Here is a 286,897-nt window from a genome sequence, read left to right on the forward strand (position 1 = left end):
TCTTGATTTTGGTGCTCTTATTGTCATGTGTCGAAGGGGATATGGGTTTTGTGGTAGTTCTGGTGTTGCAAAAAAATTAGTTTCATGATGAAATCTGTTATACGTTACAAGTGCTAGCCGAAGAGTTTTTTAATTGAAAAATTGTCAGTAACCCCAAGCTGTTCCACCACAAGTTAGTGCTAGCCAAGTAGCCTAGATTAGCAATTGCTCGTATGGCCTTTTTCTGTAGTAAAAACAAAGCATTTAAATTAGTCTGTGTTGAGTCTCCCCATATCAGTAAATAATACTGAAGATGTGAATGAATTAAACTGAAATAAAGTTGCTTTTTGAGCCATACTGGCAATAGAAGTCTAAATTTATTTAGAAGGCCCACTGATCGCGAAATTTTTTTTCTTACTTGATTAATATGGTCAGTCCACAGCAGGTGTTCACTAAATATAACTCCAAGGAATTTTATTGACTGTACACGTTGTAAAACATTTGAAATGTATAATATGATTGGCTCATCATCTATGACTTTATTTTTAGCTCTGAATATTACATACTTCGTCTTCGTGATGTTTAGTTCTAACCTCTTGGCCCTCAACCATAATGTACGGTTTTCTAACCAGAGATTTGCTCTACATTCTATTGCTTGTAAACTCGCGTCAGGAAAGAAAATATTTGTGTCGTCAGCGTATAAAACTGTTTCGGAGGAAGGAAGAATATTAACAATGTCATTTATGTGAACTAGGAATAGAATAGGACCCAGTATTGAGCCCTATGGCACACCAGTGCGTATAAGGCCGTGGCTTGAAGGTATGGCATTAATCATTGTGAATTGTACTCTGGATAAGTAGCTCTGAATAAGATTAAGTGCGGAACCTCGTATCCCATAGAATTGTAATTTGCGCAGTAAAATTTTGTGACAGACCGAGTCGAAGGCTTTTCTAAAGTCTAAGAATAGCCCAAGTGTAAAAATTCTGTTTTCTATATTGGTAATTATTTTATCCTTTATGTGAAGTAAAGCTTTTTCCGTAGATTTCTCTTTCTGAAAGCCATATTGTTCTTTCGCAATAGCTCCGGTCTTAATGAAGTACGAAGTAAGGCGGGTATTCATGACTTGTTCAGCAATTTTTGAGAAGACCGGCAAAACGGATATTGGACGATAATTGTTAGGATCATTATAGCTTCCTGTCTTATGTATCATACAAACTCTTGCTATCTTTAATTTCTCTGGAAACCTGCCTTCTTTGAGCATTTGGTTGCATATATGAGACAACAAAGGTGCGATAATATCAGATACGGCTTTCACTACCTCACCCTTGATGTTATCAGCTCCAACGGAAAAGTTATTTTTTAGACGCATTATATACGAAGAGATTTCGGCTGCAGTTGTTGGGGAAAGAAATATCGAAGGCTTTGGTATGCCTTTAAGATATGACATTGGATCTGTGCATGTTGTTTGCGCAGACTGATTTTCACCAACCGTCAGGAAGTGTTCGTTAAACATGTCTGATAAGGGACGACCTCTAAGTGGAACGCCATCTACCACAATCTCTACTGGAGTTGGTTCGGTTCGTTTTGATACTAAATTGTTGTATGACCTCCATATCTGATTAGGGGCAAGTTTATTAGCGAACGCTTTTGCGTAATATTCCTGTTTTGCGGTTTTTAGATCAGTGTTGAGCTTATTCCTTACAGCTTTATGCAAGTTTAGTATATTGATGTCCTTGTGCTTCAAAAAATCAGCAAAGAGATTGTGTTTTTGCCTTATTCTTTTGTACAGCTCTTTCGTAACCCACGGTTTCTTAGACTTTTTGTACCTAGACCGGCGGACTAGAGGAAATGCTTCATAATAGGCATCTTGAAATTTTTTTTCACAAACATCGTAACAGCGACTAGGATCTTCTTCATTAAAAACGAGTGACCAGTCCACCTCTGAAATCATGCGTCGAAAGCAATTTATAGTTTCGTCATTAATTTTTCGATAGAAAGTGTTAGCTGCGCTATTAGAAAAAGTTTTGCTCGAATGGGGCAAAAAGACAAAAAATGGAAGATGGTCGCTAACATCGCAGGCCATCACACCCGAGTGGACATCATTTGGTAAGAAATCAGTGAAACATAAATCGAGAGCAGTTCTAGTACTTGTGGTAATTCTTGTTGGCAGGTTTATAACATTTGCACAGCTGTAGGAAGACATCATACCAATAAAACTCTTAGACACTGTATTCTCAGTCAATATATCTATGTTAAAATCACCCAACACGACAACAGATTGGCTATGTCCTGTAAACGAGTGAAGTACACTGTCAAGGTAGGAAAAAAAGCGTTCAACTTTACCAGACGGGGGTCTATAAACAAGAATTATAATAACACCACAAGATTCGGCAACAAGTATCTCAAAATCACAATCAACAACGGAAAACGACTTTAGGGAGGCGTGTGATACGCCATCACGAAAATACAGAGAGACACCGCCCCCCTTTTTGTTGTCTCTGAACAAAGACACATGAGAATAGTCTTCAAATTGAGCAGCGTCAGAAGAATCAGTGAACCAGGTTTCTGTAAATGCTAGAACATCAAATTTATGGTGAAGTAAGTTCAGATAAGCGCCAACGGCATCTCCTTTGTTTCGAAGACTTTGTGAGCTTAAACAAAACAAAGAAAGAGGCTTATTTGAATGGGAAGGTAATCCCATTACTGTATCGTTAAATTCATGTATCGCGTAGTAACTGCGGTTTTGTGAAGATGCTTCGCAATCCATACTGCTAGAAAAGATGAAGAAAAATAGAAAAAAACTGAGTTGATGGACGCTCACGCCTCCGAATCATCACTTTCAGCCTGCTTAGTTTCCTTGATATTACACAGATCTGCCTCACATGAAATCCGAAGAATTGGTTCTCCTGGGCCCTTGCGGACCAACACCTTTCCATTCTTCTGCCACGTGAAGCAGTAACCCATCTGCTGTGCCCTTGTGCGTGCCAGCCATAAAAGATGCTTGTTTCGACTGGTAAGGTTATCGTAGAAGCGGACTTCTGATTCACAGTCAACCAGTTGCTTACTCTTGCTCTTCCAGTTCTCTTTTGTTTTTCGAGAAACGAACCGCACTAGAATGGGAGCCTTTCGACCTTTTCTTGTGGGAAGATGGTGAATGCCATCAATGTCGTCTTCAACAAGCGAACGAGGGCCAAGGGAAGCAGCCAACTCATTGATTTTAGGCAAAAGGTTTTCATTGTCCTCCCATTTGACCCCATGAATCTTGAGATTCTGCCGTCTACCATATTGTTCAAGTTCGTTAACTTGATCGTTTAAATCAGAAATCTCCTTCGCACTGACGGAGTCTTCCACTGCTGTAATACGCTCCTTGATGACTGTTAGTTCACGGTCCTGCTTGGTTAGGCGCTGTAGCACTTCATCATACTTATCCGACATGTGTTGGACAGACACTTGTACATCAGTCACTATTTGCTTTAACTCGGGAAGTGCATTCATCGCCTCAACTAAAGGCATCAGAAGGCATAGCTTTTTTTGCATATCTGTCACGATGCCCATTAGTGCCTGTTGGGAGAGCTGCTGCTGTTCGTTATTTGAACAGCTATGCGTAGGGGAGGAGCCACGTGAGCGACATTGATCGCTGGACGGTCGAGAAGTGCGCTCTGACGCCACTACACATGTCCGACATTTCCACTGCGCAATGCTCCTATCGGCCTTTTTGCTTTTGTAGCTTCTGGCTGTTAGACCTGAACATGCTTTTCCAACATGGTAGTTGAATTCGCACGCTACACAGGTTACAAATGGGTCATCGGGTGGGATAGCAGCATGGCAGGAAAGACAAGACACATCCGACTCGTAACTTCTGCCACCAATAGGCGAACTTCCCCCGCACAGTGAAAGAAACGGCCGGAGAAGTTTAATAACAAGTTGGGAACCTTTTTAAGTTATTGTTAAAGCTCTATAAATACATCAGCTATAATCGTGCTATGATTTAAATTCATTAACGTGGTTCTAGGAGAGCTTGTACAACCACCCATTATAGGCCTGGGGTCACAGGCATGGGGGCGCAGAAGTCATGGTCAAATTGCAATTTCCGAGCCATGTAGTGGGGCATTAATGCCAAACTTGAAGGTCGCAGTCTCGTGTATATGGAAGTCTTTCCTTCGCACACCTCTGGACTTTTGCAGCTTCTTCAGCGTCCTATGTACCCAAAAGTAAGGCCCTAAAAGAAACCCTTTAGGCTGGAGATTATCCATCAAGGCAAGCCTTAATAGACTGGTCCAAAAGACCTTTGTTGAAACAGCCCCCCCCCCCCCCCCCCCCCCCCCCGCGAGATCCTTACATTACTGAACGTCATAGGTGACACCTTTTCGTTATAACGGGATAGGCGGGCAAGCTTAACAGTATCCCCACGGAATAAGCGCATAGCACCCGTCAGAGTACCTTAAGTCCCTGAGGCTGTTCTAGATGTGGTAAATTTGTGACACCGTAATCCCGCATAGCCTTCTAATGTTTATTTGTTCGTACTCAAAACCGCGGGAACCTGTCTTTATCACTGTTTCTGGCTGGGTGCGTCACCACATTTATCGGGAATGTTTATTACCGCGTGCAGTTCATTCTCCGTTGTTCTCCCGCGACTTTTCAACAGCTAATGGAGACTGTGTTAGCAGGCCTCAGGTGACAAACCTGTCTTGTTTACTTAGACGTTTTCGTGGTCTTTACATCAAGTCGTGACGCCCAGCTTAAAAGGCTACAGAGAGTACTCGCCGCAGTTCAGTCTTCTGGGCTCATTCTTAAGCCGCTTCGCCAATGAGAAACTGTTGTTCCTGGTCTATGATGTTGGCAAGGAGCGAATGCGACCACACCTCCGAAAACAGCAGCTGTCGGACTATTCCTGTAGTCTGCAGACAATAAAGATGTTCAAAGAATTTTCGTAGTTTGCGCCTATTCTGGACAGCTTGTAAGGACGTTTTCGCATTTTGATCTCCTGACACACCCGACAAAATAGCGTTCCTATTGTGATGGGAAGCGCCACCAATCGTTGCTTTCAAGCAACTGCAACCCAGTTTGCACTAACGAGCAGTGCTTGCCGTTCGACGAAAAACTCGAAACCGGGATCCACACGGACGCAGTCAGCTTAGGCCGCGGCGCCGTACTCGCCGAAAGAAGAACGGAACAGAGTGAGCCATCGGCTACGCGAGTGGCTCCCTGTCAAAAGCAAAGGCAGGCTGTTCAACGGCGGAAAAAGAGTGTCTCACAAGACAATAAGTCATAACGAAAAACTCAACCTGTACCTGTACAGAAGACCGTTCAAGGTTGTCATTGATCATTTTTCGCATTGTTGGCTTGCAAACATGAAAGACCCTTTGGTCCGCCTCGCTCACTAGAGCTTGGGACCTCAAGATTTTAAAGTCACCGTCGTTTACCAGCCGGGACGCAAGCACTCTCACGCCAATTTATTTGATATTTATTTTCATATTTATTTTTTTACCACCACAATATACATGGTGACAGGGTGCCCATAGTAAAAGCGGCCTCTTGGACCGCTTGACTTGGCCATGGACACCCAGCTACGAACTTTGGCAACAAAACCGTGGCACACTTTCAAACTAAATACAATATTGCAAAAAAAAAATCGCGACAGGTACTTCCCGCAAGAAAAACAAAATGACAAACAAAGCAATGAAGAGTGCAATACAGTCAATTCGGTTCACAGATTCGATGCAGTATCTGTAAATAAAAAATATTCTAAAAGCTTTCTGTGTGAGGTGGTTTTTAGGTCAATGTCATTGACACAAAGAGCATTTAGTAGACGCGGTAATATGTTTTCAAGTGTTTGACAGACATATGTTGTTCTGTATGTTTTAATGTGCCACTGATCGACGTTTCTTGTGTTGTGTATTTCATAGCTTACTTCAATGTTGGAGAGTTCATGAAGGAAGGACGTGTGATTAATAATTTCGCGCTTCAGTGCGTGGCTGAGGCGAAAGGTGTACAATTTAGTTACCGGGAGTATTTTGTATTTATAAAAAAGTTCTTGTGTATGGAATGTTCTAGGAACATTTTCAATTATTCTGATAAAATTTTTCTGTATACGAGTAGCTTATTGATGTTTTCTTGCGCACTTTTTCCCCACAATAAATTACAGTAATTTAGGCGAGAACTAAAGAGTGAATGATATATGGCCAGCAATGCTCTTGTTGGCAGTAGTTGGCGATATCTGCAAATTAAACCAATAATTTGCGACAGTTTGCTGGCAATAAAATAGGCATGGTCATTCCAAGTCATTTTTTCATTAAATACAACGCCCAGTGTTTTAAATGTAGGTACTATATCTACATGAGCATTATTGAAGCAAATGTCTTTTACAAGTTTAACTTTCTTATTTTTTGCTCTAAAAATAACTGCTTTTGTTTTCGCGACATTTACCTGTAAACCATTTTTTTTTGTCCATTCATCTAAATTTGAGAGGGTAGAATTCACTGTATCTATTAAAGTATCTACTTGAGTTCCTGAAAAGAATATACTGGTATCGTCAGCATATATTATGTATTTTGCAGCAGCGATTTGCACAATATCATTAATAAAAATATTAAAAAGAAAAGGACCCAGTATGCTTCCCTGGGGAATACCGCGGTGAAGTGATTCTATTTCCGATATATACCCATTATTACTGACAGCTTCTCTGCGATTACTCAAGTAAGACTGTACAAGAGATCCTGCGTGACCTCGGAATCCGTAGCGGTCAAGTTTGCGGGTTAGCAATGCACGATTCAACAAATCAAACGCTTTTGTAAAGTCTATGAAAATGCCGACGACTATTTTATTTTGATCAAGGTGTTTTATTATGTACTCTTGCCTATCACAAACCTCTGTAGATGCTTCCCCGCAAAAGACGGCGATAACGATGCATTTCTTGTACCTATCAAACCAGCACGTTGGCACAGCAGCAACGCTCGGACCCCTACCTCCAAAGCTTCATCGACTCCTTGGAAGGCAACCCGTCTTCACTGGCAGCGGCTTTCAAGAGTAAAGGGTGAAAGCTTTTTGAAAAACCTCGCAGAATAAAAGCGCTTACATTCTGGTTCGACCTGCAAACCTTCGGGAAGAAATTCTACAGGCTTCACACGACGAGCCGACAGCTCGTCACCTCTAGATTTTTGGCACCATCCGCCGGAATTGAGATAAATATTATTGGCCCCCTTATCTACGGATGCCGCACATATAAGAATGCCTGTAGAGATTGCCAAGGACGGCAGACGGCAACCACCCGGCCAGCAGAATTATTGAATCCTATTGAAACACGGTTAATACCCTTCCAGCAGATCAGCATGGACCTCCTTGGCGCTTTTCCGAAGTCTTTATAAGGTAACAAGTGGATCATCGTGGCGACTGACTACCTGACCCACTACGCTGACCCTGTCGAATGGCACAGCGTTAGTAGTCGCAAAATTTTCCCTGGAGTTCAATCTCCTTTTACACAGCGCCCCCAAATCACTCCTCAGGGACAGGGAAACAACGCTTATGGAAGACCTTACCCCAACCGTACTGCACTACAGCTACAGTGCTACATGAGCTACCGGAGGGAAACCGTGTACCATCCGCGGACAAACGGCCGTTTGGAGCGCTTGAACAAGGCCATCGCAGACATCGCACACATCGCAGTTTAGTTGGCACGGAAGCAGCATTTGGAACACCATGGCTCATGCAGCGCATCTTTACCCTTCGCAGACGATCTTCGCGTTCTTGGTACTGCTGTGTCCGCCCCCGGCATACTCGGCGGATGACATTTCCACACCGCTGCTACAATCAAGCGATGACGCATTCTACCAGCAGCCCTTCAACTATCTTCACCTGGATCCACAACAGTTAATGCGCCCGGCTTTCTACGTACCTTCATCGTCGACTCTGACGTCACATCGCAGTGGCAATTTAAGCGGCTGTCTGAGCGACAGTCCGTTTAGTTGGCACGGAAGCAGCATTTGGAACACCATGGCTCATGCAGCGCATCTTTACCCTTCGCAGACGATCTTCGCGTTCTTGGTACTGCTGTGTCCGCCCCCGGCATACTCGGCGGATGACATTTCCACACCGCTGCTACAATCAAGCGATGACGCATTCTACCAGCAGCCCTTCAACTATCTTCACCTGGATCCACTACAGTTAATGCGCCCGGCTTTCTACGTACCTTCATCGTCGACTCTGACGTCACATCGCAGTGGCAATTTAAGCGGCTGTCTGAGCGACAGTCCGTTTAGTTGGCACGGAAGCAGCATTTGGAACACCATGGCTCATGCAGCGCATCTTTACCCTTCGCAGGTGTGTAAAAACGTTTCGCTTTATGCTAAGAAAAGTAACGACCCGTTCTTGCTATTGCTTCCGTGCCAACAAGTGCTTTGTGAAATTGTCTGCGATTGTTTCTCAATGGCGATGCTCATACTGCGCTCCGGTGATGTAGAGACTAATCCGGGGCCCGCCACGCGTAATACTGAAGCATTACTTGAACTGCAACATTTGCCCGCCAATCCTTCGGAGCAGATGGAAGTTCTTTTTCGGCTATTAAAGGACCTCCAGGCACGATCTGTAGAATCCGCTAAGGGCCAGGCCGAGTTGGTTAGCGACGTTAAGGCAATTAAGGTTGGTCAAAAGAACATCGAGACCAAAATTGAGGCAATCCAGACAAGGTTAGACAATCTTGAAGAAAAAACAAAGGTATTAGACCGTCTCGATGATGACATTGCTGGAATTCAAGTGTCAGCACAAGTCCAGACAAATCGGCTCGACTCTTTAAAACTGCGTGTTGACGAACTTGAGGATAGATCTCGACGCAATAATTTAATTTTTCATGGAATCCCTGATTCTCGCGAATCATGGGAACAGTCAGAGTCGAACGTAAGGGCAGCACTAGCCGAAGCAATCGACAGCCTACCCGACACAGCAATAGAACGCGCCCATCGCATAGGTCGCTACACGCCCGACAAGTGTCGCCCAATTGTTGTCAAGTTCGCCAGCACGAAAACAAAAGACAAAGTACTTTCCGCGCGAGCAAAGCTAAAAGAAAATGATGTCTCTATTTCCGAAGATTTTTCGCCCGCCACACGCCATGCCCGAAAAAAACTCATTGAGTACGCTAAAAGCCAGCCCCAACCATGTACTTTCCAGTTAAGATACACTAAACTAATCATGAATAAAAAACAGTTCGTCTATGACCCGGCAACAGACACCATCAGCGAAAATGCCGCGTACGAACCACGAGATAGCGGCGAGCATGTTGTTTGTGAACACGTCCCAAGTTAGGAAAGCGCGAGGGGAAGTGGACAAGACGCGTCCCACGTATCAGTTTTTTTTACTAATATTCGTAGCATCATGAATAAACGCGCTTCCTGAACTTCTGTCTTAGATACTTGCAATACCGATATTTTAGTGCTTACAGAAACGTGGCTGCATTCACAGGTTCAAGATCACGAACTTTTTCAGACCGCTCATCGTTTTTCACTCTATCGTTGTGACCGAACAATGCGACAGGGAGGCGGCGTGCTCTTAGCCATTTCGAAAGATCTTGCATCCCAGTGTATTCATGTATCTACTGACTTAGAAATGGTTTGGGCCATCGTTGAACTAACCACCAGAAGATAATCATTGGTGTTTGTTACCGCCCCCCAAACCATTCATCTAACTTCGTGAATGAGGTACATGATATCATTAACATCGTTACATGCCGTTATCCCACGTTACCTTTATTTCTGCTTGGCGATTTTAACCTACCAAATATAGTATGGAACACTGGATCTCCAACCTTACAGCCTTTTTCTTCATTAGCCAATGAGTTCTTAGAAATGTGCTCTGTTTTTTCGTTTTCACAACTTGTTACGCAGCCTACAAGAATTATGGAATCTGTCGCAAACACACTGGACCTTGTATTAACAGCGCAACCTGATCTTGTTTCCGACATCACGTACTTACCCGGCTTGAGCGACCATTCGGCCCTTTCATTCAACTTGAATATCTTGCGACCAAAAACCGTTAAAAAATTCAAACCGTTCGAAATTATGCAAAAGCTAATTTTGAAGCCATTAATACTGAATTATCAGTCTTCCTTGACGCCTTTCTACAAGACTTTGACTGCCGTAGTGTTCAGTCTAACTGGAATGTTTTCTTCCAAAATTGTTGAATTAACAAACAAATACATCCCACTTCGCACCCTTGTCTGTAACCATAACGCTCCATGGTACAGCACCTGTCTCAAGCGCTTGTCTAATAAAAAAAGCGTCTCTACAAATCTGCGAAAGGTTCTGTTAGCATAACACGGTGGACTAAATACAAACTGGCAGCCCATGAGTATTTAACCGCGCTTAAACAAGCAAAGAATAACTTTCTTCATAATACCCTGCCATCAATGCTTAAAACCGACATAAAGAAATTCTGGCGTGTGATTAACCCCAAAGCGGATGACATGATAACCTTGACAGCTCTTCCAATGTTATTCCAGCTAACGAATGTGCGTCTGTACTTAACGAAGTTTTCCTGCGCAACTTTTCTTCAACTACCAATGTTACGCCCCAATCTACGCACAACAATGTTTATCCAGCAATGTTTCCCATAACCATTGAAGCAGAAGGCATCGAATCAATAATTTCATCTCTAAAACCATCTTCCGCTCCTGGGCACGATTTAATCAACGCGAAATTTTTGAAAAACACGAGCTGTTATTCTTCCATTTTTCTAACAAAGATATTCCAGCAGTCGCTCGAAAAAAGTTCTTTGCCGGCTGAATGGAAGGTAGGGAAAGTGATCCCACTCCATAAATCAGGTGACAAGCATTGTCCTTTTAACTACCGGCCTATCTCGCTGACTTGCATCCCATGTAAAATTCTAGAACATGTCCTTGCCTCAAATCTAGCTAGCTTTCTCGAATCTAATTCATTTTTCTCACCATCGCAACATGGCTTCCGCAAGACTTATTCATGTGAAACACAACTAGTATCATTCACGCATCAGCTAAACGTCATCCTTGACCGCTGTTCACTTGCCGACTGTATATTTTTAGATTTCTCGAAAGCATTTGATAAAGTATGCCATAACCTTCTAATGTTTAAGTTACATCAACTTAACATTGATCCCAAACTGCTTGCTTGGATCGAATGCTTTCTTTTTAACCGTTCGCAATTTGTTTCTGCTAATGACTCAACCTCGCAGCCAAGTAAAGTACAGTCCGGCGTACCTCAAGGGTCGGTACTTGGTCCTCTACTTTTTTTAATTTACATTAATGATCTACCCTCTTGTGTTTCCTCTAACATTCATTTATTCGCAGATGATTGCGTCATCTACAGGGAAATAATTTGCGACGATGACATATCTTCTCTTCAATCAGACCTTAACGCTATCTGTATTTGGTGCCAATCATGGTCAATGGAATTAAACATCAAAAAATGTAAATTTCTGCGTGTATCAAGAACATCCGGCCAGCTACCTTCCTATCACCTTAATAATGTCCCTCTAGATCCTGTTTCTTCTTACAAATATCTTGGTATCCATATTACTAGCAACCTCACTTGGTCCATTCACACTTCTTACGTAATTAATAATGCTAATCGCATGCTGGGATATCTAAAACGTAATTTCTCTAAGGCACCTTCTTCCCTAAAACTACTTCTATATAAGACACTGGTCCGCTCAAAGCTAGAGTATGCTGCAGCAGTGTGGGATCCCTTTCAACAAAACCTAATGCACTCATTAGAAATGGTCCAGAATAATTCTGCTCGTTTTATTGTGTGTAATTATAACCGAACTGCCAGCATCTCTGCAATGAAATTAAATCTCAGCCTGCCATCTTTAGCATCTCGCCGTAAAGCCCTTAGACTCTCACTTTTTCACAAGATATTTTATCATCCTTCACTTTGCCACGAACTGATCTCCCCTCCCCAATACATTTCATCAAGGCTAGATCACAATAACAAAGTCGGAATTCCATTTTGCAAAACCAATGCCATGTTTCAGTCATTTCTTCCGCGCACAGCTGCTGAGTGGAATCACCTTCCTGCATCTACCGCTACCATTACTGACAACCAACGCTTCAAAACAGCATTAGAAAACTTTGTATAAGTAGGAGCATCATCTTTTTTTTTTAATTCTATATTCTTGTTGTTTTTTGTACGAGCGTTTTGTTTGTTTGTTTTTCACTGTATTGCTGCGCTGTATTTTGTGTATTATATACTATTAACCAGCACACCAAGAACCCAACAGCTAATAATGTATAACTAGGAGCAATCATTTTTGTATTACTAATTAGTTTGCTGCACTGTACATTTTTTTTCTTAAATTTTTGTAACCACTCCCCTCTATAATGCCTCTGGCCCTGAGGGTACACGAAATAAATAAATAAATAAATACCTGCCATGAGCGTCGATTCGGAATATAATAACTGGGCTCTTGTCTTCCAATACATACTGATATGAGAAGTGGTTCATGAATTCCATGAGATGCTTCAGTTTAGCTTTCGATGAAGACACGCTGTGCCTACAAACAACACTACCTCAAACTAGGTAGAACTGCTGTGGAACACTTAAGAAACGTAACCTTTCATAAACCACTTTTCATTGCATCCCTCATTAAAGTGTCTTGACTAGATTCTTAGCAAAAAAAGTGAAACGTATTCAGTTAGTGGCAATGCCTTTAGAAATAAAAATGGAAACATTCAGCACATGGGCAAGTAAATTAACCCTGTCGAGCGAACACAGGTAAGGTAACCACACCAGCGAAGCGTTTTTATCGCTGCCGATCCTTAAAACTCTAAAAATGGCAAAAAAGAAACGTTTGTCCCTACTGTACTTCTTTAATAAGATGCAAATTTTCTAACTTCTTTGAGCGCATTAAGGGAGATGTATTTCGATCTGTTCAGATTCTTGTAGTCTTTTAGGTCGCCTTTTCGGCGCCGACTACTATGCTCAAGATTCTTGTAACTGCTTCTGTATTAATCTATCACGTTCCCCTGCAACGCAGAAGTGCTAACATAGCTGATCTCGTGATTTAATTAACTTGGGTCACTAAATGTCCCGATTTTCGTAGTGCTCTGCCTACAACTTCCTAAATTGTCCTGGCATGTCCGCCCAGAATTTTCTTGTTTTCGCTTTAGAAACCTGACGTGGACCAAGAACGCTGTCATGCCATGCACGAAAAGCGCCATACCTAAGCTGTCCTCCTTCTTTCCTTCCAAATTTGCCTGCGAGTCATCCTTGCTAGCCAGGCCATCCATAAGGATTTGTGCCAGGTCGCGCATCCTCATCTGAAAAAACAGTAAATAAAGTTAAGCCAGTTTAAGATTAATAACTGCCGCCGTGGTGGCTCAGTGGTTATGGTGCTTGGCTGCTGACCCAAAAGACGCGGGTTCGATCCCGGCCGCGGCGGCTGGAATTTCTTTGGAGGAGAAATTCTAGAGGCCCGTGTACTGTGCGATGTCAGTGTATGTTAAAGAACCCCGGGTGGTCGAAATTTCCGGAGCCCTTCACTACGGCGTCTCTCATAGCCTTAGTCGCTTTGGGACGTTAAACCCCAATAAACCAAACCAAGATTACTAACTGCATGGCTAAAAGCCCGTTTTGAGAGTTTGTACAGCGTGATTTCGTAGGTGAGGTCATCCTCCTGACTAGTCATTGGCCTTTTAGCGGGAGAATCTTTCTTAAAGAGGTAGAGTGAACTCGAGAGACATACATGGGAGAGGTCTTTGCCCTGCAGTGGGCGTAGTAAGGCTGATGATGATGATGATGAACTGGTACACGCTACCACTTTGTCTTCCTCAGCATGAAGGAAAATTAATAAAAACTATTTTGAACCAATAGCTTCACTACGCTAGCCATGTCGCCTTGTCGAGCGTGGTCGCACCTCGTCCGTATGCCCGTGGCTGCAGTGGACACCCGTCATCCGTTTGTAGAGGAACGGAGGAAGTGGGAGTGAAAGTGGAAAATACATTTATTATAGAGCTTGTTCGCCATTAAACGCGCACCGTAGAATACTTTTCTCAGCTGAAGGGGAAAATAGTTCGATCTCAAATTTCGCACAGGAATCGTAGTTGGTCGGCAGAATCGTTTTATGCTACGTTTGCTTGGGGTATTAGCCTGAATCAATCAAGAAAAATATATTCGCTACGTCGGCGGCGACGGCAAAACAAAAGAAGCCGTTACCTCTGCGATTACTCCTGTGGCGCCATCTAGTTTAGTTTCTCGGTAGAGATTTGCCAAAGGAAGGGGCTGCTTTGCAGATGTTTGAAGAAGGTTCTTCACGGAAAACTTGCAATTTGTGGACTTTTGGCCAAACTAAGTTTTAGTAATCATTAATTAAGCAGTTGAAAAAGCGCCTTAAAACCTTCCGCAAAACAACCCCCCCCCCTTTCCCCCCCCTCCTTTGCCGAATCTCCACGGCCGACAATAGAATTGCCACCTCCAGTGCAATCGCTGAGATAACGGCTTGTTTAGTTACATTGTCGCCTGAGACGACATGAATATTCGACTTTTTTTTATCGATTTAGGCAAGTACTCCAAAAAAACGTAGCGTAAAACAATTCTGGTGGCCGAATACCACTTATGTTCGAAATTTGAGATCGAAAAATTCACCAGATTAACTCGAAGCAGCATTCTACGACGCGTGTTTAATTACAGAACAGTCTGTAGATTTCCGTTTATTCGGTTAAAAGCATAATTTTGTCGCAGAGGCAAGGTAGATACGGCGTTGTCCTAACGTTCACTTATATTTGAGCGCTACTGCATTAACTACCCAATCTATCTACTTCAAATTCATCTTAATGCACACGCAAGTATCTACTATTCACTCTAACCCATTTATTTGCCTGGACATGACGGACTCGGCGCGCCGTTCAAAGCTGCGTGATGCTGTGTCGCAATGCATACCCCACAAGAAACACACCTAGAAACATTAGGATAAGTACTCCAGTGTTCTTCGCGCAGTAATAGATGTTTGGAAGCAGCAGCTGTAGGCACTTCACATTTTATCACAATAAGTGTGGTTCCAAACCTGCGGATTCCTTCGTCGGTATTGAATCACATCTTTTACTTTCTGGGTCAGGTCGCTGAATGGGTTCTTGAATATTCACTTCATGAGATTCACAGGTACCTTGAGCCGCCACGACCAGTTGTGCAGGCATTCTGAAAACGCAAACAATATGTTTGGTTCGGTGGCCGTAGCACTTCTGAAAGAGTATTGTAAACAGAATAAGTACTCAATAAATACTAGTCATCATCAGCCTGGCTATGTCCCCCCAAAAAAAGGCCTCTATTATTGATTCTTTTTTCACCCTATCCGGTGCCAGATGGGCAACTTCACTAATGCAAACGTCATCTCATCCGCACACCTAGCTTCACAGCGTCTTGCAACTTTTGCCTTCACATTGATTACACTCCGTTACCCACAAAATATTCGGTTTTCTCTCCTTCGAATTATATTCTCTGGCTTCCCCATATTTTCCTTCTTTCAGCTAATATATCAATAAATAGCATTTTTTACCTTGCCCACTATTCTTGATGTAGTTTTCGTTACACCAACCATTTGCATTTCGACAGCTAGCTGCGCCGCCCTTAAATTTTGTTGGAGCTCTATCTTTAAGCTACAAGTTCCTGGTCCATAGGTGAGTGTGGCCAGGATGCTGATATTATATAATTTTCGTCTCTAAGGCGACAAGTATAGCGTTGAATATAAACAAATGCAGAACTCAGACAACTAGTTACCAGTCGTTAAAGCTTTAACACAGTGATTTGAACTGATGCTATGCGTTATTAGGTGTGCGGTAAAATTGCATTAATCACATCCCAAAATTTCAAAGCAGTTACCTGAGCAAGACTTTCTCACTATTCGTATTCCTTAACAATCACTTATGTAGCATTCTCACTAGAGCATTCAGCTTCAAGAATGGGGGAGCAAGCGAAATCCTCTTTCATTCATCGCATTGCTGCAGAATATCAGGCTAGGAAGCGCGGCCGTGGCGAACCGATCATGTCAGCGTAAACAGTTTGCAGCCTATCTGTCGAAACCAAACATTAAGAGCAGAAACCTTCCTATTGAAGACGCCTTTCAAAGTGGCCGCTGGGATGGTGAAGGTTCGATGCATTGAGCGGAAGTCATGCTCCCCATGGGGCATTGGTAGCCTTCGTTCGAACACACACACAACGATGCATTTGTCACGAACTTCTTAGCGGCGCTAAGCACTAATCTTTTATTGACTCGCCGCGTCCCTTCGTTGCTTGGCCCCAGGTTTGGTGCACACAAACTTTGACGTTTGAGTTACTTAAGTACGCCGGCCGGTGTCGCGGGTTCCCAGCGGCATGGAGAACGAACCACATTAACATAATCCCACTGGCTGCCGAGTACATATCGGTATTCTGAAATGGGCGAAAGCCGTCCCCCGGTCCAATGCTTGGCTTTCCAAGGGGGATGGCATGGCATAGCAGCCTGCTCCTTCAAATCTGAGTATTATAGCATTGTACTGTCAGTAACAGGAAGATTGACGCGTAGTCGACGCAAATCAGCAGGCAGAATAGACGCGGTGTCTCATGTGGCTACAAAATTGCGCGCATCGCGCCTAGCGGCCACACCGCGACAACAAAATGGCAGCTTGTTCGAGATTCGTGATATGATATGTTCAAGATACGTGATATTGGGGCTTGCTGCAACTTCTAATGAAAGCGAAAGCTGCAAGCAGGAACTAGTCACTGAGTATGCGCAGATGACACTTCGCAAAACTGAATCGTATCTGTTGGGGAGAACCCACACTCGCGGGAGTTTTTTTTTTCAGCTAGTTTTTTATACCTATATATACAAGGCAAACCTTTTCCTGCTCTGCAGAGGGCGCCATATTTCATAAAGAATGATTTTGTTAGCTCTCTAAGCCATCGTTGAAACGTGAATGTACTATTAGCTAAAAAAAACGTTCTCACGGCCAAGTTCATAGAAAAAACAGCTGTTGAGGTTCGGGAAGACCTCGAGAGCATTCGTGAACAGCGGGTTCTCCGGATTCCGTTGGACGTCCGTGTCGATGCCATACGCCACCTTGCTAATGACGTCGAAGGTAAACCGCTCGCACAAAGTGTTGATTTCCGTGTCGGCGTCGTGGTCAGCATGTTCGCCTAAGACTTTGATGAACTCTTGCTCCGTGTTCAATAAAGTGGGCAGCACCTGTTGGATAACGCACATGTGAAAAAATGTCTGTAATACAACAAAAGTTTCTGCCTAACATCTACAATTCAGCGGAAAAACGCTCGACGAGCTGCCGTTGTTCGACTTTAAGGCCACGCGGTTTATAGGTTAACACACCTATAGCAGGCAGCCATTTTGATCGTAGTTCTGAGCCGGCTGGTCCTAATGCTTGCGCCACCCTAACGTTCGCTGCGTTCCTCCGGCGATGATGTATGGTTTGACAACGAGGTCATCAGTTCCCGTAAGGCTGCATTTTGCAGTTGCCATCACTATTTCTCGCGGTCATGAACGCGCCGCATCTCGGCTGTCGACTGCGGCACATCCGACGATGCGGCCTCTTCCTAGGCATAAAAACTGCACATCACACGTCATCCAACTCTTCTTATCCACGCAAAACATAGCGGTCACGGGTGCGTGAGGTGCTCTGGGCCTAGTCGTGTGAGCTCGCATCAAAGGCGCCGAAGGCACCGGTGGCACTCAACAGATAAATGAAACAATAAGTCTAGCCGCGTGTGACAACCGAGCGAGCCGAAAATCAATTCAATTCAATTCACTTTTATTCTCCAGTTATACACTGGTACGTTCTCCGGGCTAAAAGGACCGACTGGGCCTTGACTGAGTCCCGGAGACGTTTACAGAGCCGTGGCAGGCAGTATATACGGAGAAATGCTAAACCGTACAAAATTAAACAGAGTGTACACATATAAAAAGTACATGCATATATTCAAAGCACACAAGAGAGGACACATATACAGAGTTATATAACCACAAAATGCGAGGCAGAAGTCAATTACAATTTACTAAAGTATTCGTGTAGGTTTTGTGCGAAAAGTTATTCATATCTTTATGACGATTTAATATAACAGGTAGATTGTGTTTTATGGACTGCCATTTATAATTGGTGCGAAACTGAGGAACGAGCCAAGGGTCGGTGTTACTGGTAGCAACATTGTGTTCGTGGCGTGTCAATGAAGATACACGTGTAGGGGTGCGTTTATTAGGCGTCTTCAAGAGACCGAACCGCTGTGCAGGGTCTGGCAGCGTAGACGAGCGTAGCCAGCACCAAGAGAGCGGGGGGCAACTTCGTCGTCGTCAGGCGCAGCGTAGTGTCGGCGCATAACTTCGTCGTCGTCAGGTGCAGCGTAGTGTCGGCGCATGGCGGTAGCGGAACCTGTCACAGTTGGCACACTACACACGCTTAAAAAATGATTGGAACTCCTTTGTGGAAAAGAGAAATGACTTTAAGATGCGATACTCATAAGAGTGATGAATTCGGATAATATTGTAGTTAGCAAAACCATCGGCAGTGGTCAAGCCAGGTTCAATATTTGCTATGTGGCACATAATTTTCTTTTGAAGGAAACTGATTTTGTTTATTTTGGTCTGTGTTGTGGTAGCCCAAACTAGGTTGCAATAGTTTATTTGAGAGAAAAATAAGCCATAATATACTTGAAGCCTTGTCTTCTTGAAAGAAGACAAAGCAACCACTCTGCGGAGCGCGGTGCGATTGCTCACGATTTCTCCCTGTGGGCATATGCCACTCCACCCAAAGGCCAACATCAACAATAGCCAGTCAACAAAGCCCATAGCAGTGCGGTGCAACCCATCAACATGCTACAAGTTGGGGCGCTATGCCGGAAGGCCCGAGTTTGGCGCTCGCCCGAGTTTCATCCGAGTTTGCGATGACGGCAGTCAGTGAACGAAAATAGCGCGGAACGTGCGCAGGCAGCGGACAATAAAATGTAGAGATAAAGCCACGTAAAGGCGATACAAGCGCACCCTGCGAGCCTGTTTCACATTTCAAACACAATGCACGGCGCAATACCAGGCCGTAGCGCTACCTGAAGTTATCAGCGCCATATCAGCAATTGCGAAATCGTGACTTCTCTGCTATCTATCTGCACGCTCGCCGCTAGCTGTCTGACACGCCTTTTCGGGCGCGCCAAAGGCGTGTCTTCTCTTTCAGGCTCTATCTGTCTCTCCATTTCCGATGACGAACAGTGCGCACTAGGTGCACTCTTGTATCAACCCTTTCTCTTCTCTCGAATACGTTAAAAGGCAACAGATTTCTTAAAAGGCAACATTTTGTTCATTTCCAAATGTATTTGAAAATCTGAATCCAATGAAGCGTTGTTAAAAAGAATAGCTTTAGGAAATTAACAAAGTTTTGACACTTTCTGCCGCTAGTGGCGATAGTGAGGCCATAGCTTGCAGCGTGGCTTGCATACGAACTAGAGCGGCAGCCCACCGTGCCGAAAACGAGAGAACTCCTGCGCTGACACGCCGCCGGTAGCGCTGCCTTCGACTGGAAAGACTGGGCAACTACTACACGCTGAATCTGTCTTATTTTTCGGCCATTGCGATAAAATAATTTATTGTGTCGTATATCAAAATGTAACAGTCATGCATCTTCTCGTTTGCATAATACACAAAAGCAAGAAAACTGAACTGCACTGCACCCCCGCGTCACTGCTGCTCTCTGCAGTGACCTCAGGTGGAGTTCTTCGCTGCTACGGCCGCTGCCGCACCCCGCTATGGCCAACAATTGCTTTTAGTACGCTCTTGGCGAATCTCAGCGGTAGAAATTGGCCGTGCGAGCGGCGGTGATGCAGTGTGAGAAAAAAAATTCCTGTTTGGCTTTATTCAATGATTCATCACCTATGTGTTGTGTGTGACGCCTCTTTAGTGCACTGCGGATGCGAACAGCGTGCTACCCAGCGGCACAACTCATCCTATATCATCAGACGCTGACTAAAAGCTGTGAAGGTGGCGGCGCGCGTATCTGCGTAGTATTTGTTAACTTCGCGCACTTCAAGGTTTTGCGGACTGGTTTTGTCACTAACGTCGATCGCCGTTGTATACAGCAGTGACATCGCAATAATATCGTTCGGGAAGATGAGGGATCCTGTTTGTAGTAATGGAATCGGACTTATAAGAGAAAGGTGTTACGGTTGTGAAGTACGCAGTGCTTGCGTGCTGGAAATTACAAGTTCTTTATTGCACTGGCTCTGGAGCAGCGACCGTTTGTCGATCCCGGATGTGTTTGACACATTGATGCTGAGCTTTATCACCGATGAAGGGACGTCCAAGCCAAACACCTGTGATGCGATGTTGTTGGAGTAGGACGTGCTCCAAGCACCGTTTCGTCGTCGTGCTCCGTGTTTGACGTCTTGCAAGCAGGTGTGACGCGCCGTCATCGTTGTGCTGTGTCTTACATGGTTGCAACAGGCTATAGTGTTGTGCAATCTTGGTATGCGAGCGAAGAAATCGGCGGCTGTCGCCACGTTGCGTATCCTTCGCAGAGGTGCTTAGATTAATCAGCGATGACGTCCGTTTTGCCTGTTATATTTCGATGGTCAACATCGTCGATGTCTGTCAGCAGTCAGCACAGCCGCGCAGCATACCTGTAGCCGGTAGGGATGTTGGGAGTGGCCCACCCATAGCGCATACGCCTATAATTTATGTACGGCACGCCGGGGGTGTGACCAATGGTTTTGACTGACAGGTGAACTCGGAGCTAAACTCTTGAACGGTGAAGTGCCCCGAATTCATCTCGGGACTGTCATGGCGGCAGCAAGAGCAGCCTGGGTCATCCCTTCCTCTGACGGCAAATGTCAGTACGGCCGGCTGGACCCGTTTACTGCCATGGCCGACGACGAATTCCAGCGACATTTTCGCCTCTCCAAAAAATCGGCACGATGGTTGTGTAAAGAGTCAGGCGGCGACCCACGCCTGCGGAGAGTGCGTACTGGGCCTCATTCGCTTTCGGTCGAAGAGCCAGTCCTCTGCGCCCTCCGGTTCTTCGCGACCGGGAGCTTCCTGGGGAGCGTCGGCGCAGACCGCTTTATTGGACGCCACCAAAGCACTATGAGCCGCTGTGTGAGGGACGTCTCCGACGCGCTTATCGACGCGGCTGTGCAGAAGCGGTGGCTCGCTTTGCCGACGACTGCGGCCGAGCGTGCGTATGTTAAGGAGCGTTTCCTTCTGCGCGGCGGCATCACAGACGTCGTGGGATGCGTGCACGGGACCTACATTGGCGTAAAGGCCCCTTCGAAGTCCAGCCCTGACATGGTGAAGGCCAACTATTTCACGAGGAAGGCATATTATGCATTGAACACAATGGTTGTAAGAATGCTCTGTTTTTGCTTTCATGCATGTCATGGTTAATGGAATGTTCTCCCATTTATTAGTGATAGTGGTCCGTCTACTGTGCAGTGTCAGTGGATGTTAAGGAACCCCTATGGTCGAAGTTATGGCAGCCCTTCACCGTGGCCTGCCTCATCGCATGAGTTACTTTGGGGCATTTTTTTTTACCTCTTCCACGCTGCTCTCCTTCTGTCTTTTTCTCCCAAATTCCCCTTCCTACGCAGAGTAGCATGCCAGCGATTTTTAAACGCCGGCTAAATTCTCTGCATTTCATTAAAGAGTCTCTCTCTCTCTCTCTCTTTAAACCTGAAAAACCGCTTCCGTTTATGTGCATGGATTTTTTCAGCTATTTCATGCATGCAGTTTAATGGGTTCTTAAACGATAGCATTTGTGTCACTTGGCAGATTGCATTCTTATGCAATATTCATAGTCGCAATAAACATTTCACTTTGGCTGAAGGGGAGAAGCTCCTGCCGGAAGCACTGGCGTCTGTAATCAAGGAAAACTGGCAAAACTGTTGTGTTCATGTGGAACAAGTTGAGGCTGAAGCACGGCAACGCGATATTGCCACGTAGCATTGTAGTGCCCGTTCGTTCGCGCAAGGCAGCAGGAAAGGGGTGTTATCATTTGTGTTCGTGACGCGAGAAGCGACCGGACTAATCTCGATTGATCACAGCCATGCCGAGCTGCATCTACGTGTTTCCAGATTACTCTAGACGATCTCGACCTGTTATCTCGAAATTTCTTTGCCGGCTTTAAATTGAACAATGCCTCGAGCAGCCGGCATTCGTAGTTCGACGACCGACGAGCACGCTTGTTGCTTACGCCGCCGCCGAGTGCTTCAGTTCTTTTGCGGGCGCAAGTCAGCCCAAATAAAGAGCTTCGTTTGCAAGCCTTGTTGCTGTCTTCCTGACCGCTGGACTGCCGTCACTACAACGTGACATCTGGTGGAGGTGCTGGGTATCCTTCCAGGTACCGGACAACCCCTGCAAGTCGTGATGCCAGCCCTTTGAGTTATTCACCGGAGGAACTGACTCCAGTCTACCACGCAGCCTCTGGAGCCTCCAGCCATGACTTACGCCGCAGCAGTGCGCCGTCCTGCACCTCGACGACGGGACCCAAGCCCCTATCGCCCTTAGCCAGCTGCGCTGGAGCGCCGCCTTCTCGCCCCAACTCGCCCGTCCTACGAGCGTCGCACACGGCCGAAGAAATGCGACGAGTGGAGAACACCCGACCACCGCTGCCCGCTATGCTTCCACGGCGGCGAAGCCGGTCACATTCTCCGGTACTGCCCATACAGGAGAATGGGCATCCGAGGGTTCTCTTAAGGCGCCCCACGACCCCGACCCGGCCAGCGACGAGCCGAAACCGAAGAGTTTTTTGAGTCGGGAAGAATGCTCATCGCCGAGCCACCTGAGCGCAAGAACTAACGTCCTCCATCGACGAAAACACAAGACTATGCCTCAACTACGACGAGAACTACGACGAGAACTACGACGAGAACTACGACGAGAACTACGACGACGACCCTACGACGACGACCCTACGACGACAACCCTACGATGACGACCCTACGATGACGACCCTACGATGACGACCCTACGATGACGACCCTACGATGACGACCCTACGATGACGACAACTACGACGACGAAAACTACGATGACACCAACGACGACGACACGGCCAGACTCGAAGCTTTACCGCTGCCCTTAAACCTTATTATGAACACTAAAGGACTCGAAGTTCGCATTCTTTGTGTTTATTTTCATTTTAAAGCATCGAGACGATGCTTCTTTGGGAGGGGGGTAATGCCACGTAGCATTGTAGTGCCCGTTCGTTCGCGCAAGGCAGCAGGAAATGGGTGTTATCATTTGTGTTCGTGACGCGAGAAGCGACCGGACTAATCTCGATTGATCACAGCCATGCCGAGCTGCATCTACGTGTTTCCAGATTACTCTAGACGATCTCGACCTGTTATCTCGAAATTTCCTTGCCGGCTTTAAATTGAACAATGCCTCGAGCAGCCGGCATTCGTAGTTCGACGACCGACGAGCACGCTTGTTGCTTACGCCGCCGCCGAGTGCTTCAGTTCTTTTGCGGGCGCAAGTCAGCCCAAATAAAGAGCTTCGTTTGCAAGCCTTGTTGCTGTCTTCCTGACCGCTGGACTGCCGTCACTACAACGTGACAATATGATTGTTGACGCTTGAACCGGTTGTCTTCAGCATTTATGACTCATGGAACTCCTCCTCTGATGAGACGAGCACTGATTCCAGTGATGAAGATTTGAGTGGCACCGAAGAACTTGTCTGACTTCGAATTGATGTGTAATACACATGCTACCGAGGAAAGAGAGAGGACTCGTCGGCTTGCAGTGACCACCTTTGTGCGTGTGTGGGTGTAAATGTGAAATATGTGTGCATGTGGGTGTGTGTGTTGATCAGTCTACCGAGGAAATTGTAACATTTCCATCAAATCATTGCATCATTGCAATTCATTGCATCAAATTGTATCGGGCAGTAACTTGTAGTGTAGGTGGACCAATACGTATAGTGGTGCACGTCGTCAGTGTGTGCAGTTTATGGAAGATTAATTGCAGAAAAATACAGGGAGCTTAATCAAGCGTTGTGTGAATTATTCGAAAAGTATCTGAAAAATTAGAGATCAAATTGGATTCATTTAAAATAATTTTGAACATATACTGTTTGATTCGTTCGACTAACTGAACAGAAATTTATTCAATTATGCTGTCGAAAAAGTTGGAACATTCACAAACCCCTAGGCATTGGCCTCATTTTGTGTGTGAAGGTTGGGAATGGTATGTATGGGTGCCTGATCTTCATGTCCTGAAAAGGGATTCCTCGTTTGGTGTTCTCTTGCATTACTGTCAATCTCTGGTCGTTTTGACATGTTATGGAGTGCCAGTGTTGAGGTAGCCAGTAGTGTATGTTTTGTCCTTAATTTTTCGGAGGTGATTTCAAGCTGGCTCTTGATCAGTTGAGTGTGAATTTGTTTCGAGTCATGTCTTCGTTAGTACATTGGTCAGGTTCTCGTTTTATGAAGTTCGATGGCTCCATATTTTTTTTTTTCAATTTTGGAGCACTTGACTGATTGTGTGTTGGTGTACATCCACTGCCTGTGTCCTTTAATTTGTATGCACTGTGATCCATGCCACTGGCTGTTTCCAGAATAAACCATTTCTCGCAAACACTGCGGGGTCAGCATTCTTTATTGTCCTGTCTCATTTATTGTTTCCTCTTTCGAAATATTTTTTCCTAGCGTTGTACACCTTTTTCTGAATTCTTACTTGACGCTCCCACAGCTTGGAACTCTTGTTACCTGGCTGCATGAAAATCCTGCCTGAGCAGATTCTGCTCTTCTAGGATAGCAGGGAAATTGAGCCAAGCTGACTCTTGAGGCAGTACTATTTTCTGTCACTGCGTGAATCAGCACTATGTTCAAAATTTAACACTTAACAACGGGAAAACAGGCCATATCAAGGTGGTGTGTGTAAAAATAATTTGACCAATCAGTTGAAATATACTCCTCTTTTGCCGCATATAATAGCCAAGTTATAGAGCTCTCTTCAATGACAAAGAAAAACGCGCTCTGCTTAAGAAAGATATCTTAACAAAAACAAAATAATTGCAGATATGCACAAGAATGTGACACATATACAGTCAGAAAATAGGCGATTAGGAAGTCTAGAACATGCTTTCTGTGCTCCTGCATGATAAACCAGCATTCTAAATTAACAGACATCTTGCTTCTGAACTTTGCGATCTGTAAAAAATAATTGTTCTCGCCAAGTCCTTTAAGCTACTCTACAGCACAGTGCCAAAGTCGGTCCCAGACTCTTTTGGCGAATACTGGATCAGCCGCTAACTGGTAGCACAGAACAATTCATAACATGCCAGGCACCTTAAGAGAGGCCCACAAAAAAGTGGGCTCCTCGGCAACGGCGAAATCGAAAGTTGCAGACGGCCACTTGTTAATCGAGCCACTGCATAGCACTCACCACTGTGCTAATTAATTGAACCCGACGAATGAATGTCATCTTTCGCACAAACCTCTCGCTTGCATCTAAAAAGTATAGTCACAATGCTGTAGAATCGGGAAGAAAACCGCCACTGCTGACCAAAAGCCGGTGCGAGCTCATTGACAACGAATTTCGGACAGCTCACATTAACGCGGCATGCATGAAATGTACAGATGCATACAGTTCATTTCAGAACACGGCATAATATTCAAGCGATTCTGAACAAAACAAGTTTTCTCATTCATGTCACGTGAAATTCAACTTGCAATGAAAAAAAAATGTGCGAAAAAAAAACGTTTCACCATTCGGGATTTGAACCCACGCACTCCCATTGCCTGCCGACTCTCCGGATCGACGCGTTAGACCACACGGCCACAGAACAGCGCGGAGTGATACACCTCTCTTTCTTCTTTTTTTTTGCGGACTACTTCCGTAGCCTTCACAGCGTTGCACATGTTCCTCGTCGCCATTGGCAGTCAGCTGATGACGGGACCGTAGCGTTGCTGGCGTTCCCTCGCGGTACAAAGCAAAATTTATTATAATAAAGCATGAATCGCTCTAAATCGCTTTAAATCCAAATCTTGCACACTGCACTGTAAACACAAATAAGCCCAAATAGGAATATAAATGGCTAGTGTCCGCTTTTAAACTCCTTATTGAAAATTGCGCAATCGACTTTAAGTAGTAAAAAAGAGGAAATCCTCCTTTTTTACTGCCGTCGCGAAATCGAGGAGTAAAATAACGCATTTACATGATTTTACTACTTTTCCAAGAAGGAGTATGTCGGCTTCAATACTCCTTCAGGCCCTTTATGCACTCCTTAGTGTCTGCCCGCCGCCTAGTGGCAGCTGCCGGTTCGCTGCACTTGCAGGTGACGACGCCGGCTCTGTCGTCGCTGCCTGCTCGCCTGTGCTTTTGCTGCTTCACGCACGTTTGTCATGTTACAAGACACCGGATCGCCGCAACCTCGCGCTCCAATGTGCGCCACAGACAGTGCCTGTGAAGCCCCCAGTGTATTCGGAGAACGCTTGGTGTTGCATCGCCTGCGACGGCAGTCTGCGAGAGGCTTAGCCAGCCGAGCTCAGCCGAGCCAACATGGCGGTGTGTGACGCGTCGACCTCCCCGAAGCCGCCAGTTTGCCACCCGCTCCTTTGCGCGCTCTTGTCGTGACGTAAGACTGGACATCATCGACCTTAGCAGCAACGTGCTGCAATGAACGTCTCACTCAAGCCAGCAAAATGTGCAGAAGCAGCGGCTAGTCATTCATTGTCTACGCAGCATACAAGTGTTGGCTGCTGCCGTTTCGCCGCGCCGACATGGCGATGTGTGTGTGACGCACCGGTTTTCTCGACATCGTCGGCCCCTCGTTCTTTCGCTGTATTGCAAGAATACTAAAGACCGGATTATCATCGTCGTGTGTTCTGGTAAGCAGTATTAAACTCTCCTTTGATGCCATAGACGCGCATGCACTTAACGCCACTCCCTTTTCAGTGTGCGTAGACTTGCTGTGAACCACGGGTGCGCCGAGATGAAAGGCTTAACGAGAACAGCAAAACAGCAAAGGCTTCATTGTGGTCCGGTGGAGCCAACTCACACAGCAGGCATGAAGTAAGTATCTGAGAAATTTGTTGTTGCATGCGGCTGAAAAAAAGTGTGGCACTGCAGTCGTGGCTGTTACGCTAACATGTACAGCTGGAAGTACGGTCAGTTCTTCTAGGGACCAAATTTTCTTCATGCGTTCACGCCCCATGAATATGGAAAAGCTGTACAGGCAATGACAGGTGAAAATGCACAGCCTTGGGGTCTGTGAATTTTTGTCACGTTATTACGAACAGTGCTGAGAACCGTGCCCTAATCGGTTGCTTCCTTTCCTGTGTTTTAAGAGGGCCTTGTTATGCAAACAATGCAAGCGATTTTATTCTTTTCAGTCATAGCACAGGACATGGCGACGCCTTAGCGCTCACGGAGATTAGCTAAACTGTTACATTTTCCGAGTTGGTGGCATCTTAACGTTGCAGCGATTTTCGGCAGCGGACATGAGGTTTCAACCATACTGAACGCTGCCTTTTCTGGATGGTTAGGCGTCTAGTTCCAAAATGTGGTATCTTGTAAGCTCTTCGCATTTGAAAAATGTTAAAAGAAGTTTCCACTTCGCGTGCAGTTTCCGAACACATTCCATTATGTGAAACTCGTGGAGGCAAGCGTTCCGGTTCAGACTGCTGATCCCAGGAAGGCAGCGAAAGAAAAAGAATAAAGCATACGCCAGTGTACGAGATCCCCTGCTCGTGCTGGACGTAGTACATTGGCGAAAGCAAGCATTTCCCAGAAAAACTGAAGCAGCACAAAGCGGATGCCAAACAAATGAACAAGGAAGGAAGCGCGGGTTGACAAGACTGACTTGGAGGGAACTATCCTTGCATCAACTGTCTACGATCAGTGACCCGGCGGATGACTAACCGAAGGCTTAAAAAAGGCAAGCTGTGACTCACTCGCAGTCACACCTGCTGAAAGAACCAAGAAGATTCCCAAACATGTTTTTTTTTTTTCTGGTTGGCGTTCTTTCCCGAAAGTATATTCCTTTCCCAGCCATAGACCTGTGTAGAATGTTTTCTTTTGAACCCTGGCCACGAATGTGAGGGCAAAGCTTAACAGAAGACAGGTGGCGGCGGGAGGGTGGGTCTGGTGGTAGCTTTCTATTCCTAACAATGCCTGCTATGTCAGTCACCCTTGTCCTGCCTTTGGCCTATACACAGAATGAGGACGTCCTGAAAATGCGTAGCTGCGGGCTCTTCCATCAAGGAAATTGCATGTAAGCTTCCGCTGCGTGTATGCAAAGCGCTGTCTTTTGTTTGCATGTTTTGATTTCAGTAATTGGTTCTGATATGGTGCCTGAAAAGCATGAGGAACCTCTGACAAGTAAAAAAAAATTATATCTCGAGGCCTCTTTCGGTGCAGGAACGCAGCCAAAGGCAGCGCGAATGCGCAAGTGCCTCAGTAAGACCATTTTATTTTTTTCAGTTTTATGCTTTGCGGAAAAAATGTTCCCTATCGATGCTGCTTCCCATTCGCCGTATTGCCTTAACGTTTACGAAAGCGGCTCTCTGGAATTTGTGATTCCCTGAAAACCGCGTTTAGCCGCTGTCATCCGACAGGGTACAGGTATGTATTAGCTAGTTGATTACCTACTATGTTCTGCTAGCTAATCTTTTGTCATGAAAAACGTTTAAACTTCAATAATACCTACTTTATTGAAAAGTGCACTCTGAACGGCTTTGGGACGTTGACTTCTACACTTGAAGCACGTCATACTTCAAGCTTAGAGGTGCAATTCCACTGATGCATTTGTTTTTCTAATCTTTCTTTCAGAAGGAGCCTGTATGTTGACAGCGAAGCATTTCAAGGTTCCCTCCTTGCTTTCAAGTGTGGCATCTCTATTTTCATTCCTTTGGGTATTTAAATTATGTACCCAAAGACAGCGTGGGTTAAGGCACTCTTCTTTTCTACAGGGGCCAAGACGTTGGTTCTCTGTAACCGTCGAAAGCAAGCTGCCGAACATATGTCTCAAATGTTTTGTACCCAATAAAATATTGTTTGAAATAAATCACTGTAAGTTCATCGACGCATTTATCCTGGAATATCAAGGTCTAAAATGAGCCTTCCATACGAATACTTTATTTCAAATCGGCTTCGGCATCAAGTGAAGTAATATACTCATCTGGGAATCATAAATGTAACCCTATAGTAAGAAAAATTTCTCCAAAAATTTCCTGTCAAAACTACTTAAAAGGAACAGGCACGTACTCCTGAAATGTACTATAAAAGTAGCTGCAAAGGAGTATATTGCCACGTATCATTGTAGTGTTTGTTCGTTCACGCTCAAGGCTGCAGGAAAGGGTTGTTATCACTTTTGTTCGTGGCGCGAGAAGCGACCAGACTAATCTCGATTGATCGCAGCCATGAAGGGCTGCATCTAGGTTTTTCTAGATTACTGTAGATGATCTTGTCCTGTTATCTGGAAGTTTCCTTGCCGCCTTTAAATTGAGCGATGCCGCGAGCGGCGGACATTCGTAGTTCGACGACCGACGAGCACGTTTGTTGCTTACGCCGCCGCCGAGTGATTTAGTTATTATGCGGGCGCAAGTCAGCCCCAAATAAAGAGCTTCGTTTCCAAGACTGGCTGGTGTCTTCCTGACCGCTGGACTGCCGTCACTACAACGTGACATCTGGTGGAGGTGCTGGGTAGCACCGGTCGTCCTAGTGAAAAAGAAAGACGGCACCCTTCGCTTTTGCGTCGATTACCGCCGCCTGAACAACATTACGAAGAAGGATGTCTACCCCCTCCCCCGCATCGACGATACACTGGACCGGCTGTGCAACGCTAAGTACTTCTCATCGATGGACCTGAAGAGCGGCTACTGGCAAATTGAAGTCGACGAAAGAGATCGCGAGAAGACTGCGTTCATCACGCCAGACGGACTCTTCAGAATCAGAATCAGAATCAGTCTTTATTTCTTGATACATTTTTAGAGTACAGCTTATTATGCAGAAGGAGGTCCCGAAGTCAGAGACTGTAATGGGACCTCCTGATTAAATACATCTAGTAAAACATTTAACAGCATACGACAGATCAGATAAATAAACAAAACAGAATATACACGTATGAGATACAATTAAAGCAGACACATGGGAGAGAAATAAAAGCTATTAAAAAGGACCACCGAAACATATAAAGTTGTACATAACTAAGCAAGCTGATGTCGTACTGAATTATAATGAAGATCATGAAGCAGTGCAAAATGCATGTAGGAAGAAATGAAAACAAATTAATCAGAATTAGGGCTCATTGCTAAGTATTGATCTTTTAAAGTGTGCTTTAAAGTTGAAAATTGAAGGAGCATTTTTTAGTTCTATCGGTATAGTGTTCCAAACAGCAACTGATGAGAAATGAATTGCCTGTTTCCCGTAATTGGTGCGTACTTTAGGTAGAACAATATTGTTATTGAGTGCGAACCGAGTTATGTTGGCGTTTACAAGATAACACTGTGGTATGAGAGGAAGAGCGATTAGATTGTTGACAAGTTTGTACATGAGAATGCCAAGAGAATATCTAACAAGCTGTGATACGGAGAGGATGTTATGATCCTGAAGAATGAAGGCTGCATCAGTGTAATAAGAACTGTAGGTAAGTATACGAATGGCTTGATTTTGAATTATCTGCAATGATCTTAGATGAGTAGCATACGTGGTTCCCCAACATACTATACAGTAACTGATGTGTGGATGTATAAATGCATAATATAATGATATTAATGTACTGTTAGAAAAATACGAACGAGCTTTAATAAGGATTCTCAAACCGTATGCCATTTTTTTCTTTATACTGATTATGTGTTTGTGAAACTTTAGATTGCTGTCCAAATGCACACCCAGAAATAAGGCGAAATCGCTAGCTTCTATTAGATACTGACCGATTGAGACAGGAGGAATGGAAAGTGACTGCCGTTGATGCGAGCTGAAAACAACGAACTTCGTTTTGCTAGAATTGATGGTCAAACTGTGTTGATTGCACCAAGATAGAAGATTGTTCAGGTCATGATTAAGTTTTGATATGAGATTTGTAACGCTTGAATCTGAGGTATAAATTGTGGTGTCGTCAGCGTATAATAGGCAATTGGAGGAAGCGAGGCACTTTGGTAATGTGTTAATATAAATCAAAAACAAGAGGGGACCCAGAATAGAACCTTGTGGCACACCTGAGTTTGTAAACACAACATCAGAGTAGACACCTGAAATAGTGACGGTTTGTGATCTATTTTGCAAGTAATTTTGTAGCAGTAATAACGGGGGGCCGGCGATACCAATTTCTTCTAGCCTAGTGAACAAAATTGGATGATTGATGGTGTCAAAAGCTTTTGACAAGTCTACAAAGACGGCTCCTGCAAATTTCCCTTCATCTATGGCAATTCTTAATTTGTCTGTAATAGTTATAAGAGCAAGTTCAGTAGAATACCCAGAACGAAAACCAAACTGATATGGCGATAATATATTAAATTTATCCAAATATTTAACGAGACGATTCGCGATTAGCTTTTCAATTACTTTGTTCAGACACGGAAGTATGCAAATTGGACGATAATTTGTCATTAAAGAATTATCACCCTTCTTAAAGACCGGAATAATCTTTCCGCGCTTCAGTTCATGTGGAAAAATGCCAGATTTAAACATCAGGTTCACAATATGTGATAGGACGCCACTAATTATATGCGCAATCATTTTTATATGAACAGGATGTATGTTATCAAGGCCAGGACTAGTTATTTTCAAATTACGGATTATGTCATTTATTTCCTGTGGTGTGGTAGGAAAGAGAAAAAAAGAGTGTGGGAGGCGACTACACACAGGGGGTTGGAGAGCTTCCTTAAGAGACTTGCTGCTCTCGTTAAAGAAGCAGTTAAAAGCAGTTGCAATTTTTTTGGGGTTACTGTATTCGATACCGTTATGCTGGATCAAAGGTATTTCTTTGCGCTTATCGTTTCTTCCTAAAAATGAGTTGACTATGTCCCATTTTTTCTGCATATTGTTGCCACACTCGAGAAATCTTTGTTCATAATAATTTCTTTTAGCTGTTTTTAATAAAGCAGACAAGGTATTCTTATATTTCTTATACCGAGCAAAAAGTTTAAGGTTGAAGGGCTGCCTTTTTGTTTTTTTATACAGATTTTCTTTTTTGCGCATTGCTTTAAGAAGGCTCTCTGTGAGCCAAGGGTTCTGTGGCGAAGCTAGTTTTTTTTTACACTTTCTTATTTCCGAGTGGGAATCAAGTAATGAGGTCAGAAGAGATAAAAACTGTGAATAGGCTTGTTGAGGATCCTGCAATGACATAATCGACTGCCAGTCAGCTTCAGCCGCTGCAGTCAAGTAATTTTCTTTATCCAAGACAATCTTACTGTATATCGTTCTGCTATCGTTTGTAGTTGTACTGGGAAAGCGCATGAATATAGGGAAATGATCTGTGATGTCTATTTCAAGCACGCCAGCTTCTGGAAGGGATAATAAATTTGTCAAAGCATGATCAATGAGTGTATTACTACCAGAAGTGGAGCATCGAGTTGGAACCGTGATGATGCACTCAAAACCAAAGCTATGGAATGAGCTGCTGTAGTTTATGCTATCAGGAGCAGAATCATCAAGGAGATTGATGCTTATGTCTCCTACTATTACGGCATTTGCATTTTCAGATGAGAGAATACGTAATTTCTCTTGGAGAGCGGTACAGAAATCGGAAACTGGTGACGACGGTGACCGGTAGATGCAGGCAAAGATTAATTTTCTATTATCGATGTCTAGGAATAGTGAATCAAATTCGACCCAAACAGATTCACAGTGAGGTATGTTCAATTCTAAGTCATTTCTTCGCTTATAAGTGAATTGATGGGATATATATAAAGCAGCACCACCATGCTTAGAGAATTGTCTGTGGGAGAATTCTGAGACGTATGAAGGAAACGAGAACAAATTTTTATCATGCTCGCTTAACCAAGTCTCTGAAATTCCAATAATTGAAAATGGGTTAGGGAGCATAGAAAGTGCGTCGTAAATAGCATCATAGTTTTTCCTAATACTTCTTGCATTTAGATGTATTGCAGAACGAGTGGCATCCGATAAGAATTTCTTCAGTTCAGTGGATGAAAAATAGGACGACATGGGGGGACAATGGTAGCCAAGGCTTACTGGCCCAATGTTTTAGACAATTTTTGACAGATCGGACTCGTTGGTGATGCGGTACACCGTACTGTCTGTCGTTTCCCTTGCCTTAATCATGCAGTTGTCCGTCCAGAGGAACTTCCACTTTTTCTCTTTCTTCAGCGACAAAGCCTTAGAGAACAATGCCTTGTTTTCCGCAGTCAGGTGATCATTTACAAAAAAGGGACTGTCCTCGGAGGCCCTGACATCAATGTTGAACAACGTGAGACGAGCTTTCCGCGCTTTGCTCACAAAATCTGCTTTTTTGGTTCTCGAGAAAAAGCGGGCCACAATGTTCTTCTGATCTCTGATTTTTGTTGGAACACGATGAGCCACATCGAGGTCAGCGGGAGTCACAGGGCATCCAATTTTTTCGCCAATGGTTTGTATGATAGTTGCACAATCTTCACCTTGTGTGCAAGGAACGCCTTTAACTTCAACGTTGTTCATTCTTGAATACTGCCCAAGACCTGCAATCTTGCTAGTTAGCGAACTGTTTTTAGACTTCAACTCTTCGTTGTCAGCTGCAAGGAGGGCATTCTCGTTGCGCAGCTCCTCTACTTGCTGTGTTAGGGTTGCCACACTGGACTCGAGGCTGTCGATCTGGCTTTTGACTTTTAAAATATCTATTCCTGAGGATTGAAACTTCAATACTACTTTGTCAAAAATCTTATCCGCAAGACCATCAATGTCAACTTCAAGTTTTGATTGTAACTCATCTATCCTTTTGGACAGTTCGGCGCAGTTTGGCATGTTCAATGATCAAACAAAATAATAAATCAGTAATAAAAAACAAATACACAGTGATTCCAGCAGCAGCGACAGAGACTACATCAGATGAAACAAAGATCGTCTGTCCCAAGAACTAACCTGCAAACGCAGAAAGGTGCTTATAGCTGCTGAACTGTTCGCTGCCGCTGCTGCTGTGATGACCGGCTTTCGGATCCAGGTCCTTTTAAGCAGTCCGGAGTGATGTCAGCGCCGACCAGCGGAAACACTGTCGCACTATCTCCAGGAAATGACGGAAGGTCACCGCCCCTCTTGTTAACGGCAGATATGCTGATATCAGTGGCAAGTGGTCGTGACTACGCAATCCAGGGGAGGAGACCTGCAAACGCAGAAAGGTGCTTATAGCTGCTGAACTGTTCGCTGCCGCTGCTGCAGTGATGACCGGCTTTCGGATCCAGGTCCTTTTAAGCAGTCCGGAGTGATGTCAGCGCCGACCAGCGGAAACACTGTCGCACTATCTCCAGGAAATGACGGAAGGTCACCGCCCCTCTTGTTAACGGCAGATATGCTGATATCAGTGGCAAGTGGTCGTGACTACGCAATCCAGGGGAGGAGACCTGCAAACGCAGAAAGGTGCTTATAGCTGCTGAACTGTTCGCTGCCGCTGCTGCTCTTCGAGTTCAAGGTGATGCCATTCGGCCTCTGCTCTGCCCCAGCGACGTTCCAGCGAGTAATGGATACAGTGCTCGCAGGCTTGAAATGGCAGATTTGCCTAGTCTACTTAGATGACGTTGTTGTCTTCTCCTCAAGCTTTGAAGACCACCTCAGAAGGCTTCGGATAGTGCTGGAAACGATCAAGTCTTCAGGCCTGACACTGAAACGAGAGAAGTGCCACTTCGCTTACGAGGAGCTGCTGTTCCTTGGTCACGTCGTAAGCAAGGATGGAGTTCGCCCAGACCCGAAGAAGACGGCTGCGATCGCAGAGTTTCCACAGCCTAATGACATGAAGGCTATACGCAGATTCCTTGGATTATGCGCTTATTACCGGCGATTCGTCAAGAACTTTTCGCGCATCGCTGAACCTTTGACCCAACTTACCAAGGCTGACGTGCCTTTTAAATGGGAAGGGCCGCAAGAGGAAGCTTTCAACGAACTGAAGTGCCGCTTACAGTCCCCTCCTGTGCTCGGGCACTTTGATGAAAACGCCGAAACCGAAGTTCATACCGATGCAAGCAGTGTGGGCTTAGGAGCGGTCCTCGATCAGAAAAATGGCAGACAGGAGAAGGTTATCGCGTACGCTAGCCGTTCACTGTCGAAAGCCGAGGCCAACTACTCGACCACCGAGAAAGAATGTCTCGCCATTATTTGGGCCACGTCGAAATTTCGCCCCTACCTGTACGGACGACCATTCAAGGTTGTGAGCGATCACCATGCTCTGTGCTGGCTAGCCAATTTGAAAGATCCCTCCGGCCGCCTTGCTCGTTGGGGCCTGCGCCTTCAAGAATTCGACATAACTGTAGTCTACAAATCTGGCCGCAAGCATTCCGACGCAGACTGCTTGTCGCGAGCCCCCGTCGACGCAGCACCGGAAGAGGAAGACGACGACGCTTTCTTAGGTCCGGTAAGCGCGAGCAGTTTCGCGCAGCAGCAGCGCTCGGATCCTGAGTTGCAAAGCCTGGTTGATTATCTGCAAGGCAAGACCGCATCGCCTCCCCGAGGGTTCAAGCGCCAACTGTCGTCCTTCGTCCTTCACAATAATGTCCTTCTGAAGAAGAACTTCGCGCCCAACAGGACAGTGCATCTTCTTGTCGTGCCCAAAAATCTAAGGCAAGAAATTATGCAGGCATGTCATGATGAGCCGACTGCAGGGCATCTCGGGATTGCTCGCACGTTGCACCGCATCCAGGAGAAGTACTATTGGCCGCGGCTAGCTACCGACGTTTCGCATTACGTGAAAACGTGCCGTGAGTGTCAACGACGCAAAACGCCTCCGACTAGACCAGCCGGACTCCTGAACCCCATACCACCGCCAACTAAGCCCTTTCAGCATATCGGGATGGACCTACTCGGCCCCTTTCCTACTTCATCATCAGGTAACAAGTGGATCATCGTGGCCACCGACTACATGACCCGATACGCCGAAGCAAAAGCGTTGCCTAGTGGTACCGCAACAGAAGTTGCAAAATTTTTTGTCGAACAAATTCTCCTCCGACACGGCGCACCCGAAGTACTCATCACAGACAGAGGAACAGCATTTACAGCGGAACTGACGCAAGCCATTTTAAAGTACAGCCAGACAAGTCATCGGAGGACAACTGCCTATCATCCGCAAACCAACGGACTCACAGAGCGTCTGAACAAGACCATCGCAGACATGCTCTCCATGTTCATCGACGCCGAACACAAGACGTGGGACTCTATTCTGCCCTACGTGATCTTCGCCTATAATACTGCCACCCAGGAGACAACCAGGTTTACTCCATTCCAGCTTGTATACGGCAGGAAGCCCACAACAACACTCGACGCAATGCTCCCGCACGTTTCCGACGAAGACAACCTCGACGTCGCCGCCTACCTTCATCGCGCCGAGGAAGCCCGAAGACTTGCACGGCTTCGCATTCAAGACCAGCAGCACACCGACGCCCGACGCTACAATCTGCGCCGACGAGACACGCATTACAAGCCAGGTGATCGGGTTTGGATATGGACGCCAGTTCGCCGCCGCGGATTGAGCGAAAAGTTGCTGCGACGCTACTTTGGCCCGTACAGGGTTCTCCGTCGCATCGGTGACCTCGACTATGAAGTCATCCCCGACGGCACGACAGCATCTCAGCGACGCCGCCCACGCCCGGAAGTCGTACATGTCGTACGCCTGAAGCCATATTATGAACGCTGAAGGACTCGAAGTTTCATTCTCCGTGTTTATTTTCATTTTAAAGCATCGAGACGATGCTTCTTTGGAAGGGGGGTAATGCCACGTATCATTGTAGTGTTTGTTCGTTCACGCTCAAGGCTGCAGGAAAGGGTTGTTATCACTTTTGTTCGTGGCGCGAGAAGCGACCAGACTAATCTCGATTGATCGCAGCCATGAAGGGCTGCATCTAGGTTTTTCTAGATTACTGTAGATGATCTTGTCCTGTTATCTGGAAGTTTCCTTGCCGCCTTTAAATTGAGCGATGCCGCGAGCGGCGGACATTCGTAGTTCGACGACCGACGAGCACGTTTGTTGCTTACGCCGCCGCCGAGTGATTTAGTTATTATGCGGGCGCAAGTCAGCCCCAAATAAAGAGCTTCGTTTCCAAGACTGCCTGGTGTCTTCCTGACCGCTGGACTGCCGTCACTACAACGTGACAATATAATACTTCTATTAATTGCCATGCTAACTCCTTTGTGATCACAACTTTACTCCTAAATAAACTCCCGTCTGCAGAGCGGTAACACTTTACTCCTTCTAGCACTCCGAAAGTATCCCTTCAAGCAGAGGAGTAGACGATATACTCCTATTCTGAGGAGTATAAAAACCCCTTTCCGGGAGTGCGCTACGCGATGAGCCATTTACTCCTATCCGGGTGTTTTTCGGTTTGCAGTGTATGAAATGCTTACAAAGGTGTACTAGTGCATTATAAAATTCAACAAACCTCGTTTGTCTAACTGCACAGGCAATGCACTTGGTGGAGCGACACACAAATGAAAAGTGCACCGGCGGTTGGCTCACGTGACCCGTTCTTTGTAGACCGCCCATGAAGCCCATGAGGTGGCGCCGATGTGATGATAAAGCACGGAATATCTCCAGATAACCCAATGAAGTTGGAGGCGTGACGAGGGTGGGATTTTGTCTTCCTACCATTAGTTCACTCATCTGAGGGCGTCGCCAGAGCTCGGGGAGATTCCGAGTTTCAGCAAACTCGGGCCTTTTAGCATAGCGCCCTTGATGCTGTAAAGCCATCGGGTCATATACAAACAATGGCGTAGCTGGTTTGTGCTCTCCGCCCTCTTGCTCGTTATGAACGAGTTAATGTTAAGGAGCTCGTGTCGTAGAAAAGCCGATGTCGGTGGCGTAGGAACGCGAACATCCAAATTTGGTTCATGATGGCACAACCGCATGATCTCATGCGGGAATTTGAAATAACCCACAACACTAACCTGAAACATGACGTCACGCGTGGAATGAAAGTGATTAAAACATGGCAGGTAATGTCGCAGATTATTTAGAATTACGAAGTAATTCATTTGGCTTGAAGAACATTTTTCAAGAATTTGAGGTGGCATTATAACCAACGACCCTTCGTTTGCGAGCCAGAAACGCGACCGGCTAGGCCACGTAAGGCACTTTTCTTCACTGCCTTCATTTTACGGAAGACAGTACAAACTTGATTAATTGAAAGGGTGAGCCAGGCTACAAACAATTGGTGTCATTGCGAACGATTTAAGTTGGTCGCTTTCTCCTCTGCGCTTGTCCACTCTACACAAGCCTGGGTTTTTGAAACCTCGACGATTTGACGAACAGAACCACCAAAATATTGAAGAATATCTCTTACATGAACATCGGCATTCCGAACGGCCATTCAGCGTTTCCACATGCTATGTAAACTGAATAGCAGTAGCATGTCATATGACACACCATCATCATTTTCGACAGCCAAAACCGCTAGGCATGGTTGCAGCGCTCGAGAAATAACGAGATTTTATGTGCATGTCGTGGGGGCTTTCAAGTAAATCGGCATATTACGAGTGCATTCTAATTAGTATGTCTGTAATTAGATCACTATCGCGCGATTCCCTTAAGACGGAGCGTAAGTGTCCCGCTAATTTTTTTCAGATCGCACCAGAAAGCACCCCCGGATAAGATGCACAAAAATGCACTGAAAAAACTTACCTATACGTTTACCCCTTAGATAATGCGTTTACCCCTTTCAGTGCAGCTCTTCTCGCTTTGTGTTAGCAGCTGCGTCAGCCTCACTCATTTGGTTTTAAGAACTAACCGGATGTATTGTGCTGCTCCTTTGAGACACGCTTATATAGCTGCTTGTCGGCTTCGTTGGATCCGCACTGGGTGCTTCATCACATGCGACTGATTTAATTCGGTCACTGCTCCGCCAGTAGCGGCGAACGCGTCATCACCGCAAACAACTTTGGCGCAACACTTATGAAGCCGCTGGAATGCGCAGATTTTCCTAATGAGTCTAGTTAAGTTAAGGTGACTTGTGATGGTGACACCTAGGCATTTATGTTTATCGACGTGGACTATTTTTTTTATGGGGTTTAATGTCACAAAGCAACTAAGGCTATTAGGGATGCCGTAGAGGAGGGCTCCGGAAATTTCGACCACCTGGGGTTCTTTAACGTGCATTGATATTAAAGAACCCCAGGTGGTCAAATTTCCGGAGCCCTTCACTACGGCGTCCCTTACAACCTGGGTCGCTTTGGGACGTTAAACCCGATAAAAAACAAACAACAAATAGTCCACGTCGATAAACATAAATGCCTAGGTGTCACCATCACCAGTCACCTTAACTTAACCAGACTCATTAGGAAAATCTGCGCATTCCAGCGGCTTCATAAGTGTTGCTCCAAAGGTGTCTGCGGTGATGACGCGTTCGCCGCTACTGACAGGGCAGCGACCGAATTAAATGAGTGGACTATAAGTCATGCATTCTTTTTGTACTAAAGCTGAAACAGAGTTTCATTGGTAGTTACCCGAAGAAGGACGAATTTTCCTTAGTTTAATTTCATTCATCTAAGGTGATACCACTGGTTCACAGCATTAGTAACAGTTAAAAGAAATTTTGTCCGCTGTACAACGAATAGTTGTGAATAGAACACAGTCATGGATGAAGCACCTTATACTGACGGATGCAACGTCATCTGAGGCAACGATGTCATTCATGTATGTTAAAAATAAACAGGACCAAGAGCTCTGCCCTGAAGGGTCCCAGGGCCAACAGGTATCATTCCAGATGAGCACCCTTTAACGTGGACAAGCTGCTTTCTGTTAGAAAGCTGGGCTCAAATTCATTTCAGTCTGCAGGGGCATATCAGTGTACTCGAGAATTAAGAGTAGTTTGCTATGGGACAAGGAACCAAATGTCTTAGAAGAAAGATTGTGTCTATTTGCTCGGCCTTATCAAGCGACGATGCCAGTTTGTAAATGGTGGTTACTAGTTGTGTGGCAGTGGAAGGAGCCTTCTGCAATTTATTCTAGAAATACGAAAAAAAGTTTTTTTTTCGTACAAATGCAATTATGAAGTTGGATAACTTATGTTTTCTTAGTTCTCACGTACGGGAGCTTAGCGAAATCGTGTTAAAGTTACTACCGTTAAGAAAGTCCCTTTTCTTGAAACCGGGAATACTTGTACTATTCGCCAATCATCGGGAAGAACACAGTGTCTGAATGATAACCGGAAAAAAATTAGTATAGAGGTAAAAACTTAGAGGCCATCGATATGACTTCCCATTATTTTGCGGCCGATCGCAACGCAAGTAACAATGAAAAGGTAATGGGGGTTCTAAATAAGCGTCGGTAACAGACTATAACGAGTCAGGGAACGAACGCGAGCTAATGATATCCTAGTTTTAATCAAATGAATGAAACAGTCATCAGAAGGGCACGAAATGCGAAGTGAAGATAACGGGAAGACTGTTTGGGTAATAGAGTGGATTCTAGTAAAAGACACGCATAGCAGGGAGCGGTAGAAATGCGAGTGGGCACATACGATAGGGAGTTTTTAAAAAAAAGCACATGGTTTATTCAAAGGGTATGGTAGAGGCTTTTTTATTGCAGCAAACATGGCTAGGCTGATGATTGTGATGGCTTATCTTTTAAATAATTCTGACAATTGAGGATGAAATGAAGTTCACGAACGAGGACATAAATGGGTCGAAGGCAATTGAACATACTTTATTGTAAATAGTAAGAGCTTTAGAATCGTACTCAAGAGTCTTATTAGAGAACAAGGTTACAATATGTAGAGGTGTTTTCGATTTTATAAGGAAAGTACTAGCGCGGATACGGGCTTTGGGAAATAAATTACCAGGGCAAGGGGCAGAGTTCCGAAAGTGTCCAGCAGGTGGTCTCAAATGATCAGGCACGGCTGCGGATATCCTTCTAAAAAAAGTATAGGCGACTCTGGCACCTTGTTAGTACTGGCCTATGCGGCTGAAACTCTGACGCTAACGAAAACAATTGTTGGGACACTCAAGCTCCACCTTTAATGGCATGACGTGACAACACTAAAGGGCTCCGTCAGCGTTCCTCTTTCCGCCCGGGTACACGAAAAGTGTTTCCTTTTTCAAAGTCACCACCATTATGTCAAAGAGCACACGGCATTCAAATAAAGACCCGCTTTAACCAAGCCTTACGAACTTGACTGCGTCACCTAGCGGTAGTGTGTGACTCGCACCCCGAAGGAAGGGGTTCCATGATTACCCCACTTATTACCCCAGTTTCCTTTTGAGCACAAACCAATTACTTTAGACACTCACGTGTTCGGAAGACGTTTGAGGCAAGTTTCTGCCTTCCAATAACCTGTTTTCTAAGGTTTCAATCATTTTTCAAATCCGCCGCTCCACGTGCGAAATAGCCCTTTTCGGCCAATCCGGAGTTTTCGCTCCCAGCGCCACCGGTGACTACACCGGATTTTCCGCACAACGCGTGTGTTATGTTGTCATTTAAAAAACAAAATAAATCACAGGCATTGGAGCCAGAGGACCATGGCATAGATGTCTATTATGAGTAGCGTAACAATTCAAACAGAATAGCGTTCATTAGGGAGTCAACTAACAGTTTTGACATACTAGCAAAACGAAAAGGAGGCATAGGAAACTAACGAGATGATATGAAGACCGCAGGTCACCTAGGGTACGACGGGGAAAAAGCAGAATCTAAGGAAAGACAACGCAGCCACTGGGGGCAGGAAGGCTGACAGGATGTTACAATAAGAAAATTTGTCGCGAAAGTGAAGAGGTGGCCAGTAAAGTAAAAGCCAACTGGAATTGTACAAAGCGAGCTGCTGCCTTCCGACAAACTTTACCTTGCTGCTAATGATATCGGCAGTTAATAAGCCGCAATCATCTTTTAGGTGCCTTATGGTAACGAACTGGTTTGCTAAGATAAGGAATGCTTCATGAAAAAAATTCTGGAAAAAAAACACATTGGCTCACCGCTTTTAGCTTCGACGTGGTGAAGAACTGTGCCATGCAGTTCCGACAATCCTTCCAAAGTGTACCCTTGGAAAAGACGATGTACCTCGCGAACAGGTCGTCTATCTCGTAGATGTTCAGCGTATGCTCTGCAAGAAAATAACGAAAGTTTCCTGAAGCTTGTATTGTGAGGAGAAAAAACTTGGTCCGAGGTAAGAATGTCATTTCAAACGCGTGACATTCGCAAAGCAAATAAACATCGCACGCGCAAGCCTTTGTTCAATACTCGTGGGCTCGTTCCAACAAGTAGAGTTCAGGGAGTCATTAACCAAATCGATACTTTGGAGCGGGGAAGCGAGAAAATTAAAACATGTTCAGACTGTGCAGTATGAGGGAGGTAAACACATGCAGTGCCATAAGGAACAGGCGTGGAAAAGAGTAAACGTCATACTCACTCCGCGGTCATGAAAATTGATGCCCTTGACGAAAATCTCGTTGATCATGCCCAGATCTTTAGTGACCACAAAAGGCGTGTCTCCCAGGTAGAAACTAAGTCAGATTTAAGTAAAATAAAACAAAAATAAAAATGCTGCATTGTATGTCATGTACAGCGACGGAAGCAGGTGTCGACATTGACGGACGCAGTACCAAGATAGCAGCGGAAAAGCATTGTAAGTTGCAAGGTGCAAAAAGCGGTAAAAAGAAAACAGGAGACGGCACTGAAGCCCCGCCTTAAGGGTATGACGCCCTAGCGTCAATTGTTTAATGCCCATATATGCGGAATTGGTCATTCTCTACAGTCATATATCGCAGGAAGTCCTCATGCACACTCGTGGTGCAATGATGCGCCGGTTAAGCCTAGCGCCATTGCCCTTGCAATGGTAGGTGCTGCCACCTGTGGACCTCCCGAGAGGACGTGTGGCCCCTTAGGCTTCCTTGCCACTGTCGGCAGGAGAAACAAAAACCCGCGGCACCGCAGCACGTCGAGTACGTTTAGCGGAATGCTCTCGATTTTACATTGTTGTAAATTCTAAGTTTATCCTGAAAGGCCAGGTGGTGCGCAAATTGGTGAATGAGTTCTGTATGCTTAACAAACCAAAGTGAACCTCGGAACGGCTTTTCACAAAGGCTCACGTTGCCAACGGTAAAGCCTTGTTCATTACTCGCTTTTGCGAGGACCGTATGAAATCGCAATTCTCTGATTTAAGCTCAGGAGCTTTTTGACAGCTTTTTGGCAGTTTGACAGTGTATTCAGCCAGCAAAGTCGAGAATTATGATCTTCTTCTGAGTGAAGAACCTGAATATACTGAAATTACGTTTTGTTTTTCTTTTTATTACAGCGCCGAATGTATTAGCCTAGATCTTTCTATTTCACGTCGTCGTCCGTCCTTCGTCTCCATCATATGCCCTATTCTCCCCAGCGTAGGAATTCAACAGCATAAGAAGACTCGGTGTGCACGATTACTCAATATTTAAGCTATGCTGCGTAAGCCGCAAGTCGCAGCGAGGGATGCGTAGCAGCGACAAGATGTTGAAATGAGAGGCATATATCCCCATCGGGAAAAACATGTGTCGTAGGCAATAAAATCAATCCATTCGGTGGGGTAAATGATGTTACCAAAGCAGGCAATTGTATTTGGCGCGAAGTAAATGACGTCATCAGAGCGGATAGCATTGGCTGAACGGAAGTGATGCCATGAAAACGAAAGTGCCTAATGCTATCGCGTTCAAGCTAATTAGATGTCCGTATGAATTTTTAGAGCGCAGTTCTTAGGCGCCCGTTCGTAGTCGCAGTCGCCGCTGTTGTCGTCGACATAGACAGCGTAGCATTCCACCTGACAACTGCGGCAGCCAGTGGCAGAGCGAAACGCACCTGCCACAGCGAAAGCGGAGGAATGAATTGCAGATGGTACTAGTCGAAATCTTGAAATGGGCCTAGTGTTCAACACACCACACCACGCTTACTGTGCACTGGTCCATGTGGACACAGTCGTTTCCTGTGAGTGTCTGGGGAATCTCTTCCGCCCTGCCTCGTCAGCTGTATCCGGTTTCTGTCGGGCTCCATTGCACGGCTTACGCAGCTGTGACGGTGGCGGCATTGAAATGCAGGACGATGCAGAAGCGTACGCGGACACGACTAGACGCAAGCCTGACAAGAATGTATATGCAGCGCGTTCGAATACTCCGCGAGCGTGTATACATCTGCCTGCCAAAGGGGGAAACGTCATGAGCAGAAGGCCCAGCGGCCGGTCTTTTAATGGGTGAGTGTAGGACCGCAGCGCCATCCTTGGGGACGGCGCGGAAGCAGTTTTTCCGCCCAAAGCCCTTCTCGCCCTGGAGCTCCCCTCTTTCTCTAAGCGGTCCTCTCTCTTAGAGAGTCTCATTAAATCTCGTACGGTGCCCGGATGCTCTCGTTTCAGTGCCCGGATGAGTGGAATTCAGTGCCCGGATGTTGGCTCTCGGTCTCGGTGTGACGTCACCACACTGCCGACAACGGGAGCTAAAAGCATTTCATGCTTAACAACGGGAAGGTGGCAGGCACGCTTAAGATCCTGGAGGGTGGCTAGAGCAGTTTAACACACCGCCTCCCAGCTGTGGCAGGTGGCGTGCGAAGAGCTGCGCAAAAATTTCCCGTTACCCACTATTGTAACCATCTGTCATTTTTTGCAAGCTTCGGATGCACATTCTGTTTCCTCTGCAGCTGTCATATACGCATCTTTTGTCCTCAATTTATAGCTCCAAGGGTATGCTTGCGAGTCGTGTTCTGCGGCTCGTTTTGCATTGCGAGCGTTTAAAATCTCTTGAAGATGTCAGATACTCTAGTCCTGACTCCTCTTAAAGCTAGATCTTCTACGGATACTACAACAGCCCCACACATGGCTTAGAAGCAAAGCCCTTCAGGTAAAGGCGGTGCATTAGGGTAATGATGACCGTTGAGAATAATTTAGCTCTCTATAGCTAGCAGCGCTGGATCAGTATGAGCCCAAGCCATGGCCTCCTGAATCTTAGCGTGCAAGCCGCCGCAACCTGTGGTCCATCTTCTGCCGTTCGTAGAGGGCAAGAACTAACGGTGCACGCCACCCTTCGCCATTAGTTTCCCCAATGCCGTGACCCATATGGCGTGGAAGATGACATCGGCATCTCCTTCTAGACTCCAAGGAGTCCATAATGGAACTTGTTACCAAACCCATTAGCCGCTGTTGCCAACGGCTCCACCCCGAGTGGTTCGGGTGATCCGCGAATGGTTAAGCGCACATGTTATGAGCCGCATGCCCTCCCTGAAGTAGCTCTGGCTGGAAAAGACCAACTCCACAGTTAAGTACAAAGCTGCCTGCTCGTAGCCGTGGCTATTCTACCACGGCGGATTGGTCCTGGTAATAATTCACACGCTACTACGGTACAGTGGGCATCATCAGTGGCTGTTCAGTGGAAGTTGCATTCATACGTCGCGTCTCCAGTTTGTTAAACATTTGAGAAACCAGCTAGCGCTATTTACTCGTCGTACCTTGACGGTAATCATCACTAGCCTGACTACCACCACTGTGGGACAAAGATCTCTTCCATATCTCCCCAACTGAAGCTGTCCTGTGTCATTTGCAGCCACGTTATGCCTTCAAAATTCTTGATATCATCCGCCCACCAAACTTCGTGCCGTGTCCTGCTACGCTTGCCTTCCCATGAAATCCAGTCTGTTACCTTTAACAACCATCGGTTATCTTGGTGCATTCACAATGGGAGATTGCGGTTACCCACGCGGTAATCAGCTCCATTTCTTAAAGTAAATAATATCGTACACTTACCCAAAGACATCACCATGCTCTTTAAGCCATTTTCCGAGGCTTTCGATGCAGTTCTGCAATTAAAGAACTCCTTTAGATTACACGCCACTGTTACACTCAGAGAAAATCTAAAACTGTAGGAAAGAGAAATTTACTGCATCAGGTTTGCGCTTCGCCACACGTAGAATGAAAATGCCGCGAACTTCCACCGCAGTGAGAGGACCGAGAGGAACGAAATGTGAACTTTACTTACGGCCCTAAAAATCCGCATCACTGATAAACACTAAATTAACACTCAACAATACATCGCCATGCACATAAAATGCAATCACGTGTGCTTCCAACATTGAATATTCAGGTAACAAGCGAAAATACAAATTAAGAATCCCTTGTGAACAACTATGCGAAAAAATATTTCGGGGCATACATCCGCTCCACCCAAGGATGCGACGTGATAGCGTTTAAAGGTGCCTTCAGAGGTCTTGGGGCCTCTTTTCATATCACTTCAACGACACGTACACTGTTCTTTAGTTTATTATATATTTACTACGAGGCGTACAAGGCCTCCCTCTCACAAAGTTCAAAGAACGTTCCTGAGTAGTCGAGGTATAGCGCGCTCGGCTCACGACCTAATGGGCATCGGTTAGAATCCCGGCTCGACCAATTTTCCTTTAGCGCCATCGTTTTTCTTTCTTAAATCACTACGCACGGATTGTGAAAGGATAAGTAAGGATAAGCTTGGACACCTCGTTGATAAAGACGGCGTCAGGCCTGATCCAGCCAAGACTGCAGCTGTCGAGTCGCTCAAGCCACCACAGTCTGTTAAAAAGCTGCAAAGTTTCTTGGGCGTATGCTCTTACTTTCGCCGCTTTATTCATCAGCGGACGTAGCTTACCCTCTGACAGGTCTACTTCAGAAAGATGTGGCTTTTGAGTTGACACCTGAGTACGAATCCGCCTTCCTCCAACTAAAATTCCTTTTTACGTCTCACCCTGTACTTCGCCACTTCGATCCCTCCGCTCCCACAGAGATTCACACCAAAGCCAGCGGTGCTGGCCTCGGCGCTGTTCTCGTCCAGCGATGCGACAACAAAGAGCACGTTGTTGCGTATGCGAGTCGCTCGCTCAGCAAGCCGGAGCGCAATTATACAGTCACCGAGCAAGATTGCTTGGCCGTCGTCTTCGCCACGCAGCGTTTCCGTTCCTATCTGTACGGACGCCCGTTCACCATCGTCACCGACCATCATGCCCTCTGCAGGCTCGTTAACCTTCGTGACCCGTGCGGACGCCTTGCACGGTGGGCTCTCCGGCTACAAGAGTTCGACTACACAGTCGTCTACAAGAGTGGTCGCCGTCACGCTGACGCGGACTGTCTTTCGAGGCTGCCCCTTCCTGAGTCGGAGTCTAACATCGATACTTTGGACCACTGCGTCGCGTCAGTGTCACCTGTTTTTCCTGATGTCGCAACGTTCAAAGCGGAACAGCAGAAAGACTTGACCCTACAGTCTCTCCTTCTGGAGGCTGAAGACCCTTCCAACGTCAGCCACTTTTGTGTGCGAGATGGTCTTTTGTGGAAGAAAAACTATTCTTCTACGGGCCAGCGCTTTCTGCTGGTAGTTCCGAAGAGCCTGTACTCCTCTGTCTTGCAGGCCATGCACGATGACCCTACATCTGGACATCTTGGTTCGGCACGGACGCTGCACCGTACACAGCCACGCTTCTATTGGCCGAAAATGCGGGCCACGACTGAGCGGTACGTCGCCAGCTGCACTCAGTGTCAACGATACAAGCGACCTACTAGCCTTGCATCTGGTCAGCTTCACCCTGTGACACCGTCTGCAGCACCGTTTGAGCAAGTGGGCATAGATCTGCTGGGCCTGTTTCCAAAGTCCTATCATGGGAACCGCTGGATAGTGGTTTGCGTCCATTACCTTACCCGGTATTGTGAAACGGCAGCTCTACCCTCGGCTATGGCGTATCATGTGTCCTCTTTTCTGCTACGATTCATAGTTCTCCGTCATGGAACTCCAAAAGTTATCATCAGTGACCGTGGTCGGCAGTTCACCGCCGACGTCGTGGAGCAGCTTCTCCGTTCCTGCGCATCGCATTTTCGCCATTCCTCGCCTTACCATCCCCAGACGAATGGACTCACTGAGCGCACGAACCGCACGATCACTAACATGCTGTCAATGTATGTTAATTCAAGACACAAGAATTGGGATAGCGTCCTGCCGTTCATCACGTATGCGTTCAATACCGCGCGCCATGAGACTACTGGCTACAGCCCCCTCTTTTTACTCTATGCTCGCCCCCCACGCTACACCCTGGACACCATACTACTATTTTCTGACGAGCTTCATAAAGATCCCTCTATCGCTGAGACACTCTGTCTCGCCTAAGGAGCCCGGCGCCTTGCTCGCCTTCGTGTTCTCGCCTCCCAAGATCGGTCAAAAGCGCGCTACGATGCCCACCGCCGTCACGTTACTTACAGCCCCGGTGATTTGGTCTTGTTGTGGAGGCCTATCAGAAAGCGAGGGTTGTCTCAGAAGCTGCTGTGCCACTACGATAGACCCTACGTCATTATTGACCAAATTATCGAGCTCAATTACTGCATATAGCTCGTCTGACGGCAAGCGGCCGTCGTTCAGCGCGAACCGAAGTCACTCCCGTTGCCCGGCTGAAGCCCTACCATTCGCGCGGCGCTTTCTAACTCGCCCAGCGGGCTTCGGCTGCGTACGGGGAAATGTGACGCCCATGATGAGGCGATACCCATTCTGCGTGGTCGGCGTTGCTGGATAAGCCGAAGATGAGGAGACCGAGGTTGGTGGCGTCTCGTGCTCGGCAAGCGGACCCAGGTGTTTTTCTATCTTCCGCCCCGGTCTTAATAAACCACTGGGCGCAACAATATGACTGAACAGTTCTGCGAGGTAGCAGGTGCGGCTGTTAATTTAGATAAATTCAAGTGGTTTTATTTTGGCCATTGAGGTGCAACGCTAAGTCATATGGTGGCATAAACTGGGACTGCGGGACCCATCGCTACCTAGGGGTTCTTCTTCACCAAGTTCGCAACAGTGGAGCCTGCTGGGATTTACAAATAATCTCCATGAGGCGACAAACCCAAGCTTAGAAGGGTAGGAAACTGTCAATGTTTGCTCGGGCTCAAGTCTGCAACATTTTTATTATTTGCAAAATTTGCCTATGGGCTGCAGGTGCCAGGAACAAAGGGCAGGTGATGCACCGAATATTTGCTGCTTTCGTATGGCATTCCCATGGGAACCCATGCATCACGATAACCTATTTCTTTCTCTAGAGTCCGGTGGAATAGTCCTTCTTCACTTATTCGTGCATCAGCTTGTTTCGCGTTTTTTTTTCTTTTCAAATCGGCAAACAACCTTTTTGGGTGGCTGTGGTCGTTAGGCGTCTCAGTACTCACTTGCCTTTCCTGTTCGCACCGACAGGACACACTCGTGAGGGGCCTTTATGGGGAATTCTTAAGGAAGTTGCTGACACCTTCAATTTCCTCACTGTGCGATTTTCTTTGAATACCTGCATAGCCTCTTCAGAAGGCAGACGACTCAGGCACTTAGAGAGTATTTGTTTCCTGTACCGTTGTATCGGCAACTTTTCAGGAGTTCGTTGACGCCAGTGTTTTAAAACGTGTTAGGCGTATGTGCATTTCTTGTGCTGCAAAAACATCTTCTTTAAACTGCAGACATCTACGCTGCCTATGAAGGCATGACTTCAAGCTAAGCAGAAGCTCGCGCCATTGACGGGGAATTGTCACCTGTGCAGTACACCAGACACAATTGATCATTGCTTTATTCTGCGCATTGATGCTGTGTTCTTCTAGGAAATATTACAACTAGCAATTAAGGACATTGATATCACACCCTACAGTATCCGTTTTTTGCCTGTGGAGAAAAACTGTCTTGTGATGTATGATCTATTTATGTTGCTGGGAGTTTTTAGTCTCTGGAAGAGCCGCATGGTGGACCGCCACGCCCAATCACCACGGTCGTCGAAATCTGTGTTTCGTGAACAATGCACTTTGGTGCGGGGAGTATATGCTTCCCTGCAAGAGCCACCCACCTAGCTGGTTCCCCTATCTGGATGCATGTGTGTGCCTCCCAGACTTTTGATGTTTTGGAAGGTGGGGTTATGCAAGGGTACGGTGGCACGGTGTTTTGTGTAGTAAGCATGCTTAGATCTTTCTTTTCTTTTCGGACGTAGGCTGTAGCCGCAGCCAGCGCGCCTCGTGTTAAACTGCACCAAACTCTCGCGCTGTGCATTGGAGAGCGTCGTCTTCATCAACTTCCTTCTGCTCCGTCCAGCGACACTGCCTGCTCACCGCCGTCTCTGCGGAGCAATGGGAGAGCTGTCTCTCCAGCAGCGAGCTCGAGGTCCAGAGGGCCTTGGTACAGCACGCTGTTGAAGCGGCACGACTCAGTGGAGCCCTGGACTGAGGGCCCACCCTTGCTCGAAGACTCAAGTCGCCAGCGCCCAAGCAGGACGACCAAGAAGTCTTCATCTCCGCGAATCTCTTGAAAGAGCAATAAAAGTTTTCTCTCTCTCTCTCTCTCTCTCTCTCTGCGTAGCACAAATCCGCGCTTTCGCTCCGATTCCAATGTTGTAAACATTCTTGGTTGTTGTATTTTAGTATTGTGGGACTTGTTGAAAATCGTCCAGGCCCATGAATTTCGCATGGCAGGAAATAATAATGAAAAAAAGTGGTAGGGGTTTCACGTAGTTAAACCGAGAAGACGTGCGAAAGCGCGCGCTCACTCTCCAATTGGAGGGGGCACTTGAGCTACGCCTTAGGGGTATGACGTGATAGCTTTAGTGGGTTAATTCCTATAAATAGAGAATAGGTAATTTCCTACTTCACATTCATAGATCGCGGCGAGTCCTCAGCGCAGGGGTGCAGCGGTTAATTGACGCCCCACTGCACTCGCAGGCGGCTTTTTCTCTCACAGCCACCGGCGGGGATTGTGGGACCCGTGTTGCTCTTCCCGAGCAACCTCTCGCGACCATTCATTAATTTAACTTCTACCCGCCCCCTATTGGCTGCAGCTGTCGCGACGCTCCTCCGAACTTACCCGAGCTTCCTCCCATTGGCTGCAGCTCGCGCGACGCTCCTCCGAGCTAGCCCGAGTAACTCGGGTAAGCGGGGGTTGTTCGAAGCACAAGACAAGAGAAGTTGACAAGGTTCTTGCTGGGGGCTGGTACGTCTGGATTAGCACTTTCGCTCTAATAAAATGATAAAGGAAAGAAGAGTGACGAAAGAGTGAAGAAAGGAGGAGAATGAGAATGAGAGAGGGCCATGTCAGCGGGAGGTCGTGCATGTTGTCTCGCTAGTATGCATGTAGTATGTATGCAGTTTTCGCAGGAAGTGTCAATCAGTGGACGTTTATAGTTTAAGAAGACACTCAGATCGGCAGTCGCTGTATATTTCTTCGAAACTGAGGAACTTAGCACGAGCATACGACAAGGACAGGTGACGAAATTTGAGCACACCGTGTGCCTTCAGCGCATTTTTGAGCAGACCTTGTCATTTCCTCGTGTTTCTTCGCTCTACTACAAATATGATGTCAAATCAACTACTCCGATGATAAGTCGTAGAACTGAAACGCATTATCTTTGATACACTTTGGGCATTCGTTTTCAAGCCTTAGCAAACTGGGACATTTTCTTTGCTCTTTTGGCACGATACGTTGTGAGGCCAGTCTCAGTGGCCCAATGCCTAAACTTTTGGACTTAGCGGCCGCCTCTCGCTAAGTGTGAAGGAGCAACCACCCCTCTCCTACGCGACATCAGAACATGTCAAAGAACTCCAGGACGTCATACCTGATTGGAAGCAATCAGCCAGTACTTCTGGACCACGTGCCGCCTTGGGATGAACTCGCCTTCTATAGCCCCGGTAAAAGCACCAAAATTCTTCTTTCAAAAGCATAGAAGGATGATGTACTTGGCTCGATGGTTATTTGCAACTTCGTGTTTTTTTATATATTTTTTGCAATATTTATCAGTGAGCACACGTTTTCTTTAGATCATTTCGCGCTTAAAATATAAAAAGATGTGCTGTCACAAACCGGTAGGGCTTCATCTACAAACGACTTTCTCTTAAGGAAACCTGAGGGGGAGGGGAATGATCAAGTCGAAGGGTTAATTTTTCAACCCTTTTGTCGCCATTTAAGATCGGCAACTTACGTCGCACACCGCACATGGCCAAGCGTAAAACAGGAACATTTTAGACTCAGCATTAGCATCCTTACCGCGCACAATACATCTAGATGATTTGATCACAAACTTTACGCTACCAGGAGAGTATAGCGTGTGGAAGCAATCCCCGGGCAGCATGCCAGAATGGAAGCGCTTCTGAACTGTGGTACATCTGCGCGTCTTTGCTACGGTCTCGACGATGCATTTTATATTAGCGGTGCAGATGTTAAGAATTAAATGTTTTAAGGTTTGACATGCGCGACCTCAATCGAGCACCACACGGAAAGCACGGCTAAACGCTAACCGAAACTAGCCCTAACTTACCCCTAAAAGGTGGCCGTTTACGAGAACATATTTTGGTACCGTCCTGAGCTTGATTTGTGCCCTCGCGGACATGGGCCGAGTATTTTGTTCGACTCACGCCTCAGACCACTCGCTCGTCGCCGGGAAAAATGAAACAGCATTCCATGAAACATGGAATTAAGAAAGTAGATAAGGAGGTCCTGGCAGCTGAATTGAAGTCACTTGCAAACAGGTTGCACATCCCGGAAAAAACTTTTGATTGTGTAGGCGCCGTGCACAGATTGCTGGCCAGAGATGGCGACGATCCTGTAATTCTTCTCAAATTCTAGTCAATGGGTGACCGTGAGCTCTGCCTTTGAAAGCGCTACACAATGAGTGATGACAACATTTACATAAATGAGAACTTAACGGCCTATACAAATAAACTACTGTGGCTTGCTAAAAACGCTGCCAAGATAAAATCATACAAATATACTTGGGCAAAGAATGGACACGTGCTCACGAGGAAAGTGGATGGTTCTACACAATGAAGACGATATAAGCAAACAATCGTAAACATGAGCGAGCAGTTTGATTCGTTCACTGAATGAATGAACACAAATCGCGTCTCCACGACCTCGTATTCACAACCTGCACTTGACCTCGTACAGGTAAATATCAGGAGTACTAGAAGGCATTGAAACGCGCTAAATGTCTACTTGTGTCAGTCATTAAAGCCTTTAAACGTTGTGGTGTTAACTGAAACAAATGTAGATAAGTCGAGGCTCTCGGGTTTATATTGCAGGGCTTTCAGTCATTCTCGCTCTGCCACTCCTCAGGTAGAGGTGGAGGCGTCTTAGCATTTGTGAGAAATGCATGGTTTGTTGAGGAATTAATTGGCACTTTTAGCGCTGTAGAGGTTCTTGCGCTTTCTGTTAGTAATCATGATGAGACTTTTGTGGTAATTACGGTCTACCGTCCACCTAACTATGAGCTGCAATTATTTCTTTCTGAATTTCCTGATTCCTGTGGAAGCATTCTCAGAGTAATGTTATATTGGCGGGAGCCCTTAACATTAACATTTTACTGCCCGAAAAAGTGGTGTTGATGATTATATCGGTTTATTAGCTGGTTATGGCATTGACAATACTATTCCTGGTTATACTCGTGAGGAATTTGCTGGTGCCCGGCTTGCTGAGTCATGTATTGATTACATTGCTGCAAGATGCCAAACATTAGATTCAAAGGCTGCATTGGTACAAGAAAAAGTCGCAGATCATTATTTTCAGCCTCTTTGTATGGTAAGCAACGAACCTGTAGCTCCAATGTCAACTCTGCGAACAATAATCATTCTAGACGACCGACGTGTAAATGGCCTGATCCAAAACTTTGACTGAGAAAGCTTAACAATACATCATCACACCGACGCATACCATTTACTTTTTAAGAAATTCAACGATATTTACTCATGTTCCTTGAGAGAGGTGAAGCAGAAACTAAGAAACCCAGAAAAGAAATGGACAAAAATCATATTTTGGCGTTATCGTTGGAAAAAAGCAAGCTTTGCCAACGGTGTAAGACTAGTCCCTCAGACATTGAGTTACGGAAGCTGTATCGTGCAGTTCGGAACAAACTTACATCAAAGTTAAGATTACGAAAGTGGCGACTCTGCTGAATTTGTAAAATGCCGCTGTAATATGACAAAAAACGTAGTATTTCTTGATGACACAATGGGTAAAACAAGGAACATAAATCTCGATACTGAACTAACCGTACCTTTGGCATGGAAAGCAATCAATCTACGGCGGACTCGTTCAGCGAACAGTTTGCTACATCTGTGAAGGAATTAAAAGCGCAACCGCAGGTTCCTCCAGCTCTGTACAACGGTCAAAACGTACCAAACTCTGCCTACTTACCGACGCTTGATAACACTGAGTTATGAAATATTTTTCAGGTCCTCCCACTAAGCAAACCTCCCGGATACGATAAGATCAGACTACGAGATCTAAGAAATAATTACAGCAAGCTAAAAACTGTGCTGCTGAATATTGTTAGCGGTTGCTTCTCGACAGGGCAAATATCACAAGATATGAAAATATCTGTTATATGGCCAATCTATAAAATCCCGCAAAAACTCTGATAAGAGAAACTACCTACCAATCGCTATATTGCCTATTTTAAAGGAGAAAATCGTATATCAGAGCATGTTGTGGTTCTGTGACCGATTGATTTCTTTAATGGCGCACAGTACGGTTTCCGGCGGGAGACTAGCACTGTAGATCTTCTAGAAGATTGTTATGACAAGATTAACGTCCATACAGATAGAAATTAGATTGTCCTTGCATTGTTTTTAGACTTAACCAAGGCCTTTTACATGGTTGACCACAGCATTCTGACGCAGAAATTAGAGAAAATTGGTTTTCGCGGACCTTCTCTAATGCTTTTCTCAAACTACTTTTTAAATCGTGTTCAGGCTGTGAGAGTCAAAGAAAATTTCAGCGACTCCAAGCCTCTTCTATATGGCGAGCCACAAGGCTCCATTTTAGGGCCTTTTCTTTTCAACATTTATTTCAATGATTGAGCGGATCTCAGACTGAATTCGATACTTTACCAATACGCTGATGACACGGCGCTACTTGTTCCGAATGAGCTGATCAATAGGGCTGCAGAGGTGTTACGAATTGACGTTAGAAAGTGTGTGATTGGTTTTCAGGTAACCAGGTTTACATTAATAAGCAGAAAACAGCTCTGGTTTGTTTTATAAATCCTCACAAAATGGTCATAAGAAATGCATCTGTTATTGTGCACATTACTTTCTGCCCTAGATGTTAATGTGTTCTTGTGCCCTTGTCTGAAAGAGTCAAATATCTAAACATTCATCTCGACGCCAACATGTCCTGGTCTGCTCATGTTGAGCACCTCATCAAACTACTCCGTGTAACCTCTATGAATGTTTACAGAATGAAATTCAATACTTCTGTTAGGTTGAGTCAGCTTGTGTTTAAGTGTATAGGAGAGTATTTTAAGGTACGGTGTCACTGTTTATGGCTCATGTGCATTGTCTTGAAGGATCCAAATGGATAGATTGCTTACTGAATTGCCGTAAATATTTTGTATGGCACGTCTAATTGGCCTTAGACAGTGCTGAAATAGTGCTCGCAGCTTATGTGTACTCTATTGAAGATTTATTTACACATGCAGTAATTAGTAGAAACTACTTATCAAATAACTTTGAGCTTCCTGTAAAAAAACCTAAAATGCTAAGAAACGTAGAGCCGTTTAAACTCTAAACTCCCAAAGATATATGCACACTACGAAAAAGGTGCCGAATGTACATCCTCTTCCTTTTTACCAGCTTCCAACTAAAATACTATCATTACAGACTCTCACAGAGTGTTATGAAGCACGGTTGTTTTTAGTTGTATCCTCTGAATCTGTGTAATTGACTTACTTTTGCAGTATGTGCAAGTGTGATTGTTTTTCCTATTAAAATATTTTTTCTTTTATATTGCAAACCATGTTATTTTGTCAGTACTGAGTATGAACTTCGTATGATTGCCGTGGCCCGTTCACAAGCGCCGTGTCTTGCGCTTCCGCGGGCACACATATTTCCATGTGTAAATGTTACAAAATAAATATGTATGTATGTAATGAATATATGTATGTAAACAGGTTTTTTCTTTTTCTATTTAAACATAAAATGTATATACAATAGGTTAGGTGTTAGGATTAAATGGAGTGACAAAGCTTAACCTCCGTCATTAATTACACACGACTGTGTGTTCCTTAGGGCTGTAATAATGATTTGTGAAACCACTAGCCGACACGTACCGCACTGACACAAAGGAAAAAAGAATTATTACTGGAATCACCATAGGTCACCCTTTATGAGTGATGCGTTGTTCCTGAGTGTCCGGTTGCTTGGAGGCAGTAGTGCAGAACCACTTGATATGCTTAATGATTCGAAAGCCTTCATAAGTCTCCAAAATGAAGAATCACATAAAAATTTTACGCATAAGCACAAAAGAGCTCAAATTACCAGCGACGGTTTCGCGAAAGATGACAAGCTCAGCGCGTCAATAGCTACTAGGAAGAACCGCGGACGATCTCCACGCCAGACACGCATAAGCCTGGCCAATACCTTTCCAAGTACAGCAGCTAGCAGCACCTACGACCCGCCCGAGAATGGGTTACGCCTCCACTGTAAAGCATTTTCTGCCGTCACTTACTTTTCGGCAGCAACAGTAACCAGATTTATTTTGCGACTTACCTGATGAGCCAGTGACCCAGGCTGTACAACACGCCGACAAGCAGTGCCGTAAGCGACGGCCAAACAATATCCACCATCGCCACGTCCGCCTCTGCCAAATGGAGCGTTCGAAAGCAAAGCCCACTGAGAAATTCTTGAAGAGAAAATAAAACGAGAGGCGAATGGACCATGTGAAAAAAGTGAGTCAGCAAAAAACAATCATCGATAAGATTCTGCCATTACCTAAAAATGCAATGTCAACATGTCTCTGGCTAAGTTGTAGGGACGATCTCTCACGGGAGCATGGGCCCCACCACCACCGTGTAACTTGAGCGAGTAGTTGATATCTGACGGCAGAAACGTTAGTTTGCGCTAAGTGTGCATAGATTCGTTATCTTGCTCGGCGCTGGGTCTTTATCTCTTCCACTTTATCAGGTCCTTGGTCCAAAGAACCCGTACATCAACCTACCGTAGCGGTGTTGGTTCTCAACAGGTCCTTTAGTTCAAAGCTCCTCACGCCGGCGGGCAATGATTGACAACAGAAAAAATAAAACAAATTAGTTATCTCCTTGCAGAACATGAGCTGTGGAGCGCAAGCTGCATTAGTTTTTTACTATACCACAACAGCTAATAGGTTCCTTGAGAAGCAACGCTCACTTAGAGATTCTCCTGGGATTGTCGGCAGAGACATCGGCGAAAAATATACTGACTACGTGTTTAAGCCAACGCTATCCAAAAATTTTCATACTAAGCTGTGAGGGATTATTCAATACTCTAACAGATTTTTAGTTCTTTCGGTAGCGACGACGATTTTTAGTCGCCGGAAATGAAGCTTGGTCAGCGAGAACACTAACGGAAGGGCGAAGGATCTCTGTGCACATTTCAGTGGCTAAATGTTAATCCAAGGATACTATCGGAGGGACGAACAAAATTTTCAGTGCCTGGTGGCGATTGTGCTATGCACCACCGTAAGTCAGCTTTCATATTTGCTGCTTATTATAATGTGACATTTTGCAATCGAAGTCCGCGAGAGTAGGCAACAAATATAAAATAATGAGGTAACGTTGTTCATGTACAAGAGAACCACCCCGCCGCGGTGGCTCAGTGGTTACGGCGCTCGGTTGCTGGCCCGAAAGACGCGGGTTCGATCCCGGCCGTGGCGGCTGAATTTCGATGGAGGCGAAATTCTAGAGGCCCGTGTACTGTGCGATGTCAGTTCACTTTAAAGAACCCCAGGTGGTCGAAATTATCCGGAGCCCTTCACTAGGGCGTCCCTCATAGCCTGAGTCGCTTTGGGACGTTAAACCCCAATAACTAAACCAAACAAGAAAACCTCGCAATCCGAGCTCCAAAACTGCTGCTTCAAAAAAAGCATTTTGGCATCGGAGTGTTCGAGAGAGGAGAATACGCAGGTGTGTGCACGACGCTTTTCGAAACGAGTTGAGCGTGAGTTGTGTGGCGCGTGTAAAAGAAATAGGCCACTTCGTTTCGTTGCTGTAAGTATACAGCTTCATACTGTTTCGCAACGAAGCGGTGCTCTAAAGTGACAAGCGGCCGGTCGTTGTCACAGCGCTGTGTACTCGATTGTGCCGGGCGCAGGGAGTGCACTAATTTTATCGCTACGCTCTTCGGAAAGACGACACCACAGCCCGAGGCGAGAGCGGCGAGAAAAGAAGGTCGTCGAGTGAGCTCTGGCACGATCACCGCACCCGCGGCTGTGAATCACCGCGCTCTTTATACACACGTCTCGACCGGATTTCTTGCACAAAGAACGCCGTTATAAGCGCTTCTCGTATGTTTTTAAAGGGGCTGCGAAACACTGCTTGGGTGGATACCGGCTATACTTCAGGTGTCTTCTTTATGTCACACAGATGCTGACTTAAAAAGAATTACAGGAATCGATGCACAGGAACGGGAGTTATTCAGTGGAGAAATTCCAAAATACAAGCAAACAAAACGCTGCCCTCAACTCGATTTTGGCGGGGCTTCCCACTCCTATTTCGCTCTCCCAATGACCGCACTTGGCGCAACCATTCAAAACAGCCTGCCAGAGCACGTCGCGGAAGTTTGCACTCCATGGTTGCCTGCTCTCTGTAACTCGTTCTTGCTGAGACTGGCAGCGTAGTTTCCATGCAAGAGCGCCCCTGGTGGTGTATTTTTATTTTACTAGCTTTGCAGGGCTTTTATCTAAGACAAACAAGTTGTTTTTGTTGATCTAATATAAAACGCAGACAGGTGGCAAAATGTGTCTCTATTTATTCACACAGCTTGCAGTATATTTACTGTTCGTCCGATCATCAAGCTCGCGCCAGGTGATGTCATACCCGCTGCTAAAACCCGCCACTGTGTGGCGACACCATCACAGCCATGAGTTTGTTTTTGGGAGGACATTAAAATATTAAAGAACGGAATATACGCGGTATTACCGACGCAATAGCACCATTGTACTTCACTGTATGCGATCAAGAGGCAAAACAGTCAACTAAGATTGTGTTTCGGGGCCGCTTTAAGGCTTATGAAAACCTGCTACAAAATCATGAGACAAAAAACCTCAGAGAGTAAAATGCGATACCTTTTAGGTGGCCTGCTGCGTCGTCTAGAATGAGTGTCTATTGTTTTCTTCGCTATTTTCCCGCTCAAACCCAGATTGGAACCGGTTCTATCGACTTTATATAGTATGCATAAGTCACCAACTTCTGAATGTTCTAGTACCTTCCAATAGATCATCACATGCGGTTGTGCTAATCCCACCCACTAATCTACCTGAATTCATTTTCTGGGGTGGTCCTACTTCCAAAATATTTGATGTCCTTGGGTATTTCGAGGATTAGGACAACTTCCAAATGTCTGTGGTCCTCACATTTTCAACTTAGGTGGCGCTCTATGATTGATGCACTGGTGGTCACGCGGTGTTGATGACGTCACGACTCTCTCAATCCCATTCTTATATCGCGGGGAGTCAGTACCCCTAAAGGCGCAGTGGCGCAGCGGTTGAGCGGCTAAGCTATGCGCAACAGCCCCAGCAGGTGGATGTTGCAAACGCAGCCACCGGCGGGGTTTGCGAGACCGAGGTTGCTCTTCCCGAGCTCCTTTAAGGCTCAAGCGCAGCGCCTCGGTGGACAGGGCACAACCGCATTGAATTTGGCAACAGTAGACGGTTTGGTCATAGTCCGCTAAGCAGTTTTCCACTATCCAAGGTTTGCAGGTTGTGATGATGTCACAATGTCAAGTGACCTCTCTCGAACGATCGAGGAATTTCATCGGCAGTTTCAAATTTCAGGATGGTATCTGAATGGTCAATTGGGGTCACGCGACCCTGATGACGTTATCAGCAAATTAACCAATTAGAGAATTTCGTTACTGAGAAGCCGGAAGTTTTTTTCTGGGATATTAATCAAACAGCCGCACAATGGTCTAATAATAGCAATACGGTCAAAGGACGCTAAAGAAAGGCATGGTTTTAAATACCTACAATGTACGGTACCGTGTGGCACTCAGCCTTATTTCTAACATTTGGACATGTTATTCGTCATTTTGTAAAAAATCCGCGTGTTCGACCGCTACGCTAAATCTCTTGTATCACCCAGAAGCCATTTTAGGTGCAACTGAGGAACATTTATGAAGGAAGAGACTTTCTACGGACCGGTTTCCGCTGTTGATGGGGTGCGTATTGCTGCCGCCCTTACAGTTGTGTTGTCTTCTCTCATGGCGGTGCAGTGAAGCCACTAGCTGAGGGAATATTAAGTAATCTTTTTACAGGCCCCTTTTAGTACATACCGTATTGTGCGTTTTTATCGTAAAGACTTTCAAAATTTTTCTTATCTCAACCGCTGGCTCGTTTGAGGTGAAACTGCGCACGGAGCTTGCGTATTATGGTAACTTTTGTATCGTAGCAAGTTTTACAACGGTACTTGCTTAGTTGAGCCGTGGATGATGCGAAAACGTAGTCGTCTGCGTCGAGATCGGCGAACCGAAGCCCAAAACACCGAGTTTTCGCTGACGGGCGGCAGTAGCGCCATCTATCTTCCACAACGAAATTAAACAAGAAAAACACAGCTCAAGACTTCGCGACGTCGTCCTCCGGCGCTTTAGGAGAGCCACGAAAGCAGACGATATAAGCTGAATTGGATAAAGTCATTGGACGAAAAAAATAAGACGTCAAACAATATTCCTTTAATGGCACAGCCTCGCTAAAATAGTTGTTTCGGGCATTTTTTCCGCTCACTTGGCCGAACATGTTCGAAGCCCTTCAGTTCAAGCAGACGAAAAGGCTCCCGCGCTCCTTGCAACGCTCGCCTTGGCGACATGTGACGCTTTCTACTGCAGAAAACAGATGGCGGCACTGCCGCCCTTCAGAAAAAACTCCGTGTTTTGGGCTTCGGTTCGCCGATCTCGACGCAGGCGACTACGTTTTCGCATCATGCATGGCTCAACTAAGTAAGTACCGTTGTAAAACTTGCTACGATACAAAAGTTACCATAATACGCAAGCACTGTGTGCAGTTTCACCGCAAACGAGCCAGCGGTTGACGTAAGAAAAATTTTTAAAGTCTTTACGATAAAAACGCACAATACGGTACATAACCTCGTGAAGTAAATACTATGTTAAGAAAAGTAGCAGCTGTCCCACAAGGCTCGCAAGGCTCTAAATCTACGAGACGCGGTTTGAATTCTTACTGAGTGCTCTAATTTTTTTTTTCTTCTCCGAGCAGTCACTCTCTTAGAATGAACGGTTCCACCGCTGCGTTGATCCCTCCGAATGAACACTTGAGACATATGGAAGGTTTTGTGACCGACCAAGATTTAGTCTCTCTGCATTTAATCTCGAGTGGAACTAAAGGTTGTGGCAACGCGGTTAGTCTTCGAAAGTACCAACTTATGATCAGAAAGGGCGAAAAAAACCTCTTCTAGTGTAGAATGGGAGCTACGTGTCTTTCTGTAAGCTCCGCGTCCGGGGAGAGCGGCCACAAAGTAGGCGCGGAGCCAGCGTGCACAGGTGTTAATATTAAAGGTGTACTGAAGAGTAATCTGAACTCGTATTATTACCGCTGGAACTCGATCTACATGTTCCGAGCGTTCTTGGAAACTTGGAATTATTGCCGTGGGCGGCCGATTTCCTCAATTTAAATCGGATTAATGGCGGGCTCCCGCCTTTTTTTTTCATTCCCCGCAGATGTTGGGAGGAGTGGACCAACCTTTCACCCAGTCCCGTGGCGGCTTGCCGCTCCGCCATCGGCGGAGTGATACGTAGTGATAGGCGAAAGCAAAGAGTCCATACGTATTTTAATTTCTGTGGGCCTAATTTGCAGCTATGTATTCTCTGTCTAGACTTATTTATTCTCACAAACCTAAAAGAAACAAAATAAAAGCAAAAGCAAAGTCGCCACGCAACTGCCTGAAAGGCACTCCATGCGTTGGTCGACTCCTCCCGTTATATGCGGGGAATTAAAAAAAAAAGCAGGAGCCGGACGTTAATCCGATTTAATTGGGGAAATCCGCCGCACAGGTCCATGAATCGAAGTTTCTAAGAAAGTTGAGAACGTGTAGATCGAGTCCCCGCAGCAAAACACCAGTTAAGACTCCTTTTCAGTGCACCTCTAAGGCGAAAGCCTTTAATGGCTCTTTCTCCAGTCCGTCCGTCCAGCGTTACATCCAGCGCCTGGGGTGACTCGTCGACGAGCGCACTTGCCAAAAGGTGACGTCATCTTCGTCGACAGGTGGAGCTGTCGGCGCGGCGGCGTCAGGCCTAAATCTCTTACAAAGTCGCGTACAAACCTATATTCAGTCATGTAGCATTTTATTATGTATACTGTACCTACCTTGATACCTTTTTTATCCCCTATATATTCTCTGTTCGCTCATGTCTTCTATGTTTACATAACGGCGTTTTTTTATTTTGATTTTTAGGAAGCCTGTTTCTGATACTGCAATGTCACTGACACCTAGAATCACTTTTTGAACGTCGATGGTCACTGCTGATGTTCTTTTAATAAATTGTTCTTTGTAGAAAACCATTTCCGCTTTTCGTTCTCGAGCGAGCGCAGCTGCTAAGCAGTCGCGCCGCTCGCCACCATACACCATGCTACATCGACAGACACATCGAAATACAAAAGCGAGTGAGCAGATTTCATAAGTACTTAGGAAATCAAGCGTGAATGCAGCGCGGGATCAGTTAATCACCAGTATTTACAAAGCTTGGATCGAGCTAGCGGCAGCCAGCACCAGGCACGCGCGAGCAACCGGCCACAACCAGCAGCCTAAAAGCGCGCCGCCATATTGGATTTTTGACTGCGTTTACCGCCTCTCCCAGGTGCCGCCACCATCGTCTTCGAAAAAAAACGTCCCCATTGGCTCTATGAGAGTGTCACTCCCTTGGCGGCGTCGAGCGCTGCTCCGTCGTCAGTCGGTGTGCGGCAGCTAGTGAAGGAGGATGGCTCCCAAGCGGTGCAGCCCTAACAAACATAGTCACTGGCAGTCGAAGTAGCGTGACAAAGGCTTTCGCCTACAGCACTTTTGGCTGCTAAAGGGCCCCCATAGTTTTTTTTTTTTTTAACACGACAGCCGCAGCTTCGGCCAACCTAAGGACACATATAGCGGAAAGCAGACACGACTCCTAAGCAGCCAGCTCAGCCACCCTTACTGACAACCGGTCGTCCATTCAGCGGAATAGAACCAGTGGGTATGCGGGGTTATTAGTATTAGTATTAGTTATTATTAGAATTTGCACAAATAAATAATTTACGGATCATGAATACCTTCCCCCGAAAACGAAAGAACAGGAAGTGGACGTGGAAGAGCCACAATAGTGAGACTAAAAATGAAATGTGCTTCATAGTATGCGCTCCCCCATGCTATTGGGCAGGATGCGGAGGTCCTCGGAAGGCTGCGTTTAAGCGACCAAGGTCTCTAATTGGCTTAGACCTCAACAGGGAACGGAAGAAATAAGTGAAACGGAAGCCCATTAAGGAGTTAGCGGTAAGAGGGAAAGTACAGGAATTCATGATATCGCTGCAGAACAGATATTTGGCTCTAACTGAGGAGGACGATCTTAATGTTCAAACAATGAACTATAATCTCACAGCGGTCATAAGGAGCGCGCAGTAGAAGTGAGCAGTAGGATGTTTCGACAGGATACCGGCAAGCTATCTCAGGACACAAAAAATCTAATTAAGAAACATCAAAGTATGAAAGCGTCTAACCCTACGGACACAATAGAACTGGCAGAGCTATCAAAGTTAATAATTAAGCGCAAGACAGCTGACATAGAGCGGTTAATGCGGAGAAAATCAAACAAGCTCTGAAAAACGGAGGCAGCCTATAAGCACTGAAGAGGAAACTAGGCGTAGGTAAAAACCAGATCTATGCGCAAAGAGACAAAGAGGACAATGCCACTAGCAACATGGATAAGACCGTTAAACTAGCCGAAAACTTCTACACAAATCTGTACAGTAGCCAGTGTAATGAAAACGTCAATGGGAGAGGCTGCAGAGCACAGCGATGGGACCTCCCGCCAGAAAAGAAACAGGAAGAAAATAAAGCCTTAGGTGCAAAGCAAAGGGCGGAAAACAGCTGGTGAGGCTCAGGTAGCATCAGACCTGTTGAAAGAGAACGGGGAGATTGTGCTCGAAAAACTAGCCACCTTGTATACGCAATGCCTTATGACCTCGAGCGTAGCAGAACTTTGGAAGAACGGTAATGTTATCTTAATTCGTACGAAAGGAGACGTCAATTGAAAAATTACAGACCATCAGCTGTCTGTCTATTGCCTACAAGGTATTTACTAAGGTAATCTCAAATAGAATCAAGCCAACATTAGTCTTCATTCAGCCAAATGATCAGGTAAGCTATCGTAAAGGATACTCGACAATAGACCACATTCACACTATCAATCAGGTGACAGAAAAATGCACAGAATATAACCAACGTCTATACGTAGCTTCCATTGATTACGACAAAGCATTTGACTCAATGGAACCCTCAGCAGTCATGCAGGCATTGCGTAATCAGGGTGCAGAATGCTCTTATGTGAAAATACTGGAAGATATCGATAGCGGCTGCAATGCCACCGTAGTCCTTCATAAAATCAGCAATAAAATCCCAATAAAGGAGGGTGTCAGGCAGGGAGAAGCGATCTCGCCACTGCTATTCTCCGCGTGTTTACAGGAGGGGTGCCAAGACCTGGACTGGGAACAGTTGGAGATAAAATTTGATGGAGAGTACAGAGGGCAAAACGCATGCCTAGAACAACCAAACTGTGTGTTCCGGAGCTCCCAAAGCCGCTGCGACAAAGAAAGCCAAAAATGACGATGAAATTCTATGAGTTTAATAGCACATGTTTACATCCAGACCATTTTTAACCAAATCTTATGGCTAGTTATCGCGTGTTACGCCCGAAACACGCTCAGAGCGTGTTCTAGACATGCGTTTTGCCCTCTGTACTTATGTAATCTGCGAATCGCTCATGACATCGCCTTGAAAAGTAACTCAGGAAATCAACTGCAAAACGTCCTCAATAAGTTAGAAAGGAAGAGCAGAATGGTAGGCCTTAACATCAACATGCAGAATACCAAAGCAATGCTCAACTGTCTCGCAAGGTAACACCAGTTGAAAATTGAGAGTGAGGTACTGGAAGTGGTAATGGAATACGTCTACTTAGGGCAGGGAGTGACCGCTGATCCGGATCGTGAGAGGAATAAGAATGGGGTGGAGCGCATATGGCAGGTTCTCTCAGATCATGAATGGCAGTTTGCCAATATCCCTCAAGAGAAAAGTATACAACAGCTGTATCTTACCGGTACTCACCTATGGGGCAGAAATATGAAGGCTAACGAAAAGGTTTCAGTTTAAGTTAAGGACATACGAAAAATGATAGGTGTAAAATTACGAGAGTGGAAGCGGACGGGGTGGGTGAGATGAAAAACGCTGGATAATGACATCCTAGTAGAAATCAAGAGGAAGAAATGGGCTTGGGCAGGGCATGTAATGCGAAGGCAAGGTAACCACTGTTTAAAGGTAACGGTGTGGGTTCCAAGAGAAGGCAAGCCTAGCAGGGTGGCGGCAGAAAGTTAGGCTGGCGGATGAGATTAAGAAGTTTGCGGGGATAGGGTGGCCGCAGCTGACAAAGGGCATGGTTGACTGGAGAGACCTGGGAGAGGCCTTTGCCCTGCAGCGGGCGTCATCAGGCAGATGATGATATCCATTGATACACATAATTTACCGTGCCTAGTAAAATAACCATTGACGTCTACAGCTCTCAGATGCCGGGTTTCGAGATATCAGCACGGTGATGCTTCAGTGCTAAAAATTGGAGGGCACACTTGAGCTCCGCCTGAAAGGTATTGTTAGGTGGCAGCGTTAATGGCTTAGTGCCCTTATATGCAAAATTGATCGTTGTCCCCTTAACATTCGTATACATCCCTGGTAGTCTTCATACCCCTCCTGGCGCAGTGGCGCAGCGGTTAAGCGATTCGCCACCGCCCTACGATGCCAGGTGCTGCCACCTGTGAGTCTTGTGCGAACGACGAGGTTGCTTTTCCCGAGCAACCTGTCACGGCCAATCATTCACTGCCACCTGCCACTGTGCGTAGTTTCCTCACAATCTTCTGGGCTGGATAGGATGACGCCACAAGGTCACGTGACATAGATGGCCCACCTGCCTCCTAGGTTGCTCTCTGGAGATTTTTAGTGAATTTTTCGTTCACGATCAACGACGTCAACGACGAGGCCGGATTTTCTGCGACACGACCGCCTTAACGCTGCAGCGTTAAAACGTCGTTCACATAGTTTTTTAAGGCGAAAGCCATTAATGGCTCACACTGCCGTCCGTCCGTTAGCAAGCGTGTCACACGCGTTTAACTGAAGAACTAAAAAAGATAGAAGAAAACCAAAGGTTTCTTCAGATAGAAGAGGAAGAAATGAACGTAGAAGCCAAGTTTGCTGACTGTAGAGTAATTAGTTAATTAATTATAGGCAAAAATGTCGAAATTCTGTCGAAATAGCATGGGCGTCAATACCCACAGGAATGGTGTGAGTCGTCCCGGCATACTGAAAATTATCTCAGAATGGTCGAAAAAATGACAGATTTGTCAAATTAGAAGGGAAAATATGCAGTTAAGAGTAATTAACACCTAAGGTTCCCGAAATAAGAATATTTGTGGTATCGATATAGCCACAGGAAAGGTGTGACATCACATCCACCGGAAGTCGTCATGGCATAGTGTCCTCGGCTTTCGCCTCTCAACACTTTAGTTGCTAAAGTGTCCCCGCAATTCTTTGCATCAAGTCAAGTATTAAGCTAACAACATCACACGGGTAGTTTTATTGCACCGCTTCCGAGACATGAACTGAAGATTTCTTCACTAGGCCTTCTCCTTCTGTCAGTAGCGCAATTCCTTGATGGCGCGCAATAACGAAATAACCGTTCACTGGTCGCTCTTCAGCCTGTGGAGCTGGATTCGCACTTCCTCTTTTGGAACCGCAATGAATGAATACGTGTCCAGCTCGAGGTCAGGCTGCAGAGAATGAAAGAAAAATTATTGGTTAGCGGTAATATTTCGGAAACACAAAATAAATTTATCATTTAAGCGACACGCTCCCTCAAGTGCTTTTCAGTCAGTTTCTCGCCGGAAAAAAAATGTGCGCCTGCTTCAACTGTAAAATCTAGCGGAGCTTTTGGGTGTCTCGCGGTCATATATCCACCCACTGTGAAACGTCTCCCATCTACTACTCACTGAATATATTTCAAGGCGCCAAAAAAGCTCGCACATACAAGAGAACACAACGGGGCAGAACGCCACTCATAACCGCTATTTTTTTTTTTTTTTGCAGAAAACACGAACATGTACGTATACCCTTAGCGGGCGCATGCGAATGGAACACATTCACGCTTCAAGAGCGACATGATGAGCAGCGGTCATAATTTTCAGAAGCGTCTCAAGAAACGCTCGTTCGTGGGTTGAGCCGAGTCGCCGTCGCCGCCCTGGATGTAACCAAGCGAACGAGAGTACCGCCGCTCGATCATAGATGGAGCCAGTGGTACGCGCCGTGCGCGCCATCTTCCATGCCCACTGCTTGAGCGGAGGTAGGGTGGCTAAGGAAGGGGAGATCGGTCTGCGGCATTATAGTGCCCAGTATATTCTAGGCACTATAGCGGCAGGGTCTGCGGCGCTGTTTCCTCGCAGTAGCGCCAAGCGCTGCGCCGGTGGAAGGTGTATAGAGTCACATATCTAGAGATTCTATTCGAAGGCGGTCTTGTGAAATGTACTGCACGCGATGGATTGTCCGCGCCGGTCACGGCACACGGAGCGTTGTCCTCCTACTATAAACCCCGTGCTTACATAATAGAATGCAAAATAGTATCAGCCAGTCCACTATGAAGAATGAGCGACGCAACCGGTGGAAATGCTTCGTCTGCCGCTTTCTGCTAAACGCGCTGCCCAAGCAGAGGCTCAGCGCCGCCCATGCCAGAATGCAGAGGTGCGCACCGCCGCTGAAAGGATTCAGTAGTTCGCAGTGCTCAAAGTAATCGCTAGGCGGCGCCTTCGAGAGGACCCTGCCGTTCCGCCTCCGAAGGAGACAGAGGTTTGCTCGAATTTCGCATTATGGAGCCTGGTAATCGTCCTTAAGACTTTTTTTTCTCGGCCATATATAATAATAATAATAATAATAATTCTTTATTGCGCCAAATATTAAAAAAATGAACAGAAATCCGGCCTGCCAAAGCCTCATAGGGCTTGAGCGGCAGAGCCCGACAGGCAGCGGAACCGCGCAGACATACACACAGGCAAAAAAAAAACACATTCAAAATAACGGACATCAAATTAGTATGACGGTGAGAACAAAATAGACACAAGACTCATGTTACATGAAGGAAAAAAATCCTCATCAGATTAAATCGCAAGGAAGAAAAACCAAAGTGGCATAACAATACCTCAGATCAGTGCAATAAATACAGCAGTAACCAATGACGTCACAAGATTTACTTGACAGGTGGTAAAGCACATGCATGATGTCGTAAACCCTCTAATTAATGTATCGCAGCATCTTTTATATTTTGTATTTAGTTTTTGCCCGGCGAACACTTGGAGGTAACCTGTTAAAGTGAAAGGGAACGTAATAATCTCTTAAACGCCTTCCATATCTTGTAGACCGTCGGGGAATACAAAAAGGTTCCTTCGGTCGAAGAGACCGTGTGGGAACATACGGAATCTTATAGTCACTAAGCCAAAAATGTTTTAGGACGATCGTTTCCATCAAAAGGCGATCAAAATCAGGTAGAGAAAATACCTTAAAGAGATCAGAATTGGAGGGAAGGCCTAAATCATAGCCGATATTTTTTAATAAAGATCGTAGGAGAGAATTAATCCTGCACTTCCAGCGAACTGCACAGTGACCATAAATCGTTATGCCATAGCGCAGTATGCTATAACCAAGGGCGTTTACGAAAACTTTGCGTATTGAAAGCGGCATGTAGTACCTGATGTTGTAAAGCACACAGGAGACGGTTCGGAGCTTTTTACAAACGTGGGACAAGTGATCATTCCATGAAAGAGCACTGTCAAAGTATAATCCTAGGTATTTCACTGTATTTGTATAGCTCAAGGGTATACATTGACATTGGGAACAATCAGATCCGTGCAATAAAAGGTGATGGTTTAAATCTACCTTCTTAATCGGGCTGTGAAAGCATATAAGCTGAGTCTTAGAGCTGTTAACTTTAATTAGGTTGTTTGCGAACCAGTCCATAGAAATTATTGCTGCAGCTTGAAGAGAAGAAATTGAGTCAGAGTAGTTCGGTGACTGGGTTACAAGTACAGTATCGTCAGCATACTGGTACAGGCCTACAGGAACAAAGTTTGAAAGGTCATTCACGTAGACGTTAAATAACAGGGGACTAATTATAGAACCTTGCGGGACGCCAGCTTTAATTAACAAAGAAGCGATCTTTGCTAGGCCAATGGAGATATATTGCGTTCTCTGCAGTAAAAAATTTTCCAAAAGCGAAAGAAACGCTCCACGGAAGCCTAACTTGGACAGTTTACACAATAACACACTGTGACACACGCTGTCAAAAGCCTTGCTGACATCCAGAAACAGTGCACACACCACTTGGTTACGTTCAAAAGATCGATTTAACATGTCAGAAAAATCCTCCAAAAGCATTTCCGTCCCTTTACCCTGTACAAAACCATATTGACACGGTGACAGGATTTTGTGCTTATCTAAAAAACTTGTCATTGTAAACAGCAGATGTTTTTCTAATATTTGAGTCAAACAGGGCAAGACTGAAATAGGACGATAATTCTCATACCTATTACGTGCACCACCTTTGTGAATTGGGGTAACTATAGCCGCTTTCATATTCACCGGGATCATGCCGCTTGAGATAATGCTGTTGAACAGCGACAGCAACACGCCTTTAAGTATGTCGAACAAGGTTCGCAAATCATCAACTGAAATGCCGTCTATTCCCACAGATCTATTGCGTTTAAGACCAAAAATAATTGAACAGAGGTCATCCTCACTAAGCAAAGGTAGGTGTGCAGATTCAACTGTGCTGTTCTTCAGAGTACAAAATAAGGGATTCTGTTGCGCACTGCCCGAAACTTGCGAGAAGAACCTGTTGAATTCATTAGCTATTTTTTCTTCATCAGTGCCGAAATACGACACAAAATCTTTGCCATCATTGCCACGCCTTTTGACACCTCGTAGATTGTTAATCAAAGACCACGTTTTTCTAGTATCAGAGCCTGCATTCTTGAACTTGTTACGGAAATGTACTCTTTTAGCCTGACGAATCATTGCGTTTACTTTATTTCTTGCAACCTTAAACTTGGACCGTAGCAGGATAGATGCAGGTGCCCTTTTCGACTGGGCCCAGAGCAAATCTTTTTCTTTTATAGCTGATAGTATATTTAAGGTCATCCATGAGTTTTCTTTATTGCGCTGCCTGATTTCAACCACGCGAGTAGCCGCTTTCTTAAACTCTTGTAATAGCTCAACAAGCTTATCATAAATGTCTTTCGGGGGCACGTTTTCCAAGAACACTTCCCAATCGTATTCCGATGCCAGTCGGTAAAAGATTTTGGGATCGCAGATGGAAATTTCTTTTTTACCGCTATCTGCTCTTGGAGGGTTCGATTTCCGGGCTAAAGAACAACAGACAAAGTAGTGGTCTGACAGCTTTGCTTCGACGATAGCAGATTGTAGGGCACAATTTGGAGCTCTTATATTTATGTGGTCGATGCAAGAGACGACAAGTTGCCCTGACAGAAATTCTTCTCGCGTAGCTTTCTGGATAGTTGGTTGCAGTCCCCATTTTGATAACAGATCAAGATAATCTGAGACCAGAGCCCTAGAAGGGCGAAAGGTATCTATGTTAACATCGCCTATAACACAGATATAATCTTCATGCGAGTGGGCTGAGAGGGCGTTGTCAAGTTCGGCCAAAAAGAGCCTGCCATTGAAGCAGGGGGGTCGGTATACTGAAAAGAGTATCAGAGAGAGAGCTGGCGTGCTCAAACGCAATGCTACTACTTCTGCTTGCTGGAAGTCAGAATTTAGCTCTGTGACAGTCCAACTGTCTCTCACAAAAACTGCGACGCCACCCCCTTTTCTAGCAGGTCGGGTACAGGAAATTGCTTGGTAACCTGGTATTGCATACTGATTGAAAATATCGGCTGAAATATTGATTTCCGTCAGTACAAATACGTCAAATGTAGAACGAGAAGGTGAAGTTAGTGCCATGAATTCATCCCAGTGCTTTCGGATACTGCGGATATTAACGTGCGTCGCGCAAAAAGCAGGTTGTGCGTCACTTGTGAAAAATTTTGTTACTTCGGAAAATGTTGTACATGCAAGGAATTCGAGATCACCCATGCTCAGCAGATCTTATCCAGGTCAGACATCTTCTCAATGCGGATAACAGTCTTGACTTCTTCTGATTTCTTGGCCAGAACTTTGCCGTTACCTGTCCAAACAAATTTGTACTGCTTTTCTTTTCCCTTAGACCTGGCCAATCGGAAAAGCTCCTTGTTTGTCCGTGTCAAATTTTCGTTGAAATACAGCCGAGGGTGAGACTCATCCGTAGGTAAATCGCGAAGCTTTTTCCGTAGAGCAAGCCATACTTCTTTAGACGCCACGTCACGCATCTGAACAAGGATAGGGGGAGACGAACTGTCCTTTTTCGGCAGTGTGTATTGAAGCGACTGTATTCGCTTCAAATTCTGGAAACTCTAGTGTCTGAGCTAGATCGCCCATGAAAGAAACCAAATTCTCATTAGAGTTGGTTGGGAGGCCATGTATTTCAAAGTTGCATCGCCTGCTGTACTGTTCAAGATCATTAACTGCGCACCTTGATTGATCCAGCAGCTCAGCTTGAGCGACAACAGTCTCAGAAAGTGATTCCACTCGGGCATGTAGCTGGGTTAACTCAGCTTGGTTCGCTTCTAGGGTAGACATGACAGAGTCATATTTATTAGAAAGGAACTCAATTGACGTTTGGATTTCAGTGACGGTTTCAGCCATCTTTTCACCTGTTGCCTTAAATTGGAGCAGTTCCTCCACTTTAGTTATGAGAGCTTCAACCGTTACTCTCAGTTGGTCAAGTTTGCTGTTAACTGCAGAGAATTCATGACCAGAAGAAACGTCACTATCATCCGAGTCTGAGTGATTGCTTGCACTGGATTCGCATGATGGGCATGTCCAGGTTTCACGCTTAGCAGTCGACATTTTTGAAAAAGCATTTTTGGTGGTAGCAGAACAGCTCTTTCCAAAGTGGTAGCTACTTTTGCAACGAGAACAAGTCAAACACTTTCCGTCCACGGGTTTCGAACAAGCAGAGCATGTAACAGGCATTTTTGCAGTCAGCGGCGAAAAAAATATACAATATATCCAGTTTCAGCAATTGGCGAATTAAACTCACCTGCCAAGAGCGAGAAGCAGGGTTAGACAAAGAAGCGGATTGCCGCTGACTGCGATGATGCCTGGGTGTTGACGGTTTATATAGCTGTTGGCAGACACCACGTGATCCTCCACCCGGCTTCTTGCATCCGCCTATAGATATGCCATGAAAGTGCGCAAATTTCGCCTAAATCTCATGATTTGGTCACATGATGACTTTAGGCTAAAGCTGTCCGTTTTTTCAATATCTCCACAGCCCTTTCAAATAAGAAAATCTGTAAGCTGTAAGGCCTTGGTTTCAATTTAAAATTAATAGATCCCACTCTCTTGACCAACATTGAGTAGCCCGCAAAGTATTCTACTGCATCGCAAAAGGTCTGGTAAATGCCTTACATCTTGAACAAGGTAGCTTTTTATGGAAACAGGTATACAATAATTTCTCATCAAAGCACTTGTGTGTAGTCTCTGTTCCCATATCTGCATTAGTGGTTGTGCTGCCTACAAGGTCAGTCCAAATTACTTGATCAAATACGGATTGGTTCCTGATGGTTTGTTATAAAGGTACTTTTGCTTAATTAAATAAAGTTAGGCAAAACGCGTAAACAGTTTGGAGACCTGCTCTGAAGTAGTTCGTCGCCTTTCCAAATTATGGGGGAGACCGAATCGCGTGCGCGGGTTTCCTTCAGTGCACCCTGGTGCCCTGAATACGGGAAGAAAGTCGCTTGAAACGTGCAACGAAATTACCTGCGGAGCCAAAATATGCGTTGCTAATTAAAGTTTCTCTATAGAACGATGTGCTACCTAAATTTAGTTAATATGGGCACAACCGCTGGATGATAAACGGGTTGAAAACATACGTTGCCCAATTTCACATCTCTTTTCAGCGCAATCTCAGTCACTGCACCTTAGTAGTCATCCACGGTTTTGCAAAAATCTAAGGCATTTGTAATTCAGGGCTGTCTACATCAATCGAGGCACTCTATCCCGCATACACCACTGCAACTGCCTGAACCTTCGCTTGTCTCTAGGTGTTTTTAATTCTTCCTGAGGCTTTTGTTTTTAACCTGCGTTTGAAACGAATCAAAAACGAGTGCATATTTCTGAATAGTATAGTACAGCAGTTCGTTCAGCGTTATTAGAGCGCTTGCAGCTCTATGAGAGAGGAATAGACAGATAGAAAGGATTAAGTTATGCACGTGCTTGTCGCCTTTTTTCGTCTTTTTTGCCGTAACTTTATTTCTTCTAAATACGCGAACAATTTCGTTTTATCGGATGTCGAAACACAAAGCAATCAATATTCGTAAAGTTTCTCTAAGAGCTCTTGTCAGGCGTTCTTTCCACTTAAAACACTTACAGATCCGCTGCTAATCACGCATGTGTGAGGGCGCAGCAAGCTTATGCTGGTAAGTTTTGTATTCTCCACATTAACGTTTATGTTTGTGTTACTGTTTTTTTATATATCATTCTGTATTATCACAAGACAGTAACATGCAGCTATTTTACACTGCGCTTCTCTCTGGGAAGACTTTTAATGCTTTTGACAACGACGCGAGAGCAACGTATGAGCAGTAAATATTGCACAATGTTGAGTAGAAATTAATATAATCAGGATGTTTTAGATCTCAGCTGTGAGTACACATACCACACACCTCGTCCTATAGGCTGCTGGTATTACCGATATCCGATCTAGCATTTCCAGGGTATTTGAGGTAGGGACGTACACATGTGTTCCTTAAGGCTGGAAGACACGCGGAAACGCATTAGCAAAAAGGTCATTCCGTTCAAAGACACTGTAGCGCAGCAAAAGACGAGGACACAAGAAACGAGAGACGAACACCACGAGCGCTATCGTCTCTCGTTTCTTGTGTCCTCGTCTTTTGCTGCGCTACAGTGTCTTTGAAGTATGTACCAACAAGCCCAAAAAGCCACGCTACTGGTCATTCCGTTGTTTCGTAATTTTAAAAATTTTTGTTTGTGTTCCTTTTCAGTGTGCCTCATTTAGTGTCACCGGAACACGAAATGCCAGTTCATGTTCATACAGGATTATGCTATTCCCTCACTCGTGCTCCCGACCCTAGGTAGATAGCGAAGGCCTTTCTGTCATATTACACCGTTAAGTGCAAAGTCCTGGCAGATCAGAGCAATAGAGTCGGCCCAGCCACTGCAGTCATTTTAATTGATACGGCCTCCCTTTGCTCATGATGATATCGCCAAAGCCGTGCTTTCTTCTTTCACGTGCCCAACATCGCTCGTTGAACGCATTGGCCTGCATTCGCGCCTAGACGCCTCTCGCCATTATTTTGTGATAGTGCCGCGAATCTTTGTAGCGTTTGTTTGTTGTGTTTATTTGTTCATGCTTCAAGGCTGCCGGCACGTCGCTCTATCGCTTCGTTTGTGACGCAAGACGCGCCTAGATTTATCTCGATTGATCGCGTCCAGGCGGTGCCGATTCTACTTTGTGACAGAAGGTTCTACAAACTTCCGAAGCTTTATCTCGAATGTTCGAAAGAGCACGGCCGACAGCAGCGGTCATTCTGTTCGACGACCGCCGAGCACGCTTGTTGCTACGCCGCCGCCGAGTGATTCAGTTCTTTGCGGGCGCACAGTAACAAAACGTTCTCGTTCTAACGCTGCCAATGAACGCTTACACTAATACGTTACAAGCCGTGACCGACTTAGGGTAAGCATCGGCTTCGACTCAGCTTTTTTTCCTATTTACCGAGGAAAGAAGGCGGCACTTGTAACTGCGTGTTCACTCGGTTGTAGTATATATTCTAGATACCTAAACAGCGAAACGACGACGGGAACAAAGAAATCGATACACATACCCACATACCCATGGGACTGTGTATGTATATCGAATTTTTGTTGTGGTCTTCCCGCTTTTGAGGCCTGAAAATTGCCAAAATGCCACATCAGCTATCAGCTAGCTCTACTTGCCGTACTTTTAAGTAGTAGGGCACAGGAATGTATCAACGTGAATCATATTGCGCGTATTGTTTTTCCCGCCACCGCGCCAGGGTGGTTCCTTGATGGCACTAGCTGTCAGCGTAAATCCTGACCTCAAGATATAAAGCGGCAAGGTCCTCTGGGGCTGCAGCAAAACATTCCGAAAATAAAGGAACCGCTTACCTTTCGGGGTCAAACTTTTCGGGTTCGGTCCAATAGTGCGAATCATGGTGCAGTTGGTACACAGGAACCATTACCGAAGTTCCTTTCCTTATGAGGTACGTTCCGTAGCGGTAATCATCTTCCGCACATCGGGTCGTGAATCTATGCACAAGAGATTTTGTGGAAGATTAAATGGCATTCATGTTCAACTTTCTCAGACAAAAACTTTGAAAATTGTTAGATACTTTTACGGAAATATTGATGGTAATGGCCATTCCTCTGATATGTAGCAAAATCTTTCTTTTATAGTGTTGCCATCGATCGCATCGAACAGTTAAAACTGCCATAGGAAACCAAAGGGGAAAGCTGCAGACGATAGCAAAAATGTTAGTACAAAAAAAATGCGAAACTGCCGTCGGGTGACTTGCGGATATATTGATTATTGTAGTGAAATCTTCCTTTCTATGAGAAAATTTCGTTCATAGACGCTTCTTCGCTCAGGAACGCTTTTGCCCAGAATTGTCTGGCATGCCACCTTAACTATCGACTGAATACCTCTTCGCTATACATCCGTTATATGAACTTTTTCCATCAAGGAGAAATTTTATATTTTGGTATGCCATCTCCCACCAGCTTCGTCATGAACACTCCAGTGGTGCATTTTCTTTCCAAATTTGTAAATCAAACGCTGTAATCTTTCCGTCATGAGTCGTTACGAGACCGGGCTAAAGGTCAGCCGAGATAATGAGCTATCCTCTGCATTCCGAAAATGAAAACAATACTATTTGCAGAACTTTCAAATCGAGGATACATCAGTGCGCCTGTATTCTGTGCAGCAGTATCGGAAAGCATTACGCTAAATGTAGCAGCACAATCGTGATTTCAGTGACAGCCTAATTACAATGCACTCTGAAAGAAAGCCTCACTTTAGGTTGGTGCACGCTTGTGATTTTTTTTTCAGATGTTGTCGCACGCCGGCAATATTAATCAGAAAGCATAAAGTAGCCGCAACATTACTACGGGCAACTCATTGCAAACCATGGTGACGGCAATTATAAAACTAAATACATATCGACTGTCGATCTAGCAGTTCAGGTTAAAACGTCCCGAAAACCTAGTGAATAGAATAATACAACCGTCTCCGATGTTCCCGTTTAAAGATGATAGGAAACCTATAATGATGCTGCATTTTAATCAGAGGCAGCCCGCAATATGCACTTCATGTTGACGGGACCAAAGATTCCGTTAGAATAAACCGAATACTCTAATACAGTGAGTTCCAATTCATTAGAACTGGATTCATTGGAATTCATTCCAATTCAATAAAATCCATTTCATTTATTTTAATCCTTTGGCGTGTGCAGTAGTCTTTTACTGTTTAATAGACACTAGTAAGTGTAATATGTTTAGGTGATCAAATAGTTTAGTATTAAGAAATCACTTACTGTGCATGTATCATGACCTGCTCGCTCTGCTTGCGTCTGACCTCATTACCAACTCATCTGCACTGACTTTTATTTTTGTCTAGTCGCTAGCAAATGTGCTCCCGCTTAAATAAGAAAAGTATAGCACTCTGAGGAAAAAGATAATCTAGAATAGACTCAATATTCTTGCAAAATACTCACGTTGTTACCGGTGGATATATCCGGAGCGTCTCCGAAATCACTTGGTTCGTGTAAGGAAGCGTCGTGAGTGTGTGATACGATAATTGGTTCCCCTGGAATAAAACTCTACGACGTTAAATGTCTAAATAGGTCTACTTTTCAGCCAAAACCATATCTGATCAGTTGATGGCTCTGAAAGCATATTAGTCAAAAGAAATTTCCTTGTGCTCCTTTAAGCTGGCTGTGCATTATTTCTTTGGATCTCAAGGCTGCAATGCAAAATTAATTCGAAGCTCCAGCACTTCTATAACAAATAACAACTCCAAAACGAGAAATCTCAAACCGACACCTAATTCTATTATGCGTTGGCAATATGCGATAGCATTAGAAGTTGTAAACGCTTTCACCGGAAGAAACGTCACTTCCGGTCTGGTGACATCACTTCCCTCCAGACAGCGGCAATGCTCCCGTGACGAGAGGTCAGTTTCCTTCAGCCAATGGGCGAATTTTCGTCACCGACAACACATTTTGGCCCCACGAGGGGTGTAACGTGTATTATTCACGCTTCACCAGTGTCACAGCATTAAAACAACGTGCCGAGTTGGAGCCGCTATCATGTCGACGCCATTTCGCTCGCCTAACCTTACTTCACCAACTGTATCACCATCCCACCCTCCACGACGACTTCTTTTTGCCACATCCTGCAGTCTTTCCTCGCCGGGAACACGTTAACAAAATAAAACGCATCACATGCCGTTCATTGCTCTACGCGAAATCTTTCATTCCTCGCACTATAATAGATTAGAATAACTTGCCATCACACATAGCTACTGAGGTTAACCTACAATCGTTTCAGCATTCGTTAAAGCAAACCATGGACTAACAGATTTGGTCTTTTTGTTGTGTTATGTGCATTTACTGAGTATTTTATTCTGCGTTGTGTGTTGTGTTATTTTTCTACATTACTAGCTTTATTTCATTATTACGTGTATTTTGTTTCAAGTGCTTGTGTCATGTCTTTATGCTTGTATCGCCCCCTCCCCTCCCCATATGTAATACCCTCGCACGAGTGCCCTTATGGTTATTGCAAATAAATAAATAAATAAGTAATGCTATCGCATTAAATTAATCAGAGTCAAACTCTATTATTTAGTCACAATGTTTGAAGCCGATGCTACATATTGTTTGAAAAGAAAAGTTCTACACACAGTTGCTACCATCCTGCTCGATCGACTGTGCCTTTCAATACACTGAGGGGGAGAATCTCATCTCTTACCCTTCATGATATTACTAAGGAGAAGCACGACTGTAATCTTGAGAGAAGGGGATTCCATCATGACTGGTGGGTTGTGACTAAGCGACGTGCAAATTGTCGCCGAAATTGGCCAGCTGCAGAATTATACTGGGCACTTAGCCTGAACTGATCATCGCTATGTACACGGGCACCATGTCGCCAATTACACCCTGTAATTCCGAAGTAATATTATGAGACAGAAGTGGGCAACTTCCATTATTTCTTACCTGGCGATCCGTATATTGCTTAAGCTCAGGAATTTGATATACTACGAAAAGAAATACTAGTGAATAAGTTAAATCATCAATATAGGCAAGTTTTCACGCCTGACAACAATTAAGCAGTGCAAAAATGCACTGGAGCACCATCTTCATGCAAACCAGCAGCACCAAAATAAATATTTAGGCTATTCTAGCGTCAACATTAGCTTTTCTTGCTTTACAGCAAATCTTCTGCATCTCTGGCTGCTGTCGTTTATTCGCCGAGCATTATACGTGTAAACAAGGATGAAGTGAATAGCACTACCGGCGTTTGCTTTGTTTTAAGGCGAAAGCCTTTAATGCCTCATACTGTCGTTAACAGACGCGTCGGCAGCCGTGTCGACAGACGCGTCGACAGATTTGTCCGCCTTTCGGCGTCACTGCTTAAAAAGAAACTGCACCGAGGGTGGCAATCGAACCAGGGCATTTGGCATTTGAAGCGGAGACGCTACCACTCCGCCACGAAGGCTCGAGGTTCCAGCATGAATAAACCCGTATCTAGTGAATGCATGGGTTTCATAAATAAAACCACAGGAATAATGTCAAAAAATGAAAATAAAAAATTAAATAAGACAATAAACAAAAATAAAGACAAAATAAATATAAGATGGAAATAAAATTAAAAACAATAAAAATAGGAAATGGAGCAAAAATAAACAATTAAAAGAACCAAAATATAAAAAATAAAAAGTAAATAAAAACAACAAACAGTGCGCCAGGAAACGCTTTCGCCTTGCAGCACTTTAGAGAGCCAAAGTCCCCCTGAATTTTTTGTCATGCTTTTGGCAGGAGCGTTGTACATTGAGCTTTTTCTTCTTATATGTGTAAAAAAATACTCCTTCCCACACTCAAGGATATTTATCTCGCAGTTTCAAATATTTGCACACGACATCTCTTTGACACAATTGATTCAATTGCTACACTGGAGCCCTACTCCGTTTTCCTTCCCTCAACCGGCTCGAACAAGAAAACTTCCAGCAAATCAAGCTTAAAAATAGTAGCCAAAACCGCTTCTTTCAAGCGCAGAATGATTTTGTCACTTCCAACACAATGAACGAAGCACCTCATGATTAGGTATGCTTAAATTTTATCATTCTACTTAATATGCCTTACTCTGCGACTGATTTTCACTCTTTTTCCAAACACAACTGTTTACGCGCTACTATACTTGCGCATCGCAGTTGCAACGTGAGGATAATAAACTTACTCTGCCGTTATCCTTTACAACATTGCCGGATGTTTCTTTCTTTCTTTAAATTTCTGCTCATCTATTTTATATCCTAACTTGGAAATCGAGGCTTACCTCTTCCTTGAAAGCTTCCATTACTTCACGCCTCATTTTCTCCTGAACCTCAGGATGTCTTCCCATGACGTAGAACCAAAATGTCAAGGCTACTCTTGTTGTGTCGTATCTGTGCTCGGAAAAGTAATGTTCGTCAGAATTTACTTCATATATCACCCTCTTACCATTCACAAATTCCATCCGAGCGCAATTTTCAAGGTATAATTAACGCTGTTGTCACAGTACTGCTGTATGCTCACCAAGGCGAATTGGGTAAAACGAAGTTTCAGACCACTGTTGACTACACAAAAACACGATAATTTTTTACTAGCTTAAAATACAGCAAGTAGATGAACGTAGTCCAAATTGTTTAGCGCAAAAGTAATGACTGACTGTCTATTTAGGATGACCAAGCATATGCCTAAGAAATAGAAATGTTGCCGGAGATGGTAGAAACAAAGAGAAGAAAATAAACTACATGGAGAAGTCATTTTGCGGCGTGTTTCCGGATGTGGTTCTCTCTTCAGCAATCCAGTGGCTCCTGCCAGCTACCACCTTCAGACCTCTTTTCACCAGCCAAAGACCATGCTCTTAAGTTAGGTTGGGAACTAGGCTGGAAACAGCGATAAGTTGGCAGAGGCTGCATCTGGGCAATTTATGTGGTGGTCTACTAAAAAAGCGCTGAAAAAACTTCTTATCCAGCACGACTAAACACCGCCGGCTTCAAAAAAAGAACCATAAACGAATATGTACATGTGAGGTCAAGGAAGAATTTTGTGCTCCCGAATGAGACAAATACAAAAAAGTTTGACTACACTTAACAAACCTGAAGAGTGGATGCGATAGGACTATAAATATTTCGATTGTTCCTGCTTTGGTGTTTGTCATTTTTTACGCTATTCTAGGCTGCTGCTCGCACATTAGTCTGCACTCAACCGGTCCACTTCGATCGCTCAACTTAACCAGCAGATGAGGTCACAAGATTGCGGGACCTCTGAGGGAGGTGATGGATTGTATTGCGATGTAGGAAAAGAGATTCACTATTTCAGGAAGATGTTATAGAAGTTGGAATACCAATGGGGACTATGATATTTCTGGTAAGTAATCCTGATACAGTCGCGGTTCTTTTCAGTCAGTTGTGTAGGGAAAGTATACTCTCTTTGAAAGTAATGCGCATCTCTAGCCCTTCAGGCATACTCCCTTCGCAGCAAAGCGTTCGTCGACATTTGAGACCATGGCGGGGGCAATTTTTTTGCGGCTACTGTCTCTCCCAAAGCAGGTTCCAACACCACGACCTGCCCGCAACGGCTCCGAACTCATGTTCTCACACGACGCATGCGCTATATTGGGGCTCACTCAAAAATACTCGGGACAGACAGGAACTCTTTCATGAAGAACAGAAACGATGTGACTACTGTTAGCAGTGTAGAAATCCGTTCAGACCAGTTTCCTTGACATCAACAGCGATAATTCGCACCTACAAAGACGCGAGGGCCAGCATCAACGGCTTAAAGTTGAAAGAAGGATGTGCTGGTTCACTGTTATTGGTTGTTGACTGCCTACCTTACCCGTAGTTTCTATCCTTACTGCCACCATGACCGTCTAGCGAGCCTTTCTCTTCGCTTTATGTTGACAAACACTCCCTCACAGCCCAAGCTTGGTTCAAGACTGAGTGGGAGACTCTATAAAAGTCTTTCGTCCTACTGTGGCTGTATCCTGCTCATTGAACATAATAAAGGTTGCCCCTCTCGCAGTTTAAGGATTTCTTCTATGCGCTTCTGTGTCTAAGCCGTACATGTCAAGCGCTTTCCTATCAGCGCTGGTAATCTGCCCAATATTGGGAACCTATTGGCAAAGGCCGGTTCTATACAAAGGACCAGAGACTATTCATTTGCAATATTTTGCCCCTTAGCTGCGCTGCTTGGGTTGGTATTTCTGCGCGTACTAAAGCATCTTCGGATTGAGCAAAAGGCGTTTGAGCGAAATGGGTGGTCTGGGCAATGGAATATAGCTGTTCTTGTTTAACGAAAGGCGATAAGTATTATTCGCTTGATAAGTTTGTTGCACTCTATGAAAGTCAGCCGGTTTCACTCCCTAATGTTATCTCTTAATCACCAGAACGGTGTGATGTATTCATAAGTCCTTATTGCTTCTTTAAAGCTTATATGTTTCTTACCTTTCAAAGTATTTTCCTGACATTTCAAACAATCCTTACCCTGCAAGAAGAACAGTCATACAGTTGGAAGCTAGTTGATTGACGGTCTCCTCTGACATTTCCTCTGTGTAGGAAAAAAATAGAACGAAGAATACCAAAATCAAAAATCTTATTTAGCTGCAGAAAACATTGATGTATCAACGACATATCAGAACGGACATCATTACAGCCCATACCAACTACATTATCACTGCGACACACCTGCTTTCCCAGTTTTAAAAACCCTCTACTTTTTTCGTACTGCTCAGTACACTAGCCTTCGTCACTAGCATTCGTGAAGAGATCACTCTTAACTGGCGTCATACTACGAAATAATAGAGAATAACGTTTTGCGAATTCTTTATTTCATATACGGTGCATGCTTCTTGCACAGCTTTAGTTAGTCATGCTAGCAGTTAGCGCCTCCAGGTACGGCACCACTCTCCATCAATGGCGCCTTGTCGCGGCAAGTAAACGGGCTAAAGCGTTCCAAGAGATTACATTCGATAGTGCTTGCTTTGTCTAGACGCGCACACCAAATCGTCGGGGGATTTTGGAAAGTGGTGCGTCGACAGTGGTGCGTCGGACCGCGGAGCGCCTAGCCAGCCCAGCGTTGCGCGTGTGCACGTGCGAATGGTACGTGCGAGGCGACGTCGACGAAGAGCGCGGCGGGCACGAGGAATGGAGAGCTGGCGTGTCAGAAAACCGAGATGTGAAGGAAGACAGTGGAGGTAGGGTGCTTCAAGTGGAGGGGGGGGGGGGGGGGAGGTGGCAGCCGTCTGACGTTGGATCCGTGCTGCCGGGGACCTCCCTTGGATCACCCACGCAAGCATCCTGTGTTCGTTTCAAGTTAGGAGGTGGCAGTGGGTCGATTGAGGGCTTGTGCTGCCGAGTGGCTTCCTTGGATAGCCTGCATAAGCCTACGGCGTTTCGGGATGCCACCGACGGGTCTTGGCTACGCTTTTCCCGCTGCTGCTGCCAAGTTCTTGGGGCAGCTGACTAGAGTCCATCGGCGTCTTCCTGTGTTCCCCTCCGTTTCTTACCACATGGCTCTCTTCCAGCGCTTCCTTCGATGCAACGCTAGCGACGCGTCGCAGTTCGTCAACGAACGCGTGTTGAGTGTGTGTTTTTCTTGGTGTTCTCGTATCTTATTGCCTCTTTTCCTCCCGATTTTAAATACGGCTTCGTTTCGTTTTCTTTGATATGTTTGTTGTCTTTTTCGAGCCATCAGGTGATAGTGTCCCCTTCGGCAGTCGTGGACGCGTCACCAATTGGCGACACTAACATTGAATTTACAGCAAAGGCACTTCACACGCAAAATTCGGCAATGCGTTGCTGTCAATATTTGATTACAAATCAACCCTACTGGATGTCTTGGTGAACAAAACCTTGCAGGAGAGAACCTTACTAAAAGGAAGCGCTTCCCCAATACCATCACCAATGCCAGCAGGTGTAAGGTGGACGGATGAAATCTGCCCTTTCTTATCTTCACATGTGGTTATCACGAAGTAAGAACACAGGCGCGAATATTAAGAATGAGACCTGGTGTTTCCAACTTCTATATTTTTCCTATTTTTATCCGTGCTTCGACATTTCTACTGTTGTTACCCGAGCTGCACACCGGTGCTTCTCTACTGCTAAATGAAGCTTTCACATCCGACTCGTAACGCCTGCCACAAATAGACGAACTTCACCTGCACACTAAAAGAAACGGCCGAAGAAGTTTAATAACAAGCTGAGAACCTTTTTAAGTTATTGTCAAAGCTCTATAAATACATCAGCTCAAATCGTGCAATGATTGCCATTCATTAGCGCGGTTCTAGGAATACTTCTACACCCATCCATTATAGCCATGGGGTCACAGGCATGGGGGCGCAGAAGTCATGGTCAAATTGCAATTTCCGAGCCATGTAGTGGGGCATTAATGCCAAACTTGAAGGTCGCAGTCTCGTGTATATGGAAGTCTTTCCTCCGCACACCTCTCGACTTTTGCAGCTTCTTCAGCGTCGTATGTACTCAAAAGTAAGGCCCTAAAAGAAACCCTTTAGGCTGGAGATTATCCATCAAGGCAAGCCTTAATAGACTGGTCCTAAAGACATTTCTTGAAACAGCCCCCCCCCCCCCCCCCCCCCCGCGATCCTTACATTACTGAACGTCATAGGTGGCACCTTTTCATTATAACGGGATAGGCGGGCAAGCTTAACAGTATCCCCACGGAATAAGCGCCTAGCACCCGTCAGAGTACCTTAAGTACCTGGGGCTATTCTAGATGTGGTAAATTCGTGACACCGTAATCCCGCATAGCCTTCTAATGTTTATTTGTTCGTACTCAAAACCGTGGGAACCTGTCTTTATCACTGTTTCTGGCTATATGCGTCACCACATTTATCCGGAATGTTTCTTGCCGCGTGCAGTTCATTCTCCGTTGTTCTCCCGCGACTTTTCAACACCTTATGGAGACTGTGTTAGCAGGCCTCAGGTGACAACCCTATCTTGTTTACTTAGACGTTTTCGTGGTCTTTACATCAAGTCGCGACGACCAGCTTAAAAGGCTACAAGAGTACTCGCCGCAGTTCAGTATTCTGAGCTCATTCTTAAGCCGCTTCGTCAATGAGAAACTGTTGTTCCTGGTCTATGATGTTGGCAAGGACCGAATGCGACCAGACCTCAGAAAACAGCAGCTGTCGGACTATTCCTGTAGTCTGCAGACAAGAAAGTTGTTCAAAGAATTTTCGTAGTTTGCGCCTATTCTCGACAGCTTGTAAGGACGTTTGCGCATTGCGATCTCCTGACCCACCTGACAAAATAGCGTTCCTATTGTGATGGGAAGCGCCACCAATCGTTGCTTTCAAGCAACTGCAACCCCGTTTGCAATAATGACCCGTTCGACGAAAAACTCGAAACCGGGATCCACACGGACGCAGTCAGCTTAGGCCTCGGCGCCGTACTCGCCGAAAGAAGAACGGAACTGAGTGAGCCATCGGCTACGCGAGCGGCTCCCTTTCAAAAGCAAAGGCTGGTTGTTCAACGACGGAAAAAGAGTGTCTCACAAGACAATAAGTCATAACGAAAAACTCAACCCGTACCTGTACAGAAGACCGTTCAAGGTTGTCATTGATCATTTTTCGCATTGTTGGCTTGCAAACATGAAAGACCCTTTGGTCCGCCTCGCTCACTAGAGCTTGGGACCTCAAGATTTCAAAGTCACCGTCGTTTACAAGCCGAGACGCAAGCACTCTCACGCCAATTGCCTACCACGAACCTCTGTAGATGCAGCCCCGCAAAAGACGGCGATAACGACGCGTTTCTTGTACCTATCAGACCAGCACGTTCACACAGCAGCAACGCTCGGATTCCTACCTCCAAAGCTTCATCGACTCCTTGGAAGGCAACCCGTCATCACTGGCAGCGTCTTTCAAGAGTAAAGAGTGAAAGCTTTTTGAAAAACTTCGCAGAATAAAAGCGCTTACATTCTAGTCCAACCTGCAAACCTTCGAGAAGAAATTCTACAGGCTTCACACGACGAGCCGACAGCCCGTCACCTCTAGATTTTTGGCACCATCAGCCGGAATCGAGGTAAATATTATTGGCCCCCCTTATCTAGTGATGTCGCACATATAAGAAAACCTGTAGAGATTGTCAAGGATGGCAGACGGCACCCACCCGACCAGCAGGATTATTGAATCCTATTGAAACACGGTTAAGACCTTTCCAGAAGATCGGCATGAACCTCCTTAGCGCTTTTCCGAAGTCGTTATAAGGTAACAAGTGGTCGTCGTAGCGACTGACTACCTGACCTACTACGCTTAAGCAAAAGCCCTGTCGAATGCACAGCGTTAGTAGTCGCAAAATTTTCCCTGGAGTTCAATCTCCTTTTACACAGCGCCCCCAAATCACTCCTCAGGGACAGGGAAACAACGCTCATGGAAGACCTTACCCCAACCGTACTGCACTACAGCTACAGCGCTACATGAGCTACCGCAGGGCAACCGTGTACCATCCGCGGACAAACGGCCGTTTGGAGCGCTTGAACAAGGCCATCGCAGACATACTTGCCATGAACATCGATTCGGAATATAATACCTGGGCTCTTGTCTTCCACTACGTACTGATATGAGAAGTGGTTCATGAATTTCATGAGATGCTTCAGTTTAGCTTTCGATGAAGACACGACGCTGTGCCTACAAACAACACTACCTTAAACTAGGTAGAACTGCCGTGAAACACTTAAGAAACGTAACCTTTCATAAACCACTTTTCATTGCATCCCTCATTAAAGGGTCTTAACTAGATTCTTAGCAAAAAAAGGGAAACGTGTTCAGCTAGGGACAATGCATTTAGAAATAAAAATGCAGACATTCAGCGCATGGGCAAGTTAATTAACCCTGTCAAGCGAACGCAGGTAAGGTAACCACACCATCCAAGCGTTTTTATCGCTGCCGGTCCTTAAAACTCCTAAAAATCCTTAAAAATGGCAAAAAAGAAACGTTTGTCCCTACTGTACGTCTTTAATAAGATGCAATTTTTTTAACTTCTTTGAGTGCATTAAGGGAGATGTATTTCGATCTATTCAGATTCTTATAGTTTTTTAGCCCGCCTTTTCAGCGCCTATTACTATGCTCAAGATTCTTGTTACTGATTGTGTTTGAATCTATCGCCCTCCCCTGCAACGCAGGAACGCTAGCATAGCTGATCTCGTAATTTAATTAACTTGGGTCACTAAAAGTCCCGCTTTTCGTAGGGCTCTGCCTACAACTTCCTAAATTGTCCTGGCATATCCACCCAGAATTTTCTTGTTTTCGCATTAGAAACCTGACGTGGACAAAGAACGCTGCCATGTCATGCACGAAATGCGCCATACCTAAGCTGTCCTCCTTCTTTCCTTCCAAATTTGCGTGCGAGTCATCTTTGCCAGCCAGGCCATCCATAAGGATTTGTGCCAGATCGGGCATCCTCATCTGAAAAAATAGTAAATAAAGTTAAGCCAGTTTAAGATTACCAACAGCATGCCTACAAGCCTGTTTTGAGAGTTTGTACAGCGTGATCTTGTAGGTGAGGCCAACCTCTTGAGTAGTCATTGGCCTTTTAGCGAAAGAATCTTCTTTAAAGAGGTATAATGAACAGGAGAGACATGGGAGAGCCCTTTGCCCTGCAGTGGGCGTAGTCATGCTGATGATGGTGATGATGAACTAGGTATACGCTACCACTTTGTCTTCCTCAGCATGAAGGAAAATTAATAAAACTATTTTGAAGCGATAGAATCACTACGCCAGCCATTTCGCCTTGTCGAGCGTGGTCGCACCTCGTCCGTATGCCCGTGGCGGCAGTGGACACCCGTCATCCGTTTTTAGAGGAACGCGGGAAGTAGGAGTGAAAGTGGACAATACATTTATTATACAGCTTGTTCGCCATTAAACGCGCGCCGTAGAATACCTTTCTCAGCTGAAGTGGAAGATAGTTCGATCTCAAATTTCGCATAAAAATGGTGGTTGGTCGGCAGAATCGTTTTATGCTACGTTTGTTTGAGGTATTTGCCTTAATCAGTCAAGAGCCCCGCCGCGGTGCCTCAGTGGTTACGGCGCTCGGCTGCTGACCCGAAAGACGCGGGTTCCATCCCGGCCGCGGTGGCTGAATTTCGATGAAGGCGAAATTCTAGAGGCCCGTGTACTGTGCGATGTCAGTGCACGTTAAAGAACGCCAGATGGTCGAAATTTCCGGAGCCCTCCACCACGGCGTCTCTCATAGCCTGAGTTGCTTTGGGACGTTAAACCCTAATAAACCAAACCAAACCGAATCAATCAAGACGGCAAAACAAAACAAGCCGTTATCTCTGCGATTATTCCGGTGGCGCCATTTAGTTCGGTTTGTCGGCCGTACAGATTCGTCAAAGGAAGGGGCTGTTTTGCAGAGGTTTGAAGAAGGTTCTTCACGAAAAACTTGCAGTTTGTGGACTTCTGACCAAACTAAGCTTTGGTAATTATTAATTAAGGAGTTGCAAAAGCGACTTCAAACCTCCCGTAAAACACACCTCCCTCCCCCCCTCCCCCCCTCTCCCCCTCCCTCCTTTGCCGAATCTCCACGGCCGACAATAGAAATGCCGCCTACAGTGCAATCGCTGAGATAACGGCTTGTTTAGTTTCGTCTTCGGCTCACATAACGTGAATATCCTACTTTTGTTATCAATTCAGGCAAGCACTCCAAACAAATGTAGCATAAAACGATTCTGCCGCCCGAACACCATTTATGCTCGAAATTTGAGGTAGAAAACTTCAGCAGTTCAGGTGAAAGAAGCATTCAACGACGAGTGTTTAATTACAGAACGGTCTTTGGTTTTCTTCTTTCATTCGGTTACAACCATAATTTTGCCGCAAGGGCACAATAGATACGGCGTTGTCCTAACGTTCACTTATATTTTAGCGCTACTGCATTAACTACCCAATCTTTTTACTTCAAATTTATCTTAATGCACACGCAAATCTCTACTATTCACTCTAACCCATTTATTTGCCTGGACATGACGGACTCGGCGCAGCGTTCAAAGCTGCGTGATGCTTTGTCGCCATGCATACCCCACAGGAAAGACACCGAGAAACATGAGGATAGGTACTCCAGTGTTCTTCGCGCAATAATAGATGTTTGGAGACAGCAGTTGTACGCACTCTACATTTTATCACAATAAGTGGGGTTCCAAACCTGCGGATTCCTTCGTCGGTATTGAATCACATCTTTTACTTTCTTGGTCAGGTCGCTGAATGGGTTGTTGAATATGCACTTCATGAGGTTCACAGGTACCTTGAGCCGCCACGACCAGTTGTGCAGGCATTCTGAAAACGCACACAATATGTTTGGTTCGGTGGCCGTAGCGCTTCTGAGAGAGTATTTTGAACAGACATAAGCACTTAATAAATGTCAGTCACCATCAGCCTGACTATGTCCCCTAAAAAAAAAAGGCCTCTATTATTGATTCTTATTTCACCCTATCCGGTGCCAGATGGGCAACTTCACTAATGCAAACGTCCTCTCATCCGCACACCTAGCTTCACAGCGCCTTGCAACGTTTGCCTTTACTTTGATTACACTCCGTTACCCACAAAATATTCGATTGTCTCTCCTTCGAATTACATTCCCTGGCTTCCCCATATTTTCCTTTTTCAGCTAATATATTGTTACGGAACTTATGCCGGGCTGCTACGCAACTTACGCCGGGCCGCGCTTCGGAGCAAGTGAAGAAGACGAAGGGCGCAGCAGAAGAGAAGAGGACGACGAAGGGGCGCGTACTCGAGACTGGGACTGGCTCTACACTGGCCGTTCACCGTTTCACTGTTTGCTCCCATATCCCCGTTCATCCTGTAAATAAACCCATTCCCTTCGTCACAACTTGGTGGAGGGGCCGGGTAAGTCGTTCTGGACCCTGCAGAACCTCGACGGAGCAAACGCTTGGCTGGGCTACCCCCTGACCTACCCGACATGGCGAGCCAAGACGGAAGTGGTCCTTCTTCGGGTACGGCTGGCCGTGAACACCAAGCATCGACCAGTTCCTGGCCTCCTCAGCGTGAGCCTAGAACGTTTTCCGGCGGCGTGGACGAGGACGTTGAAGATTTGCTCAAACACTACCAACGGGTCAGCAAATACAACCGCTGGGACCCAACCATGCAGCTCGTCAAAGTGGTTTTTTATCTCACCGGTACCGCACTACTGTGGTTCGAGAACCACGAACAATCCTTCTCCACCTGGACTAAGTTCGTGGAGGAGATCGCAAAGTGCTTCGGCGACTCCCTCACAAAGAAACGCAAGGCAGAGAACACCCTATCTCAACGAGCACAGTTGCCTGGAGAAACCTGTACGACATACATCGAGGAAGTCTTGCGGCTCTGTCGAATTGTGAACAGAAGCATGACCGAGGAGGACAAGGTTGGCCACATTTTGAAAGGAATTGCTGTAGATGTGTATAATTTTCTGATCACTAAGGACACCCTCACCAGCACGTCTGACGTTATTCAGCATTGCCGCACGTTCGAGGCGTTGAAAATGCGGCGAATTGCACCGAAGTTTGGGCGCCTTGCTAATGTTACCACTGTTGCTAGCGTCGACTATTCTGCCCATGACGATCTTGCCACGCTCGTCCGCAGGGTTGTCGCCGACGAGATGAGCAAGCAGTTGCAAGGCGTCGGCGTACCACCACCGCCTGTGTATCAAGAATGCGCAGTCCAACCACCGCCTTCCGATCCCCAAGCTTCGTGGACCTGGCCTCCTGACCATCAGCGGCACTCCCACAGTTACGATCGTGTCTCCGAGCCCCCGTACATCCGGGGTACACCCGTACCCCGTACACCCAACGTGCGTCCTGCAGCTGCCTCCGACTCCCGAGCACCGCCCGCTCCCGTCGATACCTACGGTTTTCGTGAGTCGCCGACTTGCTATCATTGCGGCCGCCGCGGACACATCGCGAGGTTTTGCCAACGCCGGCGACCACAGCCTTCACGCTCCTGGACCCGATCTTCGGCCAGTTTCCGGGACAACACTGCGTGGAATCAACCAGCCAGTTTCCGGGAGAACACTGTGTGGAATCAGTCGGCCGGTGTCCGGGAAAATGCTGCATGGGTTCAACCTCCTCCCCCGCCACTTCGCCCTGGTGCCTTCCGGAGTGACTCCCCCGCTTCTGACCGTAGCTTCACTCCACCACCGCAGCGACGGGGCCGGTCCCCATCTCCACGCCAGCGCTCTTCTTCGCCCCCGCCGGGAAACTAGCGGGAGCGGCCGATGGGGGTGAGGTCGCAGAACGTTCAGCTTCGCCAATTCCTCCGCCTGCTGTGATGTTGAAAAACAAAGTGCCAGTTAGTGTAAATGGTGTAAATACTCTCGCTTTGGTGGACACCGGTGCCGCAGTGTCTGTAATGAGTTTGTGTTTTAAAAATCGGTTGGGGCCAACGGTTATGTTTGCTTTGGAGCGCAGCGCCAGTTTTCGCGGAGTTGGGGGCGAACATTTGCGACCTGTGGGACTCTGCTGTGTGCCGGTCGAGATCGCTGGAGACACTTTTAGGGTCGAGTTCACGGTTTTGGAACGAGCCACGCATGACGTTATTCTCGGTATTGACTTTCTGCGTGAGTGTGGAGCGACGCTTGACTGTGCCGCTGGCGAAATTATCCTTCGGCGAAATATTCTGTCTGCTTTAGTTGAAGATTCAGCCGCCCCTGTTAACGGCGTATTGCGTAGCAGCCCGGCATAAGTTCCGTAACAATATCAATAAATAGCATTTTTTACCTTGCCCACTATTCTTGATGGTTTTCGTTACACCAACCATTTGCATTTCGACAGCTAGCTTCGCTGCCTTTAAATTTTGTTGGAGTTCTATCTTTAAGCTACAAGTTCCTGGTCCATAGGTGAGTGTGGCCAGGATGCTGGTATTATATAATTTTCGTATCAAATGCGACAAGTATAGCGTTGAATATAAACAAATGCAGAAGTCAGACAACTAGTTACCAGTCGTTAAAGCTTTAACACAGTGATTTGAACTGATGCTATGCGTTATTAGGTGTGCGGTAAAATTGCATTAATCACACCCCAAAATTTCAAAGAAGTTACCTGAGCAAGACTTTCTCACTATTCGTATTCCTTAACAATCACTTATGTAGCATTCTCACTAGAGCATTCAGCTTCAAGAATGGGGGAGCAAGCGAAATCCTCTTTCATTCATCGCATTGCTGCAGAATATCAGGCTAGCAAGCGCGGCCGTGGCGAACCGATCATGTCAGCGTAAACAGTTTGCAGCCTATCTGTCGAAAGCAAACATTAAGAGCAGAAACCTTCCTATTGAAGACGCCTTTCAAAGTGGCCGCTGGGATGGTGAAGGTTGGATGCATTGAGCGGAAGTCATGCTCCCCATGGGGCATTGGTAGCCTTCGTTCGAACACACACACAACGATGCATTTACGTCACGAACTTTTTAGCGGCGCTAAGCAGTAATCTTTTATTGACTCGCCGCGTCCCTTCGTTGCATGGCCCCAGGTTTGGTGCACACAGACTTTGACGTTTGACTTACTTAAGTACGCCGGCCGGTGTCGCGGGTTCCCAGCGGCATGGAGAACGAACCACATTAACATAATCCTACTGGCTGCCGAGTACATTTCGGTATTCTCAAATGGGCGAAAGCCGTCCCCCGGTCCAGTGCTTGGCTTTCCAAGGGGGATGGCTTGGCATAGCAGCCTGCTCCTTCAAATCTGAGTATTATAGCATTGAACTGTCAGTAACAGGAAGATTGACGCATAGTCGACGCAAATCAGCAGGCACAATAGACGCGGTGTCTGATGTGGCTACAAAATTGCGAGCATCGCGCCTAGCGGCCACACCGCGACAACAAAATGGCAGCTTGTTCGAGATACGTGATATGATATGTTCAAGATACGTGATATTGGGGCTTGCTGCAACTTCTAATGAAAGCGAAAGCTGCAAGCAGGAACTAGTCACTGAGCATGCGCAGACGACACTTCGCAAAACTAAATCGTACCTGTTGGGGAGAACCCACACTCGCGGGAGTTTTTTTTTTTCAGCTAGTTTTTTATACCTATATATACCAGGCAAACCTTTTCCTGCTCTGCAGAGGGCGCCATATTTCATAAAGAATGATTTTGTTAGCTCTCTAAGCCATCGTTGAAGCGTGAATGTACTATTAGCTAAAAAAACGTTCTCACGGCCAAGTTCATAGAAAAAACCGCTGTTGAGGTTCGGGAAGACCTCGAGAGCATTCGTGAACAGCGGGTTCTCCGGATTCCGTTGGACGTCCGTGTCGATGCCATACGCCACCTTGCTAATGACGTCGAAGGTAAACCGCTCGCACAAAGTGTTGATTTCCGTGTCGGCGTCGTGGTCAGCATGTTCGCCTAAGACTTTGATGAACTCTTGCTCCGCGTTCAGTAAAGTGGGCAGCACCTGTTGGATAACGCACATGTGAAAAAACGTCTGTAATACAACAAAAGTTGCTGCCTAACATCCACAGTTCTGCGAAAAAACGCTCGACGAGCTGCCATTCCCTCCGTTGTTCGACTTTAAGGCTACGCGGTTGATACGTTAACACACCTATAGCAGGCAGCCATTTTGATCGTAGTTCTGAGCCGTCTGGTCCTGATGCTTGCGCCACCCTAACGTTCGCTGCGCTCCTCCGGCGATGATGTGTGATTTGACAGCGAGGTAATCTGTTTCCCGTAAGGCTGCATTTTGCAGTTGCCATCACCATTTCTCACGGTCATGAGCGCGCCGCATCTCGGCTGTCGACTTCGGCTCATCCGACGGTGCGGCGTCTTCCATGGTATAGAAGCTGCACACCACACGTGATCTATCTCTTCTGATCCGCGCAAAACACAGTGGTCACGGGTACGTGAGGTACTCTGGGCCTAGTCGTCTGATCTCGCATGAACGGCGCCGAAGGCACCGGAGGAACTCAACAGGTAAATGAAATAATAACAGCCTAGATGCGCGCGACCACCGCGCGAGCCGAAAAGAAGACAAAGCAACCACTCTGCGGAGCGCGGTTCCGTTGCTCACGATTTCTCCCTGTAGGCATGTGCCACTCCACCAGAGGCCAACATCAACAATAGCCAGTCAACAAAGCCCATAGCGGTGCGGTGCAACGCATCAACATGCTACAAGTTGATGATGTAAAGCCATCGGGTCATATACAAACAGTGGCGTCGTTGGTTTGTGCTCTCCGCCATTTTGCTCGTTATTAACGCGTTAACGTTAAGGAGCTCGTGTCGTAGAAAACCCGATGTCGGTAGCGTTGGAACGCCAACATCCAAATTTGTCGATAGGATCATGACGGCACAACCGCATGATCTCATGCGGAAATTTGAAATAACCCACAACACTAACCTGAAACTTGACGTCACGCGTGGAATGAGAGTGATTAAAACATGGCATGTAATGTCGCAAATGATTTAGAATTACGAAGTAATTCATTTGGCTTGAAGAACATTTTCAAGAATGTAAGGCGGCATTATAACCATTGACCCTTTGTCTGCGAGCCAGAAACGTGATCGGCTAGACCACGCAAGGCACTTTTCTCCATTGCCTTCATTTTACGAAACACAGTACAAACTGGATTAATTGAAGAGGTGAGCCAGGCTACAAACAATTGCTGTTATTGTGAATTATTTAAGTTGGTCGCTTTCTCCCCTGCGCTTATCCGCTCAGGTACACAAGCCTGAGTTTTCGAAACCTCGATGATTTGACGAACAGAACCACCAAAATACCGACGGATATCTCTTACATGAACATCGGCATTCCGAACGGTTTTTCAGCATTTCCACCTGCTATGTAAATCGAATAGCAGTAGCATATCTTATGGCACACCATCATCATTTTCGACAGGCAAAACCGCTTGGCAGGGTTGCAGTGTTGGAGAAATAACAAGATTTTATGTGCATGTCGTGGGGGCTTTCAAGTAAGGCCGTATATTACGAGTTCATTCTAATTAGTATGTGTGTAATTAGATTGCTATCGCGTGATTCCCTTAAGACGGAGCTTAAGTGTCCCGCTAATTTTCTTTCAGATCGCACCAGAAAGCACGCCCGGATAAGATGCAGAGAAATGCACTGAAAAAACTTACGTATATGTTTACCCCTTAGATAATGCGACTTTCAATGCAGATCTTCTCGATTTCCGTTAGCAGATCCGTCAGCCTCACTAACCGGGTTTTAAGAACTGACCGGATGTATTGTGCTGTTCCTTTGAGACACGCTTATATAGCTGCTTATCCGCTTCGTTTTTATCCGTACTGGGTGCGTCATCACACGCGACTCATTTAATTCGGTCACTGCTCAGTCAGTAGCGGCGAACGCGTCATCAGCGCAGACATCTTTGGAGCAACACTTATGAAGCCGCTGGAATGTGCAGATTTTCCTAACGAGTCTGGTTAAGTTAAGGTGACTGGTGATGGTGACACCTAGGTATTTATGTTTATCGATGTGGGCTATTTTTTGGTTTTTTATTGGGTTTAACGTCCCAAGGCGACTCGGGCTATCAGAAACGCCGTAGTGAAGTGCTCCGGAAATTTCGACCACCTGAAGTTCTTTAACGTGCACTGACATTAAAGAACCCCAGGTGGTCAAATTTCCGGAGCACTTCACTAAGCGTCCCTCATAGCCTGAGTCGCTTTGAGACGGACAGCAAAGAAATTTTGTCGTCTGTGCAACGAGCAGTTGTGAATAGAACACAGTCATCAACGAAGCGCCTTACACTGCCGGATGCCATGTCATCTGAGGCAACGATGTCATTCATGTATGTTAAAAATAAACAGGACCAAGGGCTCTACGCTGAAGGGTCCCAGGGCCAACAGGTACCATTCCAGATGAGCACCCTTTAACGTGGAAAAGCTGCTTTCTATTAGAAAGGTCCGCTCAAATTCCTTTCAGTCTGCAGTGGCATATCAGTGTACTCAAGAATTAAGAGTAGTTTGCTATGGGACAGGGAACCAAATGCCTTAGAAGAAAGATTGTGTCTATTTGCTCGGCCTTATCAAGCGACGATGCCAGTTTGTAAATGGTTGTTGCCAGTTGTGTGGCAGTAAAAATAGCCTTCTGCAATCCATTCTAGAAATACGAAACAAAACACGTTTTTTTTCCTACAAATGCGATTATGAAGTTGGATAAGATATTGTCACGTAGCAGTTGGTACAGGTAGCACCGCGTCCAGACGGCAGAGGAACGCCAACACCGAGATGATGCCAGCGCACACCGAGACGGCCAGGCTGGAACGTCGAGCTTCGTCTTCTTCAGCAGCGAACCGCGTGGCGCACGAGCTGCGTGCCGAACAGCCGCCGAGCGGCTATTGTTGTAGACGCGGCATTACCCTCCCTCTCGGAAAGAGCATCGGCCCGATGCTTTAACAAGAAAATAGGGAGAAAGAAACAAAAAAAAACAGAGTAACGCACAGCACTTAGTCACTGAATGTCTCGCGAAAAATAGGTCTTCATCCGCACTACATGAACAATCTCTGGTCTCTGCTGACGGCGAGTAGTCCGGGAAGCCCCATCAGGGAGAACTTCATAGGTTACGTCGCTTAGCTGACGGAGAACTCGGTAGGGGCCGAAATACTGCTTGAGCAGTTTTTCGGAAAGGCCACGGCGTCGAATGGGGGTCCATACCCACACTTTGTCGTCCGGGGCGAACGTCATCAGTCTGTGGCGGCGGTTGTAACGTCAGGCGTCACGGTCCTGTTGGTTCAGGATGCGCACTCTTGCAAGTTGTCGAGCTTCTTCTGCGCGAAGCGTGAACTCCTCGGCGCCAACGTCGGGGTCGCGGCCATCATGGGGCAGCATTGCTTCCAACATTGTCGACACTTCGCGGCCGTACAACAGACAGAACGGCGTCCTCCGCGTGGTTTCCTGTTGAGCCGTGTTATACGCGAAAGTAATATATGGCAGGATATCGTCACAAGATCGATGCTCAACGTCAACATACATGGAAAGCATGTCGACGAGAGTTTTGTTGAGGCGCTCGGTCAGGCCATTCGTCTGGGGATGGTAGGCGGTTGTTGGCGAAAATACAACAACGTCGTCCAGGTATACCAAGCACGTCTGCCATTTCAGGCCCGACAAAACAGCGTCCATCATTCTCTGAAATGCTGCCGGAGCTGAACACAAACCGAAAGGAAGGACCTTGAACTCATAAAGGCCATCCGGCGTCACGAACGCTGTCTTCTCGCGATCCCGCTCGTCAACTTCGATCTGCCAGTAACCACTTTTTAAGTCCAGCGAAGAAAAGTAGCGCGCGTGCCGCAACCGGTCAAGAGAGTCGTCAATGCGTGGTAACGGGTAGACGTCTTTCTTGGTAACCTGGTTAAGCTTCCGGTAGTCAACGCAAAATCGCAGACTACCATCCTTCTTCTTAACCAAAACCACAGGCGAAGCCCACGGGCTCCTCGACGGCTGAATAACACCATCCTGCAGCATCTCTTTGACTTGTTCAGCTATGGCTTCACGCTCCCGCAGTGAGACACGGTATGGGTTTTGCCGAATTGGTCGGGTACTGTAGTCCGTAATGATGCGGTGCTTAGCGAGAGGCGTCTGTCTGACTGCCGACGTAGACGAGAAACAGTCTTGGAACTGATGCAGTAGGCCGACTAGGCTCTCCTTATCGGCTGGGGGTAAGCCTGGGTTCACGTCGAGGATCAGCTGAGGTGTGCAAGAATTGGACGTTTCGCTCTGGAGGGCAAGGCAGTCGTTAATTTCGGCGATGCTCTCGAAGTATGCGACCGCAGTGCCCTTGGCGATGTGTTGCCGTTCGGTCCCGAAATTCGTTAGAAGGACATCTGCCAGGCCGTTCCGTAGCGTGACGATACCTCTGGCGATGCAGACCCCATGAGAGAGCACAAGCGCAGTGTTATGTTCTGCTACGCCGTCAGCACTGCACCGGTCGTCACAAATGATGGTAACGAGGGCACAGGATCGCGGAGGCACGGTCACATCGGCGTCGATTATGCGCAGGGCCACTCTGCGTGGTTCGGTGTCGGCTGAAATCGTTCCAGGGGTCGAAAATGTTACCAGACGATCAGGAAGGTTTATGATGGAACCATGCTAACGCAAGAAGTCCATTCCGAGGATCAGGACTTTGCAGCAGTGCGGCAGGACAACAAAAGTGCCAACAAAAGCAGAATTGGCAATGGTGACTCGAGCAGTGCATCTTCCGACAGGCATCATGAGGTGACCGCCAGCAGTACGAATTTGAGGTCCATCCCAGGCTGTCTTTACCTTGCTGAGGCGATCCGCGAGGTGCTTGCTTATTATCGAAAAGTCCGCGCCTGTATCGACTAAAGCAGTCACTGGGTGCCCGTCAACGTGAATGCGGAGGTCGGCGCTAACTGCATCGGTGTCAGGGAAACTCGGGTTCACAGAATCGGGCTGCGGCGGCATCGGGATCTCGGCATCGCGCTCCGGCGGCGTTCGGGGGTCTTCGTTATATCCGCTGTCAGCAACCTTCCCCCCTGAGGTCGCCGCTTTCATTTTCCCCGGCGCGGGCTTGGAGGCCGGCCCCGCAGTCCATCTGAGAAAGCCTGGCGGCTGGGTGACGTGATGCGTGCGGGAGACGGAGATCGGGGTCGGCGGGTAGAGGTGGTGTCATGGGCAGCAAGGTACTCCTCTATTTCGTGGGGTCGCTCACCGAAACGGGGACAAGGAGCGTCACGTGGGAAACCCCGGAGGCCGATTTCACAGTAGGGGCAACGACGATACAGGTGGCCGGCTTCCCCGCAATGGTAACAGAGCGGCTGCTGATCAGAAGTGCGCCAAACAGCCGCCTTCCGGGCCAGTGGACGCATGGCAGGTCCTCGCTGAGGCCGCTGGTAGAATGATGGTGGCGGAGCGGTTGGCGGCGGCGGGTGGTACGGCAAGCGTTGCACAGGTGGCAACTCGGAACGGAGAGCCGCGGCGTAGCTCATGGGGCGTGGCTCCGGCATGACTGGAGGAGGCGGTGAAAATGCTTGGCGAATCTCGCCGCGCACAACCTCGGTAAGAGCCGCAGCCGTCGGATCAGACGAGGCAAGGGTCAGTTTCTGCAGCTCTTCACGGACCACCGCGCGTATGAGCTCACGCAGCGACGCATTGTCGCTGGACACGCTCAAAGAAGCCGCACTGGCGCTTGGCTCACCGCACAAGGAGTCATTTCGGCGGCAGCGTTGATGCAAGGCCCGCTCAATGGCGGTCGCCTCTTTGATGAAGTCGGCTACCGTCTGCGGGGGATTCCGGACCAAACCAGCGAAGAGTTGGTCCTTCACACCTTGCATCAGGTGGCGGAGCTTCGCGGATTCCGCCATATCTGGGTCAGCGCGCCGACAAAGACGGGTCACGTCCTCGGCGAACATGGCAACGGTCTCATTAGGCTTTTGGACGCGAGCGTCCAAGAGGCGCCGCGCACGATCCCGGCAGTCCGTGCTAGCAAAGGTGTCCCGGACCTGCTGGCGGAAGGTATCCCAGCTTTGGAGATCGGCCTCCCTGTTCTCGAACCAAATCTTGGCTCCGTCTTCGAGGGCGAAATACACGTTCCGCAGCTTCTGCGCAGGGCTCCATTGGTTGAAATCGGCAACCCGCTCAAACTGGTCAAGCCAGTCTTCAACGTCTTCGAAAGTGACGCCATGGAAGCTGGCTGGCACGCGGGGTTGCTGGAGCGTCAAGTGTGAAGCGCTAGCCTGAGCCATGGTAGTATGCTCACCAGGTCGATGAGTGCGTGCCTCTTTTGGGAGGAGACCAAACTCAGGGACCAGTCCCAGGAGGCGGCGGCTGCTGCGGTGAACGGGCGTGCAGACAAGGGGTAGCTGGTCGGGACTCGATGAGCGGCTGTCTGAAGAGGTGTTGGACATGGGACGTCGAGCCCGCACCTCCACCAGTGTCACGTAGCAGTTGGTACAGGTAGCGCCGCGTCCAGACGGCAGAGGAACGTCAACACCGAGATGATGCCAGCGCACACCGAGACGGCCAGGATGGAACGCCGAGCTTCGTCTTCTTCAGCAGCGACCCGCGTGACGCACGCGCTGCGTGCCGAACAGCCGCCGAGTGGCTATTGTTGTAGACGCGGCAATATGTTTTATTAGTTTTCACGTACTGGAGCTTAGCGAAATTTGGTTAAAGTTACTACCGTTAAGACAGTCTCCTTTCTTTAAACCGGGACTACTCGAACTATTTAAGACAGTCTCCTTTCTTTAAACCGGGAATACTCGAACTATTCGCCAATCGTCGGAAAAAACACAGTGCCTGAATGATAACTGGAAAAAAATTAGTATAAAGGTAAAAACTTAGAGGCCATCGATATGACTTCCCATTTTTATGCGGGCGATCGCGACGCATGTAACAATGAAAAGGTAAAGGGGGTTCAATTAAGCGTCGGTAACAGACTAGAACGAGTCAGGGAACAAACGCGAGCTAATGGTATCCTAGTTGTAATCAAAGGAACGAAACAGTTATCAGAAGGGCATGAAATGCGAAGGCAAGATAACGGGAAGACTGTTTGGGTAATAGAGTGGATTCTAGTAAAAGACACGCATAGCAGGGAGCGGTAGAAATGCGAGTGGGCACATACGACAGGGAGTTTTTAAAAAAAGGACATGGTTTATTCAAAGGGTATGGGAGAGGCTTTTTTATTGCAGCAAACATGGCTAGGCTGATGATTGTGATGAGTTATCTTTTAAATAATCCTGTCGACTGAGGATGAAGTCAAGCACACGAAGGAGGACATAAATGGGTCGAAGGCAATAGAACACACTTCAGTGAAATTAGTAAGAACTTTAGAATCGTGTTCAAGTGTCTGCTTAGAGAACGAGGTTATAATATGTAGTGGTGTTTTCGCTTTTATAAGCAAAGTACTACCACGAATACGGCCTTTGGGAAATAAATTACCAAGGCAAAGGGCAGAGTTCCGAAAGTGTCCAGCAGGCGGTCTCAAATTATCAGGCACGTCTGCGGATATCCCTCTAAAAAAAAGTATAGGTGACTCTGGCACCTTGTTAGTACTGGCCTATGCGGCTGAAACTCCGACGCTAACGAAAACAATTGCTGGGACACTCAAGCTCTACCTTTAAGGGTATGACTTGCAACACTAAAGGGCTCCGTCAGCGTTCCACTTTCCGCCCGGGGACACGAAAAGTGTTTCCTTTTTCACAGTCACCCCCATTATGTGAAAGAGCACACGGCATAAAAATGAAGACCCGCTTTAACCAAGCCTTACGAACTTGACTGCGTCACCTAGCGGTAGCGTGTGACTCGCACCCCGAAGGAAGGGGTTCCATTATTACCCCACTTATTATCCCAGTTTCCTTTTGAGCACAAACCATTTACTTTAGATACTCACATGCTCTGAATACGTTTGAGGCAAGTTGCTGCCTTCCAATAACCTGTTTTCTAAGGTTTCAATCATTTTTCAAAACCGCCGCTCCACGTGCGAAATATCTCTTTCCGGCCAATCCGGAGTTTTCGCTCCCAGCGCCATCGGTGACGATACCGGATTTTCCGCACAACGCGTGTGTTATGCTGTCAATTAAAACCAAAATAAATCTTAGGCATTGGAGCTAGAGGACCATGGCATAGACGTCTATTATGAGTAGCGTAACACTGTAAACATAATATCGTTCATTAGGGAGTCAACTAACAGTTTTGACATACTAGCAAAACGAAAAGGAGGCATAGTAAACTAACGAGGTGATATGAAGATAGCAGGTAACCTAAGGAACGACGGGGAAAAAGCAGAATCTAAAGAAGGACAACGAAGCCACTGGGGGCAGGAAGGCTGACGGGATGTTACGATCAGAAAATTTGTCGCGAAAGTGAAGAGGTGGCCAGTAAAGTAAAAGCCAACTGGAATTGTACAAAGCGAGCAGCTACCTTCCGACAAACTTTACCTTGCTGCTAATGATATCGGCAGTTAATAAGCCGCAATCATCTTTTAGGTGCCTTATGGCAACGAACTGGTTTGCTAAGATAAGGAATGCTTCATGAAAAAAATTCTGGAAAAAAACACATTGGCTCACCGCTTTTAGCTTCGACGTGGTGAAGAACTGTGCCATGCAGTTCCGACAATCCTTCCAAAGTGTACCCTTGGAAAAGACGATGTACCTCGCGAACAGGTCGTCTAGCTCGTAGATGTTCAACGTATGCTGAGAGAGAAAATAACGACAGTTTCCTGAAGCTACAATTGTGAAGAGAGAAAACTTGGTTCGAGGTAAGAATGTCATTTCAAACGCGTGACATTCGCAAAGCAAATAAACATCGCACGCGCAAGCCTTTGTTTAATACTCGTGGGCTCGTTCCAACAAGTAGAGTTCAGGGAGTCATTAACCAAATCGATACTTTGGAGCGGGGAAGCGAGAAAATGAAAACATGTTCAGCCTGTGCAGTATGAGAGAGGTAAACACATGCAATGCCGTAAGGAACAGCCGTGGAAAAGAGTAGACGTCATACTCACTCCACGGCCATGAAACTTGAAGCCCTTGACGAAAATTTCGTTGATCATGCCCAGATCTTTAGTGACCACGAAAGGGGTGTCTCCCAGGTAGAAACTAAGTCAGATTGCGGTAAAATAAAACAAAAATAAAAATGCTTCATTGTATGTCATGTACAGCGACGGAAGCAGGTGTCGACATGGACGGACGAAGTACCAAGATAGCAGCGGAAAAGCGTTATAAGTTGCAAGGTGCAAAAAGCGGTAAAAAGAAAACAGGAGACGGCACTGAAGCCCCGCCTTAAGGGTATGACGCCCTAGCGTCAATTGTTTAATGCCCATATATGCGGAATTGGTCATTCTCTACAGTCATATATCGCAGGAAGTCCTCATGCACACTCGTGGTGCAATGATGCGCCGGTTAAGCCTAGCGCCATTGCCCTTGCAATGGTAGGTGCTGCCACCTGTGGACCTCCCGAGAGGACGTGTGGCCCCTTAGGCTTCCTTGCCACTGTCGGCAGGAGAAACAAAAACCCGCGGCACCGCAGCACGTCGAGTACGTTTAGCGGAATGCTCTCGATTTTACATTGTTGTAAATTCTAAGTTTATCCTGAAAGGCCAGGTGGTGCGCAAATTGGTGAATGAGTTCTGTATGCTGAACAAACCCAAGTGAACCTCGGAACGGCTCTTCCCAAAGGCTCACGTCGCCAACGGTAAAGCCTTGTTCATTACTCGCTTTTGCGAGGACCGTATGAAATCGCAATTCTGTTATTTAAGCTCAGGAGCTTTTTGCCAGCTTTTTGGCAGTTTGACAGTGTATTCAGCCAGCAAAGTCGAGAATTATGATCTTCTGAGTGAAGAACCTGAATATACTGAAATTACGTTTTGTTTTTCTTTTTATTACAGCGCCAAATGTATTAGCCTAGATCTTTCTATTTCACGTCGTCGTCCGTCCTTCGTCTCCATCATAAGCCCTATTCTCCCCAGCGTAGGAATTCAACAGCATAAGAAGACTCGGTGTGCACGATTACTCAATATTTAAGCTATGCTACGTAAGCCGCAAGTCGCAGCGAGGGATGCGTAGCAGCGACAAGATGTTTAAATGATAGGCATATAATCCCCATCGGGAAAAACATGTGTCGTAGGCAATAAAATCAATCCATTCGGTGGGGTAAATGATGCTACTAAAGCAGACAATTGTACTTGGCGCGAAGTAAATGACGTCATCAGAGCGGATAGCATTGGCTGAACGGAAGTGATGTCATGAAAACGAAAGTGCCTAATGCTGTCGCGTTCAAGCTAATTAGATGTCCGTATGAATTTTTAGAGCGCAGTTCTTAGGCGCCCGTTCGTAGTCGCAGTCGCCGCTGTTGTCGTCGACAGCGTAGCATTCCACCTGACAACTGCGGCAGCCAGTGGCAGAGCGAAACGCACCTGCCACAGCGAAAGCGGAGGAATGAATTGCAGATGGTACTAGTCGAAATCTTGAAATGGGCCTAGTGTTCAACACACCACACCACGCATACTGTGCACGGGTCCATGTGGACACAATCGTTTCCTGTGAGTGTCTGGGGAATCTCTTCCGCCCTGCCTCGTCAGCTGTATCCGGTTGCTGTCGGGCTCCATTGCATGGCTTACGCAGCGGTGACGGTGGCGGCATTGAAATGCAGGACGATGCAGAAGCGTACGCGGACACGACTAGACGCAAGCCTGACAAGAATGTATATGCAGCGCGTTCGAATACTCCGCGAGCGTGTATACATCTGCCTGCCAAAGGGGGAAACGTCATGAGCAGAAGGCCCAGCGGCCGGTCTTTTACATGGGTGAGTGTAGGACCGCAGCGCCATCCTTGGGGACGGCGCGGAAGCAGTTTTTCCGCCCAAAGCCCTTCTCGCCCTGGAGCTCCCCTCTTGCTCTAAGCGGCCCTCTCTCTTAGAGAGTCTCATTAAATCTCGTACGGTGCCCGGATGCCCTCGTTTCAGTGCCCGGATGAGTGGAATTCAGTGCCTGGATGTTGGCTCTCGGTCTCGGTGTGACGTCACCACACTGCCGACAACGGGAGCTAAAAGAAGGTGGCTGGCACGTTTAAGATCCCGGAGGGTGGCTAGAGCAGCGTAACACACCGCCTCCCAGCTGTGGCAGGCGGCGTGCGAAGAGCTGCGCAAAAATTTCCCGTTACCCACTATTGTAACCATCTGTCAATTTTTTCCAAGCTTCGGATGCACATTCTGTTTTCTCTGCAGCTGTCATATACGCATATTTTGTCCTCAATTTATAGCCCCAAGGGTATGCTTGCGAATCGTGTTCTGCGGCTTCTTTTGCATTGCGAGCGTTTAAAATCTCTTGAAGATGTCAGATACTCTAGTCGTGACTCCTCTTAAAGTTAGATCTTCTACGGATACTACAACAGCCCCACACATGGCTTAGAAGCAAAGCCCTTCAGGTAAAGGCGGTGCATTAGGGTAATTATGACCGTTGAGAATACTTTAGCTCTATATATCTAGCAGCGCTGGATCAGTACGAGCCCAATGCATGGCCTCCTGAATCTTAGCGTGCAAGCCGCCGCGACCTGTGGTCCATCTTCTGCCGTTCGTAGAGGGCATGAACTAACGGTGCACGCCGCCCTTCGCCATTAGTTTCCCCAATGCCGTGACTCATATGGCGTGGAAGATGACATCGGCATCTCTTTCTAGACTCCAAGGAGTCCATAATGGAACTTGTTACCAAACCCATTAGCCGCTGTTGCCAACGGCTCCACCCCGAGTGGTTCGGGTGATCCGCGAACGGTTAAGCGCACATGTTATGAGCCACATGCCCTCCCTGAAGTAGCTCTGGCTGGAAAAGACCAACTCCACAGTTAAGTACAAAACTGCCTGCTCGTAGCCGTGGCTATTCTACCACGGCGGATTGGTCCTGGTAATCATTCACACGCTACTACGGCCCAGTGGGCATGATCAGTGGCTGTTCAGTGGAAGTTGCATTCATACGTCGCGTCTCCAGTTTGTTAAACATTTGAGAAACCAGCTAGCGCTATTCACTCGTCGTACCTTGACGGTAATCATCACCAGCCTGACTACCACCAGTGTGGGACAAAGATCTCTTCCATATCTCCCCAACTGAAGCTGTCCTGTGTCATTTGCAGCCACGTTATGCCTTCAAAATTCTTGATATCATCCGCCCACCAAACTTCGTGCCGTGTCCTGCTACGCTTGCCTTCCCATGAAATCCAGTCTGTTACCTTTAACAACCATCGGTTATCTTGGTGCATTCACAATGGGAGATTGCGGTTACCCACGCGGTAATCAGCTGCATTTTTTAAAGTAAATAATATCGTACACTTACCCAAAGACATCACCATGCTCTTTAAGCCATTTTCCGAGGCTTTCGATGCAGTTCTGCAATTAACGAACTCCTTTAGATTACACGCCACTGTTACACTCAGAGAAAATCTAAAACTGTAGGAAAGAGAAATTTACTGCATCAGGTTTGCGCTTCGCCACACGTAGAATGAAAATGCTGCGAACTTCCACCGCAGTGAGAGGACCGAGAGGAACGAAATGTGAACTTTAGTGACGGCCCTAAAAATCCGCATCACTGATAAACACTAAATTAACACTCAACAATACACCGCCATGCACATAAAATGCAATCACGTGTGCTTCCAACATTAAATATTCTGGTAACAAGCGAAAATACAAATTAAGAATCCCTTGTGAACAACTATGCGAAAAAATATTTCGGGGCATACATCCGCTCCACCCAAGGATGCGATGTGGTACCGTTTAAAGGTTCCTTCAGAGGTCTTGGGGCCTCCTTTCATATCACTTCAATGACACGGACACTGTTCTTTAGTTTATTATATATTTACCACGAGGCGTACAAGGCCTCCCTCTCACAAAGTTCAAAGAACGTTCCTGAGTAGTCGAGGTATAGCGCGCTCGGCTCACGACCTAATGGGCATCGGTTAGAATCCCGGCTCGACCATTTTTCCTTTAGCGCCATCGTTCTTCTTTCTTAAATCACTACGCACGGATTGTGAAAGGATAAGTAAGGATAAGCTTGGACACCTCGTTGATAAAGACGGCGTCAGGCCTGATCCAGCCAAGACTGCAGCTGTCGAGTCGTTCAAGCCACCACAGTCTGTTAAAGAGCTGCAAAGTTTCTTGGGCGTATGCTCTTACTTTCGCCGCTTTATTCATCAGCGGACGTAGCTTACCCTCTGACAGGTCTACTTCAGAAAGATGTGGCTTTTGAGTTGACACCTGAGTACGAATCCGCCTTCCGCCAACTAAAATTCCTTTTTACGTCTCACCCTGTACTTCGCCACTTCGATCCCTCCGCTCCCACAGAGATTCACACCAAAGCCAGCGGTGCTGGCCTCGGCGCTGTTCTCGTCCAGCGATGCGACAACAAAGAGCACGTTGTTGCGTATGCGAGTCGCTCGCTCAGCAAGCCGGAGCGCAATTATACAGTCACCGAGCAAGATTGCTTGGCCGTCGTCTTCGCCACGCAGCGTTTCCGTTCCTATCTGTACGGACGCCCGTTCACCATCGTCACCGACCATCATGCCCTCTGCGGGCTCGTTAACCTTCGTGACCCGTGCGGACGCCTTGCACGGTGGGCTCTCCGGCTACAAGAGTTCGACTACACAGTCGTCTACAAGAGTGGTCGCCGTCACGCTGACGCGGACTGTCTTTCGAGGCTGCCCCTTCCTGAGTCGGAGTCTAACATCGATACTTTGGACCACTGCGTCGCGTCAGTGTCACCTGTTTTTCCTGATGTCGCAACGTTCAAAGCGGAACAGCAGAAAGACTTGACCCTACAGTCTCTCCTTCTGGAGGCTGAAGACCCTTCCAACGTCAGCCACTTTTGTGTGCGAGATGGTCTTTTGTGGAAGAAAAACTATTCTTCTACGGGCCAGCGCTTTCTGCTGGTAGTTCCGAAGAGCCTGTACTCCTCTGTCTTGCAGGCCATGCACGATGACCCTACATCTGGACATCTTGGCTCGGCACGGACGCTGCACCGTACACAGCCACGCTTCTATTGGCCGAAAATGCGGGCCACGACTGAGCGGTAAGTCGCCAGCTGCACTCAGTGTCAACGATACAAGCGACCTACTAGCCTTGCATCTGGTCAGCTTCACCCTGTGACACCGTCTGCAGCACCGTTTGAGCAAGTGGGCATAGATCTGCTGGGCCTGTTTCCAAAGTCCTATCATGGGAACCGCTGGATAGTGGTTAGCGTCCATTACCTTACCCGGTATTGTGAAACGGCAGCTCTACCCTCGGCTATGGCGTATCATGTGTCCTCTTTTCTGCTACGATTCATAGTTCTCCGTCATGGAACTCCAAAAGCTATCATCAGTGACCGTGGTCGGCAGTTCACCGCCGACGTCCTGGAGCAGCTTCTCCGTTCCTGCGCATCGCATTTTCGCCATTCCTCGCCTTACCATCCCCAGACGAATGGACTCACTGAGCGCACGAACCGCACGATCACTAACATGCTGTCAATGTATGTTAATTCAAGACACAAGAATTGGGATAGCGTCCTGCCGTTCATCACGTATGCGTTCAATACCGCGCGCCATGAGACTACTGGCTACAGCCCCCTCTTTTTACTCTATGCTCGCCCCCCACGCTACACCCTGGACACCATACTACTATTTTCTGACGAGCTTCATAAAGATCCCTCTATCGCTGAGACACTCTGTCTCGCCGAAGGAGCCCGGCGCCTTGCTCGCCTTCGTGTTCTCGCCTCCCAAGATCGGTCAAAAGCGCGCTACGATGCCCACCGCCGTCACGTTACTTACAGCGCCGGTGATTTGGTCTTGTTGTGGAGGCCTATCAGAAAGCGAGGGTTGTCTCAGAAGCTGCTGTGCCACTACGATAGACCCTACGTAATTATTGACCAAATTAGCGAGCTCAATTACTGCATATAGCTCGTCTGACGGCAAGCGGCCGTCGTTCAGCGCGAACCGAAGTCACTCCCGTTGCCCGGCTGAAGCCCTACCATTCGCGCGGCGCTTTCTAACTCGCCCAGCGGGCTTCGGCTGCGTACGGGGAAATGTGACGCCCATGATGAGGCGATACCCATTCTGCGTGGTCGGCGTTGCTGGATAAGCCGAAGATGAGGAGACCGAGGTTGGTGGCGTCTCGTGCTCGGCAAGCGGACCCAGGTGTTTTTCTACCTTCCGCCCCGGTCTTAATAAACCACTGGGCGCAACAATATGACTGAACAGTTCTGCGAGGTAGCAGGTGCGGCTGTTAATTTAGATAAATTCAAGTGGTTTTATTTTGGCCATTGAGGTGCAACGCTAAGTCATAAGGTGGCATAAACTGGGACTGCGGGACCCATCGCTACCTAGGGGTTCTTCTTCCCCAAGTTCGCAACAGTGGAGCCTGCTGGGATTTACAAATAATCTCCATGAGGCGACAAACCCAAGCTTAGAAGGGTAGGAAACTGTCAATGTTTGCTCGGGCTCAAGTCTGCAACATTTTTATTATTTGCAAAATTTGCCTATGGGCTGCAGGTGCCAGGAACAAAGGGCAGGTGATGCACCGAATATTTGCTGCTTTCGTATGGCATTCCCATGGGAACCCATGCATCACGATAACCTATTTCTTTCTCTAGAGTCCGGTGGAATAGTCCTTCTTCACTTATTCGTGCATCAGCTTGTTTCGCGTTTTTTTTTCTTTTCAAATCGGCAAACAACCTTTTTGGGTGGCTGTGGTCGTTAGGCGTCTCAGTACTCACTTGCCTTTCCTGTTCGCACCGACAGGACACACTCGTGAGGGGCCTTTATGGGGAATTCTTAAGGAAGTTGCTGACACCTTCAATTTCCTCACTGTGCGATTTTCTTTGAATACCTGCATAGCCTCTTCAGAAGGCAGACGACTCAGGCACTTAGAGAGTATTTGTTTCCTGTACCGTTGTATCGGCAACTTTTCAGGAGTTCCTTGACGCCAGTGTTTTAAAACGTGTTAGGCGTATGTGCATTTCTTGTGCTGCAAAAACATCTTCTTTAAACTGCAGACATCTACGCTGCCTATGTAGGCATGACTTCAAGCTAAGCAGATGCTCGCGCCATGGACGGGGAATTGTCACCTGTGCAGTACACCAGACACAATTGATCATTGCTTTATTCTGCGCATTGATGCTGTGTTCTTCTAGGAAATATTACAACTAGCAATTAAGGACATTGATATCACACCCTACAGTATCCGTTTTTTGCCTGTGGAGAAAAACTGTCTTGTGCTGTATGATCTATTTATGTTGCTGGGAGTTTTTAGTCTCTGGAAGAGCCGCATGGTGGACCGCCACGCCCAATCACCACGGTCGTCGAAATCTGTGTTTCGTGAACAATTCACTTTGGTGCGGGGAGTATATGCTTCCCTGCAAGAGCCACCCACCTAGCTGGTTCCCCTATCTGGATGCATGTGTGTGCCTCCCAGACTTTTGATGTTTTGGAAGGTGGGGTTATGCAAGGGTACGGTGGCACGGTGTTTTGTGTAGTAAGCATGCTTAGATCTTTCTTTTCTTTTCGGACGTAGGCTGTAGCCGCAGCCAGCGCGCCTCGTGTTAAACTGCACCAAACTCTCTCGCGCTGTGCATTGGAGAGCGTCGTCTTCATCAACTTCCTTCTGCTCCGTCCAGCGACACTGCCTGCTCACCGCCGTCTTCTGCGTAGCACAAATCCGCGCTTTCGCTCCGATTCCAATGTTGTAAACATTCTTGGTAGTTGTATTTTAGTATTGTGGGACTTGTTGAAAATCGTCCAGGCCCATGAATTTCGCATAGCAGGAAATAATAATGAAAAAAAGTGGTAGGGGTTTCACGTAGTTAAACCGAGAAGACGTGCGAAAGCGCGCGCTCACTCTCCAATTGGAGGGGGCACTTGAGCTACGCCTTAGGGGTATGACGTGATAGCTTTAGTGGGTTAATTCCTATAAATAGAGAATAGGTAATTTCCTACTTCACATTCATAGATCGCGGCGAGTCCTCAGCGCAGGGGTGCAGCGGTTAATTGACGCCCCACTGCACTCGCAGGCGGCTTTTTCTCTCACAGCCACCGGCGGGGATTGTGGGACCCGTCACCCGTGTTGCTCTTCCCGAGCAACCTCTCGCGACCATTCATTAATTTCACTTCTACCCGCCCCCTATTGGCTGCAGCTGTCGCGGCGCTCCTCCGAACTTACCCGAGCTTCCTCCCATTGGCTGCAGCTCGCGCGACGCTCCTCCGAGCTAGCCCGAGTAACTCGGGTAAGCTGGGGTTGTTCGAAGCACAAGACAAGAGAAGTTGACAAGGTTCTTGCTGGGGGCTGGTACGTCTGGATTAGCACTTTCGCTCTAATAAAATTATAAAGGAAAGAAGAGTGACGAAGGAGTGAAGAAAGGAGGAGAACGAGAATGAGAGAGGGCCATGTCAGCGGGAGGTCGTGCATGTTGTCTCGCTAGTATGTATGTAGTATGTATGCAGTTTTCGCAGGAAGTGTCAATCAGTGGACGTTTATAGTTTAAGAAGACACTCAGATCGGCAGTCGCTGTATATTTCTTCGAAACTGAGGAACTTAGCAAGAGCATACGACCAGGACAGGTGACGAAATTTGAACACACCGTGTGTCTTCAGCGCCTTTTTGAGCAGACCTTGTCTTTTCCTCGTGTTTCTTCGCTCTACTACAAATATGATGTCAAATCAACTACTCCGATGATAAGTCGTAGAACTGAAACACATTATCTTTGATACACTTTGGGCATTCGTTTTCAAGCCTTGGCAAACTGGGACATTTTCTTTGCTCTTTTGGCACGATACGTTGTGAGGCCAGTCTCAGTGGCCCAATGCCTAAACTTTTGGACTTAGCGGCCGCCTCTCGGCAAGTGTGAAGGAGCAACCACCCCTCTCCTGCGCGACATCAGAACATGTCAAAGAACTCCAGGACGTCATACCTGATTGGAAGCAATCAGCCAGTACTTCTGGCCCACGTGCCGCCTTGGGATGAACTCGCCTTCTATAGCCCCGGTAAAAGCACCGAATTCTTCTTTCAAAAGCATAGAAGGATGATGTACTTGGCTCGATGGTTATTTGGAACTTCGTGTTTTTTTATATATTTTTTGCAATATTTATCAGTGAGCACACGTTTTCTTTAGATCATTTCGCGCTTAAAATATAAAAAGATGTGCTGTCACAAACCGGTAGGGCTTCATCTACAAACGACTTTCTTTTAAGGAAACCTGAGGGGGAGGGGAATGATCAAGTCGAAGGGTTAATTTTTCAACCCTTTTGTCGCCATTTAAGATCGGCAACTTACGTCGCACACCGCACATGGCCAAGCGTAAAACAGGAACATTTTAGACTGAGCATTAGCATCCTTACCGCGCACAATACATCTAGATGATTTGATCACAACCTTTACGCTACCAGGAGAGTATAGCGTGTGGAAGCAATCCCCGGGCAGCATGCCAGAATGGAAGCGCTTCTGAACTGTGGTACATCTGCGCGTCTTTGCTACGGTCTCGACGATGCATTTTATATTAGCGGTGCAGATGTTAAGAATTAAATGTTTTAAGGTTTGACATGCGCGACCTCAATCGAGCACCACACGGAAAGCACGGCTAAACGCTAACCGAAACTAGCCCTAACTTGCCCCTAAAAGGTGGCCGTTTACGAGAACATATTTTGGTACCGTCCTGAGCTTGATTTGTGCCCTCGCGGACATGGGCCGAGTATTTTGTTCGACTCACGCCTCAGACCACTCGCTCGTCGCCGGGAAAAATGAAACAGCATTCCATGAAGCATGGAATTAAGAAAGCAGACAAGGAGGGCCTGGTAGCTGAATTGAAGTCACTTGCAAACAGGTTGGAAATCCCGGAAAAAACTTTTGATTGTGTAGACGCCGTGCACAGATTGCTGGCCAGAGATGGCGAAGTTCCTGTAATTCTTCTCAAATTCAAGTCAATGGGTGACCGTTGACGTTTACACACTGAGTGATGACCACATTTACATAAATGAGAACTTAACAACCTATACAAATAAACTACTGTGGCTTGCTAAAAACGCTGCCAAGATAAAATCATACAAATATTCTTGGGCAAAGAATGGACACGTGCTCACGAGGAAAGTGGATGGTTCTACTGTGGTAAAGATACACAATGAAGACGATATCAGCAAACTGTCGTAAAGTTTGATTCGTTCACTGAATGAATGAACACAAATCGCGTCTCCACGACCTCGTGTTCACAACCTGGACTTGACCTCGTACATGTAAATATCAGGAGTACTAGAAGGCATTGAAACGCGCTAAATGTCTACTTGTGTCAGTCATTAAAACCTTTAAACGTTGTGGTGTTAACTGAAACAAATTTAGATAAGTCGAGGCTCTCGGGTTTATATTGCAGGGATTTCAGTCATTCTCGCTCTGCCACTCCTCAGGTAGAGGTGGAGGCGTCTTAGCATTTGTGAGAAATGCATGGTTTGTTGAGGAATTAATTGGCACTTTTAGCGCTGTAGAGGTTCTTGCGCTTTCTGTTAGTAATCATGATGAGACTTTTGTGGTAATTACGGTCGACCGTCCGCCTAACTCTGACCTGCAATTATTTCTTTCTGAACTTTCCTGCCTCCTGTGGAAACATTCTCAGAGTAATGTTATATAGCAGGAGACCTTAACATTAACATTTTACTGCCAAAAAAGTGGTGTTGAGGATTATCTCGATTTATTAGCTGGTTATGGCATTGACAATACTATTCGTGGTTATACTCGTGAGAAATTTGTTGGTGCCCGGCTTGCTGAGTCTTGCATTGATTACATTGCTGCAAGATGCCAAACATTAGATTCAAAGGCTGCATTGATACAAGAAAAAGTCGCAGATCATTATTTTCAGGCTTTTTGTATGGTAAGCAACGAACCTGTGACTCCAATGTCAACTCTGCGCACAATAACCATTCTAGACGACTGACGTGTAAATGGCATGATCCAAAACTTTGATAGGGAAAGCTTAACGATGCATACTCACACGGATGCATACGATTTACTTGTTAAAAAATTCAACGATATTTACTCATGTTCCATGAGAGAGGTGAAGCAGAAACTAAGAAACACAGAAAAGAAGTGGAAAAAAATCATATTTTGGCGTTATCGTTGGAAAAAAGCAAGCTTTGCCAATGGTGTAAGAGTAGTCCCTCCGACACTGAGTTACAGAAGCTGTGTCGTACAGTTCGGAATAAACTTACATCAAAGTTAAGATTAGGAAAGTGGTTGTTTGGGGTGCTGAATTTGTAAAATGCCGCGGTAATATGAAAAAACGTGGCTATTTCCTCACGACATAATGGGTAAAACAAAGAACATAAATCTGGATACTGAACTAGCCCGTACCTTTGGCAGTGAAAGCAATCAATCTACGGCGGACTCATTCAGCGAACAGTTTGCTACATCTGTGAAGGAATTAAAAGCGCAACCGCAGGTTTCTCCAGCTCTGTACAACGGTCCAAACGTACCAAACTCTGCCTACTTACCGACGGTTGATGACACTGAGTTATGAAATATTCTTCAGGTCCTCCCACTAAGCAAGCCTCCCGGATACGAAAAGATCAGACTACGAGATTTAATAAATAATCACAGAAAACTAAAAACTGTGCTGCTGAATATTCTTAACGGTTGCTTCTCAACAAGGGAAATACCACAAGATATGAAAATATCTGTTATACGGCCCATCTGTAAAGTCGGGCAAAAAATCTGACAAGAGAAACTACCTACAAATCGCTATATGCCCACTATTACTATTTTAATAGAGAAAATTGTATATCAGAGCTTGTTGTTCTGCGACCAATTTGATATCTTTAATGGCGCACAGTACGGTTTCCGGCGGGAGACTAGCACTGTAGATCTTCTAGAAGATTGTTATGACAAAATTAACTTCCATATAGATAGAAATTAGATTGTCCTTGCATTTTTTTTAGACTTAACCAAGGCCTTTCACATGGTTGTCCACGGCATTCTGTTGCAGAAATTAGTGAAAATTGAATTTCGCGGACCTTACCTAATTTTTTCTCAAACTACCTTTTCAACCATGTTCAGGTTGTGAGAGTCAAATATTATTTCAGCGACTCTAAACCTCTTCTATATGGCGTGCCACAAGGCTCCGTTTTAGGGCCTTTTCTTTTCAATATTTATGTCAATGATTGAGCGGGTCATAGAGTGAATTCGGTATTTTACCAATACGCTGTTGACGCGGCGCTACTTGTTCCGAATGAGCTGGTCAATAGGCCTGCAGAGCTGTTACAAATCGACGTTATAAAAGTGTGTGATTGGTTTTCAGGTAATCAGATTTACATTATTAAGCAGAAAACAGCTCTGGTTTCTTTTATAAACTCTCACAAAAATGTCATATGAAATGAATCTGTTATCATGCACGGTACTGTCTGCCCTAGACGTTAATGTGTTTCTGTGCCCTTGTCTGAAAGAGTCAAATCTCTAGGCATTCATCTCGACGCCAACATGTCCTGGTCTGCTCATGTTGAGCACCTCACCAAACTACTCCGTGTAACCTCTATTTATGTTTACAGAATGAAATTCAATGCTTCTGTTAGGTTGATTCAGCTTGTGTTGAAGTGTATAGGAGAGTCTATTTTAAGGTACGGTGTCAGTGTTTATGGCTCATGGGCATTGTCTAGAAGGAGCCAAATGGACAGATTGCTATATAGAATTGCCGTAAATATTTTGTATGGCACGTCCAAGGAGGCCTTAGATAGTGCTGAAATAATGCTCGCAGCTTATGTGCACTCTATTCAAGATTTATTTACACATGTAGTAATTAGTAGAAACTACTTATCAAATAACTTTCAGCTTCCTCTAAACAAACCTAAAATACTAAGAAACGTAGAGCCGTTTAAACTATAAACTCCCAAAGATATGTGCCTACTACGAAAAAGGTGCCGAATCTACATCCCCTTCCTTTTTACCAGCTTCGAACTAAAATACTATCATTGCATACTCTCAAAGAGTGTTATGAAGCACGGTTGTTTTTAGTTGTATCCTATGAATCTGTGTAATTGACTTACGTTTGCAGTATGTGCAAGTGTGATTGTTGTTCCCATCAAAATATTTTTATTTTATGTTGCAAACCATGTTCTTTTGTCAGCACTGAGTCTGCACTTTGATTGCCGTGGCCCGCCCACAAGCGCCGTGTCTTGCGCTTCCGCGGGCACGCATATTTCCATGTGTAAATGTTACAAAATAAATATGTATGTACATGGTCTGTTCTGAAAGTAGTAGGACTGATTTTTTTTAACAAAAGTTATTCAAGGGAATAGTACAAACGATTACAATTTTTCAAGGTAGCACCCTTCCGCACCTACACGCTGCCGCCAATGAGTTTTACAGTTTTCGTACGCCTCCAGGAACGCCTGGACCGGAATGCTGTTTAGCTCCCTCGTCACGGCCTGTTGAACCACCTCTACCGATCCGTGATGCTTCCCCTCCAGCGTCGATTTTATTCTCGGGAATAGAAAAAAGTCTGGCAGGGCCAAGTCGAGGCTGCAGGGGGGCTGAGGCAGCGTTGCCGCCTTCTGCTGGACAAAAAATCGGGGTCCTCATTCAGATGATGAAGATGATCCTACCGGTTGGCCTTTTCCTCCTCTGACAACACTCCCGGCACCAACTTCACGCACGCTTTCCTCATGGAAAAGTTTTCTGTCACGATCCCAAAAACTTGGGTTTGAGGAATGCTGAAGTCATCAGCAATCATTCTGATACTCATTTAACGATCATTGTTATGTAAATGTTTCCCTCGCTACACATTTTCGTTGGTCTTGCTGGTCGAAGGGCGTCTGAAGCGGTCGTCTTCCTCCACTCTTTCCTTACCTTCTCGGAAAAGCTTGTGCCACTCAAAAACACCTGATCTACCCATGGAAGCGTCGCCGTAGACTTCCTTAATCATGTTGTGAGTCTCTTTGCCCGTTTTACCAAGATTTACTCAAAATTTGATCGCGTATCGCTGATCCAGTAAACGCTCGACGATTCTGCGTGATGAGACGTTTCGACAGGGGTTCACAATACAAGCGACCTCCTCTCTTCAACGGCCGAGAGCCGACTGCCGATTTTCCCCTGCATTCCCAATATCCCACTTCAACGATCCTGCATGAGCAGGCCACCTCTCGTCCGCCGGTTCACCCAGGAAAAAACCAGTCCTACTACTTTCAGAACAGACCATGTATGTAATGAATATATGTATGTAAACAGGTTCTTTCTTTTTCTATTTAAACATAAAATGTATATACAATAGGTTAGGTGTTAGGATTAAATGGAGCGACAAATCTTAACCTCTGTCACTAATAACGCACGATTGTGTGTTCCTTAGGGCTGTAATAATGATTTGTGAAACCACTAGCCGACACGTACCGCACTGATACAAAGGAAAAATAAGAATTATTACTGGAATCACCATAGGCCAGCCTTTATGAGTGATGCGTTGTTCCTGAGTGTCCAGTTGCTTGGAGGCAGTAGTGCAGAACCACTTGATATGCTTAATGATTCGAAAGCCTTCATAAGTCTCCAAAATGAATACTCACATAAAAATTTGACGCATAAGCACAAAAGACCTCAAATTACCAGCGACGGTTTCGCGAAAGATGACAAGCTCAGCGCGTCAATAACTACTAGGAAGAACCGTGGGCGAACTGCACGCCAGACACGCATAAGCCTGGTCAATACCGTTCCAAGCACTGCGGCTAGTAGCACCTATGACCCGCCCTAGAATGGGCTACGCCTCCACTGCAAAGCATTTTCTGCCGTCACTTACTTTTCGGCGACAACAGTAACCAGATTTTTTTTGCGACTTACCTGATGAGCCAGCGACCCAGGCTGTACAACACGCCGACAAGCAGTGCCGTAAGCGACGGCCAAACAATATCCACCATCGCCACGTCCGCCTCTGCCAAATGGAGCGTTCGAAAGCAAAGCCCACTGAGAAATTCTTGAAGAGAAAATAAAACGAGAGGCAAATGGACCATGTGAAAAAAGTGAGTCAGCAAAGAACAATCATCGATAAGATTCTGCCATTACCTAAAAATGCAATGTGAACATGTCTCTGGCTAAGTTGTAGGGACGATATCTCACGGGAGCATGGGCCCCACCACCACCGTGTAACTTGAGCGAGTAGTTGATATCTGACGGCAGAAACGTTAGTTTGCGCTAAGTGTGCATAGATTCGTTATCTTGCTCGGCGCTGGGTCTTTATCTCCTCCACTTTATCAGGTCCTTGGTCCAAAGAACCCGTACATCAACCTACCGTAGCGGTGTTGGTTCTCAACAGGTCCTTTAGTTCAAAGCTCCTCACGCCGGCGGGCAATGATTGACAACAGAAAAAATAAAACAAATTAGTTATCTCCTTGCAGAACATGAGCTCTGGAGCGCAAGCTGCATTAGTTTTTTACTATACCACAACAGGTAATAGGTTCCTTGAGAAGCAACGCTCACTTAGAGATTCTCCTGGGATTGTCGGCAGAGACACCGGCGAAAAATATACTGACTACGTGTTTAAGCCAACGCTATCCAAAAATTTTCATACTAAGCTGTGAGGGATTATTCAATACTCTAACAGATTTTTAGTTCTTTCGGTAGCGACGACGATTTTTAGTCGCCGGAAATGAAGCTTGGTCAGCGAGAACACTAACGGCAGGGCGAAGGATCTCTGTGCACATTTCAGTGGCTAAATGTTAATCCAAGGATACTATCGGAGGGACGAACAAAATTTTCAGTGCCTGGTGGCGATTGTGCTATGCACCACCGTAAGTCAGCTTTCATATTTGCTGCTTATTATAATGTGACATTTTGCAATCGAAGACCGCGAGAGTAGGCAACAAATATAAAATAATGAGGTAACGTTGTCCATGTACAAGAGAACCACCCCGCCGCGGTGGCTCAGTGGTTACGGCGCTCGGCTGCTGGCCCGAAAGACGCGGGTTCGATCCCGGCCGTGGCGGCTGAATTTCGATGGAGGCGAAATGCTGGAGGCCCCTGTACTGTGCGATGTCAGTGCACGTTAAAGAACCCCAGGTGGTCGAAATTCTCGGAGCCCTCCACTAGGGCGTCCCTCATAGCCTGAGTCGCTTTGGGACGTTAAACCCCAATAACTAAACCAAACAAGAAAACCTCGCAATCCGAGCTCCAAAACTGCTGCTTCAAAAAAAGCATTTTGGCATCGGAGTGTTCGAGAGAGGAGAATACGCAGGTGTGTGCACGACGACGCTTTTCGAAACGAGTTGAGCGTGAGTTGTGTGGTGCGCGTAAAAGAAATAGGCCACTTCGTTTCGTTGCTGTAAGTATACAGCTTCATACTGTTTCGGAACGAAGCGGTGCTCTGAAGTGACAAGCGGCCGGTCGTTGTCACAGCGCTGTGTACTCGATTGTGCCGGGCGCAGGGAGTGCACTAATTTTATCGCTACGCTCTTCGGAAAGACGACACCACAGCCCGAGGCAAGAGCGGCGAGAAAAGAAGGTCGTCGAGTGAGCTTTGGCACGATCACCGCACCCGCGGCTGTGAATCACCGCGCTCTTTATACACACGTCTCGACCGGATTTCTTGCACAAAGAACGCCGTTATAAGCGCTTCTCGTATGTTTTTAAAGGGGCTGCGAAACACTGCTTGGGTGGATACCGGCTATACTTCAGGTGTCTTCTTTATGTCACACAGATGCTGACTTAAAAAGAATTACAGGAATCGATGCACAGGAACGGGAGTTATTCAGTGGAGAAATTCCAAAATACAAGCAAACAAAACGCTGCCCTCAACTCGATTTTGGCGGGGCTTCCCACTCCTATTTCGCTCTCCCAATGACCGCACCTGGCGCAACCATTCAAAACAGCCTGCCAGAGCACGTCGCGGAAGTTTGCACTCCATGGTTGCCTGCTCTCTGTAACTCGTTCTTGCTGAGACTGGCAGCGTAGTTTCCATGCAAGAGCGCCCCTGGTGGTGTATTTTTATTTTACTAGCTTTGCAGGGCTTTTATCTAAGACAAACAAGTTGTTTTTGTTGATCTAATATAAAACGCAGACAGGTGGCAAAATGTGTCTCTATTTATTCACACAGCTTGCAGTATATTTACTGTTCGTCCGATCATCAAGCTCGCGCCAGGTGATGTCATACCCGCTGCTAAAACCCGCCACTGTGTGGCGACACCATCACAGCCATGAGTTTGTTTTTGGGAGGACATTAAAATATTAAAGAACGGAATATACGCGGTATTACCGACGCAATAGCACCATTGTACTTCACTGTATGCGATCAAGAGGCAAAACAGTCAACTAAGATTGTGTTTCGGGGCCCCTTTAAGGCTTATGAAAACCTGCTACGAAATCATGAGACAAAAAACCTCAGAGAGTAAAATGCGATACCTTTTAGGTGGCCTGCTGCGTCGTCTACAATGAGTGTCTATTGTTTTCCTCGCTATTTTCCCGCTCAAACCCAGATTGGAACCGGTTCTATCGACTTTATATAGTATGCATAAGTCACCAACTTCTGAATGTTCTAGTACCTTCCAATAGATCATCACATGCGGTTGTACTAATCCCACCCACTAATCTACCTGAATTCATTTTCTGGGGTGGTCCTACTTCCAAAATATTTGGGGTCCTTGGGTATTTCGAGGATTGGGACAACTTCCAAATGTCTGTGGTCCTCACATTTTCAACTTAGGTGGCGCTCTATGATTGATGCACTGGTGGTCACGCGGTGTTGATGACGTCACGACTCTCTCAATCCCATTCTTATATCGCGGGGAGTCAGTACCCCTAAAGGCGCAGTGGCGCAGCGGTTGAGCGGCTAAGCTATGCGCAACAGCCCCAGCAGGTGGATGTTGCAAACGCAGCCACCGGCGGGGTTTGCGAGACCGAGGTTGCTCTTCCCGAGCTCCTTTAAGGCTCAAGCGCAGCGCCTCGGTGGACAGGGCACAACCGCATTGAATTTGGCAACAGTAGACGGTTTGGTCATAGTCCGCTAAGCAGTTTTCCACTATCCAAGGTTTGCAGGTTGTGATGATGTCACAATGTCAAGTGACCCCTCTCGAACGATCGAGGAATTTCATCGGCAGTTTCAAATTTCAGGATGGTATCTGAATGGTCAATTGGGGTCACACGACCCTGATGACGTTATCAACAAATTAACCAATTAGAGAATTTCGTTACTGAGAAGCCGGAAGTTTTTTTCTGGGATATTAATCAAACAGCCGCACAATGTTCTAATAATAGCAATACGGTCAAAGGACGCTAAAGAAAGGCATTGTTTTAAATACCTACAATGTACGGTACCGTGTGGCACTCAGCCTTATTTCTAACATTTGGACATGTTTTTCGTCATTTTGTAAAAATTCCGCGTGTTCGACCGCTACGCTAAACCTCTTGTATCACCCAGAAGCCATTTTAGGTGCAACTGAGGAACATTTATGAAGGAAGAGACTTTCTACGGACCGGTTTCCGCTGTTGATGGGGTGCGTATTGCTGCCGCACTTACAGTTGTGTTGTCTTCTGTCATGGCGGTGCAGTGAAGCCACTAGCTGAGGGAATATTAAGTAATCTTTTTACAGGCCCCTTTTAGTACATACCGTATTGTGCGTTTTTATCGTAAAGACTTTCAAAATTTTTCTTACCTCAACCGCTGGCTCGTTTGAGGTGAAACTGCGCACGGAGCTTGCGTATTATGGTAACTTTTGTATCGTAGCAAGTTTTACAACGGTACTTGCTTAGTTGAGCCGTGGATGATGCGAAAACGTAGTCGTCTGCGTCGAGATCGGCGAACCGAAGCCCAAAACACCGAGTTTTCGCTGACGGGCGGCAGTAGCGCCATCTATCTTCCACAACGAAATTAAACAAGAAAAACACAGCTCGAGACTTCGCGACGTCGTCCTCCAGCGCTTTAGGAGAGCCACGAAAGCAGACGATATAAGCTGAATTGGATAAAGTCATTGGACGAAAAAAATAAGACGTCAAACAATATTCCTTTAATGGCACAGCCTCGCTAAAATAGTTGTTTCGGGCATTTTTTCCGCTCACTTGGCCGAACATGTTCGAAGCCCTTCAGTTGAAGCAGACGAAAAGGCTCCCGCGCTCCTTGCAACGCTCGCCTTGGCGACATGTGACGCTTTCTACTGCAGAAAACAGATGGCGCTACTGCCGCCATTCAGAAAAAACTCCGTGTTTTGGGCTTCGGTTCGCCGATCTCGACGCAGGCGACTACGTTTTCGCATCATGCATGGCTCAACTAAGTAAGTACCGTTGTAAAACTTGCTACGATACAAAAGTTACCATAATACGCAAGCACTGTGTGCAGTTTCACCGCAAACGAGCCAGCGGTTGAGGTAAGAAAAATTTTTAAAGTCTTTACGATAAAAACGCACAATACGGTACATAACCCCGTGAAGTAAATACTATGTTAAGAAAAGTAGCAGCTGTCCCACAAGGCTCGCAAGGCTCTAAATCTACGAGACGCGGTTTGAATTCTTACTGAGTGCTCTAATTTTTTTTTTCTTCTCCGAGCAGTCACTCTCTTAGAATGAACGGTTCCACCGCTGCGTTGATCCCTCCGAATGAACACTTGAGACATATGGAAGGTTTCGTGACCGACCAAGATTTAGTCTCTCTGCATTTAATCTCGAGTGGAACTAAAGGTTGTGGCAACGCGGTTAGTCTTTGAAAGTACCAACTTATGATCAGAAAGGGCGAAAAAAACCTCTTCTAGTGTAGAATGGGAGCGACGTGTCTTTCTGTAAGCTCCGCGTCCGGGGAGAGCGGCCACAAAGTAGGCGCGGAGCCAGCGTGCACAGGTGTTAATATTAAAGGTGTACTGAAGAGTAATCTGAACTCGTATTATTACCGCTGGAACTCGATCTACATGTTCCGAGCGTTCTTGGAAACTTGGAATTATTGCCGTGGGCGGCCGATTTCCTTAATTTAAATCGGATTAATGGCGGGCTCCCGCCTTTTTTTTCATTCCCCGCAGATGATGGGAGGAGTGGACCAACCTTTCACCCAGTCCCGTGGCGGCTTGCCGCTCCGCCATCGGCGGAGTGATACGTAGTGATAGGCGAAAGCAAAGAGTCCATACGTATTTTAATTTCTGTGGGCCTAATTTGCAGCTATGTATTCTCTGTCTAGACTTATTTATTCTCACAAACCTAAAAGAAACAAAATAAAAGCAAAAGCAAAGTCGCCACGCAACTGCCTGAAAGGCACTCCATGCGTTGGTCGACTCCTCCCGTTATATGCGGGGAATTCAAAAAAAAGCAGGAGCCGGACGTTAATCCGATTTAATTGGGGAAATCCGCCGCACAGGTCCATGAATCGAAGTTTCTAAGAAAGTTGGGAACGTGTAGATCGAGTCCCCGCGGCAAAACACCAGTTAAGACTCCTTTTCAGTGCACCTCTAAGGCGAAAGCCTTTAATGGCTCTTTCTCCAGTCCGTCCGTCCAGCGTTACATCCAGCGCCTGGGGTGACTCGTCGACGAGCGCACTTGCCAAAAGGTGACGTCATCTTCGTCGACAGGTGGAGCTGTCGGCGCGGTGGCGTCAGGCCTAAATCTCTTACAAAGTCGCGTACAAACCTATATTCAGTCATGTAGCATTTTATTATGTATACTGTACCTACCTTGATACCTTTTTTATCCCCTATATATTCTCTGTGCGCTCATGTCTTCTATGTTTACATAATGGCGTTTTTTTATTTTGATTTTTAGGAAGCCTGTTTCTGATACTGCAATGTCACTGACACCTAGAATCACTTTTTGAACGTCGATGGTCACTGCTGATGTTCTTTTAATAAATTGTTCTTTGTAGAAAACCATTTCCGCTTTTCGTTCTCGAGCGAGCGCCGCTGCTAAGCAGTCGCGCCGCTCGCCACCATACACCATGCTACATCGACAGACACATCGAAATACAAAAGCGAGTGAGCAGATTTCATAAGTACTTAGGAAATCAAGCGTGAATGCAGCGCGGGATCAGTTAATCACCAGTATTTACAAAGCTTGGATCGAGCTAGCGGCAGCCAGCACCAGGCACGCGCGAGCAACCGGCCACAACCAGCAGCCTAAAAGCGCGCCGCCATATTGGATTTTTGACTGCATTTACCGCCTCTCCCAGGTGCCGCCACCATCGTCTTCGAAAAAAAACGTCCCCATTGGCTCTATGAGAGTGTCACTCCCTTGGCGGCGTCGAGCGCTGCTCCGTCGTCAGTCGGTGTGCGGCAGCTAGTGAAGGAGGATGGCTCCCAAGCGGTGCAGCCCTAACAAACATAGTCACTGGCAGTCGAAGTAGCGTGACAAAGGCTTTCGCCTAGCGCACTTTAGGCTGCTAAAGGGCCCCCATAGTTTGTTTTTTTTTTAACACGACAGCCGCAGCTTCGGCCAACCTAAGGACACATATAGCGGAAAGCAGACACGACTCCTAAGCAGCCAGCTCAGCCACCCTTACTGACAACCGGTCGTCCATTCAGCGGAATAGAACCAGTGGGTATGCGGGGTTATTAGTATTAGTATTAGTTATTAGTAGAATTTGCACAAATAAATAATTTACGGATCATGAATACCTTCCCCCGAAAACGAAAGAACAGGAAGTGGACGTGGAAGAGCCCCAATAGTGAGACTAAAAATGAAATGTGCTTCATAGTATGCGCTCCCCCATGCTACTGGGCAGGATGCGGAGGTCCTCGGAAGGCTGCGTTTAAGCGACCAAGGTCTCTAATTGGCTTATACCTCAACAGGGAACGGAAGAAATAAGTGAAACGGAAGCCCATTAAGGAGTCAGCGGTAAGAGGGAAAGTACAGGAATTCATGATATCGCTGCAGAACAGATATTTGGCTCTAACTGAGGAGGACGATCTTAATGTTCAAACAATGAACTATAATCTCACAGCGGTCATAAGCAGCGCGCAGTAGAAGTGAGCAGTAGGATGTTTCGACAGGATACCGGCAAGCTATCTCAGGACACAAAAAATCTAATTAAGAAACATCAAAGTATGAAAGCGTCTAACCCTACGGACACAATAGAACTGGCAGAGCTATCAAAGTTAATAATTAAGCGCAAGACAGCTGACATAGAGCAGTTTAATACGGAGAAAATCAAACAAGCTCTGAAAAACGGAGGCAGCCTATAAGCACTGAAGAGGAAACTAGGCGTAGGTAAAAACCAGATCTATGCGCAAAGAGACAAAGAGGACAATGCCACTAGCAACATGGATAAGACCGTTAAACTAGCCGAAAACTTCTACACAAATCTGTACAGTAGCCAGTGTAATGAAAACGTCAATGGGAGAGGCTGCAGAGCACAGCGATGGGACCTCCCGCCAGAAAAGAAACAGGAAGAAAATAAAGCCTTAGGTGCAAAGCAAAGGGCGGAAAACAGCTGGTGAGGCTCAGGTAGCATCAGACCTGTTGAAAGAGAACGGGGAGATTGTGCTCGAAAAACTAGCCACCTTGTATACGCAATGCCTTATGACCTCGAGCGTAGCAGAACTTTGGAAGAACGGTAATGTTATCTTAATTCGTACGAAAGGAGACGTCAATTGAAAAATTACAGACCACCAGCTGTCTGTCTATTGCCTACAAGGTATTTACTAAGGTAATCTCAAATAGAATCAAGCCAACATTAGTCTTCATTCAGCCAAATGATCAGGTAAGCTATCGTAAAGGATACTCGACAATAGACCACATTCACACTATCAATCAGGTGACAGAAAAATGCACAGAATATAACCAACGTCTATACGTAGCTTCCATTGATTACGACAAAGCATTTGACTCAATGGAACCCTCAGCAGTCATGCAGGCATTGCGTAATCAGGGTGCAGAATGCTCTTATGTGAAAATACTGGAAGATATCGATAGCGGCTGCAATGCCACCGTAGTCCTTCATAAAATCAGCAATAAAATCCCAATAAAGGAGGGTGTCAGGCAGGGAGAAGCGATCTCGCCACTGCTATTCTCCGCGTGTTTACAGGAGGGGTGCCAAGACCTGGACTGGGAACAGTTGGAGATAAAATTTGATGGAGAGTACAGAGGGCAAAACGCATGCCTAGAACAACCGAACTGTGTGTTCCGGAGCTCCCAAAGCCGCTGCGACAAAGAAAGCCAAAAATGACGATGAAATTCTATGAGTTTAATAGCACATGTTTACATCCAGACCATTTTTAACCAAATCTTATGGCTAGTTATCGCGTGTTACGCCCGAAACACGCTCAGAGCGTGTTCTAGACATGCGTTTTGCCCTCTGTACTTATGTAATCTGCGAATCGCTCATGACATCGCCTTGAAAAGTAACTCAGGAAATCAACTGCAAAACGTCCTCAATAAGTTAGAAAGGAAGAGCAGAATGGTAGGCCTTAACATCAACATGCAGAATACCAAAGCAATGCTCAACTGTCTCGCAAGGTAACACCAGTTGAAAATTGAGAGTGAGGTACTGGAAGTGGTAATGGAATACGTCTACTTAGGGCAGGGAGTGACCGCTGATCCGGATCGTGAGAGGAATAAGAATGGGGTGGAGCGCATATGGCAGGTTCTCTCAGATCATGAATGGCAGTTTGCCAATATCCCTCAAGAGAAAAGTATACAACAGCTGTATCTTACCGGTACTCACCTATGGGGCAGAAATGTGGAGGCTAACGAAAAGGTTTCAGTTTAAGTTAAGGACATACGAAAAATGATAGGTGTAAAATTACGAGAGTGGAAGCGGACGGGGTGGGTGAGATGAAAAACGCTGGATAATGACATCCTAGTAGAAATCAAGAGGAAGAAATGGGCTTGGGCAGGGCATGTAATGCGAAGGCAAGGTAACCACTGTTTAAAGGTAACGGTGTGGGTTCCAAGAGAAGGCAAGCCTAGCAGGGGGGCGGCAGAAAGTTAGGCTGGCGGATGAGGTTAAGAAGTTTGCGGGGATAGAGTGGCCGCAGCTGACAAAGGGCATGGTTGACTGGAGAGACATGGGAGAGGCCTTTGCCCTGCAGGGGGCGTAATCAGGCAGATGATGATATCCATTGATACACATAATTTACCGTGCCTAGTAAAATAACCATTGACGTCTACAGCGCTCAGATGCCGGGTTTCGAGATATCAGCACGGTGATGCTTCAGTGCTAAAAATTGGAGGGCACACTTGAGCTCCGCCTGAAAGGTATTGTTAGGTGGCAGCGTTAATGGCTTAGTGCCCTTATATGCAAAATTGATCGTTGTCCCCTTAACATTCGTATACATCCCTGGTAGTCCTCATACCCCTCCTGGCGCAGTGGCGCAGCGGTTAAGCGATTCGCCACCGCCCTACGATGCCAGGTGCTGCCACCTGTGAGTCTTGTGCGAACGACGAGGTTGCTTTTCCCGAGCAACCTGTCACGGCCAATCATTCACTGCCACCTGCCACTGTGCGTAGTTTCCTCACAATCTTCTGGGCTGGATAGGATGACGCCACAAGGTCACGTGACATAGATGGCCCACCTGCCTCCTAGGTTGCTCTCTGGAGATTTTTAGTGAATTTTTCGTTCACGATCAACGACGTCAACGACGAGGCCGGATTTTCTGCGACACGACCGCCTTAACGCTGCAGCGTTAAAACGTCGTTCACATAGTTTTTTAAGGCGAAAGCCATTAATGGCTCACACTGCCGTCCGTCCGTTAGCAAGCGTGTCACACGCGTTTAACTGAAGAACTAAAAAAGATAGAAGAAAACCAAAGGTTTCTTCAGATAGAAGAGGAAGAAATGAACGTAGAAGCCAAGTTTGCTGACTGTAGAGTAATTAGTTAATTAATTATAGGCAAAAATGTCGAAATTCTGTCGAAATAGCATGGACGTCAATACCCACAGGAATGGTGTGAGTCGTCCCGGCATACTGAAAATTATCTCAGAATGGTCGAAAAAATGACAGATTTCTGTCAAATTAGAAGGGAAAATATGCAGTTAAGAGCAATTAACACCTAAGGTTCCCGAAATAAGAATATTTTGGGTATCGATATAGCCACAGGAAAGGTGGGACATCACATCCACCGGAAGTCGTCATGGCATAGTGTCCTCGGCTTTCGCCTCTCAACACTTTAGTTGCCAAAGTGTCCCCGCAATTCTTTGCATCAAGTCAAGTATTAAGCTAACAACATCACACGGGTAGTTTTATTGCACCGCTTCCGAGACATGAACTGAAGATTTCTTCACTAGGCCTTCTCCTTCTGTCAGTAGCGCAATTCCTTGATGGCGCGCAATAACGAAATAACCGTTCACTGGTCGCTCTTCAGCCTGTGGAGCTGGATTCGCACTTCCTCTTTTGGAACCGCAATGAATGAATACGTGTCCAGCTCGAGGTCAGGCTGCAAAGAATGAAAGAAAAATTATTGGTTAGCGGTAATATTTCGGAAACACAAAATAAATTTATCATTTAAGCGACACGCTCCCTCAAGTGCTTTTCAGTCAGTTTCTCGCCGGAAAAAAAATGTGCGCCTGCTTCAACTGTAAAATCTAGCGGAGCTTTTGGGTGTCTCGCGGTCATATATCCACCCACTGTGAAACGTCTCCCATCTACTACTCACTGAATATATTTCAAGGCGCCAAAAAAGCTCGCACATACAAGAGAACACAACGGGGCAAAACGCCACTCATAACCGCTTTTTTTTTTGCAGAAAACACGAACATGTACGTATACCCTTAGCGGGCGCATGCGAATGGAACACATTCACGCTTCAAGAGCGACATGATGAGCAGCGGTCATAATTTTCAGAAGCGTCTCAAGAAACGCTCGTTCGTGGGTTGAGCCGAGTCGCCGTCGCCGCCCTGGATGTAACCAAGCGAACGAGAGTACCGCCGCTCGATCATAGATGGAGCCAGTGGTACGCGCCGTGCGCGCCATCTTCCATGCCCACTGCTTGAGCGGAGGTAGGGTGGCTAAGGAAGGGGAGATCGGTCTGCGGCATTATAGTGCCCAGTATATTCTAGGCACTATAGCGGCAGGGTCTGCGGCGCTGTTTCCTCGCAGTAGCGCCAAGCGCTGCGCCGGTGGAAGGTGTATAGAGTCCAGGGTGTCGAACCGGAACCGAACCTGAACCCGAAACCGGAACCGAACCCGAATTTTCGCCCGGAACTGGAACCGAACCGAACCCAAATTTTTTTCGCCATCTTGGAACTGAACCCGAACCGGAACGATTCAAAGGAACCGTTCCGAACCGGTTCGGGACTCGGTTCAGCCGCACATTTTGTGCAACACGGCATACTTTTTCTTTTTTTTTCAGACCAAATGGCATATGCCAGCGCGTAGATTTACCCAGCGAGAGCTGTCGGCGCTATGAAGTGCGAAAACGGCATCCAGTCGAAATGACATCCAGGTCAACAACAAAACTAAAAGAAGTCTCGTGTCTAGGAAGAAAGCTAATTGGCGTTTCCGCAATGTGCTTTTGGTAATTGCAAAGTATTTTACGCCAGATTGACGTAAAATGTTGGATTTTACAGTATGCCCCTTTCAAATGCTTACGTACAGCTTTACTCGAATTGTTATCACTGCTTTAACTCGTAAAGCACTGACTGAGAATGCTTTCCTTTTTTGTGTGTGTCGAGTACCATAAATATGTGAAGCATAGGCGCAATGACACAATCACGTTGTGCAACATTTACTCTCTGAGGCATTCCTTGTCTCAGACAGCAGATAATGAATAAGACCCCTCATGATGGCTCAGTGGCTGTGATGCTCGGCTGCTAATGCCAAGGTCGCGTGCTTGATACCGGTGGCGAGGTCGCATTTTGATAGCGACGAAATGCAAAAATGCGTGTCTGCTGTGCGAGATGAGTGCACTCTGAGGAACCCCAGCTGGTCTACGCTATCTGGAGTCCTCCACTACAGCGTTCCTGATAGACTCCGCGCCGCTTTGACGCGTTAGAACACACATAATACTATTATTACAAAACAAAGAAATACACATGCGTTTTTTTTAAAAGAATCCGAATATTCTTTGTTGCACGCGACGGAAATAAGCAATGAAAGGCGGGCATGTAGCAGTGGTACGATACTTATAAAAAAAAAATAGTGATTACACAAAGAGGCAATGCGGAAATAGATGCGCTCGCTGAGGTGTGAAAAACACCCAGAAAGGTGCTACTGAAATGAAATGTTACTGCGATGAAGTGATTTTCTGTTATGTCGAATGTCGATGCATTGAAATTGTTCTGCTTATATAAAAAAAATGACAATCGCTTGCGGGCAGCTTCGTCACGCAGCTCTCGGACTGTTGTATCTTGAGTTCTCTGACTGGCAGCTTATATCTGCCTCTGCCGCACATGCGGGAAGCCAACAATAACCGAAACCAAGGAGCATAGGGGACGTACTTTTTAAAAGTAATTTCATCAATAGGAGCTTAAAGAGTAATTACTTTGAACGATAATTGATTAAACTGAAAAAAACAACACACGCCGCCAATAGGATCCAAACCCTTGACCTCCGAATTTTGCATCCGGTGCTCTACCAACTGAGCTACGGCGACGATTTTTTCCTTTATTGTAAGGAAATAGTGCCGAAAAGGAAAATCAGAGTAAGTCCATGCCACAAAACACCAGACTGTGTAATACGAGCCAACCATACCCCTGCAAATCCTCACCTCCCTAAACATCAGAAGTGAGAGGCACACCCATGCATATACGTAGATAGGGGAGCCAGCAAGGCGGCCCTTCCAGGGCCACATATGCTCCCCTCACCAAAGGGCACTACTCACGGAACAAAAATTTCGATGACCGCCTTGATTCGGCGGTGGTCCATCATACGGCTCTTGAGACTAAACAGTCACAGCAACATAAATAGATCACACGGCACAACACAGTTTTTCTCCACTGGCAAAAAACGGGTACTAATCCGTGTGATTTCAATGTCCTTCTCAAGTGCACGTTCGCCGTAATTATGTCCCAGAAGAACGTAGCATCATTGCACAGAATAAAACAATGATCAATGTCCTTTGGAGCATGGCGTAGGTGTCAATTTACTGTTCATGACACAAACATTCTCCTCAGCATGAGGTAATGCCTTGACAGGCAGCGTCGGTGTGTGAAGTTTAGAGAAGAACGTTTTTTCAGCAAAAGAAATACATGTACATTCGCTTAACACGTTTTAAAGCACTGGTGTTAAGGAACTCCAGAAAAGGTTAGCGATACAACAGTACAGGAAAGAAATACCCTGTAAGTACATGAGTCGTCTGCCTTCTGGAGAGGCTATACAGGTAGTCTAAAGAAAAGCGCACAGTGAGGAAATTTAAGGTGTCCGCTACTTCCGCGCGGCGCCGACGACTGTCGACCTTTTCGTGCTTTCGGGGCGGCAGCCCGGGTATAGTGCAACCGAACCATCAGAGTGTTCACCAGCGCCAACCTCGTCAATAGCAGCGAACGTAATGCGTCTTCTTTTACCGAGAGTGCCACAAAAAACGTGGTCGAACGGTGAGGGCGGAGGCTGTGCGAGAACCCTCGCTTCGGGTTGTTTGTGTCTGAGGCGAGAGGCTTAAGGTTGGTTCACATGCAGCGAATGGGCGACTGAGCGGTGCATCCCAGCGAAAATTTCCAACTTGATGGAAGCTCGCCGCTCACCACCGCGACGGTTTTTGCACCGCGGCGTCACGATTCGCTAGCGTTCTCGCGTTCTTTTGTGGAACGCTTTACGACGGCACACGTGCAGCATTCACAGCATTCCACCTCAGGTAGATCGGCTGCAGGTAGATGGGGTATCCTAGAGCGCAGCTATTATGCGCCCGTCCCCGCGTTCTGCGTCGCAGTCGGCATAGCCAGCGCAACCGGTTGTCCAAGTAGCAGAGCGAATTAAACGCCACCTGGATGGTGTCTGACACGGGATGACCCCAAGAGTGGCTAGCAGCATAATACACCACATGCCAGGTAGCGTGTGATGATTGGTTTATTGAGGTTGAACGTCCCAAAGCGACTCAGGCTATGAGGGACGCAGCGTGTGATGAGTTGCGCTTAAACTTCGCATTACCGACAATTGCAACCATCTGTCAATTTTTTTGCCAGTGAGTGCCCGGATGTGTGCCCACCGAATTGTGCACGCGTGTACACAATACACACACACACACACACACACACACACACACACACACACACACACACACACACACACACACACACACACACACACACACACACGCACGCACACGCTAACGCACACGCACACACACACACACACACACACACGTACGCACGCACGCACCATGGAGATTTTTGAGAAAGGAGACTAAATTGCTAACGCAGTAAAGAAACCAACTACAATATTCTAATCCTGAGTGGCAATCGAGCCAGTGGTGGCGGGCGCAACCGAAGAGCTTCGTTTACTGATGCCTTAGGTTACTCGGCCATCTTCGAATATTATTTTTATTGTTGCCTCATGGAATATCAGGAACCTACCTGACCTCGTCTTGCCTTACTGGACTGGGTCGAATTCCGCGACCTCGGTATACGGCCTCATGCCACTATCACTCCCTTGCTCTGCCCGCACATAAAAATTCTTGAAGGCGCACACGTCAAGAAAGGGCGAACTGTCAGGAGGTTGAACTTCCGCAGCATTTACGATCTGAGCTAAAATGAACTGTTTTCTGAACAGTGACCTCGCCGAAAGTGGCGATTGTGCGTGTTTATCAAGCATACGGCTTCTTCACAGGCTAAGCAGTCTTATTAACAGGAAAGGTTCACACAGAATTCCGGTGTTCTTCATTACTGGCACAAATCTTATAGTGTAAGGCATACACCTCAATGTCCTTTTTAAGAGACTGCTGAAGTGTGTTACGTCTCAAACGAACATAGCGTCACAAATAATTTCGTTGTTCAATGGTTCCTCCTTGCTTGCAGATGTAGCAATTCACTGATCATGGCACAAACGTCCGCTTGGCTCGATGGCATGCCCTAACACGTAAGGTCGATGTTTGAAGTCTAAGAAACGTTTTTAAAGCCTATTGAATGTACATCCTCTGAACTCGCTTTAATATAAGGCCGTCAAGAAAGCCTAGGTAAGGCTACACGTAGAGGAAGTAATGACCGATCAGAACCTTTGTCAGCTGCCTTCTGGAGAAGCCGTACAGGTATTCTAAGGAAAAGCGAATATTTAGGAAATGGAGTGCGTCAGCACAAAATTCCCTCATGACTATGTACATAAAAGACAGATGAGCATTTAGTCACCTAATAAGCACAGCTGCTAGGAAACTGTGGTTTTCGGTTTCGAAAAATAAAAATCATGAAACAGGTTAGTGGACAAAAACTGCACGAAAGACTCACCATGCTGTATCAAGGTAGCATGAAATTCTGTGCACGCTTGGGCTCCCTTTGAGAGCGCCCCAGAAAAGTCACAAAAACTCTAACGAATTTACGGTCCTCCTCTTGCAATGCACCAATTGCAACATTGTCCCAACGCAACGTCGCATCGAAGACGTCGCAAGTTTGTGTCCGTACAGACACGAAGTGCCGCCAACCAATGCAAGCCTGCTTTTTTATCATATTCTTTTCATCAGAGCAAGAGACGGAGACGACATCAGCATAGGCCAAAATCTTAATTTTACACTGTACACGGTACAAGTCACGATTTGCTGTGTTTTTGAAGAAACTCAGCTATAGGTGGTCGAGATATATAATGCGAGGTAGAAAGGCGATGTAGAGCAGGTGATGAAAATAAAATATTTCTGGTAAACTCTCTAGATGTATGCTGCAGGTGTGCCAGAGTGGGAGGGTGACTGGCAAGCCGCTTTTGGGGTGACAGAAAGATGTCTTGGCTGTATATACCTGCAAATACAAGGCAACTTCCGCTCATAGTGGGCGCATGCAGCGGTCCTGACGGCGCCCGCTTAAGCATTTTGCGCCGGAGAAATTCCCGATTGACACGAGCTTCCAGAGAGACCTATTACTCGCCTGACAGGGACTCCGAAACTGCTGAAGCTGAAATGTTTTGTAGGTGAAAAATCCACCAGCTTTATGTATCTCATCAGATAGAGTCTAGTACACATAGCCGGTGTACACTAATTCTGAGTTCATTTGATTTCGCGGCTCTTGCGTAAATTTAAATCTTTTTGCCGCGGACAGTAAAAAATCTCGCAATGAGCAAATTTTGCAGTGCTGTTTTATATGCTGACATCACAAAGAAAAGTAAACAGCAAAACAAGGTTGAATAAAAACCTACGTTCAGAATTTTTTATAGCCTGAACCCGTTTGAACCCGTTTGAACCGGTTCGACGCTATCCGGAGCGGTTCGAACCGGAACGGAATGTCGCTCCGGAGCCGAACCCGGAACTGAACCCGAAAGGCGTGAACCCGAACCTGAACCGAACCCGAAAAAATTCCGGTTCGACACCCTGATAGAGTCACATATCTAGAGATTCTATTCGAAGGCGGTCTTGTGAAATGTACTGCACGCGATGGATTGTCCGCGCCGGTCACGGCACACGGAGCGTTGTCCTCCTACTATAAACCCCGTGCTTACATAATAGAATGCAAAATAGTATCAGCCAGTCCACTATGAAGAATGAGCGACGCAACCGGTGGAAATGCTTCGTCTGCCGCTTTCTGCTAAACGCGCTGCCCAAGCAGAGGCTCAGCGCCGCCCATGCCAGAATGCAGAGGTGCGCACCGCCGCTGAAAGGATTCAGTAGTTCGCAGTGCTCAAAGTAATCGCTAGGCGGCGCCTTCGAGAGGACCCTGCCGTTCCGCCTCCGAAGGAGACAGAGGTTTGCTCGAATTTCGCATTATGGAGCCTGGTAATCGTCCTTAAGACTTTTTTTTCTCGGCCATATATAATAATAATAATAATAATAATTCTTTATTGCGCCAAATATTAAAAAAATGAACAGAAATCCGGCCTGCCAAAGCCTCATAGGGCTTGAGCGGCAGAGCCCGACAGGCAGCGGAACCGCGCAGACATACACACAGGCAAAAAAAAAACACATTCAAAATAACGGACATCAAATTAGTATGACGGTGAGAACAAAATAGACACAAGACTCATGTTACATGAAGGAAAAAAAAAAATCCTCATCAGATTAAATCGCAAGGAAGAAAAACCAAAGTGGCATAACAATACCTCAGATCAGTGCAATAAATACAGCAGTAACCAATGACGTCACAAGATTTACTTGACAGGTGGTAAAGCACATGCATGATGTCGTAAACCCTCTAATTAATGTATCGCAGCATCTTTTTTATTTTTTATTTAGTTTTTGCCCGGCGAACACTTGGAGGTAACCTGTTAAAGTGAAAGGGAACGTAATAATCTCTTAAACGCCTTCCATATCTTGTAGACCGTCGGGGAATACAAAAAGGTTCCTTCGGTCGAAGAGACCGTGTGGGAACATACGGAATCTTATAGTCACTAAGCCAAAAATGTTTTAGGACGATCGTTTCCATCAAAAGGCGATCAAAATCAGGTAGAGAAAATACCTTAAAGAGATCAGAATTGGAGGGAAGGCCTAAATCATAGCCGATATTTTTTAATAAAGATCGTAGGAGAGAATTAATCCTGCACTTCCAGCGAACTGCACAGTGACCATAAATCGTTATGCCATAGCGCAGTATGCTATAACCAAGGGCGTTTACGATAACTTTGCGTATTGAAAGCGGCATGTAGTACCTGATGTTGTAAAGCACACAGGAGACGGTTCGGAGCTTTTTACAAACGTGGGACAAGTGATCATTCCATGAAAGAGCACTGTCAAAGTATAATCCTAGGTATTTCACTGTATTTGTATAGCTCAAGGTATACATTGACATTGGGAACAATCAGATCCGTGCAAGAAAAGGTGATGGTTTAAATCTACCTTCTTCATCGGGCTGTGAAAGCATATAAGCTGAGTCTTAGAGCTGTTAACTTTAATTAGGTTGTTTGAGAACCAGTCCATAGAAATTATTGCTGCAGCTTGAAAAGAAGAAATTGAGTCAGAGTAGTTCGGTGACTGGGTTACAAGTACAGTATCGTCAGCGTACTGGTACAGGCCTACAGGAACAAAGTTTGAAAGGTCATTCACGTAGACGTTAAATAACAGGGGACTAATTATAGAACCTTGCGGGACGCCAGCTTTAATTAACCAAGAAGCGCTCTTTGCCCGGCCAATGGAGATATATTGCGTTCTCTGCAGTAAAAAATTTTCCAAAAGCGAAAGAAACGCTCCACGGAAGCCTAACTTGGACAGTTTACACAATAACACACTGTGACACACGCTGTCAAAAGCCTTGCTGACATCCAGAAACAGTGCACACACCACTTGGTTACGTTCAAAAGATCGATTTAACACGTCAGAAAAATCCTCCAAAAGCATTTCCGTCCCTTTACCTTGTACAAAACCATATTGACACGGTGACAGGATTTTGTGCTTATCTAAAAAACTTGTCATTGTAAACAGCAGATGTTTTTCTAATATTTGAGTCAAACAGGGCAAGACTGAAATAGGACGATAATTCTCATACCTATTACGTGCACCAAATTTGTGAATTGGGGTAACTATAGCCGCTTTCATGTTCACCGGGATCATGCCGCTTGAGATAATGCTGTTGAACAGCGACAGCAACACGCCTTTAAGTATGTCGAACAAGGTTCGCAAATCATCAACTGAAATGCCGTCTATTCCCACAGATCTATTGCGTTTAAGACCAAAAATAATTGAACAGAGGTCATCCTCACTAAGCAAAGGTAGGTGTGCAGATTCAACTGTGCTGTTCTTCAGAGTACAAAATAAGGGATTCTGTTGCGCACTGCCCGAAACTTGCGAGAAGAACCTGTTGAATTCATTAGCTATTTTTTCTTCATCAGTGCCGAAATACGACACAAAATCTTTGCCATCATTGCCACGCCTTTTGACACCTCGTAGATTGTTAATCAAAGACCACGTTTTTCTAGTATCAGAGCCTGCATTCTTGAACTTGTTACGGAAATGTACTCTTTTAGCCTGACGAATCATTGCGTTTACTTTATTTCTTGCAACCTTAAACTTGGACCGTAGCAGGATAGATGCAGGTGCCCTTTTCGACTGGGCCCAGAGCAAATCTTTTTCTTTTATAGCTGATAGTATATTTAAGGTCATCCATGAGTTTTCTTTATTGCGCTGCCTGATTTCAACCACGCGAGTAGCCGCTTTCTTAAACTCTTGTAATAGCTCAACAAGCTTATCATAAATGTCTTTCGGGGGCACGTTTTCCAAGAACACTTCCCAATCGTATTCCGATGCCAGTATTCCGATGCCAGGGATCGCAGATGGAAATTTCTTTTTTACCGCTATCTGCTCTTGGAGGGTTCGATTTCCGGGCTAAAGAACAACAGACAAAGTAGTGGTCTGACAGCTTTGCTTCGACGCTAGCAGATTGTAGGCCACAATTTGGAGCTCTTATATTTATGTGGTCGATGCAAGAGACGACAAGTTGCCCTGACAGAAATTCTTCTCGCGTAGCTTTCTGGATAGTTGGTTGCAGTCCCCATTTTGATAACAGATCAAGATAATCTGAGACCAGAGCCCTAGAAGGGCGAAAGGTATCTATGTTAACATCGCCTATAACACAGATATAATCTTCATGCGAGTGGGCTGAGAGGGCGTTGTCAAGTTCGGCCAAAAAGAGCCTGCCATTGAAGCAGGGGGGTCGGTATACTGAAAAGAGTACCAGAGAGAGAGCTGGCGTGCTCAAACGCAATGCTACTACTTCTGCTTGCTGGAAGTCAGAATTTAGCTCTGTGACAGTCCAACTGTCTCTCACAAAAACTGCGACGCCACCCCCTTTTCTAGCAGGTCGGGTACAGGAAATTGCTTAGTAACCTGGTATTGCAAACTGATTGAAAATATCGGCTGAAATATTGATTTCCGTCAGTACAAATACGTCAAATGTAGAACGAGAAGGTGAAGTTAGTGCCATGAATTCATCCCAGTGCTTTCGGATACTGCGGATATTAACGTGCGTCGCGCAAAAAGCAGGTTATGCGTCACTTGTGAAAAATTTTGTTACTTCGGAAAATGTTGTACATGCAAGGAATTCGAGATCACCCATGCTCAGCAGATCTTATCCAGGTCAGACATCTTCTCAATGCGGATAACAGTCTTGACTTCTTCTCATTTCTTGGCCAGAACTTTGCCGTTACGTGTCGAAACAAATTTGTACTGCTTTTCTTTTCCCTTAGACCTGGCCAATCGGAAAAGCTCCTTGTTTGTCCGTGTCAAATTTTCGTTGAAATACAGCCGAGGGTGAGACTCATCCGTAGGTAAATCGCGAAGCTTTTTCCGTAGAGCAAGCCATACTTCTTTAGACGCCACGTCACGCATCTGAACAAGGATAGGGGGAGACGAACTGTCCTTTTTCGGTAGTCTGTGTATTGAAGCGACTGTATTCGCTTCAAATTCTGGAAACTCTAGTGTCTGAGCTAGATCGCCCATGAAAGAAACCAAATTCTCATTAGGGTTGGTTGGGAGGCCATGTATTTCAAAGTTGCATCGCCTGCTGTACTGTTCAAGATCATTAACTGCGCACCTTGATTGATCCAGCAGCTCAGCTTGAGCGACAACAGTCTCAGAAAGTGATTCCACTCGGGCATGTAGCTGGGTTAACTAAGCTTGGTTCGCTTCTAGGGTAGACATGACAGAGTCATATTTATTAGAAAGGAACTCAATTGACGTTTGGATTTCAGTGACGGTTTCAGCCATCTTTTCACCTGTTGCCTTAAATTGGAGCAGTTCCTCCACTTTAGTTATGAGAGCTTCCACCGTTACTCTCAGTTGGTCAAGTTTGCTGTTAACTGCAGAGAATTCATGACCAGAAGAAACGTCACTATCATCCGAGTCTGAGTGATTGCTTGCACTGGATTCGCATGATGGGCATGTCCAGGTTTCACGCTTAGCAGTCGACATTTTTGAAAAAGCATTTTTCGTGATAGCAGAACAGCTCTTTCCAAAGTGGTAGCTACTTTTGCAACGAGAACAAGTCAAACACTTTCCGTCCACGGGTTTGGAACAATCAGAGCATGTAACAGGCATTTTTGCAGTCAGCGGCGAAAAAAATATACAATATATCCAGTTTCAGCAATTGGCAAATCAAACTCACCTGCCAAGAGCGAGAAGCAGGGTTAGACAAAGAAGCGGATTGCCGCTGACTGCGATGATGCCTGGGTGTTGACGGTTTATATAGCTGTTGGCAGACACCACGTGATCCTCCACCCGGCTTCTTGCATCCGGGGACTTTGGGCTTGTCGGCTGCACGTGGATGATAACCGACCAGGTGGACGCATGCGCAACGGGACAGTCCTAGTGGCAGCGTCCGAGATCGCCGTGCGGGCGCAGCCGCCCCTTGAAGATCGCGGTACACCTGATCGGCCTGCCAAGAGCGAGAAGCAGGGTTAGACAAAGAAGCGGATTGCCGCTGACTGCGATGATGCCTGGGTGTTGACGGTTTATATAGCTGTTGGCAGACACCACGTGATCCTCCACCCGGCTTCTTGCATCCGGGTACTTTGGGCTTGTCGGCTGCACGTTGATGATAACCGACCAGGTGGACGCATGCGCAACGGGACAGTCCTAGTGGCAGCGTCCGAGATCGCCGTGCGGGCGCAGCCGCCCCTTGAAGATCGCGGTACACCTGATCGGCCTGCCAAGAGCGAGAAGCAGGGTTAGACAAAGAAGCGGATTGCCGCTGACTGCGATGATGCCTGGGTGTTGACGGTTTATATAGCTGTTGGCAGACACCACGTGATCCTCCACCCGGCTTCTTGCATCCGGGGACTTTGGGCTTGTCGGCTGCACGTGGATGATAACCGACCAGGTGGACGCATGCGCAACGGGACAGTCCTAGTGGCAGCGTCCGAGATCGCCGTGCGGGTGCAGCCGCCCCTTGAAGATCGCGGTACACCTGATCGGCCTGCCAAGAGCGAGAAGCAGGGTTAGACAAAGAAGCGGATTGCCGCTGACTGCGATGATGCCTGGGTGTTGACGGTTTATATAGCTGTTGGCAGACACCACGTGATCCTCCACCCGGCTTCTTGCATCCGGGTACTTTGGGCTTGTCGGCTGCACGTGGATGATAACCGACCAGGTGGACGCATGCGCAACGGGACAGTCCTAGTGGCAGCGTCCGAGATCGCCGTGCGGGCGCAGCCGCCCCTTGAAGATCGCGGTACACCTGATCGGCCTGCCAAGAGCGAGAAGCAGGGTTAGACAAAGAAGCGGATTGCCGCTGACTGCGATGATGCCTGGGTGTTGACGGTTTATATAGCTGTTGGCAGACACCACGTGATCCTCCACCCGGCTTCTTGCATCCGGGGACTTTGGGCTTGTCGGCTGCACGTGGATGATAACCGACCAGGTGGACGCATGCGCAACGGGACAGTCCTAGTGGCAGCGTCCGAGATCGCCGTGCGGGCGCAGCCGCCCCTTGAAGATCGCGGTACACCTGATCGGCCTGCCAAGAGCGAGAAGCAGGGTTAGACAAAGAAGCGGATTGCCGCTGACTGCGATGATGCCTGGGTGTTGACGGTTTATATAGCTGTTGGCAGACACCACGTGATCCTCCACCCGGCTTCTTGCATCCGGGGACTTTGGGCTTGTCGGCTGCACGTGGATGATAACCGACCAGGTGGACGCATGCGCAACGGGACAGTCCTAGTGGCAGCGTCCGAGATCGCCGTGCGGGTGCAGCCGCCCCTTGAAGATCGCGGTACACCTGATCGGCCTGCCAAGAGCGAGAAGCAGGGTTAGACAAAGAAGCGGATTGCCGCTGACTGCGATGATGCCTGGGTGTTGACGGTTTATATAGCTGTTGGCAGACACCACGTGATCCTCCACCCGGCTTCTTGCATCCGGGTACTTTGGGCTTGTCGGCTGCACGTGGATGATAACCGACCAGGTGGACGCATGCGCAACGGGACAGTCCTAGTGGCAGCGTCCGAGATCGCCGTGCGGGCGCAGCCGCCCCTTGAAGATCGCGGTACACCTGATCGGCCTGCCAAGAGCGAGAAGCAGGGTTAGACAAAGAAGCGGATTGCCGCTGACTGCGATGATGCCTGGGTGTTGACGGTTTATATAGCTGTTGGCAGACACCACGTGATCCTCCACCCGGCTTCTTGCATCCGGGGACTTTGGGCTTGTCGGCTGCACGTGGATGATAACCGACCAGGTGGACGCATGCGCAACGGGACAGTCCTAGTGGCAGCGTCCGAGATCGCCGTGCGGGCGCAGCCGCCCCTTGAAGATCGCGGTACACCTGATCGGCCTGCCAAGAGCGAGAAGCAGGGTTAGACAAAGAAGCGGATTGCCGCTGACTGCGATAATGATATCGAAGTTACACTGACGCACCATCTACCTTTCTTGCTGAAGTAGAACCCTTCAATCACTTCCCTGGCCTTAGCATTGTTACTTATGGCAAGAATCCGCATGCCAGGAAAACATGCTTCACAAGAGAGTGAGGGGCAGACGAGCCCTGTCACAAGCGAACCAGTGAACCCAGCTGAAGCCAGCCTGGCCATTGGGTTTTCGAAACACGACTTCACCTTGTGAAGACATGACTTTATGAGCGCAGATTACATACACAGTGAAGGAATTCCTCTTTTCGCTAACTTTTCATGTATTTAGTTTAGAGGCGGGAGGCATTTTTTGGCACACGGAGCATAATCCCACCACACCTGATCCGTACAGAACTGGATGTTCAGACCAAAAACCGATAAACGTTATCCTTAGGCAGTTCAATTCAATTCAGTTTATTTCCCAGAAGGTTCTGGTCGGCTGACTGGGCTAAAAGCTGTGCGTAAAAAGCTTGACGAGGCCCAGCCAGCCGTTACAAGGCATAACAGCACGCATTAAAAGAATATTCTATACATCGAGAAGCAAATAGTTGATACAAAAACGAAACAAAAGGATATCATGAATTCAAGTAAATGCAGTGAACATATAGTTATATTAAAAGTACACCAAAAATATCAATTCGGCAAGTACCACTAACTGCAAGCAAATATGCATACAATCAACTCAATAAATGACAGCAAATCTTACATACTTTATTAACGCTTTAGACGAGAAATTTGTAAAACAAACTGAGGAAAATTGGAAAGAAATTTTCAGCTAAGAGAAAGAACATCAGGTTACATCATTAAAAAATAATGACGTAGTGTAGCTTTGGTAGATTTATTCGTGTCTTTGTATTTGTTGAGAATTCTGCGAAGATTGTATTCTAGTGTCTGCAGCCTGTAGTCTATTCGAAAAAAGGGTACTAGCCATTTGTCTGTGTTGCATGTGTTTACTGGATGGCTATTTTCTTTTAGCAGTGTGGTACCTTCTACCATTGATCTGAAGCTGGAAGGGAAATAATATGACAACAGAATTCGCAATTCGTACATATTTTGAATCCTTACAACATTATTTGCCCGGAGAGCTTGTCGAGTGTGACCTTAGTAATCAAGATTCGCAATATGACGAATGGCTTTCTCTTGGAGCAGTGAAATTTTCTCTATGTTTGTTTTAGTAGTTGTGAGCCAAACTAAGGAACAGTAATTGATGAGTGAGGCAAATAGCGCATTATATATCTGAAGTTTTATTTTACAAGGAAGGAAAGTGCGGCAGTGGCAGATTGCGCCTGTCTCTTACGAGAGACTGTTAACTTTTGAACGTGTGAATCCCAAGTAAGGTTAGAAGAATATGTTACCCCAAGTATGGTGTGTTCAGGAACGATTCAATTTTCACAGGTAATAACACCTTCAAACCTGATAGCCTTGTTTTTTGTTCGAAATACCATCACTCTGGATTTTGTAGGATTGATTTTGAGTATATTAGCACCACACCACTGATGAAGGGTATCAAGAAATTGGTTATATTTGATCATTAGTTTAGTTACATCTACACCAGAGAATAGTACTTTGCAATCATCAGCATATATAATGAATTTTAAGGTCTTATCAATGTTTACAATACTGTTGATATACACATTGAATAATAAAGGGCCTAGCACGCTTCCCTGCGGTACACCTCTGATGACTGGTAAAAAGGACGATTGATGGTTGGCAAGATATACGCATTGCTGCCTATTTGCTAAGTATGACTGTAATAAGGATAGAGGCTTACCCCTGATACCGTAAACTGAAAGCTTATGAGTTAGAATATCATGGTCCAGAGAATCTAAAGATTTACTGAAATCGAAGAAAAGGCTGACAGTTATTAGTTTTTTTTTTCAAAATTTTTCACTATGTATTCCTTAAGTTCTAATAATTCTAATTTAGTAGGGCGTCCTTTTCTGAAGCCAAACTGTGCATTGGAAATTAGGTGGAACTTTCCAAAGAATTTGTTAAAGCTGTCATATAATATGTTTTCAAATCATTTTGCAAATGTAGGTAATATAGATATTGGGCGGTAATTTTTTGGCACGTTTTTATCCCCTCCTTTGTATACAACTGACACGCGGGACTTTTTCATTGCATTTGGAAATTCAGCGGATTCAAGAGAAATATTGAATATATACGTGAGTACTGGTGTTAGGCATTCTATAACATACTTGTGGATTTCACATGTTAAATCCAAGCCTTCTCCACGTTATGTAAATAAAGGTGGCTCACACCTTCTGCGAATTAAAACTTCCGTCCTTTGTTGAAGTAAATAAGAAATCATCCACATATCTAAAAACTTTAAAATTACTATCATCTGGTAACGTTTGCTGCAAGATTTGGTTCGTTTGAGAAAGAAAAATATTACGCAAGACAGTTTCGACCCACGATCGAATGCATATGCCTGTTTTATGCAGAAAAACGGCTGGTCAAATGTTATAAACGTAGAGTCTGAGTCAAAATTACAAGGGTTAAAAATTATAAATAGATATGGCAGCAGAGTTCCGCAACGAAATAGACTCATTTCTTTCGGGCCACTCCCTGACAGCAGTAAAAGGGCCTCTTGGGGAAGGAAATAAAATAAATCAACAACATCCACAGAAAAGACACAACCAACATCCCCGTCAGTTTTCAGGAATTCACAAACATCGTCGGATCTCCTAGTTAAAGATGAATCTTCAACGTCTAGCTTACTTAGATATTCGACAAATAAAGAGTTAGCTGCTTGTTCCAAGTACCGAAAAGAAAATTTTCAGCGCGCTATTTTGGCTTTTGTTCATTTCTTCACCAATGGCTGTCCATACCCAGACGCTCACACAAGGCCACTGCACTGTTTCTGTGTTTTGTAGACTTTGCTGTGGCATTGAAAAATTATCTTTTTATTCAAAATTTATCTTTCGACATAACCACAAACCAACCGTCCTTATCTGATTGGAGAAGAGTTAGGCCATTATCGCTGAAGAATGGCACAACCCTGCTGAAAAAAGTTGTATGATGCAATACATACACATATCATACAAAATTATCATACAAATGTCATACATTACTGCAAAATCATACAGTCGTCATGGAGATGTCATAGATTATCATACAAATTGTATGATATTCTATGGTGAAGCGTCTATGAGGTTACTGCATCATATAACTTTTTTTCAGCAGGGAATGGCTACGGCTGACATTTCCGTGTAGGCTTCGGGTAGCCAGATTTGAGGAGGCAAATCAAGTACCTCAGCTGCCGCGGAGGCCAGTGTTTATGGCGCTCGACGGGTCACCCGAAAGACGCGGGTTCGATCCCGGCCGCGGAGGTATTATTTCGATGGAGACGAAATTCTAGAGTACCGTGTACTACGTGACGTCAGTGCCGCTAAAGAACCCCAAGTAGTCGAAATTTCTGGAGCCCTTAGCTACGGCGCCCCTCATAGACTGAGTCGCTTTCGCTCACCTTCTCAATAAAAAAAAAATCATTTCTCCCAATCACAGCAAAATCCACAGAAGTCAAAAACGGTGCAGTGTCCTTGTGTGAGCGTCTGGGTTTGGCCTGCATTGCTAAAGAAGTTAACAAAACCAAAATTAACGCGCTCTTAGTTTACTTTAGGTGAAAACGCACAAGCTTGACTTGCCTCTCAGAACAATAGATTTTGAGAAGGGGACATAGCAAAAGCAGGTTAGCCTTTACTTGTTGAAACATATTAGTAGCCCTAGATGTTTAAAATCCAGTTTCAACGAAAAGATTCGTTTCAGTTAGTCAATTGCTGAAAACTCATGATATCAGCCGTGCCTTTTCTCTGCATGTTGTTCATTTTTTCTATTCCGTTCCCCATCAGGTGCTATTAACTGCAGTCTGTAAGCGTATTGAAAGAAATCACTGTATTTCATTTCAGAACTTCCCCTTTTTCTTTTTATTATGTTCGAACATTTTTAACGCTTTACTTCAAGCCCACTTTTATAAGAATTGACCAACGGTTTTTTGGTTGTTTTTTTTTTAGAAAGATGACATATGCATCGGATTCTGTGTCCTACCTGCGTCGTATCACATCTTTCACAAATTGACCATGTTTTGAACATGGTTTTATAAGGCGACAAGGTTTTAAAGTTTCTGGTTATGTGAACGATCTCTTGATTGTTTTAACCAAGGTCGAAAGTTTTAGTTTCATTTCATTTCATTTATTAAAGCCGTAAGGGCTCGTGGGCATTACATAAGTGGAGGGGGGGGGCAAGAACAGTGGGTAACAACGTATTGATACCAGCTCGCAGAAGGCGTCAGCATTTTTTTTATCCTTGTTAAGACAACATGTAAAAGGCTTGGATTTCAAGTGTGAACTGCCTAACGGTAGTTTTTTACAATTTTTAGATATGAACATTTTGTTCTGTACGGATAATGTATATTGGTGCTATGCACTGCGTGTAAAAAAAAATGGCGCCGGTCATTTGACTCCGCAAATTCAAGCTTATTGAAAAGAGTTATTGTTTCATTTTACCTGGAATCTGCGTTAAGGAAATCACGCGTTAACAACATGCAGTCGAGTTTTCAAAACCAATCCGCCATGATGGCTGCAGTTTGGTTCCCTGGCTCGCTTGTGACAGGGATCACTGAAAGGCTCTCGCAGAAAATAAATAGGACGGTGGTGAGAGCTGGGGCAGATATTTAATTATTTATTTTTATTCATTTATTTATTGATTCTAATACCCTAAGGGCCCACTGCGGGCATTACGTGGCTGGGGACATAAATCCGAGCACAATTTTTCAAAGACGAAAAATCATTTCAAGTGGTTTAAACGGCAAGTTGAAAAACAGCGTAACAACGTTAACACAGTTGCAAAAAAAAATCCACAAATAACAGACAAAGAGAACATATTGGCTTACGAATAAGTGATATAAAAAGCAAATCTGGTTACTGAACGTGCTGGGATTCCAGAGAAGTCAGCAGTTCGTACTGAAATAAGGAAAACTGGGTTATAGTAGCAATGCTGGAGGGCAACTCATTCTATTCTCTTATTGACAACGTTAAAGGTTATTGACAAGCTCAGATCCCTCGGGAGGAGGTGAAACTTGTTTGTTTGTTTGTTTGTTTGTTTGTTTGTTTGTTTGTTTGTTTGTTTGTTTATGGGGTTTAACGTCCCAAAGCGACTAAGGCTATGAGAGACGCCGTAGTGGAGGGCTCCGGAAATTTCGACCACCTGGGGTTCTTTAACGTGCACTGACATCGCACAGTACACGGGCCTCTAGAATTTCTCCTCCAAAGAAATTCAACCGCCGCGGCCGGGATCTAACCCGCGTCTTTCGGGCCAGCAGCCGAGCACCATAGCCACTGAGCCACCGCGGCGTGAAACTTGTGGTTGTACTGTATGTGCACAAGTTGACCCTCAATTTAATGAAGGTTGCGAGCAGGCATAGTCTTCCTCTCGTCTTTGTAGCCCGTAGAAATCTCAGAAGCTTCTGCTCTCGTATCGGGAAAGGAGGAGAAAAAGAGTAATTGCGGGAAGGGGCACCTAAGAAATTCTTATGTGTGAACACGATAGCAATGCTACATTCATCGCGGAAGGAGACTTCCCTTCTTGAAGGGGGAGAGTTGTGTCCGCCAGAGGGAAAAGCATTGCCCCCTCTTGCCTGGGCGGTGGCGGTGACGCTCCTAGCCATTAAATCCCTCCAGAAAGGGTGACACCGTCAATCCCATGCCACGCGTGTGCGCCACGGCTTTCTAATGACGGCGTGGTTCTCGCACAACGAGCCAAGTAATGCTATCGCATTAAAGAAGAAAAAATTCAGGGGGCACTTTGGCTCTCTAAAGGGCTGCAATGCTTAAAGCGTTTCCTGGCGCACTGTTTGTTTTACTTACTATTTTATTTTTCATATTTTTATTTTTACTTTTGCTCCTTTTTAATTTTTTATTGTTTTTTATTTTTATTTTCATATCTTATTTTTATTTTCATATCTTATTTTTATTCTGTTGATATTCTTATTTTTATTTTTACTTTTCCTTTTCTTGACTTTATTCTTTTTATTTTATTTATGACACCCATGCATTCACTAGATGCGCCTTTATTCATGCTCGAACCTTGAGCCTTCACGGCGGAGTGGTAGCGTCTCCTCTTCAATTGCCAAAGGCCCTGGTTCGATTCCCACCCTCGGCGCAGTTTCTTTTGAAGCAGTGACGCCGAAAGGCGAACAAATCTGTCGACACGGCTGCCGACGCGTCTGCTAACGACAGTATGAGGCATTAAAGGCTTCCGCCTTAAAAGGCTGCGGAACAAACCAAGCACAAGCGACTTTTCACGAGATATGCCGAGGGAGTAGTATATGAAATTTCTCTCTCGTGCGTTCGTTCCCATATAGGAAAAACTGGGCATTGCGTAAATGAGTGAATCAAGTAACAAGAACAAAACGTCCAGTACAAGAAAGATGACCCGAATTTACCTAAGCGCATCAGAAGCTCCCCTTACGCTCTTGTGAGTCGTTTTTCTAATGCGCGGCGTCTTGACAAAAGTAGAAGTATTAACGCCACGGAACTGTCTGAAGCGTTTTACACCAGCAATACAGGTAGCTTGTGCGTCATTTAAACTTAGATATCGTGGTCTAAAGTCGAGAAAAAGATTTTTGAGCGTTGCTTATCATGTCGCACTTGGTGCGTGAATATGTTATTCCCGCATGCGTTGACTGAGGATATATATACATGTATATACATGAATATATATGTTTACATGTATATGTACATGAAAAACAAAGCAGTTATGAGTGGCACTCTGTCCCGTTGTCTTCTCTTGTGCGTGTGAAGCTGGTGTTTCGTGCGGACAGCTTAGTAATTGCATTTCTTATTGTACCCTTGAACAATGGAGTGCATATTGCAACCGCGCAAATCGACGCAGGACCAAGAGAGGAAAGCACAGGAGACGACGAGGATGCGTCTTGTCCGGCGGTGCTTCCTCTGCTTGTCCTGCGTCGCTTTGCGCGGTTGCAATATGCACTCCATTGTCAACCACCAACTAGCCCGCCTTCACTTGTTACATACCCTTGAACAACCGATAGCCACTTCCTTCGAAATCTCTTGTCTTCTGAACTAAAAGGCCACGAAAATGCATTGGCAGGGACTGATTGTATTGATTCCCCTTCTCGTCGCTCACTTCTCTTTCAAGAAACCACAAAGATGACAGGGCCTTCACCTCAGGGTTGTTTCATATATGTTTTAAGGAGGAGGAGGAGGTATAGAAAAGGAAATGCAGGAAGGTGTATATATTTTAAAAAGCCTCTAATCGCCTGCTGTCAGATAACACCCCTGATTTGAATCTTCCGAAAGAGGAATGCGTTCCTTTCCAGTTGAGTGCTCAGTGATCAAGAAATTCGCTAAACATTACTTTCTGAGAAGGTCCAAGAGTGATCCGGAAGTGAAGTAGCACTTGCGTGGTGACCGAAGCGAGTTCCAGAAGGGCCAATCTCTGCCCGACGCATATGCGGGGTCCAATGCCGAAAGGCTGGTAGGCAGTCTCCTCTATAAGATCCAAGTTTTCAGGGCTGAACCTGCAAACCAATAAACATTCAGAGTACAACCAGCGTGAGGATGAAGAACATAGCGAACTTTGTATGTCACAGCAAGGATTGCAACGCGTTGGATGTTTGCAATGAACACGGTGGGAAATCAATGCACAGACACGTGACAGACGACGAAACGACACAACGCTGGGCTCCAAGCTTTGTTGCCTCCCCTTGTGTGCTAAATATTTCAACTAAAGATGTGTCAGGCACTGTATGTAGCTTTACGTGGTTGTTTAGAACTTGTGGCTTGGGACAAACATTCCCACTGTGCGAGAACCTCTGAGTGCACGGGCCCGTACAATATTGAATTTTGTTTACATGGACACGCAAGGAGACGTTTCGAGATTGACAGTGGTTCCTGATACTCTTTTTCGCATATGGGAGGAAGTCACACTGCATCTCGCCTTAAACACGCCACAAAGCACAGCTACAACGTACAGTTCTCATTTAAATACGTAAATACGCTGCGCACGTGACAAACAAGGGTACTTTAACTGTAAAATAAGCACTAAGTGATCGGCAGTCATAGGTACTGAGAATAATAAATAATAAACAAAAACAATAGATGAAAAATAAACAATTATCCAAAACTGAAAGGTCTAAGATGAGATCATGATTCCTCACGAATGTAATACGCACAATCGGTTGTCAGCTAATCATTGCAGTCATCAAATACAAATGCAACTGCAAACACAATGGAGACAGACACAAGACGCAAGTGGGTGTAGTCAGACAGTGAATCTCGCATTTAGTCATTCAAGTAACCTCTAATAATTCCCAAGCATGCTCCTGTCATCTTTACTCAGAGACGTGTAGCCCATCGTAGGTAGTATTCATATCATTCTTCACCGTTTGTAAAGCGCTATTGCCGCCGGTACTTTGGCTCAACAAATTTTGCTCACACCGCTCCGAAATACATGCGCTTTCGAGAAGCTTGCAGGAAGAGCAACCCTTCCAGTGCATGTAACTTGTCAAAGTACCCACACTTATTTGGACCACGGCGCCAAGGGTGACTGTTTTTGTGGAACTCTGACAGCCTATATGGATATTATTTACGGTGGGCTACACGCCTCTGACGAGGCTACGAGTAATAACAGTTAACGAGGCTACCAGTAATAGTTAAAGAAGTGCGCATTGTCACGTGGCGAATGAGTCCTAACAATTATACAAAACTGCAAGGAATATTTTGCCCTGCACAAAGCACTTGCTCTTGGAGCTTTTTACCTTGTCGATGATGGTCGCGGTGGTCATAACCACGTCAGCCCAAACTACGACGTTTTATTAATGGCTGGAACTGCGCAAGCCATTTCGCGGAACTTTTGCGTCTTAACTACTTACTTATTGCAGTTGTTTGCGGGTGCTCTCTTTCCCGATAAATGCCCGCTTTGAAATGAAAGGCGCCCCGAGTTACTCTTATTCAAGAAAAATTTCTAAAAGAAAAAAAAAACACTTGCCTATCAGGGTTAAATTCTGCTGGTTCTGTCCAGTACTGAGGGTCATGGTGGAGCTGATAAGTAGGTACCATCACCGAGGTTCCTTTCTTGATGAGGTACCTGCCGTAGCGGTAGTCTTCCTCGGCACATCGGGATGTGAATCTGCGAAACAACTATTATTATATTCATTTATTTACACTATACTGTAGGCAAAAAGCCGAAGCATTAGTCGCATACGCACAAGCATAAAAATTCAGTGGACAGTATGCTACAAAAGCAATGCACGGGACATGATAAAAAGGTACACAACGCAAAAAAAACGCATGTGAAGCAAGATGTTGTCTTTGACGGGAGAAAAGAAATATGTTTTCAGAAGCAAAGTGAACGCAATATATCACAACTTGGTACTATAATCGACTTAAAATTTAAACAGAAGATTCCTTACAGGCTAGTAAGCGCTGGCAGCTACCAGGCAAGCTGGCCCGTTGCAGTATGTGGAAACAAAGGGGCTCTTATAGTACGTTGCTAACGCGAGAGGTTAAGAGGTACTTGTGTGCCGTGTTATGATAGGCGTCGTACACTTTCTAGGGTCAAGCGTTAACTTGTGGTTAATAACTGAGTACAGAAATTTTACGCATGAAACTTCGACCGGAACTCCACGGACCTAATACTAGTATTCTACATTATTTTTACTAATGTCCGTGCCCAATTACTTCCTTTTTATTAGCCTCCACATTAACTGCTAGTTGCCCCTTAAAGCGATGAGTTTCAAGAAAGAAATGTTTAACACAGCATGCGCAGAGCTACTTACGTTAGTAAAGGTGGATAAATCCGCAAGGTTTCCGAGATCGCTTGGTTTGTGTACGGGAGTGTTGTAAGCGTTTGGTAGGATAGTTGCTGTCCCTGAAATTAAGGAACACAAATACTCGCAAATAGCACAGTAGTTCACCTGAAACGCCGGTGTATTCCTACACTCAAAACATGTCATAACTAAAAAATTGTTTTTGTGCCCTTATTTCACCGAGTCGTTCAGTTCTAGCTGGTATCTGAAGAATGCGTAGTTGAAAGTTTCCATACGGATGTCGCGAAAGCAAACGCGAAAACTAGCGAAGGAGCCAGATATGTGAGAATTGTACGATATATTGTGCTCATGGGCCTTCAAACGTACTGCCAAACAGACGGTGTAATTTCTCTTCTCTTCATGCGACGTATTCCTGGATGCAGAATTTTAGTGAATATGAAGAGTCTCTTTACCAGCCCAGCAACGTATGGAGCTCAAAAGAACTCGCGAAGAACTTTTTTGTGCCAAACTATGCTTTCGGTAGGTCCCGTCAGTTAGCGTAATGTGCGACTACATCTTTCCTCTCAAGAATGTCTTTTTTGCGTGTTCATGACAAATCAGTATATGATTTCTGAGAAAAACGCAGATATCAGCAACTTAGCGGTCCATAGTACGAACTAGGCATAGCAGCGAAGTATGATGTCACAGTATATTATCGGCTTATGTGCGCGCTTCGGTACCTTTAGGTAGCAAATTCGTTCTGCCCAGTGCTTAGAGACATTGCATACCCTTGCCCGGTTGAGCTTGCCGTATGAAAAAAAGATTAAAGGAATTCAATTCTTAAAACAGGGCACTAACCAAAATCTAATGGAGAATGTATCTCAGTCCCTTGTCTCGCTTTTCGCATCGGCGCCAATCACTGAGCTTTGTATTTGCCAGGGCCATGTTACCACCGGCCGACCTCTCCATCTTTCCCTCATTAAAATTCCTTTTTTTTTTGCGAGAAAGATCTCGAATAGCAGTTTACCAATATCCCTCTAGAGACAAGTCTACAACAGCTGTATCTTACCGGTACTCACCTATGGGGCAGAAACGTGGAGGCTAACAAAGACGGTTCAGCTTAAGTTAAGGACAACGTAGCGAGCCATAGAAAGAAAAATTGCAGGTGTAACGTTGAAAAATATCAAGAGGGCACAGTGTGTCAGGGATCAAACGCGGATTAATGACATCCTAGTCGAAATCAAGAGGAAGAAGTGGGCTTGGGCAGGGCTTGTAATGCGAAGGCAAGATAGCCGATGGTCCTTAAGGGTAACAGACTGGATTCCAAGAGAAGGCAAGCGTAGCAGGAGGCGGCAGAAAGTTAGGTGGACGGATGAGAATAAGAAGTTTGCGGGGATACGGTGACCGCAAGTGGCAAAGGACAGGGTTAATTGGAGAGACAAGGGAGAGGCCTTTGCCCTGCAGTGGGCGTAGTCAGGCTGATGATGATGATGATGATGATAATAATAATGATGAGAAAAATTGTCCTCCTCGACAAATTCAGAATCTTGCTGTCCGAACCTTCAAGTGCTTACATCAAAAGTCTAATTATGCATTTTGATTATTGGGCCCACCTCCCTGCAGCCGTATTTATTTTATTTCTTACAGCGGTTCCAATAAGCAGGCTACTGTGTCGACAATTTTCAACAGAGCGGCCGAAATTTCTGGGCCAAAGAAAACGTTTTCGCTCTCTCCACACCTCTTTCCCGGGTATGCCTATTTTCAATAATGTCATGTAGGCATGTCACTACAGGCATTATTTATCCTTTTTTTATTCCCAAAGAGGCATATTTAAAATCCTGATTACAGTGTTCACACTTCGTTTTTCGACCATTGCCTTGAAGCGCATTAACGTCGAGTTTGTTTTCTTTAAAGACTGCGAAGGAAAGGCATTCAGCCTGAACTCACCTCCTTTTCAAAAGCTTCGATCACCTCACGTCTCATTTTCTCTTGAATCTCCGGATGTCTTCCCATTAGGTAAAACCAGAATGTCATGACCAATCTTGTTGTATCGTACCTGAGTTTTAAAAAAGGATGACCGGCCTAAGTTTCTGACGAACGCCTTGCGCTCGCATTCATTAAACCAAATCCGAGCTTGATTGTAAGGCTTTGAATTACATTAAATTGCATTTTTAAACATAGAGAGCGTTGCAGATTAAGAGAAGAGCGAGCTCAAAGTATTGATTTAATTATTTACTTTCCCAAAGCACTAAGAAGAATACAGTGGGGCAGGGTATAGAAAAATAGAAGACAGATGACACAACCTGTTTCAGCCACACAGTTAATCACAATCAATAAAGAATGAATTACAGAAGAAAAAATGAATAGAGCCGTCAAAGGAATGCACATAGCACAGGAAAACTTTAAAGTGGATATTATAACGCAGAAAAAGAAAACAATATTGAACATAATACAGACAGTGTTTCAACGAAACACCAGTCGTGGGTTCATCTTGTGGGAAAAAATGATATCCGAATTGCAACAGGCTTCCCTACGATCTCCCGTACGTTGAACATTTTGGTCGACGCCGTCTGATACGTAGACAGCTCTAATAATGTTTCCCTCTATCAATACCGACGTTACGACGATAAAGCGCATGAAGAACTTATACCGAGACTCACGTAGATGGTTTTCCAAGTGCTCCCAATGCCGTCTTTCAAACTCTTCGCAAAAATATATCTGCTCTAAATCACTGACGCAAAACAAGCAGCTAAATAAAATGTTGCATGCTTCAACGCCAGAAGACCACATATGTTTTTAAACTTCTGCAGTATTGCACTGCTCGTCGAAGAATACTCACCCTCCCAGGAAGACGCTCATGCAATTTGAAGCCAGCTGGTTCATCGTTTCCTCTGGTATTTCTTCTGCGGGCAAAAATAAATATAGGAACGAAGTACTAATAAAAGCTATTAAGAGACGGAAAATGTTGCAGAAGCCACTGATATCTCACATGGGATGACACTACAAACCTTGGTTTTATCAACGCAATTCAGAGGGCGTGGTTCCGGGCAATAAACCCTTTCCTATCAATTACTCTCCTCACTGTCCCATTCTCTAACCACCGTGCCAACTCCGTACGTGCAATGGTAGAAAGGGCACTCTATAACTATCGGCACACCAAGAAGAATGGGTAGACATTTTTTCTCGCTGTATACTTTTACAGGAAACCTTCAGTGCATTACAGGACTTTCTGCAGCCAGGAGAGAAGCTAGCGCTACGATGTAAGCCAGCCGCTTTCACATCTGACACCTTAGAGCACCAGATAGAACAGGGGTAGGACGCCAGTAACGGTATGAAGACTCCCAGCGATCTATGAATGCGATTGAGGGTCGTAACGTCATTAGCACTGCATGGCAACCAGGTAACCTATCAAAGGGCATCACGAAATTTGTAAATCCGAGGAGCCCAAAACTTGGAAGTTGACCCACCCCAAAAATGTGTATGTGGTCAGTGCTCCATCCTTCCACATCTCAGACATGCTGCGGCAGCATGAGGTCGAGGAGTGGCCAGGGATGGTAGCTGAGTTGTAGTGCAAACACGCGAGACATTTAAATTGAGGAAACGACACAAAATTTAATAAACACTCATTGTAGGCACCATAGCAAGCAACCTAAATGCTACGCACTTTCTTCTTTAAGAACGGGATTAAGGCGGCTCCCAAGTTTTTCGTTCTCTTTATTCATACTTGTACCATAAATCGAGGGTTCACATGACGACGAGGTAAATTTCAAAAAGCAATAAATCGAGCAAAAATCCATACTTTGTAACACATAGCTCGAGAATGCAATAGTCTAGATGTTTTGCATAAACTCGTACATGGAATATATTCCTTCTATATTAAGAATTCGGTGCATATTTCTAAAGAAAAATTCTATAGCGCTTACTTGGGCGACACGACCGAAATGCTGAGCGGTCGCCGTTATGAACTATGCTCATTGGCCACACACAGATTTCTTTTTAATTTGTTTTACTTTTTGCTTCTTGGCATCTTCGTTCTCGTCGCCTTCTTTTAACGCCACGACATCGGCCATTCTCACTATTCATAGATCCCTAGGATTGCTCATACCACTCCTGGCACAGTGGTGAACAGCTTTTAAGCGATGCGCCACAGAACTGCGATGGCAGGTGCTGCCATCTGTGGGGCTTGGGCGACCTATGGGTTGTTTTTCCAGGTAGCTTCTCTCGACTAATCGTTAATTAAACTACAACCTGCCAAGGAGGGCAGTTTGCTCAAAATCCGGCGGGCAGGGCTTCACTCCTAGGACTTCACTTTCTCAGCCATATGTCACCTCTAATTCCCACGCATTAAATACCAGGAGAAAAAAAACTCTACAGTTCGGCTTTTGATTCAAGGAAGGTTAGTAATAATGAGCGGAAAGACGACTCGGTCACAGTCACAACGCTCGCTGGAAAGCCACTTCGTTCTGACGTTTCGGGGATCAGAAAAATGAACGTCGGAAAAAGAACTGGTTGAACTTTTTTCGCGGAATAAGTACGGGATGATGCATGACATGCGGCTCTAATGGGCCTAAACGCGAAAGATGTATGTAAGCCCAGCAAAAGCGGCTGTCATTTCTCCTCCATGTAACGAAAACAACATATTTAGCTGGATGTTTCACGAGCACGCCAAAGAAAATGTCTGAAATAATAAAACATAATCATCGGCGAACGAGAATCAGTGAAGTAGCTTCGTCATAAAAACGAAAGGTAGAGAACTTGGTCCGGGCGGCGACACAGAAATTCATCAGGCTTCGCACAAGCGACGATGAAGAACACTGGCTGAGATACCTTTGAGAACACGTTGAGAACACTGGTTTCTAACAGAACTTTTGATATGGTTTTTGAGTGTCCCGAAAGATGTGTACGGCTTCCTCAAATCACCTGCGTAGATTATACGTGATATGCCGGGTTTAATGCCCCGATCCACCGCAGGGCTCTCAGGAACGCCGCAGGAGGGTGTTCCCGGTTAATTTAAAACACGTGGGATTCGTAACCGTGAGTTGATACACGCAGCGCACGAGCGTTTTTTCATTTCGCCAGCGTCAAAAATCGCGCCTGCCGCGGCCGGGGTTAGCTCCCGCAGCCTTGGGACCAGTTGTCGAACCACAGAGCCAACGCGATGGGTACTTACACAAATACTTCAAGCCGTAATGTAGTATCCGTGCATTGGTACCCCAGAAGGGTACTTCTACCACTCGTCGCCGAATTCATATCTTTAATTTTCACGCTCGGACGCTAACCGTGCTCTTCCCATAGAAAAAGAACATTGAGGCTGTTCTCATGTCATTCTACAAAACCATTAGCTTTATAACTCTCTAGATACTTGCCGCAGTTGCCCTTCCTTTCATAAGTACTGCTGAGCCGCTCACTATTCTCGCGTTTGAAGGCAGGGTAGGCAGACCAAAAAGGACTTTGGTACTAATCTCCTTTCAATGCAGGTACTGCTGGCTCTGCTGCCAAAGGTCATCACGGTCATCAGCCTGACTAGGCCCACTGCAGGCCAAAGGCCTCTCCCATGTGTCTCCACCTGTCCTTTGCCAGTTGCGGCCACTGTATCCCCGCAATCTTCTTAATCTCATCCACCCACCTAACTTTCTGCTACCCCCTGCTACGCTTGCCTTCGCATTACATGCCCTGCCCAAGCCCACTTCTTCATCTTGATTTCGACTAGGATGTCATTAACCCGCGTTTGTTCTCTCACCCACTCCGCCCTCTTCCGATCTCTTAACGTTACACCTCTCATTTTTCTTTCCATAGCTCCTTTGGTTGTCCTTAACTTAAGCCGAACCCTCTTTGTTAGCCTCCACGTTCCTGCCTCGTACGTGAGTACCGGTGCCAAAGGTAAGTAAGGCCAGAAATAAGCTTCCAAGCACCCCGTTCGTTGTCACTTCTTTCCCGATTCAATCGGTAATCGTGGCCACACAGGTAAGATGCAAGCACCGTGACAGCTGATTTCCGCACGAACTGTCTCTCCTGTCCCGCTAAGGGGCGTTCTTCTTTCTACTCTCACCAGTTGTTTTTCCTTAAGGTTTTTTTTCTTTTGTCTACGACAAGCGCTCCAACGCTACCGGGTATTCGCTCTTTGAGCATGAAAATCTTCACCAAGATGGTACGCTGTGAATGTCGTTCATCAGTTCAAACGGAGATGGGCGCTTATGTTTACATGAGCGCCTGACAAGCATAACAAAAAAATTAGTTGTGGTTCAACCAGGCTCAACCTAGTCATCATCATCATCAGCCTGACTGCGACCACTGCAGGGCAGAGGTCTCTCCTATGTCCCTCCAATTAACCCTGTCCTTCGCCAGTTGTGAACACCGCATCCCCGCAAGCTTCTTAATCTCATCCGCCCACCTAACCTTCTGCCGCCCCCTGCTACGCTTGCCTTCTCTTGGAATTCACTTCGTCACTCTTAAAGGGCAACTGAAGCGGTTTTAGAATTCGATGAGTTTTAGCTTGCCGAATGTGTAAAATGTGCTGGTAAAGCCTGCGAAATCATTTTGCTCTAGCATTTGAAATGGTGGCGTGATCGCCGAATAAAGTTGTCGTCGGCGTTCAGGCTTTTCTGAAGTGCTCAGCGACGGGTAGAGGCCTCGATAATGACGTCACGTATGACGACACTGTGTTTCCAGCGAAGAAAGGATTATTCCATGGAAGAAAACCGACGCCATCGAAGGTGAAGCTCACAATGCATTGTTTAGCGCAATCTGACGACGCACAGCAGCATGCCGGCGTAGGCAGCGCACATCTGAAATTTCGGCAACAATGACGTTACTGCCGAGATTCCTCGCACTCCTCCAAGTAGTGAGAAGCCTAAACATCGTTGCGGTTTTAATCGACGATTATGTTACCATTTTAAATGCTAGTGCAAAAATACTTTGCATGGTTTATCTAGAAGCATGATAAATTCGAATTCCTGAATAACCTCGAATTCTCAAAAACCGTTTCAGCTTCCCTTTCAGGACCAGCGGTCATCTTGCCTTCGCCTTACATGCCCTAGTAAGACGAACGAAAGCTCTGTTAAAGTAAGCCCCCGTAAGTAAGTATACGCCCCACGCTTTTGTATAGCGAATGGCGCGCTTCGCCATTTCCGGCAGTTGAGAGAGTGCCGTCGCCTTCTCATACGCAGCTGCAGGGAGGCGTCGTGAGTCACGTGATTCTATGATTGCGAGGCGACCGAGCGCTGTCGGCTCAACGCGCGCAGCTGTGGCAAGTTCCCGTTTGTGCTCTCGACAACGTTTGTGCTCTCTATAACGTGTTTGATAGGCAAGAAGACGTAAATCTTTCAAAAAGAAAATCAAAAGCAAAAACGTTGTGTGAGCGCTTTGTATGTCTCTCCTTTTCTGTCGTCCTTGTCTTTTTGAGCGCTTTCACTCTCAAAAAAATGGTTATGGCTTAGCTTGGTTAAGCCCGGTAATTGCGAAAGCAATATCCGTAGCTACGCCATGGTTCAGCTGGTAGTGTAGCTGGTGGTGGTGCTTGTGGTTAGACTTGTGGTGATGCATCGGTTATACAGTGATTCACTCTGGATACGGCATGGTGTTTTAATTAAAGGTGTTACCTCGGTCTCCGTAGCTCGCTGTTGCTTCCTCTTTGCATTCTGCCTAGCGGCTTTCGCGGTAGGCGGCATTGCAACGTCTGGCCGCCGGCGCGCTGCGCGCCCGGCTTTGCGGCAGATGGCATGACGTCAGACCGCTAAGCGCGCCACGCGCGGCAGGAGCGGGAGTTAGGCCGCGCTTGGTAGCTGCGGCCTCGCTACGCCAAGGCGCAAGTTGGAGCCCCGCTCTTGCAGCTGTGACGTCAGACCGCTAAGCGCGCCGCGCGTGGCAGGAGCAGGAGTTAGGCCGCGCTTTGGTAGCTGCGGCCTCGCTACGCGACGGCGCGAGTTGGGCCCCTGGTTTTTGGGGCAGATGGCATGACGTCACAGCAGGGGGTCATGATAAAGGTCATTGGTAGCTACCAGCCTCGCTACGCGACGAGCTGAAAGTGCAACTAGTATTGCTTTCGCAATAAAAGAGGCGTGCCTAGTCACGTTGCATGACGTCGGAGCCAAGCCTCCGCTCCTCCTCTATCAAGGTCAAATTTCATAGCCACATCACCTTCAGCTTTCTACGGAGGGGTAGTCGTGGACAATGACGGGGCACACTACGAGCAGACATCACTGCATACCCAAATATTTCTCGTCGTCGCGCTTTTCGGTGTCGGAGTCGTCTTTGCCCACCAGACCGTCCAGGAGAATTTGTGCCATATCAGGTAATCTCACCTAGAAAAAGAAAGGAAGAAGATTGAGGTTATCTTCGCACATTAAGGAAACAACCGCAGATAACTCTATTTAGCACGGCTCCGGGCTGCGCCATTTTCTTGCCATCCAGATTAGCGGGTTTCGGGAAATCAACCGCTCTCACAAAACGCGCTCTTTCGTTATCCCACTCGGTGTCCTTGCTTCCCGCTCCGCACGGGCAATGAAAGATAGAGATAGCCTTAAAACTAGCGAATAACCCGGACAGAGAGAGGCAAAATTTTAAAGCGTAATAGAACCCCGTAATATAGCGGAAAAAATGTCCGGCGTTGTCCTGCGTGTGAAGCCTCGAGTGAGAGCAGGCGAAATGGAAAGAGAAAAAAACGTAACAGGAAAATGAAAAGAAAGAAAAGGTTTGGTTTATTGGGGTTTAACGTCCCAAAGCGACTGAGGCTGTGAGAGACGCCAGAAAGAAAAGGGAAGGATAGGGCAAGCTTACGTCTAGAGGGAAAGAAGGCAAGTAAGTGGGAGGTGACTGATTGCGAGGAGGAAACTGCGGTTGCCAATCAGAGTCGAAAAGTGGAGAGAGTGGCGAGGACGTAGGCATGGCACACTGTGATTGCTTGATTGGACTGAGTGGATGCAGACGGGGTACGGCGTTTCACGTACGCGCTGACTGGTGGACTTCATCATGCCACCTTCAGGAAGAACACTAATGCTAACGCATACTCTGCTGCATGGAGTGTTTCGATTGTGCGACCTGGTAATGTTATCATTCCGAAGTCACGTTACCAGTGTGTGCTGTGACGTACACCACTGTTCCGCGTGCGTGGCTCCACATCGCGACAAGTAAACGAACCGAGTCGTCTCCAAAGCGGTTCCATTGGGAACCGAGGGAAATGACGGGCACTGAGGAGATGTTGCCCTGGTAATTCTTCGCGAAGCTCATACGGTGTTGCTTTATGTTATTTTTCCCTGTCAAATAATTTTTTTTCCTTTTTTAGACGTTCTGTCCTGGCCTCTGTCGTTCACATTGAGCTCTGTTTTTGCTATTTTCGAGTCATATTCCCTCTTCACTTTCCCAACGTGCTGGGTTACCCTCTATACCTTCTTCTTCTTAACCTTCAGGCCTTTCCTTCTTCCCACGTCCCTCTCTTTCTTCAAATCCATGCTTCTCGCAACTTTAGATGTACAATTGTACGCAACTTTAGATGTACAATCGCTCCCATACTGCAGACCCATTTAAGAAACACAATATCGTTCCTGTTACATCACTATACAATTACAAACTATCCCACCTTTATAAACAGCGAATACTAAAGAATAATGATGCATTAACTAACCTAGCCGGATTGCAGATAAACACCACCACCTATAACGTACGCTTTTTGGAACCCTGGAATGTCACCAAATGCCGGACTAACTACGGGAAGCAAATGTTGAAATACTCATTGCCGACGGTTTTAAATTATCTTTTTACTGAAACAAATAATGGCATTTCCGCGATTTCCTCACAGAAATTGCGTACCTTATTTGTATAACCTGTTTATTTTTTTTTCTTTCCTCGCTTTGATGTTGACGTGTACGCCTTCGCCGCACGCTGCTGCGCTACTGTGTATGCTGGGAGGTCAGGACTCCTCAGGCTGTTTTTTCAGCTTTTTACCTGCCCTCCTCGCAACATTCCTTTTCTGTTGCACAATAAAATTTCAATTTCAATTTCAATTTGGGACTAGCGTACCTGCGGGTTTTTTCGCCGGTACTGAATCACGTCTCCTGCTTTCCTAGTGAGATCGGCGAAGGGATTCTTGTACATGTACTGCATCAGCTTCATAGGAGCCTTGAGTAGCCACGACCAGTGGGAGAAATTTTCTGGAAGTATAAGTAGTTTGATAATTTATTGGCCGTAACACTTTTCAGAGTTGTAGCGGAACAAAATCGGCGCTAAGAAAACGGATTTCAATGTATTGCGCTTTTATTAGAAAAACATTCAATAGGCAGTAACACTAGCACACTTACGGTTGTTCCTCAAGTGTGCTTTGCTGTTGTTCAGAGCCCATATTATAAGATAATTGTTCCCGGCAGCGGCATTATGATGCCTTATTACAAATAAGGACATCATAAACAAAACCGATGGAAACGTCTTAAGTAGTAAGATGACTAATTTTTAATAATTTACTTTATAACTAGTCGATTTAGGCGCCTACTGGCAGTCAGGGATCTATAGTCGGTCGTTAGTAATAGCCATATCAGTTTTTAGAATTTCGAAAACATTCTTATCCTCAGCGCTGTGGCTCGACAAAGCCTGGATTTTTTAACTAGTTATTTGCACAGGAGAGGTTGCTTCACCTGCATGCTTTTCGAAAGCGCATGTATTTTGGCACGATGTAGCCAAATCTAGCTGAGCCAAAGCGCCGTGGATAATCGCGTTTTCGAAATTCTAAAAACTGATGTGGCTATTACTAACGACCGGCTACAAATCTCTTATTGCAACTAGGCACCTGACTCTACTAGTTGAAAAATTAATTATTGCAAATTAGTTAAGCTTACTACTTAAGATTTTCAATAACCAAAGACCTGTTTTTGTAGGAAGTGTATTTTTTCTGTTGCTTTTTTTATCATTTTGTGTGCGCTTCACTCCTTATTGTTTTTTTCTAACGATGCGCCAACCGTTCTTGACAACCGGTGTTCGCAATTTGCTATGTTACTTGTGTAGGAAATTTGCCTGTTACCTGCTGCCCTGCAATGTATTGGCCGATGGGCATGTCAAGCCACAATTTCTACCTTTTTTCCCTCGACCCTCATGGGTCAAATACTGAATTGAAAATTGAATTGATATTCAACGGTTTCCTAGTGTCCGCCAACACTGGTAACACCATGCCGCGAAAGTCATATTTGTACCCCAAAGAAGCTTTTGTTTTTACTGTCTGATCGTCTTCCCTGGAACGCCTGGTATATTGATTCAATAGTGCCTCCTCTGTTGTCTAGCTGTTTTCCTACATTCTTCGTCCTGTTCACTGCGTACTTTAAACATCAACTCACCAAATTGTGTGTTGGGCTGTGCGACGAGATTTCGGGCGATGTTGTTTTGGAAAGAAAACGGCATCAGGTTTAAACCCCTTAATCTCTTAACAGTGATTAAATCGAGATAAATAATGCTCACGGCCAAGCTCGTAGAATAATCCGCTGTTTAGGTTCGGAAGGACGGCGAGAGCACTCTTGAATATCGGGTTATCCGGGTTCCGCTGCACGTCCGTGTCGATGCCGTACGCCACCTTGCCGATGGCGTCGAAGGTGAAGCGCTCGCACAAGCTGTTGATTTCCGCCTCGGCGCCTCGGTCAGCGTGGTCGCCCAACACTTCGATGAACACCTGCTGGGCGTTCACCAGCGAGGGCATTACCTGCGTGGAAATGCAAAGGTTAACAGAAACCGGAAAAGCATTCATGCGTTAGCATTAGAACATTTGGTGCAAACAGAAATGGCGACCGTCTGCAAGTAGCGATTGGCAGCTAGGTGTCAACCTGCCCTCCAGGCTACGAACGAACTAGTAAACTCCCTATACCAACTTCGTATGCTGCCTTGGATGTAAAGATCCTTAACAATGCCAGCTCTGTTATCTTTCATGTGTTAACATCGGATATACAACGAACCTTACTCTGGTACTTCGAATATAACGAGCTTTAACGAGTATGCCACGCCAGGCTTAGGAGCTATCATGTGCTACCTGAGACATTAAGAACCCAAGTATTCCAGTTGGGACACAACGAACTTTCCGCTCTCGACCTCGGATGTAACGAGCTAAGTGTGTTTACCTAGGATGTCACAAACCGAAGTGCACCGCCTCGGATATAATGAACTTAAGTGCGTCAACCTCGCAAATATCGAACGTTTGGTTGCTAACGCATTCAAGCGATCCATCGAGGATGGCCGCAGCTTTTGTATGGCGTGGCATGCTGTGGTATGGCATGGTATGGCATGGTATAGTATGGTATGGTACGCTATGGTATGGTATGGTATGGTATGGTATGGTATGGTATGGTATACTATAGTACGGTATGGTATCGTGTGGAATGGTACGGTATGGTATGGTATGGTATGGTATGGTATGGTATGGTATGGTATGGTATGGTACGGTACGGTACGGTACGGTACGGTACTGTACTGTACTGTACTGTACTGTACGGTACGGTACGGTACGGTACGGTACGATATGGTATGGTATGGTATGGTATGGTATGGTATGGTACGGTACGGTACGGTACGGTACGGTACGGTATGATATGATGTGGTAAGGTATGGTACGGTATGATATGGTGTGGTGGTGTGACCTATGATATGGTGGGGTGTAGTGTGGTTTTTTAGGTACTGTATGCCACACGATATACGACGACATATATGCTGTGTATATGCTACTAAGGGCAAAATAAAAATCAATGTATGAGCTTACCGCTTTCATTTTCGACGGCGTGAAAAACTGCGCCATGCAGGTCCGGGCGGTCTTCCAGTTCGCACCTTTGCAACAGATGATGTACTTGGCGAAGAGTGGATCTAGCTCGTAGATATTCATCATGCGCTGTTTGCAAAAAAAACACAGAGATTTGCAAATCCGTGTAAAACGAAGACCACAGCCACTCAAAGGGATCAGAATGGTGCTCCAAATTTATAACCAGCGGCATAAGTAAGCGGCCATCATTTTTTAAGACAGGCAAGAAGCACACACTCTCCTCTTCATTTATGCACACTGCACATTGGCGCTGCGTCCAGAGAAAAAACAAAAGCATTTAAATGAAACTGCCATGACCGCCTCTTGGCTTCATGCTTGTCGTGAAGAACTCGCCATTGCTAAGCAAAAACAAAAACCAGTACTGATGTATAACACACTTTCAACTGATATTTATTGAGCAGTGGGTCCCACTGCATCCCTTTATTCCAGCTATTCTGCTAACCCTTATTTGTCGGCCGCTTTGTTGCATACCTACGGTCCTGTTCTTACCACGCATTTCCGATTGCAACACTATTGGTCCCTGCAAATTTGCCAACTTTTCCCTGCGTTCTTGCCCGAAATAAGTTGCTTTAAACCACTTTAATCCGAGCGGGTGGGCTAATTGTGAGGTGTCCATCTTTAAAAACGCCTAAGACTCTACTTCTAAAGCGAAGACAACGCAGGGGAAGGAAAAATTGTAGGTGCGTCAATAACCCTGCTCTGATCGGCTTACCACGTCTCATTGCAAACAATCTTCGCTGTGTAAGAAAGAGAGTTGAGGTTTGATGCCCCAGCAGCTAGCGCCGACGAAGGCGAGAAAGAACAAGATATTCGAAGCCGACGAAGTTCGGGTTTGCGCTTGCGAACGCTGGCCTGCTGAGCAGCACCGCTGGAACAAGGACTGTGGCCGTCCATACTAACTTTGCGAGTCCCCACATTACAGCTGTTACAAACAGCAGGTACTGAAGAATGCTAGCTTACCAGCTGAAAATATTGCCAATGGCTGATTCAAAATTTTACTATGTAACCATCAGAAGCGAATCTGGCCTTTCTTTCCATTTCTTTATTTTCCATGACGCAATCCAATTCTCATAACTTGTATCCACGAGCATGACGCTTGCCTGGTTACGCCTTATGGCATCTGGTTTTGCCGCATTGGGCTACTGAATCAGAAAACCAAACAAAACCTCATATGGTAAAGTAAAAGCAGAAAGGGGATTTTTCCAATTTCAGCATGAAGCACGATATAAAAGCTTGGAATTCAATAAAAAACAGCCGCAGAGAATGAAACTTGTACTCACTCCACGAGCTTGAAACTTGTTGTATTGCGTGATGAAGATATCATTGATCATGTTCAGATCCTTCGTGACGACAAAAGGGGTGTCACCTAGGAAGAACCTGGGTCAAATTGAGGTGAGACAAAGCAAGAGTGGAGGAAAATGACTCATTCGATTTGATGTACTTCGCCGGGCTAGCATTGAAACTTCAAACTATTACTATTGCAAATTAGTTGCGAAAAAAAGTAGCACATACATACAGAAGGCAAGAAGGAAGCGATTCTCTTCAGTAAACAGGCCACATAATAGTATTTGTTGTACAACAGCACCTCAAACTTACCCAAACACGTCACCGTATTCATTGAGCCATCGGCCCAGGCTTTCAATGCAGTTCTGGAATTAGAAAGCAGTTTTAAACCTTTGCGGCACAGAGTCCACGTTCATGCATGCGACTTTTCTATTTTTCTCTTTGAAACGTTTAGAGCCGTTTTCATTAAGTAAGTGATAGTGGCTACATTTAAAATCCCTGACGCAGAGATCTGTGTGGTTCTTTCGTGTCAAGAAAAAATTAGCGCTTTTCAAGAAGAAGAAATTAGGATGGACGTCGCAAAGCGCTGCTGTGCTCTTAGTAGGTGCTGCAACTTTTTCTCACACGTGGTGCGATATTATACTTAAGGAAACTTAAGCTGAGTTTTCGCTGCAGAAGTAGCTTCTGATGATAGAAATATGTTATTTCGACAAAAGTTTTTTTCATTTATAAGGCTCTAAATCCATGGGCGTGTAAGTATGTGCCTTGCATGAATTCTTAGTTTTTAAAGCATTCATGTTACTTTTGTGAAAAAGGTGTCCCATGTATAGAGACAAATTTTAAGATTCCTCTCAATCGTGGAACATAGTGCGTGTCTGAAGGGGTTAAAATCGCAATCCAGAATTAGATGACTGTATTGAAAGACTACAGAATGTATAAGACCCTGGAAAAGTAATTTAACAGTTCTAAGAGCAGCGCGTTCGGTTCTTGAAAGTTATTTCACAGATTTACTTAGAAATTATCCTCAACCTTCATTATATTACTGTGTTTGATGCATCAAAACCAATCTTTCTAATATCTCTTCAGAAGAAAGAAAGCAATCTTTCTGCTTTTAGAAGCCACTGGCCTTATAGACCAGGAGTACGGACGCGATCTCTTAAACCAGTGACTCAGCGGAAGCAGTTGCCGACAGGCCTTTGTAAGGCTAATCCCGCCTGTACACTTACACCAGCACCACCAAAAGAAATCGGCAAGGAGCAGAAAAATGTTTCCTTTTTAGGACGTTTACAAGGTTCTTGTCGCTGTAAACTTTGCATAACTCAGGAAAAAAATTCTCGTTTTTCACACAGACCATTTATGAGTACTTCCTGCAATATATATTACTGCTTGACTTGGTCTATAGGGGCTTAACACCCCAAAGCCACACAGACTATGAAGGACGCATATATTACTGCTTTCAGTTGAAAATAAAAGGCCTGAAATTATATTAGGATGCATGAGATGAATATTGACATGTGATTAACAAATTAGCACTGATATGAATCATGAGGCAGATATACTGGTAAGCGTCATCCTTTTAAGCGTCATCCGTTTAATCACCCCTCCACTTGTCTCTTTATCTTGTCTAGTTTTCATTTTTTGTTGCCTCCAAGGGTCACCCTTGCCCTCATGTTATTTTCAATTGCAGTTTGTTATCTTTCGGTCGCGTGCAAACACAGCAGCTGCTACCCATGTCTTCCCGGCCACTTTTCGAACGTATATATATGTTGCTACACAATAAAGTAATCAGTTGAAGTCAGCGCTGTATCGTCTTGCCTTTCTTTGTCCGTGTCTTAGGAGTGCGCTGTGTTTTTCCCCCAAGACACTGGTATGAGCAACCCTTCCCGCTTTGGACTGAACACAGGAAGTCCTAATCTGGCATGTCAGCGGCAGCTTACCGTTACGCTACATAGTGACATCATCATGGACACGTATTGTGACGTCATGCAATGTTTGTTCAGGGGTAAATTCGCTGTTATAACAGGATAGCACGAAATAACCACGCTGGTCAATTTCCTCCATGAAGCCGCCTTCTTTTTCGTGATAACATAACACATCGTTATGACGTAATAAATTTTTTTCGGAGTCACTAACATGGCGAATATTATGCTGCCACTGGAAGCCCTCCTTCAAAACAACCGGTACTAATCCGCCAAAATGTTTCAGAATCAGAATCAGAATCAGAATTTTTTATTAGTCAATCATTTGAGCAGTGTACAATGATATGCAGAAGGAGGTCCCATAGTCGAATGACTGAAAGGAGACCTCCTGTTCATAATAACATTGAGTTAAGTAAATTAAGCGCAGCATTTTAAGAATGAAAGATGGTACCAAATTAAGACACAATACAAACATTTGTAGACAAAGAACGCAAACTAAGGAACACAGACTACAAAGAAAAAGAAAAAAGGAAGATAAAAAAAGAAAGAAGCAAAGAAACGAATGGTCAACTGTCTGCTATCAAGAATTGTTTTAAGGTCTGTTTAAAATTAAATACCGAACGCGAGTTTTTAACATTCAAAGGTAAGGTGTTCCATAGGGAAATCGATGAGTACTGAACAGTCTGCTTATAGTTAGTACGAACTTTTCGTAGGAGGAAATTGTTGTTGGAAGCAAACCGGGTAGCGTTGGAATTCGTGAGTGTGGAAGATAAAAACTCAACTGTTGGTAATTGGTTGTTGATGATTCTGAAGAACAATATACCTAAATGAAATTTTATGAGCTCTGAAACAGTTAGGATATTGTTCATATGTGTATGTATTGTTCGGTGTAAGCCGACCACGCTGGCCGAAACATGGGCACAAATTCCCTCAGCTTTATCACGTGCCCATCGTTTTCGCGTAAAAAAGCACCTAGGCAGATTCCAACAATTGTGCTTCATGCCATCTATATAGGCCCACGTGTTACTATACTACAATGGCGCATAAAGCCACTCAGCTTTTCTTCCTCTTGTCAAGGAAGACTTCGCTCAAAACAAAAAGATCATATGGCAGAAACATTCAACTGTAATGAAGGTTTGGTTTGGTTTATGGGGTTTAACGTCCCAAAGCGACTAAGGCTATGAGAGACGCCGTAGTGGAGGGCTCCGGAAATTTCGACCACCTGGGGTTCTTTAACGTGCACTGACGTCGCACAGTACACGGGCCTCTAGAATTTCTCCTCCAAAGAAATTCAACCGCCGCGGCCGGGATCGAACCCGCGTCTTTCGGGTCAGCAGCCGAGCACCATAACCACTGAGCCACCGCGGCGGCTGTATTGAAGGAAAATGGAATAAATCCGAGGAACTAAATGGCATTTTTCCTGCGTGTTTAAGGTCTCAGCTGCCCTGCTAAAAAAAAGAGGCGAACTTTCTTAGCGCCAGGTAACGACCAATGTTCCTTATTGCTCCGGCTTGGTGATTTGGTCTTTCCTTTAGGCTGTTCCCTTTTATACTCATGTATGATGTCTGAAGGCCTCATTCAATGTCTTATGGCAGATGATATCGTTTTGATAGCTACGTAAACCTTCCTTGCTTTTGCCACATGTTGCGTACCGATGACGGCGCCTGCGCCTTGTATTTCCTCGGATGGTGTTTTCTCCTGTATGTCCTGTTTGTTTTGTGCAAAGTTTTTCGTGATATGAATTACCAACTGGCCCATCAGTCTGCGCTACTACTTTCTTTGTCTTTTTATGGCGAATGTCTAACCTTTCAACTTTCTCCCTCTTCCGCCAATGGTTCAGAGATAGTGATGCAGTCATCATATTTATTCAAATCCACATAGCTTGGTACATCATGTATCATGATGCGATTGTTTTCGCTACACACTGAGTATATCCAAGGCGACACCGTATATCCCTGCAGGTAAATTTTCGGAGCTTTGCGACACAAGCACAAAAAAAGCGAACGAAGGACAGTGCATAGATAACATAAACTTTCAGAAAGCTATCTCAGTACGCCACTCCATTCTCGTAGCCATCAGATCTGGCACGTGACAATAACAGGCAGCGTTTTCCATACCGGGCTGCTCACGGCAGTAATATCACTAGGTAAGCCCGTCAGCTAAACGCGGTTGTCTGATTACTAGAAGAGGGTTTTGGCCAAGTAAAACATCGTAACATCGGGACAGGTGTTTCCGTTTACAGTAAGCGGATTTTAAATTGTGGCTGTTCCGTATGCTGAAATTTTATTGGATCAGGCTCCATTTCAATCGCTGAGGATGAACTGCTTAAGTGGGAAAAAAATGCCGGAAATAACGCAACACCAGACTCTAAACGACGCGTCTGATGCAAGGTAGACATTGTCGAGGAAGGAAGTTGCGGCTAACAAGTGACCTTACTATTGTCACGTAGTGGTGACTGCAGTCCGGCGAACAGGAGCACAGCGAGAATGTCTTCGAAACGAAACTCTTTATTTGGGCTGACTTGCGCCCGCAAAGAACTGAATCACTCGGCGGCGGCGTAGCAACAAGCGTGCTCGGCGGTCGTCGAACAGAATGAGCGAAGCTGTCGCCCGTGCTCTCTTTAAAGCTGATAGCGAACATTCGAGATAAAGATTTAGAAGTTGCTAGAACATTCTGGCGCAAACTAGAATCGGCTCCGTCCGGAAACGATCAATCGAGATAAATCTAGCCGCGTCTTGCGTCACAAACGAAGCGATAAAGCGGCGCGTCGGCAGCCTTGAAGCATGTACAAACAAACACTACAAACTAACGGTACAAACATTCGCGGCACTATTTTCGTCTTCGTGCTGTAGTAGAAACATTTTTGTTCAGTTTACACCGCAACCAGGTATGTTTGCTGTTTTTTTTTTGTTTCTGCCGGAGTTTATGGTACTGGAGTGCTACGCACCGGCTTCCAGAATTCGTCAGAGTTGCCGTTGATAAGACTTCGGAGCGGCACTGTCGGTATCCCGGTGCCTTCGAAGGCATCGAAGCATTTTCTGCGCTGGCTGCATCCGTCCGTGGCCGCCGTAGGAGCAAAACGAGTAAAAAGATGGATTAGTCAAAACTCCAACAATGAACACCACGCAGTGATACACAACGGCCATCAAATAAAACATAGGTTAATTTATTGCAAGGAGTTGTACAGCCGTCAACACGCCTGTCTAGAACCCTGGAGTGGTGTGGTGCGGAACGCACAGAAATCTTTGCTCAGCTCATCTATTGCATATAAAGTGGAATTGTCAGGGCAAATTGTGTATCTATGCAGCTTCGCTCCAGCGCAAGCATTATCTCTAGAACCATATGCCTGCTTGAAAAATCTTCTTTCAGTTGTGCGACAGGGCAACATTCGACCACTCTAAATAGGCTTCCTGACGACTGTACGTCATATAATTTTTTTCCGCCACACATCTCTTCTTTTCCTTTGTAATTGAATGCTTGTGCTACGACATCAAATTAAATTGATACAAAGCAGTGCCACTCTCATGCTCCGTAACTGGCGGGTTTCCCTGATGGTGAAAAGACAAAGTGGTGAGGATAACAGTCTGTACAATTAACGGCGCAGACTAACACGCTCGTGCGTTTCGATTCTTGCCAGAATTGATAAAAAGGCTCGATCCTTGCTTTGATGAGGATGCTCATGACTATTACGCACAAGCATTCCCCTTGGGTGCTATACGTGTCGATAGCTTGGTCAGGTGGCGCAAGTTCATCGCTTCGCAACTCAAATAAAAAGACCGAGGCATAGGTGGAAACCGCACCCCGCTTTCATAAGGCGCAGTACATAATTTGCAGGGACTACAACCTTCCTGATATAGACTGGGAAACGTTGTCGACAACCACTTTCAGTCCAACGACACTCTCGTTTCGTCCTAAGGTTTACATTAACGCAAAAATTTAAAACGCCTGACTTGCGCCGCAAAAATAGTCGCTGTGGTTCTTTGTTCAAATGCAGAGTTTATTCAGTCAGCGTCACGCAGTAACACTTTAGGCGATCAAGAAATCCTAACATCCCACTTTTGCCATTCCTGTTATTTTCCTCCAGCCTATCAAAAAGTATACGAAAGTTGCAATGCTTTCCTGAATATTAACATTGAGACAAAAAAATTCTTCCTCTTTTCCGCCAGACAATTTGTGCTACCTCATATAAACAAAATTCGCTACTCTACAAGCCCAACATTTTATCACTCGTCGAAAAACATATCTCTCTCATCTGTGCTCACCGAGATTCTGACAAACGCTGGTATAACACCGGCCTCGCACGTTTAGCAAAAACAATAAAGCGCCTTTTCCGTGCCGCCAAGAATTCCGCTTCGGCTCATAAATGGGAAAAATGCAGCAAATATTTGCAGGAATCCACATGGCTACGCGGTGGTTCAGGAAGAACTTTTTTCATCATGATCTTGAAAATAACACAAGCGTTCACCCAAAAAAAGAAAAAAATTCGGTCACTCCAAGTAAAAATCATTTGCATAATATTTGTTTGGTAAACCAAGATGGCTGAGCTGTTCCGGTTTGGTTTGGTTTATGGGGTTTAACGTCCCAGAGCGACTAAGGCTATGAGAGACGCCGTAGTGGAGGGCTCCGGAAATTTCGACCACCTGGGGTTCTTTAACGTGCACTGACATCGCACAGTACACGGGCGGTGGCTCAGTTGCTATGGTGCTCGGCTGCTGACCTGAAAGATGCGGGTTCGATCCCGGCCGCGGCGGTTGAATTTCTTTGGAGGAGAAATTCTAGAGGCTGAGCTGCTTCAGAGGATGAGCAATCAAATGCCTCGAACTTATATTCAAGTTAGTAATCACTCATAACGTAACACAGGATATTACTGTCTGACTTGATAAAAACTTTTCGCAAATGCTTCCCAATAATAGCGCATCTGAAGAAATTAGCCAACTTATTCACATCCTGAAATTATTAATCCCGCTCGGCCAGGTAACAGAAATGTGAGGATATTAAAGGAAACCGAGGCCTTTTCGCCGCATACTGCGAGTTGTAACTCCGAAATTCGAAACGGCGCGGCTAAGTAAGCAAAATCACCCCAGTTTTTTAATTTTGCAATGACTCCAATCCCACTAATTACCATCCCATCTACTTAATGTGCATTCCGTGCAAGCTTCAAGACTATATAGTATATTGCATAATCACATCACTCCTCGACAATACTTCTTTCTTTTGCAATAAACAACAAGTTTCTGGTCAGGCTTCAGCCGTGGATCACAACTTCCAAAATTTACAACAGACCGCCTCCTTACTCTTGATTGTTCTGTTCAAAATGACGTCTTCTCCCTAGACTTGTTCTATTGCGTTCCACATCAACGTTTAATAACCAAACTTTCATGCCTTCAAATTGATGCGTTATTCTTATGTATTCATTGCTCTCTTATCGACCGCTCGCAACACACTGTTATCGGTAATCAGGATTCCGAAATTTCGCCTCTTCGCGGGCGACTCTCTTCTTTATCGTCACATATCTACTAACTATTACAAGTTTTTGCTCCAGAGCAACCTAAATCATTCAGAAACGTGGTGTTAAAAACATCTAACGGAATGAATTTTTTACGTACAAGTTTACGCGCGTACCACAAAAGCAGAGTAGCATCAGCTGTCAGGTCACACTAAACTCTACAACAATTTTTAAACTAGAAACCAACCGTTACATCGGCCTTACTATCACCTATAGACTAATCTTCTCGGAACACATTCAAAAACGTAGTGCCTGCGCTTCCAAGGGAGTCGGTTTCACCCGAAAGTCTCTCTCCTTTTCTCTCCCTTCTGTTCATAAACTCTCCTAAATAACTTTTTGTTCAGGTTACCAGTGCATACCTTCTTCACTTCAGTCAAAATTATGTTACGTTGCTAGTCACCACACGTCCTGTTTGAATTATTTCGGTAACGCCAGCCTCATTCATGCGGTTTCAAACAATGAACGGAGTCAAGAGCATGCCCCGTCTCTACCACAGTGTGCTTTCCAACCCATGAAGAGCCTGAGGCAACAGCTAACAAAGACGCTAGACATTTTAGCCGGAGCTATTTTTGCCGAGCGCAAACTACCACCTAAGGGCCTAGTGCAGTTTCTTTAACCTTTCCTGCGAAGCCTTACTGTCGAGGTACGGAAGTGCGCGCTACGACAAGGGTGAGCACGACACTGCATTGATTCGTTTTGGTCACTGCAATTCTAAAAGCAGTTGGTACTAGTGAGCATGATTTAAAGCAAGATAACAGAATGAATGATCAGAAAATTAGTGTTCTCTTTTGCTGATATTGCTAGCGCTCCATTGTATTTTGACGCACTGATTGTAAAAGATTTTATTCATCGGAAAGAGCTTGGTGTTAAGAGGTCGCGTTAAGTGGTCGAGAGTGCGTAGCCCTTCACTACTTTGTCAGCCCACTCCACCGCAAAACTTGCGTTCTTGGGTCAAAGCTAGCCAGCACGGTCTCCCACAGCTCGAGAGTAGGAGCGGTAACTGGATCACCCGGAGGTGGCTCTATTTTGCAGTCCCACAGGATGTGATCGTAGGTGGCTCGTTGGCCTCAGTGTTTACAGTTCTGGTTGTATCATCATCATCAGCCTGACTACACCCACTGCAGGGCAAAGGCCTCTCCCATGTCTCTCCAATTAACCCTGTCCTTTGTCAGTTGCCGCCACTGTATCCCTGCAAACTTCTTAATCTCATCCGCCCACCTAACTTTCTGCCGTCCCCTGCTACGTTTGCTTTCTCTTGGAATCCACTCCGTTACCCTTAAGGACCAGCGGTTATCTTGCCTTCGCATTACATGCCCTGCCCAAGCCCATTTCTTCCTCTTGATTTCAACTAAGATGTCATTAACCCGCGTTTGTTCCCTCACCCACTCCGCCCTCTTCCGATCTCTTAACGTTACACCTATCATTTTCCTTTCCATAGCTCGCTGCGTTGTTCTTAACTTAAGCTGAACCCTCTTTGTTAGCCTCCACGTTTCTGCCCCATAGGTGAGTACCGGTAGGATACAGCTGTTGTATACTTTTCTCTTCAGGGATATTGGTAAACTGCCATTCATAATTTGAGAAAACATGCCATATGCGCTCTACCGCATTCCTATTCTTTGTTATTTCCCTCTCATGATCCAGATCTGCGGTCACTACCTGCCCTAAGTAGACGTATTCCCTTACCACTTCCAACACCCCGCTACCAATTGTGAACTGCTATTCCCTTGCGAGACGGTTGAACATTACTATGATTTTCTGCACATCAATTTTAAGACCTGCCGTTCTGCTCTGCCTGTCTAACTGATTGATCATGCTTTGCAGTTCTTGTCCTGAGTGACTTAGCAAGGCAATGTCATCAGCGAATCGCAAATTACTCAGGTATTCTCCATTAACTCTTATCCCCAACTGTTCCCATTCCAGTCCCCGGAATACCTCCTGTAAGCAGGCAGTGAAGAGCATTGGCGAGATCGTGTCTCCCTGCCTGACCCCTTTCCGTATTGGAATTTTATTGCTGACTTTATGGAGAACTATAGTAGCTGTGCAGTCATTATAAATATCTTCCAATATTTTCACATAACACTCTTCTACACCCTGATTCCGCAATGCCTGCATGACAGCTGAGGTTTCCACCGAGTCAAATGCTTTCTCGTAATCAATGAAGGCTATATATAAGGGTTGGTTATATTCTGCGCATTTCTCTATCACCTGATTGATAGTGTGAATGTGGTCTATTGTCGAGTATCCTTTACGAAAGCCTGCCTGATCATTTGGTTGACTAAAGTCCAAGGTTGTCCTGACTCTATTAGCGATTACCTTAGTAAATACCTTGTAGGCAACGGACAATAAGCTGATTGGTCTGTAATTCTTCAAGTCCTTCACATCTCCTTTCTTATGAATTAAGATAATGTTAGCGTTCTTCCAAGCTTCTGGTACTCTCGAGGTCACAAGACATTGCGTATAGAGGGTGGCTAGTTTTTGTAGCACAATCTCTCCTCCGTCCTTCAACAAATCTGCTGTTACCTGATCCTCACAAGCTGCTTTCCCTCTTTGCATTGCTCCTAAGGCTTTCTTTACTTCCTCCTTCGTTACTGGCAGGATGTCCCATTGCTGTGCTTGACTGCCTCCCTCAGTAACTTGATGATTACATTCGCTACTGTATAGATTTGTGTAGAACTCTTCGGCTAATTCAACTATCTTATCCATATTGCTGATGACATTGCCCTGTTTGTCTTTTAGCGCATACATCTGATTTTTACCTATGCCCAGTTTTCTCCTCACTGATTTTAGGCTACCGCCGTTCCTTAGAGCATGCTCAATTTTCTCCATGTTAAACTTTCTTATGTCGGCTACCTTGCGCTTATTTGTTAACTTCGATAGCTCTGCTAGTTCTATCCTATCTGTGGAGTTAGACGTCCTCATGCTTTGGCGTTTCTTAATCAGATCTTTGGTCTCCTGAGATAGCTTGCTGGTATCCTGTCGAACCATCCTACCACCTACTTCTGCGGCGCACTCTGTAACGATAGCTGTAAGATTATCATTCATTGTTTCAACACTGCGGTCGTCTTCATCAGTTAAAGCGGAAAATCTGTTTTGCAGCGACATTCTGAATTCCTCTACCTTCCCTCTTAATGCTAACTCGTTAATAGCCTTTCGCTTCACCAGTTTCCTCCGTTCCCTCTTCAAATCTAAGCTAACACGAGACCTTACCATTCTGTGGTCGCTACAACGGACCTTACCGAGGACCTCCACATCCTCTACGATGCCAGGGTGTGCGCACAATATGAAATCTATTTCATTTTTAGTCTCACCATTGGGGCTTTTCTAAGTCCACTTCCTGTTTGCTCGTTTGCGGAAGAAGGTATTCATAATCCGTAAATTATTTCTATCTGCGAACTCTACTAATAACTCTCCCCTACTGTTCCTAGAACCTATGCCATAGTCACCTACCGCCTTGTCTCCAGCCTGATTTTTACCTATTTTTGCATTAAAGTCGCCCATCAGTACAGTGTACTGTGATTTTACTTTGGTCATTGCCGATTCCACATCCTCATAGAAGCTTTCAACTATCTGGTCATCATGGCTTGATGTAGGCGCGTAGGCCTGCACCACCTTCAGCTTGTACCTCTTATTAAGCCTAATTACGATAGCTGCCACTCTCTCGTTAATACTGTAAAACTCCTCGATGTTGCCAGCTATATCCTGATTAATGAGGAATCCCACACCTAGTTCTCGCCTATCTACTAATCCACGATAGCACAGTACATGCCCGCCCTTTAATACTGTATACGCCTCATCTGTCCTCCTAACCTCACTAAGCCCTATGACATCCCATTTAATACCGGCTAATTCCTCCAATAGCACTGCTAAGCTAGCCTCACTTGATAAGGTTCTTGCGTTAAACGTTGCCAGGTTCAGTTTCCAATGGCGGCCTGTCCGGAGCCAGAGATTCTTTGCACCCTCCGCTGCGTCACAGATCTGACCGCCGCCTTGGTCAGTTGCTCCGCAGCCGCTGGGGACTGAGGGCCGAGGGTTAATTGGTTTGTTCATAGAAGGTTGTGGCCAAGTACTACACCAGGGTGGCCAAATCCTGTTCTGGTGAGGAAGTGCGTTGTCGGTTCTGGTCACCGAAATCAGGCCGCACTCAAAGCCTGGTTATGCAATTCCATCGACACGCGGAGTTTCTTTTTTTTTTTAATCCGGTGGAGAATTGCGTGGCACCGGGATTCGAACCCCGGTCCTCTTGCACGCGAGGCGGATGCTCTACCTCTACGCCATCGCCGCGATGTTCTGGTTGTATAGATCTGGATAAATGTGCGTGAGGAGTGATAAGGTGCGTATCCCTCTCCTCTGTAGACGACACCACGTTACCTCTTGCTCTTTAGTCAGGCTTTTGTGCGGCGGGTGGAAGTTCTCCTCTCTACTTTAAAATGATTGGTTAAGTCATGATATCGGACCATAGAGTCCTTCGTGGAATTCACGGAGCCAGACACATCCACTGCCCAGACGACAAAGCCTCGGGTTTTATTGTGGGCTGCCTCGTAATTCTCACGTATATCTGCAAGCAGGTTGCCCCTGTCAGTCGAATGCGTTACTAACCTAGTCTCTCAGCGCTAAACCGCATGTGACTACTCACAATTAAAAACGTGTATACCTTGCGTGGAGCTTGTGGTAAGAAACCAAAGCTTCACACACTAGTTTGAAGCCTTACGGAGGTGTGCGCTAACATTAGCTGGTTTCAGCGGGCAGGAATTATCTCGTGACATCGCGTATATGCTTTTGCGTGCACGCTTCATGCAACCCTTTCCCGTAGTGTCAGTATGGCGTTATGGTTATTCCCTTCAAGCAAAGCTAGAAGTGTCAGCGTACATATGTAAAGAGCCACAGTGAAAGATAAAACGAGACGCGTACGTTGAGAGATAAGATGTCTAGAACCAAAGCGGCTACGGGCGAAGGTCACGTGCGCAGCAAGCGATGTAATGCCCTGCCGGCAAAGTTTTACCGCCTGGATTCGCAGAGGCATAACCTATGTCGACGAACCTGTGGAGCAACTTTGACACAAGTCGACCAGCGCGGAAAGATTACTTCAACCCCTTTCTTTCTCCCTCTCTCTCTTTTTCCCTTTGTGTGTGTTCGTGTGCGTGTGTTCGTGCGTGCGCGTGTGCGTGTGCGTGCGCATGTGCGCGTGTGTGCGTGGGTGTGCGTGTGCGTGGGCGCGTGTGCGCGCGTGTGTCCGCGCGCGTGCGTGTGTGTGTGTGTGTGTGAGTGCGTGCGTGCTCGTTTATAATTTCGAATGTGGTGCGAACAGTGTATTTCGTAGATTATGAGTTCCAGAAGACCAGGCCGTAATATTTTTTTCGATCGTTCTGAGGAATCAGATATCTAGACTTTACATGCTCCGACCCTTTTTCTTGTTGCTTCAGGCCCCTATATGTACTAACAAGATTCGCAAAGGTGACGCACTGGCTAAAGGGGTATGAAGCTGAGCATGAAGCCATGGAATCAAATCATGTCTGTGGCTACCCCATTTCGAGGGCGGCAAAATGCAAACCAGCCAGTGCCCTGCGAAGTGTCATAGTGCCATTTTTAGCACCAGGAGGTCGAAATTAATCCGAAAGCATTAACTTCAATGTTTTTCAAATCCGGGAAGTTAAACACCATAGCATGCCAGCAAACCTTTGTAAATCGTCAATGTCAAACTTAGTGTAATATTATACTTTACATAAGGGTCAGTGATGTCTCAATCGGGAAATTTTCTCTTTTTTATAATTTGGCGAAGCATTTAATTTCTACGAAAGTTTAGGGATTGCCAAGAACCACCCCGCCGCGGTGGCTCAGTGATTACGGTGCTCGGCTGCTGACCCAAAAGACGCGGGTTCCATCATGGCCGCGGCGGTCGAATTTCGGTGGAGGCGAAATTCTGGAGGCCCGTGTGCTGTGCGATGTCAGTGCACGTTAAAGAACCCCAGGTGGTCGAAATTTCCGGAGCCCTTCACTACGGAGTCCCTCATAGCCTGAGTTGCTTCGGGACGTTAAACTCCCATAAACCAAACAAAGAACTAAAATTGTATCACTGTTTCCAAATTGATGAAGGTGTCAAGCTGTAGCAGGGAAAACGAGGTCTAACTGATGGATTTATCGACTACTGAATAAAACATAAATGATGAATGTGTTAACTACAAGGTTTTGTTTTCCACCTTGCCTCATTGAACTCCTTGTTCTTTGAATACTCATTGAAAACTGTTCGCCCTCTTACCTGATCACCCATTGACTCAGGCTGTACAACAAGCAGACCACCACAGCAGCAATCAAGGCCCAAGCAATGTCCATCACTGGCGCGTCCGCCTCCTCATACGGCGCCTGCCAAAATGAAGCCCGCAAAGGAGCGTCTACAATTGTATCAAAGGGAAGAAAGGGGTGATGAGAGGGGGGGGGGGATAGCAAGAGCAAAGCACAAAATGAAATAGCAGAGTACCTTTTATGACAAGATTTTCCGAGCACCAAGAGACCGAGCGACGCCATAATCACATTGAGATACCCAGGGAGCTGTTGCACTTATCGTCCGTTCACAGGCGCTCTTCACACTAGCATACGACAGTTGTTGATACCCGGGGGCCAAACAGCAGATATGTACGTGTGCGTGCGCGTTGAGTATTTATAGCTGCCCCGTTATCAGGCTGCTCGTCTAAAGCACTTGCATTCAACGTTGCTATAGGGCTGCTAGCACTGAATAGTGTACTTTGAGGTGAGTTTCGGGGGTAAGACTCGGCTTTGTCTGCAGAGAATAGCAGGTCATGATCGGCTTGCGGGAAATGAGTTCATATTGGTAAGCTTCATTGTTTCCTTCCCGTACGACCTTCGCAAGAGGCAGAGTTGACCTTATACTTTCTTGTGACCGCCGGCAGAGAATGTGCAAAAGCGGAATATTCTACGCAGATACAACACGAAATTTTACTTCCACCTCATTTAGGGTTCGGCTAGTAAGCACAACATACTTTATCAAAAATATTGTGACGGACTAGAAGACGACGAAGCGGGCAGTGGCATGGGCAGGAGCGCTCGTGCTAGGCTCGCAGACATTAAATCATATCGTCGCCATCGGTCATGCAGTCCTTTCTTCAACGCTTGCCGTCACGTAACATTTGGTGTAAGGTGCTGGATACCTTCTTCATCCCGGTCCCGGAGCTTAGGAGCCTGCTGTACACCGAGGTCTTCTGTGGAGAGCTCACGGCTTCGCACCTTCCGGCGCTTCCCCAGCCTGCCAGGTATGCCCCGACGCCGCCGCTCTTCACCGCCCCGCCCCAAGCCCCGACCAGAAGACACGACGACACAACGACCACCGCAACTGCCCTATGACCCCACTCACCGCCCACATGAGAACCCACGAGAACCAAGAAGACCCTACGACCCCACTGAACCGAGACCGCCGCCACTGACCAGAGAACCCATTGACCACCGACACTCACACGAGAAACAAGTACCCCAGCCCCTGCCGTTGGGTGTGTCCACGGGCCTCGGCGCTGACTTCCAGAAACCGGTGGCTCCTCAGTCTTCGTGGACCTGGCTTCACCCGCTCATCATCTCTTTCATCGTGACGGCAAGCCCTTGATCTTCTGTTTCTGTTCATATGTTCTGCCACGCCCATCGTCACGTCCTGCTTGTCATCGTCTGTGGCATTCTTCTAGTTCGCGCGATCGGGACGATCGCTTCGTGGCCCCGAGTCATGTGACGGACTAGAAGACGACGAAGCGGGCAGTGGCATGGGCAGGAGCGCTCGTGCTAGGCTCGCAGACATTAAATCATATCATCGCCATCGGTCATGCAGTCCTTTCTTCATCGCTTGCCGTCACGTAACAATATGTAGGCAATGTTACCTGCTTGTAAGCCACTTAGGGTGGCTTGTTTTGCATTGTCAGCTTTCCAAATCTCTCGAAATATAAAGGAACTCTCCTCCTCATCTCTTCGTAGTTTAGGACTGCCACGGACGCTGAAAAACACCACTGAGAACTTAAAAGCAAGCTTCTTGGGATGTCCACTTTTGACAAAGACTGCTAGTTCTAATTTCAATAGGAGCTAGTGCGACCGAGACAGAACACGCAAGAGACGGCAATCACAAGCTGTTGTGATGGTCTTTTATCTTTTCAGTGAGTTTTCTTCGAGCTTTCAGTGCCTTACGAGCTGTCATTTAGTGGTTGGAGAACGCATGAAAGTGTTTTCACAAAGCTGCGGAGAATCTGGAGGGTTGTTATAACCCTTTGCAACACGCGTTAAACTTATAACGTTGCAGAATGCCTCCGCAGACACATTTCAAGTGCTTCAGCTATCTCCCCACTGTTTCATTTCAGTGAAGAAATATTCAGAGCTTCGATTTGTCTTTGATAACACAGCTCCATGTACGCGTTCTCCGTAAGTGCATCTTGCGTCTACGCAGTAAGTCACGTATTCAACTTCACGTAGAATGATTTATAGCCCAAACAAAGACAAAGACTAGAGTGGCGCCACAGTGTGTGTGTCGCCACTATTGTCCTTGTCTTTGTTGGCGCTACAAACCCCTCTACATCAAGATGAACTACCACCTCGCCCAACAGGAAGTTTGAATCACAAATTCAAACATTCCAGGTTAGTAGTGGCGATGAGAATTCTATCCGTACGACCACGGGCCAAGTGTACCGAGAGGCGCTCTTACTGTCCGTTTCTTTCTGTCTTTTCCTGTGTGTGTGCCTTTTTGCGCCGTTAAAATTTTATAACGTGAACCAACAAGCCCTGCACCAAGTACTTTTGTACCGAGAAACACGCGCCATTATGACCTCGAAACGTAATGGCTGACAGTCTTCTGCTAAAGAACATAATTGTTCCGCTAAAGGACAAGCTATGGCCTAGTTGTAGGGAATCTGTACAGGTAACGTGGGGTGCTCCGTTCGGTTGCCGTTATAGATTGGAAGGCGCTGGTTTTCTATTTCGGGAAGAACGACTTCCAGTGGTTCTAGCAATGCCACAGTGAACTGGGAAGTTTCCCGGCTTAATTTTCGTGACTAAATTGACTGAGGTGGCAGACAACGGAAAAAGGCGGACAAGACGCCCCCTCTGTGTGTCTCATAACCGTGCAGCTCCACTTAATATGCTTTAGCCAATTAGGCCGCCGCGGTGGCTCAGTGATTATGCTACTCGGCTGCTTACCCGAAAGACGCGGGTTTAATTCCGGATACGGCGGTGGAATTTCGATCTAGACGAAATTCTAGAGGCCAGTGTACTGTGCGATATCAGTGCACATTAAAGACCCTAGGTGGTCGAAATTTCCGGAGCCCTCCACTAAGGTGTCCCTCATAGCTTAAGTCGCTTTGGGACGTAAAACCCCCATAAAACAAACCAAACTAGTCTGCCAATTATCTCAGAGGTTCACATTCCCAAACCTACAAGCAGCGCATCTTCGAAGGTGTTACACGACCCGGATGCTACGCTTGCTTGCCTCTATGCGCTCACTTTCCCTCTCTAAGCGCAGTAAAGGGGCTAATGCGAAACCAATGGAAGGTTTTCCTTTACCCTTGCTATCATCTCGCTTAAACGCGTCACGTACCTTCCACCTGACTAACAGCGACCTCCACCGCAGTCGCAATATATGCTGTCAGATGCTGACGAGCAGCATCTGAATAGGCCGAAGTCGAACATGTGTGAAAAAGGCGAAGAGGGGGGATAAGAGTGCGCGCAAAAAAAGGAGAAGTTTTTCGAAATACACAGCGAACAGGGCTTCTTCAAACCACACAGCCAAGAATGGGCCATGATCACCAATCATGGCATAACGGGCAAACAATCTGCCAGTTTCAATAGTAATCAATATGTGACCGTACTTTCCGTATCGTAATCACATGAACAGTAACATTTCTAGGGTTAACAAGCGCCACTGACTGGCGTTAAAATTTGCATGCGCCCTGTGTTTTGTGTCTTCGTTACGGCTTGTCTGAAAGGCGTATATTTACTAAGGTATAAAATATGGCCAACTTGGAACTCAGCGCTGTGTGTATGCTGCTTCTATTCGCCTACTGCGGTGTTTCTCTGCTGTACTGATTATCACAGATTTACGCGATACATATTCACCTCCTTAAAACTGCAACGAAAAGGTGCATATGATGCCGCCAAAGGCCTCCATTTTGGCAGCACGCGTTGAATTTCGAATACGGGGAGTAGCGTTTCTAGCGCTTTTATCCATTCACTGCTCTCCACTATTCCCTTCTGCAGCCAGGTTGTATTTACTTGGCACGATAATGAAAGATAATTCAAAGTATGCAGCACAAAATGTAGCAGAAGTCGCGACTAACGTTCCGAGATGTATGGGATTAGAAGGCGTGGTGTGTTCCTGCGCAGGAAGGGTATGCAGCCTGGGTATGTAACAAGCCTGGGGGCCACACCTCACGAACATGAAGCAGGGAGAGCGTCCACAAAGTTCCATCGATAGTCTACGGCGCGTCGCAAACTATTCAAGAGAACCGTCGTCAAAAGTGCAAAGGGAATAAATTTCGGCGGGACTCGCAAAAGAACCATCCCCTGAGCTTAGATTTTTCCTGCAGCAGGCTGCGCCCTCCATGTTTAACTAAGCTGGCCCTGATATGAGGGTGTTGAGGATTTTGCGGGGTCGCAGCGGAGCACCAGACAGAGACGACCAGCGTGGCAGGCTTCTAGTTCCGAACTGCGTGTGCCGGGCGTGCGCTCCGAGCACGCGCTGTCGTTCTTTATTTTCTTCTGTCGCGGGAACGCCGATCGCAGCGCCTGCGCTTTATAGCGTCGCCGGGCGCTACAGGGCCCCCCGCCTAGACGGAACGTCGAAATAAACGCGCCGACGGGGCAGAGATGGAGTAGCCACGGCAGGCAAGCAGGCGGCTGGAGTAACAGTGTTCCCACGGGGTCGCTACAAGGTCCGGTAAGTTCATGTCGGGGGCCGGGAAGAGCTGTCGGGTGGAGGGCACGGGCTCAGGTGGACGAGCCTGGCTGCCTTCCCGGACTACCGACCTGAACTCACCGGCCTTTCTTTCCAAGTTTATATTGTTCTTTTGTTCCACCCTCTCCTCTCGTGTTTTCTGTCCCTTTCGCACAAACCGGACGTTCGTGCTGGGTGGGGGCCTCGTGCCTCGTGGTATCACGTACGGGTCACCACGATGAGGAGGCCAGTGTTGAGGTCGCCCAGGAGGCGACCACGGCCACGTTTATTTGAGGCTGCCTTAGAAGAGGTAGCGACAGAGCAGCGGCGGCAGCGTCTGGCCAGGCCGAAGTCCAGAGAGTTCTCCTGCGCGTGCCCACCGCTTCGTCGTCTTCCGCGAGCCGAAGCGGTGGCGCTACAAGGGAACCAATTCCACCACGGCGATCACCACGAATGGTGCGAGCACCACGTGGGCAGACTTGCATGACTCGAAGCTCGCGAACGATCCCGCGCGGGGGGTCCGCTTCTCTTGAGAGGAATGTACTAACTTCGCGGAGAACTCGTCTCAATACCTTGCTCCGTCCGGCCTGGAAGCATCGGCGTCCAGTAGCCCTGGCGTGGGTGAGCACCCGCCCATAACTGAGCACCTGCCCATGCACCCGCCCATGCACTATCAACAGGAATACGCCAATATGGGAAAAAAAAGGGAGTATGCTGTCTCCTGGCACACTCCCTTTAAAATTCAGGGGGGGGGGGGGGCACTTTGTTGACCTAAAGTGCGGTGAGGCGAAAGCCTTAAGCGCGGTGCTGCTGCTTCTGTCACTGATATGTGGCTAAGATGTTAAGCTTCGCCTATAAGAGTGGAACGCGAGAGTGTCTAGCAACGCTGCCAGAGACTCCACAGAACGCCATCGACCGTTCGGTTCTACGCCTTGCTCGTCGGTAAATTGGTTTCTGAGGAAAGGAAATGTATCTGTCTCGCTTATCTGGGGGGACACCTGAACCTCGCCGTAACGGGAAGGGAGGAAGATGGCAGTGAACGAAGACACCGTATTCACTAGACGCGCCTTTGTGCGTTCCGAACTGTCGAGCTGGCATGGCGTAGTGGTTAGCACGCTCGTGTCGCACTCCGGAGACCGGGGTTCGATTCCCCAACTCGACCCATTTTCAACTCGGTTTTATTGCGAAAGCAATACTGCTAGCACTTTTCTGCCGTCGGTGGAGGTCGTTCCTTCGCTCCGGCGCAGCTGCGGCGCACGACCACGTGACAGCGTGACGTCACGACCAGAGGAGAGCAGGGGCCCCAACTCGTCTCTTCGGCCGTAGTCGTTCCTTCGCTCCGCGCGGCGGCTACCACGTGACGGCCTCCTCGGCCCACCGCGTGAGGGCGCTCGCTAGGAGAGGATAAACGGGGCGCTGCAGGCGCGCTCCGCTTAGTCATGTCTGAGGAGTTGTACAAGGCGTCGCTGGAGCGACGTGCTGCGCGCAAACGCCGGCGCCGTGCCGAGGAGACAAATGAAGAAAGGCAAGAGCGGTTGGCTAAGCAACGCGCCTATGCCGCAGAATGGCGAGCCCGGCGGCGTTCTACAAGTTCAGTGAGCGAGAGTAGTTTCATGGACGCTCTGAATGCCGAAGAATCATCTATGAGTAGTGCAGAGCGATATAATTACGACAGAAGAAAGCTTTGCTTTCGCAATTGCTTTCGATTGCTTTCGCAATCACTCAGGCTTAGCCAGAGCTAAGCCACAGCTAATTTTATTATTTATTTATATGGCCTGATTATAAAGGTTAATTAGGCTAATTGGGTGATTGATTAATGAAGTAAACTCATTCCCACTTACTTGGAGCATCACTGTGCGATCCCTTTAATTGGTGTCATGGTTACTAGCCAAAGTACGATTGGCCCCATTCGAAATTCGCGCACTGTGATGTCACGACCGTTTCGACCCATTGAAAAGCGTGACATTTCTGTCGACAACTTCTGCTTACAACGATGAGGCATTAAAGGCTTCCGCCTTAATAAAAGGGAATGTGCTAGAGGACAGCTTAATCCTTTCTGTTTAGAATGTAGACTTTCACCGTAGACATACAATCACAGCGAACCTACGCCGAAAGCAGAAGCTACCAGTAGGGGTAATGTACCTTTTCTGAAGTACAGATGTGCCATGCTCTGCGCATGCGTATGGCGGTATGTATCATTGATTACGCCATATGTAGTATTAGTAGTGAATTTATCATGGCTACGTTCATGGCGCGGAACAAGGAGAAAATGTGAGGAGACAAGGAAATGAGTTTAAAATAGAATGCACTTAAAATTACACACCAAACTAATATTTCTGCTTCCGCCTTAAGCGGGCAGTTCTACCTAATATTCGAAGCTAGACTCCCCTATGCCTTCATTTGCTGCAAAAGAAATTGGCTCTGGCTTAGCCAAGGTTAAGCCTGGATATCTCAAAGCGAAAAGTTCTCGCTGCTTTTCAGCTAACTCCCAAGCTGCAACTTCTGGATCGGTGTTTCTGCTCCGTCCGACTGTAGCTTCTTCTTCTCCTTCCATGGCGAGTGTCTGCGCCTGTTCTATGGGCAAGCGCGCCTTATATAACCCTCCTTTCAAATGCGCACTGCGCACTGCTGCGGCGAAAGGTCAAACGGTGGCGAGGAGGAAAAGCGGCGGCGCACATGCGCAGTAGCGTGCGGCGGCGGCGAAAGGTCAGGCGACGGAGTCAGTGCGAGGCGGCGACGGCGGCTGCGACAGCAGCGGCCACTTGCGCTCCGCGTGACGTCACTCAGTTTCGCGCATGCGCAGCTGTGGCAAATCTCAAATCTGTAGTGCGGCTCACGCGAAGCGCGGTGTTGACGAGCCTAGTGAAACTTTTCGCTTCAAAATCTAGAGCTTCAATATTTGACCTTTTCTATTATGTTTTTTTATTTAACAATACTGTCAACCTTCGTGTGAGGGTTCTTACAGAGAGGGTATAAAAATTTCATAGAAAAACAGCACTATTCACAAGCATTGAATACATCAGCATGAAACGGTACATCATTCAGTCAAGCATCAAATGGCACTTTCAAGCAGGTGGTTATCCAGAGATCGTTCGAATTCATGCACATCACTCTGTTCCACAACACTCATTGGCAAATCATTCCACATTTCAACTGCATGAGGGAAGAAGGAATGTTTGAAAGTTTCACTACGGGCGTTGTAAGGCTGAATTATCCGACCATGATTTGTTCTAGAACTGCGTTTGCCTGGTGCTTGTATGTATGTTTCCTTCTGAATATTTATCTATCCTTGGAGCGTCTACATAATGAATAAACAGTGCTAAAGACGAGGACGAAGAGCAAACAGAAGGAGCGCTCCTCCTATTTGCTCTTCGTCCTTGTCTTTAGCGCATTTTATTCATTGTGTCACAGTACCAACTAGCCCAGATGTCTCTTGTTTTGCTGGTTCACATGTGAGCTATACCCCACGCGATAACTTCATAGTGGGCACTAGAATTCTAACCGATCAATAAAACATTCCAGAACACAGAAACGAAGCAATTTCACCGTAAGTCTGCATCCTGAAATGTCACTGAATGTAATCGTGTCACAAAAGGTCAGGGATCTAAATAATCTCTCCTGAATAAAGAACTGAAGGTTGAGGAGCTACAGCTGCGTTCGTCATTTTCGTTCATTCTTAATGCCTTGTTAAATCTTATTCTCGGGAGTGTCGGTGCCATTGCCGTAATCTGGTGTGCTGTCGTCGGGTATCAAAGCGTGCTCCGCATCCTCCGCACGCTTTTCGAGCAACTTGTTGCGCATGAATGCCCCGATATCGTCCATCACCTGTGCGGTCGAGATATCGGAGTCCTTCTCGCCGACTGGCCGAGCAAACGCGATCACATTGCCTGAGGAAAAAAGCATCCACAAGCACAACAGCAGAATAGCAGCTGCAGTCACGCTGAGAAGGATCGTCTTTGGCGTGATCGCTCGGGGACCGGCCTGTCGGCGCTGTTCCAGGGACCGCCTGAGAGTCTTTTCCGGGTCGTTGCGAACGCGATGGGAACTCGCAAATAGTTGTTCTGGACGAGGGGTTGTCTCGACGCGAGAGGCACCAATTTCCTGCTGAATAGCAGGCTTGGTAGAATGGCGTGTGCTTGAGCTTCCAGACTTGAACTGCGTGTCATGGGAGACGACGTTACGCTTGCTGTTCATATTCTAGTCACCTACAAAAGTGAGTGCATAACCTTCGCCACCCGAGGCTACGTAGGCCGAAGCTCAAAGTCTTGGTTTGCTACAAGCTGTCGGATGCGTCCTACCGTCAGTAGCTGCGGCGACAACGACGGGCTCTTGGTTTGAGGGCGGCTGCTTCACAGTCAGTTCATCCCCGTGGTTTCCTTCAGTGTCGCCAAGTGAAGTCTGAAATGTCTGGTGCGTTGCTGTATGGATGCCAAAATTTCGCCTTCTTTTTCTTCTTCTTCTTCTTCTCCCCAGTGAACATGGCACATACCCACGCGGGGGGATTGGCCAAGGTACGGTGGTGAATGCCAAGGAGAGATATGTGCGGGAAAAAAAACTGAGTAGAATAGTAGAATGACTCAAACTAGAAAAATATATTAATTGTTGAAATTTTTAAATAAATTAAACAGATTATAAATATCAGGAATCAAACCAAAATACACTTTTTGTACAAGCGGTGGAATTATTGTATGGAGTTAACAGGCTAATCGGCCAGTTGCAATAATATAATCATGAATGTATCCACAAATAGTGCTTAACAAGAATCTTGTGGCGCTCACACCAAACGAGAGAAGAACTGGTAGAGACAAAGGGAGTCCTAACCTCGAAAGAGGGACCTCCAATTACTGTTTTCTCTGAAATGCGAACCGCTGCCAAGAGAGGAGAAAATTTTCTATTGTTTCTACTTCTCCGCGTGAGTTACAAAGGTTTGTCGTAGCGAACCTGTATCTGCATAAGTACAAGTTGAGGTGGGGGATTCTGCACCGCAAAAACATCATGTACACTTCACACAGCCTTCACTTACACGATCGGACATTCCATGGGAACTTTAATTGTTGAAAATCCACGCTATTCAGCAACGGATCACCCAAGCTGGTTGATGTATGTTCGAACGGCTGGAAACGGGAAGTCTCCAACAGAATGAGGTGAGGTACAGGATATATTACAGGGGCAGTCAGAGCTGACCTTGCCAATAAATCAGCTATCTTGTTGAAACAGATACCCGAATGGCCAGGTACCCAGACAAAGCGGACCTCCCTCACTGTGCGCGGAACAAAAAACCTAAGGAAACAATTCAATCGAGAGGTTCCCGGAAGTTTGGAGAGAGACCGAAACTGAAAGGCAGTTTGCGAGGATAAGGACCCGTGCTATATTCATCGGAATTTTAAGAAGAACCAAACTAATAGCCACAAACTCGGCAAAGGATACAGGAGTGTAATCAGGGATACGAACAGAATAGCTTAAAGCCAGATCCCGCGAATATATCCCAATCGCCACCTCCTCACCGCTCCCGGAAGCGTATTCGCCAACTGCAGCCTGTACAGCCACAAGGCTTGAAACCACGGTGAATTGATCACGGTGACTGAAGATTGTCACAACGCCTTACCTAAAAGGGATTAGAAATCCTCTTAAACGGCGTTATATGCCACTAAGCATCACGATTTGCGACCTAAAAGGGAAAGAATGAAAAAAAAATGAAATTACAAACCAATAAAATTACAGTACAGAGAGCGGAGTCGAACGGCCGACCTTCCATACGTAGCACGTGCCTCTAATCCACTGCGCCATAGCGGCGATGTCAAGCCGTCGTTCTGAATGAATATTTATAACCAGCCTTAATGTGGCTGCTACCTGCCGGTGGGCGGCGCTGTCATCGCTGGCTGTACCGGCTGCATTTGGCGAACACGCCTCCCCGGAAGCATCAGTGGAGAGAACAGCATGATGAGGAAACTGCTGTAAGTGTTTAGCAAGAAGGCCATATAGGAAATTTACGGGCATGTGTTTCGCATAGGACGGAAAGATATGGTCGTAATAGAAGACGCGGTCAGCCTGCGCGTCAGAAACTGGTTGCAAGGAAGTCAAATCGACCTGAAGCGGTGCTAACAGGCTCTGCGTGAACCTAACTAGCGGAAGCTGATAACGTGGCCAATGATTACAGAAAAACAGGTGTGGCTGGGATAGAAAAATGGCAGTATTAACACCAGGAGCCGGGTCGAAGGACCTGAGGAAAGTACGCACCGTGAGTAGTTGGAAGCGAGCATATAGATCGGTAATACGGGCTTCCAGGAAAAGGAGAGCATTTGAAGCTGACTTTGGGAGCCCGAAGCATAGCCGTAGGGCACGCCTTTCCAGTAAGGCTAAGGGCTGGAACTTTGCGCTACCAGAGAACAGGACGCAACCCAATTCCAGAATTGGTCCCATGTAGCCTTGTAAAGACACAGTAAGGTGTCGCGACGCCTGCCAAAATTTTTTTGTTTTTTTTTGCCGACTCGTGTCAACCGGCCAAGAGCACGTTCTCCTTCGTTTTAATAATAATTTGTTTATTTCCATCAGTGATGTGGGAGACTGCGGATAAAAGCCACTTGACAACAAGCGACTTGACTGAAGCCCGCAGCCTCCCTACAAAGCAGGCAGCGATAGAACAACAAAAAAAGAAACTCGCAGAAAGCACAATATTCAAAATTAATGCACGCACACTTGATAGTCACAAGAGGTAAATAACAAAAGGCAAGATAACACTTTTAGTTGTTATTGTAAGCAAGGATTGTTAATGAAATATTGGTTTGGTTTGGTTTATGGGGTTTAACGTCCCAAAGCGACTAAGGCTATGAGAGACGCCGTAGTGGAGGGCTCGGGAAATTTCGACCACCTGGGGTTCTTTAACGTGCACCGACATCGCACAGCACACGGGCCTCGAATTTCTCCTCCAAAGAAATTCAGCCGCCGCGGCCGGGATCGAACCCGCGTTTGCGTAGGGTTCGTACAGAAATTGCGTGCCAATCTATACCTGATGTATTCTGATCTGTTTCAGGATAGTGCAATAGGTTGCCGTCCTTTTTGCTTAGTGGCCTGCATGCGGCTCCTACCGAGTGAATTAGAGTGACTGAGTGAGTGAGGCCATCTGCTGCGTCACTCTTGTACCTTTACAGTTTCGCTCTTTATACCGAATAACAGATGGCGCTGGGCTAAAAAAAAAACCTATAGAGCTGCGCTTAAATTTCTCGTTAGAGAGTATCGCAATCGTTTGTGAATTTTCAGGAGGGGTTCTGTTCACCGCTCCCTTCTTTTGGCCCCCTCCTTGCCCCACCATCTGCACTTAAAGGACCATAGACACTAACTTTAATTGCATGTTTTCTGCTTTCAAATTATGCGTGAGCCATTAAAACACATATTAGCACGGGGCATTCGACTGCAACCACTAAATAATTCATAATAATTTATTTTTCGCGATGCTTTTTTCGGTTTCATCAACCTAACGATGGATGTGACGTGCAGTTGGAGTTCAGGTCATGTGAGCCACAAAAAAAAACAAAATATATTCTCCGACACGTTGTTTTAATTCACTGCAACACTCGAATCAGTTTGCCTCAAGAGCTGGAATTACAATAAACGACGTGACAGCAGTTATACGGGCGGTTTTTGTTTTCATGTCTCCGGTGACCTCAACACTAACTACACTTCACACGATCATTCGGCTGATGAAATCGGAACCGAAACAACATCAAGAAGAAACTCAATCATAAATTACTGAGCGGTAGTAGGCGAATACCAGGGGGTGATCCATGTACTCTAACGTCTAATGCATCCTTTGAAGAAAACAACTAGCAAGCAAAAATTTGGTGTCTGTAGTCTTAAAGACTTAGCCACAGCCCTCAGTCACGCCTGAAGGAGCCGAGCCGGCTTTGAAACGTAGGATTTCGAATTATAAAAAAAAAATTGTTGCAGGCGTGTCAGACTTTATTATAAAAAAAATCAGTTTAATCTGGACTGCGTCCCAGAGTGACTCGGGCTATGAAGGACGCCGTAGTGAAGGGCTCTGGACAGTTTCGACCCCCTGGGGTTCTTTAACGTGCGCTCACATCCACAGTACACGGGCCTCGAGTGTTTCGCCTGAATCGAAATTCGACCACCGCGGCCGGGATCGAACCCACACTTCTTTCGGGTCAGCAGCCGAGCGCCGTAACCACTGAGCCACCGCGGCGGCTCTTTTACTGCTTGACGAACAGCTGCATCCCATTTTGAGAACTCCACCAGATGCCACGTAGTGGAGACTGTAGTCCGGAGAGCAGGAATAAAGCGAAAATAGCTTTTAAACGAAACTTTATTTGGGGTTGACTTGTGCCCTATGGACTGAATCACTCGGTGGCGGCGTAGCAACAAGCGTGCTCGGCGGACGTCGAACTGAAATTAAAGCTGATAGCGAACTTTGTCGATAAAGCGTGCAGAGTTACTAGAACATTCTCGAACAAAGTAGAATCGGCTCCACCTAGATGAGATCAATCGAGATAAATCTGGTCGCGTCTTGCATCGCAAAGCGATAAAGCGGCGTGCCGGCAGCTTTGAAGAACGAACAAACACAAACAAACAATAATCTAGATTCAAATCTATGCAGGCACAAGGTAAAGCATGCCCTTCTCTTTGCGCTAGCATTTACAATCGTGACGCAATCAACGATTAAATCTGAGGCTTATCTTTGCATCATCGAAGGAATGCGGAGAAGCTCGGCGATTATCCTAAGGACGCGGAGATTTCGAATTCCTGTTGCCTTCACTCACAACTAGCCGAGCGTTGGCAGATGGCCCCAAACAAGCTCCGCGGGCGCTGCCTTGGATTGTGTTTATTTTTTTCTTTCAAAGTATGTTTTTCTGATCTGTAAATGCACTGGCACTGTAGATAACGTCATCATGTACCCGCCACTCGATACTGTACTTTGCGGAAAATCCTGAACGCCACCGCTGTTTTCATTGCCTATTAACTCACCATTTAACTCTAATGCTAACTCAAAGACATCGGATGCTTTACCTGAAAGTTCCACAAATTCGACGCCTTTAAGCCCGTCGAATTCCAAAAGCATCTTTCGTTGTCCTTTAAGCATCCTCCACCCCCTCCTGCTTTTCTTAGCACGCTCGGCTTCCTTCGCCCGTTGTTGTTGCATTACGTACTACGATGTTCAGCCGCTTCTTTTTTTAGGTTTGCTCTAAGCATATGCGCTTGAAATAGCATGCATCTTTCCATCAAGGAACGCAACTGTAAGCTGTTTTTTTTTATTTGCTTCAGTTTGGTTGCGTTTATTGTGATTTAACTTCCCAACGCTACTCAGGCTATGAGCGACGGCGTAGTGGAGGGCTCCGTAAATTTCGATTACCTGAGATTCTTTAACGTGCACTGGCATCGCACAGTACACGAGCCTCTAGAATTTCGCCTCCATGATCTTTTTTTATTAGAGTCCTTCGCGCGTATGAAGTAGGATGCGTAGCAAAAACAAGAAAGAGAAAATTTATTTCACGTCGCTTAGCCTGTGCATGCGAATCCAGACCTTTTCCTTGGGCACACACAAAACTGAGTAAGTGTCCAGCTCCAAGTCAAGCTGAAAAAAAAAAAGAGGGGGCGTGCATCAATAGTGAGGAAGAAATTCCCATTTATAACCTGTAATTGCATTTGCACAAAAGAAATGGTGTAGATAATAATTCTCGTTACTAATGCGATAATCCAATTAAAAGCCACGTTGGTAACAAAATACATCGTTCATAAAACTCACTCATGACATCACCAGATCGTACAGTTCCCATTGGCTGGGATTAATTCACGTCACTAGACAGTATAATTACCGTTGTCTGGAGGCAAGTGAAGTAACCAGACGGATGTACCGACACTTCCAGTAAAGGCAGCAACAGCTTTAATGCTACCGCAATGCCAACACATGCGGTCATTACGAGTCCCTACGAATTTTTTGTCGCTGGTTCTAGATGCTGAGAGTTTTGAAATCTTCTCTCACCTAGGACTTCGTGCTCCGGAAGCTCTCAAAGATCGAGGACGCTGTTTTGAAAAGTTTTCATCCTGACAAGAATTTTGGCAAGATTGCATCGCGATAAGCTGTTTTGAAAAGCTGTGGTTGAGAGGTTGAGGTTCTTTCAAGCTACAGTTGGGATTAGTCGTACGGATCCTACCGGCAATTGCTCCACCGTCACCACCATCATCAGCCAGACTACGCTTACTACAGGGCAAAGACCTCTCCCATGTCTCCCCCATTAACCTTGTCATTTGCCAACTCCGGCCACCCTATCCCCACGACACTTAAATGGTAAATGAGGTCAACAAATTAGGCACATATATTGCATATACCTGAGTACTGACTGATCAACATCGCTATACACTCAATCACCCATAACAGTCAATAGTGAACTCCTGCCGTCACCATCATGACTCCAAATCCGAGTCCTAGAGGAAATTTAAAAGAAGGCGTGAAGCCTCCTTTCTATACCACTGTCTTCCGCGCGGGTAGACAGTGTCGTGAAGGCAACTGTAAGGGACTCCTGTATTCTTGAGGGAAGCGAACACCACACTCCTTTCTGCGTTGTGCACTGGACAGCACATAAGGTAATGCTTCATATCACCGCACACACCGCATGTGGAACACAGCGGAGACGACGCCAGACCCGTCTTGTACTTCCACGCAGGGGTGCCAGCAGAGCCCGTGCGAATGCGATATAGAAATGTTGCTTTGGATCCTTCTACGCCCTTGGTCACACATGGCTTGTTGAGTGAACTCCGCAGGGTACTGAAATGGCTGACCACCGTTTTTCTAAAGAGTACCTTGGCGTCTTGAGGGACGCAAGTCCTTCAATACTCCCGCGGATGCAAACTGATCAACGTCGCTGATAGTTTGGACCTGTGTGAGACGGCAGCCCCACTTTCTTTCGACCTCCTGCCTCAGCCATAAGTATAGACCTGAGTTTGCATTCACCTGACGTCCGGGTGAAGACATCAACAGCATCTGATCGCATGGGAAGTAACCAGCACCCGATTTTCATGCTTTTAAAAAGCTTTCTGAGCCCCTTCTCGGCGTATATAAAGGTAGATAAAGTTACATAAAGTATTTATATCGTTATATAAAGTAAACGCATTTGCATCTGCTGCGTTTTTTCAGCCGTGTGTTCTCGCGAGCCTTTGAGAAGAAAAAAAATATTTCCAGAATCCAAAGAAGCCAGCATAGAATGTCCGTGGCGGATGTTTATGAATGCGTGAAGGAAAATTATACAACATTCGGGGATTCTAGTTCCGGAGCCAGCATTTTCTGCTACCTTCAAGTGACCCTAAAAGTTAAAAGAAAAACAAGCACTAAATAAATGTTGCAGTTTTAATGAAGCTGCCTTTCAGGGCTCCTCCTCCATGTATCTTGCCCATAGTTTTCGAGAGCGAGTTTTCAAAATGTGTTCGCAATTAAAGGCCTTATAATAAAGACCAGAAATCCACCTTGGTGGTCGCAGTTGACTTCTCTGTAAAGATCAGTGTTATCATGATCTAAAGTTTTCTTCTTTTATTTTTTATTTAAGCTAAACTGGTTCAATGACTAAGTAACACCATGCGGCAGACAATAAAGAACAAAGTTATTATCAGCCCTGAAAATAAATGTCAAAACTGTACCTATGTTTCGTAACCGTTGTTTCCGCAAATCTCAGTGTTCTCGCGATTGAAGACGTAATTTGTAAATAACTGAATGTAATTGGGCTACATAAAATGGCGGATTAGGACAACCTGGTAACAGCGATTATGCGCTGATCATCAGTCATTGCGGCAAGGTTCCTCTTTCCACCCCTGTGCTGCTCCTCCTTTCCTTCTATACCTCCCTTCTGGCTCAGCTGCTCGCGGTGAGCTACATGCATGCGTTGTGCGTTATGTGCTTTACCTAGGGAATATACACACATGCGCTGGCAATTTAACGTAACACTGGCCGAAGGACGAAGTGAAGCTTCGACACAGTCACGCATGTCTGAACTGTTCGATGAGCGGGAAACGTACAATGAGTAAAGCAGGTAATCGCACACGGAAACTAAACATAAAAAGCCAAGAAGTTTTTTAATCTACGTGACAACTCATCTGCAAACCATATTGAGTATACGAGCCAGTGTACTACTTTAGACGTTGAAGACCACCGGTAATCCACGCACTGAAGAAGGGTTCGGTTACATCAGCAATCGCATTGAAAGGCTAAGAGTTCATTACCTTCTGACTTGGTCCCAATGTGATCCGGAAGTGACGCAACACTTCCGTGGTGACCGAGAGAATCTCTGCCAGGGCCAGGCGGTAACCGATGCACATACGCCTCCCGAGGCCGAACGGATGGAACACAACGGGGTGAATCAGTTTCTTGTTCTGGGGACTGAACCTGGGCTCGTGAAGAAGTGCAGGTGTTGTCCGTGCTGAGTTACGTAGACAGCAATCTCGTCACAACTGCAATACCATGGACTTAGAGCGTGTAGCTAATCATGACCGTTCTTGCCCAGAAATCGCTTTACTTAAATGTTTTGTAGCGCTTTACGCTTTGGTCTTGCCGAAGTCGATGCGAAAATTACCCAGTCCATACTGCAGATGTTATTGCTTTGTACTGAGCAATGTAACGGGTGACGGGGCCACGTCAGGCAAAAAATGAATTGCCTTTTGTCCCGTCACCTCTTACAAATCGATGTCAAAATAAACTTCACTTCACTTCACTTCACTTCATATCCAACAATCCTCTGGCGAAAATTTTGAACGCTGCAAAGTTTTAAGAGTCATTTATAGAAATATTAAAGGTTAGTGCTCCATTCTTCTTATATGTAGCAAAATTTTTCTTTTAAAGTGTTTCTATCGATGGCTTCGAACAATTGAGACTGCCATAAAAAACCAATGTGGAATGCTTTTGACGATAGTAAAAACGTTAATTTAAAAAAAAATACAAGACAAGCGTCAAGTGATCTGCGGATATAGTGCCTGTTATAGTGAAATTTTACAATATATAAAAAAATGCGTTCGTAAACGGTTTCCCACTGAAAAATGCTCTAGTCCAGAACTGTTGGGAATGGAAGACAGAACCGATGATTTCTGAATATAGGCAATCTTGTTACTTTTAGTGGAAGACACTCCATGAAAGCATTGTGTTAAAGCCTACGCGACTCAAAAGCTAAAACTTACCTCTCCGGGTCAAACTTTTCCGGGTCGGTCCAGTACTGCGGGTCGTGGTGTAGATGGTAGGTGGGGGCCATGACCGAGGTGCCTTTCCTTATTAAGTACTGGCCGCACTGAAAATCTTCTTCGGCTGCCCGCGTTACCAGTCTGCGTATGGAGCACAAATGGAAGCAGCTAAGCGTCTGTGCAACGTTTAAGCCCTGTGCGTGTGAGATCAAGCATGAAGAAGATTCCAATTGGTGACACGCTGTTAGACAAGAGCTTATTCTTAGTTGACAAAAAACATAACGCTTCTATGCACTGAACTATAGAACGCATTTCTCACCACAACATTTCGTTCCGAGCTTGGTGATTTGAAAACAAGAGGTGACATTAGAAAAAGCATCAGATTGTACCCGGGTTTTCAAAGAAGCCTGAAACTAAGTTTTAAAAATTGGATTCTCAAAACGTAATGAGCAGCTTTTTGCGACATAGTAATACCAGTGTTGGCAGACGTCAGAAAACATTCAAATCATATGAACTAGTAAAGAAGTTAACTAAATTCTGATAGTTACCTGTTTAACTACTACGGTTAGGCGTTTGGTTGCAGTTAGAGACCTGTAGCCAGCTGTTCATAACAATCATATCAGTTTTTAGATTATCGAAAACGATATTACCTTGGCCACTGTGGCTCAACAAGAGTGGGCCATTTCTGGCGCCGTTCTAAAACCGCGTGCCTGCGCAGAGTTCAAAGCAACGTCCATCAAGCAGCACTATTTCGTGGTGCCCGAACCACGCGACAATCTCTGCATCGCCCGAGCTGCAGAGCTCCCCATTCCCCGCCACTTCTCTACTCCTGTATTTTCAGTGGTCGGCACTGAGAATGCCGGCCTGTGAATACATTTTTATCGCATTGAGTAGCTTGGTACCCCATCAAAACTTTCGGTGCCGGCGAAGAGAGGAAAACAAGCCAGACTGACAGCTTAGCCTTCAGTTTCGGTTCGACAAAAAAACCAACGTCGTAAAAATGAAACCCGTTGCAATGCTTACGTCACAAGAGGTGGATACATTCGCAGTGTCTCGCTGATGACCTGATTCGTGTACTGAAGGCTCAATAGGTTCTGCATCGATAGTTTATCCCCCTGAAACGAGAAAAGAACGAAAAGCGTACCTACGGCACTGACCCCGATGAAAACGCGCGTTTTTTTAAAGCTATAGCTACACTACGCCAACCGTTTCGCCTCTTCAGCATAGTCGCACTTTCATCCTGGTCCGGGGTTTGAACCCGGGACCACCGCTTCACCGGAGCAGTCGCTCTACCAACTCAGCTAACCGGGACGGCAAGCTTATGGTAGGGCGAGAGCGAATTGATCAATAACTCGAAGTGGGAACAGTGCTGGTAAAATGTCCAACACGAACACAGTTCCCACTTCGAGTTATGGATCAATTCGCTCTCGCCCTACCATAAGCTTGCCGTCCCGGTTAGCTCAATTGGTAGAGCGACTGCTCCGATGAAGCGGTGGTCCCGGGTTCGAATCCCGGACCAGGACGAATTTTTCTTTAACTGCGAAGTTTCTGAGACAGCTGTATACCTTTCATTTGTAGCCGTATGGCTGCGCTCGGGTGGATGCCAGTGAGTAATTACTCCCTTATTACAAATCTACTCCACCTTCGGGGATTCCCCTAAACATTTGACAAACAGCCGAGATCCTGCGATTAATTCTGACGCAGCGATTACGTGACAGAGTCTGTGGACTTGGTAACACGTTACTTATGCAAATGAATTAAGTTTAGGAATACCACATCCAATAGCCTGATATTAATGCGAAAATAAATGGATCAAAATTGCTTGAAGTCCTTTAAAGGCAGAGATTTTTTCTCACCTCCTTTGCAAAGGCATCCAGTGCCTCTCGCCTCACTTTCTCTTGTATGTCTCGGTGTCTGCCCAGCACGTAAAACAAATATGTAAAGCCCAGTCTTGTAGTGTCATACCTGTAAGAAATATGACGCATTGTTACCTTTTAAGTGCGTTCACTGTCGCTTTCGAGAGGAAACAAATAAGCTTACCCTCCCAGAAAAATTACCATGCAGTTTGCCGCCATTTCAGCGATCGTCTCCTTCGGAAGAGGGGCTAAAAGAGGCAGTCGAAAAAATATCACAAATTATAGAAAGCACTGTCGTCACTCGTCCTTTGTGTGTCTGCATTTATCACGGATACTATGCCGAGAGAAAGAAGCTGGAATATGAGCTAAACAAATAGGATTAACTGTAGCAGAATATTAGATTACGATAGAGACCCATGTCAAACATTCTCGTACAAAAATTGTCTATATTAGAAAATTGTAAGGTGCTGATATGGCAATTTTGAAGCTAATTGTCCGTTCTCCCGACATGTAGCAAAATCTTTATTTTAAAGTTTTTCCATCGCTCGAAGCCAGCAGTTAAGACTGCCATAAAAAAACAATGGGGAACGCTTTTGACGGTAGCAAAAACCTTGATAGGAAGACGGGAGATGTGCAGATATATTGATTTTAGAGTGAAATCTCATATGTATAAAAGAAATGCGTTCATAAACCCTTTGCCGTTAAGAAATGTATGGTCCAAAATTGTTGAGTATGCTACGACTTGAGACGGTGCCCCCTACCAGGGCCTAAAAAATGTTTCCTCTCTCTCTCTCTCTCTCTCTCTCGGAGGTTTCGTCTGCAGCGTGTCATGGAAAGGTGGCACAACCAGCTCTCCATGATTTTCGAAGTTTAGGAAATATCTCTTTCTTATCCCTACGAATATTAGGAATGCCAGGAATGCTAAGTCAGCCTGAGTGCATCAGCCGGCAGCAGACATAACGGTCCATGTGTTTTCTGAAAAGACTGCGCATTCTTTCAATTTTTTTTATACCCATCCCGTTAGTGCAGGGCAAAAATGAGGTAGAAAGGCTTGTAAATGTGGCTGTGACCAGAGCAAATGAACAACAGCGCCTAAGTACTATTTCAAATGGTGTTTGGTACAACCTTATAAATTCAGTCCTAGCGATAGGCTACAAGTATGGACGCCCGAAACTTTTTCCTCATCTATGCAACAAAACCTTTATTTTAAGAATCTAAAGCCGCTGCACATCTATTAAAGCCCATCATGGTGCCTCTGTGGATATGACTTGCGTGTAGCACAACGCAGCACCAATTACTGACCAAAGCGGACGCATTTCGACGAGAGAGAGAGAAAAACTTTATTATGGCAAGTGTGTTTAGACCCCCCTTGGGTCCCTGGACCACCGCACGGTCCCACTCTACGTCGGAACGTTCATGTGGTGTTTGTCCATGACGTCGGCACCCCGAAGCACCGCAGCAAGCTGCGATGGCGGGTCCGGAGATGAGAGCACGACCTCCCAGTCCTCCCAACTTGATAACGCGGGCTGTCCCTGCGGGGGAGGATCAGCAGGGCAGCCGAAAAGGATGTGGGAGAGTGTGGCGTGAGGGTCGCCGCACAGGGAGCATGCAGGGGAGGTGCCACAGTAGTGGGATAGCAGCTGAGGGGATGAGAGAGAGCGGGTCTGGAGGCGTCTCCAGATTATCTGTTGGGAATGGGTAAGGGAGGGGGGTGGAGGAGTGTAAGTCCGACGGTCCAAGCGGGGCATTTGCGTGAGCTCTGCAAAGGTGTGCGCCCATTCTCTCGAGAAACCTGGATCGAGGCCGTCCTGAGCCCGGCAAATCAAACCTCGGGCCAATTTATCGGCAACCTCGTTTCCTGGATTCCCATAGTGAGCCGGCACCCACTGGAGCTCTACCCTGCGTGGTAAGTTTTTGGTGGGGGTGTTCAACAACTCTCAAGCAGGGGCGTGAATCCTGCCTCTCGCGAAGTTGAACAGAGCCGTTTTGGAATCGCTAAAGATGTAGTTTACATTGGAATGTACAAGGGCTAGGGCGATGGCGGTTTCCTCTGCCTCATCAGGCGTACAGCCCGAGGGAAGGCGGTGTGTGAGGGGCTGTGCTAGGGCTGGATTGTAACCAAAAGCTACAGCTTCATGAGTTGTGCACGCGGCGTCTACCCAAATTGCGTCCTGGGCTTGTCCATAATACTTGTGTAGGGCCTTAGCGCGAGCCATGCGGCGAGGGATGTGGTACTGGGGATGAACGTTCCGGGGAAGGGGTTTCACAACGAGGGGGGTATGAATGTGTCGAGGAATGGCTATAAGGGATGTCTGATTAGCGGGAATGTTGATGCGAAGGGAAGCGAGGATATGCCTGCCAGTTGCGCTCGCGGCAAGTCTCAGATACTGTGTCTGGAGGTGCGCGTCTACTAGTTCCTGAAAGGTGTTATGCATGCCTAGTTCAAGGAGCTTGGCTGTGCTAGTGCTGCGGGGTAAGTTTAAGGCTGCCTTGGATGCTAGACGAATCATGGCGTTCACTCGCTCTGTTTCCATGCGGTTGAGCTTAAGATATCGGGTGGCGTATAAAATGCGGCTAAGTGTAAAAGCATGCACTACTTTCATGCTATCCTCTTCGTCTAAACCTTTGTGCAGGGAGGATACGCGGCGTAGAAGTTGCAACACAGATTGCGTGGAGGCCTTGAGTGTTTTAAGGGTATGATCGTTGCGTCCTGAATCCTGCAAGTAAAGGCCAAGGATACGGAGGGTGGGGGTGACGGGGATAGGGGTTACTTGTAAAGCGATTTGAATGGGCGAGTTAGCTGCAGATTTCGGTCTTATGAGGAGAAGCGCGGATTTAGAGGGGGAGCATTCGAGCCCAATAGATGACGCATGGGCGGAGATGGTGTCAGCTGCTAATTGAAGAGTTTCCTCAATTTCTCCATCAGATCCATGAGTGGTCCATGCGGTAATATCATCAGCGTACAATGTATGCCTTAGGTGTGGGATGAGAGCGAGTTTATGAGCTAGGGGGATGAGAGCAAAATTAAAGAGAAGAGGGGAGAGGACCGCGCCTTGGGGGGTTCCAAGTTCGCCGAGTGTATAAGGTGGTGTGCTCAGCTCTGCTATGTGCAGGGAGGCAGTGCGGCCCGAGAGAAAGGCGCGAACGTAGTTGTAGGTATTTGAGCCTACCTGTAGTGCCTGCAGTTCGCGCAAAATGGCATCGTGTCGAATCCTGTCAAATGCCTTTGTGAGGTCAACCGCCAGAATAGCTTTAGTGAGGAGGGGGATCGTGTCATCAAGCGCGCCATGTGTAATTTGTAGTAGGGCATCCTGTGCAGATAGGTTCGCACGAAAGCCCACCATGCTGTGCGGAAAAAGGTGGTTGTCTTCCATGTACGTGGTTAGTCGGGCAAGAATTATGTGTTCGAAGGCCTTGCCGAGACAAGATGTCAGAGAAATTGGTCGGATATTCTCTATGTTGATGGGTTTGTGGGGTTTAGGAATAAATATGATTTTTCCATGCTTCCAGGTGGCTGGGAGGGTACCTGACTTCCAGCACTCGTTGAAGTGGGTGACTAGACGAGATATGGAGGCATCGTCAAGGTTTCGGGTGGCAGCATTGGTAATTTGATCTTCCCCGGGTGCAGTATTGCGCAATTTCAAAAGGGCTGTCCGAAATTCCGCCTCTGTAATAGGGGCGTCAAGCTGGGGTTGAGGTGGACCCGTGTACTCGGGGTGCTTGCCAGGGTCACCTGGGGTGGTATATGTTGATTTCACCTGCGCGAGGAAGGCGTTCGTGTCCTGCCTGTAGTTATGAGTAAGGCGGCGAATGCTAAGGCGTGTCTGGGTTTTAGATTGCGTGGGGTCTAGCATGTGGCGTAAGAGGTGCCAGGCACGGGTTGTGGAGAGATTGCCGCGGAGACTGTCACAAATCTGATTCCAGTTAGCTTTGCAAAGAGTGGCACTGTGGTGTTCTATTTGAGTCTGAAGCTGTGCGAGTTTGAGTTTTAGTTTATAATTGTGTTTTTGAGTTTTCCATCTGTGTGTTATGCGTTCTTGAGCTTGAAGGAGGTGCGCGAGCTTACTGTCAATTACGGGGGTGTCTGGGGTAGTGTCTAGAGTTCGGGTATGTTGGCGAATGTCCTCCTGTAACTGGGTAGTCCAGGTGTCTGGGTCGAAGGGTACCTGTGTTGACTTTACGTGTTCCTGGCGAAATTTTCGTAACTGGTCCCAATTAGTTTGTCTAACGGTAAATTTGCGCTGAGGGCGGCGATAGCTTAGTGTTATGCAAATTAGGTGGTGGTCGCTGCCTAGTGTGGTTTGCGTTCTTTCCCACTGCAGGTGGGCCACATTTCTTCCAAGCGTGAGATCTGGGCTGGTATCTGTAGTAACACTGTTACCAACCCGCGTAGGCAGGCTGACATCATTATAGATGTACAAGTGGAGGACCATCATTTCATTGCAGAGAACTGTGCCTCTGTGGTTTGTGCGCCGATAGCCCCAGTACACGTGTGCGCAGTTGAAGTCAACGGCAATGAGTAGGGGATTTGATCCAGCCAATTGCGCCACGGATTTGAGGAGTGGAGGGAGTAGATTAACTGGCTGTCGTGGTAGAAGATAGCAGTTAAGAACGAACAAGGGAGATTGTGCAGGGGTTGGAGGTAAAATTTCGATGAACGTGTGAGCGATAGGTGTGGTAATTGTGTGTTCCATGTAATGCAAAGAGTTGCAGACGTATGTGACCACCCGAGGAAGATCAGTTGAGTCCGAGGGGATAAGAGCGTATCCTGGAAGTTGTTTGCAAACGTTTGCGTCCTGAATGGCGATGATGTCTGGTGGGGATGAGGAAGTAGCGATAATTTGCAGCAGAGGATCGCGCTTACGCCGAAAGCCCCTGCAGTTCCATTGAATAATGTGTAAAGAATTATGGTCCGTCGGAGGAGCCATGCTGTAGCGTAGAGGGGCGAAGGAGGGGTGTGGAGGGTGGCACTGTGGGAGGAGAGGCCTGTGAGAGGCTAGGAACAAGGCGATGTAAACGCTCCTCTACCTTGGCCATGATGCTAGTTATGACAGTATCCATTAAACGGGTAATGGTAGTTTCAATCAAAATTTGGCACTGTGCAGTGACCTGTGCAGTAATTCGCTCTGCGAGCCTAGCTTCTAAGTTTTTGGCGAAGTCCTGAAATATTTCGACGAAGGGAAAAATGCGACAGCATCTGTGAACCGCCAATACAGTGTTCGTTAAAAGAAAAAATAGAATGTGATGAATTAATCTGCGAACTCCGGCTACCAGCCCACCAAGTAGCTGAGGTGTGGCTTCCCCATGAAAAATTTCATCATTTTGATATTTCGAGCTGTGAGATGAGTCTGAGTCAATCAATGCAGTATTACATAGATGTGGAGTTCCGCCGTGGTAGCTCAGTGGTTATAGCGCTCGGCTGCTGACCCGAAAGACGCGGGTTCGATCCCGGCCGCGGTGGTTGAATTTCGATGGAGGAGAAATTCTAGAGGCCCGTGTACTGCGTGACGTCAGTGCACGTTAAGGAACCCCAGGTGGTAGAAATTTCTGGAGTCCTTCACTACGGCGTCCCTCATAGCCTGAGTTGCTTTGGGACGTTAAACCACAATAAACCAAACCAAACCATAGATGTGGAGGCGCGCGATGACGCGCATGTTACTGAAAGCCAGCCCACATACTTGTATATGTACAGTCTTTGTCAAAAGTAACCAGGCTGCATGGTTTGCTTCTAGCTTGTATAGTGGAGCCCTTGTGGCTTTCCTAAAAATCAAAAAGTGTTGGAAGGTAAGAAGACCTCCAGTCCTTAACTTTAACGACCATTTCAGCTTCAGGGATGCTGTAAGGGCTCCACTGTACGAGCTAGAAGCAAACCATGCAGCCTGGTTACTTTTGACAAAGACTGTACCTGCTATATATTCATCCAAACCCATCCTTGGAAGCGAGTTGCAATACCACTAGCGGTCATCAAACTTGGACGCTTTGTGGAATAAGCCACTACCGAATAGATGTTAGTAATAATAAGATATCTCAAGTGCGATACCGGTGCTCAAAAAGGGCTTATGCAAATACTCGTCGAGCATAAAATGAATGGTGTTTTTTTTGGCTGAATTTACTCACAAAGAACAGACTTTCAAATCCTGATGCAATGGAATGATAACGCACCTCGTTCCGCAGACGTCGTGCTGTCTTTCTTTGCGGCATATTTCCTCTTCGCAAGCGCGCTGTCAAGTAGAATTTGAGCCATGCCCGGTAAATTAACCTGTAACGAATGCAGGGTAAAGAGGAACTCTTAAAGATTTAAATGTTCACAAAAACAATAAAATGTTCCCGCACAAAAAAAAATTAATTCTCTTTTCCTAAGTAAGCAAGATGGTAAATGCAGACAAATGTCTGTTGTCTAAGTTCAGTAAAAGCACGCCAGATTTGCTTCCAGTGCCGAGCGCTAGACTATGTGATCGTCCACAATCGGTGATTATTCCCTAAAGACACATCAATGCAGTCAGTCGCGCACATTGACTTACAAGGAGAAGCGGGCAAACGCAGAAGCAAGCCCGCAGTATACTGTTTCACGATAAGCAGGCCGACAAAAAAAGCGCTGATCACGAGATCAACGTCGAAGCTAGAGAAGCGGGCAGGGATTTTTGCCTTCTTGGTCGTAATACTAAACTCTAGACATACTACGTCCAACTCAAAGCCTACCTTTTAAAACTTTAAACCGCATGTTCTCCACGGGGACGTCTTGAGGATAAATTTGAATTCTCCATAATTGTTGTTGGGCAAACTACGCAGTTACTACAGTCCAAGCACAAAAAATAGATATGATTATGCCAGTAATCCTGAAGCGAGTGATCTCGAAACCACATTTAGTAAGGCTGAGATCTGGGCGAGTTGGTATGCATTCATACTGGTGAACAGCGCAAAAAAGGCGGGACAACAACAAGTCCGTGGCACTTAGCAACAAGGAATTGGCTTACATCACTTCACATGTGACATATGTTTTGATTTTCACGGCCCTTTTCACACTATCTCTTACTTCTTTGTGTTATGTTTTTGTATATATACCCTTCCGTCCTTCAATAAACCCAGTTGATAGTCAGCGCTTGTCTTGTTGTTGTCCCGCCTTTTTTGCGCTGTTCACCAGTATGATCTCGAAACGCCAAAGCGGTAATACTCAGACGAGTATCACAGCTTGCGTACTTCAGTACGTCAGTCCCACTTGCCGCCCATCCCAAAATTTTCTAACAAACGCACCTCGAATCAATCCAAAGCCAAACTGTCCGTTTCATTCATCATGCATGCTCATACTCCTCAGCGTTTCTTCTTTAAAGATAAATTCTAGGCTCGAAAGCCTCGAACTTCATCACGGCATCGTCAGCCTATGCTTGCTTCACAAGTTTTCCCAAGCTCACTTAATCAGCTGCCTTATATTTTGCACCGCACCCACATACCTTACCGCGCAGCGCATCCATTTCAAATTACCCGGCCTCTTGTCCGCAGTGCAACTTTGTAATGATCTCTTTGCGGTCTGGAATTCTTTTCCCCACCAATTCGCCACGATCTCATACCCATCTGCATTTCTTGACACCGTCACCAGTCATATCAAAAGCCACTGACCTGTAATGTTTTTCGCCAGATATTTAACTCCAGCCCTATATAATATTCTCTCAAGGGGGTCCTTAATAAGAGCGAAGTGAAGTATCAGTGATAGGGCATATATATTACTTTGATTGATTTTATAGGATCAATGTTAAATGTAACGGAATAAAAAAAACAATATCACCACATCACAGCATAGGCAGTATCCTACGAGCTTCGTGGTTAAGTGTTATAGTAGCACCTCAGACCCTGTGACAACCTGAAATTACAATTTCCCAGCAACTCGATTGAGTTCAGTTCACAGTGAGCGAATAAGTTAACAAAATAATACAACGGAGACCTCGGGCCAGCTTTGCTCAGGTTTTTCGAGAGTTACGCGAGTGGGAAACGAGGCTGGAACTTTCCTCCTTAAATTTCAGCACAATATTTCACAGAGAACTGAAGTTTTCGCACGCATCTTTCATAAACGCAGTAGGCTAAAGCAACAGAGTGACATACCTGAGGGTTCTGACGCCGGAATTCTATAACGTCCACTGCCTTGTTGGCCAAAGCTATCATAGGATTGGAGTAGACGATCTCGATCAATTTCGAAAATGCTTTAACCAGCCAGGGCCAGTGGAAAAGGTTCTCTGAAATGGCGTTTTTAAAATACCCACAAAACGGTATGTTACTAACAAGTCCAGTGTTCGCAACTAGTTTCGCGGGAAGAACAGATCGGCAATAAATACACTGGTTAGTTCGCTGAAACTCATAGGCAAAATAAAGAGGCAGAAAAATAATTAAATTCCGAATTCATCAGCACATGAAGTTGGGATACTTGAATTTGTGATTCTGAATTCATGCCGCTGGTTCACCGAGGTACTCTGGTGAAAGATTCGAGGTCCTTCTCACGCAAGAGTGGGGATGTGCCTGAACGCACTTGGAGCGCTTCCTCCTAATGTTTATTTATTTATTTCATAAATACTGCCGACTGCCCGTTGGCGGTCGAGGCAGGAGTGCACAAAGACAAAAAAAAAGTTACAAAGTAGTATCAACAAAATAACAGCAACAAAGGGCGATTACAGTACGAGGACAAAATTCAATAAAACCAACGGGAAGCAAAAAAAAAGTACAGGCAAATCATCCGACGTCAAGCAGACTAAGTGAACAGAATAAAAACAAGGAAACCGAAATACACTGTGTACTAGACGCGCTACTGCGATACATGAGCCGAAACAGCAGACAAGAAAGATTCTGAAGATACCAGGTTGGTGATATCGCTTGGCAGTCGGTTCCATTCGGAAATGGTGCGTGGAAAGAAGGAACAAGAATATGCTTTTGTTCGGCATCGTGACATCAAGATAGTCCTTTCGTGTTTGTTACGGGTGGGGCGTGTTATGTTGCATTGCATGTAACTCTGAAAATTCAATTTTGTTTTATTATGTATGATGTTGAACAACATTTTTAATCGGTGCTGCTTGCGACGGGATTCAAGCGTGGGAAGCCCAGATCTGTTGAGCAAATCAGATACCGATACCTGCCGACCATAAGTGTGATAAATATACCTTTCTAAGACGCCACGAGTTATAGTGTTTGAATTAAGCCTAACTGCTAGTGCCATCATACTTTGCAAGTAGAGCCCTCAGTGCGCAAAGGCAGAATCTAAAGAGTTGCTTTTTTTTTCTGGTTCACTGCTCATGCTTGCATCCCTATTAAATATGTTGGAAAGAGGCAACAAATTGCAGGCATTCAAATGTGAAGATCTGATTATACGCGCAGTTTCTTCGGAATTATTTTTGTGCACTTTGTTTCAGGGTAATCGCACATTAAGCCTCCGACGGTAATGGTTGCAAGTTCATTAGTTTCTTCATACTTTATTGAGCTATTTTTTCTTTTATAGATGTATTGATTATTTACGGTACTTATTAGCGCAGGCGTGCATTCATTTTTCTTAATCGGTATGGCTGACAGTCCTGCATGTTCCATCTGCGGGCATGACGAGACCATAACCCACATTCTTTGTGACTGCCCTGCCTACACCACCGAAAGGCAGTCTCTCAGCCGTGCGCTGGAGCGCCTAGATACACGCCCTTTCACGGAAATGAAGATTCTCGGCCACTGGCCGCGGCGGTCGTCGGCGGAGAAGGCCTGCAAGGCACTGCTCCGCTTCTTGAGAACTTCTGGCCTGCACGATAGGCTGTGACTTTAACGAACAGTGACGTTTTATAGTGACTTCAATTTTCTATTACTCTCCTTTCTCTTTCTTTTTTATCCCCTCACCCCCTTCCCCCCGTGTAGGGTAGCAAACCGATTATTCTTTTGGTTAACTTCCCTGCCTTTCCTCTTCTATATCCTCCTCCTCCTCCTCATCTTTACGAAGATCCCTGCTGTCATTAAGATTCTTCCTAAGTTTATGGACTAATGTGCATATAATACTCTTTATGTCTTGCCTAGATCATCTTGCTAAGGTCGACTGTAGAAGACATACCACTTACGGGCGGCATTGTAGAAGAAGCCGGTCATAAAGTTTGGGACAGTGGCGAGCGCCACTTGGAAGAGAGGCTGCTCCGGGTTGCGCTGTACGCCCGTATCGATGCCGAACGCTGCCTTGGAGATGACGTCGAAGGTGAGCCGCTCGGAGATGGCGTTGATGTCGACTTCATCTCCGCTGTCGGCGTGCTCACCCAGGATATCCAGGAACTGCTGCTGGGCGTCTAGCATAGAGGGCATCACCTGTGGCGATAACAAATGTCTCGCTCACAAAGAGAAAGAGACCGCAGAATGGAAAGGTGCGAAAGACAACCCCGATTGGCTAACTAGAGCACAGTGAGAGTTACAACGGGAGTGGAAGAGAAGAAATTAACAGCCCAAAGTGTTCATGGGTGGTGAACAGTACATTCTATGCCCCAACAGTCAGGTGGCAGGTTAAGGAAGCACCAAGGACTACTCTGGGCTGAGAACAAACTGGTCATAAGAAGCACTTACTCTTGTTAAAAATTGATTTAAAAAGCATAAATTTTTGCGCTGTTCAAATCAATCTCGCGGCGTCAGAGCCGAAAGGGACTCCGGCCTCTCTGCTTCGAAGTGAATGTGGGTGCAGCTCAGCTTCAGGGATCTCCACGGAAAAACTGTGCTGACATCACAGCAATTTGCTTCAAAAAATATCCGGTAGCGGCGATACGCCTTATTTTTCCTCTTAAAGAGATAGCGTTAAGCGTCCTGTTGTGTAGAAAATTCTGCGTCGTCGGCGTCTTCGCCGTCGTCATCGTTGTGAGCGATTAATATAGGGGCGTAGGGAGACGGCAGAGCGGGTCAGGGATAAAACACGGGGTAGTGACATCCTATTCGAAAATCAAGAGGAATAAATGAGCTTGGGCAGGGCATGCAATGCGAAGGCAAGATAACCGCTGTTCTTTGAGGGTAACGGAGTGGATTCGATGAGAGGGCAAGCGTAGCAGGGGGCGGCCGAAAGTTAGCTGGGCGGATGAGATTAAGAAGTTTCCGGTGATACAGTGATCTCAACTGCCACAGGACAGGGTTATATGGGTGGATATGGGAGACATCTTTGCCCTCCAGTAGGTGTAGTCAGTCTGGTGGTGATGATGATGAGGGTGGCTCAGGCGGCCATCCCCGGAGAAGCAACCTAGGTGGGCCACCTAGGTCGCGTGACCTTGTGGCGTCTTCACAACCTACCCACCGGATGTTGAGCAAACTGCCCTCCCTGGCAGGTGGCAGTTAAATTAATGATTCGTCGCAATAGGTTACTCGTGAAGAGCAACTTGGGTCGCACAAGGCCCTCCGGTGGCAGCACCTTCCTCCGCAGAGCAGTGGCGCATCCCTTCACCGCCGCACCATGGCGCAGGTAGTAGTATAAGGACTCCCAGAGACCAGTGAGTGGAAATTTGAGAATGACCAATTGCAGATACATAGGTATTTACTCATTAGCGTTACCATGCCAAGCTTAAGTGTGCCCTGCGATTTTTTTGTTTCGTCTTCTTCGGACTAAAAAGCTTTTTTTTTTTCTTGAAATCCGGTATTTATAGTTTGAACGCGGTAGTCTGTTGATACAACGGGCCAGCTTCAAATGGTGCTCAATGTTTCTTTTAGGTCCTCCCTTTCAATATCGCTGGATGGGAGTGGTAATCCTCTGCACCGATGAACTGCGAAGCCTGAGCCCCAGCAACATTTCGCGGAGGCACGCAAAACCAATCGGCACATTTCTTTTTCAAGTGACGTTACACGAGTGCCAAATAAGCGGCAGAGTAGAAGTTCATTACAGCCTCACACCGGCACGATTCAGTATCGCGATGGAAGTATACGCAGAGCTAAAGTTGTTCGTTTAAACTTTAAAAGTACTGTATCGTGTGCAGAAATGCCGAATTATTAATAAAAGCATAAATTTAGGCTCTTTTTGCGTGTAAATATAAGGTATGCCGATTAAATTCCACATTTCTTGGGCACATGTACAACATGCCATACGTGCGATTAATTCCACTAGAATACTCGGAAAATAAGAGACCATTTAACCTTTTTTTGTGCAAAAGAAAACTACAAAGCCATGAGTTAAAGCATGAACTGTACAATATGTGCCAGTGCCGTCAGACACAATAAAACGGCAACCATCGGTGCCCTGGCATCGCCATAGCAGGAGCGATGGTGGCCATCGCTTTTATTTTTCTGAACGAGATATTTTTGCTACTCATGAGTCACTACTTTATATCAAATTTGCTAAGAAAATTAATATTGCCTACGAACGAGTCTTTTATTCCTTTTCACAACACATGCATAATTGGGAAAGCGTTCTTAAGGCGTTATTCTTAGGCCCTATTAGCCGCCGCGGTGGCTCACTGGTTATGGAGGTTGGCTGCTGAACCGGCGGGTTTATCCCGGCCACGGCTGTCGAATTTTGATGGATGTGAAACTCTAGAGCATTCTGGGTTTTTTGCGCAAAAGACACGACACAAAAGAAACGAGGTAGACAGTACAAGCGCTTACTAACAACTCAGGTGTTTATTGACGGAACATTTGCTTAAATACAGCAGCTGCTTTTATCAAACAAGAAGCGCAAAAAACCCAGAATGCTTAGGCACCAACTAGCCTGCAAAAACATACTCGCAAACTCTAGAGGCCCGTGTGCTGTGCGATGTCAGTGCACGTTAAAGAACCCCAGGCGGTCGAAATTTTTGCAGCCCTCCACAAAGGCGTCTCTTGCCTTTGTCGCTTTGGGACGTCAAAACCATCACAGACCGTGGGTCACCGGCTCTGTGAGACAACCCTCCAGGTTTAGAAAGTTCGATACTTTTTCTTTTCATTCATATCTGCCTGCCTGCACTGCTGGGAAGCATTTCACGGTGCCGTTTACCCAGCGTGATTAGCTACCCGCGAACGAATGTAACGCTTTCACCGTCGTTTGCACTGACCAAATCATTAAAATGTCGACGTACACAGTCTTCCCTATGTACAGTCCACAGCTTCCTCAACAGCACTGCGCATCAGTGCTTATCACCAGTGCCAGAAAGGTCGGCATTCTTCTAAGGTGAGGACTCCTCTACAGCGCAGGGGTTGTCACAATTACCATTTAAACGTCACTACAAAAATCTGCAGCCAATAAAAGCTGTTTACACTTGTTTATCTAAACGTTTCGTGTAAAATAGAAACAAATTTCTGAAAGCGAGGCAGGTGTGCAGAGAGAGCAGTGACAACACTTACCAGTCTGCATTTCAATGTCACACTTTTACCGATCGTTTCTTGGAATCCTTGTGTACGTTTGTAATGTCGCGAATGTGCTCGTGGAGAAGTGGACGGTACCGCAAGGCGTCTACCTAAATGCGACAAAGTGTAGCACCATACCGACTTCAGCTTTGTTGTGGTGAAGAATGGCGCCATGGTGTTCCGTATCTCCTTCCATTCGTTGCCCTTCGAGAAGAGGATGTTGCCCGCAAACGATGGCTGCAGCTCGTGGAGGCGCATCAGGTGCTGTGATGAACAAACGGATTGCACAATGTTCAGTGCACCAGACTTTATAACACAAATTTGACGTCAACATGAAGCACTTGTAAAAATAAAATAACCTTAATATTCATCAAGTCGGAAAAACAGATTACCTATTCAGATCAGCCCCACCCATGACCGTCATAATTAAGAGCTGTTAAAAATGACGGGGATTTAACTCAGTTATACCTATTGAGACGAGCGAAATACCGCCCTCCATCACTCCGCAGAGTCCAGCCCCGTACGACTCCGACTGAAGCGAATAACGCGAGGCGCGCGCTATATACGGCTATCGCGTGGTCGCGTCACGTGGTACAGCGCAGCCTCGGCGCAGCGTCGAGGTGAACGGCGCGGAGCAGGCGGAGCTCGGCTACAGCTGTGACCAGTCACGTGGTATGACGTCAGGCGAGGGATACTGGCTCACGGTCAAAGCGAAACCTTGTTGACCTTGACAGTTGCAGCTCGGAGAGTGGAGCTTTCGCTCCAAAAGGTTGTTAACTGCAGTGACCTTACCAACATTTGCACAAAGTTACGGGGTACTGAGACTCAATAATGTTAGCTCACATTTAGTTATACCTTTACTTCCCGCTAACAGAAAAGAAAAGTTTTTTTTCGTTCCATATTAATTTGTCTCTATAAGAGCAATAGATATCGTTGAACGCAGTTTTGAGATGACTAAGAAAATACAGGTATGGTTTGTAGAACCGATTATTCTTAGGACTTTGTAGGCCTCCTCCGGTTGTGTCCTTTCCTTCAGGTCTGCGGTAAAAAGTGATGGGCGAGATTCGTGACGCGTCCTGAATACCCTGCAGCTGAAAACTGATTTGTTGTAGGTCGACACGGACCACGGCCCAGTACGGTACCGAATGTAGTGACGCTAAAAGCCGCATAAACACAAGTCAATGCTTCACCAAGAGTGGCGTGAGAATACCTTCAAGAATTTGTTTTATGTATTTATTTATTTACAACATACTGCTAGCCTCACCCTGGGGACTTTTGGAGGACAGGAACAAATTATATGCACACAAAAAATACACACTTGTACAGTCAGGGCACTGCGGGAGTGAAAAAAAGATTTGTGAAATAAAATCTTGTTTGCAAAATACCTTGCGAGAAGAAAAGGGCAATGCAATAAATAGGGCACATAGAAAACAAAATAAAAACAAACAACTGCAAAACAGAGCACTTATACCCATTATAGATTTGACAACGCTTGCAAAAAAGCATCTAAAGAATTACAGGTGGCAACATACTTCGGCAACGTATTCCAATCTCGGATGGCTTGCGGAACGAACGAAAATCTGAATGTGTCACTACGAAATCTGTACTCGCTAATTTTCCTGGTGTGCTTTGTTCTCGAGTTTAATGAGTTAGAAAATGACAAGTACTTATTTTTATCTATCCTGAATGCATCATGAGTATGAATTCAAAATTTCGTACAAAGGCCCTCTTCAGCCCTCGAAGTTCAGGCATTGTCGCAGAAGCGCATCTTAAATTTAAAATATGGCAGGCAGCTACAGTAGCATGGAATTAAAGAAAGCGGAGAGGATATTGTGCCAAAACTTACCCCACGTCCACTGAAGTTCTTTAACTCCTTGAAGAATATTTCGTCTATCATGTCTAGGTCCTTCACAACCACAAATGGAGTGTCGCCTATGAAAAACCTGTGCAAATATAAAATGTGGTGTACGGTGCAGATTCAAATCATGAATATTTATCAGCACAAGAAAGCGAATAAATTGTCGGCAAGCTTTTTGGATGCTTCAGAACAATACACATCAAAAACAGATCCTAATAGTTAGTGTGGCACGTGAGATGTTGCGGTTTTCGTTCCGTTATCCGGTGAATTGAGACCCAGTCAAAAACACAAAATTTCTGTTGTCCTGTAGTTACGACAGCTTTTTCTTAGCATTGCAAACTTGTCTGTTGTTGCGACAAAACTGTTCTTACGACAGCAGTCTGCTCAATACTACACAAAATCTTGTTGTAACAACAGGAATTTCTGTTGTCCGGTCCCAAAATACTACAAAGCAATGTGTTGTGACAACAGAAAATTTTCTGTTGTGTTTCATGATAGGGAAGTCAGGTGAGCCGCTTCACGCTGTACGATCTTAATCGGATAAGAAGCGTGAAGCAAGGAAGTCATATAGCAAAAGCCAGATATACAAGGTAAAAAAAGAACACAGAATGCCAGTAATCTAAGAAAGCTAAGTCGTCCTTTGTCCGTCATAATTAACCAGGATTTTTCTGCACCCACTTCAAATCTAACATAGCTTAATAGATGTAAACTAAAATAGCCAACTGTCTAGCCCCAATCTGACTCCACTTGAATTATTTTTATTTGACCAACCTGTCTGACTCGCTGACAGGGGCCTAGAGTAAAAGCTGTCCATTGGCAGCATAACCAGATGACGTCGAAATTCACAGTATGCTTACTGCGCGCCCCTGTAGATATCTTTCAAGGATATCCCCGTGAAGGAGCTCTGTGCGCCCTGTTCTGGGCAACGTGTTTCTAGGCACCGCCCCGAAATTCAATAAAATTCATCTATTTCTTAATAAGAACATTGCTCTTCCTAAATAAGTGTTCTGCTCAGTTTCGCCAAGTAAAGCCAAGTGTCTTCCGCGGCATGTCACAATGTCACTGGTTGCTTTGATTCAAAAATATACTCTAAAAACCCATATTCCTATTACTTCTTCGAGGCATAAAAGTCATTAACCTAGATCGTGAAGAAAAATTTGCGGATAAAATAAAGCTGTTGTAGCTGTCGCTCGGAAGTGCTTATTTTTGCGCGTGCAGAGAAACGCTCCAATTAAAAAAAAATGCATTTTGGTTCACGCTATCAAATTCCACTTTTGCTGAACATTAACTTCGATACAGCAACGACAAAGCGTATTGCTGAGTGCAAGGGTATTAAGGCAAGCAGGCCGCTAGGAAGGAAAGTGGACAAGCACAGGCTTTCAAGACCAAATTTATTAACCGCAGAAAGGTGTTTCAAAGACAAAAAGAAACAATCGAGACACGCCCTCCCCCCACGGTGTACATTTGGCTCAACATTCACCGGCATTCCATTTGAGCACGACACAGAGCTCGCCAGGTAACCTACGTGCACTGCTGGTGACAAAAAAAAAAACGCTGTAATAACGATTTCTTCAGCTGCCTTCGCAAAAGGCGAAGAAAAGAAACAGTATCATCAAGCAGACTTCACCGTTGCAAAGAAAACCAACAAACCCGATAACACTTAGGTGATGTCTGCTTTGTTTGCTTCTAAGAAGACGGAATTAATTTTTTTTTTCTCTTGTTGCCACTTTACCGCCTTCCAATAAAAAAATGACATGACTGGCAGGTCCGATTTAGTCACAAAGAAAAAGTTTATAACATTGTTCATCAACGAATTTAGCATACAGTTTATTTACAACTTTTTTTATCTTGCACGCGTCCAAGTTGTTAAGAAAATGGCGAAAACAAAATAAATTTATACGTAAACGCAGGGCCGGAAGCGGCTACAGAGGCGAGATAAGAATAGTGACTGGCTTCGATAGGTTCTTATCCGAAACTTATAGCTCAGTGCTCACTTATTTCCCAGCCTCCTGTCCTACCTCGAAGCCCATGTTTGTAATGTTTGCAATGACTACGTCATAAATAGAGTGGGTAATATTCACCGGACTTTTTTAACATACTAGTTACTGGGTAAAGAGGATAAATTTAATTTACCGTCACTTACCCAAAGACGTCACCGTATTCTTTCAGCCATCTCCCGATGCTTTCAATTGTGTTCTGGAACAAAAGAAGAAATCACAGATTTCAATTTAAATTACAGACACGGGAGAGAACAATACTCAGGGGCAATGCGCACTTAATACCAGCGATGTGCTCATCTTTTTCTGCATACAGCCCGCATTAGCTCCACGCGAACGGCGGCATAAATAACAGTTCGTTTCGTATGAAATATTACGAATGGTTAAATTTAAAAAAAAAAACCGGGGCGCATACGAGCGTTGCATCTCAAATGGCCCAGCGTTATTACAGCGGAAGATCGAGAAGAAGCTGTCTGAAATTCAAAACCAACTGTCGGCTGCCAGGGTAGAGCCACAGCAGTGTGATTATTCGCGCAACCAGTTGCTTTCAGAACATCTATATAGCTGAACGGGTTGTCCAGAATCTGTTTCGTGGTGCCTTGGTTGCAGCCTTTCTCTTGATTACTGCGCTAGCTTTCAGGTTCCGGCGCTTCGCTTCTGCCTCGGTGGTTTGAACAGCGAGGTCCTGGTGTCTAAATTTGTTCACCCCCACAGCCGCAGCTCGAATCGCAGTGTTCGCGTCACGAAGCGAATAGTCTTCTCGCTTGCGTCGCTTTGTTACAGCATAGTGGCACGTAGGCCAGGTTTGTTTAGGTGCGCTAAGTGTTTTCCATCCAGCTCTCTAGCTAGCCGGACCGCTCCGTTGTCAGGGCATCCTGCCTCCTCCATCACTTCCGCAGCAAACATCAGAGCTTCCCCTGCAAGGTGGCTTGTTGTTTGCATGGCTTGTTTATCGAGTTGTACGTGGTCGTCTTCAGAACGCTTGTCTTGTTGTTGTGGTTTTGTTGTGGTTGTTGTTGTGGTTGCTGTTGTCGTCGTTCTCGTTGTTGTTGTTGTTGCTGTCGTTATGTGGTTTATTGGTCATGGGGGTGTAACGTCCCAAAACCACTCAGGCTATGAGGGACGCCGTAGTGGAGGGCTCCGGAAATTTCGACCACCTGGGGTTCTTTAACGTGCACTGACATCGCGCAGTACAGGGGCCTCTAGAATTTCTCCTCCAAAGAAATTCAGCCACCACGGCCGGGATCGAACCTGCGTCTTTCAGGTCAGCAGCCGAGTGCCATAACCACTCAGCCACCGCGGCGGTCATTGTGGTTGTTGTTGTTATTGTTGTTGCATTAGTGACATGCCACAGACCCACTATGGGAGATTGGTCAGGGCTGGGCTCTGCGAGGAGAGCCAAAAGAAGAGGGTAAATTGGTGCCAAGCTAGTAGTTTGGTTTTGGGTAAGAAATCAAAAGAGTTGAAAAGAAAATTAAAAAACAATAACAAAAATAAATTGGATAGAAGATTTGATAGAACACTTGTGCCGTCTTTTTTTTCATCTTGTTGACCAGCTGAACGTGCTGACGCGCTGATTGATCGGCATAAAATTCCGACCCGCCGGGATGTAGTAGGCGTCGCCGACGACCTATCCAGTGAGCTAAGGCAGGCAGGCTCACGCTGTAATAGTGCCTGAGTTAGGGCTCTAACAAGACGAGAAACGTCAGTGCAAGGCGTGTGTCCTGTGGTTCTTTATCTGTCTATTACCTGAGTTGGGCTGTACCATCTATGGTTGACGTTCATACTCATAATCCTCAACACGCAAATAGAATAATGAGATAGTAGGAGAAATATATTTTAGTGTTCATTATTTTCAATAACAATTCAATAAAATAATTTCAATCTTCGCCTCATATAAAGAAGAAAGGGAGGACTCTGGCTTGACGGAGCTGCAACTGTTTACGAAGTAACGAAGGTTTTAAACTTTTTTTCGATACAGAGGAAGACGCATGCCACGCGGTTAGATCCCAAGATAAAGAACATATCAGAAAACATCCAATGGGCAAAAAGATGAAGAAGGACTAAAGGTACAGTAAAGCAAACCCAGCACGTGGAAAGAAAATTCCTGTGATTATGTACGTCTTGAGTGAAAGGATAGATCCTACAATCAACAAAATTCAACGTGACAGCTTCAACAGTTTGACTTCCCTCTCAGAGAGTGACAATGAAACATTCCTAATGCACTTGTCGGTTCTGGGGGTTCTAATAGTGAAGGGTTCGGTCATCTCTCCTTCTGTTTTCTTAGTTGCATGAGCTATAACTGAAGCCTTTTCAACAGAGGCCTACAATCTTTGTAACTATGGAAATGTGTCGCCATCTTCCCCGGATTATTAATTAGTCCGCAATTGTAGTCAGGATTCTCCAGCCATTTTCTGACACATCTACCTGTTAGCAGTCGTCAGTCCGCACCTTATCCTGTCAGTGTCCTGTCTTGTGTGTTCGTCCCGCAAAGTGTAGCACGTTATAAGCATCAGAATATAGCTGGCAACATAGAAGAATTCTATAGTATTAACGAGGGGGTGGCAGCTGTCATAATTCGGCTTAACAAGAGGTACAAACTGAAGTGGCACAGTTCTGCGCGCCTACAGCTAGCTATGATGACCAAATCAAAAAAGGCTTTCATAAGGACATGAATGGGCATTGAGCAAAGTGAAAACACACTGCAGTGTACTGATGGGCGTCTTCAATGCCAACGCAGGAAAGAGGCAGGCTGGATACCAGTCCGTAGATGGCTATGACATAGGCTCTAGGAATAGCAGAGGAGAGCTAGTACTAGAGTTCGCAGAGAAAAATAATTTACGGAGCATGAATGCCTTCATCCGCAAACGAGAAAACATGAAATGGACTTGGAAGAGCCCTAAAGGTGAGACTAAAAATGAAATCGACCACATACAATGCGCTCGCCATAGCATCGTAGAGGATGTGGAGGTCCTCGGAAAGGTGCGTTGTAACGACTTCAGGGTGGTAAGGTCTAAAATTATCCTAGGCTTGAAGAGGGAATGAAAGAAACTAGTGAAGTGGAAGCCCATTAACGTGTTAGTGGTTAGAAAGCAGAAAAGTTCGGAATTCCGTTGCAGAACAGATATTCGTCTTTAACGGAGGACGATGACCTTAATATTCAAGCAATTAACGATAGTCTCGCAGCTACTACTACGGAAGGAGCAGCAAAAATAGGAGATAGGTTGGTTCGAGACGATAGCGGCAAGCTATATTAAGAAACGAAAAATCTCATTCAGAAAAAGGAAAGCATGAAGGCGTCCAACCCCGCAGACAGAATAGAGCTGGCAGAGCTATCAGAGTTAATAAGAGCAAGGTAGCCGACATAGGGAAGCTTAATATGGAGAAAATTGAGCATGCTTTGAAGAGCGGAGGTAGCTTAAAAGCAGTGAAGAGTAAACTAGGTATAGGTAAAAACCAGATGTATGCACTGAGACAAACAGGACAATGTCATGAGCAATATGGATAAGATAGTTAAAAAAAGCCGGAGAGTTCTAGACAGCTCTATACAGTGGCCAATGTAATCAGAACACTAATGAGAGAGCCAGTAAAGCGCAGCATTGATATATCCCGCCAGTAACGAAAGATGAAGTAAAAAAAAAGCTTTGGTAGCAATGAAAAGAGGGAAAGCCACCGGTGACGATGAGGTAACAACAGGTATATTGAAGGACGGAGGGGAGATAGTGCAACAAAAACTTACCGCGCTGCATACGCAATGCCTTATGACCTCGAGCGTACCAGAAGCTTGGAAAAACGCTAACATCATCTTAATCTACAAGAAAGGAGACGTCAAGGTTTTCAAAAATTACAGACCTGTCAGCTTATTGCTCGCAGTCTTTAAGATATTTACTAAGAAAATCACGAATAGAGTCAGGACAACGCTAGACTACAATCAATCAAATGATCAGAGAGGCTTTCGTACAGGGTACTCGAAAATAGACCCTATTCACATTATAAATCAGGTGATAGAGGAATGCGCAGACTATAACCAACCCGTATATATACACCCAACCAACCAACGAGAAAGCGTTTGACTCAGTGGAAAATTCATCACTAATGTAGGCATTGCAGAATCGAGGTGCCGAAGAGCCGTAAGTAAAAATACTGAAAGATATCTATAGCGGGTGCACAGCTGTTACAGTCGTCCGCAGAGCAGCAATAAAATAAAAATAAGGAAGGGTGTAAGGCCGAGTGACATGATCTCGGCAATGCTGTTCACCACCTGCTCCCAGGAGGTATTCAGAGGTGGATTGGGAACACTTGGGCTTAAGCGTTAATGGAGAATAGCTTAGTAATCTGCGATTCGCTAATGACATCGCCTTGCTAAGTAACTCAGGACATGAGCTGCAAAACGTCATCAACAAGTTAGACAGAGCAGTACTGTGAGTCCAAAATTAATAAGCAGAAAATTAAAATAACGTTAAAAATCTCAGAAAGAAACATCAGCTCCAGCAGCAAGGTGCTGAAAGTAGTAAGGTAGTTCTACTTAGAGCAGGTAGTGGCTGCTGATCCGGATCAGGAGAGGGAAATAGCTAGAAGAATAACAATGGGGTGGAGAGCATATGGCAGGCTCTCTCAAATCATGAATGGCAGTTTACCAATATCCTCACAGAGAGAAGTCTACAACAGCTGTATCTTACCGGTACTCACCACTGCGCAGAAACATGGTGGCTAACAAAGAGGGTTCAGCTTAAGCTAAGGACAACGCAGTGAGCTATGGAAAGAAAAATGACAGGTGTAACGTTAAGGGTCTGGAAGCAGACAGAGTGGGTAAGGCAGCAAACGAAGGTTAATGACATCCTAGTCGAAATAAAGAGGAAGAAATGGGCTTGGGAAGGGAATATAATGTAACGGAAAGATAACCGCTGGTCCTTAGAGAGGATCACAAGGTAGAGCAAGCGTAGCAGGGGGCGGCAAAAAGTTAGGTGGGCGGATGAGATTAAGAAATATGCAGGGATGCGGTGACCGCAGCTGGAAAAGGACAGGGTTAATTGGAGAGACGTGGGAGAGGCATTTGCCCTGCAGTGGGCGTAGTCAGGCTGCTGCTGCTGATGATGATGATGATGATGATGATGATGGCATCCATCAATAAAATGTGATGACTACCCATCCAGAATAAAAATGGCAGGCTCCATCACGTTACGACTATTTCGTAAACAATATATCGCAAAACGAAGGAAAGTCGACGCAACCAGTTTGATGATGATGGACTAAACCTGGACGAAAAGGAAAAGCACTCAGCCAGCTCAAGTAACAGCTGGACGCGTCGATCCAGGAAGACAACCCACCGCTCCAGGACGCGTGTTCGCCAAATGCAGCCGGTACAGCCAGCGATGACAGCGCAGCCCACCGGCAGGTAGCAGCCACATTAAGGCTGGTTATAAATATTCATTCAGAACGACGGCTTGACATCGCCGCTATGGCGCAGTGGATTAGAGCCACGTGTTGCGTATTGAAGGTCGGCCGTTCGACTCCTCTCTCTTCACTGTAATTTTATTCTTTTTAAATTTCATTTTTTTCCATTTTTTTCTCTTTTAGGTCGCAAATCGTGATGCTTAGTGGCATATAACGCCGTTTAAGAGGATTCATTATCCCTTTTAGGTAAGCCGTTGTGACAATCTTCAGTCACCGTGATCAATTCACCGTGGTTTCAAGCCATGTGGCTGTACAGGCTGCAGTTGGCGAATACGCCTCCAGGACCAAATATCTGCCGATGGGACCCCGCTTTCATGTATGCCGCTTGCGTAAGCTGTCACTTATAAGCGAGTTTATTCATTGTGATCCCCTTCTCAAAGCTTTTCAGTTAGTCTCGTAATATAGAATCACCGCTTGAAGCGGCACTTTTTGTTTATCTTGCCGTTTGAAAAGGTAAGAACCCTTATATTCACGTCAAGTTCCGTACTCTAATTTTCTCTTCCACTGCAGTGGGGAATATAAAATATTTATTCCAGCCTAATGTATGGCGGTGTTAGAATCGTGGATCGGAGGCTCTGTCGACTTCTTTTCAGAGAAGACAACCGGTAAGGAGAACGAAGCTATGACGACACCACCGTACTTTGGCCAATCCCCCCGCGTGGGTATGTGCCATTTTCATATGGTGAAGAAGAAGAAGATAGCTGCTGCTCCTTCTAGCAATATGAAATTCCACAGCAAACTCATTGTCATCCGGTCTCTATGGCAAAAGAGAATACATGAGTCAGTGATCAAAGGTTACTGCCCTTTACTTACTTACTCCGCACACGGGTCTGGAAAAGATTCAATCTGCTCATTGGTTTTTCTTCCCTACTTTTTTTGTGCTTTTTTTGTGCTTGCGCAACAAGCAAGTTAATTGAGGTGAAGTATAAGTCGAAAAGTTTTTTTTTTTGTAAACTTTGTTGAAAATGCATCACTTTCGTATATGCCCCGTCTTTTATCACGTTCCTTGTTTTTTTTTGCCTTTTTTTGTCTCCTTACGAAGGCCAAAATTATGCAACCTTGGCTTCGACCTTAGTATGCTAGTACAGCCATCGAGGGACTCCTCAGAATGCTAATGGCATATTCCAGTCGGTGATTTGGAGCAAGACTCTGGCTTCGCAAAACCGAACAGCTTGTTTAAATCGGCGACTCGAATTCAGATCATGAGTTCTGATTCAATCGCGACGCATATCTTACCGCTACGCGGATTCACCGACCTGCTTCGCATCACCGATTGGGATACGCCAAAAGAGACACAGGCTTGAGCGAGAGACTGCAGACACAGTGTGGGAACTCTTAGTGTTTGGAGAACAAGGGACCACGCGGACATGTTTCATACGGCGAAACGAACTTTCCTTCTCTCTTCTCTTTCTCTCCTTTGATCTGCCTCCCGACCTGCAGTGTAGCCAAACTGTTACTGCCTGGCTATCATCCTTGCCTTCCCTTTCTTCTGTCTCTCTTTTTCACGTTTTTTTTTTCTTTAAGTGCTTTTCTACGATGGATCTGTGCACAACATTCAGAAACCAACAAAATCAAGAAATAAAGTTGCTTACACACACAGCATATTTAAGACCTAGGAGTCAATATTGTTCAACGCGACATCCCGAATTCTGGTCATTGCCTCATTTACGGAGAAACTACGGTGTTTAAACGTTGTGTACAGTCATTCCGAATATGCTGAATTCTTTCCGGAATGAGGCAATCAACATAGAGGACTTATCATTGAGTGCGCTGAAGCGGTTGTTTTTGTCGCGTTTTCCTCCACATCTGTAAAATTATGGACATGCTCTAACGTAACTAATGAGCTGTTACATCATTCCTGTGTTTCTTTTCTCGCAATTCATTGTGTACATTTCCTATTATCTGTGTTTTTGATTCAGTGTAACTTTTTGTTGTGTTGATTGCAGTTCAATCACGTATTTATTGTTTGTTTTTAGTTGACATCATACAGGGTCTGTTCTGAAAGTAGTAGGACTGTTTTTTTCCTGGGCGAACGAGCGGACGAGAGGTGGTCTGCGCGTGCAGGATCGTTGAAGGGGGATATTGGGAATGCTGGGGAAAATCGGCAGTCGGCTCTCGGCCGTTGAAGAGAGGAGGTCGCTTGTACTGTTAACCCCTGTCGAAACGTCTCGTCACGCAGAATCGTCGAGCGTTTACTGGATCAGCGATACGCGATCAAATTTTGAGTAAATCTTGGTAAAACGGGCAAAGAGACTCACAACATGATTAAGGAGGCCTACGGTGACGCTTCCATGGGTAGATCAGGTGTTTTTTGAGTGGCACAAGCTTTTCCGAGAAGGTAAGGAAAGAGTAGAGGAAGACGACCGCTCCAGACGCCCTTCGACCAGCAAGACCAGCGAGGGAAACATTTACTTAACAGTGATCGTAGAATAAGTACCAGAATGATTGCTGATGACTTGAGCATTCCTCAAACCCAAGTTTTTGAGATCGACTGTGCTTGCCGTCGGTGCGGAAACGATGCCAAGATAGAAGTTGATAATGTTTACTGCAATCACGGACGCCAGGGAGCAAAAGAAGTTGATGTTGACAGACTACTCGCGATGTTTTGCATCTTTCCTTCACGGCCGCCCGACGACGTTAGAAGCGTAAAAACGAACCAATTTAGGCGGTGGTGGCCGTCATCCATCGCTCGGCAGCAAAAACGCAGCTTTATGCTGCCTCCCCCTGATGTACTGGAATGCAAGCGGCGTCAGCGGTTGCATAAACAAACTTCAAGCGAACGGAGCTCCTTAAAAAGCACGTCCTGAAAAATCAGTCGTCGTGTTTTGATAAACAACTTCTGCGCCGATGAGGCGGTGCGGTAAGCAAGTGGGATGAAGGTTTGTATTTACCTGCGAAAAAGACCGACCGCATGATTAGTATTCCGTTCAGGCCAAGCAGTGCCATGACATTCGCGCTCGAACTCAGAGGCTGACAAGAGAAACGTTTGCCCTGCTTAAATGCTTAGAGAAGTCTAAAATTGGGTACAAAAAAACTGTTTTTTTTTTTAATCTACCCTTCTATAAATTCCAAAGCCTTCTTGGAAATAACTCAGTGACCCTGCTTCATTTTCCATCTTTCCGGAGAGCTAGAATGGCCCAGTTTGTGCAACGAAATGGCGGGAGGGCACAACAGATTTTAGCTTGCCCGCCCCCCTCGGATTTGTGTTACAAAAATGTTGTTTAAAGCAAAACTTGGATTGTTTGAAAGCTCGCTTGGTTCTTTAACAGCTATGAGGTAAATGAAAAATGTATTTGGCGTGTTTTATCACGAGAACGAAATAACTAGAATAATAGGGTGGGGTGAACCGCATTTGGCCGGTTTTCGCAGATCAAGAATGGCAGTTTACCAATATCCCTCAAGAGAAAAGTATAAACGGGTGTATCCTACCGGTAGTCACGTGTGGACCAGAAACGGAGAAGCTAACGAAAAGGGTTAATCTTAAGCAAAGAACAACGCATCCAGCTATAGAACGAAAAATTATAGGAGCAACAGTAAGGGACCGGAAGTGGGCAGAGTGAGTGAGGGAACAAATGCAAGTTAATGACATTCTGGTCGACATCAAGAGGAAGAAATGGGCTTGGCCCGGGCTTGTAATGCAAAGGCAAGATAACCACTGGTCCTTAAGGGTAACGGAGTGGATTCCAAGAGAAGGCAAGCGTAGCGGGGGGCGGCAGAAAGTTATTTGGGCGTATGAGATTGATGAGATTAAGAAGCTTGTGAGGATACGGTTGCCGCTGCTTGCAAAGGGCAGGGTTAATTGTAAAGATATGGGAGAGGCCTTTGCCCTGCAGTGGGCGTATAGTCGAATACAACTTAAGTCTGCAGTGAAGCTCCGCCCACATTCAGCCTCCGCGCACAAAATCCCTCCGCGAGAAAAAGTAGTCCGCTGCTTAAACGCTTCTTGTTACCTAAACAAGAAGGTTATCACAAGAAAAGAATTGTGACCTCTAGACTTTCGGTACATGGAGAGCTTGATATAGTCAAAAATTCAAAAGCTGATTTCGTTTACTGTTGCGATTGGCCTGCGGAGTAATACAGGACGCCGCGGACCTCGGCCCAGTGTTAGCAACTGCTGTTTTTTTTTAAGTTGTATCCTACTATAGTCAGGATTATGATGATGATGACTAAACGGTGTGACGTTTCACTCTGCGCGTTTTTTAACTATTGGCGCACAATCTTCTCACTGCTATGTGGCTATTTTAAAGTTTTCTGTTGGTTTGTTTGGGGGCTTTGGAAAATGTGCAAGGCAGCCGGTTCGACTACCCATTTCCATGGGCTGGCTACAGACAGCTACCCCTCTCAAGGATTGAGTTTGAAACACTTAGCCTATGTACAAGAACCATGTGGCGGACGAGTTTTCGATGCACAAATACTCGATCAAATCAGTTATTCACGAAATTCAGTCTGTTTTCCGGTAACTAGCTCAGCCAGATTCTTGAGAAGTGTGTCACTGGCCCCATACAAAATTACAACTCGTTCCTTAACCATGCCGTATGAGAGCGCGCATCGAATGATGTATTCTTTGCATACACATCTTCCACTTGCCGCGTTAAGCGGGCTACTCACGTTCAGTTATGGTGGCTTACCCCTGGTTACGTCCTGTGATACCCTGGAAATATTCTTGGCATTAGGATACCTTCGAGGTGCTGCACGGGACATAGTTGCATAATATGCACAGTCGTAAAAATTACTTTACTGGGTGACATCCCGAAAAGATCACAAAGGAGGCCATAGAAGCAAACCAAAAAACCTAGAGGCATAAAATTGACACCGACATTGTCTAGATGACTACCGGCTGCCAAGTAGATGCCTCAGGGCATGCATTCTAGGACAAGAAAAACTGAAGCAACACTTATGTTTTCTTCGAGCCTTAATGTCCCTAGAAGACATTTTTGTTAAATTGATTGATTCCTACAAAAAAAGGATCATCTAAGTCGAATTTCTTTCAGTTTTATACTCGTTTCATATTGTACACAGAGTTGCAAAGTTGCTGATCTGAATGCTGCGCATCCTACGGTAAGTTTTTCCTATAAAACTCATTCTAAATAAATCGTGGTTTCGGTCAAGAATTACAACAATGTAAATGTCTGAAGAACCGCATTTATGTTTAGGATAAAAGAAATCAGAATGAGCAGTAAATCAAAATAAACCCTTGTTGCGCTAGCTGTTCTAGTTTCTGGGAAAACGGGTCTGAAACGTGCTCGAAATAAATGGAGAGTACAGGCCCTACCATGTGTCCTTAATTTTGTGTCTGCGTGTTTGTGTGTGGAGGGGCGGGAGAGGTGGTCCTGCATCCTCGTAAAGAGCAATAACGTTACACAATAGAGACTTCACGTAATAAAGTGCATTCTAAGGCTCACATACTGTGTGAAAACGATGGTTATCAAAGGTAAAGGAAAGTGTTACTGTAGTCGCCCTTGAACACACTCTTAAGAAAAAGGGGAGAATTCACTCAGTGTCAACTAACCAGATGCTTGTCCCATAAACCACTATCATCTTTTCAAGTGCAATCCTACAGTAACAAGCAAAAAGGCAGAAGGGTTCACTACGAAAATGCGTAGAAACTGTTATCGTATCTGTTGCTAAGTTAATAGTACTTTCGCATGGCTCGTTCAATTTCTGAACCCTGAGTAAACAAAAAACGTTCTGTGTTCAATTTGACCAATGCTGGACGCCAGTTAGAGCTGTCAGAGTGTGCTGGCCGTAAATCACACATGCGAGGCGACGCCATCATCCAAACTTACCGGCACGCACAAAGGTTACGAACGCGAAAAAAGCAAAAACCATAAAGTTTCATGCTAGCTCTGCATGCGCACCGAACGTGCACCGGTAAATAAATCGTTCACCGTCTTATATATTCCGTATACCGGACTCTCAATTACAGGCTAGTGGCTCTTAATCATTGAGATAAGATATCAGCCTTAATTATGAAGGTTTGATTGCAGAAACAGGTCAGTCTACCTAATCGCATGAAGCTAAAGAAATGTTTGTTACAAAACGATTGTATTAACACAATAATCTCGGTCAATTATCTTGTACGCCTTTATTTTAGACTTAAGGAATAGTTACAAAGCAGGTAGTACTAACTAGCCACCACAGGTAGCAAAAAGGTATGAAGGGCGGCGTACTTTTATAACTGCGTTGCAGAGAATAGTAAAAACTTAGTAAAAGCTACTAAAGAGCACTCCAAGTTAGTAACTGCTGCACTTAATATCTTTTCATTACGGTTTTTTTTAACAGTGCACGACCCTTGAAGCGCTAGTTGATTGCTAAGAGGGAGGAGCGACCTAAAGGATTTTTCAATTCGACCGTGATATTTCCTTTTGTTTCTAATGAGCAGTATTAGTAGAATTTTCGACAGTTTCAGACATTTGCTAGAAAACAAAGTTTCAATTAAATGAAAAACGAAAACCGCATGATTCGATACAAATTTTGGAATGGAATAGGTTTGGAATTTTGCTCATAAATATCATACGAAACAAAATCCGCACATGGAACGTGCAGATGTGAGGAAAACAAGTAAATGAAACAAGAAAATACAGCGCTTTGAATCATTTTCGCACAAATTCATCTCAATCAAGATACATAACCTATCAACTCCAATACACGCAAAAAGGAACAGATCGTTTTATTGAGCCGCCGCGGTAGCTCAGTAGTTAGGGTGCTCGGCTGCTGACCCGAAAAATGCGGGTTCGATACCGGCCGCGGAGGTCGAATTTCGATGGAGGCGAAATTATAGAGGCCCGTGTACTGTGTGACGTGGGTGCACGTTAAAGAATCCCAGGTGGTCGAAATTTCCGGAGCCCTTCATTACGGCTTCCCTCATAGCCTGAGTCGCCCTTAAGATCGTTTTGTTTGTATTTTTGTCCGCAAGAACCTTGGACTGCGATTTCTGCTGCAGGAACTTTGCTGCATTATGCAAATATGCCCACCGGCGCCAGCCTTTTTGAACCTGTTTGATTGGTAAATGGTCACTTATCATTTATGCAAACATTCCGCTCATATGGGAGCGAATACTCACTGGTTTCCAGTACTCGTCCGCGTTGCCATTGATGAGGCTTCGGAGAGGTACCGTCGGTATTCCCGTCCCGTCGAAGGCTTCGAAACATTTCCGCCTTTGTCTGCACCAGTTTCAGACAGATAGAAATACATTAGTTTTCCCCTACGCCACCTTCTAAATAAATCATATACCCCAGATTTTTCGTGGAACTCTTGGAACAAAATCGTGACCGCGATGCCTGTACCAATACCCGAATTTTAGCGGCTAAAGTACCGCGAAGAGCCTAAGCCAATTCGACGCAATGTTTAATACGGTGAACATGCAATTTCTGTTAGAGCTAGCTCGGGAATCGCATGCCTATTTAGACCGAAAAGATCAGTTCTGTTAAAACAAAAACGCAGCATGTACAGCCTTTGTCAAAAGTTTGGAGCCCAGGGTGTTTGCCTCTGAAGCACACTGTCTGGTTCTAATGCATCTCCAGCGCTCCAAATTTGCTGAAGATGATTTCTGATCCTGCCTCCTCCAATGGTTAGGACTACCACGAATGTTACAGGAGTCCCACTGCGAGGCTTAGAAGCAAACACCCTGGGCTCTAAACTTTTGACAAAGACTGCACCACCTAACCAAACCAAAAACACTGTATATCTTTGCTGGACATTTTTCGTTCGTGGAGAGTGAAATTTCCAGTGCTGATTGCGACGAAATCACTTTGTCTTTGATTACAAAACCAGTAAACAAATGCTGCATGATTTATAGATGCGTTTCATTCAGGCCATTGTGTTAGGCACCTCTAGGATGGGGGGAAAACTGCGCGTTTATGTAAGCCGCTTCTCGCAACGTGCACTGGCGTATACCGCGGAAGCTGTGCCTTAATCTCATAATGGCTACCCTGAAGTCCAGTGCGCCGAGCGAATTCCTTGAAGTACAACTCCAACAGAAACTACGCGGACTCAGCTTCAGGACTGAGATGCAGCAATGAGAGCCGGCAGAATGTAACTATTGCATTCCAATTTCATTCCACGCTTCACTTACGCTGCCGTTGGGCTTCAGCCAATAATCAATTTGGCGAACGCGTGCCGTGGGGTAGCCTTAGCCAATGAAAGAATGCAAATAATAAGATTGGATTCTGGATATAATTGTTAGATTGTACCGGCTAACTTCTTTAATGTCCCGGCCATCTCTAGAGTGATGACGAAAGGGTTGTTACTTTTAGGAGCGGCCACGGGAGGGAGCGACGTAGCAGGTGACACTAGGAGGAGCCGGCATGCGTTTAGCGAGTCCGTGGGCGCTAATTATTCTAGCTTTGTGTACAATATGGAAGATCTTGGTTGCTGTCATGCGTAGGCGAAGGCCGTGTCGTCACTTGTGCACATAGGCGGAGCTTTTGCGGAATTCCATATGAACGGTAGAAGTCGGCGCTTGTGGTGTCAGCACTCGGTTGGCTATTATTCTTAGGTGCTTACGCAGACCAAAACATCTGGATGAATACTTCCAGAGCTTGGAGTCCTATGTTATCGAGAATCAAGACGTATAGCCCTGCGCAGTGGATCAAGAATTTTTACAGGGATTTTACATGACCCCCGCAAAGGAATTTAGAATCGGCTTTAATAGCTAAACTTCGGCTGTAGGGCTCATGAAAACTCTAATGGTCCGGCTTAGGCAACGCACCAGGTCACGCGATCTGAATTTTTCCTGAGCCGCTTGGTAAGGAGCAGGAAAGTTGAATCGGGTCTACTGTACAGAAGAGCTGTGGACCGCAATACCAAACCAAGATTCCTTTCATGTACTACCACTAACAAACGTTTGATCGAGGCTAGTGTGTGGGAAATATTATTTCTGCGTTGTCACGTGACGCATTCTCCTAAAACTTGTTGTTAAGTTTTGAAGGGAAATGCATGTTCTATGTACTGGTAACAATATCATGGGACTGGGTCGGTAGGAAGAGGTACAATAAACTTTTTTTTCGGGGCACACGCGTGACCTAAACTTTTGATCGTGATAGCACTTTTATTGTTTCGCTTACACTAAAAAAAATACACACACATAGCCCCCCCCCCCCCCCCCCGCCTTCCCTTCACGTACCCGGTTCGTATGACAGGTAGTTGGGCAGCTCTATCTGCAGCACTCCGCGCAATGCTTTGACAGCTATTGGTGAAGCACATCATCTACATGTTGGGCAGCTACTACATCGTGTCGAGCAGCCGCATCAACCCACCCACTTCAACCAGCGACCCGCCCTGGATCTCGAAATATAGTGCTCTCTCTCTCGGCGCCGATGGTAGCGCCAAATCACTAGCTACAAGCAATTCCTTTTAAAACCTTGATTAGGTCAAGCAATGCATGCGCGAATTCTGACTCGTCTAGTTCGCCGCAGGCTTACGCAAAACCACTTTCAACCAATCTGAGAAGACCCAAAATTAGAACGTTCCGCATAACTAGACTGCGTAAGGGACCACGGTTGCGGTGACCTCACCTTATCAGCCATCGGAAGACGCTGTAGAATAGACAGGCGACACCAGCAGTAACGAATGGCAACCACAAGCCGAACATCTCGCGACCGCTCGCTGTCTTTTGCCGGATCGAAGTGGCGGAAAAGCCCGGCGGAGAACGCTCGCGAAGCGCCTACCGATGATGCACTGATAAGCATCAGCCCACTCAGCGCGGCGTCTTTCTCGTCTGGACCGGCAGGCGAGTTGTTGTTGTTGTTGTTTAAGACTTTATTTGTGCGCAAATTTAAAAGGGAAGGGTGATGCAATCAGGCAGACGGGCGCCCTTGAGCACCGGCGGCCTCCGCAGCCCACTTGCATGCCGCCACTTGGACGGCTGGATCTGAGCTGCGCATCAGTGCCTCCCACTGCTCCATATTTTCAATGTTGCTATGTCGTTTGGGCAGATTTGAGCAACCCCACATCATATGCGTGAGGTTGGCTGGCTGAGGGCAGAATTTACATGTACCCGTGTACTTGTCTGGGTAAGTGTGCGAGTAAATTGTGGGATTAGGGTACGTGTTTGTCTGTAAGCGGCGCCAGGTGTTTTCTTGGGCTTTAGTTAGGGTTTTGTGGCCGGCAGGATAATGTTTGCGGGCCAGACGGTAGGCTTGCGTAAATTCCTGGTATGCGGTCAGTACATACTTCTGAGAGCTGCTGCCGCCTCCGTCTTCTCCCTTTGCCCGGTACGCTAGCTCTCGGGTGGTTTTGTGGGCGGATTCGTTGCCTGGAAGGGAGGAATGGGCGGGCGCCCAGATGATGCTGCCCGTGTGTGAGAGGGTGAGGTCTCGAAGGATTCTGGCCGCGTGGGTGTCACGCGACATCAGCACCTCTACCGAGACACTAATGGCTTTAGGCATCCACAACACGGTGGAAGAACTTAGTAGTAGTAGTAGTAAAAGACCTTTATTCGACCATAATTTTCGACCATTTATTCTACCATGATTTGTAGGCCGAGCATGTCGACCGCCTGGGCGACCTGAAGTCGCTGTTCTTCCTCCCCTTCAGCGCCAAGCCAGTCGAGCCAGGTGGTGATGGATAGAGAGGGTGGGGGGGAAGGAACCCGACTGCTGAGCAGCCGGGCAATAGAAGAGGCAATGGGCCAGGTCCGCATAGATACAGGGGCAGTTGGGACAGGAAGGGTCCGACCGATAGCGATAGAGAAAGAACTTATCGTCGGCAGGCGAGTTCGATCTAGGCCGTGGCGGTCGCCTGTCGATGGAGGCGAAAATGATAAGAGGCCAGTGTTAGGCGCGATGTAAGACATTTTAAAGAATCCCTGGTGTTCTAATTTATCTCAAGCCTTCCACTACAGCGTGGTTCATAGGCTGAATGGCTTTTGGAAACCCAAAAACCAACCCAACCAATCAGAGCAACGTCGTTCTCGGCTGGACCGGCAGCGGATCTGGTGCAACGGATCTGGTGCAGCGGATCTGGTGCATCTCTAGGCTCCTTCTGTCACGTGCTGCAGGTGCGACAGGCCGTTGCGATTCTTTCTCCGGAAGAAGACGCATGCCATGAGGCAGGCCGAGCACAAGAAGAACACTGTGCGACCGTTAGTTTCACTGGAGAGCAGTGGCGGACAAGCGAGAGCTCGAGAACCGCCAACAGTGAAGACATCGATGGGAATCGCAGTTTCTTAATACGGAGCAACTGGCATTGTACCAGCTGCTGAGCTTATTCAATGGCAGGCGGACTGAGTACCTGTCATTCTTGCTGCGTTCTCTATATGAACCAGCCTTTGCTGATCGTCTCGCTCGAAGACGACTGTACCACCCGTCACCTCGTCAAAGTGGTTATGTATTTGTTAATGCAGCACTATTAGAAACACCGTTTCCGAGATAATCCGACGTCCGTCCATGTTACGAAAGAGTGGATGGCCCGCCTGCCCACTGGGTTTCGGGCAGCCTGCCCATAATCGAAGACGCAATTGAAATATATTTCAAAAATTCAGTTCAGCTGCCACCTGCTTACCTTGGCACTACGCAGCAGCTTACTGGTCGGGAGATAGACAGCCTTCGAAAGAAATATCTGCGCCAAACATCGGCCTGCAGCAGCTGTGGAAGACCAGCCTGGGCCTCACAAGACCCATGGGTGGCTATGTTTGGAGAGGCCACCTGGCGGGCCAGTGGTACATCGCTTAACCACTGCGTCATGAATAGTATGAGCAGTCCCAGGGATCTAAGATCCGAAAGCCGTGGGTAACTCCATTTCATATTAAAATGATGAAACGGCGAAATAAGCTTTTTATGCTCACTAAAGACCCCGCTGATTTAGATGCATTAAAAACCTATCGTAGTAATTTTACAAATGAGCTAAGGAGTGCCTAGAAAGCTTACCAACAGCGTTTACTTAGTAATAACAGACACAATCCCCGTCAGCTATGGAAAGTTGCAACTGGAGTTTTTGGTCGCAGAAAACACCCAAAGATTATGTAAACTTTTTGTTCAAAATGAGCTTCTAGCCGGGGCCTCACTTGCAGAAAAAAATTACCTGTTCCTGCACTGGCTTTACGCCAAATGGAAATGCTAGTGCTGTCACTAATATATTTTTAATATGCCTTGGTTTTTTTATCGGACGGATTCAAAACAAGTTTTTTCTACACGCTCTGCTAATTATGACGAGCTGCAAGGGAATCCGTTTAAGTTTGTTGCAGACATAATAGCCCCGCATCTAGCTTTCATTTTTAATCTATCCTTTTCATCCGCTATTTTTCCAGATCAAGTGAAGAACGCCAAAGTAACCGTTATATCGGTGGACAACTCAACCGCGCCGTAAGGGAAGGGAGGAAGGTGTGAGTGAAAAAAGGAAGAGGTGCCGTAGTGGAGGGCTCCGGAATAATTTCGACCGCCTGGAGATATTTAACGCGCACTGATATCGCACAGCACACGGGCGCCTTTTGCGTTCAGCCTCCATCGAAACGCTGCCGCCGCGGTCGGGTTCGAACTCGGGTTACTTCCACACCGTAGACGAGCGCCTGAACCACTGAGCCACCGCGGCTGGTACTTAATTTCCTTATATCTAATGTTCTTCACAGGTATGAATCTAGCCTACTCAGCGTGTGTAACCTCCCGAGACATGATTTCAAATTGTACTTTGTAAACAACTTTTTATAACCTCTACCTATTCCACTCTGTATGCGCATCCTTTTGCTGTCCCCGCTATCATGTCCCCACCAGTGTGTGAATGTATTTTGTTTGCCGCAAATGTGTTTTCTAAGTCCCTTCTTCATAGTTTCGTACCTTTATTGTACTCTTTACGACGGTTTTTTCTACTTTTTCTTGCTCATAATTGGCCACCGTCGTACTCGTGTACGACCTGCCTCCACTGCATATGTCTTTTTTTTTTCGCCAGCTTTTATTAAGTCCACGGGCTTTTTCAACCTATTTTTTAAGATTTTGGCCTGTAGCCTATTCTGGGCACGTACGCACATTTGGAAATAAACTGATCTTGTCTTCTTCTTCTTCTTCATCATCATCTTCTTATTATTATTATTCTTGAAAGAAGAGTACTTGCACGGGAGGGTTTTCAGATTTTATCGCAGTGCAGTCTTAACATCGACGAAGTTTTTTGTTGCTTTTAGCATTGTTTTTATTGATGTTTATTACTGTTTGAGCGCCATCACTGGCCTTCTCTCTCTTGCACTCCACTCCTTGTGATTTCACAAGACTGGCAGGTGCTTCTTGCTGTCCCAGTGCAATGCGAAGACAGCAATCCCTCGACATTTCTGTCATTCTGCGAAAGAGCCACAAATTTTGAGCATGCCTATATAAACGAAAGGAGCATTTTGAAACGTTGCCATTAAACACATCGCCAACACCCCAATAATGAGGGCAGATTTCCGGACTTCCGACTAAAGCAAAAAGAGGGAAGATAAGGGAATGTGCCAGAAACGGCATCAGATTCACAGTGAAGACGACGCACCAGGCGAATTTTAGGATTGCGATCACACGATCAAACTTTGAATTACATTTGCTAAAAAAAGAAACACACATCTTTGTTTGTTTGATGGCATATTGTCCCCAACCAACAGTTCGTTTAACTCGATTGTTTTTATACTTTTGCTACATGTCTGATGCATGTACTTAACAAAAATCTTTGTATTTGGTATCTGGTCAAAAACTTCTTTATTTGTAAACGAATTTGTTTTTGGAGGAAGGGCAAAAAATGAAACAGCAGTATTTAAATCATTGTTCAAGAATGGTGGAAGCAATTATCATAGTTCTAGTTCAATACAAAAGTTCATAATTTCTCCGACAACTGACAGAAGTTTCACTGGTATAGATTGAAGGGGCCACTCTGAAATGTTTGTTATGAATGCAAAAATTTCACAAATTTATATATTTAAATGGCAGCAGGCTGCTTAAACTTTCATAATCAAAGTTTGTATCCACCATGTTAACAGATATTTTAATCGGCAATGAAAATTTCTAATTTCTTTTTTTAAGCCTATGTTAGCTTACATGTTAGTCTACGTTGCCTTTAATTTTACCTGCTTAACTCTGATTTAAATAGTTCTTACAACAAAGTTCTGAGGCTATAGACCAGCTGGTCAAATTATCCTGGCCGATTTCTTCACTTTTCCCACCTGTGCATGAGCAGTCCTCAGAAAGGCCACAAAGCTAAACTATGTTAAACTATGTTAAACTATGTCCTTTTAAAGAGCCTGCCTCTACCACGCCCTCCTTCCCTCTCCAATCCCCTTCCACCACCCCTCTCAAACGTAGGGAAATGATCATCTGTCCATACTTCTCTAATCATTCACCTTTGGCCCCGTGCAAAACGCAATGGGTGCCATTAGAGAAGTTCAGCTCTGGATATAATCCTTCCTTGCAGCGGACGTTTTTTGAGTTTCACAGAACGAAACTCTCCAGACACGTGGTCCGAGGGCCGGCCGCAGCAAATGTAGAGCGGGCATCAATGCAGTGTTTTATTTTACGCTTGGCAGCATCACCCCGTAATACGTAGTTTCAAGTGATACGTTACAGTGACATAGAAAAATACTGGACTTGAGGATTTGCCAAAGCACTTGGAATGCGATGGCCCAAGCATACAGACTGGGGCACTGGGCGCAAACACGCCCTACGGGTACCCACTTGCATAGAAGAAGTCTCAATCGAAAAAAATACGGAGAATTTAGCCCGGACAATTTTAGTCCCAACGATGTCAGTATTAATGATTGTACGATGGAATTACTTGGGTATGACGCATTCCATGCCTGTTTTCCATCTCTAAAAACCGACAAAAACCGCCATAGTGGCGCAAACAATTCGCGCAAAATACCAAAAAATATACCAGCCGCATATTTCCAAGACAATGTTCAAGTTAAAAGCGTATGATAAAAAATTAATTATCGCCAGCATGTTGTGGATGCGGCTACCAAGAGTGGGCGAAAACAAAATGGACAACACCTGATGCTTCACCTATCATCTTCACTCAACAGGGCCGCTGTACACTGCGACTGACCTGCGAAAGAAGCATGCTGGGTAATCTACTTCACCTTGGGGGATTCCCCTAAACATTTGACCAACACAGTTCCCATTTCGAGTTATTGATCAATTCGCTCTCGCCCTATCACAAACTTGCCGTCCCGGTTAGCTCAGTTGGTAGAGCGACTTCTCCAGTGAAGCGGTGGTCCCGGGTTCGAACCCGGGACCAGGGGCGCTATGCCGGAAGGCCCGAGTTTGGCGCTCGCCCGAGTTTCATCCGAGTTCGCGATGACGGCAGTCAGTGAACGAAGATAGTGCGGAACGTGCCCACGCAGCGGAGAATAAAATGTAGAGATAAAGCCAGGTAAAGGCGATACAAGCGCACCCTGCGCGCCTCTTTCACACTTCAAACACAATACACTGCGCAATACCAGGCCGCAGCGCTACCTGAAGTTATCAGCGCCATATCAGCAATCGCGAAATCGTGACTTCTCTGCTATCTATCTGCACACTTGCCGCTAGCTGTTTGACACGCCTTTTCGGGCGCGTCAAAGGCGTGCATAAGGCGTGTCTTCTCTTTCAGACTCTATCTGTCTCTCTATTTCCGAAGACGAACAGTGCGCACTAGGTGCACTCTTGTACCAACCCTTTCTGTTCTCTCGAATACGTTAAAAGGCAACAGATAATATTATAAACGTTTTGTTCATTTCCAAATGTATTTTTAAGATCTGAATCCAATAAAGCGTTGTTGAAAAGCATAGCTTTAGGAAATTAACAAAGATTTGACACTTTCTGCCGCTAGTGGCGATAGTGAGGCCATTGCTTGCAGCGTGGCTTGCATACGAACTAGAGCGGCAGCCCACCTTGCCGAAAACGAGAGAGCTCCTGCGTCGACACGCCGCCGGTAGTGCTACCTTCGACTGGAATGACTGGGCAACTACTACACGCTGAATCTGTCTTATTTTTCGGCCATTGCGATAATATATTTTATTCTGTCGTATATCAAAATATAACAGTCATGCATCTTCCGGCTTGCATAATACACAAAAGCAAAAAACTGAATGCACTGTATCCCCGCGTCACTGCTGCTCTCTGCAGTGACCTCAGGTGGAGTTCTCCGCTGCTACGGCCGCTGCTGCACCCCGCTATTGCCAACCATTGCTTTTAGTACGCTTTTGGCGAATCTCAGCGGTAGAAATTGGTCGTGCGAGCGGCTGTGATGCGGTGTGAGAAAAAAAAATTGCTGTCTGGCTGTATTCAATGATTCATTACGTATGCCTGTTGTGTGTGACGCCTCTTTAGTGCACTGCGGATGCGAAGATCGTGCTACCCAGCGGCACAACTCATCCTATGTCATCAGACGCTGACTAAAAGCTGCGAAGGTGGTGGCGCGCGTATCTGCGTAGTATTTGTTTACGTCGCGTACTTCAAGGTTTTGAGGACTGGTTTTGTCACTAACGTCGATCGCCGTTGTATACCGCAGTGACATCGCAATAATATCGTTCGGGCAGGTGAGGGATCCTGTTTGTAATAATGGAATCGGACTTATAACAGAGAAAGGTGTTACGGTTGTGAAGTACGCAGTGCTTGCGTGCTGGAAATTACGAACTCTTTATTGCACTGGGTCTGGAGCAGCGACCGTTTGTCGATCCCGGATGTTTTCCCACATTGATGCTGAGCTTTATCACCGATGAAAGGGCGGCCAAGCCAAACACCTGGGATGTGATGTTGGAGTAGGACGTGCTCCAAGCACCGTTTCGTCGTCGTGCTCCGTGTTTGACGCCTTGTAAGCGGGTGTGACGCGCCGTCAGCGTTGTGCTGTGTCTTACGTGTTTGCAGCAGGCTATAATGTTGTGCAATCTTGGTATGCGAGCGAAGAAATCGGCGGCTGTCGCCACGTTGCGTGTCCTTCGCAGAGGAGCTTAGATTAATCAGCGAAGACGTCCGTTTTGCCTGTTGTACTTCGATGGTCAACATCGTCGATGTCTGTCAGCAATCAGCAGAGCCGCGCAGCATACCTGTAGCCGGCAGGGATGTTGGGAGTGGCCCACCCATAGCGCGTACGCCTATAATTTATGCACGGCACGCCGGGGGCGTGACCAATGGTTTTGATTGACAGGTGAACTCGGAGCTAAACTCGTGAACGGTGAAGTGCCCCGAATTCATCTCGGGACTGTCATGGCGGCCGCAGCAGCAGCCTGGGTCATCGCTTCCTCTGACGGCAAATGTCAGTACGGCTGGCTGGACCCGTTTACTGCCATGGCCGACGGCGAATTCCAGCGACATTTTCTCCTCTCCAAAACATCGGTACGATGGTTGTGTAAAGAGTTAGGCGACGACCCACGCCTGCGGAGAGTGCGTACCGGGCCTCATTCGCATTCGGCCGAAGAGCAAGTCCTCTGCGCCCTCCGGTTCTTGGCAATCGGGAGCTTCCATGGGAGCGTCGGCGCAGACCGCTTTATTGGACGCCACCAAAGCAATGTCAGCCGCTGTGTCAGGGACGTCTCTGACGCGCTTATCGACGTGGCTGTGCAGAAGCGGTGGCTCGCTTTCCCCACAACTGCGGCCGAGCGTGCGTATGTTAAGGAGCACTTCCTTCTGCGCGGCGGCATCACAGACGTCGTGGGATGCGTCCACGGGACCTACATTGGCGTAAAGGCCCCTTCGAATCCAGCCCTGACATGGTGAAGGCCAACTATTTCACGAGGAAGGCACATTATGCATTGAACACAATGGTTGTAAGAATGCTCTGTTTTTGCTTTCATGCATGTCATGGTTAATAGAATGTTCTCCCATTGATTAGTGATAGTGGTCCGTGTACTGTGCAGTGTCAGTGGATGTTAAGGAACACCATATGGTCGAAGTTATTGGCAGCCCTTCACCATGGCATGCCTCATCGCTTGAGTTACTTTGGGGCATTAAACCTCAAAAACCGCTTCCGTTTATCAGTAACTGAGCAGTTTTACACAGTGTAGATAATTTTTTGTTTTACCTCATGTGTGCGCATGTAATAAGTGCATAGATTTTTCCAGCTATTTCATGCATGCATTTTAATGGGTTTTTAAACGGTAGCTTTTGTGTCACTTGGCAGATTGCATTCTTATGCAATATTCATAGTCGCAATAAACGTTTCACTTTGGCTGAAGTGGAAAAGCTCCTGCCGGAAGCACTGGCGTCTGTAAGCCAGGAAAACTGGCAAAACTGTTGTGTTCATGTGGAGCAAGTTGAGGCTGAAGCATGGCAACGCGATATGATTGTTGACGCTGAAATTGAACCGGTTGTCTTCAGCATTTCTGACTCGTGCAACTCCTCCTCTGATGAGTCGAGCACTGATTCCAGTGATGAAGATTTGAGTGATTTGATTTGAGTGATTCCAGTGATGAAGATTTGAGGTTTTCGTTTTATCAAATAGTGTTGTTCGATGGCTCCACATTTTTTTTTTCAATTTTGGAGCACTTGAATGATTGTGTGTTGGTGTACATCCCTGCACGTGTCCTTTAATTTGTATGCACTGTGATCCATGCCACTGGCTGTTTCCAGAATAAATCATTTCTCTCAAACACTGCGGGGTCAGCATTCTTGATTGTCCTGTCTCATTTATTGTTTGCTCTTTCGAAATATTTTTTTCCTAGCGTTGTACAACTTTTTCTGCATTCGTAGTTGACGCTCCCACAGTTTGGAACTCTTTTTACCTGGCTGCATGAAAATCCTGCTTGAGCAGCTTCTGCTCTTCTAGGAGAGCAGGGAAATCGAGCCAAGCTGACTCTTGAGGCAGTACTATTTTCTGTCACTGTGTGAATCAACACTATGTTCAAAATTTAACACTTAACACGGGAAAACAGGCCTTATCGAGGTGGTGTGTGTAAAAATAATTTGACCAATCGGTTTAAATATACTGCTCTTTTGCCGCATATAATAGCCAAGTTATAGAGCTCTCTTCAATGACAAAGGAAAACGCGCTTTGCTTAAGAACGAGAGATATCTTAACAAAAACAAAAGAATTGCAGATATGCACAAGAATGTGACACATATACAGTGAGAAAATAGGCGATTAAGAAGTCTAGAACATGTTTTCTGCGCTCCCGCATGATAAACCAGCATTCTAAATTAACAGACATCTTGCTTCTGAACTTTGCGATCAGTAAAAAATAATTGTCGCCAAGTCCTTTGGGCTATTCTACAGCACAGTGCCAAAGTCGGTCCCAGACTATTTTGGCGAAGACTGGATCAGCCGCTAACCGGTTGCACAGAACAATTCATAACATGCCAGGTACCTTAAGAGAGGCTCAAAAAAAAGTGGGCTCCTCGGCAACGGCGAAATCGAAAGTTGCAGACGGCCACTTTTTAATGGGGCAACTGCAGAGCACTCACCACGGTGCTAATTAATTAAACCCGACGAATGAATGTCATCTTCCGCACAAACCTCTCGCCTGCATCTAAAAAGTATGGTCACAGTGCTGCAGAATCGGGAAGAAAACCGCCACTGCTGACCAAAAGCCGGTGCGAGCTCATTGACAACGAATTTCGGACAGCTCACATTAACGCGGTATGCATCAAATGAACAGATGCATGCTGTTCATTTCAGAACACGGAATAATATTAAAGCGATTGTGAACAAAACGAGTTTTCTCATTCAGGTCACGCGAAATTCAACTTGCGATGAAAAAAAAATCTGCGAAAAAATAAGTTTCACCATGCGGGATTTGAACCCACGCACCCCCATTGCCTGTCGGCTCTACGGAGCGACGCGTTAGACCACACGGCCACAGAACAGCGCGGAGTAATACACCTCTCTTTATTTTTTGTTTGCGGACTACTTCCGTAGCCTTCACAGCGTTGCACATGTGCCTCGTCGCCATTGGCAAGTCAGCTGATGACGGGACCGTAGCGTTGGTAGCGTTCCCTCGCGGTACAAAGCAAAATTTAATAATGCATGAATCACTCTAAAGAGCTTTAAATCCAAATCTTGCACACTATAAAATGCTTATAAAGATGTACTAAGTGCATTATAAATTTCAACAAACCTTGTTTGTCTAATTGCACACGCAATGCACTTGGTGGAGCGACACACAAATCAAAACTGCACCGGCGGTTGGCTCACGTGACCCGTTCTTTGTAGACCGCCCAAGAAGCCCATGAGGTGGCGCCGATGTGATGATAAAGCACGGAATATATCCAGATAACCCAATGAAGTTGGAGGCGTGACGGGGGTGGGATTTTGTCTTGCTACCATTAGTTCACTCATCCGAGGGCGTCGCCAGAGCTCGGGAAGATTCCGAGTTTCAGCAAACTCGGGCCTTCCAGCATAGCACCCCAGGATGAATTTTTCTTTAACTACGAAGTTTCTGAGAAAGCTGTATAGCTTTCCTTTGTAGCCGTATGGTTGGTTGGTTTATGGGGTTTAACGTCCCAAAGCAGCTAAGGCTATGAGAGACGCCGTAGTGGAGGGCTCCGGAAATTTCGACCACCTGGGGTATGGCTACGCTTGGGTGGGCGTCAATGAGTAATTACTCCCTTATTACAGGGTAAAGAAAACATGCCACGCTCAATATATTAACGTGCATACGCTGCCGAAATTTATTTTCTCGCAGAATCTTGCGATTCAATTGTACTGGATAGCGTCCGTGAAATCCTCAGTCGAGGTATCGTTCCCAGAAACGCGCTCAGCCGTTACAGCCAGCATTCCACCCCGGAGTCCAGTGTTATCCGTCTGTTGGGGAAAGCCGCTTGGGTTGGGCAGTATGCGGAGCGGCAGTTCCATCGCTCCCTCATCCTCCGGGCGGACTGTTCTGGGGTCGCCGCTTTCGCTCACGAACTCGTGGCTAACGATGACGACTTCGGTGATAGCGTAGAAAGCCCAGAAGGACAGCATGGCGACGCCCGCGAGGCAAACACCAATGATGGCCATGCGCTTAGTCATGCTTGAACCAGAGGCGTCGTTCGAGAACCCTCCGCTGCTGTTGGTGCGGCTCGTCTCGGTAGAGCTGCTGGCCGAGGACTTGGTGTCACCCGGGAGGACGCCACTGTTAGCGAAGGACACGTGCTGACGTAGGATACCGGCAGGTCTTCGGGCTGGTGCCATGGCAGTGGCAATATCCTGAGGTACAAGGCTTCCTCCGCCTTCAGAAAGACGTCTTCCACCTGGGGCTTCACCGACAGGTGTGGGCGGAAACACTTCGTTGATGTTGGTCTGGCCAGGTTGGCGAAGGGCATTGATTACATCCAATTTTCCACCCTCTCCGATGCTCGGTGGAACACCGGCGGTATCCGGGATTCGGTGGCCGCTCAGAGAGATACGTGGAACCACGTCGAAGTCTTGCGGAGCGTCGCTATGAATTTCTTTCGAATCACAAAGAAGCTCGTCTGGAGGATGTTCCGCCTGCTCTACCGTCGGCTCTCTAGGAGAAGATGGACCCGCGAGCGCTGTCTGAGGGTTGAAGCTTCCGACGTTAGAGGGGGCATTTGAAGCGGAATCGTAGTTCCGCTTACCAGGCGCTGTCCCTACCGGTACGGCGCACGTTGGCGGTGGCATACCTTTCGATGACTTGGCTGGCGAGGGCATCTTGAACCTCAGTGTTTCTGGTAGAGGAATCATCGAAGGAATCGCACCGCTTTCACCGCGCGAGGCCCTGCGAGACTTCCCCCATCGCTGTGTATGAGGTGAGGGCCTTGACCTGCTGGAACGTCGTCCCTTACTCTTGTGGCGCGCTTCCGAAGAAAGCAGTGCCATGTTGTCCCACCTGAAAGGGTGCGCGGGAAGTGGCGGCGCCTCCATTGCAGGAGCTGGGAGCAAAGGCATTTGCAATAACGCCTCGGCGCGACGTGGTTCCAGCTTCGCTTGGTCAGTCAGTAGAGGCTGGGTGTCCTGCGCCTTCATCGGATCGCACATGATTCGACGCGGGTATCAGGCTGATTGATGCGGCGAATGCTGGGGCAGTTGCGGGAGTGGCCTGAACCGGCCTATCTCTGAAAGCAGCGATGGACGGAGCATGCGCGTGGCGCAGCGCACGAGGCAGCGAGGGGCAGCCACAACACGCAATCAACTTCATTTTTTTTCACTGGTATAATTTTGGCGCCCTTTGTATGAAAGCGTTGCTCCAGCTATGGTCTGGTATATGGTTTAAAGACTTGGTTTCAAGACTTACTTTTGAGGCGAAAACCTTCAATGCCTCATCGTTGTCGACAAAAGGTTGTCAGCAGAGGTGTCACGCCTTTCTAATCAGGTCAGAATAAAATCTTTGTGCACGATGGGATTCGAACTACTATCCTTCCGTTGCGCAGCCGAGCGTGCTAATGGCTATGCTACTTCCTGCCAACGCATATGTGGTTCTCCTTGTCTAGGACGCTGGAGAGTGTTTGCCGAAAGGCGTCGAATCAGACGAATGCCTCCCAAACGCCCTTTAGTGTCTCCAGCGTTGAAGATTCACAAATAATTGTGCACTTAATTAGCATCTTAACCACACATCTGTGACACAAGCAGCAACACCGCTCTTAAGGCTTTCGCCTCACCGCACTTTAGATAAACAAGGTGAACATCTGAATTTTTGAAAATTATTTTGAGACGTAGCATTTGAGAAGTTACTTTTAAAAAGTTGCTTTTGAGAGATGGCTCTCACGGCATCGCGTCACTGCCCCTCTTCTGCTAAGAGCATTTTTGTCAAGCGCGCAAATTGATGCATAAAACGGTTAGCACACCAGCGCGTAAGCCTGCAGAAAAAAGTCTACTAAAAAGCCTACTTATGAGGTGCACCTCTACTTAACTGCTACCAAGAAGCCAGGTCAAATATGACTTCGTTAGAGAAAGAAGAGAGGGAAGCCATACTCTTAGGACGGTAGGAAAAGCGTAAGTGGAAACTAAATATTTTAAACTGCTGCTTGAAATTAGGTTTTAAATGAATTCAGGTATTTAATTACAAAAAAAAACAGAAAGCGATACTTCCACAATTTACAAACGATCACGAAACTTTTGTACTTCGCATATAGTGCTCGGCAAATTGGGATACTAGGACCGACTACTGTATGATCTAACAGCCTCACTGGATCACATCCCACCTGATACCGTTTCCACACAAACACTTTCCATGAATGAATGGCTTTGCGGACGGCTCAGCCCACCGTCCAGAAATGTCTAATGGACCATTCCCTACGTGAAGCTCGCGCCCGTGGGCTCCTAGACTATTGTAGGAGACAAACCAGGGGCCCTTTCTTTTCCTCAATAGTATCTTCCATCCATCCATCCATCCATCCATCCATCCATCCATCCATCCATCCATCCATCCATCCATCCACACAAACACTTTCAATCATAGCCGCCGCGGTTGCTCAGTGGTTATGGTGATCGGCTGCTGACGGGAAAGATGCGGGTTCAATCCCGGCCACGGCGGCAGCATTTCGATGGTGGCGAAGCGCTAGAGCCCAGCGCACTGTACTATATCAGTGTTAGTTAAAGAAACCCAGATGGTCGAAATTATCCGGAGCCCTCCACTACGGCGACCCTCATAGCCTGAGTCGCTTTGGGAGGTTAAAAGATCATAATCAAGTTGATGAGAGCCGAAATCAGTGCAGATACTGCCTTCCTGCACTGCCAACTCGATCACGCTAGAGCCCGGCACCACTCGACTCCAAGCCGGTTGGTTCTTGATACGCGATCTAGATCTTTGATCATGGTCGAGTACTGAAACCCTCGTGCTGAGGAGAAAATAAAAGGCTTACTTTGATCGCTACAGAAAGATATTCTGTAAAAGCTCAACAAATAACTCGCTATTGCATTCAGTGCGGCTTGATTTACAATTAAAACTTTGTCAATACCGTATACACCTGCCTAGGCACTGGGCTGTAGCTAACCACCGCAGCATCCTCGTTCACACCCAGTATAGTATGGTGTTTCGCGTACGTTTGCTCTGAAACCTGCTTTAGCTTCATCAGAGTCAACTGGATCTTCGATCAAAAGTGTTTTTGGTTCCTATTCTTTGACTATGAATTAGTTCTTTACCCGCGTTTGTGAAACTACGTGTACATGCAACGCCACGCATCGATTTGCACGTCAAATCACTGACAGACACCGGCTGTGATCGTGTAACATCCTTGCATGTGTTGCACGCTCTGAACTTCAACCCGGATCGGAGGTACCCTAGTAGGTCACATTAGTAGTCCATAACCGGGTTGTATCCAGCGATCTTGTCATACACGCTCATTCCATTCCACAGCATACACCACCCGCTCATCAAAATTTTTTTGGAGAACAATTGTGGAAATGGTCTTGTGCCGCTCATATCCCTCCGCATTCCCAAACTCTCCTGAACCCCGTGCTAATTTAGAACATTCACTTTTCTTCAACCCTGTTGCCATTCCGCTCCTATATCCATCTCCGTCAACGTGGCGGGCTTGGCTAGCATCTAACCAGCTAGTAGGAACATTTAGCTTTGTTGACCTTTGCCCGGGACATCCACTTCGCTTAATATTCTGTTAAAATAAAGTTTTTTCTCTCGCTCTCTCTCGCACCAAGGCGCACTCCTCTCGGAACAGAGACAACGCTGAACGCAGGCCCTTTTCTTGGCTGCCTCCAATAGTGTTTGAGCCATGAGTGCCTTCATCGTCATTAGGTAGCACCACGCGATGGTCTTGCACAACAATATACCATTTTTCATATGAATTATTCATTTTTGTTTACTAGACAGTGCTCCCAATTTTCACCGCCACCGACTCGGAGCTTCACAACCAGGCAGTAGCGATTGTTCTTATACATTCTGGTTATAGCACTTGATTTTATCGCTTTGTGGAATGAGCGCGTTATTATCAGCAATGAAAGTTGCCGCTTACTGGCCATCGAAGCATTGCTTGTCCCATACTTGCTCATTCCCGTGATATTGGATCAAAGTAGGATTTCATTTCATTTAATTTTATTTTACCCTCAGGGCATTGCAGGCCCTGAGTAGTAATGACGACCACGAGACGGGACGTTGGTGTTGTGACTGTACTTCGGACCACGTGGGCCCGATCATGCAGCTACCGTGAACATTCATCGAGGCCGACAACCCCGCGACGGCGGTGGGAAGTGGGATGCTTGGAATGCCCCTCCGAGCCTCAGCAGATTAGTGTAGCAGGAATTTCAAGGGCCATTGTCAGCAGTAACCCAAGCGAAATTCCTTGAGCGGATTAGTGTAGCAGGAATGCAGGAGGTATTGTTCTAGCGACCACAGAGGAGGCGACGGGCCGGCGCCGGTCACGCTGGCGGATAATTGAAGAATTCTGTGGCCCCGACTCGCGTTCTGGGCATTCGGCGGGGAAGCAAGTTCATTCACCTGCTGGAAGACTTCGGGAGATTCCTTTCCCGCAGGGCTGGATGAGTCGGCATCTCCTCCTCTCATCGACCCAGCTGCGGGAGAGGGGAAAAGCTCGCACCTGCCCAGCCGTGGGTGGTAACAAGAGCGTCCCCTTCGGTCCATCCGATTGGACAGTGCTCGTCGACCATTATTCCCCAGCCAGGGATCTGGGGAAACCGAACGATATTTAACTCGGCCGTGAGTGTGGCCGAGAGAAGCCTGCTAGCTCCAGTCGACTACGGTTGACGAAGACGTTACCCTTCCACTGAGAGCCATTCTCAGTCCCGCTCTATGTAAATAATGTAAATACAGTTTTTCCTTCACTTCCCCTACTCCCCGTCTCCGGCCCACGTTTCCTTCCTCCTTCGGCACTGCGGCGGTACTCCTGGACCCGATGCCTGGTGGGACACGCTACTAGTACGGCAAAATATATCAACTGGTGGCAGCGGTGGGATCGTCCACGCTTGGTCCTGGCTTCAGCAGTGGTGAGCGCTTGACTTTCTTTAAGAATCTGCCAGGCTGATAACTCTGGAAATTTATCAGTACCTGTAGATTAATCTTCTGCACGTGCTCGCTAAAGCATTTCACGTAGCAGCTTATTGTTGAAAGTCCTCGTTCGGAAGTTGCCATGGATTTGAGCAAACTAAAGAAGCCAGATTTGGTTTTGCTGTGTGAAGAGCTGGGTATTGAGGTCGGGAAAGGTCGCAGAAAGCCGCAGCTGATTGAGGCTATTGAGGAGTGTGGTGTCAAGGACGACGAAATTGCGGAGTCCTGGGAGATCATTCAAGAGGGGATCAGGAGGGCTAAGGAGGAGGCCGACAGGGTTGAAAGGGAGCGCAAGGAGGAGGTCGACAGGGTAGAAAAAGAACGCCTTTACCAAAAGGAAGCAGCTAAGGAGGAGGCCGACAGGGTAGAAAAAGAACGCCTTTACCAAAAGGAAGCAGCTAAGGAGGAGGCCGACAAGGTTGAAAGGGAGCGTCTTTACCGCAAGGAAGCCGCTAAGGAGGAGGCTGACAGGTTAGACAAAGAACTTGCTCTGAAGCGTTTAGAGTTGCAAATTGCGGAGGCAAAGCGCACCGAGAATAATTCGACCAATAATCAGGAGGTCTCGACACCTAGAAAAATTAAAATCAAAGATCTTCTACAGCCTTACAAAGCAAATGAGGACATCGGGTTGTTCCTCGTAAACTTCGAGAGGGTTTGTGAGAAAGAAGGAGTACAACGAGAGACCTGGCCGCAGAAAATATTGCATGTGCTGCCTTGTGAATCGGCCGAAATTATTGCCAGGTTGTCAAAAGAAGATGCTGATAACTATGACAAAGTAAAAGCAGCGCTTCTCAAGAAATACCGACTATCAGCGGATGCATTCCGGCGCCGCTTTAGAGATGCCAGGCGGAAACAGGGCGAGACGTTCCAAGATTTCTCATACAAGTTAAAAGCCGATCTCATTGAGTGGCTGAAAGCGGAGGAGGCTTATGAGAGTCGCGACATGGTCATTGAAGCAGACTGCCTCGAACAGCTTTATGGTTGTCTGGGGGAAGAAATGCGCTTGTGGGTGCAGGACAGGCCAGAAAAGAAAACCGTAGAGCGCGCGGCAGAACTTGCTGATGAGTTTGTGGCCCGTCGGGAATCTGAAAGAGCACGTGTCCGGCCCATGTCTCAATCTGACAAAGATAGTCGGGCGCGTTTTCCAGGAAATGAGAGAATTAAGAAAGCAGCGAGAAACATGTCGTCGAATGGTCCTCCCGCACCCAAAAACAAAGATGCTAGCAACAAGGAAGACGCTAAGAAGGAAAAGGCTTTTGAAGCCAAAAAGCCGATCGTGTGTTTCCGGTGCCGAGAGCCCGGACACCTTTCGACCGGCTGCCGTAACACAAAACTTATCTTCTCATTCCTGGATAACGAGGACGACAACTTCCGATTGTTGCAGCCCTATCTACGGGACCTACAGGTTAACGGAAAACCATGCAAAGTTCTCCGCGACTCCGCTGCAACGATGGACGTTGTCCGCCCAGAGTATGTTTAGCCAGGAGAATTTACAGGTGAATGTGCCTGGATACGGCAGGTAGTGGAGGAGAATAGCGTATGCTTGCCCATCGCCCGCGTCGCAATCGAAGGACCATTCGGGGTGCTTCACACCGAAGCAGCAGTGTCACAAAACCTGCCCAAGCAGTATCCTTACATTTTTTCTAATCGTTCGAATATGCTGCTCAGAGAAAAAGGCCTTAGTTTTGGCGATCACGCTGTCCAGGCTCTCACTCGTGCAAAGGCTCGAGAAATCGCAGCGCATGCCAAGCGCCTGGAGGAAGAGGGCAGGAATGAAACTTTGATCCAAGAGCATGTCCACAATGACGAGCCAGACCAGGACTTACTCACTTCTGGCACAGGGGTAAAAAGTACCGATAGTAGTGCTGGCTATGGGGAGTCTTCCGAATCAAGCGCAAGTGATGAGCTGGGGCTAGGAGAGGGATTGAATACGAATCTAGTGTTGCCCCACTCGGATGGCTTTCTCGAACTCCTTCGTGTGGACAGAGAAACGTTCGCCGCTGAGCAAGAGAAAGACCAAACTCTACAAAACTTGAGTCACCAAAGCAACATGGGTGTGTCACGGAATAACCTAACTTTCCAGCGCCGTTCTGGCCTACTATACCGCCAGTATCAGGATAGGAAAGGTATCCAACACGACCAACTTGTTGTCCCGTCTAAGTATCGAGCTCAAATTCTCGGCCTCTCTCATGGAAAAGGTTGGGCCTGTCATTTGGGAATTAAAAAGACCAAAGAAAGATTGTTGAGAGAATTTTATTGGCCCGGATGCTTCAAAGACGCGGAAAAGTTTGTCCAGACTTGCGACACTTGTCAAAGGATTGGGAAGTCACATGAGATCAGAAAAGCACCAATGAAACTGGTTCCCATAATCACCGAGCCTTTCCGTCGTGTTGTTGTTGATGTGGTGGGGCCCTTGCCGGTGACTACGTCTGGTTACAAGTACATTCTCACCATAATTTGCCCGGCTACCAAGTTCCCGGAGGCTGTACCACTGAAACAAATCAACTCGGTTGAGGTAGTTGAGGCACTGCTTTCGGTGTTTGCCCGGGTCGGATTTCCGGCCGAACTGCAGAGTGATCAGGGCAGCGTTTTCGCCAGTGCTCTGACGACTACTTTCCTCGAGAGGTGCGGCATTCGCATTGTTCATAGTTCGGTGCGGCACCCGCAAAGCAACAGCGTGGAGGCATGGCATTCTGTGCTAAAGAGAGTGCTGAGGGCTTTGTGTTATGAACACAAAAGAGACTGGGAGGCTTGTTTGCCTGCTACAATGTTTGCATTGAGGTCAGTGCCTCACGAAGCCACCGGTTTCAGCCCAGCAGAGTTGGTATATGGCCGATCCCTGCGGTCCCCGCTACAGATGCTCCGTGAGGCATGGGAAGGGCGCGGAGAGGATCCCACTGTCCTAGAGTACGTCTTGCGGCTGTTAGAACGCCTTCAGTCATGTCGCGAGCTGGTAGAGGTCAACATGAAATCCGCTCAGGGACGAGCAAAACTTTATTACGACCGGAACGCCAGAAAAAGAACTTTCGCCGTTGGAGACAAAGTTCTTTTGCTTAGTGCCTCACGGAAGAACAAACTAGAGGTGCTGTGGGAGGGCCCCGCGGAAGTGATACAGAAGCTTTCCGACACTAACTATGCTGTTAGAATTCCTGGCAGACGCAAAGAGGTACGCATCTATCACACTAATTTAATGAAGCCGTACCGAGAGAGAGAAGCTGTTGTACACCTGGCTCTGAACGCGCCTGAGGAAGTGGAGACTGAGATTTTTTTCCCGGAGTCCGCGTTAGATTCCGCACTCGAAGGGCTTTGTGAGAAAGTTGGCAGTGATACAACGCTAGACGATAATCAGCGAAGGGACCTGGTAGCTATTCTGCGAGAGTTCGGCGACCGTTTTGTAGACCAGCCCGGGAGAACGAGCTTGATGGAACATGACATACAGTTAACTTCTAACGAGCCCGTTCGGTGCAGACCTTACCGTGTCTCGCCTAGGCAGAAAGAGATATTGGCAACAGAGATACAGCGGATGCTAGACTCAGGACTGATAGTGCCATCGGAGAGTGAGTACACATCCCCGATCATATTAGTTGAAGCGCCCGGTAAAGATCCCCGGCCCTGTATCGACTATCGTCGTCTGAATGAAATCACTGGAGATCAGAGCTACCCGATTCCAAACCTGGAGGAGAGGGTCGAGACCATAAGTAGCGCTCAGTATGTCTCTACGCTAGATCTCACTAGAGGGTACTGGCAGGTGCCTCTGACTGAGCAGGCGAGCCGATTTGCCACCTTTATTTCCCCCTTGGGAACGTTTCGCCCTCTTGTCCTTACCTTTGGCCTCAAAAACGCGCCGTTTTGTTTTTCCCGGCTTATGGACCGGGTCCTGCAGGGCATGCATGACTACGCACTTCCGTATTTGGATGACATAGCTGTCTACTCAAAGAGCTGGGAGGAACACCTGTACCATCTAAAAGAAGTGTTGACACAGTTGCGAGAGGCCGGCTTGACCGTCAGGGCTACGAAATGTCAACTGGGGAGAGCGGAAGTTACTTATTTGGGCCATGTCGTCGGACGCGGTTACCGGCGTCCGCTAGAACTAAAAGTAGCGGCGATATCTGAATATCCCAGGCCAGGCACCAAAACAGACATTCGTTCTTTCCTCGGGCTAACCGGATACTACCAACATTATATCCGAAACTTTTCCGAGCTCGCGAGCCCCCTCACGGACAGCTTGCGAAAGAGCGAACCTGTGAAAGTCGTGTGGGATCTCCCCAAGGAACGCTCATTTCTTGCCCTCAAGGCAGCCTTGACTAGCCAGCCCGTTTTACGAGCCCCTGACTACGAACGGTCGTTTGTACTGCAGTGCGATGCCAGCGACCGCGGTATGGGCGCCGTCCTCAGTCAACAGGCCGAAAACGGAGAGGAACACCCCGTAGTATTTGTTAGCAGGAAGCTAACGCTACGCGAGCAGGCGTACAGTGTGTCGGAGAAGGAATGCGCCTGTCTCGTATGGGCAATCCAGAAGTTACAGTGTTACCTGGCAGGATCTCGGTTTACTGTGGAAACCGACCACTGCCCTTTGACCTGGCTTCGGAACATGTCAGCTAAAAACGGTAGACTCCTTCGTTGGAGCCTGGCGTTACAGGAACACTCATTTGACGTGCGTTACAAAAAGGGACGAGATAATGGCAACGCTGATGGCCTCAGCCGAAGCTTTCCCGTGTAATGCCCTTTCCTGACTCCCCAGACGTTATTCCGCTATGCAAATTTGTATTTTCTTTTTTTTTTTTTGCTTTAGCGGGAATCATTTTTTTTTCTCTGTTTTGTATGTGTTCAGCAGCTCCACCTTCCCTTTGTGCTCTCACGGGAGGTGGCTTTCTGTGACAAAAACCGTGCTACGGCACCCCCCCAAAAATTTTGGGAAATTTTTCCCTTTTGGCTAAACAAGCTCTGTGTATTCTGGTTTGGTCAAACTTGGAAACTTTCGGAGGAGGACGTAAATTTCACGCGACAGCTCATTTTCTCTAAAGAGGTTTTGTTGACCGAAAACAGCTTGGCAGTTCTTAAAGTCAGTTTGGCGCTTTCTGCTTGTTGGGCTTTGGACTTTGCTGGTTGAGCTCGTTACAGCTGTCAACGAAGCAAGAAGAACCTTTGGGCCCAGCTGTGACCAAAAGCCGAACGGACACAACTCCAGGTCTCTGCGCGCAGCAGCGTTGGCTGCAACCACTACGAGACCTCTTCGGGCGGCGGACGTGCTGTTGTGACTGTACTTCGGACCACGTGGGCCCGATCATGCAGCTACCGTGAACATTCATCGAGGCCGACAACCCCGCGACGGCGGTGGGAAGTGGGATGCTTGGAATGCCCCTCCAAGCCTCAGCGGATTAGTGTAGCAGGAATTTCAAGGGCCATTGTCAGCAGTAACCCAAGCGAAATTCCTTGAGCGGATTAGTGTAGCAGGAATGCAGGAGGTATTGTTCGAGCGACCACAGAGGAGGCGCCGGTCACGCTGGCGGATAATTGAAGAATTCTGTGGCCCCGACTCGCGTTCTGGGCATTCGGCGGGGAAGCAAGTTCATTCACCTGCTGGAAGACTTCGGGAGATTCCTTTCCCGCAGGGCTGGATGAGTCGGCATCTCCTCCTCTCATCGACCCAGCTGCGGGAGAGGGGAAAAGCTCGCACCTGCCCAGCCGTGGGTGGTAACAAGAGCGTCCCCTTCGGTCCATCCGATTGGACAGTGCTCGTCGACCATTATTCCCCAGCCAGGGATCTGGGGAAACCGAACGATATTTAACTCGGCCGTGAGTGTGGCCGAGAGAAGCCTGCTAGCTCCAGTCGACTACGGTTGACGAAGACGTTCCCCTTCCACTGAGAGCCATTCTCAGTCCCGCTCTATGTAAATAATGTAAATACAGTTTTTCCTTCACTTCCCCTACTCCCCGTCTCCGGCCCACGTTTCCTTCCTCCTTCGGCACTGCGGCGGTACTCCTGGACCCGATGCCTGGTGGGACACGCTACTAGTACGGCAAAATATATCATTGGGCATTCGGGCATGTTTAATTATGTAATTATGTAAAGTAACGTATGTTTAATTTACATTTCACAATAACTAGGTCACGACTCAAGAGGGGTGAACCCCTAACTACGCCTCATGAGACGTGCGACAGCCTTTCGTGACGCATTTAGCCTTTCTCCTTCAATCAGCATGTCAGACGCTGCCAAGTGGTCCTCTTCCTGGTGCCGAGTCCTCTACTTTTCGTCGAATGACCATGCAGATTTGTATGGGGCCCATAAATCCGCGCCAGAGCAGCAGCTGTAATTGCCAGGCACGCGATGCAAGGGTTTGTTGCAATAAAAGATAAAGTCAAGCAAAGATGACCTTCGCCAAGGAGCGGTACGACGGCTGGGGGAAGGAAAAACAGAAACAAGAACGAAGACAGTAAAAAAAAAAACTTAACAGTAATTACACGCTTGGGTTCAGCCACAGGTCTGTTTGTGGCGCTATTGAAACTTTCTTGCTGGAATCTCATCGACTGCCTTGCTAAAGTTTACACTATTTTCTTTTCTATGGTATATTATATTTCGAATTAATATCTTCTTTTTTTCTCTTTCTCTCTCTCTCTCCAATCCAAACTCCTACCTTTTTTCACTCCCTGCCCTCCTTGTGGTAGAATCGCCCGGTGTTGCTCTCCCGTGTGCTTTTCTTTTGCCTTTAGTATGTATAGGAGAACAGCAACCTTTGCCTCCCGATTCTTGGCCGATCCCCCAGTGTGGGTATGTGCCATCTAGTGAAAGGCTAACAACAACAACAACATAATTACACCTCATAAACCAAATTTTTCCCAGGGCAGCATTTTATCACACACTGTTGGTCACAATCACACTTTCACGTACTTATCTTCAGAGAACGACGTAATCGTGCACACAAAATTAAGGACACTTTCTGCTGACGTGACAGAGCCGAATAATGCTCGCGCATTAAAAGGCACTATCGTCATCTCGAGTAGCTGGGCATTGTGAAGAAGCATGGCAGCGCGTGAATGAGGGTGGAAGTCGACGAAGGCGAAGCGCAGATCCGCCGGGAGATGGGTGACGGCTGGGGGGGTATGGCTGTGCCGGCCAGGCCGCTTATGCCCTTCAATGAAGAACCGGGGCTAGTACGGCCCCCGGCCACCGCGTCGCCCGTGGCGCTGGCGCGCATCCGCCGCGACCTGGAGGAGCTGCGGTTCCGGCCGCTGGCCAACTGGTCGGCGGGGCCAACGCACGGCCACGATCCGTTCCGGTGGTTGGCAACCCTGCTGGGGCCGGAGGAGACGCCGTACGAGGGAGGCGCCTTCACGCTCCGCATACGCTTTCCCAAGGACTACCCCTTCAAACCGCCCAAGGTATGTACGAGTGCCGCCGTAGCCCCGGATCCGAGACAGACTTTTGTGGGGCTGCTAAGCCTAATCCCCTAGAGAGCGCACAGTGCTGAGCACAGACTTAGTATACATTCTAGTTTTTGCTGCTTATGCAGCGTCGATGTGTCTAGGGGAATCACTAGCCCAATGCTCCAGAGAAGCGTCCGACGACCACGGCTTGATTAATCATGCCCTGCTTTCCGGCCAGCATGTTATAATAACATGCTGGCCGGAAAGCAGGGCATGATTAATCAGCAACGTCTCTTATTCCTAGGGAGTTGCGGAGATAAGTCTGAATGTTCGTTACGTATAGTTTTTCCTTGTGGCCAGTTTCCAGGAGATAGGCGATAGTGGCGTCATCTAGGAGCGGCAAATAAAAACTGTCTCCCTTCGTCTTCATGAACTTGAGAATCGTTGCAGTGTGTTGCTTTTTCAGCTTTTAATTTATCCCCATGACTGTTGTATTATTTATGCATTCGTAACATTCTATAAGTTTCTTTGGTTTTGTTGCCAGACGTTCCAGTTACTATGAAGCATTTGTTTGTTTTTAACTCGCACAGAGTTTATTTTGCGGTCCACACATGTCTGCCTCGCTAGACACCTAACCTGGGAGTTTTGGCCCCATCAGGCCCCCGAATTTCAATGCATGGCGCCCATGGGAACTCTCGTGACTGGTATGATCAATCTCACTTGTATACGCAGGACTGACTCGAAAATGGCGCGCTATTTCGATATGCCTCTCATTCAGTGGTATTCCACCTTTGAGCCAGTCTATCTAAGCATGCACGTCTTCGAGGATTGCACTCGTTTAACGGGATCAAAGCAGAAAGTGCGCAATCTGGAACAAGACGCTTACAACATCGTCGAGGTACAAGATTAGCGTCTAAAATGACACGGCATTTCGATACGCTATTGCACCGTTAAGTCGCTTCTTTTGATGGAAAATGGACGTTTTCTGGCGCACACAAATATATTTCAAAACTATACACCCATGTATCTCCTGTAGATGGTTGCTTAATGGTTGGTTCATGGGGTTTAACGTCCCAAAGTGACTCAGGCTATGAGGGACGCCGTAGGGAAGGGCTCCGGAAATTTCGACCACCTGCGTTTCCTTGACTCAGGCTGTGAGAGACGCCGTAGTGAAGGGCTCCGGAAATTTCGACCGCCTGGGGTTCTTTAACCTGGACTGACATCGCACAGTACACGGGCCTCTAGCATTTCGCCTCCATCGAAATTCGACCGCCGCGGCCGGGATCGAACCCACGTCTTTCGTATCAGGAGCCGAGCACTGTAACCACTGCGCCACCGCGACGGCTGCATCTTCTGTAGAGGCGTCGCAGATAGCCTCCATAGCTGCCTCGCTGGAAACAGGGTGGGGTTGCTCTCCTCGGCTTCCCAACAGCCCTACATGTGATTTGCAGATACTGAGGGCGCACACTGACTACTACTCCAGCAACAGAAGCCTGAAACGAACGAAACTATTCGATAGAGGACATGCGTTCGGTGTCGCAGTTATGAGGGGCATTCTACTTGTCCTATACGCGCGATGTTAAGGCGAAAGCCTTTAATGCCTCATACTGTCGTTAGCAGACGCGTCGGCAGCCGTGTCGACAGACGCGTCGGCAGGAGTGTCGACAGACGCGTCGGCAGCCGTGTCGACAGACGCGTCGGCAGATTCGTCCGCCTTTCGGCGTCACTGCTTAAAAGCCTCAAGGTTCCAGCATGAATAAAGGCGCATCTAGTGAATGCATGGGCTTCATAAATAAAATAAAAGGCGTAAAGTGAAGAAAAAGAAAATAAAAAATAAAAATAAGAAATAAACAAAAATAAAAATAAAGAACAATAACATTAAGAAAAGGAGCAAAAAAATCAATAACAAAATATGAAAAATAAAGAAGTAAATAAAAACAAACAGTGGCCAGGAAACGCTTTCGCCTTGCAGCACTTTAGAGAGCCAAAGTGCGCCCTGAATTTTTCTTGCCAATGACTAGGGGCAGAAAGCCCGGCTTCGCCGTGAAGCCGCTGATAAGTACATTGACTTTTTTGTTGCTTAATAGTTCCGCTTGAAGAAAGAACCGACCGGTTCAACTGGACTGTGCATGGTGCCTTCCTCGCGTGCCCGATCAAGCGGACAGTGACAAGAACACGTGCGAAAAGTACTTCGAAGGCAGTCTTGTGACGAAGACGCGGCATGAAAATCAACGATGTTTTTCACCGTTTATGCCAAATTAGACAAGCTAGCGGCATGCTCTTGAATTAGAGCGGAGCGCCCTTTGTTGCCGTCAGTATTACTAATGTTTCAGGCAGCGTTGGTCGTATATGCGATTGCTTCTCCGCGCTCTGTCCTCTCGTATCGGTTGCCAGTCTGTGACCACAGCATGCTGTAAGTGCGACCTTCTATACGAATGCGTCATAATAAATCCAAGCGTGTAAATGGTAAATGAAGCTAGTAAAGCGTACTGCTGTCATGTTTTGAGCGGCACCGCTTTGAAAAACAATGCAGGATTTATTCTTCCAGAGAAAACGAACTCGCAACAAACCGGAAGTCTACTTTTAAGTGACATTTCGGCAGTTATCGCTGGTTACGTGGTAATGAGTTCCTTCATAATTCCTGCACATTTACTGACAGCAGGGCGGATGGGTCTGGAGGTGTCTGGTTACGTGGTAATGAGTTGCTTCCTAATTCTGGACATTTACTGACAGCAGGGCGGATGGGGCTGGAGGTGGTATAATGATCAAAGTTCTCGGCTTCAAATAATTCCGCTAAACAGGCATCCGCCAAAGATAGTAAGACAAATGTGTAGCTTATCCTACTCCTAGAAAACTACGGAGCCATAGCACTTGTACGCAAAGTGACCAGCGTTAAAGAAACGCAGGTTGATTATGAAGAGTCACCAGCCAGCAGACAGAATTAGTGGTTGGCAAAAATCTGAAGGGATGTCATGCAAACGAGTGTAACCACGGGGAGAGAAGATCATTGCAACGCATTTTTTTCTTGCGATAGACCAAAGGATTGCTTAAGGAACACCTCGCGCAAAGGAATCTCGCTTTTTATCCGCATCTTAGGACTGAATATTCAGAACCTTGTCGGCGAGTACAACGCTGCTCAGATCTTCCTAAACATCAGTTGTGAGCATCACGCAGATTCGCAAAGTTCTCACCGAGACTGTCAAAATAACAATACTGGATGGTTTCTAAAATTCCAGCGGCGCCTTTTTTCTTTTTCACGAAGGTCTTCCAGAACCAATCAAAAAACCGTGACGTTCGCCTTTTCAAGCATCTCTTTGAACGTCTTCACAGGATCGTGAGCATACTCTAAAGCTGTACTTCTTAGTCACTGTGATTTAGTTTCCGTCGAAACAAGCTGGTGGTCATGAGGGCTGGCGGTAATGACGCCAGATTGCCACACTCTAGACATGAATTAGCCTATTTGGGAGTAAGCTGCACTTCCTTTTAGAGGCAAGGTACGCTACGCAAGCCCTGGGGTAAATATTTATCACTAAAAATACGGAATGCTTGCCGTTTGCAACGGAAACAGCAGTTAGGAAGATTTTAGCCGAAAACCTACAGAATTACGTTTAAAAGCCCCCTCCCACTGCTAACTGCATTAAACTAGCATTCTTTTTGGTGGGAATATACCTCAGTTGCGTAGAGCAAGTACTTCGTTTCTTAGTGATCGAAATCTAACCCAGGAGTTGAACGGCACAACCCGCTTCCAAAAGAGAGAGCTTAGAAGACAGCTTACCTCCATATTTCCATATAGGTTAACTTGTGTTTAGAGTGCAGCCTTCCTTGACGGGTATATTTGTGATGTCGAGGGCAGCGGAACTGCGCCGTTGATATAGAAGCCTTCGGGCACCTAAAACGACAGCTTTTAAGGGCATAATTCTCGAATCTGCATTGTTGGCGTTGGCGTAGCACCATGCCATGCTGATTATTGTCAGCATGCAGGGACGTCACACATGCCATCGCTCCTACGCACCACGTGTAGTAGTCGGAACAAAATGACGTCATGAGTGACATCATAGTGCAGTCACGTGCAGTCTAGCAGAGAGGAAACAAATTATACTGAGCAAGCAATAATGCATTCAGCACCGCAAAGATCTGTCTCTGAATATCTCGTTGCACAGCAGTGACCGTCCTGTGAGTTTCTTTGACCAGGCTCATCCATGGCCACTGTGGGTGATCTTCAAGGAGCTAGAGCCTTTTATACTTTACTTTTGCTCTTTTGTATGAAAGTGCCGAGTTTTTTTAAAGATCTCTGAACACTCACAATGTGCGTAAAATAGTAGCGCACACCACGTTTCCGTTGTTCCCAATAGGTCCGATGTCGTGAACGTTGTACTTCAGGTCAAGCAAGCTCAATGACACCAGCATTTGAAAATTAGAAGTTCAATTACGTATGCTAATGAAACATAGACGAGAAAAGCTTTTGCAACAACGCGGCCTCAGTGAAAAGCCTACCGGAAGTCATGCGATTCCGAAGGACCTTTTGTACTGGAGTTCTCAGCGCCGTACATAAACTGCGTCGCAATCGTTATTCTAGGAGCGCATAGGACGCCTACCGGCGACAGAGTGTAGAAAGATAAACAGGACAGGGCACGCAAGAAAATCGGGAGAAATTGCGATACCCAAAGAACCATCTTGTCCCGGCAATTTAGCAACGGTGTTTACTCACTATACTGAGGTACTTGCACTTTCGCTTACAGAAAAGGGATGTTGGGCTGCTCCTTTTTTTTTAGTTCCTGCAAATGGCCACTACAGGTTTAACCACGGTTTTATTTGTACGCAGGTAAAGATGGTAACAAAGATTTACCATCCAAACCTCATTGCGGAAGCCCCCGTTTGCCTGGACATACTGACATCACACTGGTCTCCGGCTGTGTCCATATCAGACGTGATGCTCTCCATCAGCTCCCTGCTGCGGGCCCCGGACATGGACCACCCTCTTAACCCCGAGGTGGCGCTAGTCTACAAAGAAAACCCCGCCCTTTTCAGGTCTACGGCGCGCCGCTGGACCGAGGAACACGCCATCTTGAAGTGACCACGGTCTTGGGGCTGCCTCTTGACGCCGCCTGGCGGAACGACGCACCAGTAAAACATAGGCTGACCGATCAGGGACAGTTGCTGCAATTAAATGAATTCAGCACACCCGCAGCGCCCCTTACGGGAAAGCCTGGTCGTGGCGCAATAAATGGCGGATCTGGCCATGGAACAACACTTCCGGCTCAGTGTTATAGGCAGCAAAGGAATATAATTTAATTACATTCTTCCAGTGCATGCGAGTAAACCTTCTTACGGCATGAAAAACACAAGCATGCAAAGTTGGGTTCCTCTAACTTTTGCTCTGGTGATGAGCTGGATATCACCTGTACCGTCTCTGTTGTCAAGCTAGTTTTTAATAAGGGGAAGCTTTGGGCCAGTTGGTCAGACATGTTGGGGAGGAGGGATAACCGCAAACTTGACAGTACTGAAGATCGAGAAGAGGACAGGACGAGCGATATTTAATGTTAGTAACTTAAGCGTTCGGTTTATCCAGGCTACGGCAACCTTTGTTTTAGAGTGTTCGCGAGCTGTTGTCCTCGGTGTTTTCTCAGCCTCTCTAATTTCTTCATTTGCTGTCTTCTTTTACGACCACTGAAAATAAGTCCGCTCTATCTCATTCTGTAACGAGACCGGACACTGTTTCACGAAGCCAGATGCGAGTTCAGTGCCCACTTGTTCTTTTTATTAGTTTGGATAACTGCGGAGCTAGTGTTCGGCCGTGGATGTTGCTGATATCCCCAGACTTCTGCATAAATTTTAGGGCAGAGGTTATGCTCTATACTTCCAATGTATTTTGGCGCACACTTACTAGTTCTTTTTTTTTCTCGAAAACTACGCACACAGCAGGCTGGGATAGGTTTTGGTCACATTTGCCTCACTTTTTACCCTGCCTGGAATTATTGTGAAAAAAAAAACTGGCAGTGGCCTAGCTCAGCTATGCCAGGATATACGTAGCGACAGGTACGGTATATCCGACGACTCGAGTTTCTCCCGTCTCCTACGCCGCACAGCATCGTCCTTGCTTTCCTTGGCCGCCATGATGCGGCCACCGCCGCATCACAGTCACTCACACACCGCGCCCCTCCTCCTCCCCTTTCCGCGCATGCGCAGTAGAGCACGGCGCGCCAGCTGCATGTCGCGCATGCGCAGTCTCTCTCTCGGTCGGAGGAGAGCGGCGTCCGGCAGCTGTGATGTTACTCGGCAGCTTCTCTCGGTCTGATGCGAGCGGCGCATCAGCTGCGTGGCTGTGACGTCACTCGGCTCCTCGCGCATGCGCACAAGTGGCGCCGAAGGCCCCCAGCGACACGGCGAGGCTGCTGGTAATGTAGCTCTCGCTACAAAACTTTTTGGAATGAACATCTAATTTGGGCGAAAATTATGCACAAAAGGCTCGTTCGGCATCTCGCTCTTGTAAGCACACGAAGTAGCGTGGTGTTAACGAACGCAGCCCCTGACAAGAATCGCTGTCGTAGCATGTTCTGAAGATACGTGGCAGAAACTGCGTTACGCATTCATTTCATTTAATTTATTTCGGCACATTTACAAGCATTTGGAGGGGGCCAACGTAACAGCTGATTGTTCGCAGCTTGAGTGTTCCCCGGCCCCCTTTACATATTTGCGGACACTTAGCAAAAGAACAGTTCAGAAAAGAGAACAACACAACATGGTTACATTGTAAGAGGGCGATTTAAACAATAGATTTCATGGGACAAATGACCTGCGATGGTGTTAAAGTATGGATATTAATGCCGGCTTCAAGGTAGGAATTTAGTAGCCGCAGCAAGGTGCTTGCAATGTTTTGGTGACCGTAATTGTTTCTTGATACAGGAATTAACAATTTTTCATGGCGGTGCGTATCATAGTTCCATGTATTCTGTTCTAGGCTGGTTATAATCGCCATTAAGTTTTTTATATATTTTACAGAGATTTTCGAGATTTTCCATTTTTGCTAAGCCTCCAAACAACTTTCAAATTAGTTGCACAGGAGTGAACAAGAAGCGTACCTCGCACGTGGTAAGAAGAGCGTGGAGTAAAACATTCTAGCGCCAATAAAACATTCACTCCACCTTCATTCTTTCGTCTCATTACTGTTTAATAGTTTGCTGAGTTTAGGGTCCTGTATTGCTTCCGACAAGATTTTCTAGAAGAAATATGTGTATGCGTGCAAGCTCCTTTTAATTGGAGTGCCCACTCGTCACTTGGTTTAGAAAATCGAGCTTCACTGGTTTTACTTAAGATGTAAAAGCATGCAAGTCTCTGAAAAATGTTACGATGTGTTCCGGCATTCCTGGCTGGCATAAATAAAAAATAATGGCTATGGTTCGACCAATGGCAATCCCGAGTAGAACTGCGGAAGCAACGGCGTGGCAATCGCAGCGGCGGCGGCACCACTGAATCACCCGCGTAGCGGAGGAGTCGGCGGTAGCCCCAGCGCCGCAGCTGTGCGCCGTGTGGCGTCACTCCTCCTGGAGAATGCACTGCTGGCGCAGCGGCGACGGCACCTAGCGGTGGAGTCGGCGGAGGAGTTGCGGAGGAGTCGGACAGAAATGTCACGCTTTTCAATTGGTCGAAACGGTCGTGACGTCACAGTGCGCGAATTTGAAACGGGGCCAATTGTACTTTGGCTAGGAACCATGCAACCAATTAAAGGGATCGTATAGTGATGCTCCAAGTAAGTGGGACTGATTTTAGTTAATTGCTTAATTTAACTATTAGACTAATGAACCCTTCTAGTCAGGCCAGATAAATAAATAAAACCGAGTAAGAAATTGGTCGAGTTCGGGAATCAAACCATGGTCCCCGGAGTGCGAGACGATTATGCTAACCACACCGCCATGCCAGCTCGATGGTTTGCATTGAACAAAGGCGCGTCTAGTCAATATGGTGTCTTCGTTCACTCCCATCTTCCTCCCTTCCCGTTACGGCGAGGTTTAGGTGTCCACCCAGATATGCGAGACAGATACATTTCCTTTCCTCAAAACCAATTTACCGACGAGCAAGACGTAGAACAGAACGGGCGATGGCGTTCTGTGGACTCCCTGGCAGCGTTTCAAGACGCTGTCGCGTTTCACTCTTAGAGGCGAAGCCTAGCATCTTAACAACGCACCAGTGACACAAGCAGCAACACCGCGCTTAAGGCTTTCGCCTCACCGCACTTTAGGTCAACAATGTGCCCCCCTGAATTTATTCGTATTATGCGAAGCATATTACTAGAGCTACACTACAGCCCGTCGAGCGCGGCGGTGGAGCTACCATTGACCTTTAGCGTGACCACGTGACACCACGTGACAACATTACGTCACAGCAGAGGAGAGTTGGGCTGCCGGCTCGCGCGGTCGGCCGCGGCGGTGGAGGCTCCACATCAGAGGCGCGGCGACTGACCACGTGACAACATGACGTCACAGCAGAGGAGAGATGGGCTGCCTGCTCGCGCGGTCGGCCGCGGCGGTGGAGGCTCCACATCAGAGGCGCTGCAGCTGACCACGTGACGCTACAGCAGCGGTATAAAGCTGAGCTTGCCTCGCTCTCCGGGCACTTACGAGGCGGCCAGGTGTTGGGATTAGAGCACTGCACGGGCCTCAATCTGAGGCCCGAGCCCGGCCCGGGCCCGCGACCTGAAGCCCGAGCCCGGCCCAGGCCCGCGGCTTCAAGCCCGGCCCGGCCCGTTTCACAGTACCGCTTGAGGTATACTGCTCACTCTGAGCAAGTAGACTGCTACTAGACCGATAAGAAACTCGCCGACAAAGGTTCTGAAACCACTGTTTGGCTTGCAGAAAGCTGGTTCTTTTTGACCCAGAAGGAAGTGATATAGAGTAACTCTCGCCAGGCCCTCTTTTGGACACTGATCTCTTGTAGGTGCGCAAAGATAAACTCGGAAGTTCCGAGAGCCAAATAAAAAGGGCTGCATACTCGCGTAATAGACTACTTTGCATTCCTCCATGATTTTAATCAGTTATAGGGAAGCGCACCTGAAGTTTGCTCCCACTGCACCAGCGCCACTTCTCCCCTGCCGGTCATTTTGGCGTGTCTGTCCGGGCACGTCGCCGCCAGCAGCCTGTCGACTGGTACGCGCGTGCTGCTCGCGCAGCTGGCACTCTCTCTTTCATTGTGAGCACGTGCCGTCCTGCTCGCGGGCGCACAAAAGTGGTGTTGCCGCTCGCTGTGAATTCCGCGACGTTCTAAGAGTGGAGAAACTTGTTGTGTCAGGGGCTGTCACAATAGTTCTCTGAACATCAACGGCCAAGGACTGCCTGTGGATTCTACAGATTTCCTGGAGATGTCGTACATTCTTGGGGAAAAAAAATAATATTGGAAATTTGTAACGTACAGAAACGGAAATATTGAAGGTAATGGTGCGCCCTTTCTATATGCAGCAAAATATTTAAAAAATTTCCCCGCTCGTATCGAGCAGTTGACGATAGGGAAAACGTTAATACGGAAAAAAAATGCAAGCCTATTGATGGGAGATTGCTATAGTGAAATCTTCCAGCATATGAAAAAAAATGCGGTCATACACTATTTCCTATTCAAAAATGTTTTGTCCGGAATTGTAGGGTATGAAATGGATGAGAACGAGAAACGGCAGGCCTCGATAACTGCTGTGGGCAGGGTGAAGTAAGCTTTTTTCTGTTGCTAAACGCGTTTGGTATGTTGCACACGTAATATTATTTCTGAGCAGTTTTTGCTGTAATTCACTAAGCATGCAGTGTTTAGTAAAGCTCGCGCTAACGGAACTCATTTTTTTTGCCATTTCTTATTTTGGAGACTGACAACAACAGCTAGCGGCGTTATGCAGACGCGTGTGAAGTAAGGTCAGTGATCGCCTCAAAGTTCCGACTTGTGACGCCTGGCTCAATTTTCGGAGTTGCTTTTCATGTAAAAAATTTCTAAAAATAAAAATAATCAAAGTGTTTGCTTGCACATGAATGAGCGTTTGCATATGAGCGATGGCTATGCAAATAAATTGTTTTGGGGATGCGCGTGCACTGTAATCGGCATTAAAATAAATATACGAACCGCTTATCTCCGTTGTAAGAGCATTTTTTCTCTTAGCCGTATATAGCAAGCAGCTGGTAGACGCATTTCGTGCGTGTTTTAGTTTTTCTCTTCAGCCTCGTGTGTCACCTTAAGGCCGCTTTATTTTAAGTTAAAACAAAAATTGTTTCCATTATTATTCAGCGAAACACGTAACAAAATCCTTATTATTTGGCCAACAAACCTGCATGCACCGAACTGCTCAACTACCCAACAAAATCTTGTGAAGATGGCCGCGCCAAAAAAAAATGGTATTTACCTCGAATTCCACGTCTTAAATGATCTCGTCATTTACTTGCGATACACATTTCGGCGTTACGGTACCGGCTTTTTCGTCAACAATCTGCTTCACGGAGTGGCCCTGATCCACTAGCAGTTCTTTTTTCAAGTTTGCGCAGCGAAAAAAAAATTCACTGTCCACTGTTTCTTTGAACCTACATTTCAGAACGTACTGCCCCGACAGAAAAAAATCCGAACAGCGGGGTGCCTACGCGCTCCGCTGTAGGAATTTATTTTCGTCACGCTTATACTTGGCTCGCAACACAAATACGCTAGAGACATCCGTGATACAATAATGTACCATTCTAGCGTCTTTTTATTACTGCCGAGGTAAAAGCGCATTGAAGATAAATTCCGACTGCGCAGCGCGTGGGCGCCGTGCTGTTCGCATTTCTTTCTAGCGCCTCTGTACATTTTCCTAATCCTCTGAAGCTCGTCAGCGTGCAAACACGAGTGAGAAAGCTCGCGACTGCACAGAGAGATTTGCAGGCCGACCAACACGTGCAAAGAACGTGCAGAACTGGCTTTTTTTTTAGGAGAAAGCGCGCTGCTCGCGCAGCTACTCAATGGGAGGGGTGACCGGTTTGCCCCGGACAAAAGTGCGGAGTCGGGCGGAGAGGGCGCTTTTCACTGGCGTCCGCAGCGCCCCCCTTCGAAGCTGCGGTCCCTTCCTAGCACGCAGTAGGATGACATTTTTTTAGTGAACGCGATCAAACAGGTTGAACTCATAGCCGAACTAGTCCCCTTTCAGCACAAACGAAAAGCTGAAAGGCTTGAGTATTTCACGGTGTGTGTATGTCCTTCCCGAATGCATTTCTAATAGTGTATAGGTATGTTTTGGGATTACGAACGATCAATGGCCAATTAAGACCGGTTAAATTTTACCCTTGCTGGTGGAGCAGAAGATAACGCGTGAAGCACGTGATAACTTACATGCCAAAACACTTGCCATGACAACCAGGCTGAAGAAGCGAGGAGGGATAGATGTGGTTATGAGATGAGATTTACAAACTCTCGTGAACTTTTGTGGCTACTTCATTTACGAGGCGTTCCGGTCAGCTGGTCAAAGAGAAAACCAAACGCGCTTTAGTTTGTGAATTTTCTCACACGGCAAAAATATAGCTATAAAGCAAAAGCGATGTTTTTGGGGCTAAAGGGCCCAAGGGGAGTCAAGCTGTGAGAGACACCGAAGCAGAGGGCTCCGGATCATTTCGACCACCTGGGTTTTTTCAACGAGCAATGATACTGCAAAGTATATATGGCTGTCATGCTTGCCGCCTAAATAGAAATGTGGCCGCCGAGGCTAGGAGCAAATCCTGGTTCCCCGGCTCAGTAATCAAGCGCCTTGACGACTAAGCCACCGCGGCGTGGAAATAAGAAAATAAATAAGTCAATGAATAAAGCTTAGTTTTTTCCTCAGCGCGTACTATAGCCGATAGCTCACCTGTGTCGCTGCTCCAAAGCCGCAGTTGTGTACTTCACTCTGCAATAGTGAATGAATAGTCGGACACCAGCCATTTCTATACGGACCGAAGCCCGGCTCGGGTCCGTAGCTTTAAGCCCGAGCCCGGCCCGGGCCCGCAACTTGAGGCCCGGGCCCGGCCCAGGCCCGGCAAAACAAATCATGTCCCGGCCAGGCCCGGCCCGCGGGCCGGGCCGGGCCCGGGCTTTCGGACCGGCCCGAGCCCGTGCAGTGCACTAGTTGGGATGCCGCCTAGAAGCAGGGCTGATTTGAACGAGAAGCGAAAGCTTCAGCGTGCCAAAGAGACCGATGAAGAGCGGGATGAACGGCAACCAAGGAAAGCCATGTATTACCAAGCCTAGCCATCAATATGCTTCGCATCTGACTAGGCTTAACCTTAGCTAAGCCTCAGCCATTTTTTTATTACCCGGGATAGTTTAAAAGCGGTAACGTCAAATATATCATTTTCACGTTTTTTATTGCGAAAGCAATACTGCTAGCACTTTTCTACCGTCGGTGGAGGTCGTTCCCTCGCTCCGGCGCAGCTGCAGCGCACGACCACGTGACAGCGTGACGTCACGACCAGAGGAGAGCAGGGGCCCCAACTCGTCTCTTCGGCCGTAGTCGTTCCTTCGCTCGGCGCGGCGGCTACCACGTGACGGCCTCCTCGGCCCGCCGCGTGAGGGCACTCGCTAGGAGAGGATAAACGGGCGCCGCAGGCGCGCTCCACTTAGTCATGTCTGAAGAGTTGTACAAGGCGTCGCTGGAGCGACGTGCTGCGCGCAAACGCCGGTGCCGTGCCGAGGAGACAGATGAAAAAAAGGCAAGAGCGGTTGGCTAAGCAACGCTCCTATGCCGCAGAACGACGAGCCCGGCGGCGTTCTAAAAGTTCAGTGAGCGAGAGTAGTTTCATGGACTCTATGAATTCCGAAGAATCGTCTATGAGTAGTGCAGAGCGATATAATTACCACAGAAGAAAGCGCCGTGTAGAAGAGCTACCGGACCGGAGAGTAGAACGGCTTGCTAAAAGAAGACGCCAAGCGCAGCCAGGAAGCTATGTGGCTTTTGCAATCACTCAGGCTTAACCAGAGCTAAGCCACAGCTATTTTTTTATGCGAAGCATATTGCTAGAGCTACCACTCACGCCGTCGGCGTGGGACCCCTAGACGTCACACCACGTGAAACCGTGACGTCACACCACGTGACACCTTGACGTCACATCACGTGATACTGTGACGTCACACCACGTGACACCGTGACGTCACAGCACGTGACACCGTTACGTCACAGCACGTGACGCCGTGACGTCCCACCACGTGACGCCGTGACGTCGCACCACGTGACATCGGATGAGAGAGGCGGCCTCCACCTCGCGCCGTCGCCGTGGGACCCCTAGCCGTCACGCCACGTGACACCGTGACGTCGTCGTGACGATGCCATCGCACAGACGCCGGAATGTCCTCGAGCGGCATTCCCGCGCATTTCGAACGCGCGTTCACACTTCGTGTAGGTGAAACGCTCGCTCCACCGGGCAGGCAGACGCGGCTTCCGTGGCAATCCAGGCGCTCACCCAACGCGCGTCTCGGGGTTAGTCGGCGTTCCGCTGTAGCCATGCCGTTGTCTTCCCCCACGACGAAGGCTTCTAGTGGTTGTATTAAAATGATCAAGTATGCAACCAAGGAAAGTCATGTATTACCAAGCCTAGCCACCAATATGCTTCGCATCTGACTACGCTTAACCTTAGCTAAGCCTCAGCCATAATTTTTTTCCTCTCATGTTGCATGAGGCATCAGTGAACTCGGATTAACAATTTAAACTATTTTTATGAAATTTTGGTTCTGTTTTCAGCACCCTAACAGTATCTAGAACCTAAAAATTACGAGGAACTTTAGCGGCTAAAGTGGTGAAAGGCGAAATCGTGAGTGCTGCATTCTGCTACGCGATTGTTCGCTGCCGACCTTTGTACAAGCAGATGGATGAAGCCATCTGACAGCCGCAGAAGAAAAGCAAATCTAGCTGCTTAATAAAGTTTTGCACTTACTCACTCACTCGCTTCACATTCTGTTCGTGCATTAAATAACTGCCAAATCTCTGCCATTAGGAGTGGAACGCGACAGCGTGTAGCGCTGCCAGGGAGTCCACAGAACGCCACCAGCCGTTCGGCGCGATGCGTTACCCTTTGAACGCAACGCCTTTTGAGGAAAGGAAATCGCGCTGTAATTCTCTGTCATCTGGGTGGACACCTGAACCACACCGTACAGGAAGGAAGTGGAGTGAAAGAATAAAAAGAAAAAGGGGTCGTAATGAAAAAAAAATTATGGCTGAGGGTTAGCTAAGGTTAAGCCTAGTCAGATGCGAAGCACATTGGTGGCTAGGCTTGGTAATACATGGCTTTCCTTGGTTGCATACTTGGTCATTTTAATACAACCACTAGAAGCCTTCGTCGTGGGGAAGACAACGGCATGACTACAGCGGAACGCCGACTAACCCCGAGACGCGCGTTGGGTGAGCGCCTGGATTGCCACGGAAGCCGCATCTGCCTGCCCGGTGGAGCGAGCGTTTCACCTACACCGAGTGTGAACGCGCGTTCGAAATGCGCGGGAATGCCGCTCGAGGACATTCCGGCGTCTGTGCGATGGCATCGTCACGACGACGTCACGGTGTCACGTGGCGTGACGGCTAGGGGTCCCACGGCGACGGCGCGAGGTGGAGACCGCCTCTCCCATCCGATGTCACGTGGTGTGACGTCACGGCGTCACGTGGTGTGACGTCAAGGTGTCACGTGGTGTGACGTCACGGTTTCACGTGGTGTGACGTCTAGGGGTCCCACGCCGACGGCGTGAGTGGTAGCTCTAGCAATATGCTTCGCATAAAATGAAAACTGTATTTGAGGAAAGGAAATTATGCAGTAACTGTCACACATATCTCGGTGGACACCAGTCTAAAATTGTATTTGAGGAAAGGAAATTGCGCAGTAACTGTCTCACATATTTCGGTCGACACCCGTCAAAATTCGCGCGCAGTGACGTCACGAGCATTTCGATCAATCTGAAACGCGGACAAATTTTCTAACAAGTCTTGGTCACGACAGTATGAGCCATTAAAGGCTTTCGCCTTAATAGATTGTTGCGAGGTACGGGCTTTGGACTCGGTGAAGGTTAGGAAATGGGTCTTTATTCAGAGAATTTGACCCAAAAGAAAAGAGGGCCCCAGGCCCTTGGAAGGTACAGACTTGCTCCTCGAACAGCTTTTTCTCTTCAGCCGCCAAGGTGGCTCAGTGGTTATGGTGCTCGGCTGCTGACCCGAAAGACGCGGGTTCGATCCCGGCCGCGGCGGCTGAATTTCTTTGGAGGAGAAATTCTAGAGACCCGTGTACTGTGCGATGTCAGTGCACGTTAAAGAACCCCAGGTGGTCGAAATTTCCGGAGCCCTCCACTACGGCGTCTCTCATAGCCTTAGTCGATTTGGGACGTTAAACCCCATAAACCAACTAACCTTTTTCTCTTCAGCTGCTGAAGGGAGACTGCCGTGCGTTCACTGCCGCTCCCTCGAACGCCGTGCCCACGTGACCAAGTTGCGCGTTCTCAGGAGGAAGCGTTCCTGGGCGCTGACGGTCGCTCCCTCGAACGCTGTGCCCACGTGACCAAGCTGCGCGTTCTCAGGTGGAAGCGTTCCTGGGCGCTGACGGTCGCGCTCTCGAACGCCGTGTCCACGCGTCCAAGCGCGCGTTCTCGGAAGGAAGCGTCCTTGGGCTTCGACGGTCGCGTTTTCAAACGCCGATTATAAGCCCCGCGTCCGCGACGAGGCCGGCACCCTGCGGCGCCGAGTATAGGCAGTATAGGTCGGAACACTCGCGGCACGAACAGTTTCCGGAGCTCACGGGCCCACAGGCCAGCAGTGCCTTGCAACGCAACAAGATAAGGTTGTGGTGGCTACAACACCAATGTCCAAAACCGAAATTTCACAAGAGGCAAACTTCGGTTAAAATTATTCTCCGAGAAAATGTGAATGTCATTGTCGATCCAAACTTACTGATATCTTGAGCACAACAGAAAAAAAAAAGACACCACGAATATTGAATGTTTCTACTCTTTTTGTGTTACCCGCGTGGCCGAAATGGAACCTCCGAGCTCGCGTTCTGTAACCCATTGCAAAAATACTGCGGCAGTGAACACCTCTAACCACACGTTTACTGCATATTCCGTATTCCACACACTAGTTCCTTGTCAACTGATCATGGCGTTACTCAGTGTGGTATTTAATTGATGTAAATCACAAATGCTGCTGAATAAAAACGACTCGATATCGCTTAAAACGTGCGGATAATTGTTTCAAGCACTCGTGCTATCAGTTGACAAATCCTTACAATTCCTTTTAACACAACATCGCACTCTTTTCGCTACTGTGATCTGCCACTTATACACATGATGATGATGATGGTGGTGAAACATTATTTCGTTAGTAATCAATTAAATGTCAGATCTGCGAATGCGTCAAGTGTTCTCTTGTTCTCCTTGACCATGAGGATCCGTGAAACGGCTGCCATCCTGAAATCTTTCTGAATTCCATCTTCTGGCTAATCATATTCAAAATTAATCTGTAACCAAAACTTCCTAAACACTGCACATTCAGCCCTATTTTCCTTTGTCATTGACTAATTACACAGTGTTTATTTGTTAATTTAAATCACGAAATCTGCATTTTTTTTAAACGTTTTAAGCCCCTGTCGCTCGACGCTTGTGTCTTGGCCAATACCCCGCAGTCGGTACGCGCCATTGTCTTCTCGAGGACAACAACAACAACCGTGAAGTGGCATGTTGCGACTTCAAAGCTCGATGCACGGCCCTCTTCTGGGTTTGATGGTCCGACCAGGTCACCGTATCCTCCAACTCTGATTGGTTAGAGAGGCCCGTGGGAGATGAGGCCTCAGGGCGTTCGTATAATATACGAGCGATATCGGCCTTGCGATGGCCACAAAATCTGTATATTGGAGAATACTATCCTGGATAAACGATGAAACATTCATATAGAAGAAAATCTGCAATCTTTCCCTACGCGGATGTGCACCGACTAAAACGGGAAGAAGAAAAAGAAGAGGTGCTTAGCACAGCAGTAAAGAAGAAGAAGAAGAAGCGCTTCACCTCAGGCGAGGCTTGGTCCCCATCCGGTGCTTGCAGACGATCTTGGTAATCTTCACGGGCGCTGACGACTTCAGCCACCACGACCCTCGTGAGTACAAATCAACTCAGTATTCCAGGCAACCCTCCTGTCTCAGAAAACTTCAGTCGAGTCTTCGAACTCGCTCTAAAACGTTCTTTGAACCCTGGATCAGTGCTAGAACGCTGACTCAACCGGCTGGGCTGGGATGGCAACTCTCGCCTGCTGATCGAATGAGCGGCTTTGGACGCAGGTTGTGGCTTAGGCTTTCTGACCATAAGTAAAGCAGCGCAAAGGAAGACGCCCGAAGGCGAAACGAAGGGACGGGAAAGACCGCTGATTCCTATCCGCTTCCTCATTTCGCCTTCGAGCACCTTCATTCGCGCTGCTTTACATATGTGAGAAGGGACCAACTACTTGTCTAGACATTCCTGAAAGAAGAATAAGCAAGTGTAACTCTACTGGCTATGGTGTTATTGGTCTAATGCGATGTGAGTGAGCCGCTGCGGTGACTCAGTGGTTATGGTGATCGGCTGCTGGCCCGAAAGACGCGGGTTCGATCCCGACCTTGGCCGTCGCATTTTCATGGAGGCGAAATTCTAGAGGCCCGTGTACTGTGCGATGTCAGTGCACGTTAAAGAACCCCAGGTGGTCGAAATTATCCGGAGCCCTCCACTACGGCGTCCCTCATAGCCTGAGTCGCTTTGGGACGTTAATCCCCATAAACCAAACCAAACCGATGTGAGTGAAGCCACATTTCTGGTAACGCTAAAGCCTTTTGGAGACTGTAACCGGGCATTTATTTCGAGTAACGGCGCCGAGTTTCTTTGTGGAATGTAACAAAGATGCTGATTCCTTATTAACTTCATTCCCCGCTTTGTCACGTGGCATCGCACATGTTTTTCAGCTTAAAGCGGCATACTTCGGGATCTTTCACGTGCATGACGTGCATCACAGAGAAGAAAACTTTTTTTTTTTTTACTTTTGTTTCCAGCCGTCAATTCAGGCTGCTTCAAGTGAAAAGAGTAGATGATGGAGGGAGCAGGGGGGCCTGGAAGTCCGTCTGGCATTGCGAATTGGGATGCAGGGGTTCAGAACGATGCCAACGGATGTCGTGTAAATTTTTATTGCGAAAGCAATATTGCTAGCACTTTTCTGCCGTCGATGGAGGTCGCTCCTTCGTTGTCACGTGGCCCGACTACGTGACAGCGTGACGTCACGACCAGAGGAGAGCAGGGGCCCAATTCGTCTCTTCGGCCGTAGTCGTTCCTTCGCTCGGCGCGGCGGCTACCACGTGACGGCCTCCTTGGCCCGCCGCGTGAGGGCGCTCGCTAGGAGAGGATACACGGGGCGCCGCAGGCGCGCTCCGCTTAGTCATGTCTGAGGAGTTGTACAAGCCGTCGCTGGAGCGACGTGCTCCGCGCAAACGCCGGCGCCGTGCCGAGGGAAGTCTTTCTAAGAGGTATTGGCCGAGGAGACAGATGAAGAAAGAGAAAGTCAAGAGCGGTTGGCTAAGCAACGCGCCTATGCTGCAGAATGGCGAGCCTGGCGGCGTTCTACAAGTTCTCTTTCTTTCATTCGCAACAACAAGGCATCGCGCCGAATGGGTGGTGGCGTTCCTCCATTCCTTTACGGTGCGGTTAGGGTGTCCACCGAGATGACAGAGAATTACTGCGCCATTTCCTTTCCTCAAAAAGCCGGTAGCCACGCGTGACCTGTAGACGCGGCGCACTGCGTTCCTTCAGTTGGAGGCGCTGCGCGCTTTCGCAACCTGCCAGGCTTAACCAAAGCTAAGCCCCCGCCAATTTTATGCGAAGCATACTAAAATAGCCCAACCCAGCTCCTCGAGCGCGGCGGTGTCGTTACCATTGACCTTTCGTGACCTCCATGTCATACCACGTGATGCGTGACGTCACAGCAGATGAAAAACGGGGGCCCAGCTCGCGCCGTCGCGCGAGGCGTCGCGACCAAGGAGGACCACGTGGTGCGTGACGTAACGACATAGGAGAAACGGGTCCCCAGCCTTTCTAGGAGGTATTGCCCCAGCTCGCGCCGTCGCGCGAGGCGTCGCGACCAATGTGTTTCCTGCTTCTGCCGCTAGGTGCGCTGTAGTGAACACGTGATGCTGGAGCGGCGGTATACAAGGGGGTGCGCCTGCCTTTGCTAGGCGGTCGTTGGAGTATCTGTTCTCGCTTCGGCGAGCGCGGCTTCGGCCGCTTATCTGATTTTTTCAGCAGTGTCCGCTCCGGCGGACGCAGTTGTTGCTGCGACGCGCGTCTTTTCTTGCCTTTTTCTCTTTCCCCTCATCTTTTAACTCTCCTCTATCTGCACGTGGCAGCAGTGGTGGCTTGGCTCGAGTCAATAGGCAGGCCCGTGCAATTTCCTTTTCATCCTTCTCTCAGTCACAACAACACAACTCTGCTAGGCGTACACAGGATAGAGATGCCTCCTGGAGACAGGGCTGCTCGTTGGAATGAGAAGCAAAAGTTGCGGCGTGCTACAGAGACTGATGAAGAGCGTGAAGAACGTCTAGCCAAGCGGCGTGCTCGATATGCAACTCGGCGACAATATGCTTCGCATCTGACTAGGCTTAACCTAAGCTAAGCCTCAGCCATTTTTTTTTTAGCATCTGCAGGATTTCTTTGGAGGAGAAATTCTAGAGGTCCGTGTGCTCTGCGATGTCAGTGCACGTTAAAGAACCCCAGGTGGTCGAAATTTCCGGAGCCCTCCACTACGGCGTCTCTCATAGCCTTAGTCGCTTTGGGACGTTAAACCCCACAAAACCAAACCAATCTTGTTCTTTCTCCAATCCACACCATCATAAAAAATTGGCGGGGGCTTAGCTTTGGTTAAGCCTGGTAGGTGGCTACCGGCTTTTTGAGGAAAGGAAACGGCGCAGTAATTCTCTGTCATCTCGGTGGACACCCTAACCGCACCGTAAAGGAAGGGAGGAACGCCACCACCCGTTCGGCGCGATGCCTTGTTGTTGCGACTGAAAGAAAGAGAACTTGTAGAACGCCGCCGGGCTCTACATTCTGCGGCATAGGCGCGTTGCTTAGTCAACCGCTCTTGCCGTTCTTCATCTGTCTCCTCGGCACGGCGCCGGCGTTTGCGCGCAGCACGTCGCTCCAGCGACGCCTTGTACAACTCCTCAGACATGACTAAGCGGAGCGCGCCTGCGGCGCACGTGTTGGCGTCGCTCGCGCGTTCCCGGCACGTTTCGGTAGAACTTTCGTCCTCAGAATCTTCGTCTTCCATGTGAGAATCCTCGCACTGTGAATCCTCGCTTTGCACGCCCTTGGGAGCGTTTCCGCTCCCGCTGGGGCTAGCGAGCATCCCTCCGTCGGCTTCTGTCTCGGCGCAAGCGCCGAGGTCTAGCGGATGCCTTCTTCTCGTTAGGCTTAGCTGCGGCGGTTCGCTGGCGAACTTTACAACTCGATAAAAAGTCGCAAAATTGGCCTACCGATTCGAAGTTCGTATCCAGATGCGTCGGATATCGTGCTTTCCTCGCACACCAAAAATGGTTGGGCCACGTCCGTTTTAACCTGGTAAAATTAGCCCACAATGCGGGAGGTGTATGGTCCGACATGCGTCCGCTCCCGCCACCAGGCTCCTTGCTCCCCTGATATTCGAGGTTAACACACACAGGTTGTTAGTCCTAGATCCAGACATTCATGTTCGTTATATACAAGGTGGTACAGCGGTATAGTTAGGTATGTTATATCCGAGGTAACACCGGAAAGTTCGTTATATCTGACGTGGTATACTTAGGTTAGTGATATCCGAGTTTGTGACGTTAAACCGCATAAACCAGTTTTATCCGAGTTAACGCAGGAAAGTTCTTTATATCAGAGATGGTATACTTAGGTTAGTTATGTCTGAGGTGGCATACTTACAGGGGGCCGCCGCGGTGGTTCAGTGGTTATAGTGCTCAGCTGCTGACCCGAAAGGCACGGCCTGGATCCCGGTCGCGGCGGTCGAATTTCGATGCAGGCGAAATTCTAGAGGCCTGTACTGTGCGATGTCAGTGCACGTTAGAGAACCCCGGGTGGTCGAAATTTCCGTAGTCCTTCACTACGGCGTCCCTCATAGCCTGAGTCGCTTTGGGACGTTAAACCCTATAAACCATACTTATATGTTCCATATATCCGAGGTTGACACGCTAAAGTTTGTTATATCTCAGGTGGCATGCTAAGCTTCATTATATCCGAAGTGGCATGCTAGTTCATTATATCCGAGGTAGTATACTAAGTTCGTTCGTAGCCTGATAGGCAGGTTCGGCAAGTTGCCATCTGCCACTACAGCTACTAATGGAAAGTGCTCGCTATTTCCGCTTGCATACACCCTTCTAACGCTAACGCATTAATCATGAAATAACAGAGGCACTGAACGGAGGCCGGTTGGCCAGACGACAAGCGCAGTGCCATAGCGTCCGGGTTCTTCTGGGACTATACTTCTGTAACTCAACGCAAGCAAAACGCATGCGACGGAACACAAAATTAAGCCAGGTACTTGTTTAGACACGTTTCTCGATACTGCTGGTGTTCGTCTATCCTGGTGCTTTTAGAAGGACGTACGAACAAACACGTAGACATAAGACCGACGTAATATGAAGTTTATTTTAGAAAAGGCGATGCAGCATACATCCGCATCATCATAGACAGAGGCAACGAAAGCCTAGTGGCACATGAGCGAGAGCCGCGCCTCTTATCGGATGCGATATTTCTTCTTCCGATTTGGGCACTTGCGGATCCTATGTACAGTTACTCTATTATTTCTCTATAGAGAAAAACCTAGAAGCTTTCGCTGTCCGATTGATTTGTCACCGATACTGTTCGTTTGCTATGAATCATTTGTCGACTTTGTGTGGCCCTCGGTCCTTCTTAAACTATCAGGATGCACGAATTGAATAGGCTCGTTTCAATTATGCCAAATTTCTACTTCATTATTTCACTTCTGAGTTCATTTTTCTTATTGGAAAACATTCTGTGTAGATGCTCATGAAATGCAACTTAGACGTCACGCCAACTTTTATACCTTTCAATTCGCGGGCTTCCCCATGTAGCGAACTGTCATTCCTTCAGGAATGCTAGCCAAGTCAGCAGCAACAGTAGTCAAGGAAGCGCGTTCAAAAATCTAAAATTGCCGCTGTGTGCAGGCTGGAGTGAAAGCCCGAGTGACCTTCAAATTCACTTCCGCGGAACACACTTCGCCGACTACAAGACCCGCGCCATGGCCCTGGAACGCCTCAGGAAGGAGCTGAGGGAGATGAGCGTCGACCCTCCAGACAACTGCTCCGCCGGTCTTGTGGACCACTGCAACCTGTTCGCGTGGCAAGCCACCATCACGGGGGCCGAGGAGAGTCCCTACGAAGGAGGAGTGTTCAAGCTCAGCATCAATTTTCCCAAAGATTATCCCTTCAAGCCTCCCAAGGTATGCATGGCTGCCGTTGAAGTGACGACAGTGCCCTCTTTTGACGCCAACGCCTGTTGCTCTTGACGGACATTACAAATTATAGGCCCTAATCGAAACCAAACATATTCGTCAGAAATAAGTCTTGTTTAGAAATGCACGGTAGAGCAGGACGTTCAACTAGCCTAGTTGGTAAAGACTGATGGTGACAGCACAGCGCAAAAAAATTTGCTGTGGCTTAGCTTGGTTAAGCCCGGTAATTGCGAAAGCAGTATCCGTACCTACGCCATGGTTCAGCTGGTAGTGTAGCTGATGGTGGTGCTTGTGGTTAGACTTGTGGTGATGCATCGGTTATACAATCCAATGCAATCCAATCTAATGTAATATAATCTAATTTAATCTAATCTAATCAAATTCAATCCAATCAAATCCAATGCAATCCAATCTAATCCAATCGAATCTAATTTAACCTAATCTAATCCATTTCAATCTAATCAAATCCAATGCAATCCAATCTAATCCAATCGAATCTAATTTAATCCAATCTAATCTAAGGCCACCGGTGGTGGCACCGCCACTACTCGCAGACGGCGCGAGATGGTCGCCCAGCTCTTCGGCGTGACGTCACACAGAGGTCATGCGAAAGGTCATTTCATGTGCACCGCCGTCGCACGGCAAAGGCTTGAAAGTGCAAGTAGTAAAGCTTTCGCTTTAAAAAAAATTACGAGGAACTTTAGCTGCTAAAGTGGTGAAACGCGAAAGCCTGAGTGCTGCATTCTGCTCCGCGATTGTTCACTTCGCATTCTGTAGGTGCATTAATTAACTGCCAATTAATGACGCTTAATCTTTGCATTTAGGAGTGGAACGCGACAGCGTGTTGTAGCGCTGCCAGGGAGTCCACGGAACGCCACCACCCGTTCGGCGCGATGCGTTGCCCGTTGAACGCAACGCTTTTTGAGGAAAGGAAATGGCGCTGTTATTCTCAGTCATCTCGGTGGACACCTGAACCGCGCCGTACAGGAAGGGAGGAAGTGGGAGTGAAATAAGAAAGAGAAAGAGGGGCCGTAATCGAGAAAATGAAATTTTATTTGAGGAAAGGAAATTACGCAGTAACTGTCTCCCATATCTGGTAATTGCGCAGTACCTGTGTCACATTTCGGTCGACACCCGTCAAAATTCGCGCGCAGTGACGTCACGACCATTTCAACCAATCTGAAACGCGGACAAATGTGCTAAACACGTCTTCGTCACGACAGTACGAGCCAATAAAGGTTTTCGCCTTAAAAGACGAGGAACCAAAGTAAGAAAGACACAGAACACTCTGGTTACTCTGGTTCCTGCTCTTTTGCGCTGTGTTGTCACCATGAATGCACGGTAGAGCTATGTTGGTCAGATGGTTCTTGATAATCCCAAAGTGAACAAGTGAAGGGTGGTGGTGGTGGTGAAAAACTTTAATCAAAGAGAGCTTGAGGGTTAAAAAAAAAACCCTGCTGCATGGTCGGTATCCTTAGTCCGGGACACCGCATGACGAGGCCCCGTCTCGCGCCCGCTTGACCAGAGCCCTTTGGGACTCCAATTTGGAGCAGTTGAGGAGGGCAGTCCCCCATGCCTCTCGGGTGGGGGTGGGGGAGGGGGGAAGGTGAGGATTCTGAGTACATGCCCACACCATGTGAAAGATATCGCAGATCTCTCCACAGTGCGGGCAGCGCCCATCTGTGCTGCCAACGGTGCTTGCCAACGTTTCGACAGGAGGACTGGTAGCAAAGATAGCCGGCAGGCCCTTGCACTTCTTTTTTCATTCTTCTCTCAGTCGCAACAACAAACAAACAAACAACAACAACAACAAAAGGCGTGTGTCAACCAGCGTCTTCGCTTCGGCGGACGCGGTTGCTGCGACGCGCGTGCTCTTGTCGAGACGTTGGTAAGCGCCCTGAGGCTTTCCCCTCACTTGTTCACTTTGTGATTGTTTAGGAATGTGAAGAGCAAGTCAAATACTCTAAAAAGACAGCTTCTTCGGACTAGGTTCATTGGACAAGTGCACAAGAACGTTAATCATCATCTTGAAGCACTCCCATTGGGACAACGCGGATTGATTACTATCAGTAATATGGCTGTCCAAAGAATTGTGTCACACGCTTGAGGAAAACACAGCTGCGTGGCGCCCTATGTGAAACCTTTGGAAAAGGAGCTGAGTTAGCACCAAAACGTTCTGTCCTCTCAATAAATCTTAGGGCTGATTGGCGCTTTCTTCTCTCCTAAAATCAGATTATTTCTAAATGTCTAAGATTCGAGCAACATTGGAAGGCCTTCCGGGCACTTTCCGCTGCTGGAGGCGTGGGAAGGTTATAGAAGTTGTGTAAAGCTCGACCAGTGCCAAGCATTTAAGTTTCAGACGCGATGCCTAAGTATACTGCCGCCGCGGTGGCTCAGTGGTTATGGTGTTCGGCTGCTGACCCAAAAGACGCGGGTTCGATCCCGGCCGCGGCGGCTGGAATTTCTTTGGAGGAGAAATTCTAGAGGCCCGTGTGCTGTGCGATGTCAGTGCACGTTAAAGAACCCCAGGTGGTCGAAATTTCCGGAGCCCTTCACTACGGCGTCCCTCATAGCCTAAGTCGCTTTGGGACGTTAAACCCTATAAACCAAACCAAACCTAAGTATACGCCCCTTCAATTCTGGGACATAGAAACCTCGTTAACAGCACCGCACCTTATGTAGCAGTCTCTCTGCCGTTTCGCTTTCTTTGCAATGCAGCGAATCTCTGCACTCTAAACACAGATACGCCTATACGGGAGTGACACGGGAGTAATTTCACACCCTTCTATAAGAGGCTGTGTGCAAGACGCCAGCCTACTCCCTTTTAACTCCTTTCTGTTTATGGCTTACGTACAACCCTCAATGCCTATGCCGATGTTTTAACCTTTGGTTCACCAAAATTCGCGGGGCACGTAAATATACTATGTGCTGGCAAGGCGATAGCATTACGAGTTGTTGATGCCTTTTTCGGAATTGACATTACTTCCGGTCTAATGACGTCGCTTCCTTCAAGCCAATGAGAGTCATCCGGCCTGGGACATCACTCGCCTCCATCCAATGGACGAATTTTATCACCGAAGACACAATTTTTTTTTTTGCCCGGTGAGGCTTTTAATGCAAATGCATTAAAAAGTGTCTTCTGTTAACCTCAAAAAATTGCGAGGACACTTTGGCAACTAAAATGTTGAGAGGCGAAAGCCGACGACACTATGCCGTGACGACTTCCGGCGGATGTGACGTCGCACCGTTCCCGTGGCTATATCGATACCCAAATTATACATCTTTCGGTGATTTTGAGTGTCAATTACACTTAATTACACATTTTTCCATATAAATTGACACATATCCGACGTTTTTTTGACCATTCTGTGTTAATTTTCACTGTGCCGTGACGACTTCCGGTGGATGTGACATCACACCGTTCCCGTGGCTATATCGACGTCCGCGCTATTTTGACGCAATTTCGACATTTTTCCTTATATTTAATTAACTAATTAATCTACAGTCATCAAACATGGTTTTTAGGTTCATTTTTTTCGCCTCTATTTGAAGCAACCAATCGTTTTTCGTATCTTTATTAGTTCCCGAGTTAACACGAGCTAAACGCTGCCAAAGGTGGGGCACCCTGTGCTAACGGACGACAGTATGAGCCATTAAAGGCTTTCCTCTTAAAATTTGGCAGACACTTAAGACTGCGTACGTATGAGAGAGCGTAAGCCCGCCCACTCCCTTCGTTGGCGCAGTCACTGCGCGCTGTGGCGTAATGTAACCTTATGCCACGCAGATGGCAGTTCTACATCTGCATGGCTGTGCGTATCCGCGGCCGAGACGCCGCCGCACCCCTTCTGTTCTGCACGCGAACTTAGTGAAGGCAGTCGCCGCCCTACCACGGTCCGCACCTCCTCCTCCACCAGCTGCCGCATCAGGCTGCATTCGGAGGCTCCGACCGCCTGCATGAAGTCATGGGGTTTCTGCGATCCAGGTTGCTCTCCCGGAGCAACCATTAGAGCCATTAAAGCCATTGAGCCATTAAAGGCGAAAGCCTTTAATGGCTCATGCTCGCGGTGTCCGTCCGCGCGCTGGAATCGTGCCAACTGTGGCGTCTCCTCCGCGCAGCGGCGCAACCTCCTCCCCTCCTTAGCAATCGGCGCACCGGTTGGGGGGGGGGGGGGTTAGCTGTGCATAGCAACCGTGACGTCACACAGTAGCGGTAGAACGAGCGCGCGCGCGTCGGCGGTGGCAGCTGCACCACCGCTCCTTCGCGAGACGTCTCGTTGCAGTCGAGTGAATGAGACGCATGTCTCCGAAGAGGCCCAGTGATTCCGCGCCAAGCGGTTCAAGAAGCCGTAGTGGGTTGACCACAAGGCTTTCGCCAAGCACACTTTACAATGTCCAAAGTGCCTTCGGTAATTTTAATTTAACCGCCACATGCTAGGGTGCATGAGGAGGCCATCTTTTATGGGTACTATCGAGAGTTACCACACAAAGAGATGGGTTCCCGCTCAATGGGGCACTGCCTTAAAAATTAATAACGGGAACTGCGGCAGTGGAAAGGCTTCAGGAACCCCACTACATCCTACACTAGGTGTCTCAGTTTTGACACGTCCGTTCGTGGGCATGGTAAAAATTTGTACAAGGTGGTGAGAAATCCATTTGGAAGAGGAGTGCCCAAATACGAGTTGACGCGCAAAACTAAGCGAGCGCACCTTAGAAGAGCATAGTCTCCGAGTGCGATAGTTCCATGCATATCATTACGCGTGTTCACACCAAGCATTATGTTGCATGCGCTGTCCGCTACAACACAAATATCCAGAATTCAGATGCGGAAAGCTGTTGTGACGCCGGAATACGGTGGATTTTGTATAATTGTATAACTCTTAGCTTTATTCTCAGCCTCCTCCTTAATTGAAACTGTTATTTGGCAGTGCAAAGCATCGACTAATTATGAAGCAATGTTTCGCACAATAACTGAGGAACGGGTTAGTGGAGGTGGCCCTAAACGTTTATGGTAGTCTAGAAATGTTACGGTTGTCAGGTTTTCGGTTGTCTTGCATTCATAAGAACCCTTACGCTGCGTCAGATGGCGGCTACGACACAGCATCAGGGGCAAAGTTACGAGGAGGGGCTGGGACCAACACAGAGGACAGAGGGGGAGGGAGAGCGCTCTAAATGGATGCGAGTTCCTTCCCGAATAACATCCTCGAGGTGACGCGCTATGGTCTCCCCTGAATGACCTCCCCTGAGATCGCCCTCCTACAACCCGTCCCTGTGCGAGAAATTTTTAATATTAAACTATATGCAATGCTTTTAGTTGCTGCGAATTAAGGTCAAGCAGGTGCTGAGGACATGGGGCAAGCAGCCTCCCCGATCACCCCTTCTAAGAGTTGCCCATAAAAGCCTCCTGCGCAAAAGCCATGTGGCAGCTGTCTGGACTAGAAAAAAAGAGTGGTAGCATTGTTTGAAAAAAAAAATGGCTGAGGCTTAGCTAAGGTTAAGCCTAGTCAGATGCGAAGCATATTGATGGCTAGGCTTGGTAATACATGGCTTTCCTTGTTTAAATACTTGGTCATTTTAATACAACCACTAGAAGTGTAGCAAGGATTGCCGTGGCAGCTATATACGGGATCATCGGTGAATTCAATGCAGAGCATTGAGCACGCCGCTTAGCCAGACGTTCATCCCGCTCTTCATCGGTCTCTGTGGCACGCTGAAGCTTTCGCTTCTCGTTCAAATCAGCCCTGCTTCTAGGCGGCATCCCAACACCTGGCCGCCTCGTAAGTGCCCGGAGAGCGAGGCAAGCTCAGCTTTATACCGCTTCTGTAGCGTCACCTGGTCAGCTGCAGCGCCTCTGATGTGGAGCCTCCACCGCCGCGGCCGACCGCGCGAGCCGGCAGCCCATCTCTCCTCTGCTGTGACGTCATGTTGTCACGTGGTCAGCCGCCGCGCCTCTGATGTGGAGCCTCCACCGCCGCGGCCGACCGCGCGAGCCGGCAGCCCATCTCTCCTCTGCTGTGACGTCATGTTGTCACGTGGTCACGCTAAAGGTCAATGGTAGCTCCACCGCCGCGCTTGACGGGCTGTAGTGTAGCTCTAGTAATATGCTTCGCATAAAAATAAATCCGCCCCAGCAACCTGTTTAATCATGACACTGAAAACAGGCAGATCAAAGGAGGCCTCTGCGTATTAGTGTTATCTCTGCCTTTATTCGTCGTAATCAGAGTTCGCGTCAGCATTTCGCTCCACCCCAGCTGTCTATGAAATCAGCATTATCGCATGTAAAAATTGCCGGCGTATATTTTTTTAGCCTCTACTTCGGTGAGCCAAATGCGGGCCTTTTACCAGTGTCCCCTAGATGCTTTCCTCGGTGTGAGCATGTCTTCCCCCTCGCAGGTGAGGTTCGTGACGAAGATCTTCCACCCCAACATCAGCAGCGACTCGGGCGACATCTGCCTCGACGTCCTGGATGCGCACTGGTCCCCCGCGCTGTCTGTCGCCAAGCTGCTCCTGTCCATATCGTGCCTGATGTGTGACCCCAACCCGGACGACCCCCTGGTTCCTGTCGCGGCAGCCCTGTACAAGGAAAACCGAGAAGCCTACAACGCCATGGCACGCAAGTGGACCAAGGCGCACGCCATGCAGAACTGACGATGCCGTTTCTCTCCAATGAGGTTAACAGGAGTAGTCGATGCTGAGCCGATTTCTTTTAAGCTTCCTCTTTGGCTGCTTCGGCCCCCCTACATCTAGTTTCGAATAAACTATTTGATTGATTGATTGATTGATTGATTGATTGATTGATTGATTGATTGATTGATTGATTGATTGATTGATTGATTGATTGATTGATTGATTGATTGATTGATTTACAATACCCCTAAGGGCCCTCGTACGAGGGTAATACACGGGGGGGGAGGGCGATACAAGCATGAAAATACGGCACAGGCACTTGAAACAAAATACATGTAATGACGAAGTATGAAATAAAGCTAGTAATGTGCACAAATAACGCAATAAACAATGCAGAATAAAATACTCAGTAAATGTACTTAGCGCAACAAAAATACAAAATCTGTTAGTCTATGGTTTGCTTTAATGGATGCTGAAACGATTGTAAGTTAACCTGAGTACCTATGTGTGATGGAAGGTTATTCCAGTCTTATATGGTACGAGAAATGAATGATTTCGCTTAAAGCGATAAACGGCATGTTATGCGTTTTATTTTGCAATCATGGTCACGGCGAGGAAAGACTGCAGGGTGTGGCAAAAAGAAGTCGTCGTGGAGGGTGGGATGGTGATAAAAGTTTTTGAGGTAAGGTTAGGCGAGCGAAATGGCGTCGATATGATAGTGGTTCCAACTCGGCACGTCGTTTTAATGCTGTGACACTGGTGAAGCGTCAATAATCCGAAAAGATGAAGCGAGCAGCACGGTTTTGCAGGGATTCAATGTTGTTTATGATGTATGGTTGTTGAGGGTCCTATGTGGCAGAAGCGTTCTCAACTTTCAGCCGGATTATCGTGATGTAAGCAAGTTTTTTTAAGTGTGAAGGCGCCTGTTTCAGATTACGCCTAAGAAGGCCCAGTGCGCGATTTGCTGATGCTAAGATTTAGTTAATATGGTAATTCCAAGTTAGGTCAGACTGAAAGTGAACTCCTAGGTACTTGTAAGTTGTTTTAAGTTCTACGCTGTCGTTATTGAGGAAGTAGGCTGTAGGAATTGAGTGGAACGGTTAGCAAACGACGTTGCACCTATCATCCTAACTCCCGAATAGTGAGAGCTGCCGATGTCATAAGAGAGGCCATGAAAGGAGAGTTTGGTGAAGTGCACATTTCGTAATCGCATTCTTTCCTTGGCCCCCGTAAGGCGAGTGAGGCGAGGGCTGGAACTGCTGCATCATGGCGCATACCTCCTTCGAACGTATACCAAACATTGAGCAGCCGCTGCTTTCCTTCTTACTTTGCGTCCGCTTTAGGTATGTGCGGACATTTCAGATTTTCGAACAATGAATCGAATGTATTCCCATTCGATTCGTCAAACGAATCAAACAGCGCATGGTGAAAATTGATGAGAACGAATCCAACATGTCCTCAAGTTTTCAAATATTTTTTTCAAATATCTGCACGCAGTTCGAATGAGCCACACCGTAGTTTTCTTCGACAAATGTCTTAAATTTTTAACAATTACAGGGGACATTTAAGCTCAGCCTTAAGGGTACGACGCGACAGCGTAATGGGTTAATTCCCATTTACGCTGAAGGTTATTCACTACATTACTTTAGAGCAACGGTGTAGTCCACACACCGCAAAATGAAGCCGCAAAATGAGCCAGCCCGCAACACACAAATATTGCGCTCGATCGCTCCACGTGTCTTTAGATCCGTATCTTCTGCAGGCATACGACCAGAGAGTTGCATAAATATTGGGCTGAAGAAGTAGACTAAGTTAACGGGCAAAACGGTAGAATCAGAGATGTACTTTTTATGCAATTATTGTTCTTTATCGTCCTCTCCTAATTCAACCTTAACAATTCTGAATTAGTGTTAGGAACACCGACCTGTTCCCATTTTTTTAATAAATAAAAACCGATGTCTTTGGTAGGCGTACAAATCACCGTATATACTGCCAACATGAGACATCTTATTTTAATACCTATATTGTCAGTGCACGCAAACAAAATGTTGCCGTTGAAAGCATTATTTGAGTTCGGAATGGCAGAAACATAACTTGTCCAACCTCTGGGCATAAAAGATTGACAAAGATACAATGCGTGAAAAAACACAGAAAGGCCTTTAATGTTTTGTTAAGAGTACGTTTGTTATGCCAGATTTTAAATTTCTGCCTACTTATTTCTTTTGTTTTTTCTAGCTTCTGTTTTATTAACTCCATGCACTACTTCCAACAAGAATCATGTTTTCAATGCCAGGTGATTTACTGCCCTACCTGTTATCCATTCCTTTATTTTAGGGTGCGTCTTTAAAATTACGGCTTTGTAGCTGTTAAGCTGCCTGATAACCGCTTTTCTCTTCCGCACGGTCTATACTGTACAAGTCAAAGTTCGATTTTTCAGGAGAGGTCAGCAGTACCGCATATGAAATGTGAGTGACATGAGAGTTCCAGTTAGGCGGAAACTTCTCGTAGCATAAAATCCTCTGTAGCATAAAATCCACACCTGATAGCCTATGTTCGGCAACCAGCCTAACCGCATAAATCGATCCGCGTGTCCAAAAACTGCTCTTATCCGGATTTTATTCATCCAGAGTGCACAGCACCGAGAATTTGCTGATTAACTGTATAAAGCAATAACGCATCCGTTGGAATAGGCAGTGCGTGTAGTTCAGGGTGCGTTCATTCCTGCGGCTTGTAAGCGTGAATCACAACGTAGTAGCGGTTCTCAGTGTCAGCGTTGCTCTTTGTGGTGTCTCGCAGTACGTTGCGTGTGAAGATGCGAAGCTCTTCTTTTTCGTCTTCGTCCAGATGCTTGTAAACTGGGTTGAAATGGGTGAAGAAATCTGCAAGGAAGTACAGTAAAATTAGATTGACTGCTTTCTGCATACTTCTATCGTTATATTCGTCAAGTGCTTCGTTTTAAGCCGCTGGCTTCAGGGGTGAAGTGTGGTCGCCGTTACCTTCCCCTTTGCTTTCAGGCAAAGCGCAACCGTTTTTACGTATACTCTTCACCTCTTTAATCGGACGCTGAGGTGAACGGCATATATAGTTTTTTTCGGTCTGGGTAAGATGCAATAGTTTGACCTTTTTCCGGCACTGTTGGCAAAATTTGTTAGAGAGCAAAACACCTATATATTCCGGAGACAATTTTGGAATGAGACATTCTGGGGCATTCTCCCCTACACTCGATTCATTATAGTTAAGCTTACGATGAATTCGAGGCAACTAACGACCCTATGATCGCTGTTGGAAGTGGATTGGAGTGGGATCCCTTCTCCGTGCTCCGCAAGCAAAAATTTACTCGACCGGCTTCAGTTTTGGTCAGTATGAAGTTTTCTTCAATGTCGCTTACCCGCAAGACGCAGGTTCGATCCCATAAAAAAAGTGAGTTCACTGCAGCCACTCACATAGGAGTAATGCGAAAGCAAAAAAGTCTACATATTATAAGAACTTCCGTGGCTATTCGGACGTCCATGTACTGTATCGACGTTCATAGCTATTTTGCAGTCGAATTGTAATTTTCGCGTGTAATACACTAATTCGAACTCATGAACCAAATTCTTTTCAGAGCAAAGTAGCATCGTGCACTAACACAAACTTCTGCACATTTCTCATTATTGGACGCCACAATCGCGCGGTCAAGTTTTGATGACTCGACATAGCCATCTAACGCTTCCACATGAAAAACCACAAACATCGATTTAAGAAGCACGGACGAATGTTTCTCCTGCTTAAACATAAGCTTCCACGTGTTATAAAAGTCCACAAAATGGCAACACTGCCCCCACATTTTCCTGCAGTTCCTGCTTGCATTGTTCCCACCTATGTGATGAATCATCTTGCCAGAGAATCAGGGCGACTGTGGAGGTTTACCGTCCCAAAGCTTTAGAGGAGCTGCCTGAACCGTAATTTTGACCATTTCGGGTCCTTTCATGCTCAGATATCGTGCTGTTAGGGGCCGCTTTTGCATTCGTGCCCGCGAAAATGCAGTCGCTGCGGCATCTGATTCGGCCGGGGTGGCTGTGGGCGCATCGGCTTAACGCAACAGCCAATCAGCCACTACGGCAAGTTGCGGAAGCAGGGAACATCGTCGTCTAACCTTCAGTGCAGAATTTTGGTGGACAAGGGACTACAAGAAGCACCACAGGTGGGCTGCCGCCGCACGAGGCGGATTGAGTGTTGGTTGACGGCGGAACAAATCACTATCTGCACAGTCATAATACCAATTTAGAAAATATTAGCATGTCAATGTTGAAGGCTTTTTTTGCGTCATAAAAGAGATGGTACCTTCACTAAGAATTGTATAATGATGATGTATATTTTTTTTTCTATCCTGTATACATGTATTATGCTTACGCAATATTTCGAAATGAAAATGAAATATTCTTGTTTTATTATGAGAGAAACCAACAGCCACAGAAACCAAGGGGCACAGGGGATTTTTAATTAATTTATTTATTTTGTAGTGTTGCTCAA

At 46.6% G+C, this 286,897-nt stretch overlaps 7 protein-coding genes, 1 long non-coding RNA gene, 1 other non-coding gene and 1 pseudogene across 15 annotated transcripts in view; 6 read left to right on the plus strand and 4 right to left on the minus strand.

The window, feature by feature from the left end:
- The first annotated feature begins 7,647 nt into the window (after positions 1 to 7,647).
- On the plus strand, positions 7,648 to 9,273 carry LOC149347350 (uncharacterized). Its single transcript, XM_089587012.1, has one exon. The coding sequence runs from the start codon at positions 7,675 to 7,677 to the stop codon at positions 9,271 to 9,273; it is 1,599 nt and encodes a 532-aa protein (XP_089443138.1). The 5' UTR covers positions 7,648 to 7,674.
- Positions 9,274 to 25,962: 16,689 nt separating this feature from the next.
- LOC149347351 (uncharacterized) lies at positions 25,963 to 29,180 on the plus strand. 2 transcript variants are annotated; one of them, XR_016292519.1, is made up of 3 exons: positions 25,963 to 26,785; positions 26,853 to 26,969; positions 28,380 to 29,180. It is a non-coding gene; the product is annotated as an uncharacterized LOC149347351 (long non-coding RNA). The 2 variants fall into 2 exon arrangements; XR_016292518.1 differs by having other exon boundaries at positions 28,728 to 29,179.
- A 46,352-nt stretch (positions 29,181 to 75,532) lies between these two features.
- Positions 75,533 to 116,969, minus strand: LOC149347352 (putative cytochrome P450 6a20; annotated as a pseudogene). The gene is made up of 12 exons (XR_016282571.1): positions 116,893 to 116,969; positions 107,871 to 107,901; positions 105,404 to 105,456; positions 102,086 to 102,179; positions 101,652 to 101,777; positions 92,834 to 93,071; positions 88,838 to 88,968; positions 87,006 to 87,102; positions 82,166 to 82,229; positions 79,972 to 80,080; positions 77,136 to 77,227; positions 75,533 to 75,672 (listed from the first exon to the last, which is right to left on the minus strand). The product of XR_016282571.1 is annotated as a putative cytochrome P450 6a20 (transcript).
- Positions 89,612 to 90,892, plus strand: LOC149347353 (uncharacterized). The gene has a single exon (XM_089586026.1). It carries the CDS (start codon positions 89,612 to 89,614, stop codon positions 90,890 to 90,892), a length of 1,281 nt encoding a protein of 426 aa, XP_089442152.1.
- Positions 116,970 to 127,232: 10,263 nt separating the features above from the next.
- On the minus strand, positions 127,233 to 178,165 carry LOC149347354 (cytochrome P450 3A6-like). Its single transcript, XM_089585561.1, has 15 exons — positions 178,063 to 178,165; positions 177,844 to 177,947; positions 169,032 to 169,131; positions 164,478 to 164,530; positions 164,162 to 164,258; positions 162,825 to 162,950; positions 161,540 to 161,777; positions 160,118 to 160,248; positions 158,310 to 158,403; positions 152,943 to 153,006; positions 152,051 to 152,159; positions 150,134 to 150,225; positions 149,344 to 149,484; positions 147,712 to 147,874; positions 127,233 to 127,384 (listed from the first exon to the last, which is right to left on the minus strand). The coding sequence occupies exons 2-15, from the start codon at positions 177,915 to 177,917 to the stop codon at positions 127,295 to 127,297; spliced, it is 1,572 nt and encodes a 523-aa protein (XP_089441687.1). The 5' UTR covers positions 177,918 to 177,947; positions 178,063 to 178,165; the 3' UTR covers positions 127,233 to 127,294.
- Positions 178,166 to 191,973: 13,808 nt separating this feature from the next.
- LOC149347355 (cytochrome P450 3A6-like) lies at positions 191,974 to 229,720 on the minus strand. 2 transcript variants are annotated; one of them, XM_089585563.1, is made up of 14 exons: positions 229,634 to 229,720; positions 227,182 to 227,281; positions 214,811 to 214,863; positions 212,656 to 212,752; positions 210,948 to 211,073; positions 207,593 to 207,830; positions 205,617 to 205,747; positions 203,685 to 203,781; positions 197,707 to 197,770; positions 197,523 to 197,631; positions 196,690 to 196,781; positions 195,667 to 195,807; positions 194,719 to 194,881; positions 191,974 to 192,082 (listed from the first exon to the last, which is right to left on the minus strand). In XM_089585563.1, the coding sequence occupies exons 1-14, from the start codon at positions 229,708 to 229,710 to the stop codon at positions 191,993 to 191,995; spliced, it is 1,578 nt and encodes a 525-aa protein (XP_089441689.1). In that variant the 5' UTR covers positions 229,711 to 229,720; the 3' UTR covers positions 191,974 to 191,992. The 2 variants fall into 2 exon arrangements, with proteins under 2 accessions (XP_089441689.1, XP_089441690.1); XM_089585564.1 differs by lacking the exon at positions 191,974 to 192,082 and having other exon boundaries at positions 194,767 to 194,946.
- On the plus strand, positions 197,116 to 197,189 carry TRNAI-GAU (transfer RNA isoleucine (anticodon GAU)). Its single transcript has one exon. It is a non-coding gene; the product is annotated as a tRNA-Ile (tRNA).
- Positions 229,721 to 253,023: 23,303 nt separating the features above from the next.
- LOC149347357 (ubiquitin-conjugating enzyme E2 D2B-like) lies at positions 253,024 to 258,558 on the plus strand. Its single transcript, XM_089585562.1, has 2 exons — positions 253,024 to 253,323; positions 258,131 to 258,558. The coding sequence occupies exons 1-2, from the start codon at positions 253,024 to 253,026 to the stop codon at positions 258,380 to 258,382; spliced, it is 552 nt and encodes a 183-aa protein (XP_089441688.1). The 3' UTR covers positions 258,383 to 258,558.
- Positions 258,559 to 269,679: 11,121 nt separating this feature from the next.
- LOC149347358 (ubiquitin-conjugating enzyme E2 2-like) lies at positions 269,680 to 282,526 on the plus strand. 4 transcript variants are annotated; one of them, XM_089587015.1, is made up of 3 exons: positions 269,680 to 270,388; positions 275,475 to 275,749; positions 282,152 to 282,526. In XM_089587015.1, the coding sequence occupies exons 2-3, from the start codon at positions 275,549 to 275,551 to the stop codon at positions 282,404 to 282,406; spliced, it is 456 nt and encodes a 151-aa protein (XP_089443141.1). In that variant the 5' UTR covers positions 269,680 to 270,388; positions 275,475 to 275,548; the 3' UTR covers positions 282,407 to 282,526. The 4 variants fall into 4 exon arrangements, with proteins under 4 accessions (XP_089443141.1, XP_089443143.1, XP_089443142.1 ...); XM_089587017.1 differs by lacking the exon at positions 269,680 to 270,388 and adding an exon at positions 273,489 to 273,574; XM_089587016.1 differs by lacking the exon at positions 269,680 to 270,388 and adding an exon at positions 273,584 to 274,824.
- A 2,574-nt stretch (positions 282,527 to 285,100) lies between these two features.
- LOC149347359 (uncharacterized) overlaps positions 285,101 to 286,897 on the minus strand; it is an 8,798-nt gene continuing 7,001 nt past the window's right edge. The window contains exon 4 of the mRNA XM_089541561.1: positions 285,101 to 285,264. Coding sequence (XP_089397687.1) covers positions 285,101 to 285,264 — 164 coding nt within the window. The remainder of the gene's footprint in view (positions 285,265 to 286,897) is intronic.

This window comes from Amblyomma mixtum, chromosome 4 (genome assembly GCF_055824585.1).
Source record: "Amblyomma mixtum isolate Tamu chromosome 4, ASM5582458v1, whole genome shotgun sequence".
NCBI classification, from domain to species: Eukaryota; Metazoa; Arthropoda; class Arachnida; order Ixodida; family Ixodidae; genus Amblyomma; species Amblyomma mixtum.

What these genes read in the sequence shown, in the direction of transcription:
- LOC149347350 (XM_089587012.1), top strand. Translation starts at nt 7,675, where the DNA reads ATGGCTCATGCAGCGCATCTTTACCCTTCGCAGACGATCTTCGCGTTC.
- LOC149347353 (XM_089586026.1), top strand. Translation starts at nt 89,612, where the DNA reads ATGGCGAGCCAAGACGGAAGTGGTCCTTCTTCGGGTACGGCTGGCCGT.
- LOC149347355 (XM_089585563.1), bottom strand. Translation starts at nt 229,710, where the DNA reads ATGTTCGGCTTGTGGTTGCCATTCGTTACTGCTGGTGTCGCCTGTCTA. An exon ending in GAATACGGTGACGTCTTTGG is followed by an intron (nt 212,753 to 214,810) that starts GTAAGTGACGGT and finishes ATATTTGCACAG; the next exon opens with GTTTTTCATAGGCGACACTC. An exon ending in ATGGTAATTTTTCTGGGAGG is followed by an intron (nt 197,632 to 197,706) that starts GTAAGCTTATTT and finishes TATTTCTTACAG; the next exon opens with GTATGACACTACAAGACTGG.
- LOC149347354 (XM_089585561.1), bottom strand. Translation starts at nt 177,917, where the DNA reads ATGGACATTGCTTGGGCCTTGATTGCTGCTGTGGTGGTCTGCTTGTTG. An exon ending in ATTATTCTACGAGCTTGGCC is followed by an intron (nt 160,249 to 161,539) that starts GTGAGCATTATT and finishes TTATACTTCCAG; the next exon opens with AAAATTTCTCCCACTGGTCG. An exon ending in ATTTATCCACCTTTACTAAC is followed by an intron (nt 149,485 to 150,133) that starts GTAAGTAGCTCT and finishes GTTGTTTCGCAG; the next exon opens with ATTCACATCCCGATGTGCCG.
- LOC149347357 (XM_089585562.1), top strand. Translation starts at nt 253,024, where the DNA reads ATGGGTGACGGCTGGGGGGGTATGGCTGTGCCGGCCAGGCCGCTTATG. An exon ending in ACCCCTTCAAACCGCCCAAG is followed by an intron (nt 253,324 to 258,130) that starts GTATGTACGAGT and finishes ATTTGTACGCAG; the next exon opens with GTAAAGATGGTAACAAAGAT.
- LOC149347358 (XM_089587015.1), top strand. Translation starts at nt 275,549, where the DNA reads ATGGCCCTGGAACGCCTCAGGAAGGAGCTGAGGGAGATGAGCGTCGAC. An exon ending in ATCCCTTCAAGCCTCCCAAG is followed by an intron (nt 275,750 to 282,151) that starts GTATGCATGGCT and finishes TCCCCCTCGCAG; the next exon opens with GTGAGGTTCGTGACGAAGAT.